This window comes from Chlorocebus sabaeus, chromosome 14 (assembly GCF_047675955.1).
Source record: "Chlorocebus sabaeus isolate Y175 chromosome 14, mChlSab1.0.hap1, whole genome shotgun sequence".
In the NCBI taxonomy this organism is placed as follows: Eukaryota; Metazoa; Chordata; class Mammalia; order Primates; family Cercopithecidae; genus Chlorocebus; species Chlorocebus sabaeus.
The window spans coordinates 16,291,762-16,580,119 of record NC_132917.1 but is presented as its reverse complement, the minus strand read 5'-3'; the positions used below and the strand labels follow the sequence as shown (position 1 = coordinate 16,580,119).

At 41.5% G+C, this 288,358-nt stretch overlaps 1 protein-coding gene across 2 annotated transcripts; it reads left to right on the top strand.

Moving 5' to 3' along the window:
* Nucleotides 1–149,351: 149,351 nt before the first annotated feature.
* CYRIA (CYFIP related Rac1 interactor A) lies at nt 149,352–258,331 on the top strand. 2 transcript variants are annotated; one of them, XM_038006590.2, is made up of 12 exons: nt 149,352–149,452; nt 191,451–191,606; nt 221,219–221,298; nt 242,531–242,652; nt 244,303–244,408; nt 246,259–246,395; nt 246,864–246,941; nt 247,119–247,235; nt 247,327–247,406; nt 248,806–248,932; nt 253,166–253,236; nt 255,309–258,331. In XM_038006590.2, exons 3-12 carry the CDS (start codon nt 221,229–221,231, stop codon nt 255,370–255,372), a joined length of 972 nt encoding a protein of 323 aa, XP_037862518.1. In that variant the 5' UTR covers nt 149,352–149,452; nt 191,451–191,606; nt 221,219–221,228; the 3' UTR covers nt 255,373–258,331. The 2 variants fall into 2 exon arrangements, with proteins under 2 accessions (XP_037862518.1, XP_037862519.1); XM_038006591.2 differs by having other exon boundaries at nt 149,372–149,452; nt 191,454–191,606.
* The last annotated feature ends 30,027 nt before the right edge of the window (nt 258,332–288,358 follow it).

Here is a 288,358-nt window from a genome sequence, read left to right as displayed (position 1 = left end):
TCCCTATCTTTTAGGAATTTACCTTCCAGATGGGAAATACACAAAGAAAAAGGCAACAAATAAATGCTGTAATACTCTGAACAAAATTTTTAAAAAGTTTTGATAGAAAGTAACTGGAAGGACTACTTTAGATAGTGGGATCATGAAAAGCCTCTTAGATGTCATTGAATCTGAAATCTTAGGTGTGAGGAGACACCACTGAGGAAAGACAGATTCAGGCAGGGAGAATGGTGAACACCAAGACCCTAAGAATAGTGAGTTCCAGACAAAGGCCAGGGTACTGAAGAGCCCCCGCAAGGAAAAGAAGCATGAGGTGAGTTAGAAAAGGAGTCAAAGTCAGACCATGCAGGGCTTTTAGATCCTAGAAGAGTATGCATTTTATTGTAAGGGTAAAACAAGGCTATAAAAAGTATCAAGCCTGAGAATGGCTTTATCTGACCTACATTTTTTAATAATAAAGCTTCTGTCTGGAGTATGAACAACAGAGGAGCAAGAGTAACAGTGGAAAGATGAGTTAGGAGGCAAATCATATCAGATTAGAAAGAGAAGGTAGGGCCATGAGCCAAGACAGTAGCACTGGAGGAGAGAGACGCTCACGTTTTTCATGTACTGTATTTTGGGCACAAGACAGGCAGGTCTTTTGTGTATAGGATAAACAGAACTTGATGAAAGATTGGGTACCAGGGTAAATGAAACAGAGAATTCTAGCATGCCCCCAAAATCCTGCTTTAGTGGACAATCTGGCCATTTACTAAGAAGACGACTTGAGGAAAAACAGGTTATGGGTGCAAATAAGATAATGCATACCTTGTATGGAAAGCACTTAGCACCGTTCCTGACATGTAATGTGCTTGGCAGCACTAAAAGAAAATGTTCCTATTGTCTGATAATTCAGGCCCATTAGTTTCCCTTGACAACCCATTATAATTTAAATAAAATTTTCCAAAAGCATTTTCAGTTTCCTGTTTCTGTTCACTTTTCAATAATTAAATGTTCAAGTTCTGTACACTTTTTATCTTAAAATCCCATGTGGTAATGAAGGCAAAGATTTTCATCACTGCCCCTCTCTTCTCATCTTAAATAAACACTGCACACTACAGTGATTATTGTGATTCACTCTTTCCAGCTATTCTTACCTTTCTAAGACTACAGCAAACATCTTTGGCCATCTGCAACAAAAGTACCACCCAAGCCATGACTGTGGAGACAAAGGCCTATCTAGTCCAATGACCTATGACTGGGGAGACCCAGAATTGAACAATAGAAGTCATCAGCATGTACAGGGAAATTGCCAAGGCTGGAGACTGTGCAGCAAGCACTTTACAAGAAGTGTAGCTTCTGTAATGCGCAAGTTATGCATTACATAACTCCAAGGGATATTACGGTCCTTATAGATTTATATGGTTATAAAAATTTTCCAGCAGAGGATAGTAGAAAGTGTTTAAAAGGGGAATCTTTGCTAAAAATGTGAAAGATTTCTGTTGGCTTAGGGATTGGGCATGCAATCTCTTATTAAAGACTTATAACTATTCAATGAGATGGGTTCTATTATTATCACTCCTATGATGCCAGTGAGAAAAACTAAAGCTTAGAGTGACGTGTTGCCCAAGGTCTCCCTAGAAAATGGGAGAGCTGTGATCTTATTCAGGTCTGAATTAAAAACCCATGCTCATAATTTCTGTGCTGTACAAACTCCCAAAAGACATTTCTGATTGCTCTTATTTTCTCTTATACTGTGCAAGATATTTCTTATATGATTTTAGTTTCTTTTTTACTCTCAAACAATATTGAATATAATTTAATGCCTGACATAAATGTGAACTATAATTAGAGTAGCATTGGCTACTTCATAATTAATATCTAAAACTAATATCTATTTTGGTTGGTACATAACAATGATGAATTTCATCTGACAATTCTCTTTATAAAACAAACAAAAATGTCATTTCTTCTTAGACTCAGAGTCACTCTTTTTTTTTTTTAGTTAATAATTTCAGAGATTGAAGAATTCTTGCAACAGGCTTTTTTTTCCAAAAGGGAAGTTATAATCAGGGCACATTTGTCTCCTTCTCTCTTACTTTACTTCAGATATGTTAAACATTAACACCGATCAGACACTTTGCAAATGATATTTTGATCAAGCAACACAACGGTGGAAAAAACAGAATTTTTATAGAAAATTGAATTTAATTTTTCTCTTTCAACTGATATGAAGGTTCTTGTGATAGAAGAGACATATATGTCGCTATTGGAATTTTAGGAAAAAGACAAACTGTAAAATTGGGAAGAACAGTGTAGTGGAATGACCACAGGATCTTGAAGACAAACTGTTTCATATCCCACAGTCACTGTTGAGCTATTTCCAATAGAAGAAGAATATACATTATCTAAGAAATATGTATATATTTTTATCCCTGACAAAAATATCCAAAAGAGCCCAGCACAGTGAAGACAGCTGAGGGAGGAGAAATAGTTGCCCAGTGTGAGCTAAATTGTCCTCGGGCAATTCACTTTTCCAGAAAGTCACAATTTCTAACCAATTTGGAATTTCAAACATATGAAACTACACCAAACATAGAGTAATTTGTTGCACATGTATGCATTGTAACAACTTTGAGTCTTTGCATTTGTTATCTTTTCCTGTAATTTTCTTTTCTATCCAATGAGTTTCCATTAATTTTGAGGAACTAGCAAAGTGACAATTGTCATTTCCAACAAAATGAAGACATAAATAGAAATAAGGTGTCCTCTTCTCAAAAGAAGACATTTATGCGGCCACCAAACATTTGAAAAAAAGCCCATCATTACTGATCATTAAAGAAACGCAATCAAAGCCACAATGAGATACCATCTCATGCCGGTTATAATGGTGATCATCAAAAAGTCGGGAGAAATAGGAATGCTTTTATATTGTTGGTGGGAGTGTAAATTAGTTCAACCACTGTGGAAGACAGTGTGGCAATTCCTCAAGGATCTAGAACCAGAAATAGAATTTGACCCAGCAATCCCATTACTGGATATATACCCAAATGATTATAAATCATTCTACTATAAAGATACATGTGCACGTAGGTTTATTGCAGCACTATTCACAATAGCAAAGACTTGGAACCAACCCAAATGCCATCAATGATAGACTAGATAAAGAAAATGTGGTACATATACACCATGGAATACTATGCAGCCTTAAATAAGGATGAGTTCATGTCCTTTGCAGGGACATGGATGAAGCTGGAAACCATCATTCTCAGCAAACTAACACAGGAACAGGAAACCAAACACCACATTTTCTCACTCATAAATGGGAGCTGAACAATGAGGACACATAGACACAGTGAGTGGAATATCACACATCGGGGCCTGTCAGTGGGTAGCGGCTAGGAAAGGGATAGTATTAGAAGAAATACCTAATGTAGATGGGTGCAGCAAACCACCATGGCACATGCATACCTATGTAACAAACCTGCACGTTCTGCACATGTATCCCAGAACTTAAAGTATAATTTTAAAAAAAATAAGAAATAAGGTGTCCTATAGTCCTCTGCACATCTACAATACTGAGTCTAGTTCTGGGTACTAGACATTTACAGTGAAGTAGGTTCAAGAAAAATCTAGAATACGGTCACATAAGAAATGGTGAGATAGATGAGGATCTTCAACTGAATAATGAAAAAACGTAGGCTGCTTTGGTCAAGGAACAAAATTTTAACAAATTGAGTTCAAATATATAATAGGCTTTTATTAGTAATTATGAATCAGGCAGCATTTTATCTGCTGAAGAGAGGGAGTGGACCTTATAAGCAGAGAAAGGCTGGAGAAAGCAGAAACAAGGGGGCAAAAAGCAGATTGATAAATCACAGATTACTTCAGGTTACTTTCCTTGCAGGGTTGAAGCAAAGGGGACCTCCATAGCTTGCCAGCTTAGGATGATTAGGCCCTTTTTTATTGGGTGCTGTGGATCTCTTAGTTTTTTGGAAAAACTGACCTGTTAGGGGATTTGGCTATTATCTCTCTCCTGATTTCTCAAGAAGTCAGATCTTGTGCATAAAGAGCTCAGGTTTCATTTGGTGATGATGTGAACGTTAGCACAAGTGACTCCATTTTGGGTTGATCTGCTGGAGCCTAGTGCAGGGGCTTAGTCTGAATCAATGACCTCCCATAAGTTTTCCCGAACACCTTCAACTCTTTGAAGGACTGACGTGTAAAAAAAAAAAAAAAGGAACACATATATATATACACACACACACAAGTGTGTGTATGTAAATATGTGTGTGTAATACTACATATTATGTATATAATACTATCTATTATCTACATTTATTATATGGAGTATATATAGTTTTATACATTAGTTTTATTTTTAATTTGATATATTTATGTATCTGTAAATTAACATAAATATATAAATATCTTAATCTATGTCTCTTCAAGTAAAATTACTCAGGACAATTGTGGAACTCGCAAGGATACAAATTTTCCTTAATATAAAGTAGCGCATTCCAAATATGAGAGGTGTCCTGCAGTGGAGCAGACTATTTCTTGAGGTGACTTGCCTACAAGGCTGGAGACACACACAGAGGTGCAGGGTGGTTGAATGCATCAGAAAGATGTCTGCAGTGAGAGAGAAGTTGGACTAAATGGCCATGCACTGAGTTTTACAGATGCTGGAGAAGCTAGCCTTCTGGGGAGGGAAACAGTTCTTTGTGACTCAATATTTGAGTTACATTTGGAGAAAGCATTCAGAGCCTATTTAAAAGCCAAATTACCAAGGAGGTAATTTCACTACTTCAGTTATTTCTCATTTCTCTCTGCTATCTTTCCCTCACTTGATTACCAGACTTGACTCTAAATAACACTTAGCTATTTGTTAAACTTTAACTTAAATCAACCTAGAGCACACAATCTACCCCACTGATAATACTCAAAAGGACATGTTTACTAAAGACAGGTAGAATCATTGGAATAAGCACACAGCCTTCCCAGGTATTGATTTGGAGCCAGATCACAATATATTTTAGTGCCTTTGTTATAATTTAGTTGCCTTACTGTTAAGTTATATGTGGTGCTTTTGTAATAATAACAATCACCTAACATTTACGTAGTACAAGTTATAAAGCCCAATCATACATATTATATTAGTTTGATTTGATCCTCAGAAAAACCTTTTGGTGTGTAACAGATGGATCATTATCTCCATTTTTCAAATAAGAAAACTAAACAAAACAAGTGACTTACCTATAACAAATGACTGGGTCAAGATCTGAATTTTTGGACCATGAAAACCAATATGGTTTGGTATGTAACAGCTTGAACTCTGAAACCCAAGAACTGGCTATTCCTCTTCTTAGCCACATGACATTTGACCAAGTCATTTAACTTCTCTGTCTTCAGTTCCTTTATCCTCAGAATAGGGGTAATAAAATTATCTATCAGCTAAAGATGCTGTAAAGACTATGAGGAAATCTAAGTACTGGCCAGTCCAGGGTAGTACTCAACAAATTGTACCTACTATTATACTCTGTTGCCTCTGACATTTGTGTATTTATGCTGCATATATGAGGGCAAGCGACCATATGGCAGTTGGCTCTGGCATCCTGGAAGCAATGAAACCACTTCAATATGTCTCAGTATTAGTCCTGCTCTGATGCACTGATCCTGTGAGAAGAAGCAGGTGCGGCACCCAGGGGGACTGCTCCAAAATATACACCCGAAGTACAGGGATTTATTAAAAAGGAGAAGTGTTGCTAAGTGGCATCAAAAAACAAAAAACATGGTGGCAAAAATGGTAATATGTCCACATCAAAATTAAAACTGTCTATATTTCAAAGTATGCCATAATCAAAGTGAAAATTAAAACCACATACTGTGAAAAAAATATTATATACTCTAAAATAAAAAGCACAGAATTTTTACTTGGAAAACATAGAGCTATCAAATATTCCTATTATTAATGCTTCCTTTGACAAATGGTGATAGAGCATCTACTACATGCTAGGAAGCTTTCCAGATCCTAAAAAAACTAAGATCCTACTCAGATGGAACTTAGATTCTAGAATTTAAAAATGCACACATTAAAAAATAACTGAGTATACAAGCACATACGTAATAAATAAAGTCTTCATTGGTGCTATGATGAAAATATAGCAAAGTAGATCATGATTGTTGTAAGGGGGGTCAGGCAGTGGTCTTTTGAATGAGGAGACAGGGAAAGTCTTCTCTAAAGAGGTAAACAGAAACCCAAATGAAATGAGATCCAATCGCGCAAACCTCTAGAGGAGGAACATCCCAGAAAGGGAGAACAAATGAAAAGATCATGAAGCAGAAACACACATGATATATTCGAGGCACAGCAAGAAGACCCATGGACTAAGTACACTGGAAAGTAGCAAGATATGAGCCCGTTCAATTTAAACAGCCATCAGGGCATATTGTGACCCATAGGACTTAGAAAGTCATTTGGGTTTTATTCTGAGTGTAATGTTAACCCATTGGAGAATTATAAGTGAGGAATGCATGATCTGATTTTAATTTTAGAGAAGTAATTTTGCCAAGTATGTGTAGAATTGATTCTGAGAGGTCAAGAGTAGAAGTCATTATAGTAAGATTGTTAGAATGCCATTGCACTAATATAGAGAAGAGAGATGGTGGATCTCACTACAGTAGCAGCAGTGGTGATGGAGAGAAGGCAGTGGTTATGGAATGTATCTTGGAGATAAAGCAAACAGTGCTTCCTGATAGATGTGGGAGATGAAGAATGAGGAACCGAGGATGACTCTAGGTTTTTCAGTCCAAGGAGTTTGTTAAGTAGTGATAACACTTTCTAAAATGGGGAAATCTGAGGGAGGACAGTTATTTATTTGGAGATAGCAGGGTGGGGGTGGGGAGCATGATCAAAAGTTCTGTTTAAGCAAGTGATGCTTGAGATGCCCAATAGAGATTTAAGCAGAAATGTAATATAGGAAACTGAAGATATTAAGTCTTGGAAAAAGATACAGATCTAGTACTGGATGAGATCACAGTGAGTTTGTGGAAGAGGGAGAGGGGGAGAGGGGAGAGGGAGAAAGGGGAGAGGAGGGAGAAGGGTGGGGAAGGGACGGAAGAGTTAGGCTAAGTAAAGTGAGCCTAATCAGGATACGGGAAGAAAACTGCAACTAGAATGAAAATGGAAGGTACATGAAGCTAGAACTTTCTAGTATGGAGAGTATAACATTGAGCAAATGTGACAATGAAAACTTAAAAATAAACTTATCCTACCTCTAGACCCTTCAATTTGTAAGAGAAAAAAAAAATAGCCTCCACTTGAAAGGACTGCTGGGTAGTGACAAAGTTATTAAGATATGTCTATATTTCAGATGCAATGAGAAAGTGAAGAGAATATTCCTAGAAGATATTTAGAATAGAGACAAATTTACTAATGTCATACTGAGCTCCTATGACAGCAGAGAAAAGTTCTGGGAAGGGGTGAGAAATTGAGTTATATTACAGAATATACAAGTCATTTGAGATGGGAATGGTGGATGATCTGATGTGGGAAAACAGTCATATTAACTTGCTTCTGATGGTCTTTTAAGGGAGACGCATAATCAATTTTTTGAGTCTCCCTGGGATGGTCACTGAGGCTGTTTATTGTGGATCATGCATGGCAAAGGGGTTGGGATTTGAGGATTCCTTTTGGTAGGCCTGGGATCAGCCATGAGATATTTTGCTGAGTAAAAGTTTTATCTTCATGGTACTGGCCCATGATCATGACATCAAATTAGAAGTATTACTTGTAAGTATGGGCCCAAGGGGAACTCGAGGCAGTTTATACCAGCTTGTTAGCATTGTTTATTGATGACATTGGGGCTGGTTATGTAGCAAGAGTATGCCTAGGTAACCAGTAAGGTATAAGAAGCCTTAGCCAAGACTCAATTTTGGGATCCCTTGTTTCAAGGTGCTTATGATATTTTCCTCTAATTTGGTTTTGAGGTCTGTCTCTTCAGAGTGGTCATCAACCAAGATAGCCACTTTCTAGGAGACCCCTGACCTGGAAAAGATGTAGGTTTAGGTGTGTCAGTCACACACAAGATGCTGAACACCACTTCACATGGAATAATGAAAGCAGTTTTATTACTCACTGCTTCAGAGTGAAAAGGACAGCATACCTCACAGGATCAACAGGAATGTGGGGAGGGGCCAGGACATATATCTTCAACCAGCACGTAGAGAATAAGAGAGAGAGAGCTAGGGGTCTGTAGGCCAAGAAAAACCTTTACAGGGGTCCAGGGCGTTACCTAAAGAGGTTTCCCTCAGTTCTAAGTGCAGGGTTTAAAGCAAGCAGGTATGAGTTCCAGGAGGTCTGCTGTGACTGCAGCATATCCGCATGGTCCATGCAGGGGTTGGGGGGTCAGTGACCACATCAACTACTTTGTATTCAGCTATCCCATATGGAGGTGGTTACCAAGAGGCAGTTGTATAAGGCAGATATCTGGACCAACCACACTGATGAACTGGGAAGAGTTAGAACTGGAAACTGTCAAGGGTGACTAAGCCCTGCGCTGGTATGAGAATGTTAAACTTATATCAAAAATGGATGCCAAGAAATCATAAAATCATAAGAATTTCCTGTAATTTTTCATGCGTGATATGGTTTGGCTGTGTTCCCACCCATATCTCATCTTGAATTCCGACATGTTGTGGGAAGGACTTGCCTGAAGGTAATTGAATCATCGGGTCTTGCCCTTGCTGTTCTTCTGATAGTGAATAACTCTCACGACATCTGATGGTTTTAAAAAGGGATGTTCAATTGCAGAAGCTCTCTCTCTTTGCCTGCTGCCATCTATGTAAGATGTGACTTGCTCCTCTTTGCCTTCCACTATGATTGTGTGGCCTCCCCAACCATATGGAACTGTAAGTCCACTAAACATATTTTGTAAATTGCCCAGTCTCGGGTATGTATTTATCAGTAGCATGAAAACGGACTAATACAATACTCCTGTTGGTGGTTCCTGATCTGAGAGAAAGCACATTGATGTGGTCCTGCAGAGGCAAGACGTTTAGAACTTGTGCTCCATGTCCCTGAACCCCTAATTGTGAGCCAGCCTTTGACTGGGAAGCATATGTTTACTTTAATAAATATCATTGTTCCATTGCACCCTTTCCTGCAATAATCTGTGGATGAACAGCATTATTATTTTAGATCCTGTGAATCTTCTTTGGCAATCAGCCCTGTCTACTACTGTTAGTGGTGGATGGTAATCTTACTAGATTTATGAGCTCCCTGAAGTACTCTTGAGAGCAATATGAAGGAGTGGTAGGCTGAATAATGGTTCCCAAGAATAAGCAGGTCCTAAACCCTGGAACTTGAGCATGTTACCTTGTATGGCAAAACAGACTTTGCAGATGTAACTAAATTAAGGATTTTGAAATGGAGAGATTATCCTGGATTAACCAGGTAGGCCCAATGCAATCACAACAGTCCTTTAAAGAGAGAGGCAGAGGGAGATTTTACTACAGAAGAAGACATTGTGACTCTGGAAACAGAGGGAGGAAAGACAACTGATGCAAGAAAGGGGTCATGAGCCAAGGAATGCAGACATATCCAGATGCTCGAGAAACCAGAGCACAAATTCTCCCCTAGAGTTTCCAAAGGAACTTGCCTGGTGACACCTTTCAGACTCATTTCAAGCTGGGACTCTAACTGTAAGAAAGTAAATTTCTGTTGCTTAATGCAACTAAGTTTGTGGTAATTTGTTACATCAGTCACAGGAAATACGAGTCTAACATACAGCATTTAGCAGACTTCTTTTTAGACTTCAGATGGTGGCATTACTGTGGAAGGAGTGTGTCCTGAGAAGGACTTGGAGCTCTGAAGACCACCAATAAAGCCTTCTGTGTGTGCTGTCACAGGTGCACTATTGACCTAATAGAAAATGTGTCAAAGGACTAGAAAGAAGAACTCAAGAAGACATTTTAACCACTAATAAGCAGAGGAAGAAATGTTCTCCCTGGTGATAATCACTATTATCAAAGTGTGATTACATTTCCAATTAACTGAAAAAATTTAGCATCAGTTACAACAAGCCTTGGCATGGGGGAGAGGAAAGAAGAACGTTTATGTTTTGTCAATGGGAATGTAGGTAAGTACCATCAGAGCAGTTTGCTGCAGGAATTTCACTTCTAAGTATCTAATCTGGAGGAAAATGAGCTTGAAGTGACATATTTGTACACATTGAGCATAACTTTGTTGTAATTAAAACAAAGATGGAGGAAGTACAACCTTTATTCAGTAGAATGTGTAAATTAATTGTGATTTATTTGTGCAACATAAATGCTACACATATATTTGAAACAGACATTTTAGATTAAATTTATCAACAGGAGCATGTTTCAAAAGTGCAATGATGACACAGCATGGGTAGTGATGGATGTGCTCATTTGATTAGCAATCTATACGATATATACATACATCAAATCATCATGTATACCTCGAATATATGTAACCTTTATTCATCAATTAAATACTTTTTCAAAACAGAAAAACAGGCAGTGTTAGATGACAAATCAAGTTGTAAACTGTATGCACTTTAAACAAGACACCAGAAGCACTCTCCGTAAAACACTGATAAATTAGATTTAATTAAAATTAAAACTTTCTGCTCATCAAAAGACACAGTTAAAAGAGCGAAAATAATCCACCAATTGGAAGGAAGCATTTGTAAGGCATATAACTGACAAAAAGTAGAGTCCAAACTATTTCGAAATCCTTACAAATCAATAAGAAAAAGCATAACAACCCAATTTTTAAGGGGCAAAATAATCTACTAAGCACTTCATAAAACAGAGCATCCAAGTGGCTATGAAGCACATGAAAAGATGCCCAATGTTGTTAATCTTTAGGTAAATGCAAATTAAAACAATGTGACACCACTACACATTAACCAAAATGGTTAAAATTAAAACGATGTCAGACAATACTATGCTTTGATGAGTATGTAGAGCAGCTAGAACTTTCAGACACTGGTGATGAAAGTATCAGCAAACGTGCAACATAAGCTTACTCTAAGACCTAAAGGTTCCACTCCTGGTTATACACTCAAGAGAATATGTGGATATGTCTATAAAGACATGCAACTTATCCATATGGAAACCACACAAATATCTATCAACAGTAGAATGGATACATACACTGTAGATACTCTTACAATAGAATACTTTAAGCAGTAAGAATGAACCACTACAACTCACAACATGAGTGAATCTTACAGATCAAACACTCAGCAAAGAAACCAGACACAGGCCAGGCACAGTGGCTCACAGTTGTAATCCTAGCACTTTGGGAGGCTGAGGTGGGAGAATTGCTTGAGCCCAGGAGTTGGAGACCAGTCTGAGCAAGATGGCAAAACCTCCTCTCTACAAAAAATACAAAGGTTAACCAGGTATGGTAGAGCACACCTGGGAGGCTGAGGTGGGAGAATCACGAGCCCAGGAGGTCGAGGCTGCAGCGAGCTGTGATTGAACCACTACATTCCAGCCTAGGCACCACAGTGAGCCCCTGTCTCAAAATGTAAATAAATAAATTTAATAAATAAATAATAAATTTAAAAATAAAAAAATAAATTCAGGCCAAAGGTCTTCTTTTAAAATTTTTTTATAAAATACAAAAATAAGCCAGACACAAAAAGGTACATACTGATGATTTTATTTATATAATGTTTTAAACAGGCAAAGTTTATCTATTTTGATAAATATCACAATAGTTTTTACCTTGAGGAATGAAGGTGTTCTGTGAAGAGGCATGAGGAAACTTTCTTCAATAATGGTTCACACATGAAAATTTACAGAATAAGATGCCATTTATGGATGTTTTAAAACTTGAAAACAGTAAATATATGTAGATTTAGACACTTTGTAAAAGCACAAAAAATATATAATAACCATTCCCACCATCTCCAGGAAAATGGTAATTTCTGGGGAGGGAGGGTGAAAAGTTCAGTCCAGGGAGGGCAGACTTTAATTTAATTTACTTTGAACAGAACAATCTGAAGCAAAAATGTCAAAGAGTTAACTTCTTCATCAATCTTGGTTTTGAATATATAAATGACAGCAGATACAGGCTCTATTGTAGTGTTTTGAAATATTTCACAATTAATACATTTTTATGTTAATGTCAATGATAAGAAATTTCTGTGGATCAAAAGTTAAGACAAACCCATAACCAATAGTTCTAATTCACATTAAATGAAGCTGCATTTTCCTGGTGCCCAAAGGTACAACTCTTCTTCAGAAAGCCTTCCCTTCCTCAGGGTGTTCAGCCCACATTGTTGTTAGCAGGTATCCCTGGAGGGGTGCATTGCCAAAAGACTGTACCAGTGGCACAGGAAGCCATGTCTCCTGTGTTTTCAAACCTATCTTGGGATGCAAAATCATCACAAACATGTGGTTTTATAGCCTCCAGTTTCGTATTAGAAAAGCTTAGACTTTGGCAAAATTAATTAGTACTGGAATTGGAACCTCAAGCCCCTAAAATTGGTTACACTACAAAAGTATTCTCCAGTCTCAAGACGCAGTTCTCCTTCTGTGCCAATCTAGCTGAGCAGCGTCTTGACCTGTTCTGGGAGCAGTAGCTGTCTGGGGCATCACTGGTTACGTGATAGCTCAGCAGCCCTGGAAACCTCAGGGTCAGGCAAAACCGGCTTCCTTCTCTTTCATCTTCCATTACCTACCTAACATAATGGAAAATCATATAGAAACACCTTTTTTCTATTATTCCTCTTGAATAATAATAAGGACTTACTGGTCAGGCCTTAATTCCTTAAGCAAAAGAAAAAAAAGTGTCAGATCTTTTGAAAACATACTTACAGTCTTTTATTATAAAAATTTTGTTTGAATTCTCCTTTACAGAAAGCCCTTCTGTTCAAAAACAAACAAAAAAAAAGATATTTGATTATTAAACAGAGGAGGTAATTTCTGTGTTTATTAACCCTTGACTTTCAATGTGACTCAAGTTGCTGGAACAGAAAAGATGGGATAACGAATGAGTAAGAGGACACATGGGATCTGGAGCGAGTTATTACCTACAGGTATTGAACACGTGTGACAGAGATGTGGCTGCAGTAAAAAGGCCCAGGGTATACACAGATAAAAGAGATTTTTCACTGTGTAGGCTTTATAAAAACAGCTTTAAGTATAATTTGCATGCCACAGAATAAGTGTGCATTGATGATGATATTTAGTAAATATATAGCGTTGTACAGTCATCATCACAACCCATCTTTAGAACACTTCCATCACTCCAAAAGGTTGCCTCTTGTCCACTTGCCATCAATCTCTGTGTCCACCTACTGCCCACGTAACAACTGCCTTGCATTCTGTGTCTGCAGATTTGTCCCTTCCCCAACTTGTGCACATGGAATCATACAATCTGATGTTTCCTGTGTCTGGAATCTTTCACTTACAATGTTTTTCAGGATCGCCCATGCTGGAGCATCTGTCAACAGTTCATTCCTTTTTATTTCTGAGTAGTATTTGAGTGCATGGATATATCACATTTTGTTTATCTAGTCACCAGCTGATGGACTTTTGAATTGTTTCCAGTTTTTCATTACCGTGAAAAAACGCTATGAATATTTATTTATATACAAATCTTTGTGTGAATATGTTTTTATTTATTTTGGGTAGATATCTAAGAGTGGAATAACTGAATCAGACTGTGTGTGTCAGCTTAGTTTTTAAGAAACTGTAAAACTGTTTTTCAAAATAGCTATATGTCATTTTACATTTCTACCAGAAATGCAAGAATGTTCCCTTTTCTCTATATCTTTGCCAACACTTGATAGATATTGTCAGCCTTCTTCATTATAGTCATTCTAGTGGTTGTAAAGTGTTATCTCATTGTGATTTTATTTTACATTTTCCAAATGACTGACATAGGTGCCCATACATTGGGAGGTTGTATACCGGTCCCACTTCATAATCATGATAGGAAACCTAAATCAAAATGCTTTGCTTGCCATCTCCAGCTGTTTCAGACCTCCTTGAAGAGTTGTCCTGCTCACCCATGATCTCCAGCCTTTCGTTCCCATTCTGTTACTTTCAATCTATTTTGTATTTTTCAATCTCAGGTCTGCCTCCTGTAGATAGCATAGAGTTGGTTCTTGTTCTTTTATTCAGTCTGATTGACAATTTCTGCTTTTTTATTGGATTAATCAGCTTACATTTAATGTTATTACTGAATTATGTCCCTCATTTTATTTTTTCTGCATTTCTCATGTCTTTTTTGTTCCTCTGTTTCTCTTCTACTGCTTCCTTTTGCATTAAGTGAGCCCTTTAATTTTTTTGCAATTATTTTTTCCCTCCATGCTTTATTGTGGGTAGTTTTGCTGCCATGTCTTCAAAATCACTAGACTTCTGCAATATCTACTCTTATTAATCCCTTTTTGTACATTTTGTAACTAAAACATTGTAGTTTTCATCTTTAGACATTTAATTTGGTTGATTTTTATCATCCATTACTCTACATAACTCAAACAAATAGAATACTGTTATAATAATTGCTTAGCATTCTTCACTTCTAATTCTGATGTTGTGTCTGTTCTGGGATAGTTTCAATTGATTTCTTTTTTCCTCATAATGGTCATTTTCTTGCTTCTCATTGTATCTTTTAATTTTTTATTGGATTTTAGATATTATGTATTTTACCTTCTTGGGGGATTAATATTTTTGTATCCTTATAAATATTCTTGAGCTTTGTTCTGGGATTGAGTTAGGTTATTTGGTAACAGTTCCATTTTTTTATTCTTGTTTTAAAGATTGGTTAGATGAAACCAGAATACTCTAGGTACTTTACCCAGTGTCCCATAAATCATGATGTTTCTCAGGCTGATTGGTGAAAACCAAGAATTATTTTTGGCCTTGTGTGAGTGCTGAACACTGTTATCACTAATCCTTTTAAATTGTTCTTTCTCTAGTCTCAGGTAGTTTCCTTAAATAATTGCATTGATTGCTATTGTACTGAATATTTGAGAAGAATCCTCTGCAGATTTCCAGGGTTGTCTTTCTGTTTACTTCTCTGCTTTCCAGAGCTTTGTCCTGTGACCTCTATCTGCCTTAGTTTCCCTAGACTCTCAGTTTCAGCTTAACTAGTGGAGTCCACCAGACTCTTCCTGGGTTCCCCTTCTCTGTGCCATAGTCTGGAGACTCTCCCAAGGCAGGAAGCAGAGACAGCTGCACAGCTTATCAGAATCGTGTCCCATCTTTCAGGCATCATTGTCTTTCAATGCATATTATCCAGTATCTTGAAAACTATTGTTTTATACAACTGGCCTAATTTTTTGTTTTCTTCTGTTATGTCATTTTAGGTGAGAGAACAAATTTAGTCCCAATTACTACATTTTGGCCAAAAGTGGAAATTTCAGTTGATTTTGTAACTACATTTTTGGGTTTTTTAAATTGATTGTTCTAGGGATTACAATATGCCTCCTAAATTATCAAAAATTAATTCTGGTTACTATTGATCGCATTCCAGTTAAACATAGTAATTTTGCTCCAATGTAACTTCATTTTCTCTCCCTCTTTGTCCAAATATTAACACATATATTGAACATACGTGTGTGATGAGCCCAAAAATACAGTGTTATAATTATTGCCTTACACAATCTATTTCTTTAAAAAAAAAAAGAGAGAGAGAAATAAAAAGAAAAAATGTATTTATACGGTCTTTTATGTTTATCCACATATTTATTATTTAAGGTACTGCTCATTTTTCCCTATGGATTTAAGTTACCATCTGATAACCTTATTGCCTTAATGACCTCCTTTACTATTTCTTATAAGGCAAGACTGCTACAAAAAATTCTTAGAGTTTATTTTATTTTGTTTTTGTTTTGAATTCTGAAAATATCATGATTTTGCCTTCCGAATAAGAATATGAAGTTTTATTTTTCTTCAGTCAACACTTGAGCAATGTCATTCCATTGTCTTGATTTTTAATAGTTTCTGATGAGAAGTTAGACATTAATCACATTTTTCCATACTGTCTGATGAATAATTTTTTTTTCCTGCTGCCTTCAATATTTTCTCATTGTCTTTGTTTATCAACAGTCGACTATGATATGTCTTGATGTGGATCTCCTTGTGTTTATTTTACCTGGGGTTAATAGTGCCTCTTAAATCTGTGGATTAATATTTTTTATCAAATCTGGGAATTTTAAAGCCATGATTCCTTTAAATTTTTTTTTCTGCTTCTTTCTCTCTCTTACAGCACTCAATATATACATATTGCATATATACCATTTTCTACATATGCCACATTTTCTTTTATCCATTCTTCTGTCAATGGACATTTACGTCATTTCCAGATCTTGGCTATTGTGAATAATGTTGCAATGAACATGGACTTGCAAATATCTCTTTGGGATTCTGTTTTCAATTATTTTGGATAGAAGTGGGATTGCAGAATTATATGGTAATTATATTTTTACTTTTTTGAGAATGCCTCATATTATTTTCTATAGTGGCTGCATCGTTTACATTCTCATCAACAGTTCACAAGGGTTCCAATTTCTCCACATCTTTGACAACACTTGTTATTTTGTTTGTTTCATTTTTGTTATTTTTTATGTCCATCTTAAGAGGTATGAGGTGATATCTCACTGTAGTTTTGATTTACATTTTCCTGATGATTAGTGATGTTGAGCATTACTTTCACATTCCTGTTGACCACTTGTATGTCTTCTTTGGACAAATAATTTATTCAAGTCCTTTGTCTATTTTTAAATTACTCATTATACGTGTGTGTGAATGTGTGTGTTGTGTGCTCATGCATGACAATGTAGGAGTTCCTTGAATATTTTGGATATTGGGATACCCAAATTCAGTACATATGAGACTATATTAGATATCGCAAAGGATACGTTGATCTCTCTTATCAGATATATGGTTCACAAATATTTTCTACCATTTAGCAAGTTGCTATATGATTTGGCTCTGGGTGCCCACCCAAATCTCATCTTGTAACTCCCATAATTCCCACTGGTGTGGGAGGGGCCTGGAAGGAGATACTTGGATCATGGGGGTGGACCTTTCCCATGCTGTTCTTGCGATAGTGAATAAGTCTCATGAGATCTGATGGTTTTAAAAATGGGAGTTTCCCTGCACAGGCTCTCTCTCTTTTTGCCTGCTGCCCCTTGCCTCCCACCATGATTGTGATGCCTCCGCAGCCACGTGGAACTGTAAGTCCCTTAAACCTCTTTTTCTTCCCGGAAGAAACTAACTTGCTTTTGATTTTACAGGCTCATAGGCAGAAGGGACTTGCCTTGTCTCAGATGAAACTTTGAACTGTGTACTTTTGAGTTAATGCTGAAATGAGTTAAGACTTAGGGTGACTGCTGGGAAGGTACAATTCATTTGAAATGTGAAGACATGAGATTTAGGAGGGGCCAGGGGTGTAATGATATGGTTTGGCTGTGTGTCCCCACCAAAATCTCATCTTGTAGTGCCCATAATTCCTGCATGTTGTGGGAGGGACCCAGTGGGAGATAACTGAATCATGGGGGTAGGTCTTTCCTGTGCTGTTCTTGTGATAGTGAATAAGTCTCATGAAATCTGATGGTTTTAAAAATGGGAGTTTCCCTGCACAAACTCTCTCTTTGCTTGCCACCATCCATGTAAGATGTGACTTGCTCCTTCTTGCCTCCCACCAGGATTGTGAGGTCTCCCAAGCCCTGTGAAATTGTAAGTCCATTAAACCTCTTTTTCTTCCTAGTCTTGGGTATGTCTTTATCAGCAGGGAAAAAACAGACTAATATAGTTACATTTTAACTCTGTTGAGTATTTCCTTTGTTGTATCAAAGCTTTTTAATTGATGTAGTCCCACTTGTCTACTTTTGCTTTTGTGACCTGTCCCTTTGGTGTCACATCTAGGAAATCAAAGCACAAAAAATAAGTTGTGTTTCTATACACTAACAGCAAATAATCTGAAAGTAAGTTAAGAGAATAAGCCCATTTACAGTAGCATCACAAAGAGTAAAATACTTAGGAATAAATTTAATCAAAAAGGCAAGAAACTTGTATGCTGAAAACTATAAAATGTTGCTGAAAATTATTTAAACAGGACATAAATAAAAAGGCACACATGTTCATGGTTTGGAAGACTTCATATTATTAATATAGCTGTAGTACCCACACCAAGCTACAGATTTAAAGTAATCTCTGTGAAAATCCCTACAGCATTTTTTGCAGAAATAGTAAAAATAATCCTAGAATTTATGTGGAATCACAAAGGACCTTGAATAGCCAAACAATTTACAGAAAGAATAACAAACTGGCAGCCTCACACTTCCTAACTTCAAAATATATTTCAAAACTATGGTAATCAAAACAGTGTGGTGCTAATATAAAGACAGACATATAGACTAATGGAACAGAGTAGAGAGCCAAAAAGAAACCCAAGCATATACTACCAAATGATACTCAGCAAGGGTACCAAGATTATACAATGAAATGTAGTCTCCTCAACAAATAGTATTAGGAAAATTGGATATCTATATACAAAATAATGAAACTGGGCTCTTATCTTTTACCACTCATGAAAATCAACTCAAATTGGATCAAAGACTTAAACCTGAGACCTCAAGTTGCAAAAGTCCTAGAAGAAAACATGGGGGAAAATCTTCACAGCATGGATCTTGGAATGATTTCTTAGATATGATACTCAATTTGTTTTTCCACTTTGGTCAACATACAAACAACATACAACACACTGAATTCTTTCTTTTTTGCTTTTTTTGAGATAAGGTGTCATTCTCTCACCCAGACTGGAGTGCAGTGGCACAGTCTCAGCTCACTGCAACCTCAACCTCCCAGGTAGCTGGGACCACAGGTGTAGGCCACCACACCTGGCTAATTTTTGTGCATGTGTATTTTTTGTACAGATGGAGTTTGCCATGTTACCCAGGGTGGTCTTAAACTCCTGGGCTTAAGCAATCTGCCTGCCTCAGCTTCCCAAAGTTCTGGGATTACAGGCGTGAGCCACTGAACCCAACATGTTTCTTTTTTCTTTTTTTAAAGTCGTCTTCACTCTGTCATATCTAGAAGTTCTGACTTTATGGGCTGTTTTAGAGATGCTCGGAATTCAATAAATTTCATAATCACATAAAATGAGATTATTGAGATTAAGACTGGTATTGGGATTCACATAACATGGTTGAAAGAATAATCTTTACCAAATGTTATTTCTTCTTGAACAAACTGTCATCAAGTCCTATCGGTCTTACCTCTTCAATATTTGTAGGATCCATCTATCATCTATCATTTTCATTCCCTCTTTTTATTACCTTTCTTTCACTTTTCATCGCCTTTCCCCTTGAATATTGCTTCCAGCATCCAGATGTTCTTTCCGTGTGAAATATACCGTCCTTGCCCCTAAATTGGCTTGAAAGCCCTCACTTGCTCCTTCTTGCCTATGGAATATTTTCCTAACTCATTAGCATTCTCTATATCCTACCTACTACATCATCCAGTTTCTTACCCTCCCTGCACCTTGTTACGTACCCTCACAGCACAGTGCCTTTGCATGTGGTCTTTCTTTTGTCTCTAATGCCATTATCAATCCTTAGAATTCCTGTTCGTTGAAGACCCCAAGTCACAGTATTTTTCTGAATTCCACAGACACACTTAGACATTCTTTATCCTGGGCTCCCTGAGCACTTAATCCACCTTTAACATAGCACTTACAACACTGTATTGTAAATGGAAATTGGCTTGTCTGTCTTCCCACAATTATGCCAGCTACTTGAGAACAGGACACTATCTTATTCCTCTTTGTACTCACATCTAGTAGCATCTGGAATCCAGTAAATATTTACTACATTATTAATTAAAGAATAAATTAATAAGCGTGTTAATTAGTGACTGAGTAAGTGGTTGAGTGAGAGAACAGGAGAATCTAGAGATGGAAATATTTTGAAGAAAGGGGAGTTTTGAGAATGTGCCAGTCCCTCATTCTGCCTCTGCCTTCTGCCACAAGAGAAGCTGATTGCAAAGGTGATAGGAGAAAAGAGTACTTATTAGACTAGAGCTGACGACATCCTGGCCATGAGAATGCATCAAGATGGAAAGATTTTGATCACAGGAACTGGGAGACAGGATTCTTTCATTAAGAACTTTTCACTTGACAGTGGCAATTTTAATCACAAAGTTTGCTGACCTGGGGATACATTTAAGAGCTCTTTCGTTGTGTGTATATTTTCCTCCCAGTGTGTAGCACTTGACTTTTAAACTCCTTTACTTTAAGAAAAGAAGCTCTGATACACTGGAGCCATTAAATACTGGCTTTTTCCTGTACCTGAAGTTTTTCATTCAAACCCTAAAGAAGAATGATTAAAGTTTTAGAATTTAAAATCCAGGTGAATTGCTAAGCTTATTTTCTTCACTTGAGCCTCTGATTCCATTAGGTAGATTGCTATGTAAGAGGAATAAGTAAGCCTAGCTCTACTCCCTTTAAAAATGTATATTAAACAAAATTTAGCCAGGTGTGGTGGCACATGCCTGTAATCTCAGCTACTCGGGAGGCTGAGGTAGGAGAAACCCTTGAACTTGGGAGATGTCGGCTGCAGTGAGCCGAGATAGCGCCATTGCACTCCAGCCTGGGTGACAGAGAGAGACTCCGTCTCAAAAAAAAAAAAAAAAGTACATGAAAGAATGTAGATTAAGAGGTTCATAACACAAAGCAGATCTCAGGTGTGAGCAGAGATCTGTAAGGATAGAATTCAGGAGACAATTCCCCAAGAGAAGCGTTGGGGAGGAAGAATTTCTTTTCTCACCTATCACTAAGCTCACGACTGAGACACCTATAGCAAAACTCAGTTTAATTTTTTAAAAGCATAAACATGTATTTAATTTAAATTTACATGACACAAGAGCCTTCAGAAATGAAAGCGCAAAGAAACAGAAAAGCCCGTGTATCTTTGTGCGAGGTGTGATGAAGTGGATGGTTGTGAAGTATGATTGGAAAAGGGTACATGAGTTAATGACAGTGAACTGGGGGGGAACTTAGCAAGGCCAGCTTGTTCAGATTCTCCTTTGTGTTTCTGTGTCTCCAGAGTGGCGGAGGTTCCTTTTCTCTGGGTATAGGATGAGGGCCTCTCACATATGAATCTTATGATCTACTGAAGGGGAAGGTCAGAAATTATTTTCTAGGTTTTATGACCTGCTGCAGGGGAGATGGGCAGGGATCATCCTCCTTCTGCCGTTTTCTCAAAGGCCAAGGAGTCACATTTTAGGGTAGCATGCCTTGAGCCCCATCCAAAAGAAATTAGAAAGAATGCTTCAAAAATTGATAAGGATGATCAATGAGGCTTTTTACTTTCTATTAGGAGCAAAAGAGTGGTCAGATTTCCAGGGTAGATCCTGCAGGCAGCAGGCAGTGTAGAAAACTTGACTTTCAATGTGCAATTGTCTTTTTAATAAAGAAAAATGAGGATTAAGTGATTAAAGGGACGCAAAAACAGACACGGGGATCCGAGACCATAGGTAAGTACGGAGACTTTAGAGAGCCCCCAACTGCCTTGAAAGATTTCAAGTTTCTTAGGACATAATAAGAAAATTGGCAAATCAGACAGCTGAACAGTTGCCAAAGATATCTGAAGCTTTCATGAAATAGAAGAGACAGGATGAGTAACATTTTGTGGACATCTCTGAGGTAAGCTCTAGATATCAGTTGAAAGACCGAATGCCATCTAGGTGTTCAAAATGGAGAAGCAAGTACATGATGCAAAGTATTTCTTAGAGTTTGATATTTACTTAGGGTTCTGTACGTTGTTAAAGACGTGGTTTGTGAGCACCCAGAAAGTAAAGCTGCAATCACAGGGAGCCACTGCAGGACCACGGATGGCAAGTGACAACATTAAATTAGGGAAAGGCAGTAAATAAATGGGTCTGATCCACACCAAAGCATGTGACCGTGTCTCACATGCGACCCTTGAGGACGAGACAAAGATATACAGGCTGGTGCTGGTGAAAAGAAGCGAAAAAGTTGCAATCTCAGTGACTGATTTCAGAGGCTGCTAATTTGTAATTAATGTCTGAGCAAAACAATATTGTCAAAAACGAGCTGATAAACGTAGGGCTTGGGACTACAAAAAAAAAAAAAAAAAAATCTATTCTAGGCTGGGCACAGTGGCTCACACCCGTAATCCCAGTACTTCAGGAGGCTGATGCAGGCAGATCACTGAGGCCAGGAGTTCAAGACCAGCCTGGCTAAGGTGGAAAAACCCTGTCTCTACAAAAAAATTCAATAATTAGCTGGGTGTGGTTGCACATGCCTGTAATCCCAGCTACTCCCGTGGTTGAGCCGTGAGAATCCCTTGAACCCGGCAGGCAGTGAGCCAAGATCATGCCACTGCACTCCAACCTGGGCAACAGAGCAAGGTTGTCTCAAAAAAGAAGAAAAGAAAATTATATTCTGCCTTTGTTTAGTGTTTGGCATCCTATTATGCCTGTATCTGACTACCTGGCACAGAGTGGCCAGGTATTCATCACTCGATGTGTATTTATTAAATATAGAAAAAACAAGGCTAATAATTGTAGAGTGTTTACTTCCTAGCCACCATGCACTAGAGATGTCAATTCAATATGATTCTCTACTTCATCTTTACTTGCTGATTGGCCCTAATTAAACTCTTACTCATTAAACTGGGATGTTTTATATACCATATAAATAATAATTTTCTCAAATGTAATATTTTATACTCCTTTTTTAATGTGGTGCCACAATAATTCTGTGAGGTAGATAGTGATTATGACTTCTGTTAAACTGAACTAAATTTGGCCAGGGGATGCCTCCATACATTGAGTACAACAAACTGCAACCTAACTTAGTACAGGAACTAACTGTACGCCTAACTTAGGAGTATCCTTTTGTAACAAATAGTTAAGTCTCAGCCAATCACAGTAGCTGATCTTCAGGCACTCACAGGAGACCAAATGATCAAACCATGTTCAATTAAGGCAAACGCCAACCTATAACCAATCGAGCTATCTCTGTACCTCTCTTCTGTTTTCTATCCATAAATCCTTTCGGCCTGAGATCTATGTATGGGAACTCTCTAAACATCTTCTGGATCTTAATGCTGCCCACTTCGCAGAGCATTCTTTGCTCAATTAAACTCTGCTAAATTTAATTTGACTAAAGTTTTTCTTTTAATAGCCCTATTTTACAGTTCCAGAAAGTGAGGTTCTGACTATGCTATGCACATGCACAAGGTTACACAGCTAGCAAGTGGTTAAAATGGGATTCAAAACAAAATATTTTTGTCTTTGAAGATTGGACTGTTTTTAGTACATAACACTACCTCAGCTTGAGGAATTGAAGCAGCTAGAGCAGGCAGATGCTTTTTTATTTAATGGCCTTCTTTCAAGTACTTCATAGAAAACAGATTTGCATCATAAAGCATGCCCAATCTCCCAGAGGCTAAGATACCATTTTTATTCATTAGCTCCTGTCACCTGAGAAGAGGTTTCACTGAAATTCAGTATCTATCCCCAGGAAGTTATAATGAAAAATTTGCTAGCCATTCAATAACTAAGATGCTTCAGAGACCTTTACGATTCTCAAGAAAGTGAACACTGGCTGACTCATTTCTCGGGTAGGAACATTGGAATATATTCTAGAGAGGCCACCATCATGTCCCTGAAACTTGGGAGACACTTTCCCTTCAGGGATCTTCATTCCCCTTTAGCAAAAGGAAAAGGTGGCACTGAGATACCTTCTAGTGCCTGGAAAAATGTAACTCAAGTTAGGACACTGCTGACAAAAAAATGCATCCAACATGAAGGATATATGTTGACAGTAAGCCGTCAGTTGGTTGACAAATCACACAAGCCAGAGCAGAGGTGAGAATTTGTCCACTCGATCCAGTCACCTGTTGCCATGTTGCAGAGACATGTGAATCCCAACTGGATTTTATTATTGAGCAAATTTTACAGATGGGGAAACTGAGGCATAGAGAAACTGAATAATTTTCTTCAAACCACATATTCACTGAATGTTCAAACCAGGATGTAGCCCAGGAAGTCTGCTCCAGACCCATGCTCTTAAACACATACTAAATATCACCTCTCAAAAAAGACATATTCCTTCCCCTTAAGGATATTGTAATCAATGAGAAACAAAAATGCAATTTTAAGTCCCTCAACCTGAACAGAACTTCTCCTGCCCAAGAGGACCCCAGAGCAACCTGGAAAGCTTGAGTTCCCAGCCTAGGAAGGGATGTCAGATACATTTCCTTATACCCACTCCCTTGCTACCTGCCATTAGGTTTCTCCTCTGAGGGCTAAACAGAAAACAACTGATATGGTTTTGCTGTGTCCCCACCCAAATCTCATTTTCATTTGTAGTTCCCATAATCCCCACATGCTGTGGGAGGGAGCTTGTGAGAGGTAATTGGATCATGGGGGTGGTTACCCTCATGCTGTTCTCATGATAGTGAGTGAGCTCTCATGAGATCTGATGGTTTCATAAGGGGTTTTTCTCCCTTTGCTCAACACTTCTCTCTCCTGCTGCCATGGAAAGAAGGACATGTTTGCTTTCCCTTCTGCCATGATTATGAGTTTCCTGAGGCCTCCCCAGCCATGCAGAACTGTGAGTCAATTAAACTTCTTTTCTTTATAAATTACCCAGTCTCAGGTATTTCTTCATAGTAGTGTGAGAACAGGCTAACACATCAACCCTTTCAAAAGACCACCCACTGATATTAACCAACCACCTGAATCTGCCCTTCCTCTTAGCAGTTTCGGCATAACTAATCAGCATTTCTTCAGGAAGACTGAGTAAGAAAATGTGTTAAAGAAAAAATTATCTTGACACTTGTTAAAGTGGGAAGGAAGACATTATTCAGGACTATCTTTTAATAAGGAGAGAGATGAGGTTCAACTCCTTTACAACAAGTGGGAATGTGTAGCCAAGAAGCAGATTGGAGGGAGTTGGATGGACAGTTACTAATAGTAGACATCAAGAGTAGGGGTTCTTGCTAAGCTGACCTAACTGGATTTGTGCTGAGGGCAGGTGGTATTGTGTGGATACGTGTTCCCATCCACATCTCATGTTTAATTGTAATCCCCAATATTAGAGGTGGGGTCTGGGGGGAGGTGATTGGATCCTAAGGGTGAATTTCTCGTGAATGGTTTAGCACCATCCCTCTTGGTACTGCACTTGTGAAAATGAGTGAGTTCTTGTGAGATCTGATGATTTAAAAGTGTGTAGCGCCTCACCTCCTCCTGCATTCTCTCTTGCTCCTGCTCCTGCCATGTAAGGTGTGCCTACTCTTCATTCACCTTTTGCCATACGTTTTCTGAGGCCTCTCCTAAAGGCATCATGCTTTCTGTATAGCCTGCACAACCATGAGTCAATTAAACCTCTTTTCTTTACAAATTATCCAGTCTCAGGTATTTCTTTATAGCAATGCAAGAAGGGACTAACACAGCAGGCCAGGGTAATCAGATATTAAGAGTGGAAGGATTCTCTCTAAACTAACTTAGCAGGATTCTTCCTAAACTGAACTCTTCAAGAGTAGACACAGAGCCCAAGGATGAGGCTGAGAGGAGAGTTCAGAGAGGCCTGATAAAGTTTGGTTAAAGAGAGAGCCCTCATTACTGAGCAAGGGACAGGTGATTGATTGAGGCCCAAGCATTTAATGTGAGCATAAAAGACAAGGATGGGAATTGGAGTGTCTGTATTCAAGAATTCCTTTCACCATTAAATTGTGAGCTATCCTAAGCAAGATATTCTCTTCTATGGGACTAAGTTTTCTTATTGGTAAAGTAACTGTAATAAAACACAATCACCATAAGAACAGACTTTATGTGTAAAACAAAAGTAAGATAAATATGTGAAAACAATTTTTTTAACTTGATATAAATTGAAGAATAATGAGTTTCAGAAATTTGGAAAGGGGAGCTTTATTTCTCATAAAGGGTTTGCAGCCTTCAGTTTGGCCGTTTCTGACTGGCTGGGAAGTTTAGCCTCCAGTCAGAAGCCAGAAACAGACCCTTCAAAGGAGGGGCAAAGGGAACAGAAATTTATGCTGCACAGGGTGGCCAAATATACATATTTCATAAGCTGCAGGAGAAGTCATGAATATTTATGAAAGGAGCAAGATGCACATAAGAGCTTCATGCCCATTCACAGGTCCCCTATACAAAAAAATAAAATAAGGCTGCATTAGCATGATCAGAGGATGGAGTCTTTGGTTTTCTAATATCAAAAGGATAAGCAAAGGACACAAAACCCCTTACTGTGCATGCTCCATGGACTGGCCAGAACAACTTCTCTGCTTATTAAAAGATAATCCTGAATAAAGGCTTCCTTACCATTTTAAGAAATGTCAAGATAATTTTTCCTTTAACACTAGTTTCTTGCCTCAGTCTCTACCTTCTCCACGACTCCAAACACTCTACTTCAGGGTGTTTGTAGGGTCTTGCTCATGTTGGAGTTATCTTCGGGCTTTCAGTTTTCAGCTTTCAGTGGTCATGCGTAACTGACCATGGGAAGGACACTCTGCAGTCCAAGAGGGTGACCAATGGCCCACAGACGTGTGAGGACAGCATTGCCTAGATCCCAGGGTTCAAGTGGGCCCTGCCCTAAATGCAACAGCCTTGACTTAGCACAGGAAACTGAAAGCCACAGTGAAATGGCTGCTGCTCTACTAAGAGCTGTGTTTATCTTACCTTTTAATTCAAAATGTCTTTAGTGAGTCAATATATAGACTGGAGTAACCCAGATTTTGTAGTCGGACAGAACTGGGTCTAAATCAATGACTTCTTTAACTGTGAGGCCTGGAATGCATTGGTAGGCTTTAGTTTCTTCACATGCATAATGGAATCGATGATACTTGCTTCATAAAATTATTGTGAAGATTAAATTATCAATAAATAATAACTAATTCTTGAGGGCCTGGGACATACAGTGAGATTCTAAGGGTCTGGCTCTCACAGGAAGAGGCAAGAACACCACCTAATAATGCCCCATGTGCTTCTGAGCTGCTGATCCCTGGGGCCCAGCACAAGGCAGCCCAACAGAGGAAGAGGTGTGGGTTCTAGGGCCGGCTTGGGGAGGACATGCTGCAGAGTGGAAAGGGCAAAGGATTGGCTCACATGATATGGTTTCAAATTCTGAGTTATTTCTTTACAATCCAGTGACCTCACCTCTTTGAAGAACTATATTTTTGCTGGGCATGGTGGCTCACACCTGTATTCCCAGCTACTCTAGAGCCTGGGACAGGGAGATCTCTCGAATCCAGGAGTTGAAGACTGCAGTGAGTTAGGATTGTGTGCCACTTTACTCCTGCCTAGGTGGCAGAGTGAGACCTTGTCTCTTAAAAAATATTTTTTTTTAAAGAGGAACTCTATTTTCCTCATATACAAAACTGTGGTGAGAATACACACTTTAATGTGCTTTTTGCATAGAATAAGCAAGTAATATATTCAAAGATGACAAGTAAATAGTGCATAGTAGGCAATCAGTAAATGGTTAAAATTAACAATAGTTATTTAGAAATAACCAGAGGAAAAGTTTGCAGAAATATTAAACTTAAAAGAGTCAAAATATAAGGGAGAAACTCAACTCCCCAGGCCTCAGACGAGGCTGTTTTCAAGCTCCGAGACTGGGTTTGAGATGTTCTGATGTATATGTAGAGTTCAGGACACACACTAGCCCTGCAAGGCACCACCGGGAGGAAACAGTGACAGATTTCTCCTTCCAGCACCAATCTATTGTTGATAAGACTGAAAACAAAATTTTGCCTCCCTCAAAAATTAGTAATTGTTCAACAAACCCTCTCCCAACACTCTAAGAACTGAGTCTTTCTTGTGCAAATCTAAGTTCTGATGAGCAAAATAGAGAATATTTCGGTCTAAAAGGATAATTTAAACAAACTTATCAACCCCTCCCTCCCATGTATTAGATATAGAGAAACTGAGGCCCAAAGAGAAGAAAGGACCTCCCGGGATCAAAAAAACTATCAAATGGAATTGGAGTTTCTAACTCCCAACTGCAGGACCCATTATGTTGATGGTTACAGAGGTCACTTTTATGATTCAGTTTTTTTCTGGAGCACATGAGATTAAAAGAAAGCTACAAGGAAAGAAGGAAGAGAGGGAAGAAAAAGAGAATCAGGAGATCAGGTACCTCTAAGAAAAAAATGCCAAGTGTAAGTAGTTTTACAGAGACTTTCAGCAGGAGAGCTCCCAGAAGATAGCAGCCTACAAAGCCTCTTGCCTTCTGTTCCATATTTTGCTCTCTGATTTCATCTCCTGCATGGACTCTTCCTCACCTTCTACTCTATTGGCAGCTCCCAAAATAGACACTACTACCTGGCTTTTGCACATGCTGATCCCTTGCAGTGTTCACCTAGATCATGACAATGGACCTTCATGTCTCAGCTCAGGCATCTCTGCCACCCCTGTGTGTCCCAAAGGACTCTGGACTTCAAACTCTTAGCGCTTCACACTGAAGCATAATGATATGTTTGCTTGTCTGTCCCACCACTAGACTAGGAGCCCCTAGAATGCAGGGTTGTGTCTTAATATCTTTGTTTCTCCAGTGTCTGCCACTTAAAAAAGTTTGCTTGTTTAAATGAGTGAGTGAATCCATTTCAAACACGAAGGAACACTTATTTCTGCAATGTTCTTGCTAAAGTCTTACGGGTATCATCTTAAATCCTTCATACATAATGCAATGCTCATTACATTAAGAAGTTCTGTCCTCAGATAAGACTTCACCTAGATTATCCTTTTAAATAAAATAGTATTTATAAGTTATGAATGAGTAGTATTCATACATTACAGAGATTGTTACTATGTACCTGTGATAGGAACGACTGAAAAATAAACATATAACATCGTTGGATGCTACAAGGCCATAGTGGACTCTTAACTTTGCTGTCTCCTCCTCCCCTCCTCTTTCTCCCATTCCCAGTCCTTCCCTCACTTGAGAATTCTTCTCTTTCTCTCTCTTTACTTACTCTTGACTCTCTTATTCCCTGTTCCTCCCTTTTCCTCTCTTTCTCTCTCCTCTAATCAGTCTTTCCTCTTCCCATCTCTCTCCATACTCACCATACACAGTCTGGAAACCAATACTGTAGCAGTAGCCGGTGGCCCAGGTACTATACTTTAAATAGTCCTACTGGGGGTTCTGGACTCTAGACTGAACTCTCAGAGGCATACTTGGGGCTGCCTGCTAGCTCTTCGTAAGAGGTACTTTTATAATTGATCTGTGATCTTACCCTCGATGCCCAGGAGGAGGTGGGCTAAGCAGGAAGAAGCTCTCCATAGCCCTGAGGAAGTCTGAGGCTGCTTTTGGGCTCATAGCCACAGATTTCAGCATTTTTGAGAATCCTTTATGTAAATGATACACTTGTGAAGGCATAACATAGACTGCTAACCAATCATAATTGTACCAATATGTTTCCACTACACTGTAAACCTCTTTGCAGGTAGGGCCTCTGGCTCATTAATTTTTGAATGCTTAGCATGTGGCTTAAAGTAAATCATACTTAAAACGTGTGTTAACAAAAAAATGAATGAGAACATGAAGAGTTAACAGCTAGCATGAGCCATGAGTAAGCATCATGATTTAAATACAACGGCAACACTTGGCCTGGCACTCGGGGCCTTGTATGACGACCAATGGTCTGCAGGTGTGCAGGCTGGGCTCGTGAAGCTATCCTGGGGAATTTTTTTTTTTAATTGTATAGAAAAAGATTGGGTTTGATTATAATGTGTCTTTAGTTAAATAAGACAAAAAAAAAAAAAAAAAAAGAAAGTTATCAGAAGACACAGCTAAAGAGTATGTTGTGTTATTTTATTCTAAGATACATATTTTCTGATCCAGGGTTTTTCAGGTTTTAGCACTAACATGCTCTGGCATTCAGTGTCACAGAGCTCCACACGGCTGGTTTTGATGGGTTTGCCAGAGCAGCTGAGTAGGGTCCATGGGCCTGTGTACTTGTTTCTTCAGGCTCTCACTACAATGAGAACTGATATTTATCTCAGAAAAGACAAAACATTGGCCAGGTGCAGTGGCTCATGCCTGTAATCCCAACACTTTTGGCGGCCCAGGCAAGTGGATCAGTTGAGATCAGGAGTTCAAGAGCAGCCTGGCCAACATGGTGAAACCCATCTCTACTGAAAAAACATACAAAAATTAGTTGGGTGTGGTGGTATGCCCCTGTAATCCAGCTACTTGGGAAGTTGAGGCAGGAGAATCACCTGAACCCAGGAGGTAGAGCTTGCAGTGAGCTGAGATTGTGCCACTGCACTCCAGCCTATGCAACACAGGAAGACTCCATCTGAAAAAACCAACAAACAGGGCCAGGCACAGTGGCTCACACCTGTAAGCCCAGCACTTTGGGAGGCTAAGGTAGGTGAATCACTTGAGGTCACGAGTTTGAGACCAGCCTGGCTAACATGGCAAAACCCTGTCTCTACTAAAAATACAAAAATTAGGCAAGCGTGATGGTGTGTGCCTGTGGTTCCAGCTACTCGGGAGGCTGAGGTAGGAGAACACTTGAACTGGGGAGGGAGAGGTTGCAGTGAGCTGAGATCTCACCACTGTACTCCAGCCTGGGCAGCAGAGTGAGACTCTGTCAACAAACAAACAAACAAGCAAACAAAAGAGAAAACATCAAGACAAAAGAGGACTGCCCTCACTTCCTGAGCCGCACAGGCAGGTGCCTAGATCATCTTCTGCCTCCCTGGGCTTGCCACTCTGGTTCTGGAGCTAAAATCACAGATTTGTATTGGCTGTAAGAAACTACCTCAGGCTTTCCAGGATATGAAAACATCCTCACACAGCACTGATTGTCCATGACAGAGGAAGAACAGCCCTCGGGAAGTTGCTGGATAGGGGAGGGGGCAGCATAGCGTTGGTCTGACATTTCAAGGTTCATGAGAATCATGTATAAAATCTGCAGCCAGGAGCTCCTGCCCCAAGCTCCTACTTTCTTGATGATTTGAACAGCAGGATACCAATTATGGGTTCTTTGCAAAACTCCTTAGACCACACTGCGTCTCTGTAGGCACTTACATTTTATTTGATGACAGTGACATTGATGCATAATGGTTTCCACGCCTACAAACGATTACAGATTCTATAGCTGATATAGGAGAGAGATTGCTGCAAAATTTAACAGTTTACACTAGAAAAGCAACGCTCTCACTCGTGTGCAGTTTGTACTTTCATGATCTCATACCTCATTCCTCCATTCTATTCTCTTTATTTTATTAAGTGATCAACATTTAGGGAAGGGCTCTCAGGAATTTTGCTGGAAAACTCCATTCATCCTCTTTTGATCTGGAATATAGAGACCAGAAAAAATATCTAAGAGTCACTGAACAGGTGGTACGTACTATAGTCCTCACCACAGCTCAGAAAATTTAAGTAATGTTTCCAAGATTGCATGGCTGGAGGAGATTGATGGAGGCTCAGATTACAATATAAGCAATTTGTAACCATTGCACCAGAGTCCAGCAAAAAGGGCGGTAGTTTATGCAGCAGGAAAAGCACTAGGAGCCAGATCTCCTGGATCTATTCTCAACTCTGCTTCTAATGACCTGAAGTAGCTAGGGGCACACCACTGCACTAATTTGCTCAGACTTCCATAATCAAGTACCACAGATGAATGATTTAAGCAACAGAAATTTATCTTCTCAGAGTTCTAGAGGCTGGAAGTCCAAGATCAAGGTGTTGACAGGACTGATTTCATTCTGAGGTCTCTCTCCTTGGCTTGGAGATGGCCACCTTCTCATTGTGCCTTCACATGGGCATCCTTCTGTGCATATCTGTGTCCACATTCTTCTTCTTATAAGGATGCCATGCATATTGGATTAGGGCCCACCCTAATGACCTCATTTAACCTTAATTATCTCTTTAAAGATAGTCTCCAAATACAGCCACATTCAGAGGTACTGGGGGTTAGGATTTCAATCCATTGATTGGTGGGAGGAGACATAATTCAGCCAGTAACAGGCTAAAATCAAGGTGTCAGTGTGGCCGCATTGCCTTCTGGAAGCTATAGGGGAGGATCCTTGCCTCTTCCAGCATCTGGAGGCATTCTGCATTGCTTGTCTAGTGGCTCCTGTTTCCATTTTCAAAGTATTGCACTTTAACCACTGCTTCCATCGTCCTGCCCTCACTCTAGCTCTATTCTCCTTTCCTTAAAAAGACCCTATAATTTTAATGAGTCCACCTGAATCATCTAAAATGGTCAAATCCCTTTACCATATAAGGTAACATATTTACAAGTCCCAGGAATGCGGGGTCTGGGGTGGTGTACAATGCAGCCTGTAATAACCACTTTATGTTTCCAGACCTTTGTTTGTAAATCTATAAAATATGAGATAGCTATCCCTGGCAATCATGTAGGCTTCTTATAAGAATAAAATAGTATACTTACTATAAAAAGGTTTGGGGATATCAGGGCCAACACAAATGTAAGGTACAACTAATCACAAATGTTTATAGTTTTCATTTATCCTATACCTTTTACAGATTAGAAACACAAGTATTTAGTAAATTAAATGCATATAATATTATTTATTAATTATCTGAACCCTCAAAACAATGTAAGAGAAGTGATGCAGGTATTTAATAAAAGCTTGTTAATTTGGTTTATGTACCTTTTCTAGCCAAGAACTTCATTTTTGTTCAACCAGTACTTCATTTTTATTTACCATAGTGTTTGCAAACAGGAGGTGCTCTCGTTCATGGAACTCCATTCTCTAGCAAGCTCACCACTTCTGAACGCATCGGAGAATCAGAAAAGAAATGCACACAGTCACGGAAGAACCACAATGTGGATCACAATTTTCATGCACTTAACCCACAGCATTATATTTAAGTGACCATTTGAGACTTATTTAATCTTATTTTATAATCTATGCTATTTTGCTTTTCTGTTGTCACATAACAAACTACCCCAAAACTAAGTGATCTAAAATGATTGCTTTCTTACATTGCATGATTTTTTAGGTCAGGCATCCTGGCAGAATGTGATTGACCAATTCTGTCCCCTGTGCCACCAACTGGACTCCCTGGGCAGCATTCAGCTGGCAGCTGGCCTCTTTGCTGAGTCCAAGATGGCTTCATTCTCTAGCCTGGGGCCATGGTGGACTGGCTGATGGTCTGGGCTCAGCTGGGATCCTCCTATTCTACAGGAAGTCTCAAAGGCCCTCCTCATATCCCTCTAGCAGGTACGTGGGCTTCTTATCTGATGGGTTAGGGCTTTAGGAGAGCTACAAGGAGCAAAAACCATCACTTAAGCCTGTGCCTGGAAACTGACATGGCCAGGTCTGCAATACTCTAATGGTCAAAACCATCACTGATGATGTCCAGATTTAATAGGTAGGGAAAGAGACCCATTTCTTAATGTGAAAAGCATCAAAGAATTTTCAGCTTTCTTTAATCTGCCATAAATGCTAACAAACTTGTGTTCCTTTTCCTCTAGTCACATGAGATCAAAGGCAGATAGTCAGAAAGGAAAAGATACTGTCACAGGCAAACCTGTTCGATATTTTGATCATTAGTCCTACTAGGCAAGTCAACTGCACAGAAAAAAGACATGATTGGAATGATCATGGGAGAAGCAAGAAAACTACCAGAAGGTGACACAGCAGTTCCAAAGGGACAGCCACCTGAAGCTGGCATATGTAGGGTCAGCTAGCCAGAAGAAGGCTGGACAGCCCTTGAGGGCACAACAGCCACAGTAGAGAGTGATAAGAAGTGCTCAGCCACCCATCAATTTATTCAACTTAACATTTACTGAACATCTACTGTAAACAAAGCACCGAGCTGGTCATTATCGACATAAAGATCCTTGTCTTCCAAGGGCCTAGAGGCTCCCGGGGAGGAAAGATGTGGCAATTGTTAAATACAGCGTAAGATGATAATGCTAAGAATTATATTCTCAGTGATGACCTTGAGTTAGCAAAATTACATTGTAGTAACCCAAATTACTTGAGAAGTGCAAATAAATAAATAAAAATACAAGTCTTATATCTCGTTACCTTTGCAATGACTCCTTAAAATACATCTATCCAAGGGAACTTAATAGCTGAGTTCCCCTAATATTCTGAAAAACTCCAATATCAGAAATTACCCTTTTGCAGTGCATATTACTATTTACCAGTGGATTTTCCTGTCCCATTCATTACCCAATATTGATTGAGGGCCCATGATGTCCCTGGCACAGTGCTGGGAGCTGGTGTTACACATATGATACAGTCCCAATCCTGAGAGCTTCTCATCCTATTTGGAGAAAGAGACACAAATCAACTCCTCACCCATTGCTTTGATGTCCATCTCATACCATTCAATGAATGAGAGCCCTCTGCGTGCCACGTGTCATTCTAGGCAGCAACAGACAAGACATACTGAGTTCCTTCCCTCTTGGAACTTATATTCCTGGGAAGGCTAATAATAAAGAAGTAGACAAGTTTATAAATAGTAGTATCTCAGAGAGCCATAAGTGGTGTGGAGAAGGAAAAGCAGGGGAAGAGGCCAAGGGGACAAGGGGCAGAGAAGGTGAGCTGAGGGACCTATTCTAGATGAGATGGTAAGGGCAGGTCTATCTGTGGTAGTGACATTTGCACCATTTTTAAATTCCCTGGGTCAATAAAACTATTACATACTTAGCCTAAAGCTTGAAACACCCAACATACTTAACATTTCAATGTGTAACCATACACATCTTATGGTTACATGGAATGATCCCATGATCATTCCAGTCATGTCTTTTTTCTGTGCAATTGACTTGCCTGGTAGGACTAATGATCAAAATACTGAGCAGGTTTGCCTGTGACAATATCTTTTCCTCTCTATCTGCCTTTGATCCCATGTGAGTAGAGGAAAAGGAACACAAGTTTGCTAGCATTTGTGGCAGATTAAAGAAAGCTGAAAATTCTTTGATGCTTTTCACATACCACATACACACACCATAGCTTTCCTGATATAGTGGCACTCATAGAATTGTCTCCTACTAGTAGAGTGAGTGCATTATGAAGTCAGAGACCATGGCTAATCAGCCAATAAATCATAAACAGTTGGTGAAGTGTTGCACTCACCCCTCCAGCCCCGAGAAATGTTCTAACTCTGGGGTCCGAGAGTGCCTTAAAATTACAAGAAAGGAAGAGTTGGGAATAGGTGCCCCAAATCTTTTTATCTAAGATTTTGCTTAAACATGTAGAGAATGTGGCAGGGAGAGAACCCACATTGAGAGAAATTTGATTGTCCTCCTAATCTGGTCACTGTTTTATTTATTTGCTAGTTTTGAGGTAGGAAGTGTTAATGAAGCAGGAGCACCTATGCAATTCCAAGGCTGATTCATATACTTGTATAAGGAATTAACTCCTCAGCAACAATTCAGGACTTAACCTGGGGTGATTTGGTATGAACTGGCTTAGTCTGTTTGGTTCATATACTTAAATAGCAAAGAATTGTCTGCACTTAGGAGAGAGGGGACAAGGGTTAGAATTTTGTCTATGAGAAGAAAGTCAGAGCTTTATTCTCAATCACAAACCAGCCAAGAGAAATAGCCAAACATATGCTGACCGTGTACTATGCGGTAGTTTGTATTGGCTAATTTATAAGTATAGTTTCATTACATTTTTTGAGAACCTGAAAGACGGTTTTCATATCCAAGAGGCAATGTAACTTGTTCAATATCACACAGCTAGTGGGTGATAACCTAGACTTGGGTTTAAGGCTGTTTGACTAGAATATGGGTGTTTTGCTTATTTGTTTCCATTTTACCAGCAGCAAAAGCTGTTTAGTGAATACACAGCTTGACTGCACTTCTGTATTAGTCTGCTTTCACGCTGCTGATAAAGACATACCTGAAACTCAGCAATTTACAAATAAAGAGGTTAATGTAATGGACTTACAGTTCCATGCAGCTGGGGAGGCCTCACAATCATGGCAGAAGGCAAGGAGGAGCAAGTCACATCTTACATAGATGGCAGCAGGCAAAGAAGGAAGAGAACTTGTGCAGGGAAACTCCCCTTTTTAAAACCATCCAATCTTATGAGACTTATTTACTATCACGAGAACAGCATGGAGAAACCTGCCCCCATGATTCAATTACCTCCCACTGTGGTCTCTCCCACAACACATGGGAATTCAGAATGAGATTGGGTGGGGACACAGCGAAACCATATCAATTTCTTTGAAAATTAGTTATCTGTGACTGTCCGGTTAGCTTTTGCTGCATAAAATACCACTCCAAAACTAAGAAGCTTAAACATGAATGTTCTGTTCATCTCATAGTTTCGTGCATCAGCTGATGGTTCTCAAGACCTGAGCCAGTTCAGCCGATGTTCACACCAGGCATTGTCATGTGCCTGGCTCAGCTGGCAGGCTGGGGCCTCTCAGTCCTCTGTTTCACTACTCAACATCTATCAGTGTGGCTCAGGTCATTCCCATGGTGGTCTGAGAGTTCTGAGTGAAGAGGGAGAGGGAAATCCTCTATGAGTCAGCCCTGCAGAGATGCCTGTGTCATAGACACTATCATCCCACAGGCCATGACAAGCCACACAGCCAAACTCAGTGTCAGTGTGGGGAAAGTCAGCCAAGAGCATGGATGCTAGGGAGAAATTACCATGGCCATTTTTTTCATGCAATCTAGCACACTGCTTTTGGGCAACTGTGTTCATTTATTCATTTACTCAGCCAACTTTAGGAAGTGCCTCTGTGGCCACGCTTATTCTGGACAGAAGCAGACTTTGGTCTATAGTTTCCAACCTAGCAGGAAAGACAAGCGCATGAAAATATGGGTCATGAATCATTGAGTATCATGTGAAGGGGGTGCCCTAGTCAGCTGGGGCTGTGAAAACAAACTACCTCAGACTCAGATGCTGTAAACAACAGAAATGTTTTGTTCACAGTTCTGGAGGCTGAGAAGTTCAACATCTAGACAAGGGTAGGTTCTGTGTCTACTATGGGCCTGCTTTCTGATTCATAGATGGCATCTTTTTACTGTGTCCTCACAGGGTGGAAGGGTTGAAAGGGTTGAGGCCCTTGGGCCTCATTTATAAGGATGTTAATCCCATTCACAAGGGCTCTATCCTTACAACCAAATCATCCCTCAAAGCTTCCACCTCCTAATACCACCACTTCGAGGATAGAATGTGAAGATGCGAATTTGTGGGGAGACATAGAGATTCAGTTCATAGCAAGGGGTAAATAAATTACTCAGGTAGTCTAGAGAGCCAAGAAGTTCCAGCAGGAGAAGCTCATGAAGGAGGTGACATTTATCTGGAAAAATGAAGAATGGGTAGATGTCTGAGAGAAGGAGTGACATCAGTAGGCTACCTTCCAGTTCCTTGGCTGAAAGCGGGCACCAAGTTCTTAACTTTCCCATAGATTCAATGGCTTTACAAATTTGTACTGTCCTGTTCAATAACCCTGCAAGTTTCTAGAGCCCTCTTCTTTTAGAAATTAAGTTTCTTGTTTCACTTTCCAGCTACATTATCTTGGCACCTGGGATGTTTTCCAGGCATTAAGTTGGTGGAGATAGAGGAGGGAGGAGGAGTACAATCTTTTAAGAAAATTGTTGATCCCTGAGTTTCTAACTGTAACTCAGGTCCAGGAAGACCATTTCAAAAAAAGGACACACCAGAGCAAGGTGAGCCAGAATAGTGTTGATTTCAAGGAGGAAGAGATAAAAATCAAGAGAAAGGGGATACTCAGGAGATACTGGAGTCAAGGAACAGCAAGAGTCAAAACTGACTCTGAGATTTCTCACTGGAAATAGGACACAGGGGGAGCCATTGACAAGGCAGGAGGGTGAGGCAATAAGCCTGGTCTGGGATGTGCTGAGTTTGATGTCTTTGTGTCACATACAGAGGAGCTATCTAGTCTGCTGTTGAACATTTACATCTGGACGGTGGGGGAAGGTTGGAGGCTGGACCAAGAATCTTCAGCCAGGCAGATGGGTGGGGAAACCATGGGTCCATGTGAGATAACCAAGAAAGGAAGGATTTACCAAAGAAAGAAGAGAGAAAATAAGGGATCTTCTAAGTGGCAGAAGAGAGAGAAAAGGGACAGGGGGAGGGAAGCACTAAATATAGTAGCTAATGGCATCATCATCACACACCTGTCTAAAACCAGCCATGATGGCACATCAAAAGCTTCAGGGTTGGAACATCATGAGTAGAGAAACTATGTTAACTGTAATTGAGTAAGATTCACTAAGTTTGTAGAGTATGTTCTCTTCTGGCTTGAGTGGCAGCATGGTGCAATGATTAAGAACACTGACTTTGAAATCAAAACTGAGAATTCAAATCTTAGCAGTTCTGCTGTGACCTCGGGCAAGTCTCTGAGACCTTCTTTATTTTCTTGGTAAAGTGGGGATGGCTCTTACCTTGAAGGGTTATCCTGAGGGTTACTGGTGTTAATGTATGTTAATCCTGAGACCTGCATCTGACACAGAATTAAGTGTTGTGAAAGTGTTAGATATTTATATTTATGGATATACACCCAGATGGAAAGAAAATGATTGGAACATTGTGCCACCTCATGCAGTTTGGATAAAAATGGCCAGGATTGTTGACTATACAATTGATGTTCCAATCAAGAAGTTTGAACAGAAAGGGACTCAGGGATTCATGGCACGTGCTGGCTGAGTGAGGTGGAGGGTCACAGTAATATAGGGAGAGATCTATGTGGTGCAAATAAGGTGACATACATGGAGTGTGCAGGCTGGAGAACTGGCATCTCTCAGGCTGAAGGCACATGCCAAGTGCAGCTAGGTTTGTAGCATTTACCAAGCATTGGCTGAGGTGGCAAAGAAATTAGTCACACAGGACAATGGAGCCCCTGCAGTGCAAATAGCACATGACTTGATGCTAAACAAGAAAGAAACAGAGATAATGGATTTGAAGATACTCTATGTTGACTGTGTTCATCTGCTTCTAGACACCCTGGAGGGCTGACTACCTCTGCCTTTTTCATGCGGGGAAACTCTGTGAACACTCCCCAGAATTCTGTAACAACTATGTTGTAGGGAGTGTACGGAAATATAGTCCCTAATGAAAGCTGGAACTGACATGCAATGTCAGTAAGTTCTGCTGAGCACTACTCCTTGAGACTTTATCACACACACACACGCGTCTTATAATGATCTCTCTCTCTCCCTTTTAATTCGTGCATCTGATTCTGCATTGCCAGTTGGATAGAGTCCCCCACTTAGTATGGCATTCGAGGCTTTCTATGACTCAGACCCACTCTCCTTTCAGTCCCCAACTCCTGTGAGTTCCTCAGCTCTGCCCGCAGCTACATAGACGCCAACTCCTTTCTTGAGCATGTCACAAATGCTTATACTTAGCTACCTTTAATAATTTGTTTATTTAATACATTTTGAGGAAGTCAATTAATTTCTTCATCTTTTCATTTAATTTTTGGTAAAACAGATACAGTAATACATACAATGCTAGGCTTTGTAAGGAAAGTACTTTAAATATAGATCTCTTATATCACCAAACGTACTGTAAGCACTTAATAAAAATAAGTCATATTTATTTTTATCATTATTTCTATCATTAACAAAATTGTTGTTAATTGCAAGAGTTTGTGATTATTATGAAAGTTAGGAAAATATAAAGGAGAAAATTAACATGTCCCCAAATTCTATCTTTCTGAAACATTCTGATCATTTTCTCAATCACATATATAAAGAGATCTCTCCACAAATTTGTGAGTTCATGCTGCATATAATTTTTGTAGTTGATGTTATTGTTTTAGAAACAGGGTCTCACTCTGTCACCCAGGCTGAAGTGCGGTGGTGCTATCATAGCTCACTGTAATCTCAAACTCCTGGGCTCAGGTAATCCTCCTGCCTCAGCTTCCCAAGTAGCTGGGACCACAGGTGCACACCACTATGGCTGTCTGAGATTTTACTTTTTGTAGAGATGGAGTCTTGCTATGCTGCCCTGACTGGTCTCAAACTCCTGGGCTCAAGGATCAACCCTCAAAGTGCTTGCTGGGACTACAGGAGTGAGTCACTGCGTGTGGCCTAATTTTGCTCCCTGATTTTTTCACACAGGATTATATCACAAATATTTCTTTATGTTACTAAAAGTTTCTCAAAAATAATATTTTTAGCTATTTTTATTCCACTTCATAGATTTACTTATTTATATGATAAATCCCCAAAAGTTGACTGCATAGGCTCTTTTGAAAATTTTCTGCTATAAATAAAGCTGTGATGTGTACACTGTTCAAGAGAAAAAAGAAAAAACTTCTTAAGCCTTTATTATTCCCTTTGGATGAATCTTAGAAATTGAATTAGTGGATTAACATGTATGTACATTTAGAAGCTGTTTATACATCCTGGAAACTTGTTTTTTAAGTCGTGACACTGATTTCACACAAACTCCCTATCCCAGCAGGGTTTAAAGATCCCTTCTTGCTCCCTCTTCTCCAGCCCTGCAACCTTGGGAGGACATATATTCATACTTGGAAATTATAACCAAGAGCCTTGCCTTTTATGGGAGCAGAGATTGGCCCTTCCAGATGCATGGGCAATAGCAGTGACTGAAAATTCTTAAGTTGCAGCTTCCTACATCCCTGCTAGGGATCCTCTTTTCTCCAGGTGGCCCTGTCTGCAGCTCACATGACTGATGCTGGATTGTGATGGCCACGCGATGGTTAAGAGTGCAGGCTCTCAGCCAGATCTCTTGGATCAAATACGACAACATCATTTCCTCATCCTGGGACCTCAGAGCATCTTATACAACCTATGCACTTCAATTTCCTCATGTGTCTGATGGGGATAATCCTGGCATCTCCCCTATAAAGTTTGTGGTAAGGATTACGAAAGCAAATGAAGTGCCTCGTTTAAATATGGAATGATTAGAACAGCTGCATTTTCTTGAGTTCGGTTATTTTGTTGCTCAGTTGATACTCCTGAAAACTGCCACAACAGAATGACTTTCTAATGGCACACCCATGTCACAATAGCTGCAGCAGTAGAAGAATGTCACAAGCCAAACAAATTCCACAACTGATGAACACAAAAATTGCCTGCAGTCAGACAGGCTGTGCAGTCCTGGAAGGAGAGGCAGCTATGGAAGGTCTGTGGCAAGCCCCGTTCCACTGCTCTTTGTTCCATGAAGCAAGGCTCAGGTTCTAAAATTAAACCCTTCTCCAGTACCCCAAACTGCCATGTGCATTTGAGGGTTTTTCATCTGATCTCATTACCATGGTTACACCTTGAAGAGTAAAAAATATATGACTGCAGCTTTTGTGAAATCAGACCCACTTTCCCATGATTCCGGCCCCCTGTTGCAAAGCAGCTGATGGCTGCTCCCCAGAGGAACGTGCAGAGATGGCAAGGGAGGACTGCAGACTGGGGAAGGCCTGCCTGCACTCAGGACGCACATCAGCTTCCTAGCTCACAGATCTAACTCTGATTGGCAATGAGCCCTCTGATATGACAATCAGCCACTGGCATGGTCTGACAGAGGAGTTATTTGGTAGCATGTGGATGGTGAGTCTGCAGCCATGCATGGCTGACGCATCTGTCAGTCAGACATAGAATGCAAGCCTTGCCCTAGGGTCCAACAAGGACACAGACACACAGAACAAATGCCTGAAGGTCATAGGAAAGACTGGAGGCTCTAAAGGAGCACTCCTCCTCCCCTTCCAACTCAGTCTCTGAATCACTAAGATACAGAAATAAGAATCAAGCCGATAGAAACCTTTCTATTGATAAGGTGGTTTGAAGAGTTTCACCTAAGTCTACTGAAAAGTGGGCTCCTGGATACATCACTGGACAGACTGATACCATCAGTGTAACACTGGAGACCACAGGACCCTTCCTGGCTCCGCGGAGACTCTTACCAAGAAGCTCCCAGAATCTATGCTCCCTGCAGCCAGGAAATCCCAGAGAAAGGGTGGAGTTGAGCAGGCCTTGCTTTCTTCCAAACTAACCATCTTGCTCTTCCAGTGGAGTTTATTAAGAGGTCAACAGTCTAACTTTAGCCCAGGGTGTGCAAACATTTTCTGTAAGCGATCAGATACTAAATATTTTAAGTTTTGTGGGCCACATATCATGTGTTGCACAGTCTTTCTTCTTTTCCCCCCCAGCCCTTTAAAAATAGTTTGAAAAAGATTCTTAACTCATGAGTCATGAGCCAGACCTTGGGCCATTCACTTCACTCGCCTCTTCCTACTCAAATTGGGGTCCCTGAACCCACAGCATCTGCATCACATGACAGGTGATTAGAAATTCAGAATCCCAGGTTCCATTCCCAACCCACTGAAGCAGAATCTGCATTCAGCTTGATCCCAAGTAAAAATGACTAATCTGGAAATTTTCACATGAGGATTTGGGAACCAGTGTTTGTCTCTAACAGCAAAAACAAAAATAAGACAACAAAAAATTCCATGGAACCTTGTAGGTACTGAATGAAGCTCCCCCCTTGGCAAGTAATCCATATTTTTGTCTCAACATGTATTCCAAGTTGCCTGAAAATAGACTTTGTCTGCGTAACTGTCTCTCTCCCTCTCACCAGATACAGAACTCCTGAACGACATGGAGCCTGAACTTGCCTACCTCTGAGTTCTTAGTTTCTTGGACTTCTGAGAACAGGGGAAAAAGCAGCACAGAGACTTTCTGTTTGCTTTACTGGGAAAGAAATCCCTCCATGTCACTTGCTATTAATCTTTTAAGGCCTTAGTTACCTTCTCTGTAAAATGAAGCTCTAAATCTCTTTCTTCCAGGAGGTTGGGAGGATCAGACTCTGCACATAAAGGGCTTCTCCCAGTGCCTGCCTGGTAACCAGTACTTAGCAAGCAACAGTCATTGCAAGGGCAATAGGTCTTGCGTGCACAAGGATCCCTGAGAAGGTCTGTGGCATTACACTGGGAAGAAGACTCTAACAAAAGAGGCTGCAGAGTCACTGGGTCAGGAGGAGTCCCTGCCCAATATACACTCCGTCCTGCCACAGGCAGCTGACGTCCGCAAAGCAAGGATCTCAAGTCCTTCTCCACAGGCAGGAATCTCAGGGGTACAATTATTCAGTTACCAGCATGGCTAAGTCACACAATGGTACCAGAGCCATCAATCATTACTCACATGACAAAAGTAACAAGACGAAAAAATGTCAAGACTGAGATGTTCAGCCCTGTGCCTGCTACTGCTTGACTTGTTGGGAATGAGCGCCATCTCCTGGACATAATTAGAAACACGTCGCATATTACCGGAGAATCATTTCCCTGATATCTGAGCCAATGTTCCTTAAATGACTCAATTACTTTCTCCGAGGAGTGGGGGTGGGGGTAGGGAGGGGGGACGGGGAAGAAGAAGAAAAACAAAAAGAAAAAGAAAAGAAACTGGCCATCTAACTAAATATGTGTGATTTGTCGCTTAGTTACATGCATTATAACTTCAGTATATTACTCACTGCATATAAAATATAACTATTCATTCAACCAATTCTTCAATAAGTATGTAGTGAATTGATTGAGTTCCTGGTATGTGTCATGCATTGTGTAAGGAGGGTTGAGGGTAATGAGGGCAGGTTGAGAAGATGATGTTTAAATATGACCTCAGGAGGTGAGAGAGGCACGTGGATGTTTACAGTTCAGGCCCCTGGTCACAGGAAACAGCCAGTGCAAAGGCTCTGAGCAGGGTGTGCCCGCCGTGTTGGTGGAGCAGAGGAGACCTCAGTGGCTGCAGTGGAGTAAGCCGCCCCTGAGGGAAGAGAGAAAGTCAGAGAGGACACAGAGGGACGGATCGCATCGGGCCTTAAGGACTTTGACTTTAACTGGGTGAAATAAAGTCATCAGAAGACTTTGAGAAAGGTATGGCTTGACCCTACTGATGTTTTAAATGTATCCTTCATGCCTGTGAGAGAAGATGAGTACTGTGAGGCAGGGGGCAAGGGCAGAAGCAGAGCTCAATCAGGAGCTACTGCCTTTATCCAGGTGAGAAATGGGAGGGGCTCAGAGCAAGGGGACTGCTGTGCCGGTGCTGATGCTACACCCATTTCTTTTTCTTTTTCTTTCTTCCTTTTTTTTTTTTTTTTTTTTTACATAATGGATGAGATAAAAAAAAATTAGAAGTTCCGATTTTTTTTTTTTTTTTTTTTTTTTTTTGCACCCTAATGAATCATGAGAGCAGGCTGCACTGGAGATCAAACATCCAGGCATTGGGAAGTGTTGCCTTCGATCAAATATTAAACACTTGCATATCAAATAGTGAGCACCTGTGTCACTAACCTCTTGTACCTTATCATAGGGAAGGCTCCATTTTGGAAATTCCAGCTTTAGAATGGATCCCAAAGACCTGCACTTTACAAGCTGTGTAGGCAACTTGAGTACATACATGGAGAAAAAATGTTCAAAGCACAAGAGTACAAGGGCGGTTTCTCTAAGGTCATCCAATTCCCCTGTCCCCAGAGGGGATCAGCTGCAGAGAGCAGAAAAGGGCCAGCAGAGTTGCAGGCACACTTTTGCATCTATGGCAGGGCTCATTCTTCCTGCAACACCTGTGATACTGGCAGGTATATGAAGGCAGGCGGGGGAAGCCCATTCTTGACAACTAGTAACACTGATGTAATAATACTATTAATGATCTCACATCCTGTATCTGCATAAGTAGTCCCCAAACCCGGCTGTCCATCAGAATCCCCTATGGATTCTGGTGGATTTGTGCTATTTCAAATACAGACTTCCTGACCCATCCCTGACAACTTTGCAGCAGAGTCTCCATCAGGCATAGCAAATACTCTGCGCTTACTAATTAAACCAAGACTCAAGGTGATTTTGATTCAAGTAGTGCATTTAGAGGCCACGTGGTTGCCTATTGGTTTTTCTTTTCTTCTTTATTCTTCTTTATTTCCTTCTTGTCTTCCTTCCTTCCTCACCTCCTTCCTTCCTTCTTCCCATTTATCTTTTCCATCAGCAAACCCTTCCTACGCATCTGCTCTGGGCCAGGTCCTGTGCTAGGTTCTGGGAGCACAGAGCTGAAGCTGACTTCCTTCCCTGCCATCTAGGAATGCACTGACTCCTGTAACTGGTCTTGGAGATGGGGATCAGGCAGTACCACTGTCATGGGGAGAAGAGGTGCCAGGGAGAGGAAACATGAAGCAAACAGTGCAATTACTAGTTTCAAAGAACAAAATATAGAAAACTAAGCTTGATGGTTTTTCATAATTAAAAAGAAAAAAAGAGCCAGTTAGAATTATAGGGTCATGCTTTTTAAAAGGATGAGAAACACTGGACTATGTAACCTATGTTCCCTGTGATTGAAACATTCCTTCACTCACTGCAATATATGAAAACATGTCCTATATTAAAAGCCCAGATCAAACACGACCTGTGGCCTCATGAAACCTTCCCAGATATCCCCATCTAGAAACAACCCCTCTCCTTCTGGAGCCCCACACCTCTCTCTCATCCAGTTGTGACAGCAATGCTGGGTATGCCTGTGCCTCCCCTGTCACCCCCAGGGGAGACTTCCTGGAGGAGGAGTCGCCTTGTTCCCAACGCTGTACATCCACAACACCTAGCATGCTTGATATACAGCAGGCAGTCAGAGCAGTGGTGATATGAGCTCCATCTGTTTTCTGAGCTCCACCAACTGCTTATTCAACCAGAAATAAGAATCTGGTTAAATCCAAACACCACCGCCAACTTTAGAGTTGGGATCCTTTTCAGCCTTTGCCCAGGACACCTTTGGATCCCAAACTCAATCATCCCTCAGTAGAGACTGTAAGTAAAGATTGAAACAGTGACCCTGAAACACAACTAGAGTGAAAATTCTTACTGGAAGCCACCTCTGTGTTCCCCAGACATTTTCTCCTTCCAGAATGCAACTCCTTAGGAGTCGGTGCTATCATTCCTTTCACCCCTTCTGACTGATACACTGTGAACACCTTCAAGGGCAGGGCTGGTCCCTGAGCAGCCTCTTCCCCAGAGCTTGACTCAGTGACTTCACAGAGCAGGTCTTCCATATGCAGACCATACTCATTATTCACAGATTGCATATTTGCAAATTGGTCTACTTGCACAAATTTACTTGTAACCCCCCAAAATCCACCCTTGCAGTGATGTTGTGGTCACTCGTGGACTAGAAGAGAGTTGTAAAAAAAAATGTACACCATTCAATGCGCCTGTTCCCCCGTGAGGTTGAACAAGGCACCCTCCCCTTCTTATTTCAGCTTTCAAACTATAAACAAGTGTCTTTTGTGTGTGTGGTCTATTTAGTGCCTTTTTTTTTTTTTTTTTTTTTTTTTTTTGTATTTCTGTGCTTTTTGTTGATAATTTTGCTGTTTAAAATGGCCTCCAAGCATGGTGCTAAAGTGCCGTTTAGTGTTCCTCAGCGCAAGGAGACTGTGATATACCTTTTGGAGAGAATACATGTTAGCAGAGCTTCGTGCAGGCACGAGTTACAGTGCTGTTGGCTGAGTTCCACGTGAATGAATCAACAACAAGATATAGCCAGAAAAAGGAAGAGGGAATTTGCAGATCCACATGCGAGGCTGCTCCAGAAGGTGTTGAAGTAGCATGTAGTCCATGGTGCATGATGAAGATGGAAAAGATGGGGAAGTGGCTACATGGATGGATTCATGAGATGACAACTAATGTAAAGATAATTTAAAAAGGGACAGCATTGTTGTGAGGCTGAAAGCCAAACAATTTACAGTCAGATAACCCACGGTCAGGAAAATGTTACGCTCTTCTTGGCTGGTGCTGGCTGGCTCACGTCATTCAGAAGGCAATGCAGTGTGAAAAATGTTAAGCTTGCAGAGGAGATTCATTTCTGCAGATCAGGAGACTATGGAAGAATTTTGAAATCACCTGCTAAGTATTATACAGGAAAAGGGCTATGTGGAAGAGCACATTTTCAGCACTGATGAGACTGGCTTGTTTCACAAGAATAATGTTGACAAATAAACCTATATAAAGCAAATTTCCCCTTGAAGCAATAATTCAGTACCCACTAATGCAATATTCACAGCATCTTTATAGAATAGGACTATCAACAATAATGAAAATGAATTATATATTACTGAGTGCAAACGTGAATAAGTCCATCCATTTCCGGATGCTGTAGTAGATTGATTGGGAAATAGACCCAATTTTCCCCCCTTTCTTTACTTGGTGACTTTACAGTTTCTTCTTCTAAGAGGTAGAGTCTATTTCCCCACTCCTTGAATCTGTGCTGGTCTTTCTGTTACTTTGGGGACAGAATGTTGGAAAAGTGATGTGGTGCCATTTCTGAGGCCAAGCTTCACGAAGTCTTGCAGCGCTCGCTCTCTCTCTCTCTCTCTCTCTCTCTCTCTCTCTCTCTCCCTCCCTTTCTCACCCCTGAAATCTTCATTAAAAGCATGCCCATGGAACAGAGGCATCCTCAATCAGCCAATGGCCTGCCAACCACCGGACAAGTGAGCAAGCCTTGGTTCAAACCAGAACTTGCCAAACAGACTCACCAAGATCAGCAGAACAAAACCATTCTGTTGACCTATAGACTCATGAGCAATAGTAAACGGGTCTTCTTTTAAGACATTACCTTTAGGGTGGTTTATTACACAGTATTAATGTGGTAATAGATAACTGACACAGATGCTGAGAAACTATCTTGAATTTCTTTGATATTTTGTCTCAGATGTAACCTACAATCACATTTTAGGGAGACTAGAGGAAGAGGCAAGATTAGCTTCGATTCTCAAGTATTTTATGATCCTAAGTTTTTGTGTGTGTTGGATCTGGTTTTCTCTGTAACAGTTCCTATTGCTCAGGCCTTTCTTGCAGCTAGGATGACAGGGAACACACCTCATATCAGAAATAGGTCGTGGTGGTGTCATCCTAGTGAATAAGAGATTAACTTATATGTTTGAGAAAAATATCTGTGCACATAGTCCCCTGATAGGCTTATAGTTTAGATAAGTAACACACATGCTTCTTCAATAGTGAGCACCTGTTCAACAATCTTATATGTGTGACCTCAGGGTATTTTTATCTCTGACAACGGTAAGCTAAAGGAGTTCAATTTTGTGGTATGAATTTATGTGCCATGAATTTAACTGAGTAATTATTCATGCTTGTTTTTTTTTTTTTTCTGTGGGAAGCCCTGCAAATGCCCCAGCTTTATGATGTAATTTTAGTGAAATTAGACTTGAACATCTCAAAGTTGTGTAATTAATTATATTCAGCTTCAATAAAGATCACTAATTGATTCAAGCCACCAGCAGGACACCTGGAAGTGTCAGTTACACATTATGAGTGGCCTCCTGGGGCCTAAGTGTGATAGCTAATTAGATTTCCACATTTTTAAAAAATTAAATTCTGTTTGGCTAGGGTCAGAGAGTATACATTTAGTTCACAGTTGAATGTTTAATGCCCAGCTTTAAGTTAATGTTCATTAAAAGACTTAATATTATAAAACTTAAAATAATTAAGAGCTAAAATGTGTTAAGTGTATTTCTGAACCTTGGTAATAAGGAAAAACAATAATTGTGTGGCCTTTTAATTTCATCTTACGGCATTTTATAACAAGGCTGCCTAGGGGTCATGCAACTATTTTAGGAACTATAACTTGGTTTGACTCATTCCCTGTTCATAACCAATTAAGGCCCAGACATCTTACCAACTCAGAGAGAACTGATAACATCAGGCTTTGCTATGTGGTTCTGATGTCGTCGACATTTAGAGGCAGATGGGCACCAGAGGGTTAGAAAGAAAACATCATAGAGAACGTGGGGCTTTGTAATGGGTACAAAATTTTGAAAGTCAAAATGAAGAAGAAAGAGCTCCCAAGAGGAGTCACAACATAAGAAATGGCATGGAGGCGGGATGTGAGATATGCACATCAAATCTCCAAATATCTTTTTCCTCTTTGATTTCAAGTTCATACTAGGAACTCTAATCCGTGCAGAATAAATGCTCTCACTGAAAATCGCAGAGAAGAGAAGATGTCCACCTGGGAGGAGTAGCACAAGCAAAGATCCCCATATACAATTATTTGCCCCAGTCATGGATGGAAGGAGAGACCTGGAACAGAGGATCCCAATGTTATGTCAGCACCTTGGTTTCTCATTCGAGAAAATGGGATTTTTTTTTCTTACTTCTGTATTATTTCACAACTATGGAAGGATTGACTAGGCTTATTAAAGAAAGTAGCAAAGTATAAATAATTTACCTAAAATGAAAAGTAACAAAAGTGTATTCATTATCTCTTGCTGTATAACAAATCACCTCAAAACTTAGAGTCTTAAACACACACATTTATGCTCTCGTGGATTCTGCGGGTCAGGAATCCCAGCATGACAGAACTGGGTCCTCTGCTTCAGGGGTGTCTGAAAGGTTGCAATTAAATTGTCAGGTGGGGCTCTGGTCTCATTTGAAAGTTCAACTGTGGAGGATCCCATCTATGCTCACTTATGTGTTGGTTGGCAGGACTCAGTTCCCTGTGGCTTTGGGCTGAAGACCTTAGTTCCTTGCTGGCTGTTGGCTGAAGCTTGCCTTCAGTTCTTTGGCAGGTGGAATGCTCCAATATGGTGGCTTGTTTCACCAAGAATCCAAGATAAGAAGGCAAGAGAGAGTGCAGCAAGATACAGAGTCCTAGAAAGACAAAGTCAAGGTGATTTGTAACATAATCATGGAATTTGCATTCCATTACATTTGCCTTCTTCAGCTCCTTAGAAGTAAATTGCTAGGTTCAGCTTACACTCAAGGGAAAGGAGTTGCATGAAGGATAATGAGTATATGTAACCCTCACAAGTACCAACAGGCATGAGTACAATGAGTATCTTTGGGGGCTGAGGATGTGCCAAACACAAAAACGGCTCTGATAAGATGAATCTCTGCACACTCTGCTGATAAAATTATAAGTGTATACAACTCTTTTGGAAAGCTACTTGGCAATATGTGCCCAAATAGCAAATGTGAGTACTTTATCATCCAAATATTCTAATACCAGGATTATCTTAAAGAAACAGTCAGACATGCACAGTAAAAATCTAAGGACAGAGATCTTCATTAGGGCCTGATTTGGAGAAATTAAGCAAAGGAAACCACATAGCCCACTTAGAAACCACATAGCCGACTTCTGCTAAGGTACTAAGTAAGTAAAACAATGTATTAATTTGGGGATGTTAAATAGTAATTGAAAATGAACTTTATTCACTTAATGATATATCTTAGAGGAGATACATCTGTTATATCTTAAATGTTAAATATATATAAATGTTAATCTGGCTGTTGTTAACAGTGTTGGGTTAAGTAATTACATAATATGTATACAGTCCAACTGTTAATTTTCACCTAATAATTGTATTACTTAAGTGTTGGGTTAAGTCATTATGTAATATCTATACATTCCAACTATTGATTTGACTGTATAGATATTACATAATGACTTAACCCAACACTTAAATAATAAAATGTTTTTCTCATTCCCAATCTTCAGCTTTTACAAACATCCTTGTAAGGAAGTTTTCTGTGGAGTATAAATCTGTAATTGGGGAAGACATTGGGGCAAAGTTATGTATTTTGAGTAGTATAGCTACATCGATTGTATGATAATATCACACACATTCGCAAAGAGTAGGGGGACGACATGCATCTAATGTGTGATGGCAAGTTGAGACCGTGTTTCCTTCCCAGCTCTCCCAGATTCCTGAAGGAAGACTGAAGGAAAAACAAGGATCCCCTTATGCAATGCTTTGCCCAGCTGTAGATGGAAGGAAGGATCTAGGACAGGGGATCACAATGTCATGTTAACAACTTTGTTTCTTATTCAAGAAAATGAAAACATATTTTACTTCTATATTATTTCATGACTACAAAAGGACCTACTAGGTTTATTAACAAAACATACAAAGGAGAGATAATTTACCTAAAATGAAAAGTTAAAAAGCATATTTACTATCCTTTTTTGAAGGGAGGCTGTGCTGGAGGATGCAAATGGAACTGAGCAGACAAGAGTCACCCATGGAACATGGGTGTTTCTGCACACACAAAGGGAAGGGGGCGTCTTGTTGGTGCCGAGATTTTTTTGTGAGACACGATGTCTGCTGACGCACAGGGGTGCCATTAGGTGTTAAGAAAAGGCTCACAGGAGAAAGATGTAGCCTTCTAGGCAGGAATGGGCAACAATGAATCATCAAGATCCCAGTGGTGCCCAAGCAGTGTGGGAGATGGTTGCTTTAGGGTTCTGAAGCCTGCATAGAAGGCAGAAAGAGTAGGCAGGGGTGGAGGGCCACTCTGCCAAGACAGGGGAATGCTGACACTGTGTAACCAGGTGGAAAGCATATTGACAATTCACACCAGTCTCTCCAGGGAATCCTAGATGCCAAGGGAGCTACACAAGCCAGCCCTGAAACAAGTGAGCCTGCATGCCAACCCCCAACTCCATCCCCACCCCAATTCCACATCTACCCACCAGCTGCCTTGGCTGCTCTAACAAACAGGAGAAGACTGCAAATGCCCCTTACCTCCTCCTTTAGACTGCTGACCAAAGCAGAAGCACAGGGAGGGCCAGAAGAGGGATACAGAGAGTAGGCCTGTCCCTCTGCACTCACATGCACTCGTGTTTGCAATCAATATTTCTGGAAGAATAAAAAAGAAACTGGCATTACTGAATGGGCAGGACTCACTAAAATAGGTGGGTGGAGAGTTATTTTTTTCTCTCCATTGTTACAAAAGCTTTTCTGGTCACACTCACAGAAAGAAGTGTCCTCAGATCACTTATGTACGTGAAAGCAATCTCATTTTGATTATTAAAAAGGTCACCCAAAGTATTAATGAAAACCTCAAATTCTTAACCAAGTTCGATATGTCCTTGTGTCTCTGTGCAGGACTCACCCAGACTTAGAAGCCTTGATTGAGTGAGTAAGGGCTATGATAGGAGTATGCACACACGCGTGAGCACACACACACACACACACACACACAAACACACTTATATACATAGACATCTACGTGCATGTGTATATGTATGTACACGTAAAGGACCATAGCAGATGTATGTGGCGATACACAGATACAGATGTGGATGCATGTATGTTGATTTTCTTTTGTTTTATTTACTTTTCCAGACTTCCGCCTCTCACAGGCTGCTATTTCAGGCCCCACTAGGGTTGGAAGCCGTGGAGACGAACGAGGAGGCAGGAAAGGTCTTACCAGGCTATGGACCTGGCATTGAGCCCTCTAGCCTTGGCAAACATCTCTCCCTCTTTCGTGGATGTTTTGTGGGTTTCTCAGGGAGTCTTTTACTGAAGACCTCTACCCATATCTCTCTTGACACGAGAGAGGCCTCTGTTCCCTAGACATTGCACAACCTGCCACTGTGCTGGATCCCACTGAGGCAGAATAGGGCATGGAGGCCAGGAACCTAAGGGCACGCTGACTTCCTATGACTAAATCAAAAGGAAAATCCCAACTTTCCATACCTAAGTAACAAAAGAACTGGAGGCTGTTCCCTTTGCATCCCCCACTCCCATTTTCTGCTTGGAAAAGGGGGTTGCTTTCTGTAACAAATCAGACATTTGCATTGGAGGATAACTTTGTAACTTCATCCTCTGATTAGTTACTTTCCACAACCAACTATTTCCACAACTGATCGGTTGCAGAAAGTAATCCATCAGACTGATTGTGGGCCACTACTTCATTTACATAGGTTGTATACCGAGTAACCAGTGGGAGACCTCTATAGCATATTTAAACTCCCAGAATTTTGTAAAGGTGCTCTTCAGGCCCTATGCTCGGGCCAGCTCCTACCCTGTGAAGTGTGCTTTCGTTTTCAATAAAGCTCTGCTTTTGTTGTTTCATTCATCCCTTGCTTTGTTTGTGTGTATTGTCCAACTCCTTGTTCAAAATGCCAAGAATGTGGACACCTTCCACTGGTAACCCCGCCACCCCTCCCTCCTCCACCAGACAGTCTCCCTGCACATAACTCTTCCAAGGGGCTCCAGCTTCTCCATCCCATGGGTCCACTGGTCCTTGGAAAGGGCTCTCATCTGTGCCCCAGCAGGTGGGAGAGCAGTTTGCTCCCTGGACAGCCCTGGCTTTCTCGCTCCTCCTGTTTCAGGCACAGACTGCAACCTTTGCTCTTACATTTCTCAGGCATGTTTCAGACCACAGGCCCCCTCTGTCCTTCAAACTTCAGGGAATCCAAATGAAGCTCTTCGAGAAGCCCTGAAGCCAAAGCCTGTCACTTAAGGTGAGAGGCAATCACTTCTTTGCTCTTGTTGGGACAAGCAGGGAGGTTGATATTCACAACATTCTGACAGTTCTCTTCAACTCCCAGCTTGCCCAACTCAACTCTTCCAGGCTGGACGCTGGTGTTAGTCCATCTGGGCAGAATCAGTTTCACAATCTATTTGCATGGCCTGCACAGGAGAGTTCGCAACTGGCTTTAGGCGGGAGGCACTCTGCTACTATGGAACTGCTCTCAGCTTAGGGCCTGTGCTAAAATGGACAAAACCCTATTTTAGCATACTATTCCCCATTAATACCTTATTCACAATAACTTTCAAGGAGGACTGGGGGTCTAGACTGAGAGTGAAATATATTTTATACTGTATTATGTGCTATTCGATTTTTTTTTAAATCCATGGACTACTTATCTTTCAATAAAACAAAGAAAAATTAGTTTCACAAGGAATAAACTTCATTTAACAAGGGAAAATGCTCTGGATACAACTGTACTTTTAAAACTTTATTTTAAAACAAAATTTTTGAAAAGCTAAATGTAAAAAAACTTAATATATGTACAACTATATTTGCTAGGTAAAAACAAATACGTAAAATACTAGAAAGAAACAATCTGTGACGTTCAGGTTATGATTTTTTAACCCACTATTTTGTGGAGACAGGTTTCATACTGTAGATAGTTTATTTTCTCATGTTTTTACTTGTAGAAATTTCTAAATTTTATTTAATACAATTTTATTTTCTTATAACTAGAAAATCCAGGTTACAAAATATCCATGGCCTGAAATAGATCCCAGTCTACTATTATAACTCAAGGGACAAATAAGAATCTTTAGGGCAGAGTCAGTCACCCAAGATCAACTTCATTCTGAAGTGATTATGTATGACAAGATGGTGCCCTCTCTCACTGGGCCTGGAGGCAGATGTCTGCTCCTCTCTGCCCTGCCAAGCTTTGGTGAATCCATCTATCTCATCCAGCTTCGGGGCATCTATCTAAATCCCCTTGGGTCCTGCATGGCTGCCCTAGGCACAAATCATGAACAAAGTAACATCTCATTCAGGGCTGACCCCTTCAGTCTGGGAACTCGGTCACATGATGAAAAAGCAAGGCTTCGGTAAAATTCCATTTAAACTGTGCTTGCCAAACCATTGAGTAGGAAAAATTATACCAAACCTGTTCCGGGAAGGAAATTTGTTTATTGTTACATATATTTGCATGTATTTATGGGGCATATATGATATTTTGTTACATGCATAGAATGTGTGATGATTAAGTTGGGGTATCATCTTGAGTATTTATATTTTTATGTGTTGGGAACTTTTCAAGTCCTCTCTTCTAGCTACTTTGAAATATACAATATCAGTTAACTATCATCACCCTACTCTGCTATCTGTCATTCAAACTCATTCCTTCTAACTACGTTTGTACCCATTAACCAGCCTTTCTCCATCTCCCTCCCCAACCCACATTTCCTTCCCAGTCTCTGGTACCTATTATTCTATTCTTTACCTCTGTGAGGCCCAATTTTTTAGTTCCCATATCTGAGTGAGAACGGGTGATATTTGTCTTTCTGTGCCTGGCTTCTTTTACTTAACATAATACCCTACAGTTCTATCCATGTTGCTGCAAATGACATTTCATTCTTCTTTATGGCCAGAAAATATTCCATTTTGTGTGTGTGTGTGTGTGTGTGTATGTATATGTGAAGATGTGATTATATATACACACACACACACACACACGCATACATACATATATATAATGCATTTTTCTTTATTTACCATCTGTTGATGGACGTGCAGGTTGATTCCATATCTGCTATTGTGAACAGTGCTACAGTAAATATGGGAGTGCAGGTATTCCTTTGGTATACTGATTTACTTTCTGGGAAGGAATGTTTTTATATAAAGTTTTTTGTAACTTTCTTCTTGGAAGAAATTAGAATTTCTCATAAAATTGTTGAGTAATTTTCTAATAAACTTTTGTAGGACTAAGAATTTTCTACTCTTGCAGCAAGTTTATTGAGATAAAAATGTAAAGCTCATAACTGATGTGTTTAGAAACTATTTTTAACAAGCTTTAACCTTTCTGTAAGGGTCCCTCTGAATCGTGTCTCTGAAATGTGATTTTAATTCAGAGGGGAATGGGTGTACCCATTTGCTATACCAAGAGAACCAAACTCCACTTTAGTCGAGAAACACAATCAGTAATTTAGTAACTGAGGAATAAAAACCACAGAGAGAGAAGACAGGAAAATAAGAAGAAATGTTAGGAAAGGGAAAGGGAAGGAGCAAGTTATTACAGCTCCCAGGAAGCCCTTGGACCCACTTGTTTGCAAAGGTTCATAAGCCTTACTGAGGGCACAGGATGGTGGGAATGCAGTGAGGAAGGAGACATGAGAAATCAGGGAAGTGTCCAGAGTCACATCTCACAGGGCTCTTGCGACCTGGAAGGACCTGGGCTGTTACTCAGCTCCTGGGTGGAGAAGAAACTGCAGAGGGGCAAGTACAGAAACAGAGAGACCATCTGAGGAAACTGAGGCTCAGGGAAGCAATCCCGCTGAGGGGGGACAGTGGCTGGACTACGGCATTGGAGGCAGGGAGATGGGGCAGCCTTGTGCTGGATTTTGAAGGGAAAGACACCAGCCCAAGTAATGAAAAATCAGAAGCAACATGAGCAAGTACAGCTGAAGGCAGACACTTTGCTTTTGGAATTTCAAGGTCACTTTGTTGTGACAGCAGTCAACTCTTCCAGCAAACTAGATTGTGCTTTATCATAACAACCTTTTAAAATACTGTGCTGCTGCTTGGCTTAGCTTGGCTTTACATGTGTGCTCTGTTTTTACATAAAACCAAATGTGGAACTCTATTTCAATAATTCTTTTGTCTCTACTCCTGGTATAATTTTTTTTTCTTTCCTAGTAAGGTTTCAAATCACATTTTTGTTTGTTTGTCTGTCTTTTTGAGACGAAGTCTCACTCTGTCACCCAGGCTGGAGTGCAGTTGTGCACTCTGCGCTCATAGCAATTTCTGCCTCCTGGTTTCAAGGGATTCTCCTGCCTCAGCCTCCAGAGTAGCTGAGATTACAGGTGCGTACCACCATGCCTCGCTAGTTTTTGTATTTTTAGTAGAGATGGAGTTTCACCAGGTTGGCCAGGCTGATCTCTAACTCCTGACCTCATGATCCGCCCACCTCAGCCTCCAAAGTCCTGGGATTACAGGCATGAGCCACAAAGCCCAGCCTTCAAATTATTTTTTAGAGCAATAATAGCAATAGTAACAATAACTGCTTACAAAATTGTGGGCCAAGTGCTCTTCTAAGCAGTGCCAGTCACCAGGAGGCAGGTACCACTGTCACTCTCATCTTACAAAGAAGAATTGGGCGGAGAGAGTTGAAGAACTCATATAGGTCCCAGATCTATGAATGAAAGTCTAGGGATTAAAGCCAATCCTCGAAGCTCCAGGTCCTGTGCTCTTGACCACCAAGCCCTGCTACTTCCCAGCACAAGCCTGCCTATGTTTGTATCCTTGCAATTTTGAAAGAGGGCAAATTATAAATTCAAAAAGTATAAGCAAGCTCTAATTTAAACACGATAAGGGAAAGCTTGATAGACACAACTACAATGTGAATTTCAGTCTTCAATCTGTTTCTGAAAATATTTCTTTTTCAAATGCCACTCTCATTTTATTACTGTTTATCCTCATCACATTCAAAATTTAAAGGCTAGCGTGCCCAGGTCCTTTTCTGATCTGAGAGTGGCCACCAGAATCTGCTTGGACACCATTAACAGTTTCTGTGGGCTTAGCCCTTTGGAAGGTAACGGGGATTAACAAATGGAAGTAACACCTCCATTTTGGGGTCAGTGCCTAAGAAAGACCTTGTAGTTCCATATTTATGCTGTTGTCACCTAGAGCTTAAAACTCACACCTTTGCACCCAGGAGCCTAGTCCCCTAACAGAAAGCTGGGCCTCGTATGGAAGAGACAGACGGCTGATGGCAGGATTTCAGACACCTGCATGATCGTTTAGGGCAACACATTTGCTCTAAGGCCAGCTGTTACCCATGCCTGGTGCTATGGGGTTAAAATCAAATCAAAAAAAACAAAACTAGAAAGAACAACCTTTGATGTTGAGTCAAACAGACCTATATTTGAATCCTGGATTTAACACTTAATACCTGGGTCACTTTGCAAACTACCCTTTCTGAGCCTGCCTATAAAATGAAGAACAAGCCCTGCCACTTAGTTTGTTGGCAGGTGTTCTTGAAGGTCTGTCGTCGGCTCAGTTCCACTGACTCTTTTTTCCAAGGCCAGAAACTGTATCCTGGAATAATCTTCCCTGTGTAGTCCCATACCCCATTCAATGAGCAATGCACACCACAGCCAGAGGCCCTGACAGACTCTGGGACCAACCTTATTAATGGCAGGCCTGAGAAAACACCCAGAAATTATATCTATTATTTATAGAGTAATCACATAGTGCCCGCCATTGTGATGAGATTTTTTTACATATATTATTTAATTATAATAACTCTCTGATTCAGCAGATACTGTTAGCCCCATTTTTCACATAAAGAAAGTGAAGCGTAGACACACCAAATGAGTAAGTTGTCCAAAGCCACACTGCTACTAAGTGGTAGAGCGAGTCTTTGCATCTAGACAGTCTGTTCTGGATCTTGACTTTGTACTGCTGTGTCTCTGAATATTGGATTTACTTTCTGGTAAAGTAAAAAGACACATCAACAGTTGATTCAAAAGCAAGGTGGTAGGCCCAGTGATGGAGACATGAAGATGTTAACGCAAGGACTCGGAGGAGGGACACTTTTCTTAACTTGGTGGGTGAGAAAAGACTTTCTGCAGGAGCTAAGGGATTACATCAGAAGTTCCTAAGTATTAGCGCACATGCGAACCACTTGAGGTATACATAAGATCATGCCACTGTCTGCCTATGCCTTCTGATAACCTCCCATTGCAAGCAGCACACAAACTCAACTCATCCTTCCAGATCCAGCCTTCCCTGCCTTCTCTGATCCCATCATCTTCCACTCCTCTCTTGTCCACTAGCCGGCTATCTCTCTGGCCTTCTCTGTGCCTTGGACCTGCCAATCTCATTCCATTCTCGGGTCCTTTGCACTTACTGTTCTTGTTTGGAGTGTTCTGCCCTCATAATCACCACCTTCTCCCTGTGCTCCACAGCTAAGCCCTCTTCAGAGCAGCCTCCTGCTCCCTCTAGCTGACATAGCTCCACTCCAAGCCACTCTTTATCACAGTGCCCGATTTATCACCTTCAAAGCGCTCGTTAGTACCTGAAATTATCCATCCCTCATTTCTGCATCTATCTGTCTGACTCTGTGTTTGTCTGTCACTTTTCTCTCCCCACTAGTCTGTAAGCTGCTGAGGGCAAGGCTGTGTCTGTGCATGTCATATCCCAGAGTCAAGTTCGGTACCTCTGTCAGTATCGGGTAGATTGCCTGGGAGCTTCCAAAGGAGGATTTCCAGCTGCTCAGGGAAAACTTCCTGGAGGAAGGAAGACTGGTGTCGGGACCAAGTGACATAAATTTAGGAGAGAGAAAGAAGATTTAGATGGCAGTGGGGGGTTGACCCTCTTTTTCCTCTAAAGTAGCAATTCAAATTAAAAAATAAAATTAAATAAAGGACGGATATCACCGCTCTGAAGTGCTAGAATGGAAGAGTATCAGACAAGGAGCCCAGAAAACTTTGTTCTTGCCCCACCTCTTCAACTAATTTATTGCAAGACTTTGGGTAACCTCTGTCCCCTCTGGACTGCAGTTTGCCCATCTGAGAAATGAATGGCTGGTATTCTACTGGTCTCAAAACCACCCTTCGGCGCTCAGATTCCAGGACACATTTTCAGCATCCTTGCCCAATCACTGCCTCTAGCCAGGGACACACACACTCAGCTCTGTCACCGCGACAGCAGAAATTGTTTAATCTGAGCCTCCACCTGGTCACCTCCAGTATGCTCTAGGCTTCCTCGCCCTACAATGTGGTTATTAACTCCGAGTGACCACCAGGTGGCGCCGCTCCCCAAGGCACTGTGCTTCCTCCAGAAGGTCGTTTGAATGCCCTTGGAGCTTGATGACACGCAAAGACATAACCTAGAAGGATGTTTAGTAAATGTTGGGGTGCTGGCTCTCAGGGGATGAGAAGGCATTGCTACATAACCAGATGTAGAGAAAACTGAAACGTGGTAAAAGCTGAGAAGAGCAGCCTCCTCTCCGAATTTATACAGCCAGACCTGAGGGGGTGGAAGTGGTGGGGGCTGGGTTTCTCCGTGGGTGCTCATTCCTGCTCTGTGGTCCCCACGTCCCCACCCATACCCCTTGACCCCACCGTCACCTCGTGCAACCTCCTCCCACAGCTGTAAACTCCAGGCCATGAGGATTTTGCAATCTTCATTTTTGGAGAAAACACAAAGCAGTTGTTGCTCTGACCCAGGGGTTCTGGCCTGCGGGCTCTGCAGCTGTCTCTACAAGAGGCACACGCAGGCAAGGGCTGGCGAGAAGAATGAGTGGGGACCATCGCACTTGAGATTTGTTCTCGCTCTCTGACAAATTCAACAAACATCCACTTAACCCTTCATCTGTGCCAGGCGTCCTGTGCCTCAGGCAGAGCTGATGCCACCTTCAGGAATTCCCCGACCAGCAGGTAGACAGATAGGTCCATAAAAAGGGGTGACAGGGCTGTGCAGGTGACAGGACAGAGTCTAAGGAGGGTCCACCGAAGCTAGAGTGGCTCAGCCTAATTCCCGTAGAGACTCGGGCCGGTCAGGAAAGACTCACATAGCAACTGACACATGAGCCAAGCATTGCAGGAGGACACTAGGAGGATGAGGGCTCCATCCACGTAGGAGGGCAGTGGGGAAAAGGCATGGCCATGAGAGAGTTGGGGTTTGGAGGGCTGAATGTGTATTGGGGTAGCTGGGACTTCGATTTTAAAAGAAGAGCTTGATACAACAGAGGCAGGGAGGAGCCGGGGAGGTAGGAAGCACACAGACCCAGTGTATGGAGTGGTGGTAGCTCTGCATTATCCCAGAGCAATGACAGTTATCTGGTCATTATGGAGCTTTCAGCTGGAGAAGGAAGGGATCAGATTAGGAGAGTGGCATGGCTGCACCCTGATGCAGAGATGGGTTGGGAGGCTGCGTGGGATCAGACCAGAGCCAGACTCACAGGTAGGAGCTTTGCCGGAAGTTGATGCAGCTTGACTTAGGGCCATGGCCACAGGACAGAAAGGAGGCAGCAAACGAGGATCACCGCCTGGCAGCAATATCAACAGAGGAAAATAAGCCCCATTGGAGGTGACAATTATTTTTTTCGTAAATCCACAGGAGAAAAATCCTCAAGATGTAATTTATGTGTAAATCAGTTTGTATTTTCACTGGCTAACAGTGGAGGATATTTGAAGATCTTGTCTTCTTCTTTCTTTGTTCACTGATTTTTTTTTTTTCTGATGAAATTGTTTGAAAATCCCAAGTTTAATATGACCTGGGATTGTCCCAACTTCAGCTGTTTGCATAGTGTCATTTCCTATTTCTCAGGAGTAGCTGGCTTCAACAAAGCATCCAAAACAAACAGATGAGATGAAGCCAGAATCAAAAGGCAGAAAAAAATGTGATTATGAAGCAGCGTGGGTCGTGGGACCAGTTTCCCTTCACAGTTGTTTTTACTTACTGTTTGTATCAATTCTCCAAGCAGTGTAGATCGCCCCCTCTCCCCACCCACACTTACTCTAACCAAAGACACAGCTCGGACTCAGGGAGACAAGCCAGCCGCTGGACATTTAAGAAGGCCTCCTTCCAAGTCCCATTGCTCTGCATCTGCTGGATCCATCTGGGCCCTGAACTCTTTACAAGACCATTGCACAGGCCACAGTGGCTCCTCCAACTAACAGAGTCCTCCCAGGAGATAAGGCAGTTCCTATCTGAAGAACAGGATTGCAATGCCCACCTCTCTCTGCAGCTCCATCACATGTGGCCATGTCCACAGCTCAGGAAAGGACAAAGGGCTGAGCCTGGCCCTAAACACAGGGCTCTGTTCTTGGTAGGATGTAGGATCCCAGGGGTGTCTACGGACAAAATGCTACTGAGAAAAGTTCCCCAAAACTATGTGACAGGAACAGGAGATTATATTCTTTGAAAGGCCTGATTAGGGAGCTAGTTTGAACCCCAGTGAGGATCCCTGTGATGACCTGGAAGTGAAGACTATTGGCTGATAGTCCCAAAGATATTGCCAACCAGAGATGCAAATTACAACCAGTGACTTAAATTACCTGAGCTTCGGGACTTTTATTCCCACTCTCCACCACTATAAATGAAGGGGGTTAACAGGATGGTCTTGAAGTTCCTTCCAGTTATGGTAGGATTCTCTGATTCTATCAAGTGTATTTTTACCTGTAGGGTCAGTATGGTTGTTGGGGTGAGGACAGAAGATACAAACTAGAAAACAATCAGTCCCTATCCTCAAGGCATCCACAGCCCAGGAGGGAAAATGTGCAGACAGAAGTGATGGCCTGCAGGCCCCACTTTGAAGGATGAGGGGGTTTCTGGCTGACTCCAGGCAAGACACAGCAGGCAGAGGAAACAGTGACACAGGGAAGAGTCTAGTGCCTGAAAACTGTGGGATTCTTCACTCAGGGCATGAGGATGAAAGAGGAGGTGAGGTGGCAATCACACCTGAAATTTTAGGCAGTCAAGATCATGTCAGACCTTGACTGTCATATTAACAAGTTTAGCACCAACATTCAGTCTTACCGGAAAGGAGCTCTGCCTCCATCTGCATATGGCTTCTCTCCTCTTCTTCGTAAGGATGCTTGGCATTGGATTTAGGGCCCTCCCTAATCCAGGATGATCTCATCTTGAGATCTTTAACATAATCACAATGGCAATGACCCTTTTTCTAAATAAAGTCTCATGTGCAGGTTCAGATGTACATCTTTTATGGGGAGCACCATTTGCGATGGTTAATACCGAGTGTCAACTTGATTGGATTTAAGGACACAAAGTATTGGCCCTGGGTGTGTCTGTGAGGGTGTTGCCAAAGGATATTAACATTTGAGTCAGTGGACTGGGAAAGGCAGACCCACCCTTAATCTGGGTGGGCACAATCTAATCAAATGCCAGCATGGCTACAATATAAGAAGGCAGAAATATAGGAAAAGAGAGACTGACCTAGCTTACCAGCCTACATCTTTGTCTTGTGCTGACTGTTTCCTGCCCTTGAACATCAGACTCCAGGTTCTTCAGTTTTGGAACTCCTGCTGGCTCTCCTTGCTCCTCAGCCTGCAGATGATGGCCTATTGTGGGATCTTGTGATCGTGTGAGTTAATACTTAATCAACTCATATATGTGTGTGTGTCTGTATATATATACACACACATATACATATATATATATATGTTCCATCAGGTTAGTCCTATCCCTCTAGAGAACCCTAATACAGATTTTGTACCAGGAGTGGTTCTAGAGGAACAGAATATTAAGGATGGAGTTCCTTCATTGGTTTGGGGGTTTCTGGAGTTGACCGCTTAATATGATTAGACCCTAACATGCTAAGGACTCTACTTCTAATGGTATGGAGAACACTGATGGTCCTTGGCTTGAACTGTTTAGAGAGTTATGCAAAATAAATGCATTTGACACTCCTGATTCTCGTTCATGAGAGTCAAGAAGTTTAGTGACTCTGTACATAATACCTTTGACCATATGTGGAGAACCAGGAACAAAATGAAGCTGGTTGGTTGCTCCTAAGTTCAGTGGACAAAGTGATGAAAGAAAATGAGGAACACAGGGATTCTGTCTCCTGGCATCAGAGGCAAACACTGAGCCTAAAATCTGCAAATATTGCTCTGAGTCAGAGTCTTATCTCCTATAGAGACATAGCTGAAATTGTGGGAAAACAGACACAAGCTCTAATCATGTGAGTGGCTGACCTACAACAAAAGGTGCATGCACAACCTTGCCAGGTGTAACTGTTGAAGTGAGGGCATTGACTGGAAAAGAATGGGACCCTGAAAGTTGGAATGGGGTTGTGTGGGAGTACCCTGATGAAGCTGGGGACACTGAGTTTGTAAACTTTGATGAACCTTTTTTGCCAGAAGAAACAGCTTCCCCATCCTCAGTAGTGGCAACATCCCCTCCACTACCTATCAACCTTTCCACCTTTGTCTGAGGAGATAAAGCCTGTACTGCCTGAAGAAACAGTGACGGCCTCTCCTGAGGCAATTACCAGGTAAGATAATGTTGATTCTCCTCAGGAGCCACCCCCAACACCCCTGTTTGCTCCTAGACCTATAACTAGACTATAGTCCTGGTACGCCCCTCGAGGTGAGGTTGAGAGTGTGACCCATGAAGAAGTGCGCTACACTTGAAAAGAACTGCTTGAGTTTTCTAATTTATATAAATAGAAATTGGGAGGACAGACATGGGAATAGATATCAAGAGTGTGTGATAATGGTGGAAGGATTATAGAGTTGGATCAGGCTGAATTTATTGATTTGGGCCCACTAAGAAGGGACTCTGCATTTAATGTTACATCTCAGGGAGTTAAAAACGGTTCTGATAGTTTATTTGCTTTACTAACTGAAATATGGATTAAAAGACAGTGACTGTTAGTGAGATGGAAATCTCTGATCTCCCTTTGTTTAATATAGAGGAAAGGATCCAAAGGTTGAGGGAAATTGAGATGGTGGAGTGGATTAGTCACTTTAGACCTACTCATCCCCACTGGGAGGGTCCAGAAGATATACCCTTGACAAATGCCTTGTGAAATATAATTTGTGAGGACAGCACCTGCATCTTTGAAGAGCCCTGTAATTGTTCTGTATATGTCAGATCTAACAGTGGGAACCACAGTCACTCAACTACAAAATGTAAATACACTGAGAATAATTGGATCCCTTGGCAAGGGCCAAGTGGCAGCACTCAACCATCAAAGGCAAGATGGGCATAACTACTGTAATGAACACCAGAGGCAAAGTGACAATCAGAATAGTCCAACTTGTGTAGAGCTCTGGCATTGGCTAATTAATCAGGGTGTTCCTAGAAGTGAAATTGATAAGATGCCTACTGCATACCCATTTAGTTTATACTAGCAGAAAACTTCTAGGTCAAATTGACAAAGAATAATTTGAATTATAAAAACAGAGAATCATGGCCTCTCAATCAATTGCCAGACTTGAGCAAGTTTACAGGCCCAGAACCCTTTGACTGCAGGGGAGGCTGGGCCCCCTTAGGGAAGGACCCCACTACATTACTGACAATTTATGCAACAAATCTTTCTCCCATCTTTCCCCAAAGAGACCTCCAGCCTTTTACCAGGGTAACTGGTAACTTTCCCCTTGGGGAAAGGGAAATAATCAGACATTTTGGGAACTACTGGACACTGGCTCTAAGCTGACATTGATTCCCAGGGACCCAAAATGCCATTGTGGTCCTCTGGTAAAAGTAGGGGCTTATGGAGGTCAGGTAATTAATGGAGTTTTAGCTCATATCTGACTTACAGTGGGTCCAGCAGGTCCCCGGACTCATCCTGTGGTCATTTCCCCAGTGCCAGCATGCATAATTGGCACAGACACACTTAGCAACTTGCAGAACCCAGACATTGGCTCCCTGACTGGTGAGGTGAAGGCTATTATGGTGGGAAAGACCAAATGGAAGCCATTAGAGCACCCCTACCCAGAAAAATAGTAAATCAAAAACAATACCTCATCTCTGGAGGGATTGTGGAGATTAGTCCCACCATCAGGGGCTTGAAAGACACAGGGGTAGTGATTCCCACCACATCCCCATCCAACTCTCTCATTTGGCCTGTGCCGAAGACAGATGGATCTAGGACAATTACAGTGGATTATCGTAAGCTTAACCAAGTGGTGACTCCGATTGCAGCTGCTGTACCAGATGTGGATTCATTGCTTGAGCAAATTAACACACCTCCTGGTACCTGTTATGCAGTTATTGACTTGGAAAATGTCTTTTTCTCCATTTCTGTCCATAAGGCCCACCAGAAGCAATTTGCCTTCAGTTGGCAAGGCCAGAAATAGACCTTTACTGTCCTACTTCAGGGGTGTATCAACTCACTGGCTTTGTGTCATAATATTATTTGGAGAGAACTTGATCTCTTTTTGCTTCCAAGATATCACACTGGTCCATTATATTGAGGACATTATGCTGATTGAATCCAGTGAGCAAGAAGTAGCAAACACACCGGACTTACTGGTGTATGCCAGAGGATGTGAAATAAATCTAAAAGTCAGGGACCTTCTACCTCAGTAAAACTTCTAGGGGTCCGATGGTGTGGAGCCTGTCAATATTCCTTCTAAGATGAAGGATAAGTTGCTGCATTTGGTCTCTCCTACAATCAAGAAAGATGCACAATGCCTAGTTGGCCTATTTGGATTTTGGAGGCAACACATTCCTCATTTGGGTGTGTTACTCTGACCCATTTATCAAGTGACATGAAAGGCTGTCAGTTTTGAGTGAGGTACGGAACAGGAGATGGCTCTGTAACAGGTCCAAGCTACTGTGCAAGATGCTCTGCCACTTGGGCCATAGGACCCAATAGATTCAATGGTGCTTGAGGTGTCAGTGGCACATAAGGATGCTGTTTGGAACTTTTGACAGGCCCTTATAGGTGAATCACAGCAGAGGCCTCCAGGATTTTGAAGCAAGGTCCTGCCATCTTCTGTAGATAGCTGCTCTCCTTTTGAGAGACAGCTCTTGGCCTGTTACTGGACTTTGGCGGAAACTGAACATTGGACTATGGGTCATCAAGTCCCCATGTGACCTGAACTGTCTATTATGAACTGGGTGCTTTCTGACCCATTGAGCCATAAAGTGGGTCGTGCACAGTAGCATTCCATCATCAAATGGAAGTGACATATAGGTGATCAGGCTAGAGCAGGTCCTGAAGGCTCAAGTAAGTTACATGAGGAAGTGGCTCAAATGCCCATGGTTTCCACTCCTGCCACCCTGCCTTATCTCCCCCAGCCTGCACCTATGGCCTCATGGGACATTCGCTACGATCAGTTGACAGAAGAAGAGAAGATTAGGGAGTGGTTCACAGATGGTTCTGCACGATATGGAGGCACCACCCAAAAGTGGACAGCTGCAGCACTACAGCCTCTTTCTGGGACATCCCCGAAGGACAGTGGTGAAGGGAAATCTTCCCAGTGGGCAGAACTTCAAGTAGTGCACCTGGTTGTGCACTTTGTATGAAAGGAGAAATGGCCAGATATGCCATTATATACTGTTTCATGGGCTGTAGCCAATGGTTTGTCTGGATGGTCAGGGTCTTCAAAGAAGCGTGACTGAAAAATTGGTGACAAAGAAATTTGGGAAAGAGGTATGTGAATGGACCTCTGTGAGTGATCGAAAACTGAATATGTTTGTATCCCATGTGAGTGCTCACCAATGAGTGACCTCAGCAGAGGAAGATTTTTATAATCAAGTGGATAGGATGACCTGTTCTATGGACACCTCTCAGCCTCTTTCTCCATTCACGCCTGTCATCACCCAATGGGCCCATGAACAAAGTGGCCATCATGGCAGGGATGGAGGTTATGCATGGGCTCAACCACATCGACTTCCACTGATTAAGGCTGACCTGGCTACGGCCACTGCTGAGTGCCCAAGTTGCCAGCAGCAGACACCAACACTGAGTCCTGGATATGGCACCATTCCTCAGGGTGATCAGCCAGCTACCTGGTGGCAGGTTGATTATATTGGACCTCTTCCATCATGGAAAGGGCAGAGGTTTGTCCTCACTGGAATAGACACTTACTCCAGATATGGATTTACCTATCCTGCACGCAATGCTTCTGCCAAGACTACCATCCATGGACTCACAGAATGCCTTATCCACCATCATGGTATTACATACACCATTGCCTGTGACCAAGGTGCTCACTTTACAGCTAAAAAAGTGTGGAAGTGGGTTTATACTCATGGAATTCACTGGTCTTACCATGTTCCCCATCACCATGAAGCAGCTGGATTGATAAAACAGTGGAATGGCCTTTTGAAGTCACAATTTCAATGCCAACCAGGTGATGATACTTTGCAGAGTTGGGGCAAAGTTCTCCAGACGGCTGTGCATGCTCTGAATGAGCATCCAATATATGGTACTCTTTCTCCGATATCCAGGATTTCCAGGAATCAAGAAGTGAAAGTGGAAGTAGCACCACTCACCATCACCCCTAGCAATCCACTAAGCAAAATTTTTCCTTCCTGTTCCTGCAACATTGCATTCTGCTGGCCTAGAGATATTAGTTCCAGAGGGAGGAACGCTGCCACCAGGAGACACTACAACAATTCCATTAAACTGGAAGTTAATACTGCCACCTGGACACTTTGGGCTCCTCCAATCTTTAAGTCAACAGGCTAAGAAGGGAGTCACAGTGTTGGCTGGGGTGATTAACTCGGACTATCAAGATGAAATCAGACTACTATTCCACAAGGGAGGTAAGGAAGAGTATGTATGGAATACAGGAGATCCATTAGGGCATCTCTTAGTATTACCATGCCCTTTGATTAATGTCAATGGGAAACTGCAACAGCCTAATCCAGGCAGGACTACAAATGACCCAGACCCTTCAGGAATGAAGGTTTGGGTCAGTCCACCAGGAAAAAAACCATGACCTGCTGAGGTACTTGCTAAGTGCAAACGGAACACAGAATGGGTAGTAGAAGAATGTGGTCATCAATACCAGCTATGACCACATGACTAGCTGCAGGAAGAATAACTGTAATTGTCATGAGTATTTCCTCTTTTTTTGTTAAAAATATGTTTGTGCATGTATACACTTGTACTAAGAAAATATCTTCATTTTATTTTCTTTCTCCTTTATTATGTGACATAAGATTTATTGACTTGGCATCAGCATTTAAGTGTTGTTAACTTTATGTAATGGTATTTGGGTGGGGGATTGGTGCATTTCCAGTTGTACAAAGGATAGTTGTATTACATTAGGCATAATTTTGACCCTATTATTGTCTTTATTTGAAGATTATGTATGATCTCAGGAGACATGAATGAGTTCAAGTTGACAAGGGGTGGGCTTGTGATGGTTAATACTGTCAACTTAATTAGATTGAAGGATACAAAGTATTGATCCTGGGTGTGTCTGTGAGGGTGTTGCCAAAGGAGATTAACATTTGAGTCAGTGGGCTGGGAAAGGCAGACCCACCCTTAATCTGGTTGGGCATGATCTAATCAGTTGCCAGCATGGCTAGAATATAAGCTGGCAGAAAAATGTGAAGAGAGAGACTGGCCTAGCCTCCCAGCCTACACCTTTCTCCAGTGCTGGATGCTTCCTACCCTCGAACATTGGACTCCAAGTTCTTCAGTTTTGGAATTTGGACTGGTTCTTCTTGCTCCTCAGCCTGCAGATGGCCTATTGTGGTACATTCTGATTGTGTGAGTTAATAATAAACTCTCCTTTATATATATGTATGTATTTGTTCTGTCCCTCTAGAGAACCCTGACTAATATACCATTCAATCCACTATACCCACCAAGGTTGAGAACACAGAACGAGAAAGATGTTCTAGGTAAATCACAATGAGTTCCATTTTTAGTATGCTGCGATTGGAGTGTTGTGAGATTTCTGAATAGAAATATCCACTAGGTGATTAGATGTAGTAATCTAAAGCAGTGTGTGAGCCATCAATGCTGGGAAATCTAAAATCTTCTGTAAAGGAGTGGAGGAAGTGCCTCATGGGGTGGATAACATGCCCTCAAACACATCTTGGGACAAAGAGAAGAAAATCAGGATTAAAGAGACACAAAATTTAGGTACAAAAAGAGAATGAGTTCCTAAAAAAAGCCTCAAAAGAAATGATCCAAGTGTCTTGAGACTAACCTGGGGAGTAACACAAAAGAAGAGAGGGGTCAAGAACGAACAATCCACAGTGCATGCAGCCAGCAGAAGAAATCCTGAGCAGTGGTTGCAGGGTTTAGCTTCACTGAGATGTTTGGGGCCTTAGTGAATGCAGTTTCAGGTTAGTTGGGGATGAAACCTAGGTGGCATAAACATAGGAGAAAGAGAGATGGGGCTGTTCTTAGAGTGGACAAAGAATGAAAGTTACTTGAGCTAAAGGGGATGCTCCAGGAAAACGAAAGATTCAAAGCAAGCCAAAGGGAGAAGCATTAACAGGTGAGGCTTCAAGGAAGTGCAAGAAAGAGGGAATGGTAGATGTTTTAGACTGACAGCAGATGTTTTAGACTGATAGCACAAGGAGAACAAGGTTTTTTTTGTGGTTTTTTTTTTTTTTTTTTTTTTTTTTGGCTGTAGGGAGGGAATTTTCAAAGGATAGGAGTGGATGTCAGAAGCTCGTAGGTGTAAAGGCAGGAAGTAGAGAAAGATATCTGCTGCCACTTATCTTCTTTGTAAGTAGAAGATCAGGTTATCTGCAGGGAAGGAGTGGGAAGTGGTGGGTGAGAACTTCGAGAATCATCAAGAAGATTTTAAATAGCTACTATGGGTAAGAAAGTTGACTCCAGAAACAGAAGGATTGCTCCGCAGCTTCAAATTGAGACCACGAATGTTCTCAGGAAGCAATCTGCATAGTGGTATGAATTTCCCCAGAGGTCCTTGTGAGTCTCAGAGACAGTTGCATCAGTGCAGAGTTCAGTCTGAGGAAAATGCAACAAAAATTTAACAAGGGAAAAACTTAAGGACATGACAGAGATGCTTGAATGGATGGACCCTAAAGCCCAGGCTGCTAAAGGAAGAAAGAAGGGAGGGAGGGAAAAAGGAAGGCAGGAAAAAAAGAAGGAAGGAAGGAAGGAAGGAAGGAAGGAAGGAAGGAAGGAAGGAAGGAAGGAAGGAAGGAAGGAAGGAAGGAAAGAAGGAAGGAAGGAAGGAAGGGAGGGTGGGAGGGAGGGGGGAGGGAGGGGGGATGGAGGGAAGGACGGCAGAACAGGTTTCATAAGAGTAGCAGGGTCAAGGCAGAGTTTTGCTGCACCCAAGGATGAGGGGTGGAGGAAGAAATCAGATACCTGAAATGCAGAAGGCTGTGAGCTGAGAGTTGTGTGTTTGAATTGAGAACTTGAAGGACAGAAGCTCCAACTGATGGCAATATCCAAGTAAGACTAACTGCGACCTGAGGGGCAGGGAGGATGCTGTCTTAGTTGGTTTCCCCAGAAGCACAATCTAAGAGCAGGACTCCTAGGAAAGTGATTGTTGAGGGAGTGCTCTCAGAGTAGTGAATCAAGCAGGGTGGAGCTTTGCCTGGACCCAAGCTTCAGTTCCAGATCCCAAACTGTGCCATGAAATGGGCACAGTTGGCTCTGAGGCAGAGACAAGCCTTTTGCAGTCCCATGCCAGCCCTCTGTCAGCCACTGCCACAAGCCGGCCCCATGTGGTCAAGAAAAGTTCTGGAGAGAAAGAGCCAGCTGTGAGTAGTCGGTGGCCCACACTTACAGCACTCTGGGATTGTCACCCAATGTGGAAAAGGGATCTAAGCAGGACACCACCAGCATCTACCACAGATGCAACCCGCCCCTAATCTGACACAGGTGGGTTCAGGGAGAGTCAGCAGATGCCACCAAAGAAGCGGCTGGAGGTTGTGTCTTCAGGGATAATCAGGCTTGACCACTTCAGGAGATAGAATATTCCATAAAGAATCCAATGGGTCTGGGAAATTGTTTCCCACAGGTCAGCAAATGCAGAGGGCAGAGAGTCATGGTTCAGTAGGAGAGGAAGCAGTGAGGTGCTGGGAAGGTCTCTTATTCTGGTAAGAGAACCACGAAGTAGCAGAGACATCTGAGAGAGGACAGGTGACTCAGAGGCTCTGAGATTGGATAGGGAACCACAGAGGAACACAGACCTAGAAGAGCCTGTGGTTTGCATGGTGCCAGGTCTGTAGCTGAATTTTCCCTAGCCAGGCCTGGTAGCAGAAGGAGACTGCACCGCTGTGCTGTGAAGATGTCGGATCTGCTCTTGAGGGACCATGCTCTGAGGGGGCTCTCATCCTGGTGAGCAGGAAAATAAATTAATGGATTGGTCCTAGGACTGCTGCCCATAATGTTTCATTCCTAGGAACCACTGCTGAGCCTAACACTTCACACCCCGAACATCCCCACCAGCCAACACAAACCTAAGGCCTGGAGGCAGGTCCTCTGGAGGGAGTCACAGATGTCTCAGGCCACAGAAAGAAAACTATGGCTCCATCTCCACCTATCAACTTTCCAGTCTCTCTCTCTGGGAAAGGCCTATCTTCTTGGGGTCAATTTAGGCAGCTAAAGATTTGTGTTCCACTCAGGGAATCAGAGGTGGCAAGAAGTCATCCTGTGGAGCCCACAGTGCACCAAATGACAAAAGTGCCTTTAGATGTGCCAACCTAGTGAGCTTCATGCCCGTGGAGCCCAGCCAGGCATGTGAAGAGGCACAGGTGTTTATCATTTTTCTTTTCTCAGCATGTGAACCTGTCGCTAAGATTTGTGAGCGAGTGATTTCTAAATCATCCATAGCTCCAGGATCCCTCAGTGTTGGGTTAAAGAAAGGGAACTGTTCTTGGCCTCAAAATAGTAGGGTACATTGGCTTGACTTGTGCTATTTAAAACTAATGAGGTTGCTTTGAATATTCTTTACCCTCTCTGGATACCTTGTTCCTCATTTATATGGTGAGGGATACTGCTACCAACCTTCCAGGGCTCTTGCATTAAATTAAAGGCAATAAGCAAATCTTCCTGGCATAGGTCCTAGCAATACCAGGTGCTTAGGTAATGTGCCTGCTCCTGACTGCAACCCTAAAGGGATTGCTCCTGGAAAGCTGGATGCCTTTGCATCCTCCATCATGGCTGGAGGCACCAGTAGAGGGAATAATTTTGCTCTTCTGCTGCATATGTGACTGTGGCTTTGGTCCTCACTGGACTTCACAGTACTGGCTCCAGTTCAGCCTGGTCTCTGAGCAGAAGAAGCTTGTGAGACACTCTTGGAATCAACCAGACCAAGCCTCATCATCAGCCACTTGGAAATGCAGGTTATTTTTTTCTGGAAACTTCTTTCCCCTTAGAAGCACTCTTTGGGCCTAGAAAGAAATTGCTTGGAAGAACTCATGGAAAAATACAGATTCTGTTTGTTTGCATATCTCGTCTTTGTTTTATTGGTTTATTTGCATTTGTTAGGTAAGTGAGTAGATAAATGAATGGAGATTGTGTATCAAGTGTCATTGTGATGGACAGAGTAGGCTCTGTGGCTCCTTCTAGCTCTGGACATTGTGGAAAGGAGTGAAGAAACTCCAGGGAAAGCATTATCAGAATCAGTGAGCAAGTGGGGAAGGACTTTGTTTTAGGTTCAGTTTGGTTTGGATTGGTGACTTGGTGGCTATAGGCTTGTCCATCTGTCCTAAACTACCACAGCACAGGCAGCCCCCTACTTCACCTGCCACCATGACCTGCCTGGGCATTGTTTTCCAGTCCTGAGATCCAGGGGAAATGGCATGAATTTCTACCTATCTGAATCCAAAGTACCAGAAAAACCAGGATCCAATAACCTCAATGCAGATAAATGAGTAATGACTGTTAATGGCTTTCATTCAAGAATGGATGCCAAGGAGTGAGCTGGGGAGGATATAGAGAGGCAGCAAAACCTCAAGTCTCTTTAAAGACTCTATAAATAATATTTTGCAGAGATACTTGGAGGGACTTCACCTCTCTTCAGGCCAAATATACAGGCAGCTAGAGTCCCAAAACAGCCATAGCCATATATTAGTTTGCTAGGGCTGCCATGACAAAGTACTGCACTCTGGGTGGCTTAAACAACAGAAATTTTATTACAATTCTCAAGGCTACAAGTCCAAGACCAAGGAGTCAGCAGGATTGATTTCTCCTGAGGTCTTTGTGCTTGGCTTATAGATGGTCATCTTTTGGTATCTTCACAGTTTTGGTCCTCCTGGTCTTCACAGTATCTTCCAGTCCACTCTCATCTCTGAGCAGGTTTTGTGAAGTCCATTGAGGACCAAAGCTACATAGTCTTCCCTCTGTGTGTGTCGGTGTCCTAATCCCTTTTTCTTTTTTCTTTTCTTTCTTTCTTTTTTTTTTTTTTTTTTTGAGTCGGAGTCTCACTCTGTCTCCAGGCTGGAGTGCAATGACGCAGTCTTGGCTCACTGCAATCTCTGCCTCCTGGGTTCAAGCGATTCTCCTGCCTCAGCCTCCTGAGTCTCCTGAGTAGCTGGGACTACAGGTATGTGTCACCACACCCAGCTTTTTTTTTTTTTTTTTTTTTTTTTTTTTTTTGCATTTTTAGTAGAGAGGTGACTTCATCATGTTGGCTAGGATGGTCTTGATCTCCTGACCTCGTGATCTGCCTGTCTCGGCCTCCCAAAGTGCTAGGATTACAGGCATGAGCCACCACGCCCAGCCCCTAATCCCCTTTTCTTATATGGATACAAATCATACTGAATTAAGACTCACCCATATGGCCTCATTTTACCTTAACTATCTCTTTAAATACCATATCTCCAAACACAGTCACACTCTGAGCTACTGGGGGTTAGGACTTTAATGTCTAAATTTTGACAGGGCATAATTCATTCCCTAACACCCTGTAACCAGTTTGTTGAATGGGCTGGCACCTGTAGGGTACAAACAGAAAGCCATTTCATCCTTTCTCATCGTTTCTCTTTAAGACTAGGAGACACAACTTTCAGCATCTATGCATTTCTCCTCTTATCCCCACTCTGCAAAAAGTCTCAGGTTAGCTTCAACTTTTCCAGTCTCCTTCAATAAATAAACCAAATAAAAGTTTATTAAAGTCTAAAACAAAAGCTCCTGGACTTTCCGTGGAATTTACATCTTTTCCCCTCCTCTGTATGTTCTTTCTCTTCCCAGCCTCTCCCTCACCCCCTGCCCCATCCACCCACCCTACAGGCTGTAGCATCAGCCATGATCTCTATTCTGAGTCAGGTGCAAGTTCGTATGTTTCCCCCAAATTCCAGAGGGTCATGGATCAAGCTCCAAGTGGTTTTATTGATAATCCTTTCCTTGGTTTTAGGTAAGTGTCGGGAAAATGGCCCCTTTCTCTCTCTCATGAGCTGGGAGTGATACTCAGTCAAATACCTCTGCAAAGAAATTGCCCCTGGCCACTTCCCTATTACTTTTAGGCTAAGAACTGAAAAACTGAATTTGCAATTTCTTCATATGCCATGCATGGTTGCGTGCCACCTAGTTTATTGGTGTCATTCTTTGGAACGTCAGCAAAAACTAATACAGAAAGTGTCAGTTTAGCATCCTTTAAGATTTTCTTTTTGCGTAATTTCAGAGCCAACTATCCGTTGACTTCCTTTCAGAGAATCTTATAAGCCAAGTCTCTGGAAGCAGGGCCTGCCCTGTGGCTTCCAGGAGGTGACTGACCAAGGCAGGGTCTGTGTCCCAATGTCATTCCTCCTGCACAGGCTATGGTCTTCCCAATACGCCACAATTACATTGTACCTAAATTGACAGGGTTTCAGACTCTTGCTTTCCCAATTTGAATAATGCATTAAACATATATTAATGCAATACATTTATGGTTAAAAAAATGCCTCTAGCTCTGTATGTTGAAAGCTTTTGTCTCCATTTCCCTAGGAATAAATCATTATTGAAATCAAAAAGAAGAGCTTGGCTCAGCAGCAAAAAATAAAAATAAAAAAACATGCCTTGTGGTTTGTCCCCAACATTGCAATCTATTCCTAGGTTAAGGATTTTGTAACTTATTTCTGTCTCTCTTAGGTTTCTTTCCTCTCCTTCCCTCATTCCCCACTTACCTCCCCCCAACACAAGGATGTTTAAGTTCTGCACATAGTGCTCCCATCTGCTCACGTCTTCTCCTATCGCCATGGTTACTGGCCCAGAGTGGTCTCTGTGGAGACAGAGGCAGAACAGTAACCAGGGACAACTACATAGCAAGAGGCTGTGAAAGTGAGGATTTTTTAACCCCCAGTTAAACTGGCATGCCTATACTCATGCGATTTCTTTTTTTGTTTTGTTTTGTTTTAAGTGGCATGTCAGATTTTAAAATTGTTTTTCAGAGAAAAAGATAAAATATGAGGTGTTTGGGTATGACTATTTTTAAAAAATCAATGTTTAGGGTGTGCTCCATATGAAGTACCGGGGTTCCACGGTGTGGAAGGTAGGAAGGTGGTGGCCAGATCTCAGCCAATGCCCCTCGAAAGCGGGCAGAACCATGACAGTCCAGGGTTACTGAATTTAATACATGAGTTACTGAATTTAATACAAAGGACAATGGAAAAAGCCTTTGAAGCTTACATTTCCTGATCCCCAACCATTGGGTTGTGCATCACAGACAGCCTCAATGACATCCAGGTCCTGTGGCTGCAATGGACTGAAAGTTTGTGTTCCCCACAAACACTTAGTTAATCCCAATCACCTCCCAAAGGCCCCACCTCCTAACAGCATGGCATCAGGATTGATGTGATCTTGTTAGCAGGTGGGGCCTTTGGGAGGTGATTAGGTGGTCAGAGTGGCGCCCTCGTGAGTGGGGTTAGTGCCTTTATAAGAAGAGGCCAGACAGCTAAGTCACTGTCTTTTCGCCATGTGAGGATGGAGTGAGAGGTCAGCTCTCTGCAACCAGAAGAGGGTCCTCACCAGAACCCAACCATGCTGGCACCTGGATCTCAGCCTTCCAGCCTCCAGAACTGTGAGAAATAAATTCGTTGTTTGTAAGCTTCCCAGTCTATAATACTTTGTGATAGCAGTCCCTACTTATGGTGATGGTGCCCAATAGTCTTTATTTTATTTTTCTCCAACCAGGTGGGATTTGATTTGCTTTGCTCTGGGTTCATGTGCCACAGGAAGGTGTCGATGCCTCATATGATCAGGGGAGAACTCCTGTTTAGTAGAATCAAGTATGGGGTTTAATATCAGAAGTGAGTCTCCTCTAGGCTAGGCTTTGCTTCTGACTACTTGGGGACTGACCCAGGTCATTTCTCGTTCTATGAAATGGGGTGGCGCAGCAGGATGTTGGATTACAGCAGAGCATCTAGACCTTGGCTGCACTTCAGAACCACCTGGGAGTGTGCCCAAAATACCAACGTCCTGGCACAACCCCTGTACCATTAAATCAGACACCCTGAGAGTGCAGCTTAGCAGTAGTTTTAAAACTGTCCCAGGTAAGTGTAATGGGTAGTCGGGTAAAAGTCACTGGCCTGGACGTGCTCCAAGATCCCTTCCAACTCTGCAAGCAAATGAGAACATGCCCAGCGTGGACTGCACACAGGTATGGCCAGTTGGCAGGAGGCGCCACTGCAAGGATTCCTCCTGGCTCTGTCACCAACTAGGCATCTCCAGCATAGGCACGACCAAGGTTGAATGAAGCCCAGACTGGCACCGAGAGGCCTAGGCACTGACCTGCTTGGTCATAAATCAACTGGGTAACCTTAAGCAAATCTCTTTCGACTGAATGGCACAGTTTCTTCATCTATAAAATGAGGAAGGCAATATTTTTAAAGGGTTAAGATACAGACTCTGGAGCCTTTATAAATTCAGACACTGACTATGTACTAACTTGCTGTGTGACTTTGAGCAAGTTACTTAACCTCTCTAGGCTTCAGTTTCTTCCTCCATAAAATGGAAAGAATAATAGCACACAGTTCAAAGTATTGAAGGATTCACTGAACTGATTTATGTAAAATGCTTATCAGTGCCTGTCTTTAATAAATACTCAATTGATGTCGGAATTTACAAATCAACATTACAACATTACAAAGTAGAGGGGTTGGACTAGACAGTCTCTGGGGGACTTTCTCTGTCTCTGATCTAGGTCCTGGGAGACAAATGGTGGCTTTGGCAAATAGCAGTGGGAAAGGCTTTGCAAACAGAGAGAAGGGAGGCAAAAGAAACCTGAACATGCTTGGGAACAGTAACTGGAGTGCATAGACTGTTGGGAATGGGGACTAGAGCCAAGGGAGAAACTGGACCATTAGACTAAAAAGTGGGGAAAGGTTATGGAGGCCCTGAGATACCAGGCTGCGGAAGTGGGGCTTTCCATGTACACTAGTGATTCCAAACATTCTTCAGCAGTGGATTTCAGCTTCAAACAAAGTTTTGTAAGGAATCTGATTGCATACAACAAATAAAAGTAGAAATTTGTAAGTTGCAACCCAGATGGGGGGTCTAGAATCCCTGGTCTTATTGTCCTTCTCTTACCATGGCTGGCCCTTCAGTAGCCCCTATAGTGCTCTAGGATTTCATGGAGCAAAGTTAATATTCTCTACTGTAAAGAACTAGAAATTATTGGGACACAGGAACTGATAGAATTTGAATATTTGTCCCCTCTGAATCTCATGTTGAAATGTGACCCCAATGTTGGAGGTGGGATCTGGTGGGAGATGTTTGGGTCAGGCGAGTGGATCCCTCATGAATGACTTAGTGTCCTCTCCCCAGTAATGGGTAAGTCCTCACTTTATTAGTTTGTGTAAGATCTGGTTGTTAGAGCCTGGCACCTCCCTCCCCTCTTCTCTTGATCCCTTTCCCACCATATTATGTACCAGCTTCCCTTGCCTTCTGCCATGAGTAAAAGTATCCGGAGGCCCCACCATAACCAGATGCTGCTGCTATGCTTCTTGTACAGCCTGCAGAACCATGAGACAAACAAACCCCTTTGCTTTGTAAATTGCCCAGTCTCAGGTATTCCTTTACAGTGATGCAAAGTGGACTAATACAGGAACCAACTTCTGAAAAAATTTTCATACTCTGTGCTATGCACAATCTAGGCTAGATGATAAGGTGAGGGGGGTGGGAACAAAAACACAATTCTTGGGAAATCTATAAAGTCAGAGACAGAATCTTGAGCTGCAGAGTTCATGAACATGAGTGACTAATATATTTTCTGGCTGGTTTTCATAATGTGCCCCATCCCCTAAAGCAGTTAAGGTGCTTACCTGAGTTTACCTATGATTGAGAGCAAAGGTGTATTATTTAAATACCGCTGTAAGAGTGCCAGGTAATACACAATTACAAACATATCACTGGCTTATGGTGGACAGGCCAGCAGTGATACTACTGGCACCTGCCGGGTTGGCTGAGCTTGACTTTAGAAAATGTGTTGGATTTTGGTCCACTCCGTATGTCTACTCATTCTGGACCAGCAACTACCTGAGATGCTTTAATTCTTGTGGTGAAGTGGAAGAGTAAAAGACCAGCAGAGCTTTGCCATGACTCTCCAAGTTTCAGATCAAAGCAGTACCTGTCACTGTCACTCACATTCCATTAACCCATACACATCATAGGGCCAAAGTCAAAGTCAATGAAACAGACGACATTCTGCCCACAGGACTTGGCAATAGAAGTAGAGAAAGAAATAAAGGTCAACAAATAATACTACCTACTACAGGTGGGGGTGATGGGGAAGCTGAGTAGGCACCAAGCCAGAAGCTTATCTACTCCTCATTCTTTCACGCCCAGCTCATATTCTATCTCCCCCATCAAGCATTCCCAGGCCAGCTCTCATTCTCTGACCTACTCCAGGTGGACTTTGACCCCTCTGTGAGCTGTCTCCGGGGTGAGATCATCAGGTGGTCAGGAACACTGGCTTTCCCTTGGTGCCCAGTGCAAGTGGGCACATAGTGGTTGCTCAGTCAAGATAAACTGCTTGATGTATGGATGGAGGAAGGATCCAGGAAAATTTCCTGGAAGAGTGAGGTGGGATGATAAATTCAAGAGGCATCCCACTCTCTCTGTACCACCAGCACTGCCTTCGAACACGGCAATGTGAAGGAAAGCACATAGACTTTGGAGTCAGAGAGACTCAGGCTGAAATTACAGCTGTACGTTCACCAGTCCTGTCACCTTAGATGAGTTGCTTTGCTGTATGGTGCCTCCAATTTTTTATCTGTAAAATGAGGACAATAGCAATTACTTTGCAGGATGATTACTATTTTCAAAGATACTACTTGCAGTCCTGCCTCAAGACCTTTGCAGATGCTATTCCCCCTGCTGAACACAAGGTTCCTCCATTTATCTGTGTAGCTCATGCTCTCATTTCAACAGGGTCTTGGTCAAAATGCCATCTGATCAGTGAGGCCTCTCTTTATCATTTTGTATAAAATAACATACACTCCATTATCTCACTCTATCTTCTTGCCCTGTTTACTTTCTTTATGGTATTTATCAACACAGTTATGTGTTTGTTGTTTACATGCTTCATTATTGTCTGTGTACCTTCCAAAACATAATGTAGACTCTGTGGGGGAACCGGGGCTTTGTGTTTTAAATCTTTTAACAATCTCTGTATCTCATTGCCCACAGTGGTGACTAGAAGCTGTTTACTGAGTATTTCTTGAATGAATGAACTGTGAGTATTGAATAAGATTGTGTCTGTAGATTCCCCACACAGTACCTGGCTCACTCAGTAAATAGTAGCAGTTATTTCTAAGTGGCCTGTTCTAGCCTGTTCCCATTGATCCCAGCCTGTATATTTCTGCTCAGGGGCCAGAGGACATAGCTAACCAGAGAAGGGCACTGAGCCTCTGGGCACCTGCCTGTGTGCAGACTCAGGCTCATAACTAAGAATTTTCAAGGCTTTTCACTCTTCCTCCATCCTTAGCAAACAGAAGGGCCTTGATCTTGAGAGGCCTAGAGTGTATTCCATCATCTCTACTTCCTCTGAGGGCCCTGGACATATCATCACCCAGATTCACCATGTGAATCACAAGCATTCAGCTCATTCCTAAATGCCCTCCTCTGTGTAAGGCAGACAAATCAAGCCGGAAAACTGAACTCGAATTAAACACATGCATGGTCTCATTTTATTCTATTAGAAAAGACTCTGGAGTAGAATGTATTGACATGAATTGTGTGCCTGAAACTCTTTCACACGCAAAGAAAAAAAAAAAAAACACCCTGTGGTGACGACTTTGACCCCTGTAATATGAGATTTATACAACCTCTGAAGAAGTGAGATAACGCTGGGAAAATGAGATGTTAAAGCATACACAGTTTTGTGAAAAACATTGACATATAGCTTAAAGTTCAAAAACCCTGCTGTATTGGGTTTTTTTAGATGTGAGGCGCTTTGCTGAAAACCAGGAGTGATGAGTCCATCCTGTTGAAGTGAAGTGAGCTCAGGAGTAACTCATTTATTGATTCAAGGTTATCCTGGATCCCATGTGCTGGTAGTGGCCTGGATCCTGAGGATACACTGAAACGGAGTCTGTGCCCTCAAGGACCTGCTCTTCCACAGGGACTCAGTCATGCGCACAGTGGGGCCCCAGTGAAGGGGCTCTCATAGAGAGAACCATGCCTTGCCACAGCTGATCCAAGGAAGGAGTGATGCCTCACTCACTTCTCTCACACAGAGAGAAGAATCAAGCGAACGTTCATTGGAGCCACTTCACTTGCATCTTACAACACATGCAAGTGTTCAACACACAAGACAAGAAAAGAAATGTATTCTAGGCAAAGGGAACAGCATGCAGGAAGGCATGGGGCGACAGAAGACAGCAAAGTCACTTTGGGGAACTGTGTGATATTTAGTAGGATGGGAAAAATGGGACTTCTCTAAGAGATTGTTCTCTCTCTGCTTTCTTGAGAAGAGTGCCAAACATTGCCACATATAATATCACAGGACAAAAGTTTTTTAAGTGATTATTTTCACAGGAGTTTTGAGAGAACTTACTGTGCAGCCTCTGCTCCTAAAGCTGACTTTTTCAGAGGCTGTGCCTTCCCGGCCCATGGCACATCCATGGAAGAAAGTTCACTGGCTTTCAAAGAGGCCCTGATGGAGCAGAATATGCCCAGAAAATGCTTGTGTGCACACAAGCGCGTGCACACACACACACTCACTCACTCTTCTTCCTCATCTGATTTGATTAATACGTGTATTTTCCAGTCTTTCTAATCTGAAGTCTGATCATCCTCTTCTCATTTTAAGCCCACAGACCCCTACTGTCCATCCAGGACAAAGTCCATGCCAGTCAAGTGACCCTTGAGACTCATCACTGTCTGGACCCATCCACCTCTCCAGCTCTATCTTGGACCATTCCTGCTTGGTACTTCTTGCACCCACATCCTGAAGCTTCTGGTTTTCTGCACACAGACTTTCTTTCTTCTTCATTTCTCAGGTTGTTTTCTCTTCCAAAAGGGCCTTTCTACCTCTCTTTGCCTGCTCCGTTCCTACTTAGCTTCAACACTTGGCTTAAGCTTCCCTATTAACTCTCTTCCCTGGACAGGTAGCACTTCTCATTGCATGCCTTATTGAATTAAGAAACCCTGCTCTGGGGTCCCAGAGAGCACTCTGTACCCACAGAGCTCCTTTGAAGGCTCACTTGCCAGTTTCCATAGGTATAACCCCTCTCCACCTGCCCAGGGCTGACTTTTCCATTAGGTACGGTGCCTGGGACCCATGATACTTTTAGGGATGAATAAAAATATTTTAATCTCCTTTAAAATAAAAAGACAAACTGAACATAGTAACATTAATGAACATGTAATAATGACTCATGCCCAGATTGTGTTTATCTTTATGCCAATGTAGTCATAAAATATATGATGATTTTCAATTTTTCAATTTTTATTTTAACAGCAGAAAGAGCCCATGGAGGCAAGAGTGCCTAGGGCCTTGGGATTCATAAAGTAACTCTATCGTGCCACCTCCACTAAACTAGCCCATGAGGTCTTTGGGACCCTGCTCTGGTAGCTCCCTTTCTCCCAGTGCCCAGCTCAGCACCTGGGTGTGTGCTCACTACAGGTGTGTTGAAGAAACTGGACCATCTTGGGTAGAGAAAGAAGGGAAGGCGGCTGTCAATGTCTCCACAAGGGAATTGGGCATGAAGTCTTAGGAAATCAATGACTATAACCCTAAAACTCCATTTGTAAGAGCTGAGGGAAGGGAACTGAGGACAATTTGAAATATCGAAGGAAGTCTACATACAGCAGCCATCCAGACCTAGTCTGTTCCAAGGTCTCAGAGTCAATTGAATGGTTCTACATTGTGATTATATGGAAGAATTAGTTCTGGCCAAGTCTCCAAAAATAATCATTTGAAAATGCATGATTCTCAAGACAATTCTAGCAGACTGAAAACAGCAGGTAGGCCTATACATCGACAGGAAAAATGAGTAATGAGTGATATATTTTTATTCTGATGTGATTTTTAAATGTATGACTCCTGAAATAATACTCAACTAATATCTATAGGCAAACTACTTAGTAACAGATTCAAAAGATGCATCTACATTATTTTTAGAGGGGGATGGAATGCCTTATTGGAAATTATTTTGTCAGTTTCCAAAGAAGAAGATAAATCACAGCCTATAGTACAATCAGGAAGTAAAACATTGTGAATCACAGCATCCTAGACTTGTTAAACTAGCAAACACCTTAGAGAGCATTCTGTGTCCTACCTCACTGAATAGATGAGCAAACTGAGGTCTCCAGTGAGGAGCAACTGGCCCAGGGTTACTAAGCAAAGTATCCAGCAGTGACAGAGCTAAGAGTGAGTGTGGCCTCGATCCCTGAGCTCCAGTCCAACCATCACCTTGCCATGCTGCAACACCATTCCACTGCAATAAGAGAAGGGATCATGCAAATATTCATTTTCCTTTTGAAGTTCAAAGCTACTTAGAATTCTTTAGTTGAGGGCAAGAGGTAGCTGTGGGCGCAAGCTGTTTCTGATTATTACAATGTGAGATCAAATGAAGGGACTCACAGCTTCACTGGGGTCATTTTATGTCCAATAGTTTTTGAATTAATGCAGCCAGGAGAGTCTAGAGTCTCAGCCAGGCCTGCTCTACATTCTGCACATCAGTCTGCTAGCCTAGAGTCCTCTGATGAGACTATGGAGAAGAAGAGACTAGGACCAGGAGCAGTTACATCCCTCACCTCAAGATAACACCAGCAGGGTAGGCAGGATCCAGCCAGGGCCCCCCCTTCACTCCAGGCTTGGATGTCCATGCTGTCTCATGGGAGGCTCCCAGCCCTGTCTAGTGCTACCCCAGAAGATTAAAAGCACTTGCTTATCAGATCCTGCCTCTTCACCGTGCTGCCTGTTGGACTCACCCCTTCCCACACATTCTCTCTAATCCCTCAGGGTATGCAATGTCCAAACCAATTAACTCTCAGCATGGTTTTCCAATCCCATAAATCCTCCAGCAAATTCAGAATTTTTGGAAGAAGACCATCATTTATTCAAATATCCAATTTATAGTAATCAACCTGGAATGTGAGTTTTTAACCAACTTTAATAAATTGATTCTGTTTGGTACAGAGGAAACCTCCAGTTGCTGGATTATTGGTTGTCAGAATGTACTATTTTGTTCATGCAACTTTGATTGAGTCCCTACTTTGTATCAAGCACTGGGATTAAAAGATGAAGCAATCACAGTTCTTGCTGCTAAGAAGCTCTTGGGGAGAGTCAGATAAGTAAACCAGATATTTGTGGCAATTGTGATAAATGTTAAGAGTGAACAATTTTCAGGATGGGCATTCTATTTATGACAACATGAGAGATTAGATACACAGGAAAATCACTTAAGCACAGTTTAAATGCAGCTAAATTAACTATATACGGAGAGATGCATAGCTAAAGTAGATGGAAAGGAAATTCCTCAGAAGCCAGAAATAACAAGGAAGTGACAAGCACGATTCCACAGGTGAAACTAGTCCAGGAGCCAGGTACTTTGAGGCGGTATGCTGATATCTGGGTGCTTAAAACTTGGATTTTAATGAGTATCAAATAAGACCAAAGACAAACCTTGGCCTTTAGCAGGATTGACTGAATCAAAGATACCACAAAAGCCAGGCCACTTCGAGGAGCAACATTTCAAATGGGAAAACAAGGGGATAAAACACACCCTACAAAAGCACATGGTGAGGCTATGTTTTAATTAAACAAGAAAAAAATAAAAACCGACTTCTTTTATAATTTTTAAACTTGTACCTATACTCCTGTAGGTCTATGATCGAAATTAAACTTATCTATGCAGAAAAAAAAAAAAACAACTCCAAAACCAAAAATACCCTCTAGGCTTTAGTTCTTAATAGGCGTAGAATGCTACTGTTCCAAAGACACCAAGGGCAAATCCTCTCTGCAGAAATGTATTTTAAACCAAGGCTTCAAAGAATTCCCACAGATAAAGAACTAAAGAGCATGAGCTCACAATTAAAACTCACTCAACAGAAAAGGAAAAATGTCCCAGCAGAGGTGGTGTAAATCATATAGAATTACAAGGGAAAAGGCTGTAGGTATTTCAATTATAAGGAAGAGAGTATGAAACAAATATCTGTAATGTTTCTAGAAATATAAAATGGAATCAAAAGTGTAATGAAGAAATAAGATATTAAAATTGATCAAACACATGTAAAATAGAGAAAATAAACAAACACAAATTATAGAGATAAAAGTGTCTATTTGTTTAAAAAATCACCAATTTTATTGGAGATAAAATTTATGACCTGGAAGATTTATCTGAAAAAAATTACTCAGAATGTGCCCCCCCCCACCAAAAAATAGAAAGACACAAGTAAAGAGACATGAACAATAAACTCAGAAGGTATTAATATGTCTAATTAGAATCATCAGAAGAGAAAGAAGAAAGACTGAAGTCAAATCACTACTTTAAGAAAAAAGGAAGAGGTACAATAATTTCAGAAGGAAAGCTGAAGACTACAAATGGAATAGTAAACAAAGAAAATGTTAAAAATGTGAGTAAATGTAAAAGTATTTATTGCATTAAACTATTATAATATGCACAGTTAATTCATACACCTAAGCAAACAAGAAAGAGCCAAAATTCAGGACAACATTAGCAAATTATTTAGACTTGAGATGATCAGAGTTAATGTGTCATAAAATTTTCATACAGTTTAGAAGAAGTTAAAGATAGTAAGTTCAGAATTTAACGTGTGTGTGTGTGTGTGTGTAACTTCCACAGTAGTTGAAGAAAAGTAAAGCATGAAAGAGATATAAATCAGTTCAAAAGAAGGCAAGAAAGAAAAAAGGCCGGGCGCGGTGACTCACGCCTGTAATCCCAACACTTTGGAAGGCCAAGGAGGGTGGATTGCTTGAGGCCAAGAGTTCGAGACCAGCCTGGCCAACATGGCAAAACCCTGTCTCTACTAAAAATACAAAAATTAGCTGGGCATGGTGGCAGGAACCTGTAATCCCAGCTACTTAGGAGGCTGAGGCAGAAGAATCACTTGAACCCAGGAGGTGGAGGTTGCAGTGAGTTGAGGTCGCGCCACTGTACTCCAGCCTAGGTGACAGGGCGAGACTCCACCTTAAAAAAAAAAAAAAAAAAAAAAAAAGAGAGAGAGAGAATAAAGGAAAGACAAAAAAAAAAAAAAAAAAAAAAACTTGGAAACTACAAATTGTAGTAAAGAAAGGATAAATTGGTATAATGGCTTTCGAAAACAATTTGGCATTGCCTAAAAGAATGAAATTTGCATTTTTGACACAACACTGTCATATCTAAGTACATAGCTTAAAAACTATATTTTTGACTTGCAATCTATACTAAGAGAAATGTTCAAAAATGTTTATGAGAATTTCTTACAAGAATAAAAAATAATACTCTATCATCAGGAGAATGCATACATAAATTGTGATGATTTATACAGTGGAACCCTATATAACAATGAAAGGATTCAGGGACATTGGCCTTATGCATCATCATGGATGGATCTCAAAGATATAATGTTGAGTGAAAAAAGCAAATCAGAAGAATATGAATTGTAAGTCATTTGATTCAATGTACAGAAAGTTTAAATATAAGTAAAACATGTAATGTCTTGTTTATGTATGATTGCAAATGTGGTCAAACTCTACAGAAATAAAAAAGAAAATTCAAAAATTCAGGAAAGTGGGAATCTGAATTTTTTCCCTAGGGAGGGGAAGGGAATGGGTCAGAAAAAGGCACACAATGTTTTCAAAGAGTTGACAATCAAGCCAGATGGTAGGTATCTGGGTGTTCGTTTTATTATTATTCTTTAAAGTATATGGCTATATTGCACACACTTATTTGTAAGTTTTTAAATGCTTTTAAAAAATAATAAAGAGAATAGGAGAAAAATGAATGCCAGTAGTGCCAAGAAAAAAAATGATTGTAATCTCATCCTTACAGCAGTAAAGTAGTATTTCAGTTTCCCAGAGGACAGGATGCCTTTTTTTGAAGAATGAATGGAAGACATCCAGATCAAGGGGATGCCTGCTCAGAGGCAAGTCAGAGCAAGAACAGTGGAAAAGCACAAGTGATTGTGTCTGTCTGAAGCGTGGGGTGCACTGTGGGTCTGGTGGAGGCAAGGCTGGAAAGTGAGGCAGGCGCCGGAGCTGGTTTAGAGCCTTGTTCATGCTCTTGTGTCATGATCAGGAAGGCATTTAGCTGACTTGGAATTTCCTCTTGGTGATGGCCTGAGATATAATATTTTATGTGGGTGACAGGGGTGAGATTCATTTTAAGTGAAGCACACATAAATCTTTATACTGAACGGCCTTGCAGCACTCTCTTGCTGGAGGATGGGATGTGAGCCTCAACCCAGAGGCAGTGGGAAGAGTCTCTTGGGTAGGAAGGAGACGAATGCCTCAATAGACACACACTGCCAGCATTTCAGCAAAAACAAGTGTGTGAAACCATTTTCTCTATGGTTGGAAAATTATCATCATCATGAGTATATTAAATTTTTTTACTTAAAATGTGTTCTTGGCTATCATGTGCAGTATGTTGTTTTGATGTTTAAAATTCAGACAGAGAAATTGTGGCCAAGGAAATTATCAGGTATCATTCACAGTAATTAGAACCCAGAACTCCTGCAAACAGTTAAAACCCAGGACTTTCGAAAGCTTAAAAAGTGATGATGAACTTAGAAAATGAAAGTCAAGAAATGTTGAGTAAAAACATTTAGGTTGACTCTCTCTGCACTGTGAAGTTGCAGGCAGAGAGGCAGAACTTTCATTCTGCGATCATTGGTGCTTGTCAGATACGGAGTCCATGTTATATGATGACTTCAAGAAGGAAGAAGAAATGGTCCAGTGAGAAGGGAGGATGAGGAGAGAGCATGCCATGACACCTCTTTCTAGTGGAAAATGACTAACACTAATTTCTTCAAGCATCTAAGGCATCAACTGCCTTTCAGAGAGCCTGAGACACTGTGCAGGGAATATGGAGGCTAGTGCCTTTGAAAGCAAATTTCCCCAATTTACCAGTTTTCCCAACCCATGATCAACTCTTATCTGACATCTTATTGCCTCATTCTATAGACAAAGAAAGATGCAGTGCCCATTTATTTTTCTTCTAGACATTCTGCCCAGGAATCATATTTGCTTGTGTTCAAACTACAGATGCTCTGGGCTAAATTTCTCTCCTTGGTGTGGGCCACAGGTGGTCTCAGATCTATTTAGGCTTTGATGTTTATAGCTCTTTTATGTTATGAGAAAGGTGGCTACATGTGCAAAAGTCTCTCCCCTGCAATAATGTAGAACCTGTATTTAGTTTTGCATTGTTCTACAGTATTTCCTCAGATGTAGCAGAGTGAAACAGTGACCCTTAAAATAGATCATCAATTCAGAGTGAAACCTGATGAGACATAGTCAAGAAGGATGAAATGATGCCCAGACAACTGGCAGAGTACTATATGCAGAACAACCCAGTGCTCTGCAGTAAGGGAACATGCAGGAAACAGACCCCTCTGTTGCCTCTAACGTTGCAAAGTCATGGCAGGACAAAACCTGCATCTTAAGTTTAAGAAAAGCAAACAAAACCTGATGTTTTATGGAAAAGTTACCTTGATGCTCTTAGAGAGTATTGGCAGTGTTATTACACACTTACAAGGTATGAAACTCATAGGAATTGTGGTTTTGTTTTTTCTTATTTTATTTTCCCTATTTCATAAGAAAAAATGATCAAAACAGAAGTACTTTGAGAAGATGAAACACAGTCAGCTCAGTTGTTGAAATGTCCCCAAATTCTTATATAGGGATGGAGATGTATGTCTCAGCCTCTCACACTGGCCATTGTAATGGGAAAAGCTTTTGAGAGTCAGTGAACAGATGGCTGCTTAATTCCAAGAAAATTGTTGTTGGGACAGCCACAGAATACATAAAGCTGAGAATCTGGGTCTTTTTACACAAAATATTTTCTTATATAAAACCACTATTTGTATTATCTTGAACATCAATTTAATGTTAAAATTATTCCTAAGAAGGTGTATTAGTCCATTTTCACACTTCTATAAAAATACTATCTGGGACTGGGTAATGTATAAACAAAGGAGGTTTAATTGACTCACAGTTCTGCATGACTGGGGAAGCCTCAGGAAACTTACAATTATGGCAGAAGAAAAAGCAGGCACCTTCTTCACAAGGCGGCAGGAGAGTGAGTGATGTGGGGAAGCACCAGACACTTATCAAACAACCAGATCTCATGAGAACTCACTCACTATCACAAGAACAGCATGAGGGAAACCACCCCCATAATCCAATCACCTCCCACCAGGTCCCTCCCTTGACATGTGGGTATTACAGTTTAAGATGAGATTTAGGCACAGAGCCAAACCATATCAGAAGGATAGGATGTATGAAGCATTCTTAGAAAATATATTCCACACTCCTCTTTGTGTTGGTAAAAATACTTTCCTATCTTCCTCATACCCATGTCAATCTCCTGAGTTGCGTTCTCTCCTAGGATTCATTTGTGGTATCTCTTTTGCTTTTAAATAATTAAGCAGAATTTCCTTCTCCATAATGTCTTGGTCCCAATCACACTAATCATATGTGGTCACTCTATTTTCACCTTCATATATATTTCACAGTCTTTCTTTTGGAAAAAAATATCCTATCTTTTGGGCATTTCTTATCCCTAGCCCAACAATCCTAATCATAGTTTGGCTTTCTGGCAGCATGTGGCCTTTTCCTTGGCATTGTTGATATGAAGCAATTCCAAAACAAGCAAATCCTAGCATGCCTCTGTTTTCCCAGAAAATAGAACGGCACACTCAACAACTCGTTGGTATTTTTGAATCTCCGAAAATTCAGTTGATAACCTTCATTGTCCTCTGCTGTCTTGGAAATTGAAAGGTCACCCTAAAGTGGAGACAGCTTTTCTTGTGTCACCCAATGAGTTAGAAGAACTCTTGACTCCCAGCTCTTGCCACACAGTGGTGCTAAGATCAAGGGTATTTGACTAGGTTTCTGTTGGGTATTGGACTAGGGAATTTTGCCTCCATTTTCTCTGGTTAGATCAAATCCTGATATTCAGTGATCCACTGTCTGGGTTTTTGTCACTCGTGGCTCCCTTCCTTCCCTTCCTGCCAACAACTCTATGTCCTCCATTCTGAACAAACATCACATGTGTGTGTACAGGAGAGTGCTTGCACACACGTGCACACACACACATTGTCATCATCATCATTACTGTCATCATCTCCACACCTCCCACCCCTTTGACCCTGCTACTTTCCTCCTCAAATATCAAGGAAAGCGCTCAACAGTTGAGCAGGGCTTCTCAGTGTACCTTTTCTGTAGTTAATTGCCTCCCATCCTCTCTCTGGCATTCCATGCGCCATTGAATTCAAACAATATCTGCTGGAAATTGTGCTAGGCCTTGAGAACATGTATTTGAACAGAATATTGGCTTTACCTTCTGCTTGTTCACTCTCCAGTAGGGAAGGCAATTGTGAAAATAAATAATTGAAAATGAAACATGATCAATAAGAACTGAAAGATTATGTGGCTTTTCTGAAGTCACAAGTCCAGTGACTAAGAAAAAATGACTGGAACCCAGGTTTTTTGTATTCTAGCTAGGGACTTTAGTACAGTTTTACAGAAAAAAAATACACATTAGTTTTAATTATAATGAAGCAAAAGTGACTTAGCGAAAAAAATTTTATTGCCCATATGTGTGTGAAGAGCTTTAAAATGCTGCAAGGAATAGACAGGGGAAAAAAAGGAGTAGAAAGATGAAGAGGAGGAAAAGGAGGAAGAGGAGACTTAGAAGGAGGAGGAGGAGAAGATGAAAAATCTTTGAAAAAATAGAATGATATATATTCTAGTGTTCTATTTTAAGAAGGTGGATACCAAACAGTGCTTGCCAATTACTGTTGCTCTAAGTCTCGGAAAGAGGCTCCGAAGTCATCTAGGGTCAGTGTAACTTCCGGAAGAGAGTCGGGAAATGTAGAGCATGAGAGATCAGGCACTGGGCCTCTGCAGAATAATCGTTTATTTTGGATTTTCCACTCATGGAAAGTGGACTCCTTCCAGAAGAATCAGAAGAGGCAAGGGCCAGGTGTTTATTGGAGTGTCCCCCACTCAGCTCCAACGAAGAAATATTGAACCAATCCCCAAAGGCAAAAAGGGAATGCATACTGCCTGGAAAAGATAAAATGTGATGAAGTGGAAAAAACCCATCCTGGAGTCAGACTACCTAGGTACTGGTCCTAACTCCTCCATCTGCTGATACCAACCTCAGTCATGCCACTTTACTCTCAAGTACCTGAGTTTTTTGTGTGCAACAGGAGAATAATTGTACTGTCACAGCCTTCCAGGGCAGCACTACGGTAAGGATAAGTTCAAGATGGCAGCAGTCAGGTATTCTGAAATGCTGCAAACACATGAGGGGCTATAGTAAAACTAGCATAGCATGCAACGACTGGTGTGTCACAGATTCATCAACCACCTCGTTCATTCATTCCATCTGTAAGCTTTCACCATCTACCCTCTGCCAAGCCCTATGATGCAGAGCTTCAGAGATGACTGAGACATAGCACCTACTCTCAACGAGCTCAGAGTCTAGAGGAGGAGACAGACACTCAAAGAGATAATTAAATGCAAAATGCGAGGGCCAGGATGGCACATTGAAGAGATGGCCTTGGCTATGTGAGTCAGAGGTCGTCTCTTGGCTGAAGAGAAAACTACAACTGGCTCTTGAAGAGCGTTTAAGGGTTGAGGCTAGGTTTCGGATTCGAAGGGCGGAAGGCAGGGCAGAAAATACAGCTTTGGCAGAAAGATAAGTCCAGGCTGCACTTGAATTAGAAAACAATGAGTCCCCTGGGAGGGGCCTGCCTCCTGCAGGGCTTCCCACTCTCCCTACCCTAGATTCTGACTCAAGCACTCAGGGATGTATGCCTTTCCATTCTCCCACTGAAACGGAAGACATAAAAATTAACTCTCTGTTATTGATCCGAGTGTATTATACCCTTCAGGAATGTGGAGGTGGTGAAAGTATTTTGAGAGTCACTGAGCGTGATTCTTGTGCAAAACATCTGTAGATGTGTTTTTGTATAGGCTATGAATGGCTGCATTTGTATCTACGTACAAACTTCAGTAGTGTCATCAGCCAAAAAGAAAGTGTATGGAAACTGCGTGGTCACATATTGAAAAGTCAAGCATCAAATTCCATGCCAGGTCCCAAACACGGGCTATGTTTGTAATTACAGTGATAAAGGAGGAGCTTTTCAAATGGCTTATGTTCCTAATCCGTGTCATTATTCAGGAACAGACCTGCAATTTCCCTGCTGCATTATTGATGCTCTGGGAAGGCAGAGCCCCTGTGTGCTCCAAAGAATGGCTCAAGTAGTAGGTATGACTGAAACTAAGCTATATTCAAAGATGGTCTTTAGCCCCATTAAATCCTAACTGGCTTTAACCCAATTAATCCTCCCTCTGACTGCCTCTATCTTCTTCCCACTTCTGCTCCTCTTCTCACAGCAAAACTCTGTGCCTCCTAAACACACACACACACACACACACACACACACACATGCACTCCATTTATGCGGCTTCAACAAGTCTAACCTCTTTGGGTGAATTTCTCCTACCCATCCACCACCATCAACACTATTCTGTTCTCCTGGACAAGAACCAAACATTGTGGTTGTTATTATTGCATCCTTCTTTCTTGCCTTCCAGACTAATGTCCCACCAAACATGCATCTATTCTCCTTTCCTCACCTCAAGCATTGTTCTCCTGAAGGTCTCAGTGGGACAATCTCCTGACTTGCCATCTTCCCTTTGTCCCATCTCAGTCTGCTTCTCATCTTCACCCAATCCATCTTTCATACAGTGGCCACATTGACTTTCCTATGCACAAGCACCTTAGTGTCCATCTTTTTCTTTAAAAAATCACTGGTTATATGTTAGCTGAATGTTAAATCCCATTGACTGGCATCCTGGTTCTCGCCAACCTGTGCCCTTCCAATTACACCTTTCAGTGAACAAACCCTTCCAACCAGCACAAAGAGGCTGTTTCAGGAAAATCCATCATGGTCCTACACTCTCCTTCAGCCACACACCTTGCTTATTCCCACTGAGGTTCTGTGCCACCCGGACTATACTGTTTCAGGATGTCCTCCTTCTATCATCAGAAGAGCCATATCCCATTCTTCCTCCAAAGCTCAACTGGAGCCTCATAACCTTAAGATGTTGCCCCAACTTGCACTGGATTTCCCTATGGCATGAATTCCTTCTGGTTTGCCAAGTGACTGGAATTAATTCTTAGCTATTTCCTGGATTATACATCAGCTTCTTAGCAGAATAATAAATTTCCTTAGGATAGGATAGGGATAATAAATTATAGATGTAGCCTGGACCACAGAAAATATTTAGCAATTGCCTTCGAATCAAGGAATTTCTTTTTATAGTCAATCTGAAATAGATGTTTCTAAGAAAAAGAAAAGCATACATAGTGCTCTACAGATTAGGTGAGTATGCTATTAAAATAATAAAGATTATATTAGATTCAAAAATGTTTGACCTTAAAGTTCATTATTGTGGACACTTTGACAGATAAATAAAATTAATTTTAGAAAGGGGTTAATAGTTTCAAAGGATATGACAAAGTATTTTCAGGTATTCTGCAGAGACAAGGATGTGTGCACTGGTCGGAGATTTCACAGAAGCAGTGATAGACAAACATGGGAAGGGAAGTCTCAGTAGAGGGACCAGCATGTGCAAAATATGGAAGCCTGGGGAAAATTGTCTATTCAGGAACAGATTTCAAGCCTTATTTAATCAGAAACTCAAGTTAAATCTCCACACACCTGGTCATATTCTTTATTTTGCCTTACTAAGGAGAGTCTAAAGAATGCAACTAAATTGCTCCTTTGTATTACAGAATCCTCCATTGCTTAAGGAGTCTTATAGGGTATTTCCGTCCAGGCCCAGGAAGAGAGTTGAACGTAGCCTTGCCTCATGCCTATCACACAGGATTTGTGTTTTTTGATAGCTGTGAGTTGTTTACATTGCCATTTGGTTCCTTCTCCTGCCTGTTAGTAAGGATATGAGACCTTATACTAAAAAAGAAAACAGTGCAAAGCTCACAGCCTGGTCAATCGACTAAAAAAAGATTAACTCCCTACTTCTTCAGATAAACAGATTCTTACAAATGTGCCGTAACTGTGTATATGATCTATTTGTTTTTCTTACTCATAGAGTGACATCTCTGTGAAATCTTGGAGCAGGTGCAGGAGCAGAGGATGAGGCCAGGAAGAAATCCCTTGCAGAATCCTTGCAGTAGACAGCACACACACACTGACCCCCACATCCTGTTGGCTCACCTTGGGAGAGTGCCAGCAGCTTGAGTGGACAGTTCCCCCACAGGCAAATGACTACTACCTTGAGCGCCTCCACTTCTCCATCTGAAAGCTCTTGTTACTCCCAGGAGCAAGCTGGCTCTGTGAGGAGCAGAACAGACATGGTGGGAAGTTAATATCCCCCGAAACAAGCCTTCACCGAAGAGAAACAAGCATTGGTGGATAAATGCCTCAGCTGTTGTACCACTCGGTGGGCAATTCCTCACTCGAATCTTTGCCTCGGGGTAACTCAAACTAAGACAACTCCATAAGCCATACTCAAGAGTTTAAATTCTACCTGTGGATCTAGAAAACCAATGAAGGATTTTAATTAGGGAGATGACCTGGTTACAGGCACACACATATACAATATACATATTTTTAAAATAAATATCACCAAGATGACTGAGATAAGGAAGGATTGAGAGGCAATAGAGAAAAATGAATCTCAGAGATCCATAGCCAAAGTCAGGGGAAGGTTCCAAGGTGGTCATGACATAAAGTGTGGAGTGCCTGAACTTCCCTGGCCCCAGTCCGTTGTAGCTACAGCTGTTCATCTTTGACTATTGGTAGTGATTTATATCCCAGAGAACTGCCCACCCACTTTTACTGGAACCTCTAATTGCAGAATTACACACATGTTTTCCAAGGAGAAAATGCTGCCTCCCCACTGACTCATGTTCATTTATCCCAGGCAGAAGGACTATTTTAGCACTCTTTCCACCATTTTCATCCCCAAATTTATCTTGGGCCTCTTAAAGAACCCAAGAATCTTTGTTTACTATGAACATACATTACTGGATTACTGGGGGCCAGAAGACTTTATTTCTTTTTTCTTTTTTCTTTTTTTTTTTTTAGACAGAGTCTCACTCTGTTGCCAGGCTGGAGTGCAGTGACACAATCTCGGCTCACTGCAACCTCCGCCTGCTGGATTCAACCAATTCTCCTGCCTCAACCTCCTGAGTAGCTGGGACTACAGGTGCACACCACCATGTGGCGATAATTTTTGTATTTTTAGTAGAGACAGGGTTTCACCATGTTGGCCAGGATGGTCTCGGTCTCTTGACCTTGTGATCTGCCCACCTTGGCCTCCCATAGTGCTGGGAATATAGGCATAAACCACCATGCCTGGCCAGAAGACTTTATTTCTAATCCTGGTTCTACCTCTTACTAGTCTCCTCCTAGCCTCAGTTGCCATATCAGGAAAATGGGTATAAAACTTCTCACGGGGCTGCTGTGTGGATGAAAGGAAATAACTAGTTGTTCTGCATGCTCATTGCTGATGGGCCCAATTTAAATGTGGCTGTCCATTCCTCAGCTCAGCCACAAGCTAGTCAGGACTCCTTAGGGCTGGTAGGGTAGTCATTCATTAAGGAACTTTCCAAGATCCACATGAGCAGGGACCATGCCCACTCATCTCTTAATCTCCAGTGCCCACCTGGAGTCTAAAATGTACCAACTATTGTTAAATGAGGAAAAGATGACATGAATGCATGAATGAGTCTGGCAACAGGCAGAGGTTTGGCCCCACTAGAGGGTCACAGGGACAGGAAAGTGCACGGAGACGTCTGTGTGCTGAGACCTGGCTCAGGAGAACAGCCAAGCTGCGCCCAGTGGTGTGACAGGCTGAGAAGTGGCCCTAAAAGGGACCTGAGCACCTGGAATGAGCCTACCCAGCTAGATAGGTCTGGGGAACAACAGGAAACCAGTATCTCTGTTTTCTCTCAGGGACCTGTCACAAGGCTGGCAAGCACGGCTCACATATGTGGGAAGACCAGTGATCTCTTGGGCTGAGGGGTGTCCGAGGGAACATTGATATGGTGTGGATTTGTGTCCCTGTCCAAATCTCACGTCAAATTGGAGGAGGGGCCTGGTGGGAGGTGATTGGATCATGGGTACAGATTTCCCCCTTGCTGTTCTCATGATAGTCAGTGAGTTCTCGTGAGATATGGTGGTTTGAAAGTGTGTGACACTTCCCTCTTCATTGTCTCCTGCTACCATGTGAAGAAGGTCTTTGCTTCCTCTTCACCTTCGGGAATGACTCTAAGTTTCCTGAGGCTTCCCAGTCATGTTTCCTGTTAAGTCTGCATAACTGTGAGTCAATTAAACCTTTTTTCTTCATAAATTACCCAGTCTCAGGTAGTTCTTTTTAGCACTATGAGAATAGACTAATACAGACACATTCTGGCAGGGGCAGGGAGAACTGCCTAGATGTGTGTCTCCTTCAAGAAATGAGATCTAATTTCCAGAATCTATAAGAAGCTTAAACAAATCAATAAGCAAAAAACAAATAACCCCATTTAAAAGTGGACAAAGGACAGGAACAGACACTTCTCAAAAGAAGACATACAAGCAGCCAACAAACATGAAAAAATGCTTATCATCACTAATAATCAAAGAAAGACAATGAGATACCATCTCACACCAGTGAGAATGACTTCTGTTAGAAAATCAAAAAATAACAGATGTTAACGAGGCTGAGAGGAAAAGGGAACGCTTATACATTGTTGATGGGAATATAAATTAGTCCAGCCACTGTGGAAAGCAGTTTAGAGAATTCTCAAAGAACTAAGAGTTGAAATACCATTTGACCCACCAATCCCATTGCTGAGTATATACCCACAGGAAAATAAATCATTCTACCAAAAGGACACATGCGTGCATAGGTTTGTCACAGTGCTCTTCACAAGTGCAAAACCATGGAATTAACCCAGGTGCCTTTCAAGGGTGGATTGAATAAAGAAAATACGGCATAAATATACCATTAAATACTATGCAGTCATGTAGAATAATGAAATCTTGCTCTTTGTAGCAACATGAATGCAACCGGAGACCATTATCCTAAGCAAACTAATGTAGAAACAGAAAACCAAATACTACATGCTCTCACTTATAAGAAGAAGCAAAACATTGGGTACACATGGACATAAAGATGAGAACAATAGACACTTGGGAATACTAGAGGGTGCAGAGGAGGGACTGAAAAGCTACCTATTGGGTACTATGCTTACTACCTGGGTGACAGTTTCAATCATACCCCAAACCTCAGCATCAGGCAATACGCCTTTGTACAAACCTATACATGGACCCCAAATTCTAAAATAAAAGTTGAAAAGAAAAGAAAAAGAAAAACACTGACCAATGACTTTACCTCCTCTGATCTCTCACATTCCAGAGGTCCTGCACTCTAAATTCTAGCTTTCTGCCTGGCAGTTGTCATCTGGGCACTATTTTTGTCCCACCTCTTTAGCCACAGGTGTCTGGCACTGTACCATGTAAACAGCACCCAGGGGCCCTTGCCCAGCTTAGACTGTGCTTAACATAATCTGATGCCCAGTGGCACAGGTCATATTTACAAGAACCCACAAGATGGTAAGACAAATGCTTTCATGATCCCCAATTTACAGATAACACTGATGCACAGAGAGATCTAAAAGATCTGCTAAGGTTATGCAGCTTATTTGTGGAAGAGTTTGAGCTTGATCCCAATCTCCTGATTCTTCCCCCTACGAAGAGGTTCTCAAGTTGCTGATAGTTTCAACACTGAGATTATATTAGGACAAAAGAAACCCCACTGGCCACTGTGTAGATCTCAGATGGATGATTAGGCAGCTGGATGCCCCTTGTCAGAGAAGCTGTACCAAGCAGACAGTGGAAAGGGTGATCTCAGAGGAGCTGGTCTCTGATCTAAGGACAGCATGAGCTCAGAGCTACCAGCTTGGTTTAGCTCATGGGTGTCCTGAATCCAGGATTAGGAGAAGGCAACTAATGTGTCCCAATCATCTGGGGATGCTTTGCTTTGCAGTGGAGTTTCACATCCGAAAAGTCTATGAGTCCCCAACACGGGCCCCATGACACCCCTGCAGGGCGTGTGCTGAGCATTCTTGGCACTGTCTCTAGTTGGGGATGCCAAGACGCTGTGATAAGTGACTTGTCTAGCAGGGAGCTAACAGCTTTCCAGGGCCTCATGCCCCCTGCTTCCGAAATAACTTTCTTTGACAGAGAATTATCTAGAAAAAAAATTAAATAAAAAAATACATACACACACACACACACACACACTCACACACTCCACTCTCCCAGGAGTGCACTTGCTGTGTGACAGACGGATTCTATTTCTGTTGTGAGAACACGTGGCATAGTCAGCAAGAACATGGCCCGAGAGGCATCGTGCCGGGAAGGCGCCTGCCTGGCCTGTGTTCACATCATGGAGCAGGTTTTGGGGATGGGCTTGGAACCCCCTGGTTGCCAGTAATTTTTGATGAGATGACACTTCACAAATGCTATTTCTTTCTGATTCTGGGAAGTTTGTGTAGCTACAAATGTTGTTATGGCAAGCTCACAGTGTGGGAGTAAGTGTGATTTTTTTTTTTGGTTAAAAATAGATCCATAGAGGGTGAGAATTTAAAGGCACCTTTCAGTTAATGATTTTGCCATGGGAGATCCAGAGAAGGCAAGGGGCTTTTCCTAGGACTCACAGAGAGCTCACAGAGCATCTGGGAGGGGCAGGAGCCAGCAGCTCCACCTAGGGCCCTTTCCAGTGAGCTATAGTCACCTCTCAATTGTCTTTGTTAAAGACACATGAATACTTCTGTTGCAGATCCACAACCACTCCAGGCTGCCTTCTCCCTTAATCTCTTCCTATGAGGTTTCTGATTCCAGTCAGAAAAAAAATAAAAAATGAAGTCTATGAAAAAAATCGTCTTTTATTTTCAAAGAACATGGCATCTTCATGTTCAACTTTTGTATAAATTCTCTATCTCTGCCTTAGTCATTCTCTTCTCTTTTGTAACTTTCAAAGCATCTTTGTTTCTCCGACTGCTCTTGCTTCTGTAAGTTCCTACCAGTTATTGATCTATCCAGTGATGAGGACTATGGCTTACAGCTACGTCCCCAGGAGGCCCTGAAATTACAGGCACTGTCCTCTCCTTCTGAGAACTCCCTCAGTGCAGAGCAAGTCTGCGACAAAGGTCTCTTTGTAGAACTCCTAACCTGCTGCTTAAGCCCCATCTCAGATGCTGCCTCCTCTGGAAAGCTTTGCTTGGCTCCAAGAGAGGTGATCTATTTTACAAATGAGCACCCAAATTGTGTTTCTGAGCCAGCTTCCTCATGAGGAGCCTTGGGGACACACCCACTTCACAGCATGACGTGACACACAGCACTGTGAGCCCACGCTTGAGCCTGTCTGTGAAATTATGTCAGTATTCTCTCTGAACTTATCAAGGTCACCTGCCAGTCAGATGGAGACAGTGTTGACCACTTGGCAAATTCTGTAGCCTTGGTCTTGATGCCATTCCCAGCCTCTGGCTTCCACTGCATTCCATAGCCTTCCCCATTTCAGGGTTTCGTTCCTCTCCTCATGCCTCACCAAAGTATCCAGTTCCCAGGAAGGGTCCCATCTCTAACACCGTGCCCCGCTCCTACCTACCCTGAAAGGTGCTCTCTATGTCTGAGCTACCTTCAAAAACTGTTGTCATCCGCTAAAAGGGAATTCTGGTATCAACCAGCAGGAATCTCATGGCAAAAGCTAAGAAACAGGACTTGGGGGAGCCAGAAGTTCTTTCTGGACTCCCTGAAATTGCCCAAGTATGGAGCAACCTCCTGCACCCTGTGACCCATCAGCCTGGAAGGCAGCCTGGAGAGTGACGGAATTCCACAGGCTGTGGACCAGCTGGATGGTGGAGCCCGGCTTTCTGATTAGAAAATGTGAAGTGTGGACAGTGGTCAAGGATGACCCCCTGGGGGGAAGACTTTTCACACCAGACCCCTGCTGCGGACTTTGGAATGTGGGAGAAATCTGTCCAGTCATAGAACTATTCAGGGAGGGGGCATAATGTCCCATGGCCTGGTTCATCACATCCCACAGAGTCTGCACTCAGGGGGTTGGAGAGCTTGCCACAGCGTGACCGATGACCCCTCCATGGAGAATGGAGCCTCTGTTTGAGAACAAACCTCAGCCTCAGCATCTGTCCTCTGAATCCCTTGCTGCCGAAGCTATCCCCACTGACCTCTACAGTGGGGCCCCTCCCTGGCGAGGGGTCCAAGAGTTCCCAGATGGATACCAGGGACTTCAACCCTGCTGAACCTGGAGTCATTCTCTCACTGGGTGTAGTCTTTGTGCTCATAAGTGTTAGGCAGGTTTCCAGGGTCATGAGTTTGAGGCCCAGAGATACCCTGAGCACAGAAACAAAGCAGAGCCAGGGCTCTGATGCTCTTCTCACCACCGGAGCTGTACATGAAAGGTAGGGTGGCCGGGAAAACTGAGGTCCCTGCCCGAGTGACACAGAATGAGCCTTGATGTTGGTGAAAAACAAACACATGTTCACACAACCATGTCTGCACACACACATGCACACATACGCCCCCTCTACACACACACAGCCCCCACACTCATGAACACATACACACACACACATACACACACACACACACACACGCACATGCAGAAGCAGCATTCGGAACACAGTTACAGTAAGAAGTGGGGCATGGAAGACAGCAATATCCAAAGATCCGGGATGCCTTGTGCAGGAAAAACCAACCATACACCAGGATTGCATGCTGGTAAGAGAACGGGGAAGCAAGCTGTGGAGAAGGGGTGATGTCACAACCCCTTCCTGCTTGTTCTGTAGTGTGCCACCCAGATCCCCTCATGGGGCTGAGTCACTCACTGCCCAGCTTCTGGGAGTGTTGGTAGCAGGCGACTCTGAGTTCCTCTGAACTTAATTGAGTTCCTCTCCCTGAATCCCTGAATTGTACTTCCTCAAAGATAATCACCTCACCCAATGTCACACCCTTCCCTGGAGGCAGCTCACATCCAGTGACTGGTCAATAACAGGCTAAAAAGGCCTGGAGCCCTCCCCTGTATTGAACACAACTCTGAAGGGCCATCCCAGCCCCAGCACTGCTGGTGGGATAGGTTGATGCCAAGGACTTGTCGCTGCCATTGCAGCAGTTCTCCTCTGTCCAGTTCTGCTGCTTTCATTCCTCCACAGGCATTGACTGATCCTAAGGAGATTCTCCAATGAGCTTCCTCTTCCTGTTCCAGAGTCTGGTTCTCGGGGAAGTTAACCCTAGACCAAGCCAGGCCCCAAGCTTAAGGGCAAAGGTGCACCAAGGAACGAGATGGAGCTTCTACCCTTCAGGAACATCTAGTGTGTGGGGGAGGCAGGTGTGTAAAAAAATTAACTATACTCCAGTCAGTAAAAACCTGTATTTGAGCCTTCAGTTCTGGTTTTGCATCTTACTATCTACCCCTCAGAGCCTCGATTTCTCTACCTTTAGACTGGTTGTAATCACCTGCCTCACCTGGGACATGAGAATATCACATGAAAGAGTAAACATTGGTCCAAGTGCCTATAGGCTATAAATGGCTGCAGGATGTGCTGTGGAGCAGAGCCTGAAATGCTCCAGGAGGACTTACTCTGGCACACAACAGTTAAACACAGAGGTAAGTCAGGAGACACTTACTCTGCTATAAATCTTTTGGGAAAAGAGAAATTAGACAGCATTCACATAGGAATAGGGGTTTTAGAAGATCTTGAACTGGGAGCTTCAGGTTCCCATCACAGCTCACCCTGGCCAGGCCCTGAGCAGGGCATGTCTTCTTTCTGGGAAGCGCTGCCCTCATTTCTCCTTTCCAGAAAGACAATCGACACATCATTCCTGCCATTGTTCCTGAAGCAAGTAAAAATGATGAACTTTCTTTCTGCTCTCTAGAACACTCAAAAATGCTCCTCTGGTGACAATTGTGATAATACAAGTCTCCCTAACTGAGTTTCCTGACTTTAATAACAAAATGTGAAATGAGTTAGACTGCATCCTAAGCCCCTAATGATGTCCTAGGGCCTTCACTGGGAGCAACAGAAACTTCACCAATTGAACAGGAACTTGTCCTCTTGAGCTGCATTAGAAGGAGCACATCAGGTTAGTGTCTCTCCTCCTTAGGGTGAAGTAGGATCTCCCAGAAGGGGCTTGGGTATGAAAGGAAGGGGAATAGAGTAGAAGACAGGAAGAAAAAGACAGAACTCTCTGTTTTTTATAGCTTAATATGTATGGCCTTGAAGATCATTAAAGGGCTTTGTTGTTTCCCACAACTGCCACCTGAGCCTCCACAGAGGAGTTTGCACAGGCTGCTCAAAGCACACAAGAGAGACCAGGATTTCTCCGCCTGCATTTGGCATGATCCCTCCATTGGCTGCACCAATGACCTCACCCACTCAGTCTGACCTTCTTATCCTCTAAGTGAATATTTCCTGAACGAATGAATAAATGAACTTCTAATCCTCAGCTACTCCCTTCCTCCTGTATAACAACAAACAAGTAAAAGCTACATATACCTAAATGTATTAGCATACTCATACACAGACATAAACTCACAGAGTTCCATACATGCCTACCAGCCCTAGGTCACAGGGTCACATGCACAGTCTCATGAACGTAGTCGCACAAGCACACACATAAGAGTCACACACACACGTGCATACACACACACAGATACTTACACACTCTCAAATTTTTACTCCTGAGCCCTCTGTTCCAATTCTTGATTGTAGGGACAGTATAACCAAGTGTGATTCTTTGACTAGGGAGTCATGATGACAAATTGCTGATCATACATTCATGTATTCACTTACTCTAGCACACAATAGTTAAACAAGATTGAAGAAGAGCTGGCCATGGCAATGGTAGGCAAAAGACTGAGAAACCAGTGCTAGGGAAGCTCCCATTTTTCCAACAGGACTGCCAAAGCCCTCTATTATTTGGGTTGTTTTGTTGCTCTCCTTTTGGTGGAAATGAGAATTATTTTATGTCCATCTTTAAATTGCTCAAACATAGGAACACAAACCAACTGTCAACTACAAAGTGCTGCAGAGAGCACTCTTCAGAAAGACCAATTTTCTTCATCTCCATTCCCAGTCCAATGAAAGAAACTGGTTCAGTTCAAAGTACCAGCGATTTTATCTAACAGTCATCATGGTGGGCACAATGAAGGGTAGAATGTTGTAAAAGCATGCCCTCAAACTAATATCCCTCCTGCTTCTTTAGCAATACTAAAAGAATAGAATTTAAATGTTTTCACTTTCAAAGAAAATGAATATGTGAGATAATGGCTTTGTTACTGAGCTTGATGCAATCATTTCATAATATAAACATATATCACAGTATCACATCATATCCAATAAATATATAATATGTACAATTAAAAAGTAATAATGATAAACTCAAAAAATCAGTTTCAAATATGGTATTTAATACAATGTTGCAAGGGAGGAAAATTGTCAAATTAATGGTCGCCTCTATTTTGTATTAACAGAAGACATTGTGGTTCAGATATGTCAGGTAACTGCCCTCAGGTCACAGTTCAGAAGGAGATAACCACAGTTTTAATAATCTGTCACAATGTGAAACTTAAGCTCACTACACAATACACAGCTTCTCCCACACTCCGGGTCAATTATAACAGGAGTGACAGTCAAACATGAAAGAAAGTAAACATGAAAAATCGGTACTCTAAAATAATTTTAGTTTGGGCCATACTGATTCATACTGGTGACAGGAAATCAGAATTCGATGGGGCTGGCAAGGCACTTGGAGGCCTCAGACACATGAATTGGTCACGTTGAATTCTGTCATCAGATTCCGGGTGTATCGGTGGTGCTTCATTTGCATTAAATGAAAAGCAGTCCAAAAATACACACTGTTGCTAAGGTTACATCTTGCTAGATGCAAATGAAGATGTGTTTGTTCAGACCAGTTAAAAATACCCTGGCACTAGCTAATTTTCCCATTGGCATAGAGAGATTATCGGCAGCCTATGAAACTGAGAGGTTAGGTATACCTTACTCAGCATTAGGAGTCTGGAAAAAGCATTATTTCTGAGTAATATTTTTAGAACCTGTAGAAACTACTGTACTCTTTTTTTTATTAATTCAAGTAATAAGTCTGGTTGCAGTAGAGTTATAAATATCATCTAATAGCAGGACCTACTACTGCAAATATATAGATATACTTTCCCCAGGTTCAAAAAGAGCCATCTGCATTGATATTTTTGGAATCTGGGAGGAAATGGGAGCAAGCAGGGCTAGCAATTGCAGTCCAGGAAGACAGGTACAGAAGGATAACGTCCTTTCACCTGGCTGAGCCTTTATGTAGATTACCTTACTTAATTCTCACATAACCCTGCAAGGTAGAATTATTATTTCTCTCTTTAAATTGAGGAAACTGAGACTCAGAGACATTCAGCCACTCTGTAGTAGTAGAAAGGTGGAAGGTTAAATTTAGAATTAACTCTGAAAACATGTTCTTTTTTCTGTATCATGCTGCTTGTATAACCAAAGATGAATTCTCTAAAAAATTAAAATCTGAATACGAAACCTCAGCCAGAAAATCAGAAGTTTTGGTGTTTAAAAAAAGAGATTATTTAAAATTGAAGGTTTTTTACTTTTTAACCCAATTTTATTTATTTTTCTAAATATGCCTCAGCTTCCTGTGAGTCAAGAACAGATACTTCTGTTTCCCCTTTACCTCTGGAGATAACAACCCCCAAAATCATTAAGTCCCACTAGTTATAAAATCCTAAAATGTAAGAGTCAGAAGGGGCCTCAGAAGTTACCCCACCCGCCTCCTTGAGACACAAAATCCCTGGTACCATATCCTGGAAGGAAGGCCATCAACCATCTGCTTGAAAGCCTGTATATAAACCGTAGCTCACGTTCGTTGAGTGCTAACTCAATATTGAGTACAAGGCACTTATCTAAGCACTTTACCCATTTTAATTGATGTAATCCTTGTAACAACCCAATGACATAGGTACCATTACCCCCATTTCACAAATGCAGAAAAATACACATAGAAAGTTTAAGTGTTCAAGTTCTCATAGCCTCTAAGTGGTAGAAATGGAATTAAATCCCATATGGTATTACCCTTATCTAACTATCTATTCAATATCGTTACTTAAATCTCTAATAAATGTTTAAAACATAACAAATAAATGAGTCCTATGATTCTCATCTTCCTCAAAACCCGCTGTCACTCCATCACAGTCCTCCCCAAATAGGATCCTGCATCCATTCAATGGCAAAACCTACACATGACCTTGGATTCCATTCTTCTCCTTAGTTCCCAAATCTAGTCTCTCAGCAAGTCCTATGGTTCATCCCCTGAAATACATGTTGAATCTCTCCACTCTTCCCCACTGTTGCTACTACCACCTGGGCCCAAGCTTTGACAATGAGTTGCCCAAATCACTTCAAAGACCCATCATTCTTCTTTCTACTCTTGCTCTTCAGAGCAAGCAGAGTGATTTTCCTACAATGTAAATCAAATGAGGTCACTCCATTCTTTTAAAAACTCCAGTGGTTTCCAGCTGAATTTGGAATAAAATTCAAACTTCTCCATCTCAGGATTTCTCCTTTGTTTTCCTCTAGTCTAATTTTGTATCACTTCCTATGTCACCCATTGGTCTCCAACCACACACACCTTTGTCTCTTCCTTTAGTACTCCAAGGTATTTTTACTTGCTGGGCCTTTTGTTTGCAAGACCCCTCCCCCTAATTTTCACATGGATGACTATTTTTTATCTTTCGGATCTCAAGCCAAATACTCTCAGCTTGTAACAAATTACTCCAAAAATTAATGGTATAAAACAATCATTTACTATGATCATAGATTTTATGGGTCATGAATGCAGACATGACCCAGCAGACCTGCGACTGGAGTGATCTGAAGCCTGTTCACTCAAGTGTCTGGAGGCTTATACTGGCTCTTGGCTGGGTGCCTCAGTTCCCCTCCATTTGGGCTACCTTGCGCTTCCTAGTGCAGTTACTACAAGGTGAGTAGTAACTGAGTTCTAAGGATGAGTGAGTGTCCTGAGAGAGAACAAGAAAGGGAGAGAAAGGGAGATGTCATACTGCCTTTTCTGAACTATCATCAAAAGTTACACAATATTACTTTGGCCATACTCTGTTCTGTGGAGGAAGTCACAAAATCCTGTCCAGCTTCATGAGGTGAAGAAACAGGTTCTATTTCTTGATAAGAAGACAACATTCTAGAAGACCATATGGGAAATGTCTATGATAGGAGTTTTCAACTGATTTCAGCCTCCAGCCCCAGACCTCATAGAAAAGGGACATGCACTCAGCAATCAGTGAGCTGAAGTAAATACATTTTTAAGCTATTGATTTTTGTGGTAATTCATTAATCAACAATGGAACTAGAATATCGTGGTGGGCTGAATTGTGCCCACCTCCAAGATCTTTGTATGTTGAAATTGAAATCCTAATCCCCAGTGCCTCATAATGTGTTTATATTTGGAGATAGGGTCTTTGAAGAGGTAATTAAGTTAAAATTAGGTCTTTAGGGTAGGTTATAATCCAACATGACTATGTCCTTATAAGAAGAGGCGATTGGGACACAGACACATATAAAGGAAAACCCATGTAAGGACACATATATGAATAGAAGGTGGTTGTCTGCAAGCCAAGGAGAGAATCCTCATCAAAAACCAACCCTGCTGGAGCGTTGATCTTGGACTTCTTGGCTCCAGAACTGTGAGAAAATAAATGTTTTGGTTAAGCCACCAAGTCTGTGGAATTTTATCATGGCAACCCTAGAAAATAATGGAAGCAGTATCTAGGGGGAATAAAAACATAATTGCACAAAGAAATGTATATGTTCTCTGAAGTGTTTGTTTTGCATAGCAGACATATGAAAGCAGAGCTAATTTTTCCTCAAAAGGGAATTAAACTGTGAATGATACATCTCTATCACAAAATAAAAGGTTAACATTTAAAAATATTTAGGTACTATGTATCTATTTATACTAATATAAAAAATTCAACGTATTAAATTTTGAAGAATGGCCAGGCACGGTGGCTCCCACCTGTAATCCCAGCACTTTGGGAGGTGGAGGCAGGTGGATCAATTGTGGTCAGGAGTTCAAGGCCAGCCTGACAAACATAGTGAAACCCCATCTTTCCTAAAAATACAAAAATTAGCCAGGTGTGGTGGTGTATGCCTGTAGTACCAGCTACTCAGGAGGCTGAGGCAGGAGAATCACTTGAACCTGGGAGGCGGAGGTTGCAGTGAGCCAAGATGGTGCCAACGCAGTCCAGAGCAAGACTCCATCTCATAACAAATAAGTAAATAAGAAATAAAACAAAAGTTACAAAACATTACTTATAGCATAATGACATATACATGTTTTCAATATCAGCATATCTATATCTGTATATGTATTGTATATAAATGCACAGTAGTAGTTCTAGAAGTATAACATTAAACATTTCATTGTGTTTACTCTGGGGAATAGGGTGGGTTGCATGAAGCTATGAGTGTGTTGGTCTTTTGCTTTGAACTCTGTATACTTCTAAATTGCTGACATGTTTACACTGACTATGCATTCTCACATTAGTAATGCAGAAATGAAGTTGATTCCTTAACTAACTCATCATATCTTAATTAACCCATTATAATGCCAATTTCCTGGTTGCCCAGTTCCAGCTTGTTGTAGACCAAGACTGCAGCAGAACATTCTCTAATCCAGCAGCCTCTAACACCCTTCAGCTCTGTGGGAAGCACAGATTAGGTCTTGAATGCCTCAGCTTGAGCAAAAATGCTGGAACAGCAGAATTTCATGGAAATTTCATTAGTGGACTGAATTACCAGAGCCCAGATTGTTAGGTTTGGAAGCGTCCATGCTTCTGCCTGGGAATATGGGGTATAAGGTTGCTGCAGTGGCTAGAATAGTTGTTTCCATTTTGAAAGCCTCCCAAGACAAAGAATAGAGACAGATTGTCTTAAAAATTTAATTCTCTAAATTTGAAAAATAATTACCAACTACAAACTATGAGCCAGGATGTATGCTACAAAATATACATAAACAGTCCATTGAATACTCGTAAAACTGTGCAAATTTGACATTATTGTCCTAATTTTACACAAGGGAAACTAAGGCTAAGAAAGTTGGCTTAACTGGAGTAATTCTGAGATCTTTTAACAAAGCAGGTTATTCTCTTGGGAAAAAGTAAAATGTACACTACACCCCCACCATCTTACCTGATACTAATTTGTATCTTCTACCTCATGCCTTTTGTCTCTTATCATGCTACCCTCTTCCTGTCATGTGCAACTGTTGAAGTGAGGCATGGCTTTGCGGCCCCAGGCAATCCTGAGTCCTTCCTTCCTCTCAACATACTCAAGAACCCCACTCTCTAGGCACTTTTACCAGAGAGAGAAGGGCCAGGAGAAGTGCATAGCGGGAGATCCAGGGGTGCTCACTCTCAGAAAACAAGTTAGCTGAAGCAAATGCCAGAAATAGAACAGTTTGCTTAAAACCAAGAAGGGAAGAAGCTAGAACGAAGTATGAGGACTGGGAGAGCAGGGGAGTAAGGGACGAGTGATGGCTGAACAAGGTCAGAAGTAGCAGTGTTGGGGTATTAATTATATATTTTTATTTTCTATAAGATTGATAATCTGGTATCTGGAGTTTCACTGACTGGGAAGAGGCTGCCCCACCCACGGCTGGCTAATTCTTAGAGATAGCAGAAGACTTGCCCAGGAGAGCACCTTTCATCTGCATACTAACCAATCTAGAGCCCATACTCCCAACCACCTTCTCTGTCTGGCTCTTACACTCCAGGAGGCAGTACTCTTCTGCTCTACTTATCCCAGAAACAGGTACTGAACAATTAGGGTCAGCTTCTATGCCCCAGAGCCCACTGAAATTATTCAAACTAGCCCATTCTAAATCTGCATGCCTTGCCTTTCCCACAGAAACCACAACAAAGGCTCTGATCTCTGCTTTCCTTGACTTTTTTACCTGATTCCTGCCCCTCTGCCCTGGTGCTTCCCCATGTGACCCCAGGCCTCCTGTTTCTAGCAAATTGTCAGTAAACCCTTCATGACAGCCATTTATATGTCTGTGTGCCTTATTATTATCTGATTAAAACAAATCAAGAGTATATTTTTCAATAGCTGGTCGGCGAAACACATAAATAAGATATTTAAGACACTGGCTGGTGTAAGGAACAGGTACCAGACAATTAGGGTCAGGTGTTAGGATCAGTCTACGTTGATCCACTCTGCCACGGAGCATACTGATTGGCACTCAGAGCTCGAAGACTCTCTCCCTTTGCCCTTGATCTAAACCAGCTTTCTGAAAATTGTCTCATCAGTTGCCTAGAAGTCAGCATTTACTCTTTGAACTTGCTGGACTTTCCTAGGAATACAGAATATTTTGTCCTATGGGAAAAAAATACCGAGACCTTAAATAGCATGTGCAGGTGACCTGGAAAACCCTGAATCCACATCCCTAGAGTACAACCAATGCCCGCTCAAGTGATATGGTTTGGTTCTGTGTCCCCACCCAAATCCCATGTTGACTTGAAATCCTCAGTGCTGGAGGAGGAACCTAATGGGAGGTGACTGGATCATGGAGGTTATTTCTAATGATTTGGTACCATCTCCCAGTGCTATCTCCTGATAGAGATCTCACAAGATCTGATGGTTTAAAAGTGTGTGGCACTTCCCCCTTTGGTCTCTCTCTCTCCTGCCTTGCCATGGTAAGACGTTCTTTCTTCCCCTTCACCATCCACCATGATTGTAAGTTTCCTGAGGCCTCCCAGCTATACTTCCTGTACAACCTGCAGAAATATGAGTCAATTAAATCTCTTTTCTTCATACATTACCCAGTCTCAGTTAGTTCTTACAACAGTGTGAGAACAAACCAATACACCAAGGTGGCTGTTGTTATTAACCTGGTCTCATTGCAAGGCATGGGAGTCATAATTAGGATTTGCTTTTCTTTCTCTGGTGAAGAGAAGAGGTAACTGACTGACACACAAAGAAAGAAGTCAACAAAGCATCTTCCCAGTGGGTATTTTCCTAATCACGCATCCAACATGTGATCTAAATGCTCAGGAAGGGACTCTCCTTTCTTTCCTTTCAGAACAACCACATTTAGACTTTGATCCTCTGGGACCTGTAGAAATTTCCCCTCACTGGTCCTCAGTTTCTCCACCTATACAGAGAGATTGATAAATGAGTTGATCTCTAAGGTCATATCCAATTTGCAGAGTCTGTGATGACCAACTGAAGCATTTAGAGACAGGCTTAGCCTTGAGTATACTGAGTCCCAGTTGGATCAGGAAGCTCTAACTTTATTACAGATGCCATCTCCTTTAATACTGCAGGACTGCCATGCATGAGTGCACAAGTGCATACACATATACACACACAAGAAAGAAAAAAACTGGTTTACTTATTGATTTTGGTTTATCCACATTAAAAGCCAATACTTTATACTCCAGACAACTCTTTCTGGGTTGTAGGCCATCTGGATAGCTCCCCAGATGCTGATCAGACCCACTAATTATCAGGAAGACATGCCCCCAACCCTAAATAATGGAGGAAGCATATGAGTATTCCACAGAGAACAAAGATTTGGAGCCCAGGATATTCTAACCAGAGCAGGTGCAAAATGCATTTCAGAAGGAGAAACTAAGTGAAGAAAAGCTCCTTTCATTCCTGCAACTTAGGAAACTTTCCTTGGAGCATTGATTTTAAACATCCAGAACCAAACAAAGTCACCATTAATTTTCACTTCAAAGGCCTTTTCTATGAGCTCTAGTGGGACAAGTGGATTAGTAAGGCATTTATGGTCGTGAATTTGCTGTTATTTCTTTTAATGTGGTGAATCCGACGTGCTAAATGCGCTAAGTACCTAATAAACTGTAAACTGAATCGTGAACAATTTCATTATCTTGTTCAGGGACACAGATATCCATTAGTTAATTCACCTATTTGCAAAATAAACAACAGACATTTTAAAAATGAGAGAAGCATATTGTTTTAAAATTGCATTTATTAATTCATACTCTGGACATTCAGGCAAGATGATAGGCTGAGAAACAGCTCCATCTCACTTCCATGCTTTTACCAACAAGAGAAAAGAAGAGAACTCAAATTTTATAGCTGTGAGTGAAAGTTTAAGTCAAGATAATTCCTGTGAGTACTTATATCGGATATACGATTCAGGAGCTGAGATTTGAATACCTGTGGGAGAAATGAAAAAAAAATATGGCCATGTATTTAGAGGGGGTCTGAAGTGGCCTCACTGCACAAAGCCCAGCGTAATAGAAGCTACGTTACCTGTGTACTGAGGCTAGAAATGTTCCACCTGTTGGACAAGGAGCAGGATGGCTTAACCAAGGAGGAGACAGAGGCAGAGATGAAACCTCTAAAGTTGTAAAGAACACTACTATGTAGCTCTTATGAATACTTTTCAGAAGATGTAACAATTCCTGATTTGGGAAACTATTGTCAGAAGGGACCTGGTCCTGATTAATCTCATGGGTCTCCAGATGACTACTTCTACAAATCAGTCTACAAGCAGGATTCCCACAAAAGGAAACTCCACTGGATATTAGAAATCACAGAAAAAAACTGCCACGTGGTATCATCAGCAATAGCAAAGGACATGGGAATTTGTACCCAAAGAAGAGAATTTAATTAGGAATATTTAAAGTGTTTCAAAAAGCAAATTAAGAAAGGGAAAGTACAGTGTAAAAATTTAATAGAATAAAAACATAATAGGCAAACCTAAAAAATCTAAAAATAAAAATGAAGGGGCTAAAACTGAGGGGGAGGAATTCAGCATCTTGGCATAATAATTGATTAACCAATAACAAAATAAAAAGAACCATCCAGAACGCAGGAGAGCTGTGCAAAATGGAAAAAGAATCCAAGAGATATGAAGCTTAAGACATGAATTCCAGCACAATCAAATAGGTGTTCAAAGGGGCTTGCCTTGTGTTTGCTAACTTGAATGAGCTGTGACCAGCTTTGGTTTCAAAATTGTAATAGTCTTATCAAAAGTGTTAGTCAGTTTCCCTCTTTTCCTAGTCTCTATAATATTTTCCATAATTTAAGAGTTTTCTGTTCCTTGCTAAGTGGTAAAATAGGCCTGGGGAATGTGTGGAGTGGGGTTGTTGGTGACTGGGCATTTTAACTATAAAGTTATTCGATGGTAACATTTGAGGATTTTTATTTCTTCTTGAGTCAATTTTCATATTTACAATTTGCTTTAAAATGTATGCAGTTCAGTCATTGGCATAAAATGGACTAACTCATTTTTAAATGTATATTTGATAAAATCAAATACTCATTTATATTTTTAAAATATCTGAGTAACCTAGACTCTGTAATAGATAACCTTAACCTGTTAAAGGTATTCTACTAAAATATGTCAGTAAGTGTCACATTCAATATGAAAAACAGAGCAATTTCCCAAGAGAGTGAAAATGAGATCAAGATGCCTACTGTCACTATTTATTTAATATTGTATTGGAGGTCCTAAGCAATGCATTTAGACAAAAAATAAATAAAAGTAACTAATAAAAGTTTTAATAAAAACAAAATTTGTATTATTTGCACTTTACATGATTTTTTGTAAATGAAAAAACTCAGGTTCTACCAATAAGCTATAGAAGTAGTAAATGATTTTAGTGAGGTCTCTGAGTAGATCAATATACAAAAACTGTATTTTCATATATGAACAATAAAAACTTTGTTAATGAAATTTTAAAATGTATTCCATTATAATAGCATGAAAAATATCAAACACATAAGCATATAACTAAGAGATATGTAAGGATTATATATGGAAATCTGTGAAACATTATAGAGATAAACAAAAGAAGATACATAAATAAAGGGATATACTATATCATGATTAGAAGGCCCAACATTATAAAGATATCAATTCTTCCCAAATTCATTGAAAGATTCATTGCAATCAAAATAATGATAGGAGAGGTTATTTTGGTTCTTTATTTTGTATTGTTCTTCTGAGAAAATTGACAAGCTAATATTAACATTAAAATGGAACTGTAAAAGAGAAAAAGTTATGGTAATCTTGAAGAATAAACAAAATTGGAGAAATGGTGTAACCAGACAGCAAGAATTATTAGAAAGCTAGAGTATTACAGCACTGGCTTTAGGATAGACAAAGAAGCTAGTGGAGCTAATGGAGATTCAGAAATAGACTCTCATATGTATGAGAATTTATTTACAATAAAATGGCTCTGCATAGCCATAGGGAAAAGGCAGGCTTTTCAATAAATGGTTCCAGGTCAAATGGAATTTTATATTAGAAAATGTGAATATTGACCCCTACTTCACATTATGTACATCATGTACAAACATTAATTTCAATTAAATTGCTTAACTCAGCTTGAAAGTTAAAACAACACAGTTCCTAAATGATAACATACGCTCAATAATACATATACTAAAGGATGTTATTCAGCTAAACGACAGTCAGAATAAAAGCAACAGTGAGTTAAGACGATAAAATATTTTCATAAGACTAAATTTTATTGAGTATAAATATTAAAACATAAATGTTAAAAGTATATGAAATTTGATATTATTAACTCATTTTAATAAGTCATATGTTAAAGAGAAAATAAAAATGGAAAGAATATTTTTAAATGAACAGAATATATCACTACAGCTTAAAATTGTGAGATGTAATTAAAATAGTACTTCAAAATACAAGACCAAATGTGTAAAGTAGAAAATTTAAAAAAAAAAACTGAAAACAAATGAGCTACTAATGAAGAAAAGTTAAATAACAACTCAGGAAAGTCAAAGTAAAAAATAATTTTCAATAAACAAAGCAAACAGAATATAAAGCAACAACCCAAGTATTAGTAACGGTTGTTCTTTCCAAAGCCTAATAAAATATTTTTAAAAACTCACCAGGAAAAAGAAAATTAAATGCTAAACATATTACCAAAAAGTAGAATGTATTATAGATACTGTAAGAGAATAGGAATAACTATGTACCAGTAAGTTTGAACTCAAATAAAATAGAAAACCTTTTAGAAACATATAAGTGATAAAAACAAACTCAGTAAGAATATGGTCAAGGCCACTGTGCATTTTTAAATATACTATTAATTTTGGTTTGCTGGTATTATATCTGGGAATTTTATATCTGTAACTTAAAAGTGAGAGACATCTCTGATTTCTTGTTTGGGTATTGTCTCTAACAATTTTCTTTTCCTTAAAATCAGGATTATAATAGTTTTATAAATTAATTCAGAGGCTTTCCATATTCATCTATGCTTCAGAGCAGTTTATCAATTGTTTTTCAAGTTTGAAATAAATCACTAGTAAACCAATTTGTCCTAGAGTTTTTATTAAAGATACATGTAATAAATCTTTAATGTCTATCACGATTATTTTTCTATATAGATTTTCTGTTTCTTGATTCAATTTGTGTATTTATATTTTTAAGAAAAATAACTTATTTTATTGAAGTATCATTATAACAAAGTAAAAAATTATTTTATTATAATTTTTAAATCTCATCTATATCTATTATTGCGCCCTCACTTACAGTTGTAGTTTTGCTTGTGTTCTCTCTTTAATTGGATCATATTCTATTTATCTATTTTACTGATTTTTAAAAATTACCTCTTGGTTTTATTCATCAAATCTTCTTGGTTTTCTTCTTCAATTCTCAGTATTCCCTTTTGTCTTTACTATTTTATTTTCTTTATGTAAATATGTCTTCTTCTTTTTCTAATATCTTTATTTGAATTCTTATTTTATTTAATTTTCTTTTAATAGCTACTTTTATAAATTTGCATCATATTATATTTTAGGAAAGATTATTTTGAAATGTGCTTGTCATAAAATAATGACTTTCCACAATTACAATTTATGGGAAATCTTGCTTTAAAAATTCATACATTGAATCAATCAAATCAGAAACTTGGGAACAATCAATCTTCCACCTTTCCAGCTTTCCCCCATTTTACACCAGCCCACGTTGGCCTTGAATTTTTTAGTCTATTTTTCAAAATTCTATTAGTTCTGTCCTTTTTCTGTTCCCATTCCTGCTGCCACTATTGTAAAGTTATCTGTCATTTCTACCCAGATTGCTGCAATAATCATTAATCTTCCTGTCAACTGCTGTTTTTTAAAAAATGTATTGTCCACAATGCTGTTAAAAATTTACAACTAAGTCCACAATTTTCTGTTCACTGAATTTTGTCCCTTTAAAATTCGTGTGTTGAAACCCTAACCACCAATATGACTATGTATTGGGACAGGGCTTTTGTGGATGTAATTAGGTTAAATGAGGTCAGAAGAGTGGGGCCCTGCTCTGATAGGATCAGCGTCCTTGTAGCAGACACCAGAGAGCTCGCTCTCTCTCCACTGTGTGAGGGTGCAGAGAAAACTTTGCCATCTGCAAGCCGGGAAGAGGGTCTTCACCAGAAACCGACAGTGGTGGCACTCTGATCTTGGACTTCCTCCTTTCGGAAGGATGAGAAAATACATTTCTGCTGCTAAGTCACCCAATCTGTAGTATTTGGTTGTGGCAGCCCAAGCACATTAATACACATTGATCATGATACTTCCTCATTTAAAAATGTTAATGACTTTGCAACGCTTTAAATTCGATTTTCTAATCATGGCTCATAAAGACTTCCATGATTTGTTCTTACATCTCCCTGTCTCCTCTCCCCATTAATCACCCCAGATCACATCAGTTGTGCCAGGATGGGAAAGCACTGTCATCCACAAAGCATTCAGTTTCCAGCCACTTCTACACAAACCTTTCCCAGCCCTGTCCTACCAAATTCTCTCACAAGTGAAATGGATGCACCTTTTCAACTATTTTACTCCCTTTGCCTAACACTGTGCCTGACACATAATAGAGATTCTATTACAGTCTGTGGAACTGAGTAAAAATGAATAAAAATTATTAGCTATTGTCTTAATTACATTACATGATATATTTTAAAGACCACACACTTTGTTTTTGTTTATTTTAACAGATTAAATCACCCAATTTTCAATTCCATGTCCTAATTCAGGCAAGAATATCCAAAGGCCCTGTAAGAGAAAAGACAGGAAGATGCTGATGAAATAAAGTTCCGGGCCTGGGACTGCTCTGTACACGAATCCGATTATCAGCTAGTATAGCAGTCTCCATGATAAACTGATGATGGCAGGTGGCCATCAGGAGATTCCAGGTGATTTTCCAGAAGAAAAAACTCACACGTGAGCTTTTGCTGTACTTGACCCAGCATCCACCAGTAACAGAAACGTGGGTAGTCGCTGAAATGAAAGCCTTTGTCTCTGCTTATAGAAAAGGTAGGCTGGGCACCGTGCCTCACATCTGTAATCCCAGCACTTTGGGAGGGCGAGGTGAGCAGATCACGAGGTCAGGAGTTCCAGACCAGTCTGGCCAACATAGTGAAACCCCATCGCTAACAATACAAAAAAATTAGCCGGGTGTCGTGGTGGGCGCCTGTAATCCCAGCTATTCGGGAGACGGGAGACTGAGGCAGGAGAATCGCATGAACCCGGAAGGCGGAGGTTGCAGTGAGTCGAGATCACGCCATTGCACTCCAGCCTGGGTGACAGTGCAAGACTTTGCGTCAAAAACAAAGGGAGAAAAAAAAAAATGTAAAGGGAAATAATGCCTCAAAGTTGTCAATTGGACACATTGAAAGAACAAATGACACCCAATGAAGTAAGGATTTAAGAAGGTAAAATCAAAACAGTTTTCATTACAGCAGACACTGCTGTTGCTCCCCCCAGATCTCCTCAGGTACCTTGTACTGTTGCTGTGCTGATCACGGTGTAACAAAACAGGAAATTACTAGCAAAAAATTAGCAAACTTAAAAAAATTAAAACATTGTTCTGTTAAATGAGAAAATTAAAATTGACATCACACATTATCAATGAATTAACTCAAAGGCACAACATTAAAAAAAGCTGTTATTTACATATCTAAAGGAACTCCTTAATGTTTTTTAAACATTTTTATTTCAAAAGCTTTTGGGGTACAAGTGGTTTTTTGTTACATGAATGAATTATATGGTGGTGAGATCTGAGATTTTAGTGCACTCATCACCCAAGTAATGTACATTGTGCTTAATTGGTAGTTTTTTTATCCCTAACCCTCCTCCCACCCTCCTACTTCTGAGTCTTTAAAGTTTATTATACCACCCTGTAACCCTTTGCATATTCATAGCTTAGTTCTCACTTGTAAGTGGAAACATACAGTTTTTGATTTTCCACTCCTGTGTTACTTTACTTGGAATAATGGCCTCTAACTTTATCCAAGTTGCTGCAAAAGACACTATTTTATTCCTTTTTTGTGGATGAGTAGTATTCCATTATATATATCTCACATTTTCTTTACTCATTATTTGATGGGCACTTAGGTTTGTTCCATATCTTTGCAATTGTGAATTGTGCTGCTATAAACATAAATGTGCAAGTGTCCTTTTCATATAATGAGTTCTTTTTCTTTGGGTAGACACCCAGTAGTGAAATTTCTGTATCAAATGGCAGAACTACTTCTAGCTCTTTAAAGAATTCCCATACTGTTTTCCATAGAGGTTGTACTAGTTTACATTCCTACCAGCAGTGTATAGGTGTTCCTTTCTCCCCGTATCCATGCCAGCATCTATTGTTTTTTGACTTTTGAATAATGGCAATTCTTGCAGGACTAAGGTGATATCCCTTTGTGGTTTTTATTTGCATTCCCCTGATGATTAGTGATACTGAGCATTTTTTCATCTGTTATTTTGCCATTTGTATATTTTCTTTTGAGAAATGTCTATTTATGTCTTTTGCCTACTTTTTGATGGGATTATTTGTTTTTTTCTTGTTCATTTGTTTGAGAACTCCATAATCTTAAAGGTTTTTCATTACTAAATAAGAAAGACTGAGGATAAATTAAATAATAATTAAGCTCAAGAAGTTAACTGAAGGAAAACAAAAATTTATAATAGATTCATAAAGATAAAACCATCATATATTATGAATTAGAAAGCAAAGCAAATCTAACAGCACATCAAAAAGGTAATTCATCATTATCAGACAAGTTTCACCCCAGGAATGCAAGGATGTTTCAACATATACAAGTCAATAAATGTGATTCACCACATAAACAGAATTAAAAACAAAAACCATAAGATTGTCTCAGTAGACACAGAAGAAGCATTCAGTAAAATCCCTTTATGTTAAAAACCCTCAACAGGCTAGGCATAGAAGAAACATACCTCAAAATGATAAAAGCCATATATGACAAACCCATAGCCAACAACATCATAGTGAATGGAGAAAAGTTTAAAGCATTCCTCCTAAGAACTAGAACAAGGCAAGGGTGCTTACTTTTATCACTTGTATTCAACACAGTACTGGAAGTGCTAGCCAGATCAATCAGGAAAGAGAAAGAAATAAAGGGCACACACACTGGAAAACAGAATGTCAGACTATCTGTTTGCTGATGATATGATTGTACACCTAGAAAACCCTAAAGACTCCTCCAAAACACTATTAAATTGTTACAAGAATTCAATAAAGTCTCAGGTTACAAAATCAGTGTATTCAAATCAGTACCACTGCTATACACCAACAATGATCAAGTTCAGAAACAAAACAAAAATTCAATCCCTTTTGAAACGACTGCAAAAAAGAAAGCAACTCAGAACATACTTAACGAAGGAGGTGAAAGATCTCTACAAGAACTACAAAACACTGCTGAAAGAAATCATAGATGACACAAACAAATGGAAATACATCCCACACTCATGAATTTGAAGAATCAATATTGTGAAAATGACCATACTCCCCAAAGCAATCTATAGATTCAATGCAATTCCTATCAAAATACCAACATCATTTTTCACACAGAAAAAAAGTCTAAATTTCATATGGAACCAAAAAAGAGTCCAAATAGTCAAAGCAATCCTAAGCAAAAAAGTTAAATCTAGAGGCATCACATTACTCAACTTCAAATTATGCTACAAGACTATAGTAACCAAAACAGCATGGTACTTGTATTACTGTTTTCATGATGCTAATAAAGACATATCCAAGACTGGGTAATTTATAAAAGAAGAAATTTAATGAACTCACAGTTCCACACGGCTGGGGAGTCCTCGCAATCATGGCAGAAGGGGAAGGAAGAGCAAAGTCACGTCTCACATGGTGGCATGCAAGAGAGCTAGTACAGGGGAACTCCCATTTATAAAACCGTCGGACCTCATGAGACTTACTCACTACCATGAGAAGAGTATGGGGGAACCACACCCATGATTCAATTATTTCCACCTGCCCCCACCCTTGACATCTGGGGATTATTACAATTCAAGGTGGGATTTGGGTGGGGACACAGGCAAACCATATCAGTACTGGTATAAAAGTAGATATATAGATCAATGGAATGAAACAGAGAATCTAGAAATAACAAATCTAGAAATAATCTATTCTAATCTAGAAATAGAGAATCTAAAAATAGAGTATCTAAAAATAAAGCCCAACCAACTGATCTTTGACAAAGCATACAAAAACATAAATTGGAGTAAAGGATACCATTTATTCAATAAATGGTGTTGGTAAAACTGAATACCCACATGTAGAAGAATGAAACTAGATCTCTACTTTTCACAACATACAAAAATCAACTCAAGATGGATTAAAGACTTAAATCTAAGAACTGAAACCATAAATATTCTAGAAGAAAACCTAGGAAAAACTCTTCTGGACATTGGAATAGGCAAATAATTTATAACTAAGACCCTGTATTAGTCTGTTTCACACTGCTGATAAAGACCTACTCGAGACTGGGAAGAAAAAGAGGTTTAATTGGACTTACAGTTCCATATGGCTGAGGAGGCCTCATAATCATGGTAGGAGGTGAAAGGCACTTCTTACATGGCCGTGGCAAGAGATAATGAAAAAGAAGTAAAAGTGGAAACCACTGATAAGGCCATCAAGTCTATTGAGGCTTATTCACTATCACGAGAATAGCATGGGAGACTAGCCCCCATAATTCAATTTCCTCCCCCTCAGTTCAGTTCAAGTTGAGATTTTGGTGGGGATACAGCCAAACCATATCAGAACCTAAAAGCAAAAGCAACAAAAACAAAAAAATAATGGAACCTAATTAAACTAAAAATCTTCCCCAATGCAAAAGAAATAATCATCAGAGTAATCAGACAACTCACAGAATGGGAAAAAATGTTTACAAGCTATGCATCTGACAAAGGACTAATATCCAGAATCTACAGGGAACCCAAAACAGTATAAGAAAGAACAAATAAACCCATAAAAAAGTGAGCAAATGACATGAGCTGACACTTCTCAAAAGAAGATATACAGATGGCCAATAAGCATATGAAAAAATCCTCAACATCATTAATCATCAGGGAAATGCAATTTAAAACCACACTGAGATACCACCTTACGCCAGCCACAATGACAATTATTAAAAATTCAGAAAACAATAGATGTTGGCATGGATGTGGTGAAAGTGAATGCTTATACACTGCTGATGGAAATGTAAATTAGTACAACCTCTGTGGAAAACAAATGGGGATTTCTCAAAGAACTGAAAGTAGATATACCATTTCATCCAACAATCCCACTACTGGCTATCTACCTGAAGGAAAAGAAGTCATTATATCAAAAAAAATCTACATGTGTATGTTTATCACAGCACAATTCACAATTGCAAAGATGTGGAACCAACCTAAGTGCAAATAAACCGATGATTGGGTAAATAGAAAGTGTGGTATATATACAACATAGAATACTACTCGGCCATAAAGAACAAAATAATGTATTTTGCTGCAACTGGCATGGAACTAGAGGCCATTATTCTAAGTGAAGTAGCTCAGGAATAAGACACCAAATACCATATGTTCTTACCTATAAGAATATATAAGCCATGGGTATACAAAGGCATACAGAGTGGTATAATGAACAAAGAGTATACAAAGGTATACAGAGTAGTATAATGAACCTTGGAGACTCATACGTGAGAGGGTGGAAGGGGATGAGGGATTAAAAGAACTACCTGTTTGGTACAATGTACACTACTCAGGTGATGAAAGCACTAAAATCTCAGATTTCAGCACTATATAATTCATCCATGAAACAAACAAACAAACAAAAAAGCCACTTGTACCCCAAAAGCTATTGAAATAAGAAAAAAAACAACAATCATTTTTAAAAATTTTTATAAAAGGAGAATTGACAAAAAGAAAAAAAGCAGTGACAATTCTCTAGTAAATTATAGCAGGGAAAAAGAGATGAAGTGGAATTCCAAAGGAACCAAAAGTACACCTTCAAAGGGGATTTACAAATTATAAGAGAATTTTGTGTATAATTGACTGTCAATACATTTGAAAATCTCTTTCATTTTAATGAAAATGTGAATTGCCAAAGCTGGATTATGAAGAAAAACAAAATCTGAATGAACCAATAACTTTGAAAAAGTCTGTCACTAAAACGAGTCCCATAAAATGTCACCAGTACAAATTTATTTATAAAATAGATCTCTGGGATTCCTATCCTATTTAATGTTTTTAGAGCACACAAAGGGATAAAAAAAAATCAATTATTTTTATAGCTTAATGCTGATACCAAAATGTTACAATGATAGGAATAAAAACATATATTGAAATATGTGTATATTATATAGATAAACAACATATTAGCAAAACAGCCCCTGTATTTCAAGATTTAAAAACAAGACTTCTCTATAAGGTTACTTGAGGCAGAATGGATGTCAGTTAGTGAACCATCTCAGCAAATAGAACAAGTAGGGCTCATTTTAGTTATGCAAAGGTAACTCACCTTTAGGAACTCAAGGTAATTTAATATATTCACAAGATAAAGAAAAACTGTGAGATAACCTCTATAGACAGTATGCAGGCATTTGGTAAAATTAATATCCATTTCTAAATAAAACAAAAACATCTTTTCAAATTAGAGTTAGAATGTTCTCCTAAGTGTCATTGACTTGGGAACCGCAGGTGAGGTCCTTAGACCATGAGAATCCAGCAAGATAGCATTCAAGGGATGTGCAGTGAATGTTTCCCAGCCCCAGAGCGTGAAGCCAGCTGCCAAGGAACCAGTTAAAGGAAGAGCTTTCTTATCTCTTTAACACTCCTCACTCCCAATTTCCAAACTTGATGGGTTAGAAACTACTTACCAAGCCAGTGTAAGGGAGGAGGAGTGCAGGAGAAGGGATAGCATCCGTGGAAAAATAAAAAATAGTGGCTATGGAAGGCTTCCTGCCTGAGACATACTCATTCTGGGAGGGGAGAAGATTTAATCCTAAATCAACTTTGGAGTTCTACTTAATATCTTGGACTTCACATTCTAATTTTTGGATTGAGATTGTTTGACACTTAAATTTTATACTGTTATTTAAGAGTAAGGAGAAAAACTATGTGTCTGTTGGAGTTTTCATCCAAGACCAAAGGAAAATTATCTCCTCTAAGATGTTGAGAGGGACTGGAGTTTTTATTATGTCGTCAGTCTTGCATAGCTAATTGTACTGGTTACATTTATTTTCAGTTCCATATGAACATTTGAATCAGTTTGTCAAGTAACTAAAAAAAAAAAAAATCCTGTTAAGATTTTGAGTAGAACTGCATTTAATTTATACATTGATCTGTGGTGAAGTTACATTTTTATAATACTAGGTGTTTTCTAGTCGAGTGTTCTTTTTATATCCTCTGCCAGTTTTCTAATTTACTTCACATAGGCTATGCATATTTTTGTTAAGATTGTCCCTAGGTATTTTTAATTCATTTGTATAGCAATAAGAAGTGCTTTTCCATTATAATTTCCCTTATGATTTCCACTTTTTTGTCTTACAATTTCCATGTAATCATCACTATATATTGGAATTTATTGAACTTTTTTGTGGGTCTTTAGTCCAACAATCTTACAAAGTTCTTTATGCTTATTTGTTTTTATTGTCTAAATAATTAAAGGATCTGCAAATATCATTTTTTCTTTACTAATATTTAGGCTTCTTTTAATTTTATTTAATGAATTTCATGGATTTTATGCGACTACGTCAATTCACATTATCAGAGTGTGGCTATTTTGTTATACCAGCTGACTGAGGAGTGTGTGTATGTGTACATGTGGCCAATCAGGAATATCTTCTGACATCAGTTAAGATGATCTCATGGCCCTTATCCTTTGAAATGTTCATAGTGAATTTCATTAATTGTTTTCCTGATGAGAGACTGTTATTGTATGGCAATAACTATAATAGAAAGGGAGAAACCTTAAATATTCATAATGCGTTACGTTTTTAATTCAATGCAACATAGTATTGTATAAGTGTCCTGTGTCTGAGTTTTGCATATATGTTTGTGAGGCTGGCCAAAATCATGTGTGGGGGGTGTGTGTGTGTGTGTGTGTGTGTGTGTGCATGTATATTAGCCTTTTTTAGGGTTTAGTATCCAAATAGCATTAAATTGGCTGTGAAGTGTTATTTTTTCTGTGCTCCAGATCAGTCAATACAACACGAGAATTACCTTATTTTTGAAAAGCAAACTGAGCAGGAATCTGTTTTTATAGGGCTAGATCTTGACTACTTTTTAAAATTTTTCCCACGTTATTAAATCAGTGTGCTACCTTTTATTGATTTGATTTTACTAAATGATATGTTACCAGAAGAATCATTGACATTTTTTAGTTTTTCAACTTTTGCCCTGAAAATGAATGTTTTATTCCTCTATCCATTTAAATAATGTTTATCCTTTTCTAATCTCCATATTTTTTCTTTTTCATTTTTCTGTTTTTTTAATTTGGGTTAATTTGTCATGGATTTCCTATCTTATCCATTTTTTCCAAAATAACCCCCCTTTCTTCATTTTATTATTTAGGATTTTTTATAACCTTTTAAAATTTCCATATTTTTTGCTTTTAGCTTTATCAAAGCAGTCTTCTTTCCTGAGGGGATTTATTTTGATTTATTTTCTTACCTTCTTTAATTGTATACTTACTTCTTTTATTCTCAATTTTCCTTTTTTCTCTTATATGAAAGTAAGACTATCTATGAGGACTGCTAAGTCAACAGTTTACAGCTTTCAAAATGAAGTGCATTCATTGTAGTTTATTTCTAAATAGACATTCTAATTTTCTCTTTAATTCAAAATTTATTTAAAATCTTTTATGTGGCCATTTTTATTAAAGTCTAACGTACATACAGAAAAGTGCACAAGAAGTAACAAGAGTGTGTGTTTCAAAAATATTTTTAGTATGAAATGAATAATTTTTGGTGTAAGTCATCCTTTGATGTATTTTCTCATTTTATTACATTACAGCAATAATTCAATGTATTTTTTCGTATTTTATTAAAATTTTCTTTAAGATCTAATACAGTGCCTGTTTTGAATACTCATGTTTTTTAAAAAATATATTATTTCTATTTGTTGGTGCAAATTTTCATAGAAAATAGATATATAAATACATATGATGATATCATTCACACATTTTCATTGTGTAATGTATCTAATGATATTTAATTATCCTTAGTTTTTCTAAAATTTGTTCAGGTCAGGGCACAGCTTTCAAAGAAATTTATTTGTATGGCACACTCAGAAATTGAACAAAGCTGCTTGAAGCCTGAGGTAATTGGTTTTAGGCTGTGGCTGCCTCAGGTCCCACCAGGCCACCCCATGGCCACATGGATCAATATCTCAGCACTTCAGTGACCCATCTGCGGCCCACCGCTGTGGGAACGGTTGGGAAGCTCAGCTCTCAAGCCTTTGTTATTGTTTACTTAATCTGCTGATTTCAAAAAACTGTGCATTAAAATGAGCTACATGAATGTGGATTTGTCTGTTTCCCTTTTAATTTGTTAGTTTTTTCTTTAGTTTTTTCTTTACAAATTTCGAATCAAGATTGTTAGAGATCTAAAAATCTATGATTCATATGGATTCCATGATTTTTAAGGATTACATTATTTATCAATATTTTCTCTCTCCATTGTCTTACTTAGAAATCCTCACTTTAAATTCACTCTTGTCTAAAATTAATATTGCTATTTTGGGGTTTGTACTATAACAGCATACCTGGTACCAATAAAAGAGTCGATTCATGTTACTTACAAGTGGTACACCTAAAACAGAATGAAACATACATTCTGCCTTTTACGTTTCATTCTCTTTTAGGTGTGCCACTTGTAAATAGTACAGAGCCATTACCCAATCTAAGAATCTCTTTCCTTCAGATTCATTGCAATTACTTCCTTTGGACTTATTTTTGCACTCATATTTTCGACTTAAAGAGTTTTTTCAGGGTTTATTTTTATTTCTCTGTCCTATTTTTGTTTTAGGTGATTGAGTTTTCCTTGTTCATGTTATTCCTCTAGTATTTTCATGTTTATACATCCTATATAAATTTTGCTGGTGAAAACTCTTAAGTCATTGGATTACATATCATCTCTAGAGCCAGCCAGTATCTGTATCTTTTATTTCAATGAGATATAATCTTTAGGAAAATTTCATTTCCCCCATCTCTCTAACCCTAGCCTCCTTGTATACTAAGGTACAGATTGATGTTAAAATATTTTTAAAGTATGCAAAAATAATTATTTCAACTATAAGTTCTATTGGTTGCTGGAGTTTGGTGATGTGGCTTTCTATGCTATGGTTTTGAGTCTTTTGCAACGCTATTTTAAAAAAAACGTATATATCTTCCCTTTCTTGAATTTATTATTTATTTTGATATAATCTGTGCTCAAACAAGTCTTTTGGAAGACTCTCTGGGCTGTGAGTTATAAGAGCACTTGCATTACCAAGAACATCTTTACGTTTCCCTCTCATCTCAGTGGTAGTGTGTGCGTCAATTCTAGAACTCTTCTTTCAACATAATTTTATCTCATAACTCTGAAAAAACTTCCTCCATTATTCTTAGCATCCAACATTGCCAAAAAGAAGTTAGATGATAATCTAATCTTTACTGCTTTCTTCTTTTCTTTTTCTACAAACTTAGAAGAATTTCTTTTATTTTATTCTGAGCTTTTATTAGCACATATCTAGATGTAAATATTTGTTTATTTATCTATCTATTTAAATTAATCCCAAGTAGCACTTTTTGGGTCTTAAGGTTTGAGAACTCTGTCTCAAACCACTTACTTTCTTCTGAAGAGTAAGATGTAATCTGTCTGTTCTCAAGATATTCCTGCTGTTAATTACCGAGGGAGGGGGCAGGTTGCTAGGTAGGAAGTTGAAACTTAGAAAGTGTGGTAGGCAGAATGGCCCTTCAAAGATATCCCATCCTAATTCCCAGAACCTGTCAGTATGTTTAGGCATTCCTGCCATGATTTTGTTACGTTCTATGGTACAGTTGACCTTAAGATGTGAAAATTATCTAGCTGGGCCTGGCCCAATCTCATGAGTTCTTGACAACAGTGTGCTTTCTCTGAAGCAGAAGGGGAACTTAGAAAAACGCTGGAAGTATAGAAGACTCAATATATCGTTACTGCTTTGAAATGGAGGAGGCCGTATTCAGAGAATATGGAATAAGGGATATGAGAGCCTAGAGGAGCTGAAGGCAATCCAGGCCAACAGTGAGGGAAAAAATAGCTACTTTAGACCTATAACCCCAAGAAACTGGATTTTGTCAAAAACCTGAAAGTTGTCGGAAGTGGATTTTTTCCAGAGCCTCCTGATAAGAACCCAACTGGTCAATACTTTAATTTTGACCCTACTGTAAGGCCCTAAGAAGAGAACCCAGTCATGCCTACCCAGACTTCTAATCCATAGAACTGTGAGATAATAAATAGGTAAGCTGTTAAACTTGTGGTAATTGTCATGCAGCAGTGGAAAGCTACAGACAGCAAGCTTTTTTCAAGTAAGAAATAAATCCCTGCTTCTTACTCTTGGGCTCTGAGGATGGGAAATATTTGGGTATGAAAGCTAAGTAAACGATGACAGTATAATAAACGGAAGATCTCAGAAGAGAAAATTGAACATTTTGTAACTAATGTCATACAGTCAAGGCCCTTGCAACCTTTGTTTTGTTTTGTTTTGTTTTGTTTTTGAGACAGAGTCTGGCTCTGTTGCCCAGGCTGTAGTGCAGTGGCGTGATCTTGGCTCACTGCAAGCTCCGCCTCCCAGGTTCACTCCATTCTCCTGCCTCAGCCTCCTGAGTAGCTGGGACTACAGGTGCCCACCACCACACCTGGCTAGTTTTTTTTGTTTTTTGTTTTTTTTGTTTTTTTTTTTTTTGCATTTTTAGTAGAAACGGGGTTTCACCATGTTAGCCAGGATGGTCTTGATCTCCTGACCTCGTGATCCATCTGCCTCGGCCTCCTAGAGTGCTTGAATTACAGGTTTGAACCACCGCGCCTGGCCAGGCCCTTGCAACCCTTTCTACCAAGCAAATGACAGTCCATTGTTAAGTTGGAGAAAGCTATTAGTTTCCTTATATTGATTCAAACTAGGTCAAAGACACATCCTTCTTAGGTAGATATTACTTCTCTTGTTTAAAATTAGGAAACCATGGCTCATAAGATGAAGTGACTTGCTCTGAGCTACGTAGTCACAGTCGAGCTGGGGTTTAAACAAAACTTGTCTCTTTCCGCAAACTCTGAGCATTAGTTCATTCATACCTAACACTCCAGTTCAAAGGCTGGGACAGCTCTTTTCTGAGCCCTAGACTCCGAGACCGGGACCTGATCCTGCCTGGATCCTGCCAGCTCCTTCACTTAAGATTTCCGTTTTGTCCTGCTTAGATTGGACTTCACAGCTGACTCCCACTGCCTCTTAAACACGAATATGGAAGCCTACGGGAATCGCCCCCAGGCCCACCAGTGGCCCTAAAGCTAAATATTACATCCATCCAACTCCTTTACTTTCTCCTCAAGGAGCGAGCTCCTCCATCTAGATATTTGCCTCTTATTCTAAGACCATACTCCATCCCCTTCTGAAGTAGGAGGAGAAGACATTTGAAAATATACGCATGTCCTGTTTTAGTTGTCACAGTAACTGAGGGGTACTCAGCTATTGAAATGTACTGTTCCTACAATTCATGGATCAATTCACACAATGAAAACCTGTCTTGCCCTAAATGCCAGTAGCACCCCAGTTAAGAAACACTTGACTGTGGTCTGTTTCCCTTCCCCGTGACCTGAGGCGGCACATCACCCAATTTTATCCAAACTAGTTGTATCTGCCATACAACGCCTGCTGTGATCTTGCCTCTACCCACCTTTCCAGAACTATTTCCTTTTATGAATATCCTGGGACACCTTACACGCTCCCATTCCTTTCTGCCTCAGGATTCCTACACCCTTTTCCTCTAATATCTTTCTTCTACTTGTCTATTTGCCTGGTGACAGGCAATCATTCATCCCCAAAGTAGCTTAAGTTCTACTTTTAGGAGGTTCTTCCTAAGTCCCTGAGGCAGGGTCTCAGTGAGGATGGAGGTCTACTCTGTATCTCCATAATTTAGTATTAATAAATAGTCCAACAAATAAAGTAGTTGTTTAATATTATTAAATAACTAAAATAGTGAATAAATAAAATAATTCTGTAACCAATGATGGATTATTGAGTAAATGAGCAATTGAATGGGAAGAAAATATGCATTACATATTACTCTGTGATACATTTCACATCATAAATAGCCTGCAAGCATTAAATACCATCCATTGTCTTATGTGACACTGAACTCAAGCTAAAGCAGAGTTCTCAATGCACTTCAAGGTGCCTTAAACAGTCTCCTCCTCTTGTGCTCATAAGTACTTGGCTTGTTATCGGTTGTGCCCTGTGCACATGGTACTTTGCCCCTCTTTGGTAGGCTGGTGGCTGGTCTGGACCATGAAGCTCTCTCAGTGAGTGTGATGTCTGGACCTCCAGGGGCAGTGACCAGGAGAGCCAGGCAGTGAGTGCCTACTGGCTGTGTCTGGGTGCCTGAGTAAGGAGGGCAAGCTCAGCTGTCCCTTTGCTGTTCTCTTGATCTGGATTCCTTCACCCAGAATATTATTAAAAATGGAAACATCTCATTTTAAATAACAGAAGAGTTATTTTAAAAATACTGTAACTTTGCATCAAAAATGTATCATCCTTTCAATATAAGCATATCATTACATATGAAGCCTCTGGAGGCCATGTGCATTGACTGATGCCTCTCCAGTTCCCCGCCTTGGTTAAATGGGAATGTTAAAAGTCTACTTCTCAAAAGTGAGAAGTGTACATAAGGAATTTTGTGCTAGGGATGTGGAAACTCTGATATACTGTATTCATTTATTCATGTGCTTCAGATGCATCATTTACTGTACATCCATGATATCCCAGGAACTAGGAGTCTGAGGAAGGCCAGCACTGTTATTCTCAGAGTTCATGGTCTAACACGGGAGACCAACCCATGGAATTTATGATGAGAGAGGTTGAGGCAAGCAGGGGGCTGACTTCACAGGGCAGACATCCTTCACTTAGCCCATGGGAATTGGAGGAGGAGATAGGAGAGATTCCCAGGACAGATGAGTTCCAAATCTGAATTTTAATAAAGTAGTAAAGACCAAGAGAGGAGGAATTCCAGAAAGAGAAACCAGCTTGTGCTGCAGAAATGCCAAAAGCTGCTGAGTATTGTTCCTATTACCTTTCTTATGACTGCCCATTGTGAATAACACTTGCCTAATTATTAATGATACACTGCTTTGTGTCCCATTGTACCATCACTGAATGCTACTTCTTTGTTGCATTGCTGTTAAAGTCTCACTTGTTTATATGTTGTCTCCTCAAAGAACTATGATGTTTTTTCCCTGCATCCTAAACAGAACTCATGCAGAAACAAAACTCCTCCCCTTCCCCAGAACCTGCTCCCTCTTCAACTATCCCTTCTACAATCTCTCAGTCACACAGACTCAAGGCCCTGGGTTCATCTTTAGCACCTCCTTTCCCTCTCCTACTTCCATTCTTTTCTTTTTCCCTGTCCTCCCAAACACACCAGTCATGAAGGCTCAGTACATGTGCCTCAGTTAAGTTCCCTTCCCACCCCTAACTCCAGCAACATCTCCTCTCCCAGCCCTAGGTCTGCCTGAGCCTAGGTCTGCCTGAGAGGTGTAAGGGGCCTCGGTTATTGCCGCAGGCTCCGCCCTGGCCTCTTGGACCCCAGGCTTGTCCTCTGTCTCTGCACATGGGCTGAATTACTGAACTCCACCATCTCTGTGCTTCTGGTGTTACCCTAGCCCTTTCAGCCCAGCAAGATGGACATAATATCTTTCTTGCATATTACAGGGATGCGATGAGACTCGAGACCAGTTTAATATGGTGCCAGGTACAAGGAATTGGAAAAAGTGAGATTTTGGACGTTACTCATGTGCTTTTTCTTGGGCCTTTCCAAGCACTAGACCTTTAATATGCTCCAGAGATTTGTGTGGTGTGTGTGTTTGTGTGGCCAGGTTGAAGAACAGGGTTTTGACATACAGAAAGAAAGAAAGAAAGAGAATTATGAAGCAAGACTATCCCCAAGCCAGACTATTGTTTTCAGAGAAATTTACTGAGTGCATTTTTTTTTTCACGCTGGCATATTTAGAAGCAAATTTGGATAACTATATTCTTAGATCTTTCCCAAAGTGCAGAGGAAAACAGTCTTCTCTACCCCTAAGATTTACTGCAGTCAGAAATAAGGAGCCTGTGACACACAGGGAGAAGAAATGCTCAACCCAATGTAACTTTTCCAGGCTGTTCTCCATTCTGGGGAAATGGCTTCAGATTCCAGCACTTATTATAGAAAAAAATAAATCTCAGAAAGAACTTGGGGAGAGGGGGCAACGGAATGGGGCCTTGACAGAGGAAGGTGGAGATGCATGGGTCTGCTACCTGTGAGAGCTGAGGGAAGCTAATTCTGCAGAGAGGAGTGACCATTTTCCCCTAGGGAGCATTGCTGAAGCCAAAGGTATGGACAGTCCATCAGTAATAGCTACAACGTGATGATCACCTGAGTTCCTGGCAGCCACATAGCCACGTAAACAACAGGCGTGGTTCTGATACCAAAATGTGCAACCTGGTGCAATTCTGAGGACCCGAAGAACCACAGGGGTCTCTGCCTTTCCAAGGCCAGGAGGCCGTTTTAACTTCCCTTCCCATATATTCAGGCTCTATCTTAGGCAAAGGAGTGGGATTGTGGGGGAGGGGGATCCCCCCAAACAATGAAATAACTGGGTTTTTTTGAGACAGCGTTTCGCTCTGTTGCCCAGGTGGGAGTGCAGTGGCACAAACACGGCTCACTGCAGGCTCAGCTTCCTGGACTCAAGCAATCCTCCCACCCCAGCATCCCGAGTAGCTGGGACTACAGGCATGCGCCACAGTGCGCAGTCAATGAAATGCTTTCTATCAATTCTGAGATTGAATAATGCCTTGAGAGCGGTCTTCAGTTTTAATTTGAGACTAAACTCTATATCAGACTGAAATAATTGAGATTTTAGTAGTTTTTCTTTTATTTGGGTGTGTGTGTGTGTGTGTGTGTGTGTGTGTGTTTGGTGTGTGAGTGAATGTTTTATTGCCTTCTGGTTAACTAGCGTAGGGAGATTTTTGAGAAGGCCATTTGATTATACACAAATTTTTAAAAACAACTACCATTTTCTCTGCAAATCCAAGTTGTTGTGAGAGTTGGCTTTGTGCCTTCCTCCTGTGTAGCCTTCCAATCCATTGCAGTGAGGAGAAAGATGAACAGGAAGAGATGAAAACTGGAATGCAATCCCAAGAAATGACTTAACCCGATATCTAACTGACTCTATGATCTATCCTGACCTACCGTCAATATTATTTCTCATTTATTCCTTTAATCTACCCAATCCCTTTCCAAGGATCATTTCTTCCAAATTCAGAGTCTCTCTGAAAATGAGCTACAGTTTCCTAATTAGAAACTTGTTCTCCTGCTTGGGGCAGGGGCCTCCTCCTGCTCCCACCTGTCTCAATGCTTCTGTGAAGATCGTTTTCTTCCTCTCTTTGTTCTGAGTTCATAGACTCTGGGTATCCAGGGCTGAGCCTCAGTGGGCACAAAGAATAAGAGCTGAAAGTGGAGATGAAGAGAAACTGGAGCACCAGCCTGCCAAAGGCATGGGATCAGATAAGAACCAGGGAGCAGACACAAAGAGAAGGGGCTCTCTACAAGTGACACAAAAATGGCCTTTGTGTGGAAGAGGCACTGCTGGGAGTTGAGGAAGTAGCCTGGCTGGGCCATTTTTGGGAATCCTAGCCATGGCCACTGGTCTTGTTTGCTTCTCAGCTTTCTCTATTTCCAGGTATCAAGCTTCAGGCCAGCATGGGCTGGGATCTCAGCAACAGGTGCCTGTGAAGGGGAGATGAAATCTCATAATAAAGCCAGTTTCATTATTAAAATGACTCAAGAAACCCCCATTGGTTGTAGCCTGCTGAGTGTCTGGCCCTGTGCTAGGGGAGTCAGGGAGAAGGAGGTTTCGTCAGAAGGCCCCTGTGCCAGTGAGAGTGCCCAGTGGAGTGGGATGCATTTATATTCACAGATCAGGATCAGCCAGCAATAGCACGGATGCTGCCGGTGGTACTGCAGACTCCTAGCTCAGTGCTCTGTTTCCATGACACTTCTTCTGAATTATTATTAAAACAAGTCTACATGAGCTAATACTGTGCATGCTCACTCTGCTTAAACCCTTCCACTCCCAATCCTGTTTCTCCTCTGTGCCCCCATAGAACCATGTTCATTTCTTTACTGGGTCTGTAGTATTTTGTCCTGAGGTTTACAAAGCACTTCTTGAGATTTTGGAGAGTATTAATGTGGCTGCTTTAACAGCTATTTTGAAAACCATTAAAATTTAAGTTGTTTTCCTTACCAAGTAGTGGCAGAACAAACTGAGCCTCTAGGGAAACTTTGAGCGTTGGCATCAGAATCAAGGTACTGAATTTGGCGCTTCCAGGTCTAAGAACTGTACCAAGTTGGCTGCATCAAAATATCCTGCTTTTCCCTTCTGTACGGGCCTGGATTGGGTGACTGCTTTAGGATCATGGGGCCTGGACCCTGACTGCCTTGTATTCTGGCTCAGAGTATATGGGCCATCTCCCCTTCTAAGACTGAGCACTGTGTGTCAGGACTGGGTGGGTTTTGTCTGTGCTCTCACAGTGATGCCCTGAACAGCTTTTACAGCTTCTGCAAAGATGTGTGAAATTGAATCATAAACCAGAAGTTCCATCTCGCCGCCCAGTGAACTTGGCAAAGACAGAAGTGTTCGTCTTCCCTGTGTTGTGTTCGCCCACATGAACCTCTCCTCCCTTTCCCAGAATGGCTCCGTCATCCTCTCATTTTCCCTCTATAAGTGAATTCTCAGCCAGTTGGCTCTGCTCTTCCACCCTAGACTCACCAGGATCCGCCTTCCCTCATCTTTACTAGCTCAGGCAGCTGCAGCCTTCTCCCGATACCTTTGACTCTTGGATCTTTGTGCTGCTCCCAACAGTGTATTTCCAGACCTGCATTCAAGATGATCCTTTCTGTGCCAGCCCTCCTCAACCTGCCCACTCTTTCTGCCACTTACTAAAAAACCATAGAACCTCAACATGAAAGGAGCTGACCCAGCGTAGAAATTATCTCGTTCTACAGCATTGCAAGGCTGCGAAGCAACCCTGCTTGTGTGTGTCCAGTGACAGCAGACTCCCTGCCACACTATTTGTGTAGTTAGTGTGTAGCACCAACAAAATTTGTGTAGCTCTATTTTGTAGCTCTATTGTGTAGCAATTTGTGTAGCTCTAAGAGAAAGTTTTCCTCAAAATCAGAGAAAACCAAAAAGGGCCTTGTAAAGTTCTTGGAATATAAATCTATCATGATGCAGAAAGCTACAAAGACAAGTCAGGGCAAGTTCAGGGTTTAAAAAGCTACACTGCCTTCCAATCAAAGAGCACACCATGAGCACAGTCTCCCTTGGGTCTAGCTAGGCTCTGGCCCCCCGTAGTGTCCACCTCTAGCCTTTTGCTGTCCTCTGGGGTCACAGGGGACTTTGCACAACTACTCTCATGGGTTTCTGGAACCTTCTCTTCCTCAGGGTTAGTGCCTCCCAGGCTTTTATACATGCCATCATCCAACCCAGATTACTTTTTCTACTGGTTCATATTCAGCCTTTCTTTCTAGATACATTTTTCTGTACTTCCCTCTGGAAGCCATATCTGATAACCTATCTTCTCCAACTTCTACTTAATTCTACAGCAGTTTAGCAAAGTTGACCAGAAGTCTCTCTACCATTTCCATGGGCTTGTTTTTCTCAAATAGAGCTTCTGGAAGGCAGGAACTCATGTTTGTTTTATTGCCCATATGTAAAGAAACCACATTGGAGTTTTTCTTCAGCAACTGCCTTCTAATTTCCTAATTGTGTCTCATGTTGTATGAGGAAAGTGAAGCCCAAGGAGGTTGGCTGAGTCCCAAGTTCCTTCAGCTGAGTGCTATCAAAGCAGGACTGAAACCCAGGTCTCCTGACTCCCATTCCAGTGGTGATTTTTTCCCCCCAATATATCCCTTTAACCTATAGAATTTTAATACAAAAGTTCTTTCTGTGAATTACTTGCCTGTTCAGGTGTCTGTATGTTCTCTGATTAATATGATCACTCTTGTCTATCTTAAATAACATCAACAAATTCATGCATAATCTCTAATTGAGCCTTTTTTAACCCTTTGTAAAGAACTATGCACAGACTATAAATGCTTTTTTGATGATTATAGTGATTTTTACCGAAAGCCTTCATTTACGATAAGTGTGCAACTGCAGGAAGCAAGGCTACTGTTCCTACCCACATTCCCACGTTCACTAAAAGCAACTTCAAAGAAACTCTGCAGATGGAGCAATGCCACTATATTGCAATTTAAGCTTTCTTCAGTCATTTCTCTGCAACCACACTCAAATTTTCAATTCCTCAAATAGAAAATGAACTGAATAGACATTAACAAAGTAATCTCTCTACTTCTTTGAAAATTGCAAGCTAACTGAATTTTTCTCTTATGTTTGATAATAGCCATGAAGAAACCAATCATAACTCCTTCTCTTCAGCCTCCCAAATACATCATTTGAAAAAGCTTCCCTTATTGGGTAATAAAATGAAAGGAAAAATCATATTAGAGACTAATGAACTCATATAATGTTATTTTTATCACTTAGTAACCTCAGGATATGAATAATTTTCTTTAAACGAATTTTTAAAATGTGGACTAAGGAATCCATATCCTTAAAAGCCTGAAGTTGTCAAAGTAGAGTGATAATTTTTTTCAGGTTTATAAATTTCAAGCCAGAAAAACAGTCTTTTACAGCTTCAGCTGTCTTTAACTTCAATCATATATTCTAGTTAAAGTCATTAAGTCCAAGCACTGGCCTAGATTGAGAAAAAGAGGACATCAGTTCTAAAGCCATGAACATTTGGGACAATAATTGTAGCCACAGCTCAAAGTGGAGGCATCCTGTTTTCCTGTAGGGATGGACAGAGAACTTCACAAAGCACACACTACAGGCTGAGGCAGTACCTAAATCAAACTGGGCACCACTCAGAGCAGGCATTAGCTGGGCTGATCCTGGAGAGTTCGTCACAGCCTTTAGTGACTTCAGAAGTGAAAGGAAAGAAAATGAGTGGAAAGGTTAGTTGTGTAACCAGGAAGGGTTGGCACTTTGCTAAATATGTGGAATTATTTGAGAGTCAAAAATAAGCCAGCTTCACCCCCATGTTTCCTGTGCACTTACCTACAAAGTGTCTGGCCTGCCTACAGAAGAATCTTCCTTTCTGCTAAGGTTTTATGTGTTCCTTTCAGAATATACATGTCTTTATGTCCTCTGAAAAGTAATGCAAACTGAGCTGATGTGGAAGATACTCCTTTTACTCAAAACTCTGTAGACATGCCATCTTAAAAATGGAAAAACGGATGAGCTAGGAATTGTAAATTCATAGCCTAATTTGAGACCAAGAAAGGAAAATTCCACATTGAGAAAAAAATAAGAGGGGATCTCAAAATGGTAAGTGAGATTTAAAACTGAAAAGTGTTATAGGGAAATTGGAACCTGGTACAGGCCTTAACAGCTGGCACTAAGGATTAATGCCACCCAGACAGGGGAATTCAGCCAGCAGCCCTGTGTGTGGGCAGCTGAAACTGAGCGGTTTGAATGGATTCTGCAGCCACTGGTATTGTTATTTGTAAGAAAATCACTGTCCACCAGCCGGGTGCAGTGACTCACACCTGTAATCCCAGCACTTTGGGAGGCTGAGGTGAGTGGATCACTCGAGGCCAAGAGTTAGAGACCAGCCTGGCCAACATGGTGAAACCTCGTCTCTATAAAAAAAAAAAAAAAAAAAAAAAAATTAGCTGAGTATGGTGGCATATGCCTGTAATCATAGCTACTCGAGAGGCTGAGGCAAGAGAATTAGCTGAACCAAGGAGACAGAGGTTGCAGTGAGTCAAGATTGCGCCACTGTACTCCAGCCTGGACAACAGACAGAGTGGGACTCTGTCTCAAAAAGAAAAAAAAATGAAAAGAAATAGAAAATCACTGCCCATCTAACCCAAGAAAGCTGTAATGAAGCTTCTTATCCACCTAGGTCAGTGAACAAAAATAAACACACCTGCAAAAACTCAAAACACAGGAAGGGCTCCAAATCTAAGCTACTTGAGTTGTTCAGGACACCAAAGAAATAAGTTAATGTAAACATTAGTCCAGGACTCTTAAACTCACAAAGCATCAGCAGATGCAAATGAGAAACTGTCACCCAAAGCAAACTACATGGGTTTCTAATAGAAAATATCCTCATAGAAAAAATTATAAACCCTAAAAGAAAATGAATGACACAGAAGAACAATTAAGAGAAACAATAAATAATCCTGGAGATACTTGCAAAAACTTAAATAAAAGTAAAAATAATTCAAATCAGTAGCTTCCATTAGGGCTTCTCTTAGGATTTCAAGAATAATTCAGCAACAGAAATGCTACCAGTATATTTTACCACATTAAACAAATTAAAGGAGAAAAGCCATAGGAAATATAGAGAAAATGTTAGAGAAAATTTGCCATCATCTGTGATAAGGACTCTTAGAAAACTCAAAATAAAAGAAGATGTGCTTAATTTTATAAAGAATGTTTACCACAAACTTATTGAACTACCACAACTAAAGGTAAAATTCTAAAGATATTCTGAGTAAACTCAGAAATGAGACAAGGGTGATTGATGTATGCACCATTGTTCAACACTGTACCGAAGGTCTTAGCCTGTGTGATAAGATAAGAAAAATAAATTAAGAGGAATAAGAATTTGAAAGACAAAGTAACAACTACACTTAACTGCAATTGATGTGACTGTCTACATCAAGGGTTGAAAAATTGTATCTGTGAAAAACCAGAAGTAAATATGTTTGACTTTTTAGGACATATGTTCTCTATCACAACTACTCAGCTCTGCCACTGAAGCATAAAAACAGTCATAGATCATAAACAAGTGAATTAATTTAGCTATGCTCCAATATAACTTATTTATAAAAACATACGGGCTACATTTGATCCAAAGGTCATAATCTGCAAACTTCTGATTTATACAGAAAAAAAGAAAAACACTGAAAATAAATAAAAGAGGTCATCAGGATTGCTGCAAATAAAGTAACAATATATAAATCAATAACTTCTTACATGTTGGCAATAACTAACTAAAACTCCCTTATTCACAATATCAAAATGATCCATTCACAATTGCAATAAAAATTATAAAGTACCTAAAATAAATCTAAAGACTATAAACAATACATTTACAAACAAAATTACTAAAAATTATTATTTAAAAGAAAAACAATAAATGAGAATATTTATTAATACTATGTTCATAGAAGGAACTATAAGATATCATAACGATGTCAGTTCACCCTATGTTAATTGAAAAAATACCAAAAAATTCTCATCAAAAAGCCAGTATATATTCATGTGAAGTGTCTATATATACACACACATTAATATATATGTATGACTATCTGTGTGTGAATATATATATATATAATATATGTATTCTAAAGTCCATATCAAAGAGAAAATTTTAAAGAAAGCCAATAAATTTGTATAAAAATCAGGAAAAAATCACTTCTCAGCCTTTTGGCTGAGATCAAGTATAAAAATCAAGGAAAAAAGTGGGCACATTAAATATCACAGATGAAGACGTATTATAAAAATAGATTAATCAGAACAATGTAGTATGCAAACAGGGATAAATGTGAACTTGGTCTATATTAGAAGAGGTATTAGAAAACAAAACGGAAAAGATGGGGTTGACACAAATGGCTTTTTCTAAAAGAAAATAATTAGATCCCTTTCTTATACTATTTTCCCAAACATATTTTATACATGTCAAAGTGAAAAATAAACTTTAACATTAAATGTAAACATTGAAAAAATATATTTTTGACTTTTGGTCAGAAAAACTTCCTTAAAGAAGAAACAAACAAACAAACAAACAAAAAACAGAAAGTATAAAAGGTTGTAATTTGTCTTCAACAAAATTAAGCTCTTCTATATAATAAAAGATGCCACAAAGTGAAAAGGAAAGCCGCAGATTAGATAAATTAGCAACACATATAGTAAGTGATTAATTAATATTCAGAAAATAATATCTGACTTTCATAAATAATAATAAACTATAAAATTATAAATTATAAAAGACACAATAACTATAATTATAAAGGATAGGTTTAGATATTTTTCAGAAAAGAAAACCGGAAAAAATAGTAAACATATGAAAAGATGCTCAGTTTTCAGTCTCTCATTAGTAATTAAGAAAATGTCAATGAAAACAATAAAATTACATCTCACAAAAAATATCAGAAAATTTGACAACAGAAATATTGGGAAATATGTGGAGACATCAATATGCTGATGCATTGTTACTGTGAGCAATGAAATGGTAGAACCATTTTAGAGAGGAATTTGTCACTATCTGGTAAAACTGAGTATGTATATAGTCTGCAGAATCATATAGTTATCATGAAGGAGCATTCTAAAAGCCCATACTGTTGAGTGAAGAAACAAAAGAACCATAATACTTTGTGATAGCATTTACATCAACTTTAAAACCATGCACTATATTAAGTGTATATAGGTGCAGATAGTGTAAATGGAAAGATTCCCAACAAATTCAAGATAGTTGTTGTCTCTGGAAGGAGAAGAATGGCAATGGGGCTGGAAGATGTGTCAGCTGGGTTAAGTATGGTTATAATAACCCCAACATACTACAGGAGGGGTACAAGTTGTTGAAGTATCTCACGTTGCTCACATTGCCAATTAAGGCTTCCAACCCAGCAGTGATTTATGACTGCCCACAAACCAGTGGTCAGAACTGATCACATGACCCTGCAAAGGCGGCAAGGAAATGTAGTCCTCTCAGTGCCCCTAAAAAGAGAAGAACCAGAAGTGACTTGGCACTGATTTTTAATTGTCAGTTGAACATTAATCTTATTACTTAAGAGGAAAAATTGAAGCGCAAATAACAAAATCTTAATATTCTGGGTGACAAGAACATAAATGTTTGTTATATTAAGGTTTGTCAATATATCCCTTAGAATGAGGTAAGCACCTCTCAATCATTATTCCTTAGTGTGAATTAGATTATCAGTGCTTGGATCAAGACAAAAAATAAAAAAGAAATGAAAGCATGCTGAAATCACACTTTAGTTACTGGCACATTCCCCTATCACTTTCAACAACTAGTAGAATCTCCTTAGAAAGTCAGAAAATTTATCTATAATGGCCACTCTCTAAATCTCCCATCATTTCAGTCAAACTGAAGTATTCATAATGTCCTGAGTAAACTCTCATCTGGGTACATTTGTTGTTATTTCTAACTTTCTCCCCTTTTCCCTCTGGGTCAATTCTACCCAGCCTAAATATGTAAAAATATAAAATGTATTCCAAACATCAGTGACATTTGGTAGGAAAAAAAACAAAAACCCTTGACCACCTGCAGGAAATGAGCATCAAATTAGTATGCATGCCACTTTGGCAATAAACAAAACCAACATATTCTGCTGTGCTTCTTCTACTATGTGAAATAATGATTTTTTGTTTTGCTTTTCGCAGTCCTTTCACTTCTGTCACTTTATATGATTCTTTCAACATTCTTATGAGGTTGGCAGGGCAGGCATTTATTATACAGAGTGAACAAATAAAGATATCAAGACAAGAGAAGTTTGCTGACCCACCTAAAATCATACACGGAATTCAAAGCAGAGCTGTCCCCACCACCCGGGGCTGAAGACTGCAAGCTCTTCCCACTAGATCACTCTGCCTGTTTAGAAGGGCAGTTGCTGATTCTTGTCCATGTATTAGGCCAGGGCCTTCCACTATATACACTCATCCTTCTTGGAGACAAGACTTAATGGAAGCCAATGGAATCCATGAGAAATCATGGAGGAACTCAATAATTTACAAACAGAAGAAGAACATCCTAGATATGCAACATTCTGCAAACTTTAGTGCTCATATCAGAAGGCGGGGTGAATGTTCAGTATCAGGGACACCCAAAAACACCAGTCTGGAAGCAGCACATGATTGCTGTGGTTTTGAATCCCACCTCTGCCACTTACTTGCCTTATGACTTTGGGAAATCATCTTCCCTCTCTGGGCCTCAGTTTCTCTGTCTGTCAAATGAATAAATAGGTTTAGATTGTGTCTAAAGCTCCTTCTCCTCTGAGATTCTAAGAGCCGGAAATGATTAACTATGTATACTAAAAGGTAATATTCCTTTTTTCTTTCTAGCAAAAAAACCCACATTAAGTGGATTCACTGGAATCTAGGTATAGATGAAACATAGAAATCAGAAAATTAACAGCATTTATATATATAAACATAAAAGACAGCAGATTTTCTAAAATTTTCCATTTTCTCTCCCACTAACAGATGGGAAGCAGTTTGATGGAGTTTATCAGAGGAAGCAGCTGCCATCCTACATGAGTGACACTAATGAGACAGGTGAAATATTCAAGAGTCCAAGACTGTCTTCAAGAAACTACTGCAGCTCTGCCAGGGTCATATTGGGCATGCCTGGAGGTTTGTCTTCTGCTCTAAAAATAGACTGTGTGAATACTATTTTTTATAACGATGATGACTATTATTTAGAGCTTGCCCCAGCCTCCAGGCAAATGTCCCAAGAAGAACAAAAGGACGCTTAGTATAATTAAAACAAAGAAAATGTAGAGGTGTTGGCATGTGAGAAAAGGAAGTGTTTCGACATCAGAAACCAAGAACTATTTGTTAGATTTGATTAATAATCACTAATGTGGATTTTATTTTAAGATCATACAACAGTGTGGAGTTTTACTTTATTTATATGCACACAAAAGCAGTCAAACAGCTCTCTTTATGAAAAAGTTATTACATTGCCCTTCCAGGCTTGATTGTACTTTTCCAGAAGTAATTTGAAAGGGCAACTTTTCTAATCTCTGGATCCTGAGGATTCAGTGTAATTCAGATCAATTCAGTGGATATGAAATAAGTTTATGGTAGATGTCAATATTAAGTTTAAGTTATGTTAAGTTTATATTAGATATTTAGATGTCAAACATTGAGAACACGAACATCGTGTGTTTCTGTGTGTATGTATAATTTCCAATTTTCAGGAGCCCAGGCAGCAATGGGCAGAATTAAAACACTGTGAAATACATTCTAGGAAGAGGAAATAATAGGAATAAAAACAGATAGAAGTGATATAATATTTCGAGTTAAAGAGTGGAGAGAAATGCAGTAAGAGAGAAAGAACAAGTAAAAGCAGATTATAATTTGGCCATATGAGTTCTGCAGAGAATGTAAGACTCTGGTCTACTGTAATGGGGAGCCACTGAAGAGTTTCAATAAAGGGATTCCATGATCATAGTTGTCTTTTAGAAAGGTCACTTGGGCTGCAGGGTGGACAGTGAATTAGATAGGCTAAATATGAAGCAGGGGAGACCAAGCAGAAACCTGTTGAAATAACTGTGGTGAAAATTGATAAGGGGTTGATCTCGCCAGTGACTAAAGGGGGGATAATAAAGAAGATATAATAAATATGACTTCGAAAGATAGCAAGTTTTCTCCAAGTATCACTATTCTAAGATATTTCTCAAGTAGTTACAGGGTTAAAAGGCAAACACAATAGGCTGAAAACCATGAATATAGCCATTTATGTAGCTGTTGCATGTAGTAATGAGCATTTAAACATAAAATATTAATAAAATGTTAGCATAGCTTACGAAGAAGCTCTACAGAGTCAACCATTCTGTTTGATGATAATTTTAACACTGTGTTAGTACTGAAATTGCATTTTTCAGCTGCCAAAGATTAGGATCAACTGACCTTTGAAAAAGTATCACTGGATCTGGACTTGAAACAGAAGTCATTTGTTGAAACTTTTCAAATAAGACAGAAAGAGAAATAGAGACACAGTGGATAGTAAGAGAGAATCCTGGCCTATGACTGAATCAAACCTGCCCACTTGCTCACTAATGTATTTTCTGAAAAGCAAAGAAAGTATTTGCAAAGAAAAAGAAGAAGATTTGGTTGTCCAAATAATTCAAGAGTTGGCCCTAAACTATGAGTCATGACACTCGTGTTTTAATTTCTTGGCTGTGGCTGTAACTCAGTTGATGACTTGAACAAGTTACATCAAGCCTTAATTTCCAGGCTATAAATAGGTATAGTCATAAGTGACCCCTACTTACCTGTTTGTGTAGCTGAATGGATGACTAGGATATGCTTGTTAAATGCTCTAAGCCTCTGCTCAAAGGCTACCATATAGGTGTCATTACTTCGTTGGTAGTGATTTTGGAGACTATGAGCTTTGAAGGTGGTGAGTTTGAGTCCCCTAAAGGGGCAGACTCATTTTGTCAAAGGTGCCAACAATAGATGCAATCAGCAATTTCTGGGTTTACCTGGCCAGCCAAAGAATGAGGTCAACTGACCTATAAAAAAGTATCAGAAGATTTGGACTTGGAAGAAACATGTTGAGAGTTTGCAAATCAGAGAGATAGAAAAAAGAGACAGAAATAAATTTTTTTAAAAAAAGTTTGTGGGTGAAAATAACTATAATCACTTTTTAAACTTGGTAGCTGGGTGATGTGGTTTGAATCTGTGTCTCCACCAAATCTCATGTCGAATTGTAATCTCCAGTGTTGGAGGTGAGGCCTGGTGAGAGGTGATTAGTTCATGGGGGGTGGGCTCTATGAATGGTTTAGCACCACTCCTTCTGTGCTGTTCCCATGATAGGGAGTGCATAACTTCTCAGGAGATCTGGATGTTTTAAAAGCGGGTAATACCTCCTTCACTTTCTCTCTTACTTTTTCTCTGGCCATGTAAGACATGACTGCCTCCCCTTCACCTTCAGCCATGGTTGTAAGTTTGCTGAGGCCTCCGCAGAAGCTGGGCGGATGGCCAACATCATGCTTCCTGTACAGCCTGCAGAACTGTGAGCCAGTTAAATCTCTTTTCTTTATAAATTACCCAGTCTCAGGTATTTGTTTGTAGCAATGTGAAAACAAACTAATACACTGGGTTACATCAGGCACTGGGCTAGCTACTCATTAATTGTCTGCACATTCATGATCTTATTAACATTTCTGTCTAGCACACAGTAGGCCCTCAATAAACATTAGCTGCATAAACAACTCCTTGTGGCAAGTCCTGTTACAACATTTTATTTATGAAAATGAGAAACAAGACTGAGGGCAATTAAATAACCTGCTCAAAGTCATACTGCTGTTAGGTGTGAGGAGGGGTCCAGAGTTACATCTGGACCACAGTGCAAAGTTCCTACATGGTTCTTCTAACTTCCCTGCCTCCACTTTCCTTCCCTATTATCACTGTGTCACCAGTGACCCTTGCAGTTCCTGGGCTATGTAATTTTTCTTCATTGTTGGCTATCATTTGACTCTATTTTTCCAGATCCTGAGAGTTCATCCCCCACTTCTCTTTTTGGGGGAGAAAGGTGGATGGTGCTGTTTATACTCTTCCTCACCTTGGAAGTCAACATACGTATTATCCAGATTTGTTACATATGAGAAATCTACTCTAAATAGAATGCTCTTTACATCCAGAATTGTGGGCTCTTGTCAAACAACTGGCAGGAACGAAGTCAGGTCTTTGATATTCATATGGGAAAAGAACCCACAACATTTTTTCTGCTTTATTAATGTAAGTTTATAAATTATTGGTAAAAACCTAAAGAAATGCAAGGCCAGATGAAATGATTCACTCAGTCAATTGCATTTGTTAAATATTAATTTTTTTTAACGTATCAGGTGCTCTTCCAGGTGTTGAGGAGATACAAAGACCAATAATAAAGCATAAATTCTGGCCTCAAAGAGCTCATAGTCTATTTGGGAGGCACATAGAGTTGCTGTTCACTCAGGAGATTCTATATTTGTGATATTGCCTACTTGTGAAAATGTATTCGTAACCACAAATCAATACTGTCATTGCTTTTGTGATCTATATATAGACATGCACCAAGCAAGAAACACTTGAGGCACCCAGACATGCATGTTCTGAGCTGAGGTCCAACAAGACCGTATTCTACCTTCTTGTTTCAGCTTTCATACAGTGTGCTTTTTGTGATCTATTTGGGGCTACACTTCTTTCACGTTTTTGTACTTGTTGACAGTGATTTCACTGTTTAAAATGACCTCTGGGGGCCCCGCGTGGTGGCGCACACCTGTAATTCCAGAACTTTGGGAGGCCGAGGCAGGCAGATTACAAGGTCAAGAGATCGAGACCATCCTGGCCAACATGGTGAAACCCCATCTCTACCAAAAATAGAAAAAAGTCAGCTGGGCGTGGTGGTACACGCCTGTAGTCCCAGCTACTCGGGAGACTGAGGCAGTAGAATCGCTTGAACCTGAGAGGCAGAGGTTGCAGTGAGTCGAGATTACACCACTGCACTCCATCCTGGCAACAGAGTGAGACTCCATCTCAAAGAAAAGACCTCTGAGCACAGTGCTGAAGTGTCATCTAGTGTTTCTAAGCACAAGAAGACTGTGAGGTTCCTTGCAGAGAAAATACATGTGTTAAATAAACTTCGTTCAGGCATGAGTTATAGTGCTGTTGACCATGAGTTCAATATTAATGAATCAATATTGTATATTAAATAAAGTATTTTTATTTTTGTTTTGTTTTGTTTTTTTGAGACGGAGTCTAGCTCTGTCGCCCAGGCTGGAGTGCAGTGGTGCGATCTCGGCTCACTGCCAGCTCCGCCTCCCAAGTTCACGTCATTCTCCTGCCTCAGCCTCCTGAGTAGCTGGGACTACAGGTGCCTGCCATCACACCCAGCTAATTTTTTATATTTTTAGTAGAGACGGGGTTTTACCATGTTAGCCAGGATGGTCTCGATCTCCTGACCTCGTGATCCGCCCACCTCAACCTCCCAAAGTGCTGGGATTACAGATGTAAGCCACCACCCCCAGCCTAAATAAAGTGTGTTTAAACGTAAACACACATAAAGCAAGGTTATGTGTTGATTAGTTGACAATTATGTGACCAAAGGCTTGCAGGAACTTAACCCTACATTTCCCCTGGAAGCTATCACTCAGCATTTTTTCAGTGTTTAAGATGATTTTATAGAATATAGCTACTGCACATTAAATGAATCGACTGTTTAGAAATTTATCCAATCATCATAGCTTGGTGAGTGCTCCTGTAGAGGTGTGAGTGCTATTCTATGGAAGCACATAAGAAAGAACAGTTGACTTGGTCTTGGAGAGTTGAAGGAGTCATTACAGAGGGGTTGCTTTTGAATCGGGTTTCAAAATAATGAGTAGAAACTCAAAGAATGGACCAGGTTGAAAGGTCATTCAAGACAGTGGCGAATTATGTGCGAAGGAAGGAAGGTCTGAAAGAGCTTGACACGTTCAGTGACTAAAAAGCAAGTAAAGTCAGAGCTCTTAAGTCGTGTGCTCCAACTCAGCCACAGGCAAGGATTTCCAGCCATTACAAAGTTTCTCTACACAGTTTGAGCTGTGATTTTTGCAGTAAGGAAGTGTGCAGCATGTCAGCTGTGAAAATTGGCTCAATGTTCATAATCAAGTCTATTATGCTCCCTCTGAAGCCTAGTCCATGTTTCCGTAGAAACCCCTAGTTACATAAAGGGACCCCGGCCAGCAATTGGCAAGAAAACCCACCACCTTTGTAAGCCATTATAGTAATGCCAGGGGGAAAACATTATATAATTTCTGCTGGAGGTTAGTGGGCTTAGAGGGCAAAAATAAAGATTCATTCCTCGCAGAGTAGTAAGCAGAGAGTGCTACAGGGCCTCACGACACAGGATCCCTCCGTCTCCCTGCCACGTCCTTATCTATGAATTAACCCACTAGCCAGTGGGTTCTTTCCTGTGCTTATTAACGCACTGGCTAGTGGGTTAATAAGCACTTTCACAGTTTGTAATGAGCACTTCCTACATGCTCAGTCCAATTCAAGGCACCACAAGGCTACACACACACACACACACACACACACACACACACACCGCTTCACGTATTTTTTCTTTCACAGCTACAAAGTGGTTTATAACAGCCTTCACATCAACCTTCACAGGTAGATTTTATTACTCCAATTTTATGGAAGAGGAAACAAAAGCACCAAATGATGAAGTATCCAGTGAATGGCAGAATTAGGATTTACGTACAGCTTTGACTTCAAATCTACGATTTCATCTGTGTCTCAGAAAAAAAAAAAAAAAAAAATCCCTGTCCTTGAGAAAGTTGTGTATGTGAAAAGCCCTGCGTGCCACTCCTGAGAAAGAGCTGTCACACATGATGTGTCAGAGGAGTAAGTGGCTCAGACTGTCAGTTTTATAGAAATATTCAGAGGACAGAAGTTTTTGCCCAAAGTATCACACTGTCCCCAAGGTGCATCACTAGCACACTAGCATTGGAAGAAACAATTTTTCGCAGCTGAGATGGCAGAGGTAGGTATGTCAGCAAAAGTCCAGAAGCAGAAAGGATCCTTTCAAGAGACAAGGGAGTCAGGTGGTAAAGGGAAATCTAAGTTGTTGAGGGATTTAGAGGGAATGTTTCATATCCCCTTAGATAGGTCTCAGTGGGTGGAGAGGCGCCCTGGATAGAATCAGCTGTGCGGGGTTTACCATTTTCATGGCTGCCTCGTCTTCCTTCTTCATTCGTTGTTGCTAAGGACCTTAACCTATCATCAGTCTCCTTATTTGGGGCTCTGGTTAAGGCCACTCAGTCCCCAGGTGCTCCCAGGATCAGGTGCAGATTCTCAGGCTGATGTTCTAGCTCTCCACTCTCTGTCCCATGTTGCGGGATCTGCCTGGTACGTTGGCCACCCCAGACCACTTTTCACACAGGCCTCCACTTTGTCTCTCTACTTGAGAGTCTTTGTCCCCATTTCCTGCCTATTGAAGTCTAACCTCCCACCTCAAATTTTAGCTTAAAACTGCCCTTTTCAAGAATCTGCTCTCAGTTTCCTCCAATCACAAAGAATCCTTTCTTTTCCTGGGTCCGCACAGCAAATATCTCTATGTTAGCCTTTTTCCACAGGCAACCTGCCTGTGTCCTCAAGACCAGGGAACTCTGTCCTTATTTCATAACTTAGCACAGTGCCTGGCACTTTGTCCATGCTTCATCACTCTCTTTTTAAAAATAAATACATGAAAAACATGTCCTTGAAACTAGAACAGCTCAGTTTACATTTAATTTAATTAATATATTAAGGTTCGTTTTAGCAAACATATTGTGAGTGACAACCATCTAAAATTCAATCTCAACTTACCTGCTTCCTAAATGGCAGTTTAATTTCACTATAATCTTTATTATAATAACCTTTAAACTTGTTATTAGTATTACTGATAAAGTTAAAAGACTTTCATCTGGTAATTGTGTCTTAGGAAACATTCAATTATTAAATTCCACACTGATCATTAGAAAACCCTATTATTTCATAATAGGCTGGGCAATACCATGAAGGTATCCCTCAATTATTGAAACAGAAGCCATCTCTAAGTGTGTGGAAGTGAAATCTCACACATCAAATCGTCTACTCACAAACTTAGGCTGTATTATTACAGACAGACGGGTGTAAAGTGAAAAGTCCTCTCATGGTCTGAAATGATAGTGTTTTATGGGGATGAATGGTGTTTGTGGCTGATTAGTCCTCACTCTTCTCAAAACCTGGCCAAGCTCAAGGTGGACAGATTAAGCCAGAAAATATTAGGGGTGTGTGTGTGTGTAGTAGTAGTAGTAGTAGTAGTAGTAGTAGTAGTAGTAGTAGCAGCAGCAGCAGATATGGTTTACCTCATGGCAAGAAGGCTTTTCTCATAGAGCTACTCACAGATAAAATGCCTTTGCCAGCCAGACACAGTGGCTCACGCCTGTAATCCCAGGACTTTGGGAGGCCAAGGCAGGTGGATCACGAGGTCGAGTTCAAGACCAGCCTGACCAAGATGGTGAAACCCCATCTCTACTAAAAATACAAAATACAAAAATTAGGCAGGTGCAGTGGCAAGTGCCTGTAATCCCAGCTACTTAGGAGGCTGAGGCAGGAGAATTGCTTGAACCCTGGGGGATGGAGGTTGCAGTAAGCCGAGATCACGTCACTGCACTCCAGCCTGGGCGACAGAGTGAGACTTCTCAAATAACAAAAACAAAAAAACACCTTTGCAGGAATTGACAACAGAGGCTGGTCTAGGGCATGGGGAAAAGTCAAAAAGATAACGGGAAAGTGTTTCTTCTGGTCCTAAGGATCCCTTCCAAGTGAGAAATTATTTCACTCTCACTAGACAGTGCCTTCCTGCCCTCTGAATTTTTGCCAAAAAACAGACCAAGAGCCTCTGTGGGCAGTTCAGGAGAGCCTTTCAGAGCGCAAAGGAAGCTTGGGCAGCAAGTCCTCCCAGGGGAAACACCCTGGATCTCAGAAAGGAGAGGGGCCTGACCAGGTTCTCCTGATGCTTCCCACCTCCTGTGATCCCAACCCACACAGGGCCCCAACCCATGCAGCTTCGGGCACATACTTTGGCACACTATGGGGATTTAACATGTGTTTCATGATGTTCTGGCTGATGGACTGGGAAAGGAAGCAGCCGAAGCCGGGGTCCCCAGGAGCTCTCCCTCCCCTCAACAGGAGCTCTGACTCACAACCTGTTTGGCACTGCTGAGTCCTCTCTGGTTTCCTGAATCTCCCTCTCTCTAATGCAAAAAGCCTCCACGGCAGATGTTTTAGAACAATGATCACGTCAATGATGCTGTAACCCACTACTTTCTTTTTGCATCATAGAATTTTGTAAGTGTTTTTGCAGACTTACTCTTTAAGGTTAATTACATTTTTTTTTTTGATTGAGCCTTTGGGAAGACTTTACGGTGGTCCCATCAGATAACTGCTGGCCCCAAGGCTGGATATCTGTTAATAGGATGGGCAGAAAGCGACTGGGAGCGAGGCTGGGTTCAGAATCTCAAGTAATTTGGGAGTGTGCCTAGGGACTGGGACGATTTGGCTGGGCATTAATTTGAAGGTGAATATGCGTCTAGAGATTGCGGGGATTTCTCCTTTTTCTTGGAGGGCAACCCTGGGTGTGGAGGAATTCGGTGTGCAGAAACAGAAAGGTCTGGTTCAGGCTTCCTCTGGGAAGGCAAGGCCAAGAGGCCAAGGCTGAGAAGGGGCAGGAGCGACCCTGCTGGGGCGGGTCCGCACCAGCTCCTAGGAGCAGAGGGCAGAGCCAGGCAAGGAGATGGGGTTGTCCAGGCGAGGGTGAGGACGCGGTCGGTGACAGCGCGGGTGGGGATCCCCCGGGGCCGGGGCGGGGCGGCTGCCGCGAGCCGGACTGGGGGCGGGGCGGGGCGGGGCGGGGCGGGGCTCCGGGGCCGTCTCGCAGGCTGCGGCGGCCGCGGGAGAGGCGTCCACGGCGGCGGCGGCGGAGCGGGCGGCCGAGCAGGGCGGCGGCGACTCGGTGAGCGCGGCGCGGCTGGGGGCGCGGCAGGGGCGCGAGCGGGGGTCTGCGGGCGCGGGGCTCAGCCTGCGCAGGGCACTGCGGGGCACCGCGGGGCGGGGCGGGCGCCTCCTGGCTATCCTCCTCCTCCCGGACGCCCCTGCAGCCTTCGGGAGGGAGGGAGAGCAGAGGATACCGTCCAGGAGCCCTTCTCCAGCGGTCGCCGGCCAGAGGTCCGGCTTTGTGCCCCGTTGCCCTCTTTCTGCGTGTTCCTGATTGTGTTCCTTTCCCAGACCACCCTCCCTCGTCCCTCACTCACTTACTCCCCACCCCAGGTGGAGAGTAAGCTCCATTCTTGCAGGGGACCCCTAAGCCTCCCCTTCCCACCAGCTGAGGCCCCGGGCCGCTGTGTACTCTACAGCCCCAAAGGGAGGATGACCCCCTCCCCAGCCCCTGCACACCTGGATCCTTCTGCTGCCACCTGCCACAGACGTTCTTAGCCAGCCAGAATGCTGCTGTGCCTAGGACCCAGCACTCCTTGCCGTCACCCTTTCTCCTCCCCCAGAACCCAGAACCCCAGTTTGGCAAAAGGCGCTTTTCCAATACTGAGCTTTGGGAACAATTTGACCCACTTCCCAAAATGCTGGTCCCAGGCCAGCCATGCTTTTTGGTGGAGACACCTGTCTTGTCTGCCAGGAGACATTCTCTGTCAAAATGTACCAGCCCGTCCGTGGGTCCTCCTCCAAGCTGCTCCTACTCTCTAGCCAATGTCCTCAGAGACCAGGGCCAAGATCTTTGTCATTTAAGGCCTCCAAAGCTATTTCCCCACCCATCCCCAGAATTCCCCCAGCCACTGTTTTGGGGGTGCCAGGTCCAGAACTGATGGAGCAGTCTTTCTAGGTACAGGGCCTGAGATCCTCTCCCACACCCTTGTTTACCAGCCTGCTCCCCAGGGAACCCAAGACAGGGTCATGGGGCTGGAGGTTAGGGCCCTGATCTCCCCTGAAGCTCTGTGACCCTCCTTTTCTCCCTGTTAGAAACTTTCCTCTCTGTCACCAGTCACTATCTCCTCTGGATGGGACCTTGGCCATCTGCACAGTGTCGAGTCCCCAGGGCACAGAATGCTGATCTGGGACCCTGGAAGGCTGGGACTTGTCCTGGGGCAGTAGGGTTAGAGTGGCTGCTAGCCAGGTCTGGTCTTGGGTACCAGGGTTCTTTGGGTGGATCCTTGTCAGCTTTCACTGATCTCCGGTTGGGGTTCGAGGGCTTGCTTTGCAGTGGAGACAGGAGGCAGAGCAGGGGCTGTTTTCCCTGCATGCTTCTGACTGTCTTGTGTTGCTATGGTGACAATTTTGCCTGTCTTCCTCCTTCTGACTCTTCTGGGAGCTGGTTTTTATTGGTCCGTTGTCCTGTCTTTCATGGCTCTAATTTCTCTTTTCTACTTGCTCTGAAATAAACAGTCATAAACATGGGCGCTGGGCCCAGGCTGGGGGCTGGCAGAACTTCACCTCCTGCTGGCCCTGGGTTCCTGTGAGGGGAGAGTGGGAAAGCGAGGTGGAAACAGACCTGCCCACATTCCCTCCTGCCTCTGGGCTCTGACTCTGGGAAGAAGGCAGCAGCAGCATCACGGGTTTGGGCACATAGTGGGCGCATACTGCCTTGGTGCTAAAAATAGATACCAAATGTGGCGAAGGACCTCACTGGTGTTATTTCCTTTCACCTTCACAATAGCCCCGTGGGGCAGGGGCTCTTTCTACTTTGCAGATGAGGAAACTAAGCTCAGAGCAAGTGAGTTATTTCCCTAAGGTGACACTGATTTGAGCACACAGTCAGCCCTCAGTTTTGGCTGAATGAATGGAAAAGTGATGAAGCTGACATACACGCATCTCTGTTGGACTCCCTGGTCCTGTCCCAGTGGGATCACAGGGACTTCGTTAGTTCAGCTGCCTAAACCCACACTACAGGAGGCTCTTTGGAAGGTGTCTCCACTTTTCCTGTCCCTGCTGGACTACTGTGGAGGGAGCTGCCAGGAAGCTGTCTGGAGTGTCCCAAGTGTACCCTTGACCTGAACTGTTGAGGACCCCAGCTGAGAGCAGAGCAAAGCCACTTGTGACTTCCTGTTTTTACTCAGCACCAAGAAGAATTCAGTTTGCGTTTACTCCCAGGCCTAGATGCAACTGGATAAGTCAGGGATCCAGAGTCAAGTAGACCCTTCCAAGCCAGCCCTGGGCAAGGAGTTCATAGCTCCCCAGGGCCGTAAGGGCACCCACCGTCAGCTGTCAGTGACACTCTCCAGTGAGGCTGTTCCTTCCCTTCCCTGGTGTTTTTCTCTTCAGTACACTCTCTTCTTTCCCATTCCCTGCCACTCCCTTCACATTGCCATGCTTTAGGTTTGTTAAAAATAAGCTGAGCATGTATTATGGTAGCACGAAAAAACCAGAGAATCAGCAGCTTCAGTGTCAAATGTTGGCCCGAGAAAGTCAGTTCTCTCATATAGCCTCAGTTTCTCTGTCTTTAAAATGGGGTTGACAGTATCTATCCTATTGGCCACATTTTCTTGTTCTTTTAGGATGGCATAGAATAGCCTACAGGGAGTGCTTTGAACACTTTGAAAGGCTTAAGGACCCATAATGTCCTAGTTCTATTGGGAGATCTCAATCTTAAAGAGAGCCCTGGACCACTGTCCAGAGATTGAAAACCAATTTAGGAATAATTAAGCTGTAAAATCTCAGGGTTAGAGGCATCCTCTAGAGGCATTTTGCCCAGCCTTGATGTTGAATCCTTTCATTTATTTATGTACCTTACATTTATTGAGTATCTGCTGTGTACCAAATATGGTTTTGGGAACTAGGGATTCGAAAAATGAACAGTATTTCTGTTTTCAAAAAACAATTTAGTCATGGAAAAAGATCCTTGTAATACAGTTAGAGAGGTGGTATGATAAAAGGAAAGTCAGGCTGATGTAGGGCCCAGATATGGCCACTTGACTAGGTCACCCATGAGGGTTAAATCAGGTGATTTGTGCTTTGGGGCTGAAATACATTTGTCCTTCCACTGCTCACTTGAGGAGCAATGTGATGGTTGGAGAGCCACACATCAGCCCATGTGAGCAGGGTAGGGGATTGAAGCATGGCAGGGAGCCAGGGCTGCCTTTCTCACTGAGTTTTGACTCATCCTGTCATATAGAAGCCTCCGGTTCCCACTTCATCATGGTTCAGATCTTGTCTCAGGAGCTGCATGAATTACCTGACAAGGCATCATGGTGATTGGAAAGAAAGTGGTCTTAAGAGTCAGGCATGAGTTCAAACCCCACTACTGCTTTGTCTTAACTGTGGTTGAAGGTACATCTAACCTCTCTGGATCTCAATTCTTACATCTGAGAAATTGCAATAATTATACTTGCCTTTTAAGATTTAAATGATCTTACATATTTAAAGGGTCTGGCATGGTGCCAGCCTCACAGTAGACTTGCTGTTATTTAGTTATATTGATTAGAAAAGCGTTCTCAGTTACTGGACCTCTGGGTCCCCTTAAAACCATGGTACAAAGCTCTTTGGATGAATTCTAGCCTTTGGAGATCCATTCATTATCTGAGAAGGTTGAAAATTGCCCATTCTCAGGCTCCTAGCATTGCTGGTTAATTTTCAAGTTATCTCTCACTAGATAAGCTGTGTTCTGTAATACCACAACAATGCACGAATCACCAACCCTTTTTTTTCAAAGGAGAACAAATTTGAAGTGGCAACAAACACCCTGAGTTTTAGAAACACATTCTGTGAGAATACTTTAAAATGAATGCCTCATAGTTTTTACTGTGAGCACTTTGAACTTCTTTTTTTTAAGTTACTGTAAACGTTAATATACACTTTTCTCAATTATCACTACAATTCTGTGACATTAGTATTATTGTCCCCATTTTACAGTTAAGAAAATGGGGAAAGGTAAAGTCCCTTGCCTCATGTCTAGAAGCTAGGAAGTGGCAGGACCAGAATTTAAAGCTAGGTTCTACTTGCTCTTTGTGCTGTAGTACACAGCCTTGTCGTTTCCTTGGCTGGCGTGTCAGTGACCTAAAATAATTGTGTTTGGAGAATGCAGGCAGATTTTAACAGGGGTGGAACTGGTCAGTGTTGTAACTCAGTCTCTTAGTAAATATTTAGAGTTTATTTGCTCTCACCACAGCCTTAAGAATTGCTTCTGCAGTTGGCTGAGATTTTATTTCTATAAGTGATGAATAGAAGAGGAGTTTGACACATCTGAGTTAAGGGAAAATGTTTGATGATGCTAGAAGTAGCTTCCGTTGCACGAGAATGGATTGCTGATTTGTCACTGAAATAAACTGAACCTTTAAGCAGGCCAAGATTTTATGATTGAACTTATGAAGGGAAAGTATAACAGTTGCTTTCCAGGGATACAGAGACAGGAGAAACAAGGTCAGAACATATGGGTGGATGGCTCTTCAAATACAAAGGTGATTTGGATTCAGTTTATTTCTTTTTTCTTTTTTTGAGACAGGGTCTCGCTCTGTCACTCAGGCTAGAGTGCAGGGGTGCCATCGTGGCTTACTGCAGCCTCGACCTCCTCAGCTCAAGTGATTCTCCCACCCCAGCCTCCTGAGTGGCTGGAACCACAGGTGTGCACCACCAAGATCTTTTCATTTATTATAGAGGTGGGGTTTTGCCATGTTGCCCAGGCTGGTCTTGAACTCCTGGGCTCAAGTAGTCCTTCCACTTTGGCCTCCCAGATTGCTGGGATTCAGTCTGTCAGTACAGCTATCACCTAGGAAGTTGGAGGGATTGAAAAGCAGTTACAGAATTGCTCATTAGCCTTTCTTGGGTAATTTAGAAGCCTAATTTCCCTGGCTTAAGAACCCCATTTCCCCCATGAATCCAAGTGCTGAAAATGGGTGCCATGTTTCCCAGCAGTGTGTTTACCAGGTCCAGCTGAGCACTGCAGACAGATGCGTTTCTATTTGCAATTATCTCAGGGCCTGAGTCTGGTGTCTGCTTATTTAATGACTTCACTTTCTAATAAAAATTCTGTATGGCATAGATAATTAGATTTTTTAAATGAAACTGGGGAAATGGAGTGCCCCAAAGAGTTTAATTGCAGTTTTATGATGGATCAAGCGTAAATGAGATTATTCATTTGACAAATATGTACAGGGTGGATTCCTGCCCTGTGCTGTGCTAGGATGCAGTGATCAACATGACATTACCCCTGCCCTCAGGTAGCTCTCCCTCCACGGGAGAATCAGGGGAGGAAACACATGGCCAAGTGGAGCGTGGTCAGTGTTATACAGAGTGTAGTGTGCTGGGGGAAGAGGGAAGCATTGTTTTGACTCTTACTGTAATAGAGTCCATTTCCCTCCACATAGGCGCTCTCCGTGGAGCACCTGAATTACACCTGATGTTGCACGGAGAGGGAGTACGAAACAGAAACACGCGTGTCCTAGAAGGCTGCCCACCTAAGCTCAGCTGTCAGCTGCAGTCCTGACTTCCTCGTAAGGGAGGAGCAGGTCTCTGTGCTTCAGTTTCACTGCTGGTGAAATCGGAAGGCTGGATTTGATGACTTGAAAGTGTCTTTCCACATCTAGCCTGATGATTCTAATAAGCTCATGGGCTCATTTCCTCTACCGACAGGTGAAGAGGCAAAATCTAGCTGTTTTAGTTAGCAGGGTTGCCAAGAGAGAGCTGGGATACAGAGAACCAAGTGTGTTTTCAAGGAATCCTCTTAAGGAGGTGAGAAGCCCTGTTTTCCTTCCCAGAAAGGAAACCACTTTCTGGCTGAGCATCCCGGTAAAAGGCTGATGACAGTGGGAAGAGACAAGCAGAGACACAGGAGTGGCACAGAGGCACCAGCTTACTCCCGTATTCCAGAGCCTTCACCACAGTGAATGCAGAAGAAGGTTGACCTCACAGATGCCTTGGTTACTGCAATGTGCTCTTCTGTTTTAAGTTAATGTTGTTTTTTTAAAATCATTATTTAAGTTTGATGATTCCTGAGTTTCAAAATTAAATGCACAATTATTTTTTGATCATGAGGAACAATGAGTGACACACATTTATCCCAACACTTTTCAAGTTCTCTCCTTCGCATTGGCAACCAGATGCAGGCCTTTCCAGCCACAGTGATGAGGCTGGCTCCCAGTCACCTCATGTGAGAAGCTTCGTGCTGTGGTCGGGGCAAGAGCAAGTGGAGAGTCCAGGGAGACCCGGGGTCTTGTAGTCATGCTGCCAGCTCACAAGCAGCCTGGGCTTTGACAAGCTGTCTGATCTCCTGAGTCTTGTGTTCCTACTGAGCCATGTAGGGTATTGTCAGCAGGACAACGATAAACATTTTGTACCCACTTTTAGCAATCTTCTGAAGAACTTTTGAAACAGATATTATCCCCATTCTATGGATGGGGAAATGGAAGTCCAGAGGTGTTAAGGAATTTGCAGAATGTCACCTCATTAGAAAGGTGGCATAGCTGGTATCTGAAACCACATCTGTGTGCCTTCAAAGCCTGATCTCTCTGTACCGCCCACACTATAAATAAGAGCTATCCATATGTGAGGAGCGTGGAGTTAATTAGCGTGTGCCTTGGGTAGAACACTCATCTCAAAGAGGTGGTAAGTTTCTGCTAGGTAGAGGAGCCTCCATGCCTTAAAACTGAATGAAATATAGCTTGCGTTTCAAGTGCTTCCCTGTGACTGGTGTGTCTGTGTTTGGCTGACGTCCTTCAGGGTGTCCTTTGCTCAGCCCACCTCCACGGAGGATGCCACCCAGAAGTAATGAGCTGAGCCTACAGTGAGTGTAGCTTATGGCCTTGCTGAGCTGTGGATGGCTCCCAGTCGAGGCAGGTGGTATCCAACTTACTTCTTAGGCCCTTCCTTGGGACAGCTTGCAGTCCTGAGAAGGAACACAAGATAACTATGTTCTCAGCTTACAGAGTGACAGGCATGCACGCTGATGAATACCCCTGCTCTTTCTCCTCTATTCCACAGAAACTGAGGGATTAGATAGGTAGGTAGATGGGTGGAATGAAGAGAAAAGGAAGGGAGGAAGGAAAAGAAAAAAAGGAAAGGAAAGAAAGGGAAAGACAGGAAAAGAGGAAGAAAGAGAAACTGAGACCAGTGACTTTTCCAAGGCTGAGACAAGAACTCAGCTACCACAACTCTTTGAAATCCAGACAAGTGACATCTGCTCCTTGAAGTTCTGGAGCGAGTGTTTGGAAGCAAACAGACCTGGGTTGGATGGAATCTTGGCCCTTTCCTTGGACAAATTCCTTGAGCTTGCTAAGTTTTCCAGTTTGTGAACTCAAGTTAATAATGTTTGTGTCTCAGGAATATTATGAGGAATATGTGAATTAAATATACATCCATCTTCCTTTTTGCCTGACCTTTGAATAAAATTTGTCTGTAAAGTTTTTGCTATGTCCTCTAGGTTCCTCTTTATTTGTTTTTCTGGGTGGGAAATGACATGAAACTTCTCCTTTCTCTGACAACACATTCCTGAATTGTCCCTGAAAAAGCCCCACTTAGTCAACCCATCTAGACTTCTGTTTCTAGCTTTTGAGCTTTCAATTTATGCCTGAAGTGAAGCTAGCCACATTATTTCCTAGATTGTAACAAGGGTAATGATTCTCATCAGTACCAAGCACTGTACGTGAACTATATGATCAATCTCCTTATCCTGAGTCTTTTTCTTATTTTTTAAAAGTGTATTTTTTTCTGTAATCTTGCAGTTTTAAATCCAGGTCCTTGTATACCTTCAGAAGTGATAAATGGGGTCATAAGCTATTTTTTTGACACATACACATTCGCTTATTTTTAAATCCAAAATCCAAAAAGCTCTGAAAATGGGAAGTTTATTTCATCATGCATTTGAAAGCAAAAGCTGGCCCAGAGACTCTATAACTTTTATGTATTACACTCAAGATGAATGAGGCTTTCAGCACAAAGATAAGTGTCCCAGACCCTGCTGGGCACGTACGTAATATATGGCTTATGCACTCTTCACCTTTCTAAAAGACGTTTCTGAATTTGGAAGCACATCTGAGTAAAGAGTCTCAAAGAAGGGTTTGTGGATCTTGCAAAAGGCCTAAAAGAACTGACTGTGTCGGCAAAATCCAGATGACACAAGTGAATATCCTACCTTTGGATATCAGAGGGTATGGTGACATGGCCCATCTCATGCTTATCAAAAGCATTAGTGGCCATTTTTATATTTTGTCAATTAACTGAATTAAATGACCGTGCTTGGCACAAAAACAAAACAATAGCCCCAAAAAAAAAAAAAAAGCATTAAAAAACATGGGCTTTCAAATTTCACTGGAACAAAGTCATTTAAAAAAAGAAAATTTCCTGAGAAGTAAAAATAAGCTGGGAATTTTTTATTGAGTGTGGCTTATAATTAAGTTTCGGTTTTGGCCTTGTGGGGGCATGGTAGAGGGAATTTTTAAATCTTACTCATCATTTTACCCATGTGAGGAAGAGCCAGGGCTAGAAGAGTGAACATGGGGAAGTGAAAAGCCTCAGCTGAGCGTGAGAACGTATTGGTTCTTGTTTTGGGTCTGCTTTTGGGTTGTTAAGTGAGCCTGAGCTTGTCACTTCCCTTCCTTGGCCCCTAGGAACTGAGTGTCTAAGTAAATTACTTCTTCCTTTGTCTCTCTGAGAATTAAGACATGGAGGCTAGGACATCAAAAGAGGAGGAGAGTGGGAAGCACTGAGCTCTCTGGCTGGCTGTACTGGTAACTTCTGCCAGCCCCAGGCTGACCTCTGGAGGGATGTAGAAAGTTGCCCTGTGCTCTACTGGGTTCCCTCCTGGGTCTTCCTTTACTTCTTCCACAGCTCTAGTGTTTCTGCCCTTTGGCTGGTTTGCATCAGATGTATTTTGGCCCTGGTGCCTCTACTGCCATTCACACCACTGATGCTCATGAGGTCTTGTTGGCTGCTTGACCAAGCAAGGCTGTTGGCCGTGGCCTTCATGGCAATGGCCATTCCAGTGATTACTCTGCATTTCTCTCCTGTTTTCTCTTTCTTTATATCTTTGTCTTTTGAGTTTATTATTAATGTATCATAATTCTGACATTTCCTAGATCAAAAGCTTAACATTTCTTTCAGAATCTGATGATGCTTAAAAATCAGCAGCTCCTCCTCTCTGAGGACCCACTCTGCCCTTCTGGAGGAGGGTCTCACCCACTCATAACCAGTGATAGCCATGTGGCTTCCACCGTGGAGGAGTGACTTTAACAGGCAGGATCCTGAAGGCCTTTGGTTTGCATAGACTATTGGAACCACTAGGGAGCTGTAAATATGGTTCACATCAGGGCACATGGAGAAGAGGGTGCCTCTGGGGATGGCTGGCCCTTAGAAACTAGAGAGGCCTGGACTTGTGAATGTGTAAGTATGATGTGTGTGGTTTGAATGTATGTGTGTTTATGTGTGGCTTGTGAGTGGGTGGGTGGGTGTGGATATGTGGATGTTTATAGCTGTGTGTATATAGGTATGTGTGAGTGTGGGTGGTGTGACTATGGGTGTGTGTGTGTGGTTTGTGAGTGGGTGTGTGGGGGTGAATATGTGGATGTGTACAGGTGTATGTGTAAGTGCGTACATGTGCATTGGGGGAATCCTTTTAGTTCCATGGAAGTGATGCAGAGGGCAGGAATCTACCAGGCGCTCTCTGGACAAGGCTTTGCCCTGGCCTTTGTGTAGCTCACAGGTGGAACTGACTACTCAGATGCCCCTGCAAGCCAAGGGACCTTTTGTCTTTCAAGGACCAGTGACCAACAAGAAAGGCAATTCTGACATTAACTGGCAGAAAGCAACTGAATTACATTTCTTAGGGAGAAATATCCAATTCTACTGCTTCAGAAACATAGAACCCTGTAAATCCTATGCTACACATTTTAAAAACACCCAAATCATTTGCACATGTGACTTTAGAAATAAAAATAAGTGAAAGAAAAACCCAATACAGGTTTAAAAAAAAAAGGACCAAGAACGCATTCAATTTTATGTAATAGTCAGTTGGAGAAAGTAGGAAAAAGATTATGAAAGAGAAAAGAAAGGGAGGGGGCAGGAGAAGCACTGAGGGAGAAGCTGTGCTGCAGCTGTCTGAGCCCCTGTGTGACCAGGCCGTGCTCCAGCTGCCGCACATTTACAACTTCTTCATTTACAACTCCTTCAGGTTCAAGTTCTTCAGGGTTAAACCCAAGCAGGGCTTAGCAGAGTTGAGACACTGGATGTGAGGGAGAAGGAACAGAAGAGGATGTGAAAGACTGTTGCAGTTTTGCTTACCAAACTGTGGAGGATCCAGAAGACCATGTGGGCAGTGGAGCGAGCACTGTCCAAGGACTCCCCTGGGTATAAGCCTAGCTCTGCCACTGACCCTCTGCCTAACTTGTTGTAAGCCTCCTCCCCTCCCTGAGCCTCAGTTCCTCCATTTTTAACAAGTGTGTTTGACTAGATGAAGTTTAAAGCCATTCCTGGGTTGGTGAGGCAAGCCCACACACTAGGCCCCACACTCCAGGCCCAGAGGCATTCTTGAGATGGACAGGAGATTGTTCAGCTCTGGCTTGCAATTACTGAAACCAAGAGCCCTCTTCCCCATGGGTCTGAATTGGGGTTTCCTCTTTTCATCACTCGGGGCGAGTGAGTGAGCTTGTGCGGGTGTGGATGAAATGCTAAGTGCATATCTCCTATTTTTTCTCCCTTTAAAACATCTGTGTGTCAAGGCCTCGTCCCTCTTTCTCGCTTTCACACTGTGTGTCCAGTAACCTGCTAGTAAGGTCCTGGTTGTGTAAATTTATCTGTGAAACCTCAGATTCAGGAAATAGATCGAGTAGCTCATAGAAACTAAAATAGCTACAGTGTGATCGTTATTTGTGGTATATGAATGTGAGTTTTTTTTTCTAACCAGTTACTTATAGGTTGCCCAGTCCAGACATGACCCTTAATTTTTCATAGTAGTCCCAAATTTTTAATTATGTTAACAACAGTGAATTATGCTATTCAGGATACATTTAGCACCTATTCATTCTAACTATTTGGATAGTATTTTTGTATACATTTTTTCGTCCCACAGGCACCTTCTAAGGTGATATTTTCATTTCTCTTTTAAAGATAAAGACAATGAAGCTAAGAAGGTTTTTTAAAATTTGCTTTAAGACATAGGACTGAAAAGGGCTGAAAATGGGGCACCAGGATTTGGTTGAAGTCTGCCTGGCTCTAAAACTTCTACATGTTTCCATACCACACAGCTCACACTGCTTCCAGGCCACAATTTTATTTTATTTTTTAAGAAAATAAAATTCTTTTTCCTGCCATGACTGGAGTCTCTTAAGCCTCAGAAAATATGATCGTAGCTTGATTTCTTATCCTTTTTCCAGAAGGAATACCATGGCACTCCCTACCTTAATGTAAATTTCATGCAAATAGTATATGGTGTTTCTGCTTAACAAACTTTGACCATGTGTTCCCAAAGTGCCAGACAGTTTTCTGGATACTTCCAGATGTGTCATTCAATGGAAGAAGAAGTTGTGCTCTTTATTATATAGAGAGCAAAACCAAGGCTCGGAGAGATGCAAACATTGTGGCTTTGCTTGGTGAATCAATGATTCACAGGCTGCAGCTTTATAGAGTGCTTCGGGCTTTGCCTTGCCCTGGAACAGAAACACTCCTTGTTGAACCAGGAGATCAAGCTGACCCACCAGCTCCCACCTCACAGGGCCAAGCTTCCCCAGTATCTGTCCGCTGGTCATAACTCAATCTGCTGGCTGTGGAGAAAGGCAACTTCCTTTTGTCTCTTCCCATGTTGTTTCAGCCTGCCCCACTATTGGCTCAGTTTAGCTCACCCAAAGTCCTTTTTCAGTTTCATGGCTCATCACAGACTTGCAAATACTATGCGTTAGCTTCATATTACAGAAGAGAAAATGGTAATGTGATTTACCCAGAATCACACATGAGCTACATCCTGTTTTCAAAATGCCCTTTCTTTGCTTGGACAGACCCTTTGAGATTCGCTTCTGGTATAACATTCGCCGAAACCTTCCCCTGGTCCCCATCAAATTCATCCATCCATTCATCCATCCACTTATTCAACAGATATTTATTGAGCACCTACAATGTGTTGCACACTTCTCTGGGTCTGTTTCTTTCTGGGGATTTAGCAGTAAACCAAACACACAAAACTCCCTAACCCATGGAGCTTATATTTTGTTGGGGAAAGATGGACCATAAACACATAAACGAGTAAAATGTATATCATGTGAGATGGTGATAAGTTCCATGAAGAAAAACGAAGCAGGGATGGGTATACAGAAGGATGGGTGGTGGATGCGAAGTTTGGGGAAAGACTTGCCATTTTAAATAGGGTTGTCAGAGAAGGTGAGGATTGAGTGAAGGCCTGAAGGATGTAAGAGAATAATCCATGTGGCTAATCGGGGGAAACTGTTCCAGTCTGAGCCTCAGCGAGGGCCAAACCAGAGTAGAGTGTGCCTAGCCTGGTGAAGAAACTGCAGGGAGGCCAGGGCCGGAGCTGAGTAGACAAGTGACCGGTGGCAGGCCATGGGGTCATGGAGACATCACAGGCCAGCCTGTGATTTCAAGGCCCTCCTGGCGCTCCCTCTGACCCAGAACGTTTTTGCTGTCTCCAGTTCATTGGCCTGTTCTCACGCTGGCCTGTGCACCATGCAGGGCAGGCCTAGGCTTGTCTTCAATCTTCACATCCCCAGCACATAGCACAGGATCTGGGATAGAAAGAGAGCCCAGCTTTTATGAAGACCTCTGCTCCTGTTTATTTTTTTTAAGTCCAAGAGTCCTAGTTAAATATTATTTGTGATTTTTTTTTAAATAAACATTGGAACTTTGAAGAAACACTGGCTCTAAATCCCCATTAATCAGCTGGACCACCATCAGATGGGCAGGATTGCTAAGGAAAGGAGAAGGTGCCAGGAGAAAGCTGGAAGTGAAAGCTGTGGAGAGGAGAGCGTTAATTGGAGTCCAGAGGAAGAGGGCTTCTCTTCAGAATCCCCGGGGATTAACTGCTCGTCCAGTCTCTGCTGGGGACTGGTGTTTATAAAAACTGACCAAAGACTGGAACAGGGAGGCTCTCGAGAAACCCTCAAAGTGTGTCAGGATTTCAGCCAAGACTTTCCACTCCCCACTTTGCTGGCGCAGGGGGTAGCAGGGGGAGCCTGTGGGACCTGGAAGACTTTGTCGCTGGAGACCTTTCCAGAAGGAAAAGCACCTCCCTTGGCAGGGCCTTTCCCTTCACAGAGCAAAATGCCAGTCTCTGAGAAGTTTGAGTTTCTTCAAATGCAGGGAAAAATCCTAGCAAATGTAATGGGGCTAAAGCAAGGGGAGAGAGGAGGGCTAAGGAAAGCATTTGGCCCCAGTGAGGCTTGGGGACCTCTGGAGGCTGCCACCTCCCACCTCATATCCTCTCCCCATCTGAATCCTGCTCCTCAGGACAAAAAGTGGCTTACAACAACTTGTACCAACTTAGAGCAGGTGGAACATGTAGCTCAATAGGGTTAGAGTGTGAGGGGGGTGGGTAGAGCTCACTGAAAACTGAAGCTAGAGGACATCCTGAAGATGTGGGAAGCTGTTAGGGAATTTTCACAAAGGAGCGATGGAGATGGATTTCCAACCAGAGGTATCTGTGGGTGTCAAATGATGGACCCCATAGTTACAAAGTTGTGGAGTGTCCATTAACGAGAGCTGGGGAGGGAAGATTGCTTTCAGCTGCTGGATCAGGTAGTAGGTTTGCTTAAAAATATTAAAAAGGGAAAAAGCAAAGACTTGCATTTTCCTTATTCCACAGCTGTTTTTTGAGAACTGAGCGTGCTTAGGTGCTGGGGTTGTTCCAACAGATAAACCCTGCCCTCATGGAACCCATTCCAAGCGGCCTCCTTGAAGAACCTTACTGGAAGGTACTTGAGATAAGATGACGGGAATTTGCTGCATTCAACCGCATATTACAAGTTTTTTAAATGGGGAAATTAAAAAAACATCATGGCACCTAATATTAAAATAATAAAACGTTAATTCTTGGTCTGCCAATGACCTGCTCAAAGTGGGTGGACAGCCTCCCTGGGTCTTCATCTCCTCATCCTCCAGTGGAGCTAATCTTCCTTCCTGTTTCCCTCTCAGGAATATTTGAAGATAACAAGCTTTGAAAACAAATCGAAAGCTCTGTACAAATTGCAGGGTGTGACTCACATCCTTGTGAGAGACCCATGTTCACAAGGTGCTACCTGGTGAGAGGTTTTGGATGAAGGATAGAGTCTGTTCACAGATCAATTTTTATCAGCTTTACTTCTCCAGGTTTGTCTGCAACTGTTTGGGGATGTTTTGCAGCTGTCAGAAATACTTTTCCTGATTTTATACTAATATTTGACTTCTGCACTGCAATGCAGTGCTTTACAAACATGCACACGTATATGTTTACCTAATTGCTCTAGGATGATAATTTAATGTAGTTGATATGACAGTATAAGAAGGCAAAGGCCAGGATTGTTGCTCCAGGTCTGAGGAGGCTTGAAAACAGCATCTGTGGGTATACAGGAGTGGGAGGTGCCAGAAGTCAGCCTAGCTTGGGTCAGGGTAGGAAACCAAGGGTGTGAATTGTCATGAAAAGCCACATGAAAGGTGCCAACCCTCCCGGACCCCCCAGAAATAGCTGTTGAAAATTGGGCTTTCTGGTGAAAAGATCAGCTGCTGCAGAACGCCTTCCGTATATGTCAGCAAGTGGGGCTGGATAGCATAGAGCGAGCCTGAAATGTGTCTAAATAAATGATTATGGTGACTCACTCGCCCCCGTTGAATGGAATGTTTTTTTAAAGTGAAAGTCAGAGAGAAAGAAGATAATAAAGCAAAGAAAAAGAACAATAAGGTTTGAATTTAAAACAATACGAGCAAAAAATTGAATTAGTCACTCATGTCAAATCCTGTGAGCCTCTGTCCTGAATTGCTACCTTCCTCCTTGACTTGCCTGAAGGTCACGGTCTTTCTGTTTGAATTTCCTGGTGAGATAACACACCCTCTGATTGTTGCCATTCCCAGTGCCAGTTGCAGGCATGTAATGGGCATTCTGGGATGTTTGTCACAGAGCCACTACAGAGCTTATCTGTTGAGCCCAGAAGGCCTTTCCATGGCCAGAGAGGAGCATCCAGTCTCTGAGAGGTTTAGCGTTGCTTTGTGGAGCCTCTGGGTGCGAGAGCTGGGGCTGCCAGCCCATGAAGCTTAACGGAGAAGATTCTGCATTTATTCTAATGTAGGCCTCTTGGTCCGTTGTTGCATCATCCCTGATATCAGGAACGGGCCCAGAGACCAATGAAACCTTTATGATTTGCTAGTGTTTTCATCAATCTGCAGTTTGCAGAGATTTTTACATTAAAGTGAGTCAGTCTTGTTTTATACTATGTACTCATTCAGCTGAGTATGTAGATAGCTTTGCTCCTCTTTTTGGTTGATTTCTGGGTCATTGCTTAACTACTCTTATGCCTTAGGGATCTCATCCATAAAATGGACCTAATTTCTTCTTCAGACCCCAACATAATACCTGTGAACATAAAATTATTTAATCTGGAAAAAATGTGGAGTATATCACTTTTGCTGTAGTCAGAAATAACCCCCAAATCTTAGTGGATGGCGACGACTGTCTTGTTGTGCCCCGAGTCAGGGGCTGCAGGTTGGTTTCTGTGGCACTAGTGTACGTTTCTACTCATTCTGGAACCTGGTTTGAGGGGGGTGTCTGCTTCTTGGAATGTGTCATGCTCATGACAGAGCGATAGAGCAAGGTGGCAGAAACTTGAGACTCTTCTTGAAACTTCTACTGGGATGTGGCTTTCTTTATTCTATTCTCACTCCATTTGGTAAACAAGGCAAATTTCCAAGTCCTATGCCAATTGTAACCTCCTCCCAAGTTATTCAAGTTATCTGGCAACCAGCAAGACTATACTGTACAACCGTGCCCTGTACTGTACAACTGTCCCTTCTACTACATAACCATGCCCTGCACTGTACGACCATGCCCTGTACTGTACAACTCTCCCCTGTGCTATACTACCCATGCCCCGTACTGTACAACTGTCTCCTGTACTGTACAACCGTCTCCTATACTGTGCAACCATGCCCTGTACTGTACAGCTGTCCACTGTACTGTATAAACATGCCCTGTATTGCACAACTAACTGTCCTCTGCACGGTACAACCATGCCCTGTACTGTACAACTGTCCCCTGTACTGTATAACCATGTCCTGTACTGTACAACTGTCCCCTGTACTGTATAACCATGTCCTGTACTGTACAACTGTCCCCTGTACTATATAACCATGTCCTGTACTGTACAACTGTCCCCTGTACTATATAAGCATGTCCTGTACTGTACAGCTGTCCCCTGTACTGTATAACCATGTCCTGTACTAGACAACTAACTGTCTCCCATATTGTGTAACCATGCCCTGTACTGTACAACTGTCCACTGTACTGTATAAATATGCCCTGTATTGCACAACTAACTGTCCTCTGCACGGTACAACCATGCCCTGTACTGTACAACTGTCCCCTGTACTGTATAACCATGTCCTGTACTAGACAACTAACTGTCTCCCATATTGTGTAACCATGCCCTGTACTGTACAACCATCCCCTGTGCTGTATAACTGTCCTCTGTAGTGTACAACCATCCCCTATACTGTACAACTGTCCCCTGTGCTGTACATCCTTCCCCTGTACTACAATCATCCCTGGGAGAGAGACCACCCCTCTCCCAAGATACTGAAATCTGCAGATGATCAAGTCCCTTATATAAAATGACATAGTATAGTATTTGCATATAACCTATGTATCTCCTCCTATATACTTTCAATAATCTCTAGGTTACAATAGCTAATACAATGTAAATGCTAAGTAAATAGTTGCTGTACTATGTTGTTTTTAAAATTTTTATTATGCTTTATTGTTGTTATTTTTTTTTTCTGAGTATTTTCCAACCTTGGTTGGTTGAATTCCAAGGATGTGGAACTGTGAATATGAAAGGCTGACTATAAAACCTTTTACAATTTAGGAAATAATGCAGTGTAACAAGTACATTGTAAGCTTAGTAAACATGGTGTGAACATTATGTTCTTAGTAAAATAATATTTGATTGGATACTAAGAATGGAGCTTATGTCTGGTATCAATCTTTATTGGGAAGTATCACGCTAGAATGTAGTGGTCTATGATGGAGGAAATTTTGTGTCACCCACCCCTACATTTTAAAAGCAAGGCCTAGACTCTCTTCTTGGCGTATAGTAGGTATTCAGTACATACTAGTTGTTCTGAGTAAATTCATGAGATCACAGCTGCTCAATACTCTGAGAACCCAAAACAGTAAAATAGAATTCAAGTTTCTGAAGTCTATTTAAGATTAGAAAACAGCAAAGCCAAATTTTCAACTGCATGCTAGAGAGATAAACAGGTTTATCAATTTATTTCTTAAATTCAAGTGTAATCACATCCACAAAGCCTTTTGCTGAAATTCCCCTTTTGATGAAACTCATGTCATCACATCAAGTAACTCTAGTGGCACAGACTTAACTCAAGGTCCCCAGCGTTGTTGTTGGGCAGTAACCTTGACAGGGAGAGTATTGACATAGTGCTTTTGACCATTGTTGTGTCTTTCTTTGGGGCCGTCCCAAATGCTTACTGTTCATTACATTCTTTTTGTTGCTGTTGTCGTTGTTGTTCCTACCCTGTCTTCCTGGGAGCAATGGTAACCTCTTAAATTTAGAAACAACAGAACCAAGGCCACAACATGTGAGGGCAGGGCCAGGCTATGCAGTGGGTGTGGCAGAGACTCCATCCCCGCTGGCTGAGTTTCTCCCAGATAGATAAGACCAGCTGGGATACTTCTCCATTCACTAGCTGTGTGACTTTAGGCAAATTACTTAACCTTTCTGTGTGTCATTAGTCAGATTAATGGAATGAAGATAATAATAGTAGCATTTTCTCTTAGGGGTGCTGGGAGGATTTAATGAGGTGATACATGTAAAGTGTTTAGAGCCCGGGAGGTCAGGGGGATGAGATGAGCATCCTGGTTGGACAGGATCGTGGGCCTCAAACTATGTAGTGGTGGTTCCAACAGGAACCTCTCAAAGTAGTGCTCATTGGAAGCACAAAGGCCATTCACAGGGACATTGTCATTCACCTGGTATGAGTGGGTCAGGGAAGGCAGTCTGATGAGCAGACACCTGGAAGAAGTGTTTGAACTGCAGGGTTGTGGGGGCTGGGTGAACCATGCCAGAATCTGAAGGAAAAATGTGGATTGTACAAGGCAGAGGAGAAAGAAAGTAGGGAGAGCCCAAGATGAGAGTGTGCTTTACTAATTCAAAGAAAAGCAAGCGGTCAGTATATATGGCAAGGAGTAAATGAAGACAGCAGTGATAGGGTCAAGAGGGAGACTGGGCCTGCAGGGCCTTGTAGTACGGGTTTTGATCAAGGAGAAAGGAAACTAGCACTTACTGAGGACACGTCGTATGGTAAGCTCTGGGCTGGGTCTAATCTTTTTAATAATTCTGCAAGAGCAACTGGTACAGATGAGAAAGAGGAGCTTACATTCTTGCATGTAATCAATCAGGTGGCTCACATATGGCAAAACCAGAATTTAGACAAGGTCTTTTGGATTTCAGAGCATACTCCAGACCTGCTTCAAATTTAGACATTTGTTAATTATCTAGTATTTGAATATACTTGTTCATTTCTTTGCTTCAAGTCAACTGAGATGATGCAGGAAAGCTAAATTTCAACTCCCTATTTGCATGAACACAATTAATGACTGTAAAAAATCTTTTTGGAAGGAAGATTGTACCAGGTGTGGTTTCATTGCCTGAGCAAATTAACACATCCCCTGTTACCTGGTATGCATTAACCGGGGTTCTTCAGAGAAACAGAACCAGTAGGAGATAGACACAGATACGGATGTGGCTACAGATATAAAGAGATTTATTTAAGTAATTAACTAACGTGGTTATGGGGGCTCAGATGTCCCAAGATCTGCATCTGGCAGGCTGGAGAGCGGGTCATATAATTCCAGCCTAAGTCAGAAAGGCTGAGAACAAGGAGAGCTAATGGTGTAAGTCTGGTTCAAGTCTGAATCCAAATGCAGGAGAAGATTCATCTTCTAGCTTAAAGACAGAGGCAAGGAGAGAAAATCCACACACCCCCCCCCCCCCCATAATTCACCTTTTGTTCTAGTCAGGCCTTTAAGGGATCTGTTGAGGCCCATCCATATTAAAGAGTGCCACCCGCTTTACTCTTTCTACTGATTTAAATGTTAATTTCTTCCAGAGATACTGTCACAGCAACAAACAGAATAATGTTTACCCAAATATCTGGGTACCCTGTGCTCCAGTCAAGTTGATACATAAAATTAACCATCACAAAGACCATTTTTTATGAATGTAAGTGCAATTAAAGAAAATGTCAAGTTGCAACAAGGAGACTCCCACACTGCACATGGCTTCTCTGGTCTTGCAGGGAGGCCTGAGCTTGCCTGTTCCAGAGCCCCATTTTTCCTTGTCGCTTCTCTAGATTCCTGAGACTTTTTTTTGCCTATACAAGTCATCTCCATTTTCAAAAGCTCTGCCTCGTAGGTCAACTAAACAGGCAGCATTCTTTAAGATAATCTTGATTAGGGATTTTCAAAATGTGCTATGTCATGACTGCATGGAAAATGGTCCTCTTTGTACAGCACACAGAAGAAATGGATGAAGCTGCTTATAGCCACAGGGGAGTGGCCTGGTGGGGGAGGAAGAATTCTAGACACCTGATTCTACCAACTGTCCCCCTAGACCACAAGTGTACCTTTGCTACATGGTTGGAAAAATCTGATTTAAATCAAGCCATCCATCTTATAGGTGGGAATACTGAGGCCCAGAGAGGGAAAGAGCAGAGTAGAGTCACTTGGCTTTCTCCTGGGACCTGCCTGCGCAGTTCTGGTCATACTGCGTTGCCTGCCTGATCCTTTTCTGCCTCCTCATTTCTGAATTATTCATTGGGCGTTTGTCACAGACTGTCAGGGACAGCTGACTTGTGTGGGTGAGTGGGTGCGTGCGTGTATAAGCACATATGATCTTTTCCCAATTAGATAATAAATCATCTGGGGACAGGGTCTTTGTCGTGTTCTCTTTCTTTTCTTACACCCTACAAATTACCAGGCATATCAGATTGTACTTTTCTATGTATTAAAGTATAAATGAATAATCATCCACCATTAGCCTTTAAAATAAACTATAGCATCCTCCTACTTCAAATGTCTTTTCTTCCAGAAAGTATTTGCTGATACCTAGCTGTCAATGATCTCTGGTTTGCCTCACCTTCCAAAGCATTTTCTGTGTGACATCATAGAGCTTTTACCACTTTCCACCTTATATTAGAGTCATAGGTAGAAATATCCCGTCTTCTTTTCCAATGACGTGACCACCTTGAAGGTAGAATATGTGTGGCTCGTGTAAGACAGTGATGTTTACTTCACAGGCATTCAATTCTAACTCCGCATTTTAAAACGTCTATTACATATCAGATACTGCACTAGCTGTGTCATTGCAGGAGCTCATTTAAACTCCACAGCAGCTATATAAGGTACATATCAGCTTCGTTTTTATTATATAAGGAAACTGATGTTCAAAGAGGGGAGGTACCTAGTTCCAGACTAAGTTGAAGCCAAACCTCTGGTTCCAAATGCCATACCCTTGTTTTAGCCCAGGATACTTGCCTGCTTACCTTAGCAAATGTATGTGGAATAAATATGCAAGCCAAGAATAGGTGAGTTAATTCATTTGAAGGCTAACAAATGCTGAACATATGTCATTTGTGGCTTTTGGAAATCGTTGTGAAAATACCTTTATACTGTAAAAAATGAAAAGAACGTCAATTCTCATGGATCAGTTCTGCTCGCCTACAGATTGTCCCTGAAACATCTGCAAGTTCAATTGAAATATGACTTTCAGATGAAAGAATGCTATCACTTTCCCAAGGCTTTCTTTCCTGATTTCTACAAACATCAAAGCTGAAGTTTATACTTTTTCATTTTGATGATAATTGGTTTCCTTAATAAGTCTTGTCTTTAAGAGGTAAATTCAATCAGCTGCTGTCTGCTACAAGACTGAGTGGTTGTGACTCTGTGTGTGGGGGGTTGGTGGGTCAGGGCTGTCTGTATTTTTCTGCTCTATTTTCTTCTGATTTCCTGTAGCAACAATTGACCTGCTTGCACATTAAAGACTCCCGCAAAAGTAGAAGAAGGCATATGCAGTGATGCTGGAATCGTCTTCCATGTGGTTATCTAAGTGTGGCCTCCAAGGAAGTTACTTCTAGAGCCAGTTAATTTCTGACTTAATCAGAGCCCGGAAGCCCCAGTCATGCTTCTGAATTTGGTAATGACAAGTGTCTTTGCAAACATCTGGGAAGAAAACAAGCTTACAGGAAGCTTTGACAGACAACAGTAGTTAAGCCCCAACAACAGTGTGACGGATGCCAGTTGAGCAGTGTGATAGGCTCCAGCTCATGGTTGGACATGGCAAGGACTGTCCAGAGGAAAAATGGTCACCTGAGACTGGAACGTAACAAGGGCAGTCTTCCAGTATGACTAAACACTGAAGTTTTCATGACTCAGCCCATCCACCAAAGGGACTGATCTTAAGAGTTTCAGTCCTAACCTCCCTGTGTGGAGGGACAGACACATTCACTAAATGGGATGTGTGACTTCACTCACATCGGCTCTCTACCTGGGGTCAAACCAGGCATTCAATTTTAACTCTGCATTTTAAAATGTCTATTATATATCAAATACTGCACTAGCTGTATCATCATAGGAGCTCGTTTAAACTCCACAGCAGCTATATAAGGTGCATATCAGCTTCGTTTTATTATATAAGGAAACTGATGCTCAAAGAGGGGAGGTACCTAGTTCCAGACTGACTTGAAGTCAAACCTCTGGTTTGGCAGCAGGGTAGAGAGCCCTGAGATGCTGGCACAGAGAGTTGAGGAGTCGCCTTTATTATGCCCAGGCCTGCAGGTAGATGAGCTTGATCTTCAGTCATCAGATACTTAAGGAATGTCTGCAGGCACTGTTCTTGGCACTGGGGCTAATGATGGTTAATGCATTTTCTGCCCATAGGTGAAGTCTAGTGGAGTGCTGTTTCTCAGAATATATTCTTGCATCATGGAACTTCTCCTAGCAGGGGATGCTCAGACGGCATTCATTCATCTCTTCATTCATTGAACAAAGGCTTTAAAACAGTATGTCTAGGTGGGCCCTCGGAACATAACAGAGGGCAACACTGATGTGAGCCTGGCCCTGGAAGCCTGCAGGGTGTCTAATTGTGGGCGAATACAGATAGAACTGGGGATACAGTCTTTGTAATCATTTTTAAAGGTGTGAATATATGTGTAATGCAAACAAAATTGTAGAGGGAACGTGTACACAATTATTGACTAACTTTAGTGTGTTTCATTTACATAATGACTATATGTCTTAAAAGTTTTTTTGAAAAGCATTGCTGCATATCGAAGTCTCTCGAAACTGTCCATGGCGGGTTTGGGCTCAGCAGTGCTTCTCTAGTGGTGTCCTTTAATTTAGGCAGGCTTGTGTAACACTGTCCCATCTTGAAATATTGAAGAAGACTGTATCTCCAAGCCCTGGCTCCTCAAGCTCCGCCAGCCTGCAGGAGCCTTTCAGCTGCCTTTCTCTGTGGCTCAATGCCATTCATTGTTTAAGCTACAGTTCAAGGATGAACGACTAAAGTGATTCATTCCGGCATTTGACAGATATTTATTGAATGCCTACTTCATGCCAGGCATAGCTCTAGGCAGTAAGGATGTGACATACCAGTTAAGGAAAAAAAGTAAGTAATAAATAATAACTTTAATAATGTTAAAGTAATAATAATAGTATTTTATTATGGTAATAATAACATTAAGAAAAAAGTACTAAAGTAATGTATTTATCTTATTTAAGTAACAATTACATTTTATATATAGTATACTATTATAAATAATAATAATAACTTTAAGGTAAGGTAATAAAGGAATATTTATTGCCTTCTAGTATATTAGTAGGTCAAAAAGTCAGTGGGAAAAATGGAGCCGAACCAAGGAGATTATGGCTACTGCAGGAAAGGCCATTGTAGTTGAAAAGGGAAGTCAGGATGGTTCTCATTGAGAAAATGACATTTGAACAAAAACTATTAAAAGGTGAAGGAGTGAGCGCACATATATCTGGGATAAATGTGTTCTAGGCAAAGAGAAAGAGCAGTGGGGCTGATAAATTTGAGGACAAGCTACGAGGTCAATGTGGTGGGCCTGATAGAACAAAGGAAGAAGAGTAGCTGTGGATGAGGTCAGCAAGGTCCTGGGGAGGCGAGGCCTTCCACCCTGAGTCTGATGAAGGGCGCTCCTGGAGAGCATGTACTAGCAGAGGGTCCCGGTGGGACTCACATTTTAGTGGCATCACTCTGGCTGCTCTATGGCAAGTAAACCACAGGGTATCAGGGATGGAATCAGGGGACCCTGGTGGCAGCATGTTCTTGATAGACTAGTATGGAAGGTATGCAGGGATGCCGGATATATTTTCAAGGTAAAGGCAAAAGAATTTTCTGAAAGATTGAATTTGGGGCGTGAAATAAAGAGGAGGCTCAGATGACTCAGTATTTTTGTCCTAGCAACTGGAAGGATGGAATTGTCATTAGCTGGCATGAGAAATAACGTGGGTAGAGCAGGATTGGGAGGAAAGAGGAGGAGTTCTGTTTTGGGCCACGCTGAGTTTGAGTTAGGCATCGGAGTATAGCTTCTGAGTAGACTGCTGGTTATTGCTGGCAAGGGAGAGGTCAAAGCTGGAAATATAAATATGGTATTTGTCAAAATAGAGATGATATTTAAAGGTGTGAAACTTAGGCAAGATCACTAAAGGAGTGAGTCCTGATAGAGTAGAGAGGCTGAAGGGCCAAGTCCTGGGAAGTGCCAATGTCAAGAATTTAGAAAAAGAGAAAGAAGCAACCAAAAAGACTGAGAAGGAGCAGACATTGACTAGGAGGAAAATTAAGAGACCTCGACATCCTAGTGGTCAAGTAAATAGAGACTTTCTAAAAGGGATGATAACTCAATTATATTGATGATTACTAATGGGTTTAATAACGATGAAGACAGAGCTGACCATTGGCTTCAGCATCGTGGAGATCATTGTGTCCTCTGCTCTCACCCCCAGCCCACCCAGCCCGCCTCCTTTGCATGCCATCATGGCATGATCTGCTTATGTAGCTGCATCTCCTGCAAAACATTTTTCTGTCTGCCATCCTGCAGTCACGCTCACTTGTGTGCTTATGCAACATTGGTGAGCACCTCCCATGTATCAGCAACTGTGCTAGATGGAATGAGTATGCAGAGTTGAACTTGGTATTCTTCTACCCTCAGATGTCTTACTAAGGAGAAAAGCAAGGTGTCTAGAATCTGTTACAGAAGAAAGAGATTGAAGGATAATAAAATTATGAGAGTTCAGAGGACAAAGAAATTTTCTCTGGGAGTCAAGGTTGAGTCCATGGCTGAAGTGGCCTTTAAATTTGGCCTTGAGTGCTGGATAGGATTTAGAATTAAAGAAATGGAGGAGAAAAGAATATTTTAGAAAAAGGGGCGTATAGGAGTAAGGGCAAGCAGGTGGGAAGGCTGGAAAGGGGACCCTAGACTGAAGGTATGGCATAGGGAGGAGAAGGAGGAGTGGAGAATGAGGCTAGGATTTGGGCCGGGGACCCGATGAAGAGGGCCTTAGAAAATAGAGGCTGGGCTTTATTTCTTAGTCAATGGAGGAATCATTAAAGGTTTTTGAGCCATAGAGTGATGCAATAATAGCCGTGCTGCTTTGGGAAGAGTCATCTGGCTGTATGTGCAGAACTGTCCAGGAGAAAGATAATAAGGGCCTAAATTAGGGCAGCAGAAGTGGGGGCAGAGGAGGGGGCGGATGTGAGGCACTGCAGGAGCAGAGTTCACGGGCTCAGCACTCCAGAGGGATGGGCACATGGTCTGGATCTGGGGCCCTGGGCCCTCCCTGAGAAACTCATCAGCCTTTTGAGGTCAGTGGCCTCGGCTGTCCCTCGTGCTTGTCATCCCCACCCCCACCCCATCCTCTTCCAAGCCCATGTGTGCTCAAGCTTCACCTCGTTAATGAAATGAAGCTGCTTATTTTTGGAACTCTGTGATTAACACAGTTGCTGTGTTTAGGAAACAAAAGAACCCTGTGCATTTTTCAGGACTCTACCTGCACCGTGTCCACCTAAAAAGGTGGAGAGCTGGTGCATCCCGGTCATCTCTGGCCTCCAATCTCTGATCTTCTGTTGCACCTGATCTGATCCATTGCATGCAGCATTGCCAGTCATTGTTGAGCAAAAGCAGCTCTGGAGGCCTAGAGAGGGTGATACACAGTGCCACCCGACCAGCAGCACCATAGGAAAGGTCAAGCAACCAGATGGGGCTCTCCACTGTGCCTCCATAAAACTAGGCAGGCTACTTGCCCATTTTCCCTAGAAAAACAGCCTAGTCGTTTGGCCAATTGTGCCAGAGAATGGAAGCCCTCTCAATGCCCTGCGGTTCTCCCAGCCCCCAGCTGGGGCTGGCAGGCTATGGCCCCCAGTGGTATCATCACTGATTTCAGGAGGCTAGAACCCTAGCACTGTGGGGGAAGGGCTGGCCTGCTGCCAGTCCCAGCATCCCAATTCCTATGGCAGTGCAGGGAGAAGAGCCTCTGTGGGGGCGAGGCTGGCTTCCTCCTGAATCTGCCCATAAAAGGATAAAAGTGCTGCTATCTGGTCGGCATTGGTAGGATTGCTGATGATAAATTTTTTAAAAGTGTGGATTTTTCCCCCTTTTTGCAAGGATATGTGTGTGTGTGCATGCAGGCGCACGCGTTTGGGTGTGCTTGCGTTCACACAGTTTGCAGCCTGTATGTGCTAACAGATGGATTCAGCCTCATCTTTTATCCGGTGTTACAGAAGATAAAACTGAAACTGGATGATATGCTGCCTCTTCAATTTAAAAGAGAAAAAATAAAATAAAAAGCTCTTAAAGGGGAGCCCTTATGGTAGAAAAGAGTGGTCCAAAATATTGTCAGGCTTTACTCAAAAGGCAAAGAACAGCAGAGCCATTTGAAAGTAATTTTTCTTCCTCCTCCCTCTTTGACTTCTCCAAAATATATCATCTATGTGTCAGAAGTAGGGCAAGCTTTAAGGCTATTATGAATTATATATCAAGGGACATCATTTCCCAGGAGTCTTGAACAAATGCCCAATGGTTTAAATTTTACAGACATGCTCTTCCCCCCAGTGGCAACAATTTCTGTCACTGCAGTCTTCCTGAGATGGAATGGGAAAGTGTTTTGCAAAATGCACAATGAGACGTTATGCTAATAAAGGTAATTGTGCAGTGGTTGGAAACTATTCCTTCCTGAAAGAGGCTTTTATCCTCCACAGACTGCCCCACACTGCAGGTACTTAGGCAGCAGGCTGCTTCCACTGGTCTTGCCTTCTTTTAGCTGGAGTCAAATACATCCAGGGTGAGGACAGATTGAAAGAGCGAAACTGGAATCAACTGGGCATTTCTGTGCCCATCGTGTAAGACAAAGACCTTGCCATTTCATTTGAATATCAGATATGCTTTGCCTATCTATTTATTGTTCTGTAAGATTCAGGAAGAGCTTTGTGAAAGTCATTCTTTTATCTAAAATTGGAACTATACATTCATTGGCTAAATAAGAAAGGTGGGTTTGAGGGTCTTGGTATTTTTGCTTCCTTACCACTATTGGATGGATCAGAAAGTTAGCCCAGAACACGGGAGCAGAGGACGAGCGATTGCCAGAGTGCATTGCTGGGCAGGGCCTTCCAGACAGTGACAGCGACAGCTGCAGGAAGTGGCCTTCTCTGCTCCGTGCTTCACACTCTCCCTCCCAATTTATTCTTTTCAAGTGGATATTTTAAAGTTCTGAACTTTACTGTATGTGGCCTTGAGAGAATCCAGGTATAATTATTTATATAAGTTTGTTGATTTCTTAATCTTTAATAATTATTTATTAGTTGCCTCACTTTATTCTTACAACACTTTTGAGATATGGAGGGCCCATCATGTTTTTCCCATTTGAGAGAGAAAATAATTGAAGGAGGGGTGAAGTCACTTGACCAAGGGCGCTACTGCCAGAGGAGTGATATTACGTAGATCTAGATCTAGATCTACACACACAACACCACACACTCACACGATATAAAATACCAACCTGACAACAGCACCCTGTCTCCGCGAAATAATAAAAGGTAAACCCCTACATTCAAAATCCTTTACAAGGATTTGCTGGGCCCTGTGGTCCTCCCAGCCCCTGCCTCACACACGGTGCAAGCCTCCCTCCCACTCCATCCCATCAATTTCTTATGCTTCAGTCACACCCCTTCACACAGAGTTCCTCACATGAGGAGCTTTGTCACTTGTTCATTTTCAAGGCCCATGCTCTCTGCCTGAACACCCTATTCCCACTTCACATCCTCACTGCCTCCCTTAGTGGTGTATGGAATTCGCACTCTGATTAGGCCCCAGCCCCTCCAGGAAACTTTTCCCGGCCAGATCCCGTCACACAGGTGGAGTCTGGTGCCCACCACGGATACTTCCACACCAGCCCGTGCAACTGCCACACTGTACTTAATCGTCATTTCCTGTGTTTATATTTCCTGGAAGCTTATGGGCTGTTAGCAAACAAGATGGAGGTACCATACCTTGTTCTCTGAATCTTCATCCCCAGGGGTGGAAGAAATCCAGGAAGCCCGTGACAGCCTGCAGGGAGGGCTCCAGTGATATTCCTTCTCCTTCTTACTGCCCCTCTGTCTGAATGCACATCAAAGGCTTACTAACAGGTAGGCTTCGGGAACTGTGTGCCATTCAGGTGTGTGACTCCTTCCAAACCCCAAGATGAGATCACTACTGCCACCCCACCGATCACCCTCTATTACCCAGGCCCTCAGCACCACGCTCAGCAGACATGTTAATGAAAGATACTGATTTCCAGGGTCTGTGGCATCTGATTGGTCCCTAAGTGGACACAGTCCCTGGTGAAGGACACAGAGTTCAGGATCAGACACCCTTCTGCCATTGACTGGCTGTGTGATCTCAGAAATTTCACCTGAGCACTCTGGACCTTTGTCTCTGCATCAGTAAAATGAGAATGGTAGATGCTACTTGAAGCTATTTTGTTAATGAGAGATTATTTTGTATAATGAAAAGTACATAAATCATATGCATAAGTATTAGCCATTATTAGCATGAAAAAATTCAAGTTTGCAATCCAATATATTAGGGGTTTATTAATAATATGTGGTAAAATTATTTTGTCATTACTGAAGAAGTCATTGGCTTAGTCAGTTCAGGATACTGTAACAGATTACACAGACTAGAGTACTTAAATAACAGAAATACATTTCTCACAGTTCTGGAGGCTGTAAAGTCCAAGTTCTGGAGGCTGTGAAGTCCAAGATCAAGGTGTGGGCAGATCCAGTGTCTGGTGAGGGCTGGCTTCCTGGCTTGCAGATGGCTGTTTCCTCATTGCATCCTCATATGGTGAAGAGAGAAAAACATCATCGCTGTTGTGTCTCTTTGGAGAAGGCCACTAATCTCATTCACAAAGCGCCATCCTCATGACCTGATTCTTCCCAAAGAATCTTCCCTCACCTCCAAATACCATTACATTGGGAATTTAGGCTCCAACATATGAATTTAGGGGGATACAAACACTCAGTTCCTAGAAGTCATCTTGTTGCTGCTTTAGATGTTACAACTTTTAAGTTAAAAAGAAAAGAGTTTGATGAGCATTGCATCAAAGAAATCCATTGGTTGTTTGGCCAAGCAGATTTCTTTATCTCACTTAGCCTGGGCATCAGAAGACCCACTGTCCTGGGATGTGGATGTGAGGAATGAATGACAGAGGAGTGATGGAAGGAGCCAGCTCCTGGTATGTGGGGGTTTTGGAAATTTCTTTTCTATTTTTTGTTGTTTGAAATGGGGTCTTGCTCTGTCACCCAGGCTGGAGTACAGAGGCATGATCATGGCTCATCACAGCCTCACCTTCCCAGGCTCAGGTGATTCTACCACCTCAGCCTTCCTCGTAACTAGGACTACAGGCACATGCCACCATGCCCAGCTGATGTTTTGTATTTCTTTTTTTTTTTTTTTTTTTTTTTTTTTTTGGCGAGGGTTTAGGGGAGAGATACGATCTTACTATGTTACCCAGGCAGGGTTAATTTCTTTCCCTGAAGTTGTCCTACTTCCAACCTGTGACCCTAGGTCCCAGAGGGATTGTAACCAGCTTGTCCTGAGTTCTGAGTAAGCCTTGCAGAGGGAGTATAGAGACCTCAACAAAAACATTTTCTCCGAATAGATAGGTGACTCAGCACTGGACACCAAGAAAGCTGCATTTTGCTGAAAATCAGTAAGAAGCTCGGGACCAGGTCTGGGGCAGTCAGCCTCCTATCCTGGACCATGGGCTTCTCATACACAAAGCAAGGGGCTGGGCAGAGAGTTGCCTAGGTGGCTTCCAGCTCTGGCATTCAGTGCATCTAATTTACAGTTGAGTGAGTTGTCATTTATAGACCAGGAAGGGTGAAATTATCCCCATTAATCTGCTCACAGTTCTGGTGCTTGAGAAACTACTGGGTCTTGCCACATCTCGAATTAGCTCTAGGCCCTTGGGCTTTTAATTAAAGGGCTTTGTGAGTCAGATGGTTTATGGTCAGATTCACATCTTCAGGGAGACACAGAGGGAGGTCCTCTGTTCTGTCATCACTTGTTTAGAAATCAGCTACCTCTCTCAGTGTGAGAACTCAGAATCCAGAGTCTTGCAAGGGACTTCCAGGAACAGCTTGTGGTTACGACTCACCCCTGACTTTCGCTGACTCCAGGCCCCAGAGGCTGGGGGACAGTAGATATGCTGCCTGGCATTGCCTCTTTCCTTGTGTGTGTCTGAGTGGTGCCAGCCTGATCAGATTCTGTTGCAGTTCCCTGTGCTTGCCACAACGTCGGTCGCGTTTCTTACCCAACTCTGTTTCCGCTTCTGGTGGTTTGTGCTAAATGCATTCTCAATCCCAAGCGGTACAGAGAATAAAAGGATTGTCTTTAAAAAGTGGCTTTGAATGTGTCGAAAGCAAGGTTGCCTGCTGTGTGTTTTTGACAATTGCTTCCCCGGAGGAGCCTTTGAAAACCTCACTTTTCAAGATGCTTCAACTCCTATTAGAAAATGACTTAAATAAAATTGCTCTTCTGACCGTCGCTGCTCTGGATGCCAGGCTAGTGATTATTTGTCTAACCTGAGTCCCCAGGGCTGGAACTTCACACCGTGTCTTTTCACTACCCTCCAGGAGGAGGTGAGAGGAGGTGAATAGACACTTGTCAGATTCTTCTGCCTGGTGTCACTGTAGGGGATGCACACACTGGAGTACAGGCTTGCTAAAGAGAGACTGCCTTGTTATTTCAACTAGACACATTTGCTTTTTCCGCAGATGATTACTGAGCACCTATGGTGTGCCCGGCGCCATGTTAGGGCAAGAGATCTACCTCATCCTTGCATTGTAAACCTGTAGCATCCATGGCAATGTTTTGCACGACTGCCCTCCCAGGGTTCCTGCAAGCTGACTCCAGTTCATTTTATTTTCCTTCTGCATGCTGATGGGTTCAAGGTATTTCAATGGGCTACTGTGAGACTATCTCCCCATCAGGATCTCTCAACCTTGGCACTAGTAAGAGAGTCTGGAGCAAAGTAGGTCTCTGTTAAGGGAGGAGGAGGGTGTTCCTGTGTGTGGTCGGATGCTTAGCAGCATCTCTGTCCAGTAGCACCACAACTACCTCAGTTGTGAGAACCAAAAATGTCTGCAGGCATTGCCAAATGTCTCCTCCCTGTTTTACATTTACCAAAGTGCTGTTTATGTCCTTTACAGTTAAGGAAACTTAGGTGCCAGGAAGAAACTTGCCCAAGTCAAACAGTGAGTTAGCGGTAGAGCTTTAGCTACAATTTAAGTCTTGTCTTCCCAACCCAGTGTCCATCTTATGGATCCATTCAGTGGTGTGCTCCTAAATGTTTAATAACAAATTCTCTGGGATAAACAAAAGCCAAACAAACTTGCTGGGAGCATGGGACAATTTCCATGGTGTAAATACTTCCACCATGGCTGGTTTCAAGCTACTTCCATGGCCTCACTGAATGTGAAGTTGGGAAGGGATCTGTACAGTTGGCTCTGGTGAGCTGGTGCCAGCCGGCTCAGCATGCCCCTGGGTCCATGTGTGCTGCTCATCACATGTTAGTCTTGCTCTCCTCTGGACCTTGTTCTGCCACCCCCAGACACATGCACTTATCACCGTGATGTCCTGGGGGGAAAGCAGTCGCCTGGTAAGAGTTTTTGATAACTTCTCTGGATAAACATAAAGCAGTTAGAGTGGAGTTTTCCCTCTCTTCTGTTAAATGAAAGTTTCTTTTCACAGTCTTTCCATTGAAGAAGTTGGAAAAGTCATGGGATAGCTCTGGTCTTCGAGCAGAAATGAAGTTCCCCGGAAGGGGGTCTTGGACAGAATGGTCTCTTGGGTAGGGACTAGGTGCTGTTACTCGCCATCAGATGTGTCTACTGTAAGATGCTTGGGAGGCATCAAAGTGGTGACAGTGGGGGGATGTTGGATTTTACCATTCTGGAATATAAGAGAAGGGGTGTGGCTGGTGTTTTAGTCCCGATAGCAGCTATGACCACTGCGAGTCTCATTTTCCACACCTACAAAAGGAGAAATAGTGATCCCCTTCCCACTGTTAGTGAAAGAGCAGATGAACCTCTGCCTGAGTCTCAGACGCCTACTGCCCACTTGGTTGCTTGGTGGATCGGCTGGCTATCAACAGTGTAAGCTCATCAAGCCTAAAGACTTAGTAGGTCTTGACTTTCTCACCTTGACCATGACTCAGTGTCATGTGCTCCTAGTCATCCTGTCTGTGGTCCAGTGTTAGCCTGGGAAGCACCAGGGACTGAGGGAAGAACCCTCAGCTAGTTATCAGGCGATCCAGGTTCTGTTCCTGCCTTTGATGTCACCTCATTACATAACCTTGGGAAACACTTTGGTGTGACTGGAATGTGGATACTCCCAGGAGAAGGGTAGGAGCATGGTAGGGCATTTGGACTTTATCATGAAGGTGGTAGGAAATACTTGAAGGGTTTTAAGCAGGGATGACACATCATCAAATGTGTGTTTTGAAAAGTTGTTTCTGCAGAGGACGGGGCCACAGCCCAAGCAGGATCAAACCAGTTAGGGGATTGGTGTAACAGTCCCGTCAGAAAGTGATGAGGTAGCTGGGTGCGGTGACCCACGCCTGTAATCTCAGCACCGTAGGAGGCTGAGGCTGGCAGATAGTTCGAGACCAGCCCTTGGCAACATGGCGAAACCCCTCTCTACAAAAAAAATACCACAAAAAAAAAAAGAAAAAAGTCAGGGATGGTGACCTCCATCTGTAATCCCAACTATTCAAGGTGGAGGTTGCAGTGAGCCAAGATCATGCCCCTGAATTCCAGCCTCGTTGACAGAACGAGACCCTGTCTCAAAAATGAATAAATAAATAAATAAAAGTCATGAGAAAACTCATAGGCACTAAATGCTGAGTGGCACAGACAGAAAGTTCTATGAGAGTTCAGAACAGGGAGAGGTCAGTATGGATTGTGGTCTTAGGTGGGTATCAGAGAACACTTCATGGAGGAAGTAAGACTCTGCTGCTGGCCTTGAAGGATGGTAGACAGGGTAGGTGGTGAAAGTCTAGGCTGCAGGGCAGGGCAAGAGAGTACAAAGCTGCAGAAAATCACATTTGGGCTTAAGCTGGGAGTTTACATAAAGGATGGCTCTAATTAGTATGCAGTCGTTTATGGAAGAACTTCTACCCTCAGCTAAGGAATATGGATTTTGTTAGAGGTGGTGGTTCTCACATGGAAACTGCATTTTCCTGTAGTCAATTTCTGTGGGGATCTTATCCTTATCCATTCTTCTATCCACTGCTCCCCCGATTGGGATGGGGTCTGTGCACCCCCCTCCTGTAGCCCTGTGCTATTGGGGAAGGCAGAATCCCTTTGCATCTTGGGGACGAATGCAATGCTGAATACTGATCATATGACCCCTGCTTTGCCTCACAGCAGGGAGCCCAGGAACAAGAGCAGCTGTGCTATTGTCTGGAGCGCAATTGCCAGTGTTTGTCTGCTGAGGCCAGGGGTGACCCTTGCCAGCATCATAGATAAGCCGGCTCCCAGCTGTCATGAGTACATTCTCAATCATTCCTCATCCTATGGATTCTGACTCTCTCCTGCTTCCCAAGAATGATGGAAGTTTTTCATTTCCCCCCGTGCCTGCTTTGTGAAAGTGTGTCTGGCTCTGCCCACAAAAATGAAGGATGACCGACCTCAGATTATCCAAATAAAATGAGATTTGTATTTTCTGTGAAGTGTTAAGAAACAGTTTGCTAGAAAATAGTATGAGCGATATATTGTTGCCTCTGAGGTTCACATGAGGAGACTGAGGCTCATCAGTATATAATGACTCACAGGAGGTGGCACAGACAGGAATTGGTCAGGCGGAAACTAGAAACCAGGGACCCTCTGAACTTCAGCATATTCCTGTTGGGTTTGAACAGGAGCATTCTACAGAAGGGGCTTCATTGTCAGGGTAGTTTTAGCAGAGGTTTGCCTGATAAGAACATGACTTTCTCGAATGGCAGTGTATATCTTAGGTTAAGCTCTTACAGAAACACTCCACTGAAGGGCACTACCACACATTGAGAGTCCCAAGACTGTTCAGCCACTGTGCACAGGGCAAGTCACTTGCCATGTAGAACTGGAACCCAGATCTCCTGCTTCTCAGCCCAGAGAGCTGTGCCTCCTAGCCGGCCTTATGGCATAAGTGATCTCTACAGAACACCCAACAGAAGCCACCTGACAGTGTCCCTTGTAGATAGTGCTGTAGGCTGGGGCACTGGGAAGCTTTGAAGTGGTCTATGGGACTCAGGGGGTGTTTGCCATGTGACACCATGTGGCCTTTGGGTGCATGAGGGCTGTAGGTGTTCACAGGATATGCCGGAGCATACCAGGATTGTTGGAAACTTGGAGAGCACATGACTCTAGTCAGACTGACTCTAGACTCTAGATTGTCCTCACTGCAGTATGGCCATGGTACCATTGCTTAGTTTCTCACTCCAAGGCAGCACTGGCCTAGAACCTCTGTAACATGCCTTTACATCTGATAGTCAAGGTCAGCTTGACCTCACTCATTTAGGGCAGTAGTATTTGCTGAAATTCAAATAGATGCCAAATACCGCACTGGTCACTTTAAATGCTAGGTACCCCTAATGACCCTGGAATAAACCTGTTATTCTCATTTTGCAGATAAGGCAACTCAGGCTCAGCTCCAAACCCCGGAGACTGAGGTTCATGATTGCTGGGCTTGAGACCCCAGGCTCTTTCCACAGCACCATCCTCCACTAATGCTTACTAAAGCATTTGGGATATCAGCTTACCATCCAGCTGCAGATGAAATTTAGAAGCATCAGTATGTGTAAAGTCCTCCATAGCCTGACAACAGCCTCTTTTTCCACTCACTGTATCTCTGCCACCTCTTTCCTTCATCCCCAGCTACACTGGGCTGTTCACTGCCCTCAGAGAAGCTGAATTTTACAAATTCAACCATCAACTCCTCATTTGTGCAGGGCTCTGGGCTAGTTACAATCGTTTGTAAAGATGAATGAGACATGACCTCTCCTGTTAAGTAACTTTCCACCCAATGGTGGAGATAAAACATGAACAAAAATGTAATAGCTCATTTGGTTTTCAAAGTAGTCCAAAGAGGCTTGCTGGTATATATCTCCATATGATCTGCATTTAATGGGTGTTGTATCTGAGGATCTGACGATAGTGACTGACTAAAGGTCACACAGCCCAGCCAAGGCCATGTTAGGGGCAGACCCAGGTCAAGACTAAGTCAAGGCATTCTCCTGGCTTGCATCACCTGGGGGTGGTCAGGCTCAGACTCCACAGCCCAGACTGCTGGTTTTTGTCTTATTGCTGCCTTCCTGGTGGAGACAAGGCAGGCTGTCAGCTGCTGACATCTCCAACCTGCTTAAGGTGTGCCCCTTACCCCTCCCGAATGGTGATGCTCCCATAGTTGGAGCCCTGGATGGGAAGAGGAGAGGTAAAAATGCCCCTTTATCTAGCATCCAATTGTGTTGTTGCTTGGGGCTGTCAGAGAAGAGGAAGCTGGTCTCCTTGGGTTTCTAATGTGTCTCCCACTTCCCCACTCAGAGGAGACCTGGTATAACTGACATTCTGAAATGCAGTCTCAAGGAGAAGGAACCCACCCCAGCGGTTGTGTTCAGGCAGTGCGATGTGAACTCATCTAAAAGCTTGGTGGAGTTTCCTGAATGCTGCAACCAGTTTGGCAGGTGTTCTCCTGCCCTGAACATGGGTACACTCACCTTAATGGCTATTCAGGTGTTACAAAGACCACAGAGAGATATTAAACCACAGCCGTGGGAAATGGAACTAATGTGAGCCCAGGAGTAGAGATCTGGGCTCTTGTTCTGGTTCTGATACCATTTGCCACTTGCAACTGCCTTCCCCACCCCATGACTGATGTACGCCACCTCTGAGGGTGGCCTGGGTCCTCTCCTTTGCTGTAGAGTACAGTGGTCAGGGCCTGGGCAGGGCTCCCTCAGATGTGAGTCCAAATGCGCGCTTCGTTATCTACTTGCCGTTAACCCAGAGTTCGTCACCCAGCCTCTCTGAGTGACTGTCCAGCTCCTTATCTGTAAGATGTGGATAATAGGGGCACTGCCTTTTCCAGCAAGAGTGGGGCAAGGGCTGGATGGAACATCCAGGTGTTGTCTAGACCATGCCTGGCACACAGTCAGTGCTCAGTGAATAAGGTTGGTATCTCCTGCCCCATCACCATCATCACTGGCTTGTTGGCCTCTGATGTTTAGGACTGCCTGAGCCATGGCCACTCCCAGTTAGTCACTATCTGGTCTCTGGGCTCCTTCCATGCTGGGCTTCCCACCGTGGGAAGGCTGTGTGCTGGGTGGCATCAGACAGATGCTTTCCTTCTCTAGGTCTTAAGTATCCCCCAGAATAACATTATAACATATAGTCATAATCACAGCTGTTGTGTGGTGAATGGTAACCCATAAGAAGGTAAGTGCATTCCCTAACTCCCACAACCTGTGCACATGGCCTAATTTGGCAAAAGGATCTGTGTACCCAAAAAAATCATCACTTGTAGAAGCCTCTACACAAAACAGGTAAAAAGTATCTCTATTCCTGTTATCACAGGATGAGGGCCCAGAGCCCTGCCCATCAGTGCCTCCAAGAGCCCTGCCAGTTTCTAGGGCTGCTGGGAAATCCCTGGCCTCGAGGCCCTGTGATGCTCCACGATTAAACATATGCCAGAAATGGTCTCTTCAGAGAACAGACAAATTCCCTCTGCTTTCTCATTAGCACTGCACTTTACCTGTATTGATGGGAGAGTTTGTTAAGACTGATTTCCTGGCTTCAAAAGAACAGCAGATTCTTCCTTCCTCTTGGTCAGAGATTCCTAAGAAGGCAGATTCTTAGGGAAAGAGCAAAACAAAAACGAGCTTTAAATGCCACCTCCTTCCCCACGAGGCCCAGTCAGGGGGAAAGGGGAAGATCTCTCACCAGGCTAGAGCTGCTCACCCCCAGGCATGATGGGTGCCTGCTGGCAGCAGAAAAAGGCCAGGCCTTGTCTCAGAGATGTGCCTGTCCCCCGAGGACCCCAGGTCTGTGTCCTCCCAGTAGACTGCGGTTTCTCCAGCAGGCCCAGTACTGGTGGCAGCTGTACTCCTGTGCTGGTTTCCCGTCTGCTTGCCTCAGGCAGTCCTCAACGGGAGAGCCACAGAGCCCTCACGCTTAAGGGACTTGACTGGCTGCTTATCAGAACAGCTGGGTATTCGGGTTCCGGGCTGCCAGGGCACAAGGAACCCACCAGTCTCTTAAAATACACTGTTTCAATTAGTGACACCCTCCCTTCTCAAACCATAGCATGTCTGCTTTATAACCAAGTGGCATCAGTCTGTTTTTCTATAAGGCCAACAAGCTCCATGAATTCCGAAGACAGGCAGGTGAACACAGGGAGAATGAATTATTGCAAAGAAGTATTTGTGTGGATTGGGAAGCAAGGCATTGTCCAGGAGAGTCCTCTACCAACACAACTGGATATAAAAGTAACCAGCCTGTGGGAGTGTGGATTGTATTCAGGTGACCGCTTGTTCTTACATGCCTAGGACAGTCCTGGTGTCTGCCTGTTGTCCCAGCAATATTATTAAAAGGGCCCCCTTTCACTCTCAGAGGTATCCTGGTTTGGATGATAAACCATTAAGTCACCCCAATTGTTTGTCTGTGTATATAAAAGTGGTTAGCAGCACTTAGTGTGGATGTGTAGTGTGGGGAGTATGTGGATGTAAAAGCCTGTGCCCATGTGCTCTGACAGCCCAGAAGCTGGCTGTGGGTTAGCACGGCTGCACGGTTGTGGGAAAGTCACTTAACCATTTCACAGCACACACAGCTTTGAGGTGAGATCAGGGGCCTCACAGTCCGATAAATGGTGGTTCAGATCCTTTCTCATAGCCTGCTAGCTTTGACCTTTGCAGAATTACTTAGCTTTTCTCAACTGTAAATTAAGAATAATCACATGGACCTCTCAGAGTTGTTATTGTTTTTACATAATCTATATACAGCATCTAGCATATTTACTGACAAATCATAACCTGCCAACAACTGGTGACTGTTGTTATTGTTGTTGTTATTGTTCTAGGGCAGTGACGGTTTTTGGCTTTAGTCTCTTCATGGGGGAAATGGTGAGAGATGACCCTTGTCTTTCCTGGCTTCCCAGGCTTCATGAGGCTGAAACCCAGTGGCATCCCCGAAGCCTGGTGTCCCGGGCATGTGTGCCCTGCTGGTGCTGGGGATGCACAAAGGGAATTGCCTGCCAGCCTGCCCAGCTGCTCCATCCCTCTGGGACATAGGAATTGGATTCCCAAAGCATCATCCCCTCCACCCATCCTGGTGACTCTCCCATCTCAGGCCCTCCCTTTGTCCCCTCCCTGGCCCAGCCACTCGCTCCTCCCACAGTGTTGCTGTATAAACACGAAGACCAGGATGTCATTTACTGGTGTTGGCTGACATTGGTCAGCTGCTACCCAGAGGGGACTAGGGACTAAATTCCTAATTCTGCCTGCACAACATCTCTCAGTCTTTCCTGCCTGGAGAGTCTCCTATCTTCCTTCTCTCCTTTTGAAGGAAGGTGTCGTCTGTTCCTAGTGTATTTGCTTTATTCTCTTTCTTTCCACTATTTGGCTTTGCAGAATTTGAGCCAGACTGCCTACATTCACACCTTGACTCTATCACTCAAAAGCTAAATCCCATGGACAAGTGACTTAATCATTCTGTGCCTCAGTTACCTCATCTGTAAAAGGGGACAATAATAATGCCTACGTAGTTTGGTTGCCATGAGGTTTCAGGGAGTCACTATATGTACGGTGCTAAACAAAGCCCAATACACAGTAAGTACTTGATCAGTGTTAGCTATTTTTATTATCTAAACACCTACCCCTTCTGGTTTCTCAGTGTTGGTCTGTGCTGCTAGCATTGAGGGACTCAGTCTAAGCTCTGCTGCTGGTAAACTGTGGGCACAAGCATGCCCCACCCTGGGCTTTGGGTCTCTTGACTGCCCACCCCGGAGGGTGAGGATATGGTCTTTGGGGCCCTTTTGGCCTCTCATAGTGTATATTGCCTTCCCTTCTGTTGCTCTGCCTTGCTTTTCAATTTCCAGAACCATTCAGAAGGGGAAGGCAGCAGCCATTTGATGCTGTTCTCTAGCCCTCCCCTGAATGGGGTGGGGAGGGACAGGACACAGGGAAAGGTCACTAGACTGGAAGACAGGAGATGCCTATTTCAGGCCCTAGTTCTGTTTTGAGACTCTGGATAAGGCACCTCCTGTCTCTGATTTCGGCTTCTCCATTTATAAACTGGGGTGATTACCCCTCAGCTTTGTACCTCTCTCAAAATGAGCAAAGATGAAAAGATATGGGAAAGCGTTTTCCTGGCTGCCAGGTGCTACAGAAGGGCAAACTCCTGGTTGTGTTGGGTTGTGTGCATCCCCACCAGGCCAGGCACGGGGCATAGCACTGTGGAAGTAGCCTGGGCCGAGCGTGGCTGCTTGGATGGCAGCAAATGCCTGCTGGTGTTCCTGGTGATATGTGAGGTTGTGCAGTCTGTGGAGACGAGAGATGAGAGTTTTCTGTTTCTTTCCCCCCTCCTTGCTCTCTGTTCTCCCTAATGGACACTTGGCCCTGGGGTGACTCACACAGTAAACCATCAGCAATTGCTTCAGAAGGCGTGGAGTCCTCTCAAACATATACTGACTTTTTGTTCTATGTTTGGTTTAGAGGAGTGGGGCAGATCCCTGGGAGGCCATTAGCTGTGGGACCTGGAGTGAGCCCCTTCCCTTGGAGAGCCTTTGTGGTTGCATCTGTAAGCTGGGAGAAGGTGGGGTGAGGGTGAGAGCTGAGTTGGGGTCCATGTTAACTGAATGCTAGTCCATGGATCGGAGCCAGGTTGGTGACACTAAAACCCTCAGAGAAGATTTTTAACCATACAAGTTTCCTGATCGCTACTCTGGATTGTGTCTGTATTTTTTGTTAGCTTCTTAGATGCATAGCCAGTATGGGGGACCTGCTGGAGTAGGGGGGACCGGTATGTGATGGCTTACCCATAAGGGTGCTCTGCATTCTCTACCCCCTGGTGCCCATCAGGGGTCTATGAATAGTATTAGCATGAGTAGAAGTGGTATTTGATTATTAAGTTATTATTAGGGTCATCTCTGTATGTGGTGTGTGGTTGTTCAAGTTACCAGGTGACTGTCATTCTTTATGATGTGCATTTGGAGTTGGGGAATTTCTGTAAGCCTCAGTAAGTAAATGGAGTGAAAAAAATGGATAGGAAAACAAGCAGGAGGTGCCTTAGAATCATGATCAGGAGGAAACCCAGTGTTCCGCCTGACTGACCCTCTTGGTTTTGTGGTGGAAGATAGCAGCATTCGTGCTGAACCCAGCTGAGTGAATCCGTCCCAGTCGTGCACTCTGAAAATGGGTTCAATTTTGAGGACATTTGAGAAAAAAGAAAAAAAAAAAGCAGTGAGGATGGGATAGCTCTCCCTGATACCTGATCACTTTCCAGATCCTTTTGCGACATGCCTGTCCCCTCAGCCACAGTCAGGAGGTGAGGAACATGGCCTTACCCCAGATTCCTTCTTTGGAAATTCACCACCTTCCATGTCTACACCTGAGTGTGTGGAAAACAGCCCTGTACCAGGCTGTGCTCGGTGGTGGGAAATGGAATTTGTGGACCCCAACCCTGAGTTTGGAGGAAATAAACGTCTTTGCCCCGCCCCATTACCATCACAATCCGGTTTCCCAAAATGCAGGGCCCAGTTCCACTAAAGTCCACTCAGAAATCACTTTCTCATCAAGCCAAGGACATTTCAGAGTTGCTATGTTTTCTCTATCATTTCCTTCCCTCCTCCCCCACTTCACTTCCTGTTTTTTCTTCCTCTTTCTCCACCCCCACCCCATCTCTCCTGGCATGTCCCTTGTTGTCTGAGAACAGAAACAAAGCCTTGAGCCAGGGAGCATTGATAATTATGACTTCCTGAGGTGCCCTCTTGCTGCTGGCCCTGCTGCCGAGAGCCAGAACCAGCCCAGTCTCTAGGGGCCTGGGAGCCTGGCAGGAAGTCTTGGATTGTAGACCCCCTCCTTCCCCCACAAGCCCCACCACCATCCCCCACCCCTATCAGAAAGAGAATCTAATAAGAGTAATTTTTCATGCCCTTATAACAATTTCAGCTTCCAAAGAACTGTCTCATGCATTTGAGCTGAAACACTGGAAAAAACAGGCAACTCTAGTGTTTTGCCCTAGAAACAAACTATAGTTCAGTTTAGATAGCAAAAAGTAGATTTAGGAGGCATGGTTTTATTTCTGGTTCTGCACTGTATGTCTTTTTTACTCTGCAGATCATCCTAGCTCTTGAAAGACTGGTTTCCTACCTCTTTGGACAAATGGAATTAACGGTATCTCACTGGGATTTTTTAAGGACAAATTAATAAGAAAGTATATCTATACAATTCTCATGGTATGCCTGACAGATATTTGCTTAATAAGTGAGAGCTCCCCTCTGTTTTCTGTAATTTTCTGCACAAAGGAGTGGCCATTCAAATGCACAGGAGCCAGGAAGAAAACCCTGCAATAAATGATACTCATGGAAAAAGAGTCCATGTCTGTTACTGTGTTTCTCTGAAACATGGAGAGAGAGGGGGAGAGAGAGACACCTGGGGCCGCATATGCTTCTCACTGAAGAGCAGCACTCACTCCCCACTGTGTCACTGTGTTCACGGGTCATGGTATTTTATAACAATATTTTTCTAGTGAGAAAGAGGGAGAACCATCCCAATCACGTGCCTGAGGTGGACTGTTTTACTAATTTAGCTCCCAGGGGTGAAACTACAAAAACAGCAATCTGGAAAAAGTGCCACCTCCCTTTTTCAAAATCTGTTCAACAAAAAATAAAAAGACTTCCCATTCAAGGTCAATGACCACGTGTTGGAGAAGTCAACCTGACCATGTGGCTGGATTTAAAAAATATGTCAAAGGCCAGAGAGTCAGAGATATGTTCCAATGTGTATTTGACTCCCAAACTGCTGAGTCCCCGAGTGAGGCTGCTGCTTCTCTGAGCCTCAACCTCCTAATTATAAAATGAAAGAATTAGACAAGATTATCTCTTAGATGTCCTTCAGGCCTGATAATCTATGATCTTGTGACTCTCTACTCTCCTTAAAAAATATATTGTGACTAGTAGAGAATAGGAAATTGCTTCTCACAGTAACATGACTTGCATTCCCTTTTTAGCAGGGTACCACCATCTTAAGGACAGAAAAGCTACAGGACTTTAGGAGGCCACCGTCCTGATTTGGGAAGCCCAGCTTCCTTTGGCCAGACAGCAGCTAAGCTGATTCATCCCATCAGCCTGGATTGGTGAAACTGAATCACAGGAGATATTTCCAGGTAAGAAACAATTGACTTTGGTTATAGCGTGTAGCACAGTGATAACCATCATTGTACTGCAGGCAATATGTCATATGCATGCTTATATTATAAAAGATATGAAAGTATCAAGGAAGGCGTTCAAGGCTCTGGGTTCTATAGCTGTATTCTGAATGGGATCTGTGCTATCTTGAGTCTTTGAGGGTTAAGGAATGAAAGAAGGTAGCTGAGAATTACATGCAGGGGAAGAACAGGTTCGAGCTGTAGATCTAGGTTCCTTTTTCCTTGCAGAACCATTTAGTGTTGCTTTCTGCCCAACTAGATTTAGACAGTAGGAGGAGAGGTCCTTTGGTAGCCAATCTGAGATGGAATTTAGATCCCATGTCAGAGGACTGACTTGCATCCCACCTGCTACAACATCTTTAGAAATAAATTCAGTTCATGAAGTTTCATCCAAGAGCACTTGCAGCAGACAGGCTGCAGCTAACCACTCTCATCACCCGCTTCCCTGACCGCCAACACAATGGCTCTGTCTGCATATTGCTCTTCTCTCTCCTCTCCTCCCAATCACTTATGGATCCTTTCCTTCTTATGTGTGAAGAATGTGGCCACATCTGTTAGAATGTCTTCACTGGAACTGCACCTGATGTAGGCTGACATCCCTCCCAGATGACTAAAGTTGGGTCTAGGGTTCAGCTGCCTGGACTGTGGTATATTAACACATCTCCCTTAAGCAGGCCCAGCGTAAGGACTCGCAGTTAGGAATCATAAAAAAAAAAAAAAAGCCAACACACTGAGATGGCCACACATCTTCACTCTTGCACTAGTTTTTGGTGTTACCTTCTGCTATCCTCTGTCTTGAAGCTCTTCTTTTTCAGCTAGATACCTTGACTTTTCTTGAAAACTAGAAGCAAAAGCGTTTCATAAAGCTAAGCATAGAACAGAAGGTAAGACCAGGTGATATCTAAAGTTCGTTTTGCATTCCCACGATTGTCTTAACCCAGACTTGTTTCTTATGCCAGACTCTTATTCTTGGGGAACATGTTTATCTCATGCCTGCTTCCTTTCTTCCTCTTGTGGTTTCTTTCTCTAGAGTGGTTTCTGAGCTATGGCATAATTCAGAGGAAGGAGAAAAGCTTTGCAACTTAGACACACCTGACTTCAGATCTCAGCTGTGCTATGTGTTGGCTCAGTGATTTTGCTTAAATTACCATTTTAAATCCCCAAGCTTCTGTTTCCCCACCTGTAAGGTAGGGATAGTACACTCCATGTTATAAGCTGGTGTTGAGGATTAAGTGAGATCATGCATGAGCATGGTTTCTTGCTTATAGGAGACCTCAGCAAATACCAGCTCCTTTCCCTACCCACCCTTTTTAAGAGCTACTTAAATATAGCTTTGATCCCATATCTGGATTTCATTTGAGCCTTGTGCCTAAAATCTAGGACAGGCCTTGTCCACAAATACTGTTAAGTCCCAACAATTTAAAAAGGAGAGAAACTGTTAACAGCCTTTTTTATTTCAGAGCTCTTCATCCATAGAAGCCTTTTCTCACCTGGACTTTAGCCAGATTGCCTCTCCAACCTGACCATTGGAAGGTTTTCTCTTCCATACCCAAAATTAGAACCACTACTTTCCTACCTCTTTGTCCCATGAGGTATTAGCTGAAAACTAACTCCCTCCTGGTGGCTTTTTCCCTACAGACTAGCCTACATCCGAGACCAAGAGTAAGGGTCAGTTGATTTGGGGCAGGTGTCCTGGCCTGGCACTCAGCAAGACAGTCAGGGTCCAAGCATATGCTCATTCAGGGCTTTCTTCCTTGCCTGTTACCTTTTCTAAGGCAGTCGTTCATCCAGTCATTCATTCAGTCAATAGATGTTCATGGAACATGAACCATGCAGTGGATGGCTTGCGCTGATCTTGGTGCTAGGGATACGGGACAGAACAAAACCAAGTTCTTGTTCTCAAGGAGCTTGCATTCAAGTAGGGTCAAGGGATCATCAACAAGTAACACATATGCATGTATTACATCAGGCAGTATTAGATGCTATGAAAAAAATAAAGCTAAGTCAGAGAGCTAGAGAGTTGAGGGAAATGGGCATTAGTGTTTTATATACAGTGCCAGGGAACACCTCTGGATAAGGCATTATTTGGGCAGGATCTGGAGAAAGTGAGGGAGCAAGGCTAGAAAGAAGAGCCAAAACTAAAGCTCTGAGCAGGGAATGTGCTTGGGCTTTACCCAACCTTGAGTGACCAGTAAGATTGGAGCAGAAGGAATGAGGAGCCTGTGAAATGAAGCGAGGGCATAAAGGACTTGGGCGTTTATGTTCTGACTGGCTTTTCTGGAGATTCTTCTACCCCTCCTTTCTCTTCCCCAGAGCTCTTACCCAATGTTGTGTTAGTCATTCATTCGAAAATCTTTACTGGGCCCTAGCTACTGAGACTGCAGATTAATGAGTCTTGGTCCCTTTCTTAGGACTCCATGGCCTGGTGCTATCAAAGCTTCTTGAGGAAGTTGCATCGATAAAGTAAGTTGAAGTAAACAGTTGTCTTAATTTGATCATCATAGAGCCAATTTGTTAGAGTAGGAATTTTCCACTGGAACCTCCCACAGGTGACTTTTACCTGTTCTCTTGGAATTTACTTACATGGTAGACAATTGGTCTATCTAGACAATTGGTCTAGCTTTACAGAGACCTGAGTCTGCTTCTTGCCTTCAGGGTAGAAGGAAGATCATTCATTCAGCAGATATGTGAGTGCCTCTTCTATGTGAGTGCTGCATCAGGCACTGGGGATAAATGAGGACTAGGTCAGCCCCTGCGGTTGAGTTGCTTCTGGTTTTACGAGGAGACACACTAATGGGTAGACAACACACTTTCATCAGTGTTGCAGTAGGAGTGGGTGTTTGGGGAGCTCAGAGAAGGAGTCCCCTGACCCAGATAGAGGGGTGCAACCACGGAAGCTTCCTAGGAGTAGGTTGTCTGCACTCAGTCCTGGAGATGAGATGTAGCCAGGCAGGTATCAAGCAAAGAGGTCAAGATGCTTCAGGGAAGGGTGTTAGGAATTTCCAGGCTGGGAGATGGAGATACATAGGCAAGAGCTGTGCCTTGGGGAACACTGTGCACCTTCACCTCCTTCCTGAGACTGTGGAATTTGGAGAGGTGAGTCTGAGAGACCAAGGGACTCACTTAGGGAGGGAAGCGAGGGTATGAATGAGGGATTTTCCAGACCAAGCCAAGTGGTTTGAGTCTATTTTGAGGACAGCTCAGAGCTGCTCGCAGTTTTAAGCAAAAATGGATGAGTTGATAAGATTGGAGTTTTAAGAAGCAAAGAGCCTAATTTTATTTGAAACCCTGGTTCCTTAAGGCTTATTTTATACCTCTTTCATAAATTATTATAAGATTATATTTTCCTTGGCTGTAAAATAAGTTCACACAGATCAACTGAATGAGATGGCCATGGGTTGTAGATGCAGACAATGACCCTTCCCACCATTGGTGCTATAGTGAATGTTAAACATCATCATTTCATGCCCAGTCTTAGTACACAAATAGCTGTGAAATGGTTAGAACATAAGTTTTGTTTCTTATAGAATTGGCTGGCAAAAAACTTAACTATTCTAGTAGAAATGATGGGATTTAGGTCTTGTTACATTTTCTTCCCATCAGAAAATGAATGAGTAATATCCGTTCCTTAACCGTCTCTCCACTGAATACTAAAATCAGAGTGTTCTTTTAGAAATTACACACTCATTAAACAGGTATTATCTGAGTATCTACCAAGGGCCACACCCTGTGTTGGGCCATGAACATCAGGACAAATGAGACATGGTCAGCACCTCAAGGAGTTTCTAATCACGTGACGAAGACAAAGGCAGCCAACAGTCAGAGGAGCACATGGCAGATAAGAACCCAGACATGAACAAAGCGATGTGGATGCAGAGGATGGAATGTGTTCTCTGCCCAGGACAGTCAGAGAAGCCTCCAAAAGGAGCCATATGATTTGGGCATTGAAGGATGAGTAGGAGTTGGGAGCTGAAAGAGAGATACTCAGGTACAGAATTGCACTCTATAAATAAGGGCCAACATTGATTTCTCTGTCATGGGTGAGGAGGAAATAGCCAGCCTGCTCCTCATGCTCAGATAATGCCTCAACTCTGCTTTTCAAAAATCCATTAGTAGCCACCTCCTCATCCTCCCACTTTGTTCCCAACAGTGACTAAAAAGAAGCAAATTGACTAATTTGAATTGATCTTTTTTCTGACCCTATGGAGGTGTTAGTGAGCAGAATAGGGTAAGAGGACCAAGAAAAGAAGTAGAAAGAAGAGGAGGAGGAATTCGTCTTCATCATCCAGAAACACTGATTTAACAGCATGGATTGCACCATAGCTCTCTGGTGGTAAAATGCAGCTTTACAGAGACCCGAGTCTGCTTCTTCTAAGTGAAAACTGTATTTCCCCTGCTGCCTTCTTTTTGGAACTCTTGGGGTGGAATATGTATGTGTGTGTGTGTGTATGTGTGTATATACACACATACATACACACACAGAGGGTTTTATGTATGTGTGTATGTACATATGCATGTACGTGTGTGTATATATGAGTATATATGTGTGTATGTATATATGTGTATATTATGTAGAATTTATTCTAGAACCTAGCTCAGAGCATGGTGCAGTTGACTTCCCATCACCCCTGCTGGCTGGAAGATGAATGGATGCGCTAGACTTAATCTTTCACTTGCACACTTCCCCGGATGTGCCAAGATCTCTGCACTTCATGGTATTGGATGTTCACAAGCTCCAGGAGGTAGCCTGGGACCAAGTACAGAAGATGAGACTGAAACTCAGGGAGGAAATGGCTTGACCAAAGCCCACAGCTATGAGGACATCAGGATCAAAACTTTTGTCTAATTGTCCCCTCTTGCACTGTTCATGCTGTGTATCATCCTCTCCACAAGCAGATGGGGCTTCAGACAGACCAAGGAGGAAACTATGAAACTAAGCGTTGTGTTTGGACTTGAGTCTCACCTAGACTCCAAAATGCAGGACTGGGCAAGCAGTGAGGTCAGAGCAGCATATGTCTAGAAGCCCTCTGAAAGCTACATCTTTCCCTTCGGTGTCCGCTCACATGCTTCCAGGAATGGGGAACTCACCACCTTACAAGGAAGCTGGTTCTAGTTCTAGAGACTGGGCAGTCATCCCTCCTTACAGAATCATCTCTAAACCTAACCATGCCTCAGTCCTAGTTGGCATAAACATCTCAACAGCGAGGGGCTTTGGGGTGAGTGCTTTGCTCTGATGGAATCTTTTGGAGACAAGGGCAGCTCTATGACATGCCCTTTACCAAACTGCATTTAGAACCATTTGCCCCCCTTACAGCCAGGGCTGTCTGGTTTCTTGTTCTTAGGGGCCCTATTTGTTCTTCCTAATGGACTGGGCTGGAGGCAAGACCTATGACCTGGGTTTCTTCTCTTCTTCCTCTAAGGAGAAGTAGACCTCAACACGTGTTTTCTCTGACCCCATTCTCTCCAAAACCCTGGCTGCAGCCAGGAGGAGTGAGCATTCCTTTTACATCAAGTGAAGTTCAAAAGGATAGTTTAAAAGCAGAAAGAGCAGATGCTGGGAAAAGGGAGTGAGGGGAGAAAGGGGCAGTGTTCTTTTCAGAGGCAGCATCCTCCTGCCCCTGCTCCTGCACCGAGGCAGGTTCGAGCACACTCTCATCCTGGCCTGGGCTCTGTAGTCCTCCATGTCCTCAGAATCCTCACCAAAGGCCACCTCCCCAAAGAAGCCTGACTTGATAGCCCAGCTGAAAAGACTTCCTTTCTCCTTCAAAACCCCACAGTGCTGCCTCTCTGTAGCACTTTCTTGATACAACAGGGATACAGATTTAAAAATAAACAAAAAGGGAGAGCGGAAGAAAAACAAAAAGTGACCATGCTATCTGGGGTTAACGTGGATTCTAGTCCAGACTGCCACTGACTCACCAATTAACCTTGGTCAGCCCTCCTCCCTTCGTCATAACTATGAGGGAATTGGGCTTGATCATGCAGCTTCTTCTATCTCTGAACTTGTCTTTAAGACGCCCAACTCCCAAAAGAGTCCTTGAGTCCTGTTGAATCCCACATGGCCTGGCAGGACCCTGATGTGGGGTTTGCACTGAAACCACCACCAACAGGAAGCCCCGCTGGAGGGAGATAAGTTACCCCTCACCTCTTCATGGCAGGCAAGGCCTCTGTCAGCCGTCAACAGACAACAGCTGATCTGGCTCACAAAGGGAAGTGGGGCTAGCTTGTACCCCACCCTCCCGGCTGCAGGCCCGAATGAGGCAGCTACCAGCCCTATGCTGAGAGCTCTGGCACAGCTACAATGTTCAGTTCCTTGGTTTCAGTTCTGTCTCCTTCTTCCAACCCTGTCTTTATTCCTTCTTTGGGTTAGAATCCAGGAGAACCAGCTTGGCAGAGGGTTTTAGCCTAGGCCTGATGGCAAGCCTGCCTTTCTCTGTTTGGAGCTGTAAGCTGGCAGCACACTGGCGCCAGGATGGACACTGCACTGACCCAGAAGTAGGTAGAGTCCGGGGGTTGGAACCAGGTGCACACTAGCAGAGGAGTTATGAAGAATTGTGACTGCTGAAACCAAGTTGGCCAGTGTTTCCTCTAAGGTCCCCACTTGGTCATCAGTGCCCCTCTTAGGACCTTCTTTCTCGTACCTCAGTTCTTTCCTGTCTCCAGACCTGAAGGCTTTACTATGCTGCACATCAAGGAATAGGGGAACAGCCATCTATCAATTGTCTTCAGTTGCTATAACGTGTAATACAAGGAGCCTAGAAACTTGATGACATTTGCAGAGGCACACGTACCTAGTCTCAGGACCCCCATATAACAAATATTGTACATGTTAGTGGGCTTCAGGTAAGATTTACTTTAATTGTGGTCTTGATATAATCCTTTGTAATGCTGCGGTTAAGAGTCCAGGCTCTGGAGCTAGACTGCCTAGATTGGAATCCTCTTCAGCCCCCTACCGGCTGATGCTCTTGGGCAAGTTATCAAACCTCTTCATAGGACAGTTTCCTCATCTCTAAAATGAGAAGACTAATAGCACCAACTTTGTAAGGGTTCTGTGATCTGTACATGAGTTGATACAGGTAAGCATTTAGAAAGGTGCCTGGAGCATTGTAAGGACTCAGATTATGACCGATTTTTATTTTGACTTAAAGCCTCAGTTGAATTTTCTGTTAGAAGCAAGCGTCTGCAGTACAAGGTAGGTTCAAACACTTGCTGACCATTTGTGAAGCATCTCCTGGATGATTGAGTTGCAAAGCCGAGGCCAACATCCTGACAATTATCAGGATGAACACCCAGCAGACATCCCTAGTGTGTGACACTATCTGTGCCCTTCAGACAACCAACGAAAGGCCTTAGGAGACCAGAGGCAGGATGGTCCTCTGAGCGAGGAGTCCTCTCAGAGGGAGTGAGAGGCCCAGAGTCAGTGTGGAAGCAGGAGCCCGAGGGAGCCAGGGAAGGCTGGAGAGTTGACAAAGGGTGACGTAGGAAAGGATGCCATTGTGAATGGGACAGTGGGAAACCAGCCAAAGGGAGACGAATTGTTCAACAAAGAGTTTTTGGTGCTAGTGTGAGAAGTAAGTTCTGCTTGAAGCCTTTTCAGTGCAAATTCCTGCAGGCCCCGGGAGCAGATCCCTCCACTTTGCCCAGCCCTGGAGTCAGGAGGAGGGGGATGTAGAATGTTCAAGTGGCGGGTTCCTACCATGAAGGATGGAGCAGGCCACCACTCTACAGCCGAGTGAGCACAGGCCTCCTCTGTGTGCAGCCTGAGCCAGGCTGGCCTCGTCCCCTTGAGGGACCTGACAAAGACTGGCTTGTTCTCCCCTGACATCAGGCCTCGCCCTCAGGATTGCTCTGTCCTTCTGGGGACACACAGTGTCAATCGAGTGAAACGGAAGCGAAGAATTGAGTGAAGATGGTCCCAGGCGTCACCATGCCAACCCTGGACCTGCAGAGGGCGCCTGCCCTGTGTCCTGTCTGCACTCCCCAGTTTGCACCAGGGACATCCCAGTGGTAGAGCTGCTGGTCTCGGTTCAGAAAGACCAGCTGTCTGGTCACTGAGCCACCAAATGTTACAGTAACATTCAGTAATAGCGGCAATAAGTAGGCTGACTGTTCTCTGCTTTTGCATTGCATTTAGCGAGGTAGATTTTCTATTATAACAGAGATTTCTGTGGAGAGTTGAACGTTGGAAATTTCATAAGGCTTATTTTTGGAGGGATCTGAGGGATCATTGGGTCTATCTCTGTGCGATCCCATTTGCAGGTGAAGAAGCAGGCTGCGAGAGTGGAGGTAGTGTTGGTTGTGGAAAGAGTGAAGACTTCATAGCCATCTAGTCCAGCTCAAGGACTGCAATATTGTATGTAAAGCACTTAGTACAAAGCCCAGCCTGCAGTGGGGTCTCAGTAACTCCTATCCCTGGTTACAACGTAAACTTTCATTTGGGCCAAGTGGGACAAATAAAGGGGCCCATTTGTAAAACCAAATGCATACTAAACCGGTAGGAGAGGAACTCCCGGTTTAGGGACCAATCCTAAAACAACCACTGGGTACTTGGGGGATGCAGAAAAAAAGGGGATATGACACTGGGACTTCAGATCTTCAGTCAAGTGCAGTGGTTCTCAAACTCGAGGCCACTGAGGATTCGATTAAAACGTAGACTTGTGTTCAGCAGTTCTGAGGTGGGGCTTGGGAGACTGCATTTGTAACAAGCTCCCAGGTGGGTGCCAGTCTCCAGACCATGCTGAGAGCAGTAAGAGCCTAGAACACTCAAAGAAAAAAAAAAATAATGCCTTTTGTATTTCATGGTTAGAAACAATTTGTGCAGAATTCATTGCCAGAGCTCATTTATGGACAAGAACTACTGGCTCCTGTGTGGAACCGGATTCGGTCCATCTAATGGAGTCACACAGAAGGGAACGGTCTTCATGAGTTCCAGAATCTTGCTGTGCCGCAGGTTCCTTATCTAAAAACACTACTCTGCAGAGAGATTTTAAAGATGAGTAAGAGCCAGCAAAGAGCTTGGCATCTAGTAGGCATTCAAGAAAAGGCAGCCGTGGAGAGGGATGTGGCACCTTGCCAAGGCCATACAGCTGCTACGTGGCAGGTGACCGGTGTGACCACACTCCCTGCTCAGTGTATTTTCCATCCTCCACTGAGCACCAGAGGACCTGAGGTTATTTTGTGTTGTTGAGTTGGGTTGTCAGCTGATATGAGCTGGGGAGCAACTCAGACCTCATGTTGGAATCACAATTTGCTGTCTTCAAGTGGAATGAAGAAATAGCCCAAACAGTGCTTGATCTGTCTGGGAGGCTTGCAAGCTCTCCAGAGGGTGAAAGGCAAAGTGTTCAAATGTGGAGGGCTCTGTGGCCACAGACTGCAGCCTGGGAACCCCGACGACAGGGGAAAGTTTAAATCAGGATAGAGCATGGCTGAGTCATCAGGAGCCAGGCTGGGCTTACACAGAAATTCGGAGATAAACTTTGTGCATTTGTTTGTTTGGTTTAATTGTGGTCTTGGCTTATCAATCTAAACAGGGAAGTTCCACAAGGACTTTGCTGTCTTCTCTTTTGGATTGCAGATTTCCTGCAGGGACATCCTCCATGGGAGCAACTTGTACCTTTGTCCATCTCCCGTCTTTCCAGAAGAGCAGGCTCGGGGGTACAGATCATGAATTGAGGGTCTTCAGCTATGTGCATGTCCATTTCCAGAGTATTTTCCAGACCTAAAATACAATTTTAAGTGGAGGTTTTGTTTAAATGAGTTATAGAAACTCATCCTGATAAGCTCGTGGTAGGATTCCAACCTTTCTTTTTATCCTTAACTGGAGTGAAGTTGATTCAGCCACAACACAGATGTTTTCCTCAGTGGAAAACGTGACTTAAGAAATTAGTTGAAGGGGCTGGAGAGGATAATTACTAAGCCAAATGGCTAAGTCTATTCATGTTTCCTTCTCAAATGTCATAGCCCCATTTTCTGGCAAAGTGGTCAAAACAGATGCTTTTGAAATGATCTTGAAGCGGGAATTGAGTTACTATATTAGTAAGTATTGGCTACTACAACTGTGAGTTTAAACACTTTTTACAAATGAGGGGAATCACGTTTAGAAAATATTCAGGATGTTGAACTTGATACCTCTGCTTTGTCCTTTTTTCACAAATTTCTACATTTGTGTTAAGTACCTACCTGACCAGGTCTGGCATTTTTAATGTGAGATGATAATGCCCCTTAGTGGATAAAGTACTTAACTGCAAGCTCTTGCATTTGCCCAAAGAAAAGCTCTCCAATTTAGCGGAAATATACAATATAGTAACTCTTCAAACTAACCTACTGGAGGGTAATCGTGAGAATTAAATGAGAGCATTTGCGTGTAGCACTTAATGTAGTATCAAGTGCAGGGCTGACATTCAGCAGATGGCTGCTGTTAGTGTAGTTATTGGATCATGAGAATTTGACTTAGATGAAGGCCTTTTGAAAGCAGGGGAATGAGTCTCCTTGGGATTTCAGTGTCAGAGTCCTCTGTGTCTGCTCTGCTATGCGTTACGAAAAGGTACTGAAGAGAATCATGTCCTCTCCTGGGACAGCACTACCTGCTGGCTCTCCTGCCCAGGGGTGGAGGCAGTAAATACCTGAAAATGCACTCCTGAAAATGCATGGAAGTCTCCCAGCCTTCAGTGTTCTTCGAAATTCCTTCAGCTGGAATTTTGACTTAAAGGAGTGTATTAGTTCATTCTCATGCTGCTTATAAAGACATACCCAAGACTGGGTAATTTATAAGGGAAAGAGGTTTAATTGACTCACAGTTCCACATGGCTGGGGAGGCCTCACAATCAAGGAGGAAGGTGAATGAGGAGCAAAGTCATGTCTTACATGGCAGCAAGCAAGAAAGCTTGTGCAGGGGAACTCCCATTTATAAAACCATCAGATCTCATGAGACATATGCACTACCATGAGAACAGTATGGGGGAACTGCCACCATGATTCAATTACCTCCCATACAGGTCCCTCCCACGACATGTCGGGATTATGGGACCTACAATTCCAGATGAGATTTTGGGACACCGTCAAACCATATCAAGGAGCATCCATAAAATGAGCATACACCTCCTTGGTGGGGAGACATTGCTATTTTGCAACGTCTGTCCTTGAAGTTGGACTTCTCACGCAGCTCAGCCTCCTGCAGCTGATTGGCTGCTTCAGAGGCCAGAGCGGAGATGGTTCTGCAGGCTTCTCATTGTGAAAGTAAGTCTCTGGCCATCGCATCCTAGCAGTGGGAGGCAGGCTCTTCTCAAATCCTGCTGTCTTTTTTATAAGTTAATTTGTGCATCATTGAAGACATATTTCACTTTTCTGTCAACTCAAATTGCCTTTCTTTTAACTTGCAAGCGTAGCATGAGATCTTTAGCTATATCTTTATTAAACTGAGTGTCACCATGGTGGAACAATTTTTATTCCTCCCCTCCCTTCATCCCACCCTCTTTTTTCCTCCTTTTCTCTTTCCTCCTTGTTTCCTTCCTTCCTTCTTCCTATCCTCTCACCCTTTCCCCTACCACCAATCCACATACCCTCCCTTCCTTCCCTCTTTCTCTCTTTCTAAGTAGTTACCTGGAAGGACCTCAGGCTGGAGGCAGTTGAATTCTGATTATGGCCTTCAGACCATCTTTCTTCACTCATTCTTTCATGTATTCAGTCACACACGTTTCCTGGGTGGCTTGCTGTGGATTCAATCACAAGTAAGTTCCAGTTCCCATCCAAGGGGTCTTCCCATCCTAGGAGGAAAGACAGGCAGGCAAGCGGGAGTGACCAGGAATGTGGAAATGTGGTGGAAGAGAGGATACAGGGGGCTGTGGCACAAGGTGCAGAGGGCAAGGAGTTCCCCCTACAGGACTGGGACAGGCATCGTGGCCTGGCAGGAAGCTACTTTAAGAGCAGACTTAAGAGCCACACGGGAAAACGGGTCCCACTGCTTCAACATAGCTAGAAGACTGGGAGCCGTCAGTAGCTTTACTTTCACAGATCTTAAAGCCATCCCTGTCACAGCTGCCACTCCAGAGACCCCTCATGTCCAACCGCTACCCATCCCCTAGTACGTGTGATCTCAGCAGATCCCAAAGTGAAGGACACTGGGCTCCCTTCTTCACAGCTCACAGGCTTCTTGGCAGTGGGATGTTCACTCTCCTCCACCTCGAGCTATAGCCCCTATCTGCAGGAAACCCTTCCAGAATATTCTAGTCCAGTTGAGGCACCTCTTCTTTTAGACTCCTTTCCCCAAACACATTGCCTTTACCCAGATCACAGTCCTCACTGGAGTCTTCCTCCCTATTACAGTTATCTTTGAACACAGATTCTTGTCCTTACTGGTCCTTACTGCGGGAGCCACATTTTATTTAGCTCTAGTCTCTAAAAAGAGCAATGCTCATGTATTTATTTCTTTGACTAGTCACCAGAATTTTTTTTTTTTTTTTTTTTTTTTTTTTGAGATGGAGTCTCTCTCTGTTACCCGGCTGGAGTGCAGTGGTGCAATCTCGGCTCACTGCAACCTCCAGCTTCTGGGTTCAAGTGATTCTCCTGCCTCAGCTTCCCAAGTAGCTGGGACTACAGGTACATGCCACCACACCCAGCTAACTTTTTGTATTTTTAGTAGAGACATGGTTTTACCATGTTGGCCAGGATGTTCTCAATCTCTTGACCTTGTGACCTGCCCGCCTCAGCCTCCCAAAGTGCTGGGATTACAGGCGTGAGCCACGGCCCTCAGCTTGATCACCAGATTTCAACACTGTATTAAGAACTGTGCTAGGTACAGAGGATGGATTGATGATTAACACCTGTCCTTAAGGAGTTCAACAGATAGGTGTAAATATTATATTTTTGATAGAAATATATGCAAGATATACTGTGTGTGTGTGTGTGTGTGTGTGTATATATGTATATGTATATGGACTAAAAGAAGCAAATCCTACCTTTGGGGCAAGTGTCAAGGATGATGAGGGGTGTTAGATTGAGGGAGGATCAACAGAATTGAATAAAATGGCAAGTGAAATGTGGGTAGTTAGATAACTAAGCAAAGCCAATACAGTTTTGCCAACTATTCAGAAATTTTGGTTATGCTTATAATTTCTAGAAACTTCACAAAAGTTCATCATGTGTTCCAACTCCATGGTGCAGTGTACATAGGCTGCCGAGGACTTGGGATTTTTAGTCTCATCTTTATCGTCTGTAACTCAACAGGACTGGGCCACTGGGCTGGATCAGGGACACTCCTCCCTGTTCCAGCATTCTAGGGTTTTATACAACGAGAATGTCAACAATTCGCAAAAATGTATTCAGGCAACCTAATGCCAAACCGTGTGCTAATAAGTTAATTAGGAAGAAGACACAATTTGCTATGCGTTTCCACAGCCCTCTTGCCCTGACCAGAGGCCACAGGCCATATCTTAAGCCATTTTCTGTTTCCCAAAAACATCTAATTATAGCGCAGGAGTATTCGACAAAATAACATAGTGGCTTAGAGTGTGAGTTTTCCGGTATGATGGGTTGTGTTTAAATTCCAGTTCTGCTGGTGATTAACTGAGTTACCTTAGGCAAGTTATTTACTTGCTTCAGTGTTCTCATTTCTAAAAGGGAGATGGTAGTAGCACAGAATCTTGAGTTTGCTTTTGGCATTAAAGATGACACTATATGTATTTAGCACAATACTTAGCACAGAATATATGCACACTCTGTGGAAGTCATCATTATTATTCATCTTACTAAGTAAGCAGTAAGTACTCAATTACATTTTTTGTTGGCTGTAAATCAGTACATATTGGCAATATGCTCTGTCTGCCAAAATTCCTCAGTACCATCTTGGGTTACATCAGTAGAGGTTTAGTGTCCAGATGGAAGCGAGATGGAGTCCTTCTGGTCAGACCATACTCAGAGGCCTGGAAACAGTTCTGGATACTACATGGTAGTAAATTCTCTGACCAGTGAGAATGTGTGAATAAGATATCAGGATGATGTGAGAACCTCTTTTCCCCTGTGATATGGAGGAAGAAGCTTACGTTTTGTTTTAGGAGGAGACGCGACAGGGGAGTCATGGACGATGTCTTTATTTATTTCACTCATATGTATGGCATTCCTTCTATGTGTCAGGCCCTATTCTAGGAGTTGAGGGTACATAAATAAATTATGATATATACTAAAAAGAAAAGCAGAGTTACTGGGGAGTGGGGGTAAAGTAGTATTTTGGACAGAATAGTTAGGTTGAACTCCACTGAAAAATAAATCCCGAATGAAGATATAAAGAAAATCTCTGCAGACTGTGGAAAAGCGTTCCAGGCAGAAGGACTAGCAAGTACAAGGGTCCTGTGGTAGAAACATGTGGTCTCCAGTTAGAAGCTGAGGTCTGAGGAGGGGTGAGATGACATGCCCAGGGTCTTGTAGTGAATCCATGTTACAACTGAGATGTTGATATTTAAAGTCAGGCTTTTCAGACAGCAAAGCTCATGCCTATTGCACTGTACTCTTTAGACAGGGAAGGGAGAGAAGAGCCTGGGGCCCCAGGTGTTCCCCTTGTGTGCTTTATCCTCTGTATTCCTGGTCTGCAGTTCCAGAGATGACCAGCAGAGGGTACCGTGCACCGGGTTTCCGCAGCCACTGCCTGAAGCCATGTTGAATGAGCAAATGTCTGCAGCCGCCTCTGTGAGATCTAAATGTCTCCTTGGCAGGAAATCCGCGAGGAGCACGGCGGGGTTGTGCAAACAGCCTTACAATGTCCGCTTGTGTGTGTGCACTCGCTTTCGCCTGCATCGCCCACAATGCTCTGTGTTTTTTTTGGATAATGGGGCTCTGTGGACCCATGTGCCTTGTCATGCAAAGGGAGTGACCTGCGTTTGTCATAAATGGGCTCTTGTATGATTAATAGCCATGTGAATGATCCCGTCGCAGCAGCAGTTCAGAACCCAGCTTCACCTCTTCACTGACGTGGTGGTCTGAGTAGGCTTTCTTCTCCAGCTCCAAAGCAACAGTGCAGGATTTATTGCTAAAAGGGCAATGACTTGTTTGCACTGTGGTTGCAATTTTTAAAATGCAAGGCAGGGGGCGCAGATACTTATTTGTTGTCAGGACCTACTGCATGCCAGATACTACACTAAGAACTTCTACCTGCATTATCTCACTTACTTAGTAACAATACTAAAAAGGAAATATTTTGATTGCATTTTACTAACAAGGGAAACTCAGATTCAAAAGAGTCCAATGACTCTCCCAACGTCTCCAAAGCTCATGCTGTTTCCATGAAATGATTCCCTTTCCTTTTTAGAGTAGCTTAGCCCATGGTCCACACACTGCAAAACGCCGTCCTCATTCCACTTGGCCATCTATAAACTGAAATTTGCGATCTTAAAATAGATGAGGGATTCCCTCGTTTCTGGGCTTCCGTGTATTTATTTTACCTCCTGAAAATATATCAGTCTGCATGTTTGCATTTTTCTGAGAAAGCCAGTTTTCTTTAGACTTTCAAAGTAGTCTGTGGTCCTAAAACAAAAGGGCCAATCACCCAAAAGTGTTTATATTTGGGGAAATGCTTATTTTTCTCTGACCTGTTTCTCTCACCAATGACTGTTTTCTCTGCTCAGTCTGTGTGGTTGACATCTTTGTTGTTGTTGCTGGATAGTGATTACTTATCCAGCCCTTTCCGTTCAGTGGCCATAAATGAATAATGTGATGTGTGGGACCCTGCCTGATGGTTGGGCAGGGAGGAGTGAGGAGGAGTGGTTGCAATGGCTAAAAGACTGACAGCCACTCAGAGATAGCCCCTGCAAGAATCCACAACAGCAAAGGTGCTTACTTATACCTGGGATTTGGGGAGGAGGTTACTGGGAGAAACTATAGGCCGTCTTTAGGTGTTCAAGGCAAAAGGAACAGCATGAGCAAAAAAACAGAGTCAAGGACTGAGCTGTGGCTCACACCTGTAATCCCAGAACTTTGGGAGGCCTAGGCAGGTGGATTACTTGAGGCTAAGAGTTCAAGACCTGCCTGAACAAGATGGTGAAACCCTGTCTCTACTAAAAATACGAAAATTAGCCAGGTGTGGTGGCATGCACCTGTAATCCCAGCTGCTTGGAAGGCTAAGGCAGGAGAATGCTTGAACCCGGGAGGCAGAGGTTGCAGTGAACCGAGATAGTGCCATTGCAGTCTCTCCTGGATGACAGAGCAGATTCCATCTCAAAAAAAAAAAAAAAAAAAAAAAAAAGACAGAGGCAAGGAGGCAGGAGCCCTTCCACTGTCATATTCTGGTGTGGCTTACGTACAGAGTGATCAGAGGAGCTTCAGCAGAGGGGCAGAATCTTGAAAGAGAGCTCTAAGCCAGGTGTATAGCCTTGCATACCGAGTAAAAAATTTACCCACCTTTATTTGACAGCCAGCTTAGCAAGCGTTTATGCTAACCATGGCTAACTTCGTCGACCCGGCTAACTCTGTTCTATTTGATCCCTGGATTCTGTCTCAGGAAGTAGCAGCCCCCACCCACCCCTCCCTGCCTGACAGGCCTACCTCCCACCACTCTACAGACTCTCACCTCATCCAGCTTTCCTGTCCCAGCCTTAGGTTGACCGTCTACACAGCTTGCTCGGATACCAAGCCAGGGCTTTTATTTTAACCTGTTAGTTTTGTTTGCAGTGTTGAGTACGTTGAAACAAGGGCAATTGCTCCTTTCAGAAGCTGGAAACAAAGGCAGAGCCGCACCTGTCTCTGAGATGTCAAGTGAGGTTTTGACACTCTGGACATTCTTGATGCTTGAGATTTCACAGAGCATGCTAATCTTTCTTGGCCTCAAATTCTTCAGGTTTTTTGTATGTGATGGCTTTTATTAGATTGTTTTTTTGTTTCGGTACTAAAATAATTTGTTATATCCCCCTGCACTTTTCAAAATAAATTTGACCTAGGAGCAAATTTCCTTTGTTCCTTTGCTTTGACATGTCAAATCCAAAGCCTCCTTTGGTACCCAGATGAGCTCCAGTTTAAGAAAACTCAACATCTAAAAACCTTCTTAGTTGTCAAGTCATCCCATGGTCCTGGGGCCATTGAATTCTGCAAGGCCTTTTGCTTGCCAGAAGGACCGTTTTCATCAGGACTCACCTCCTGGTCCCTTGACATGATAGGTTATATTTTATCACCTGCCTGAGAACTATGGATGATGCAGTTGCCCGTGGAATGAAAGCTGAGCAGGGAAAAGGAGAAGGCCTCTTTTTCATTTTGTTTTGTTTTTTAGTTATATTGTAAGACAACAGAAATGGAAGAGATTTAATTCCCCAGAATTCATTGTATATGTTACATTCTGTGTAGTATGTTCAGAGACTGGTGAATGATCCCATGGGTCTCAAGTATCCAATATAGGAGTGGGGAGAGGAAAGAGAGAGACTGGAGAGAGAGAGGGGATGAGGACACCAAAGAGAACGGCATAGGGAAGAGGAATGGATCTAAGGGAGACGTGAAGGAGAGTGAATCAAGGGGTACAGCAGGTAGAGAAATCTCAGGTGGTGCCCAGGGCTCTGGTTATGTCATTGGAAGGATATTAATGCCTTTTGTTGGATGAGGGAAGAGGAGGAGATTTTGGAAAGGGTGGAAAGTGAGGTTTCTATGGCCTTCCCTGAATGGCTATGCTTGTGGGACGTTCACTTGGATTGATGGGCCTGGAGCTGGGAACGGAAGTCCAATATAGAGCCAAAGGTTGAGAGTCATCCACCTATGGGTGGAAATTTGAGTCAGAAGTGTCTCACCAGGGAGTATGAGAAAAGGCTGAAGAAAGAACATGGAGACAAAGACTTAAAGGCCAGATAGAGAGAGTAGAAACTTGAGGAAGAACTTCCAGAGAGGTGAGAGATGAGGAAGGGGATGGGTCCCAAGCATCTCAGCAAGGAGGAATTGATCAGCGATGCCCATGACAAGCCTTCACCTATAGCTCTGCTCTCAGAAGGTTAGAGGGTCTTGGCTGTTGTTTATTTAAATACTTGAGAATGAATTCTGGAGAAAGGAGGTTTGTAATCCAGAGAACTGACAGCCTGTTTAAGTGAATTCACTGTCAGAATAGCCCAAATTTGAGGTAACTTCTAGGTGTTCCCTTTTACTTTCTAGACTGGAGTTGCAGCCAACCAAGAGAGGAAACGCAACTTGCTCAACATGACACTAAGTGAATGGTGTCTCCAAGATGAGCGCTTGGGTCTCTGGGGCCCCTTACCCTGCACGGTGTCCCTTTCCCGTTGAAATTAGGCAGAACAGGCCTGGGTGGGCTGAGTGTCAGCCTGCCTAGGTAAGAAGCAGATGTCTCAAGAAGTTTCCTCATAAGCATGTTCTTGATTTCCCAAGAGAAAGGGGACAGATTCACTAGTGACTTCCCAGTGGTGGCCTGGGCCAGAGCTGAGCCCAGTTTGATTGCTCCCATGTCACTAATGTTTGAAATTGGGGGACACATTGACTTTCATTCCCTAAAAAAGAAGCTGATTTTGCCCTCATTTCTTAGGTACTTTTTGCTGCTGTACTATTGATGTTTATGGAAAAATTAGCTATAATGAGGTAATAGTCTATTTTAGAAAACTGAACTCAGATATTGAAAGAGCTATTTTAAACCTGCACTTAATTGTTCAATTCCATAATGGTTTCATGGTATTTTTTTTAGAATTCCCACGAATTGCCTTACAACTGGACTCTAGCAGCTTGTATTCCATGGGGAATGCCAAGCCCTTTTGAGGGACACCATAGTATTAATGATCGATGAGAATATTCAAGGCATTTTCTCATTTGAGTGCCATTACTTGTAGTGTTAAAACGTTTTGAAAACACATTTTAGCCATTAACTCATTTTTATTGTCAGATGAAAGTGCTTAATAGACTCACTCCACTTCAGTTTTCTTCCTTCATCTTGGAATGAAATCATCTGTTGGATTCTTGGCAATACATTCGGCAACGGAACGGAAAACCTCATGACTTCATTGCAAGAAACGGCAGATGGAGCAGCGATGTGCAGCCCAGCCCTGCCATCTAAAATCGCTAACCTGATTTAGCAAATACAGGCTCCCAGAGTGTATCAACTGAGCTACTTCATTCCACTGGTGCATATTCTTCCCCAGAAAAGCAGCTGCTTCTATCATTTAAGAAATGTACCTTTCGATGAGAAGTATTTTTTAACACCAACTATTTTGTATCTGACATATTGTAAGCTTATGATTAAATGGAAGTGGGTAGTTTGTAATTCAAAACAGTCAAGTGGTGTACATGTTGTATACGAGGTTCTGTGGTGACCAGGAGAAAGCGTGTCTGAGTCATCTGAATACTAGACATGTCAGGGCTGGGCCCCTTCCTCCTGGGACACCCACTGGATACCAGCCAATGGTTGGGAGAAGCCAGAAGTGCTGCTGGCTTTGCAGAGCACTGTGGGACATCTGCAAGCCTTTGACGTCACTGACGGCAGTGGCCACCTGGCTGCCCATCAGGATTTCTCTAACTCTGAACCTTGCTGATCAACGTGAAAGGTAGATTGTCTTAATCGCCCTCCTAAAACCACATCCAGTCTCCAGAAACATTCCTAAATCCAAAACTGTACTGTTTTCCTCTACTCTGTTTTCTTCTACCCTGCTGGGGATATCTTGGGGCCCCATTGTAGTTAGAAGGTCAGACTTTCGGTAAAACGAAGCGAGGTAGCAGGTGCAGGTGAAGGTGCTGGCCCGACGACGTGAGAGACCAGGTCACGCTTGTAGTTCTGCTCCCAGTCCCGCACAAGGCAGAGCCCGGGTGCGTGTTCCTAGACTTCAGGATTTGAAAAACCAGTAACATTTCCAAATAAACCTGGCAAATTTAGGATATAATTACAACATAGTTTTCCAAGATAAATAAAAACCTTGTAACATAGAAATGTCTGAATAACTTTCTGAAAGGCTCATGACGTAGGCTTTATTTTTCTCATTTTGCCTTGGAGGACTTGGGAACCACCAGTCACAACAATCCCAAGGATTTATTTTTCAATGTTTACTGCATGCCAGGCCTGTCCTTAAGTACTGGGAATACAAGGAGGTGTAAAAGCGGCCCTGCCCCAGGAAACAGGGAGATACAGGAGAAAGTGTATGTAATTATGGTTTGCTGTGATAGGCACTGTCGCATGGCACACAAGGCATGTTAGGTAAGCAGAGAGGAGGAGCTCATTCACGAGAATGGCTTTTAGTTTTGCTGATGTAGAATAGAAGGGGAGGGAGGGCTCAGGGGGTCCTTCCAAGGGTCCTGATTTTCACCCTCCCACTTGAAAGGGGGTGTAGGGGAAGCACTTGCCAAGAGCTGGTGCTTAGATGTCAGATAGAAGGGAATTCCAGTGACCCTGATCTGTCACTGGTGAAATGCAGTAAGTTTCTAAGTCTTTAAGATTCTTTCTTTATCTCTGATATTGGGATAATAGCAGTCACTATTTCATATGGTTGTCGTAAAAATTAAAATATGGTAATACATAAAGCACCCTCCTCACTCTGGCCTGCAGATCATTAAGAATGTGAAGCAGACAGAGCAGCGTGTGCAAGGGCCTTGAGGCAGTCAAGAGCAGAGCCACTCTAGGGACAGGATGTGCAGGGCAAGGCTGGAGTAGAGGGGGCAGGGTCCAGGCTTTCTGTGCCCAGTGCATGCATTTGAATGCATTGTATCCAGCAGGCACTGGGAAGCCACAGAAGCATATTAAGCTAGGAAGTAACATCTCAGATTTGTGATTAGGAAAATGGCTCTGCCAGCAGCATGGAAATGAGTAGAAGGGAGACAAGACTCGTGTCAGGAAGATCAAGTTGGAGGCTATTTCCAGGATACTGGCAAGCTCTGCCAAGGGTATGAATCAGGAAAATCAAGTTTAGAAGGAAGGGAAGTGTGCAAATTTTTTCTGGACCACCAGCGAGGGTGTCCTTATTAGGGAGCAGAGAGCATTCTGAGTTCATCATGTCTTAGAAAGTGAACTTGATGTCCCACTTACTCTTTGTACTAATGGACAGAGCGTGAGATTGAGAGCCACAACATCTCTCTTCTAGTCCCTTCTTTGACCCTAATGTGCTGTGGATTCTTGGGCCCATCCTTTTTTTTGTAAAATGAGAGCTTTAAAAAGATGACCCCAGTTCTAATGTGGAGTGTACTCAGATTAAATTTGGGGATGTAGGGGGCCTGTATATTATGAAGGCCAGGACCCATCTGGAGGACCTTGGGAAGGACACTTACTATACCTGGTCATGGAGTTCTTATGCCTGTAAAATGGGTCCAGTGATAACTTTTCTGCCTTTGACACATGCTCGTACTGAAGATAAATGCAGTCAGACACATCTTTGACAAATATGTGAAATTATATAAATACATGGCATTGCTGTATTCATGGTCAGTCTGTAGTTTAAATGCTATGTTGCCAAAAAAATTGGATGAATCAGGACTTCCATATTCCCAAAGTGTTGAGTTATAGGTAATTGAGTCTTTGATTTCTTAAAGTCTTTGCACCAGAGATGCTAAAGATTATAGATTCTGGAAGGTATTGGGTCATTCAAAATGATAAGAAAATCTACCCCTTCTGATAGAGGTCTTATTCTCTGTTAGAGATGACTATTCTTGTCTTGGACTTTCAAAAAAGGTTAGAAAATAAATCCTGGTAGGGCTGCTGTGGTATTGATTTATTTTCTCACCTTCTGTTCATTATTGATAAAAAGTAGCATTGGCTTAGGAATTCTCCTTTCAAATAGTCATAACCAAAAAAAAGAAATCTCCTAGGAGCTTGTGATCTAATCATGAAGGTTGAGCATTGAAATTTTGGTATACACAGGCAGAGGTCATCATTCACACTACCCCATTCCCTGGGCCTGCTTCCTTTGATATGTCTTATTTGTAGAAAACAAACGAATTTCTCCATAAACCATAGTCACCTATTTTTAAAATAAACCCTGCTTGATTTCATTTGGTTTTATACTCTGGGAGTGCAGCTAATGCTATCAACTTATTTTTTTCTTCTAAAAAATAATAGGGTTCCAAATAGCGAAAAACAGTGTCTGTGTCTATGAATTCTCTTCTCTTTTTTGAAACTGGAAATGTGACTAGAGAATTATTTCTTAAAGAGAGTCATGGTTTTCCACTGAGTAACCTTAAAGCCAACTCTCATAGAAGTGACTTTGAACTGACAGCCAAGAAAGCGGTCATAGAAAATACCATGAGTACATCCAAAATTGTCACCCCCTAAAGATGAGTGCCTCCCTTGGCAAGAGCCTGCAGGCAGGCTTTAGAGGCACTGCTGCCGCTCCTAAAGTCACTAGAGAAACACCCTTCCTCTAGACTATTTGGGGGAAAAAATTGAAGAACCTATTTCAAAATACTAGTGCAGAAAATGAATCTTGAGGAAGAAATCTTCTGTTTTTGGAGGATTGAGGAGTCACCCAATGTGTATTCTGTGTTCCCTTCACACTCAGAATCTGTCCCCTAGCTGGAGGGCTTCTCTCAGTCAACCCAGATTCCCAGTATTCTTCGCATCTGGGTGGCAGCTTGCTTCTATGGAGCAGACTCTTCCAGAAGACTTCACCTCACATAGTTTTCTCTTTTCCTTCATTTCCTAAAGAAACACCTCCCTTCCTGTACGTGCTATTGCGTAACACTAGTGTAGAGCCAGCCCCTTGGGAATCTAACGGAAGCTATGGGCTCTCTCCCCAGAAAAATGAGCATGTTCATTCAACAGTACAACACCCTACACACACCTTCAGCTGACCACACTCTCTGAAGTCCCCAAGCAGGGGTGTGGAGCCCCAGGACTTCTACTGTGCAGAAAAGAGCACAGACTTCAGAGTCACAGATTTTCAATGTCAAATGTGACTCTTGTATTTTCTTGTAGTATTTGGAAAATTGTTTAGATATTTGAGCCTCCTTTTCATCCCCCCAATCAATGTGAAGATAATTATAGTTACCTGTTGTTTGATGTAAGGTTTGCATGAAATAAAATGTGTGAAGGCTTCAAGTATAGTGCCACACACACAGTGGGCACTCAATAGAATGCTGATGTTCCTGTTTCTCTCATAAATCATAGAATTAATAACTATAATTACTCTGTTACTTAATATGTACTGGGGACATAAGGTTATTTTCATATTCAATTAATATCTTTGAGTACTTACAATTTATCAGGAATGTGATATGTGCTTTTAGATAGATTAAATTGTTTAATTAAACTCGTGCTGTTTCCCTAAATAGAATGTGCGTCACCTGAATGCTGAAGCCATGTTTTCTCTCAGTGCATACACCACCTGTAACTGCCCTGGGGATTGAGTCATTCTCTCAGAGTAATTGTTAAAGGTAGCGTGTTCATTAGAGAACCAAAGGAGGAAGAAGAAACTTGCCATCCAGACTATCATCAGATTACCTTTTCATGGGATAGGCATTGTTTTTTCCTTTTATTTAGGTAGGTTGCTCTCACCAGGAGAGTCAGTGTTGTGGAAGATAAACCAGATCTCCTAGGACCAGAGCGGGCAGCCACCCCAAGTCCCCCACTTCAGATTGCTAGAAAATCTACGTGTTAACTCTTTGTTCTTTGGCATTTCATTTCTTTTCAGTAGAAATATTTATGAGCCACTTTGGTTGGGTTTTATTTATTAGACATTTATTTTCCTTATACTTTGTGCTATATGACATGGGGTACACATAGACACAATTGTTTGGTTAAAAAGTAAAATCTGGCCAGGCGCGGTGGCTCACGCCTGTAATCCCAGCACTTTGAGAGGCCAAGGCAGGTCGATCACCTGAGGTCAGGAGTTCAAGACCATCCTGGCCAACATGATGAACCCTTGTGTCTACTAAAAATACAAAAATTAGCTGGGCATGGTGGCAGGTGCCTGTAATCCCAGCTACTCAGGAAGCTAAGGCAGGAGAATCACTTGGACCTGGGAGGCGGAGGTTGCAGTGAGCCAAGTTTGCGCTACTGCACTCCAGCCTGGGCAACAGAGTGAGACTCTGTCTCAAAAAAAAAAAAAAAAAAAAGTAAAATTTGTGATGATAATCCTAGTATTACTAAGAGAGTGACCTCACTGTTCATATTCTTAAAAGCATTTGTTTATGTTTGGGAATTTTGCATTGAAAATGGGTTTTAATTTTTGTAGAATTACCTGAAGCCTCTATCACAAACTTATATAAAAATTGTATTTTTGAAAATTTAGCTGTCTTTTGTAAGAATTTATGTTTTTTAATCAGCTTCTATACTTAATTTTAATAATTCTTAGTTTTCCAATCTCTAATAATATATATCTTCCCCCAAGTACATTTTGAATATGAAATAAGAAAATGTATCTAAAATACAGTGTCTTGCATGTAGAAAAGTCTCTTTCAGCTATTAATGCTGCTAAGCATTTACCTGGTTATAGTTTAATGTGGAAAAGGTATACATAAAGGACCATGGATCTTAGTACACCAATATTGAAAAATAAAGAAAAATGGAAATCATATGGAATCATACAATGCTGGGGACATTAATCCATTTGTCAGATTCCGTGAATATCTTAAACTATAAGAGGAGTTGTAATGTTGAACAATTATAGGTAATATTTGCCCAGTCCTTTATGGTATACATGGTGCTTTCACACCCAGTTCATTTAGTCCTGATAAGAGTTCCATGCAGGAGATACTATTATCATACTGTTGTGCAAATGAGGAACCCAAGACTCACAGCTACAATGACTTGCTCTAGAGTAACAGGCAGTTAGATGGTGCCTTATATTCTTGAGGCTCTTTCAAGCACTCTTTTCTATGATGCTATTCATGTATTACTTACAGTACGCACCTTTTGGGGTAAGATTTGGTGTTCAGAAAATACAAACAGGTTAAACTAGAAAAGTACAGCTTTTTAAATGAAAAACAAGGAAAAAGAGTCATGGCTAAGAGAGAGTCAAGACAAAGAGAAACCTCCTCTGGTTTCTAAGAGAAGAGGCTGTTTCACAGAAGTCATGTTTGAGAATGAGCTGAGTCAACACATCGTATTGTTACTTTGGCCTACTCTGTACTTCAGATTCTCAAGACTGTGTCTTAATCTCTATAAGTTAGTCCCAGCTTGCAATGCATGGGAAAATAGACCCAGCCAGTGCCAGGGACCTGGGGACCCAGATGCCCACACACCTTCACTTCAGTAGAGAAAGAGCAGAGACCTGGAAAATCTAAGCAGGGAAGACTGACACCTCTAAGAGTAAAAGGCCTCCCAGAGAGGACATGGATGAAAGGAGGACCACCTTCCAATACCACTCTCCAAAGCAGGAAACATCCAAATAAAGGATATTGATTTTCAGGACCCCATCCCTTCACGAGTCCTTATCCAACTGGTATATCCTCTCCTGTCTCTTAATCTGACAGCCAAGACCTTGTATAGGTTGAGTATCCTTTATCTAAAATGCTTGGGGCCAGAAGTGTTTTGAATTTCAGATTTTTTTTTTTATTTTGGAATGTTTATATCATACCTCTTGGTTGAACCTTCCAGATACAAAAATCGGGAGTCCAGTGAGTATTTCCTTTGAGTATCATGTGAGTGCTCAAAATGTTTTAGATTTTGGAGCATTTCAGATTTCAGGTTTTTGGAATTGGGGAATACTCCACCTGTACTCTCTGTCCTTGCTCCACCCCTACCAGACCCTCCCCACAGGAATGAATTTAGGTCTGAAAACTTCCATGTGCACCAGTGTAGCTACATTATGTCACAATAGGGCTTCAACTTAGAAATGATTTCTGAACATGCCAAGGGAGTCATTTTGTGTGTGTGTGTGTGTGTGTACATATTTGTATATGTGTGTCTAAAGTAAGCCTAAACTTTACAGTATACACAACATACTTTATTTAAGTAATAAACTCAGATACTCAGATTAAAGTCATCCTAGGGAGCTCAGAGTGCCCACTGGATTGCCGTATTCCCTCTGATATAAGCTCCCACACCATAGGGAAAGGTGGTAAACTGACGTCCCTTGGGATAGACCCAACAGCAGGTCACATTAGGAGGGTATCCATGGAATCACCAAAATAGAATGTAGAAACCAGAGTTCCCGGCCCTTCAGAGTACACCCCAACCAAGCTACTCTGCCACCCATTTGGATGTGTAACCACAGCTCTGCCCATGGGAGCCCTGAGACTCATCTCATCCTCAAATATGACTTCCTCTGTGAAACAGATTCTCCTTTAGAAACCCAAGGAGAGGAGATTTCTCATTGTCTTGACTCTCTGTTAGCCATGACTCTCTTTCTTTTTTATCAGTCAATCAAAAAAAAAAAAAAAAAAAAAAAAAAAAAAAAAAAAAAAAAAAAAGGCTATACTTCTCTAGTATAACCTGTTTGTATTTTCTGAACACCAAATATTGAAGGGGACATTTCTTTGCTTTGTCCATCCAAGAGCAAATGATAAGCCATCTCCAACAAATGTTCTGGATGGGATGGCTTATAATTAATCTACTTCTTGCCTCTACCTTTATGTTACTATTTCACTTTTACTCTCCTACTCCCCCTACTTCCATTGTTTATTTGCATTCTCTAATAGTGCATAATAACTAGTTATTTTATTGAATGAGATAAAATAAAAAATAAGCTGTATATGAATTAATTAAGCTGTTTCCCGAGTACTGTGGTAATAGCAGTGTATATTTTGTATTCACTGACGAGCTGCTTGAAAAACTTGGAGAGTAATCTGTCATTCAGAATATGAATGAGAGGCCATTCCAAGTGAAACTCTGGGTCCAATTAAAAATAACTGTGGTGTCTATTAGGTGACCATCTGTGTGATGATGGACCAATTCACTTTGCAGGTCCCCCTAAACCAGAAGACACTCACATGAATTCTTATCAACCTTGGAGTGGGGCAGTAAGCATCACATCATTAGGCCATAATGAGATGAAACACTTGTTTTCTAGGTTCCATGGGACTAGACTTGTACTCTATTTCTACACAGTGTCCACAGTCATTGTTCTAGAGGTCCCTGCTCGAGAGGTGACACATCTAGAATCCTAGGATTTTCAAGTGATTAACTTTGGTTCATGTTAGAATGATGCTCAAAAATATCTGATGATATCAGTCAATCCATTGAGATAACCTTTTGAAGAGATAAAATTCCACAGCTAATATTTGGACATACTTTTAGATGTGTTTGTTTCTATCTGTTATGAGTTTCAAAGGCTTGGCATATCTTCTACTCAGGTACTCTGACAGTAAAATCACATACAGGACAGAATTTTAGGGGGAAGCCCAATCCATGCAAGTCTCCTTTGACACATTCATAGCACAAAACTAGGAAAATTAAGAATATTTAACTTCCATTAAAGCACTTTGTATGAAAATCAGTACTCCTAAAAACAGTAAAATCATCTTCTTACAAGAAGTGACTCCAGGCCTAATCTGAAATTGTTCATTAATCTGGAAACAGATCATTTCCTGGAGACCCAGGAGGGGTAGTGAGTGCTGCCCAGTGGCAGGGATGGACTCTACCAGCCCGACCTTTAATTTGTCAGAACCTACCTCACACAAGGTTTTGCTCAAAAATATCTTAAAAGGAAATGTGCATAAAGGCAGGGAAGGAATGGAAGAATGACAGAAAAGATAAAGAATAATTTTTGAGAAGAGAGAAATAGGATGTTTGCTTTCCAGTGTTTGTGTATGTGTGTGCATGTGCGCGCATGCCCGAATATATTCCTACACCTCAAGGTGGGAGGTGTCTAGGATGGGTCCAGTCCAGCCTTCTACCCCACACATAATTCATTTTTCCAATGATGTTAAGGGCTGATATAGCATTTTTCTATGTAACTATCACCAGCGAGAGAAAACTCACTGTCTCACTAGGCAAGTTACTTAATATTCAGACAACTATAATGGTTAGAATATTTTTCTCATCATTTCTCTGTTTGTCTTCTCTTTCCTAGCACAACATACAGCCTATTATAATCCGTCTTTCATAGCCTAATCCTACACAAGCATTTGAAGGCTATTAGGATAATCATGTAGATGACGATGATGATGGTAACTATCATCATCAATAGTAAAAGTATGTAATTTTTCTTGAGCACTTCCTGTAAGTGCTGTGCTAAGCATTTTATACTTTTATCTCATTAATTCTCACAACTCGATGAAATAGATCCTTTTCAAAAGTTTATTTTACAGATGAGGAAACTGAGGGTTACAGAGATGAAATCTCTTGGCCTGGATAACGGAGGTAGTAGAAAACAGCTGGGATTAGACACCGGCCGTATAACAAAGGATAGACTACTTAAACAGTCTGTCTTCTGGTTTCATGTTAGTGATTTATATCGGGGAGTATGTCTGCAAATGTGTGTTTTCCCAGTGGAGGATTACGGAGACCAGATTCCACCACTTACTACATATTCTCATGCACAGAGTCATCCTTTTAGTGCATTCTTCTCTCGCCACATCTTGCTTAGAGTGGTGTGTTTTTTAAAATTCCTTGTGTCAATATAAATATTGTTAGAAACTATAGCCATAGAAAATTGAAGCCCAGCAGTTTCCTTGCACCAGTTAAGTAATTTTTCAAATTGATCCTTCACAAACTGAGATATCTGACGCACAAGAGTTCACTTACAGAGAGTTAGAGGAATGTCTTCCCAAGAGCACAATGCCCAGCATCTAATTGCTTATCCGTAAATATGTGTTGAATGAATGTGTGGATTGGTGACTTCCCTAAGAAGATAGTTTAATGTCTAGAACTGAGAGCAGTAGAAATTTTCTGTTTATTAAAAAAAACCCTACATGTTAGCTATTCTTTTTGTTAGGCTGCTGATATGTAATAGGTTTGTATTTTTCTGTTGATTTGACTTACCTTTGCAAATATCTTAGGCCGCAATTTTATGGAGAGTAACTTTTTGGGCATTATGCCTTTTCATTGTTAAGCTTCCAGAAGTATCCAATGTCATTACCATTGAAATATCAGATCACAAGATCCTCTAAGTTGCCAGGGGCCACTCCTCTGAGAAATCTGGCCTCTTATACATGTTAAGAGGAGTTCCTGGCAATGTAAATCTGTGTTTTCTAAACTCTATTCCTCATGAGCTTTCAGGAACTTACTTTTTTGGACAGTTATTTTTAAAATGCCCCCTTTGTTGTCTTGTCCACTGATGTGACATGTTCCACATCTATCTAAAGGAAGCAAAGCAAAGCTGAAACATTTGTTGTAAGGATCCAGGGGATTAGGAAAAGTGTAAGGGAGGCACTTTGGAGAATATTCCTAAACTTTGTCTCCTATAACGAAAATACCTGATTCTTTTCATAGACTATTATTTATGGTTTTTTTTATATGGTGAACGAGATATGGACTGCATGTGTATTCTCAAGAGAGAGCTTGTAACACTTCTATCATTGTCATACTTTGTATGACTTAGGTCACATGTACCTAAGTTTTAGAGACCCAGCACCTCAGAGATATTTATCTGTCACCAATTCAGAAATGAGTTGCTACATTATTGCTCAGCCCCTGGGTTGGAGATGCTTCTGGTATTCAAAGGTAGCTATGGGGGGCCCAGGGATATTCATGCAAGTCTATTTTTTTTTTATGTTGCTAATGGTATTTGGTTTTGTGTTGCCTTTCCTAGGTTTGCTGGGATGGGAAACCTGCTCAAAGTCCTTACCAGGGAAATTGAAAACTATCCACACTTTTTCCTGGATTTTGAAAGTAAGTTCCAAAAATTATAATAATGGAAACTTTTTTACATTCCTTATAGTTTGTTGATAAGGAAGTTATAACATAAAGATTTTATATCATAGTTGAATCAAATCCAAAGGTCACTGTATTAGTCTGTTCTCATGCTGCTAATAAAGACATGCCTGAGACTGGATAATTTATAAAGGAAAGAGGTTTAATTGACTCACAATTCCACATGGCTCAGGAGGCCTCACAATCATAGTGGAAGAGCAGGGGACGTCTTACATGGCGGCAGGCAAGAGAGAGCTTGTGTAGGGGAACTCCCCTTCATAAAACCATCAGTGTGAAACTCCTATTCACTGTCATGAGAACAGTATGGGAAAGACCCATCTCCATGATTCAGTTACCTCCCATCGGGTCCCTCCCACAACACGTGGGAATTATGGGAGCTACAATTCAAGATGAGATTTGTGTGGGGACACAGCCAAATCATATCAGTCATTATGCATTTTTTTCTGAAATCATTTCTAATGTCATTTTCCTGCTTTTTTTCCCTAATTTTTAAGAAACCCAATGGAAAATGTGTTTAATATACCCATGGTTTTCTTTGATTTTAGAAGTAATCAACTTTTGTAGCTCTAGCATAAATAGAGGACATTTTAGTCTTTGCTTTCCTTTTGAAGGTCGTAAGCCCACAATTATTAAGTGCATACAAAAGAAAAAAGATGTGAAGAAAACATCACGTATTTTTCCTTAAAATGTTTATGAATTACTGTATCACGTTCCAAAGAAAATACTAAGGACAGTAATTTACAAAGATTCATATAAAACAAATATTGCTAAATGTGAAAGAAAATCATGATCAATACCAGAAATAAGGCTTACAGAATATTTTTAGTCATTTCCTTTTTTCTGTATGTATTATTTGATTGTACAAACCATTTCAGGATTTTGACATATATCTCTTTTATCCTAAAGGTTATGCTTCTCTTATCAAAAACTTTAATTTTTTCTCAGGTGAAATGGCTTAAGAATCTTGACTGAAAAAAGACAGAGACTTTTTCTTATTTTTTGATTGAATATATTGACAAACGAGAATGAGTACATGAATGAGGAACATTTATGTCTGCTCAAACTAAGCTCGTGTTTCTTCCCTAACTCTCATGTTCACCCCTTTTCGAAATTCCAGTTTCACAATAGCAAGCACAGTTGAATGTCTTTTTTACCCAGTGATCACCATCTGTTGCAAACTCTAATGTGCTTTAAACTTTAATTTTTCTTTTTTTTTTGAGATGGAATCTTGCTCTGTCACCCAGGCTGGAGTGCAGTGGTGGGATCTCAGCTCACTGCAAGCTCTGCCTCCCAGGTTCATGCCATTCTCCTGCCTCAGCCTCCCAAGTAGCTGGGACTACAGACGCCCGCCACCAATTTTTTGTATTTTTAGTAGAGATGGGATTTCACCGTATTAGCCAGGATGGTCTCCATCTTCTGACCTCATGATCCGCCCACCTCGGCCTCTGAAAGTGCTGGGATTACAGGGGTGAGCCACCATGCCCGGCCTGAACTTTAATTTTTCCAGTATTTTATCTCCATTAAAAATAATAATTGGAACTTCCTTCCATATAGATTAAACCTTCTGGCAGAAGTTTGCTAAGGAATTGCTATAGGACTCTTCAAAGGTACACTAAACCAAAAGTGTAAGCTCCGTATGTGTATTTTTTTTTAATGTCTTTGGCAGGTTTTAAATAGCTACTTGAAAAGGAAAAGTGTCCCCAAAGCTTGTATGTTTTGAAAACACATTTAATCTAGTTTATAGTCAGTGAAAGATGCCTTGCTTCTGATTTAACTCAGCGTGCTCTGTTGTTGTTATTGTTTGGCTTGGTTTGGTTTGGCAAGGGGTTTAACTAGAGGCAGAGTGAGTTGATGTATCAAACAAATGGGCTTTTTTACTGGTTTACCTTTTGGTATTCCTCTAAAAAAAGTACACACACATGTACATACACACATATATGTTGTTAAAAAAATGGTTTATTAATTTTTTAAAAAATTACAAAACAAATTATCTATAATCTCACCACCCTTCTTTTACTATTTACATGTTTAATTGTTCCCATCCATTTCTTATCAGATGCATTTTACATTGTTGCATTCAGTGTGTACAAAGGCCAAAATAGTGGTAACATATCCCATTTATTCACAACTGTGGAGGTGTATAAAGGCCTGGGAGTAGGAGACTAATGTACTTGTTATGTTTTGGAAACCCTAAATTCCATATGTATCTGTGCATGCTCATGTGTACCTCCCAGAATTCGGTGGCCCCACTTGCCTGTTTAGCTGTTCTTAGAGTCTCAGCTTTCCATGCTTCCAGAAAGACCAGTGTTGAATTCTTGGTCGAGTCTAATCTCAAAAGCCTTTAAAGTGATCCAAGTAGAATTTGCAGGTATTTAAAACTGGTTTTCAACTGGTATTCTCCTGAGCATCAGATTTCTGAGTCTGTGTTTGAAAACTCTGTCCCCCACCACCATAGCATGTAGGGAGGCATTGAGAGGGGCTTCTGTGTGCCCCCACCCACTACTACCAGAGTACTCTGCTTTGCCCAGTTTGGTACTTTGAATATTTTGTTAATGTTTTATGTAAAGAAAGATCATGGTGGCTAAACAGAGCATTTATAAGTCTCAAATTTTGATGATAGTTTATGGTACTAAAACTCCATTTGTCGATGTAATTTCCTCAAAAGGAAGAAGTGTGAACTGGATTCCCATGTCTGGTGGCTTATTACTGGGACTAGAGCTATAGTATTTAAGGAAGATATAGAACTATAAATTTATAAACATATATAAAATCCTGCTTATTTTCTCATCAGTCCTATGGAGAAGATTAACTTTATTCCACTGAGACTCTGAGAAGATAAATAACTAGGGTGAAGTCACACAGGAAATGACTAGGAAATCAAGATGGGAACACGGATCTCTTCGGCTCTCCTCCTCCCCTGGTTTTACTTCCCCTAAGTGCTCACCACCAGTAGCTGCCTAGAAGAGCTACAGCAATCGTTCTGTCCCTGACCAGAGAGGGATATCTTAGTTGTCTGCAAACTAAGACATTTCATGGAAAAAAAAATTATCTTGAAAATCCTATTTCCTAAAGAATTTTCAAGAAACGATGATGGGCCAGAGGGGTAGGGGAGGTGGGCTGCTATCATGATTTCTCCTTCAGTCTCTGGATTTCAATTCAGTCCACTAAGGGCATGTTGAGTATGGTTGTGAGTGTACTTGTAAGTCACTCAGTGTTAGGGACACAGAATTAAACAAGAGCAGTCATTGCCCAATGAAGTCTCAGGTTAGAGTGGAGGACAATATAGTCACTCAGATTAAGATGAAATAAATAAAGGACTTACAAAAGCACGGAGTGGCATGAGAGTAAGGAAGGAAAAAGAGCATACATTTAGTTTCGGGAAACAGAAGGCCATGGAAGGAATTGGAGAAATCTTCTTGCAAGAGGTGACATTTGGAATGGGCTTTAAAGAATGAGTGATTTTTCTATAGGCACAGATAGGGAGAGTTTTTTTAGCAGATGGAAACAGTATGATTAAGGGCATGGAAACTGGAATAGGAAAGGCCTGTCTGAAGAACAGCAAGAGGTCCAATTTAGACAAAACACCAAATGCTTGCTGGAGAGAAACAGGGAAGGAAATGGAAGGCTGGCTTGGGTTAGACCATGCAAGGCAAGGCTGCCAAGCTTAGGAGCTTAGGGCTAGATGTCCAGGACTGGGGCTCACCTCCAAAGAGAATAGCTGACATCCCTGAGAGAAAACCAGAGAGCTGAGAAGATGGGAACATTAGGTGTGCTTATGTTAAAGGGGGCTTGAGCTTTAACTCAAGCTCAAGAGAATCTATGAGAGAGGTCAGACTGTAGAAGCAGGAGGACATCTTACTAAACTGAAATTCCTGGAGGCAGGGTCTGGGCCCACTTCAGTTTTGTGACTCAGCCCTTAACCCATGAATGAACCTCAATAACAGATGCTGATCCCATGAGGGAACAGAGTGAAGTGGGCTCTATCTAGGTAGTCACGAGAGCACAGGTGATCAAGAAGGAGGGAGTGTACATGGATTCAATGCTGCAGAGTTGTCAAGAAGAATGAAGTTTGAAAAGGGACTGATGAATTAGGCAGTGAGCTGTCTAGTCACTAGTGGCCACTAGGGGAGCAGATTTCGAATTTGTTGCTTTGAATATAGAGGCTGGATTGTAAAGGGTTAAGGAGGAAGAGGTGGCAGGAAGGAGGAAGGCTGAATAGCATGTAGTAACAACTTGAATGAATTTGGCACCTCTACTTTGAGTGTTAAATATTCTTTTTGAAGTTAGTGATAGAATATAATTGAACTGGGTCAAATAGATATAATTAAGCTGGGTCAAAACACAATACAAAATTAGACACATCTGTCCTTGGGTTTTCCTGTTGCATAGTTCTGATTTAAATTCTCATCTGACCTTTACAATGCATTCTATAAACTTGGTATTCACATTTCTCTACAACCACTTAACATCTTCTTCACTGCTGTTTTTCATCCCTCTACTTGTTTTTGTTCTCTCTCTACTTCCTTGCCGTGTCTCCATGTCCAAGTCTTTGAAGTCTGGGAGACAGGGAGGAATTAAAGATTAATGCAGCAAACTAATCTTTCATGAGTGATGGCTTCAGTTTACAGTAATAAGTATGTCTGAAGTTCTACTCAAGATTGTGCAATCGGATCCACCATTATGGCACCCAACATGGGCAGCAGGCATTAACCATTCAATGAAGTAGTTTCAGTAATTCTAAGGCTGAAATGATCATTAGAAACATCTGGTGAACCTTCTTTTTATATGGTTACCTGAGACTCACCAAAAAATTCAGATTCAGTTGTTTAGTCCCAAGAATCCATTTTTCCCACATTTCCAGGTGCTTCTGATGATAAGCTGCTTTGTGAACCACCTTTAATTCATGCATCCAGGTGAGGATACGTAGTTAGTGTTTACAACAGGGGAGCTAACCCATGCAACTTTTGGAGCTCCAAGATCCAAAGCTTGGAGTGGAAGATCTCCAAGTTAGGTAGAGGTTCAAGTAAATTAAAATCTATGCATTCTCACTTCACATATACTATTTTATTTTCAATCAGCAAATAACTTGATCTATCAAAGATTTCTTTGGGATCTGAGTGGACATTTCTCCAGAGAAAATAAACAAATGGCCAATAAGCACATGAAAAGATGTTCACTATCATTAGTCATGAAGGAAATGCAAATTAAAATGACAATGAGATCGAGTTTCACACCCACTAGGATTGTTCTAATCAAAAAGAGAGATAATAAGTGTTAGTGGGGATGGGAAAAAAAACAGGATTATCATACACCACTGGTAGGAATGTAAAATTGTACATCTGCTTTGGAAAACAGTCTGAAAATTCTTCAAAAGGTTAAACATAAAGCTACCATATGACCCAGCTATTCCACTCCTAGATATATATGCAAGAAAAATGAAAATATATGTCCACACAAGAAATCACACATTAATGTTCATAGCAGGATTATTTATAATAGCTGAAAAGTGAGAACAGCCCAAATGCCCGTCAACGATGAAAGGGCAAATAAAATGTTGTGTCAATTCACTGCAATATTATTGATCAATTTAAAAAATGAAGTACTGATAGGTGATATGACATGGATGAACCTTGAAATCATTGTGCTAAGTGAAAGATGCTAGTTACAAAGACCACACACTGTTGATTTCATCTGTATGAAATGTCTAGAATAGGCAAATTTGTCAAGACAGAAAGGTTAGTTGTCTAGGCCTGGAGGTGAGGAGAGGATTGGAGAGAAATGAGGAGTGGCTGCTAATGGGTACAACATCTTTTTGGGGTGTTAATGACAATGTTCTAAAACTGATTGTAATGATGGTTGAACAACACTAAGAATATATTTTAAACCGTTTATGCACTTTAAATGGGTGAATCATATGGCACATGAATTAAATCTCAACAAAGTTGTAAAATTGTTTTTAAAAAAGGATTCCTTTGGAAGATCCAATTCTTTTCTTCTGGTTAATGCTGACATTATTCCATCTTCACAGAATATATTATTTCTTCTTTTCCTGATAACTCCACTTTTAAAATTTTATTTTCATTAGGATATAATTTACATACACTAAGATGCACTGGATCTAAAATAAACATAAAAATTAAAATAATAAACATGCTTATACATACAAAAAAAAACAACTGTGAAACAGCTTTTCAAATGAAATGTGCTATTTTACATTCCTACCAACAACTAAGCAACTCTAAGTGTTCCACATCTTCTCCAGCATTTGGTATTGTCAGTCTTTTTCCTGTTAGCTGTTCTAGCAGTGGTGGGGTAGTATTTCATGGTGTTTTTAATTTGCATTTCCATAATTACTGACAGTGTTGAGCTCTTTTTCTTGTGCTTATTGTATAGTTGCTTATCTGTTTAAGAAAATATCTTGTCATGTCTTTTGCTTAGTTTTAGTTAGGTTGTTTGTCTTCGTATTGGTAAATTGTAGGAGTTCTTTATTGTAGTTTGGATACATGTGTTTTGTGAGATATATCTTGCAAATATTTTTACCTAGTAGGCTTACCTACTTATTTTCTTAATGATATCTTTTCATGAATGGAAGTTTCAAGTTTTGATGAAGTACAGTTTATAATTTTTAAATTTTATGCTAAGCACTTTCTGTATTCTAAGAAATTATGACGTATACCAAGGTCACAAAGATATTTTACTTTGTCTTCTTCTGAAAGCTGTATTGTTTTAAGCTTTACATTTAGATCAGTGACTGATCTTGAACCAATTTTTGTATATGTTGTGAAAAAGGTATTAGGTTTATTATTTTTTCATAGTCTATAATATTGTAGTAGCACAGGTGGATTGCTTTAATGTCTATTTCATAAACGTGCTGATTGTAATATGTGTGATACAGGCTACTTCAGGACTCTCTGTTTTCTCTGATTGATCTACCTTCTCACCAATTAATACCAAATATAACAAATAGTAGGTCTTAGAGTCAATAAAGAGTGAGTCTTTTAACTCTTTTGCAAGATTGTTTTGGCTATTCTAACTCCTTTACTTTTCTAAATAAGTTTTCTAATTAGTCATCAGTTTCTACAATAAAAAATTCTACTGGGATATTGATTATAATTGCATCAAATCTATGGAACAATTAGGGGAGAATTGCCATCTGCATAATATTGATTTTTCCTATCTATGAATATAGCACATCTTTCCTTTTATTTATATATCATTTAATTTTACTCACTAATATTTTAAAGTTTTTAATATAGAAGTGCTGCACATCTTTTGTCAAATACACCCCTAAGCATTTTATATTTTGACTATACCAGCCTTTTTATGGTTAGTGTTTAACATGGCATATATTTTCCCATTATTTTGCTTTCATCCTGTTTATGTCTTTATCATTAGAGTGTGTTTCTTGTAAACAACATATAGCTGATCCTAGCTTTTTCATCCAGGCTGATAATATCTGCCTTTAGGCTGAGCACAGTGGCTCATACCACCATACCTTTGGGAGGCTGAGGCTGGCAGATTGCAAATTAATACCTTTTCACTTTGTGCTTTTGTTATATATGTTGCTTCTATATATGCCATAAACTTCTCATTGCAATGTGGTTTTTTTTTTATTTTGAACTGTCAATTATCATTTAAGAGTGTATGTGTGTGTGTGTGCACGTGCATGCATGTCATTTTAATAAGGCCTTCATATTTACTTGCATATTTATTTACTTGTTCTGGTATTCTTCATTCCTTCTCACATAACAAGGTCTCTCTGGTGTCATTTTCCCAAGTCTAAAAAACTTATTTTAATGTTTCTTTTAGTTCAAGTCTATTGGAAACAAATTCTTTGAGTTTTTATGTGTCTAAATATATTGCCATTTAATTTTCATTTTTAAATGATACTTACGTAGAGTTCTAGATCCACAGGTTTGGGGGATTTTGGAGTTGCAGTTATTGTTTGCTTTGTTTTTCTTAAAACACTTGAAAAAAAATGATTCCATTGTCTTCTGACTTTCATTGTTTCTGATGAGAAGCCATTTTTATCATTGCTCCCCTAAATGTAATATGCTTTTCTCTGGCTGCTGTTAATCATTTATCTTTATTTTTGTTTTGTAGTAGTTTGACTTTGATGTGCCTGTATATGTTTTCTTTGTTATTATCCTGTTTATGGTTCTTTAGTTTCCTGGATCTATGAATTAATACCTGTCATTAATTTTGAACATTCTTGCTTATTATCTTTTCAAATGTCTTTTTCTGTTGTTTTCTTTTTCTTCTGGGATACCAATTATATAAGTAAGGTGATTTGACATTGCTTCAGAGATCTCAGATACTCTGTTCTATTTTTTAAATTCTTTTTTTCTTTGTATACAGTTTGTATAATTTTTATTGGTCTGTCTTCAAGTTTACTGATACTTTCTACTAATGATAAACTTATCAAGGAGCTTATCATTAGTAGAAACCATCTAATGTGGAATTTTTCATTTTTAGCATTTCTGTTTTCAATGGCAAAAACAGCAATTACTTTTGCACCACCTAATAAATACTTTCAATGGATTTTCTGAAATTTTCCATTTTTACACATACACTATTCAACTTTATAGATTCTTTAACGTATTTTTATAGTTATTTTAGGATCCTAATCTATACATTTCAACCTCTGGGCTATCTCTAGACTGTATTATTGAATCGTTACTTTTTTGGTGGTATTTTCTTGCTTTGTGTTTGGTAATTTTTTCCTTTGCTTTTTTTTAACGAATGTCAAGCAGCAGAACAGTGATGACTGATGTGAATAATATGTGCACTCAGAAAATAACATGCCTTTTCTTCTGTCAGTCCACTAGTGTGGCTGAGTCCATCCGATCTGGATCTGGGCTACACTATTGCTTGTTATACCTGGTTCACTGTAAATTTCAGATATTGGAGGGAAGGATCAAAGCAAGCCCTTTACCAGAGCTGGGGATCTGAAGAGTTTGTCTCAGTTTTCCTGTCGCATCTTCAGGCTTCGGAAGGCCCTCTAGTGCACCTGCTTCTCAGGAGGGCTTTTCTCAACCTCCTCGGCCTCACCAGGCAGACAGTTGTTCTTTACTGACTGGGGACTGCCTGGTGGCTTTCTCTTCATTTTTCTGCTCTGTCTACCACAGCAGGCCTGGCATGCTGGGCCCTAGAGGGCACCTTCCCAATGCTCCTCCCCTCCCGTGGTCACGCTTCACCCTTAGGTAAGACTGAGAGGGCAGGAGCATTTCTCTTGTGTATCTTCCCCTAACACAGAGGGTTTCTTTTTTAAAATCTTTTTTCCTTTCTCGTTCTCAACTTTTTTTGTTAGCACTTGGTGAAGGTTCATGGAAGAGACTCTGCAGGTTGATACAGACTGTCCTTCTGCCTGGAGCTCCCAGGGACTCTCAGCTTTCAGACACTTCACACTCTTCCTTTTATAGTGTATGAAAATGTCAGCTATTTTCTTGTTACCTGTATTTATGGCAGCTTTGTCCTCTTACCATTTCTCTGTAAAACTTGAAATCACCTGTGGTCTCATATCTCCCAGGAAAGTCTTGTCATCTTATGGATTATAATTCATTAAGAACTTTTGCAACCTCAACTTTCTTATAGTTGAAAATAACAAGGATTTGTAGAGAATCTAACTTGTTCTCTTGTTAGGGCGAGAGCAATATTCTTTGTGAATTTTACATTTTTTTAAAAAAAAAAGTGAAAATGTGTTACATATTTATATCTAAATGTGTTACAGATATATATCTAAATTAACATTATTTTGTATCATCTAATATATCGTATGTATAGATATTTCTCTGATTTTCTCAAATGGCATTTAATAGGTTTTTTTACTCTCATCAGAACTGAAATGAATTCACACAATATATTGGATTATGTTTCTTTTCTTTTTTATTATGGTAAGAAGACCTACCATGAGATCTACCCTCTGATCAGATTTTAAGTGTATAATACAGTATTTTTAACTATAGGCAAATTGTTGTAGCATAGATCTCTACAACTTATTTATCTTGCATAATGGAAACTTTATACCCGTTGATTAGCAACTCTTATTTTCCCTTCCCCATGGCCAGGAAACTACCATTCCACTCTCTGTTTCTATGAATTTGACTCCTTGAAATACCTCATGTAAGTGGAATCATGCAGTTTGTGTTCTGTTGTTAACTTGTTTATTTTGCTTAGCATAATATCCTCAAGGTTCATTCATGTTGTTGCATATGACAAGATTTCCTTCCTTTTTTAAGACTGAATAATATTCCATTGTATGTATACTCTGCATTTCCTTTATCTGTTTATTTTAAATGGAAACAACTCAATACTTTTGGTTCAATTTTTCACATTATCATAAAGGGATATTCTATGTGCTAAGCTTCTGCTAGTTGTGGTGTGAACAGCTGCAAGTTTACACTCTACCGGAGGAGGCAGACATGATGACCAACATCAATAATGCAATATTGGTAGACGCTGTAGCAGGGACACGACCTGTGTCCCAGGATTCACAGGAGAGAATAACTAATTTGATCTGAGATAAGACAGAAGAGACAGTTGCAGAACGACAAGTCTGGGAAGATTTCCAAGAAAGGGTGAAATAATAGCTTCAGTGATGCCATATTTTACATCTTCCTTTCTGAGAGACTTTTCTAACTTCCACTTAGGTTGTTCCTGAAAAAAGTCTCTGCATTCAATGCCCTTTAGCTTTCACTGTGTGATGACTTTTATTATACTGTTTTACTAAGTTATTACTGATAGTTTGTACTTTCACTTTAGGACATCAATCTTATTTTATCAATTACTTCATCCCCCTCATCACCTGTCACTGTGGCAGGCATATAACAAGTACCCAATAAATGCTTTCTGAATCTCATGATCCTGTCCTCACCCTCCTAAAGTCCTTGAGGACAGGAACTTTATTGTTGGATCTATATCTCCCAAAAGTGTCTGGCATCATTGGCACCTAATAGTTGTATTAGTCCATTTTCACACTGCTGATGAAGTCATACCTGAGACTGGGCAATTTACAAAAGAGAAAGGTTTAATGGACTTACAGTTCCGTTTGGCTAGGTAGGCCTCACAATTATGACAGACGGCAAGGAGGAGCAAGTCATGTCTCTTACATGGATGGCAGCAGGCAAAGAGAGAGAGCTTGTGCAGGGGAACTGCTCTTTATAAAACCATCAGATCATGTGAGACTTATTCACTATCACAAGAACAGCCTAGGAAAGACTTACCCCCATGATTTAATTACCTCCCACTAGGTCCCTCCCACAACATGTGGGAATTCAAGATGAGATTTGGGTGGGGGTACAGCCAAATCATATCATTCTACTTCTGGTGCTTCCCAAATCTCATGTCCTCACATTTCAAAACGAATCATGCCTTCCCAACAGTCCCCCAAAGTCTTAACTCATTTCAGCATTAACTCAAAAGTCCAAAGACCAAAGTCTCATCTTGGACAAGGCAAGTTGCTTCCACCTATGAACCTGTAAAATTAAAAGCAAGTTAGTTACTTCCTAGACACAATGGGGGTACAGGCATTGGGTAAATACAGCCATTCCAAATGGGAGAAATTGGCCAAAACAGAGGGGCTACAACATGATCTCTTTTGGCTCCATGTCTCACATCCAGGTCACACTGATGCAAGAGGTGGACTTCCATGGCCTGCCTTTGGCTTTGCAGAGTATAGCACCCTTCCTGGCTACTTTCGCAGGCTGCTGTTGAGTGTCTGTGGCTTTTCCAGGCACACAGTGTAAGCTCTTGGTGGATCTGCCATTCTGGGGTCTGGAGGATGGTGGCCCTCTTCTCACAGCTTCACTAGTCAGCACCCCAGTGGGGACCCTGTGTAGGGGTGCCCATCCCACATTTCCCTTCTGCACTGCCCTAGCAGAGGTTCTCCATGAGTGCCCCACCCCTGCAGCAAATTTCTGCCTGGATATCCAGGCATTTTCATACATCCTCTGAAATCTAAGTGGAGATTCCCAAACCTCAGTTTTTGATTTCTGTGTACCTGCAGACTTAGCACCACATGTGAGCCACCATGGCTTGGGACTTGCACCCTCTGAAGCCACAGTCTGAGCTGTACCTTGGTCCCTTTTAGTCACAGCTAGAGAAGCTGGGATACAAGAAACCAAGTCCCTAGACTGCACACAGCAGAGGGACCATGGGCCTGGCCCACAAAACCATTTTTTCCTCCTCGGCTTCTAGGCCTGTGATGGGAAAGTTCTCTGACATGCCCTGGAGACTTTTCCCCCATTGTTGTCTTGGCGATTAACATTTGGCTCTTAGTTACTTACACATATTTCTGCAGCCCACTTGAATTTCTCCTCAGACAATGGGATTTTCTTTTCTATCACGTTGTCAGGGTGCACATTTTCTAAACTTTTATGCTCTGTTTTCCATTTTAAACTGAATGTCTTTAACAGCTCCCAAGTTGCATCTTGAATGCTTTGCTGCTTAGAAATTTCTTCCACCAGGTACCCTAAATCATCTCTCTCAAGTTCAAAGTTCCACAAATCTCTAGGGTAGGGGCAAAATGCTGCCAGCCTTTTTGCTAAAACATAACAAGAGTCATCTTTACTCCAGTTCCCAAGTTTTTCATCTCCACCTGAGACCACCTCAGCCTGGATTTCATTGTCCATATCATTATCAGCATTTTGGTCAAAGCTATTCAACAAGTCTCTAGGGAGTTCCAAACTTTTCCACATTTTCCTGTCTTCTGAGTCCCCCAAACTGTTCCAACCTCTGTCTGTTATCCAGTTCCAAAGTTGCTTCCACATTTTCAGGTATCTTTTCAGCCGTGCTCCACTGTACTGGTACCGATTTACCGTATTAGTCCATTTTCACGAGCTACTGCTAAAGACATACCTGAGGTTGGACAATTTACAAAAGAAAGAGGTTTAATGGACTTACAGTTCCACATGGCTAGAGAGGCCTCACAATTATGGCAGAAGGCAAAGAGGAGCAAGTCACTTCTTATGTGGATGGCAGCAGACAAAGAGAGGGAGCTAGTGCAGGGGAACTCCTCTTTATAAAACCATCAGATCTCATGAGACTTCTTCATTATCACACGAACAGCATGGGAAAGACTTGCTCTCATGATTCAATTACCTCCCACTGGGTCCCTCCCACAACACGTGGGAAATCAAGATGAGATTTGGGTGGGAACACAGCCAGACTATATCATAGGTGCTCGATAAATATGCTTCATTGATTTTCCTATTATCTCATAATATTCTACTCTCTGTTTTCAATTCTGGATTTTATCTTTCTCTCATACCTTGGCTGGGTACTACTTTGGAAATATAGAATATTTGATCAATGTGTTAGAATTAATTGCAGGGAGAAGTCATCTGTTAGTGCCAAGAATCAGTCATCCAGTGGTTAATCACCAACTGTCTGAGACACTGTCAGGGATCAAGCCTGGGTAGTTTTCTTCTGCAAATGTATGTTTGTCTCCTTACTGGTGTACACATCCCTGAGGGGAGAATTTAGATGGCATTTTATGCTTATATTATTCTGTGTCTTATTCAGTGTCCAGCCTAGGGCTGAGCATGAAATGTAAGCTGAGAAACAATGACTTTGATTGATAGTTACCAATGAAGAAACTCTATGCAGAACATCTCTTGCATTCCTCAGGCAGAAACAGCAGCAGTGGGGTGTGGACTTTAGTGTGGCAGGGGGCCTGGAGGGATGAGATATAGCACATAAATATAGGGACATTAGAAGAGCATGCTCTCTTGTTCAAGAAGCATATAATTTTGTTAAAGCGATAAGATGTAAGCATATGGAAGAGACAGTAGTACAGGTAGTAGGGAAGAAGTCTGTAACAGAGCAGAGAGCAAGGGATATGCTAGCCAGAAGTACGGGTTCTAGATTGGACTAAAGAAATGTTTCTTAGAAGATAGTGGCTGAAAAAAATGGTTTTCTTGCAAGACAAACTCACATTAATTAACATAATAGGAATGCGAAGATCAGTAATGGATATGGTGGGGGCTGGGATGTAAAGAAAGAAATTCTGAAGTCTTCAAATCATTGTACTCTTAAAAATGCCCTGACTATGTTGACCTATTCGGAATATAGACTCCTACTCTTTAAAACAAGGGTGTTGAGTCAAATCAACCTATTATCTGGGATTGTTGCTGCTGTTGCTAACTCAGACCACTCCCTGCCATTATTGATTTCTTCATTCATCAGTTCTTCTCTGCTACCCTCCCATCTGCTAAGCTGTTCAGAGGAGGCTTGATAATCTTAGAAGTGGGGAAATATCAGAAAATATCAGATGTCTTTTGTCTAGTATCCTCATTTTACAAAAGGAAACAAACAAAAACAGAACATACCTGAGAAGCAGTTTATTGATGGCATCACAAAGATTCTGTGACCAAAAAAAAAATCTTCAATTTTTAGCACTTTTGCTTCTTTTTTTTTTTTTTTTTTTTTTTTTTTTTGATGGAGTCTCGCTCTGTTGCCCACGCTGGAGTGCAGTGGCGTGATCTGGGCTCACTGCAAGCTCCGCCTCCCAGGTTCATACCATTCTCCTGCCTCAGCCTCCCGAGTAGCTGGGACTACAGGCATCTGCCACCACACCTGGCTAATTTTTTGTATTTTTAGTAGAGACGGGGTTTCACCATGTGAGCCAAGATGGTCTCGATCTCCTGACCTCGTGATCCACCCGTCTCAGCCTCCCAAAGTGCTGGGATTACAGGCATGAGCCACTGTGCCTGGCCGGCACTTTTGCTTTTTAAGTACTTTAAATCTATTCCATCATCTTCATTATGACCCTGCAGGTAGGGAGGAAACAGGCTATTCTTAGCTTCCCTCTCTTTTAGCAAGAATGAATCTGGGCCCAGAGAGATTACTTGGCTTACCCTGAGGTCTAATATTGAGTAGCAGTGAAACCTGGTCTCAAAAACACCATCCTTGGACTGTTGCCACCACAGTGTCCCACTGTATATGAAGGAAATAGACAGCCTGCAGGAACTTTGACCCTCGTACTCTTTTTCAGTCCTACTGTGGTTGTTCCATAGGAAAGGGCTTTGGGCCCTGGTGTAAGATGACTAATGTCCTCTAAGAATAAATATGTCAGCCCTGTCACACTTATATTTTCCGGCAGGCCTTTGCAATTTTATGCTGTTTTCATAAACAGTTAGTATTCTGCTATAAATCACTTCATTTTACATCCTGAAATATTAATAACAGATAATTGTTTATGCTTCTTAGTTTCTCCTGAAGGGGAGAGAGATTGGAGGAGAGAGAAAGTGGGTGGGAAAGAAGGGCAGAATTTAATTTACTGCTTTGGCGAATCCATTTTGCTGTACTTTTTTAGTGTTTATACAACAGTCATGGGACACAGAGATAGCTGTATATCCTATTGATGAAATGCCAGGGCATCTTTCTAAACCAAAGACATCTCTATGTAAATGGTGTTTTCTACTCACATTATCTTAGGTTTATTTGATTCTCTGTCAAATTGTCCATACAGTCCTAAATAGGTTGTTAGGAAAATGTGTATATGTTCCTGGTGCATTTGGAGACAGTGTAAGTCCTTGGCCGATTTATAAAAATTAGAACACATGGATTTAATAGCGCTTCTCCAGTGCAAGCCCTGCTGTTGTGCCCTGTGGCAGGTTCAACAAAGACCTTCCCAACAAACAAAGCACATAGCCACCTTCTTCTCCCTTAGCATCAAGGAGTGCCATGCATTGGTTTAAATAAATATCACTGTTCTCTACAATGAAATCTTCCACTCTGCCTCAGGTGAAAACAAAGTATTGACAGCTAATATTCACCATCATTAACAAATTGAGCCCCTGCAAAAAGACAAATCCTGTTTAACTATCTTAATGTCTAAGGTACTTAACGCTATTGCAAATTCTAGACACTTGGAATTTAGTGAGTTCTTGACATCAAATGTGTATGTGTGTAAGGTCGCAGGGTACATGATACATTTTAATACTCTCCACAGTAGCGAGTCCAGTACAGGACTTTAAATCATCCCCCCCACCCAGATAATGTCCTGGATACACTTGTTCCAGGGCTCCTAGAAGTATTGGTTTCTGAAATTGCCTGTGTAAATCACAGATTTTTAACAGCTTTATTGTTAGACAGGAGTAACGCCAGGTTTATGTAACCATTCTCCTCAATTTCAGTGAAATAATTGGCAACGGTTAGGAGTTTAGAATATGGTTCTTAGAAGGAAAATTACCAAAGAAAACACTGGCTGCAACTAGAAATAAGGACCCCTTTTCACCGATAACATTGTTGGTGTGTGTGTGGTGAGGAGTGTTTGTACCTTTCTTTGACTAAAGGTCAGTCTTTGTGTTAAAAATAGAAAAGCCAAGCCCCCAGTTCAGAGTTCCTGTTCACTCAGCAGATGCTTTAAGGGGTTGCTGATAGCTTAAATTTAGTAACCTTTTCAATCACTAATTCTTCAGGGTTCCTTTCAAGATGTCTTCCCATGACATCTGAAAACACAATAAATTTTAAAAACGTGTTCACCACTTGAATCTGAATATGGAGAAGGCCAAGTGCAGACTCCAAAGCCTCTCAAAGGGATTCTCCAGATGGCAAAATGATAACAGTTTTCGGATTTAAAACGTAAACATAAGTGCAGTTTTTCACTGTGTCAGACTCAACAAATACCCTATTAGTGTGTTAACCACACTGATGAGACATTCAGGCCATAGATCAATAATGGATGACTTGAGAACATAGATGTTAATGAAAGAGTGGATGGCCAATTTGACCGTAGGTAAATACCTACATCTTAATGGTAACCAGGAGAGATATAACCGTACAAGAGCCATTTGACTGCAGTGAGCTATGATGATACCACTGCATTCCAGCCTGGGTGAAAGAGCCAGACCCTGTCATTAAAAAAATAAAATAAAGTCATTTTGGTAGTAGAGACAGAGGACAGGATCTAAACGTAATAGGACCTTTACTTACTACACTGCTTTCAAGTACCCAGCATTCTATCCCACCTTACCAATTTCTTCATGTATTCATTGATTCATCGCACGTTTATTGCCTGTCTCCAATGGCCTTCTCAAAAGATCTCAGAATTCAAAGACAAGCAGAAAAAAAAATCACAAAACAATGTGAGTAGTATATTTAAATTATTTGTTCAACTGTTCAGCAAATTTTTCTTGAGCATCTACTATGTGCTAGGCCCTGTGCCAGACCCTAGAAATGTAATGTCAAGTGAAACAAATATGACCGGAGTCCTACAGCCTAATGGATAAGATTTTCATTAATTAGTTCTGACTGTATGATCATTTAGCTGGGGGATGAAAATAGAATGAATCATGGACTTCCGTAGGGATTTAGACCAATGTCACATGTCACTGTGGACCACACAGTTCTTTTCCCATTTGAAAAGAGAGACAGACAGATAGAAAGACAGACAGACTAGAGCTTCTCCCAGTTGTCACTCTCTTCCTTGGAAGCTGACACCACTTGTGATTTGAATCCCCTGAGAATCTTACAGCACTCTGGCCCGTAAGGCAAGAACTGTGCTGCCCGTCTTTAGCTGGAAGAGGTGACTTCAGTTTCATGACAGGAAAGAAGGAAGAAATTGGGCATCCAATAAAACCAACAAATTTGGGATGAAAATGAGGCAACATATTTCTAAGCCTGGATGAAAGACGGAAATCATGGAGTGGCTTTCTCCTACCGCATCCCACCACTGCTAAACCACATGAGAAATATTTCTAATAGGGACCAGGAAATCTGCCAAAAGAAACAGTTTCTTAGAGAGGGAGGCTGAGGACTGAGGTTCCTGTCTTATAGATCACCCCAGCTGCCAGGAGAGAATTACTGTAGGATGGAAGGTATTTGTTTACCACAGCCCCCGAAGTCCGCCTCCTCTGGGAGAGAAGTGGTACCAGCCCCCTGGTTACTCATGCAACTCTGTGGTCATATAAATGTCAATGTTGATTTGTTGAAAGGACCCCTTCACCTGGGATGGAGAGCGCAGTTTGTTTGTCTCTAGTGCCAGTACCTTTTTCAGGCCACCCTATCAGAAACAGTCTTATTTTTGAAACAGTTAAGAAAGGCCTCTATTTTTAAAGACTGACTTGAAATCTTTCTTTTTTTTTTCTGTTTAAGTAATCACCAACAGGATTTTTTTAAAAAAAATTTCCAGCTCTCCTCTCTGGCGCACTTAGTTTTAATTCTGTTTTGTCTAAAACTTATCAAGTGGTGACTTGCTAGGGTGGAGCCAGGTGACAGCTGAGATTAGAAGGCTTTCTGTTCTGGCCTCAGAGTGCCTTCTTCTTTCCCATACCATTCTATAATTACATTCAAATAGTCTTAGCCCTGAGAATCTTGGTCACAGACTATCTTGCTTTTCTTCTTCTCCGAATAAATCCATCTCTAGGAAACTGTCTTTGTTTAGCTTTTGATTTTTCAAAAGGAGAAAGGATGTGAATAGTCCGTGTTTTATTTTTATTTGTTTTCTAGGATCGTTGCTTTGCATTTTTCCTTATGTTTTCTTCCCTGACACTTTTCTTATCAGAAACTGCCAGCCTTACCCCGGAATTCTATTCTACAAAAACACTTTTTCCAGTTATGGGCTTCGTAGCTTACGGAGTTTTTGGTTTCTGTTTCAAACACTTGCTTCACTTTGAGAAAAGTTTGAGAAAGCAGAAAATGGTAAAATACAAAGTGATTAATATTGTGAGTAACATCGTATCTGAGAAAACTTACCAGATGTTTCTGGGAAACACTGATAGGCCATAAAAACCTAAAAAAGTTCAGGTTGAATACCCCTTATCCAAAAATGCTTAGGACCAGAAGTGTTTTAGATGTGGGATTTTTGTTTCTGATTTTGAAACAAAACTGCATTATACTTATCAGTTGAGCATCCCAAATCCAAAAAGCCGAAATGCAAAATACTCCAGTGAGACTTTTCTTTGTGTACCACGTGGGCATTTAAAAACATTTCAGATGGTGGAGCAGTTCAGATTTTTGGATATAGGAAGCTCAACCTGTAATAAATGTCTTTTTCCCTCACTGTCTCCAGTAGATTCTGTTTCCTAACCTAGCAGATTTGCTTGTTTGTTTGTTTGTTTGTTTCTCAGCCTCGCTCTCTCCAGCTGCCACGCCTTTTTCCAAGCCGTGCTCTCTTCATGAATATACTCTGTTTCACCTTCCATTGCCCCAGCTCAAGTCCTATCCCTTACGTGTAACTGTTTCCACTCTTCCCGGACCACATTCATCTTCTCTTTCTCTGAGTCCTGATGCACATACATTCTAGTACCTCCATACTTCCCAGTTGAAATGGTCTTATCCTTTGAATGTATAGTTTGCAAGGTTTTTGAATAACCTATGAGGACCTATGATCTTTTCTTCAAAGAGAATTGCCATGGCACTGATGATTTTCACTCTTCATTTCTTAGGAAACTCTACCAGTTTCTTAGGTCTTAGGCAGGACCCAGTGAGTCAACTAGTCTAAAAATCTCCATGGGCTCCAGTCATGGAGAGTTTAGGTAACTGAAGCAGGAGCAGCCACCCTGCCTCAGTTCCTCCTCTTACCTCGGCATTTCTGAACACCAAGTCAGCATAGCCAGTGCCCCACTTCGCAATCACTTACCTTGTGGAATCTTTTTTTTTTTTTTGAGATGGAGTCTCGCTCTGTTGCCAGGCTGGAGTGCAGTGATGTGATCTCTGTTCACTGAAACCTCTGCCTCCAGGATTCAAGCAGTTCTCCTGCCTCAGCCTCCCAAGTAGCTGGGACTACAGGCACGCACCACCACGCCCAGCTAATTTTTATATTTTTAGTAGAGATGGGGTTTCACCATTTTGGCCAGGATGGCTTCAATCTCCTGACTTCATGATCTGCCTACCTCGGTCTCCGGAAGTGCTGGGAGCCACCGTGCCCGGCCATGTCTTTTTTTTACCCCCAGAGAAACACTGGTGAAAAACCCTCTTGCAGGATCAGCCCTTTGTACTTCTACAAGGATTAGTTAAAACTGAGATTTGATCTGGGGAGGATTAGGCCAGGTGTAAACTCAGCCTTCACACTCTATTAGTGAGGTCTGCTGCAAGCATGCAGTGCCTCAGGATCTGGAGATTTGAAAACAGAGTTTTATAAGTAACATCTGTCACCTCTCCATGAGCAGTGCCTTTGTTTTAGATGGAGAGATGAGCTTCCCTACTAGGCCGGGGAGATAACCTATTGCATAGGAACTGCAAGATAAATAAAACCCAATCTTTACTACCTCTCCACCAGCACCTACCAGCTCCCATGAAATGCTCGCTGGAACAATACATACTGGCTCCAGGAACGTAATCAAGTGGGTGCTTCTGTGACTGTTAGAATATTGTTTTCATTATGGAAGCTTCGGTGTATCACTTATTTTTGTGGGTAACAGCCATGGTCAAGACCAAAGATAAACAGAACATTTGTCTTTAAAATGAACTCCCTGCATGTCTTTGCCAAACCTCTTGAACATGAGATCAGGTTCAATGAGAAGTGCTTTCTACACACCCATGTGTTCAGGAATGGTATGTCGTGATTTGAAGGATTTTAGTTATCCAGTTTTTAAGCATATTTTTAAATATGGAAATATAAGGCAGACTGTTTTTCCCGTCTACACTCAGATTCATATATTTTCAATCAAAGCAGAAATATTCAGTTGCTTCTCCTTTAAAAAGAAGACCAATACAGAGTTTCCGTTTTACAAGATGAAAAGAGTCATGGAGATGGAGTGTGGCGATGGTTGTACAACATTATGAACGTATTTAATATCAACGAACAGTACACTTAAAAGTGGCTAAGATGGTAAATTTTATGTTTTGTGTATTTAACCACAATAAAAATAGTAATTGAAAAAATAATAAAATAATAAAAAGACCAAAAAATGTGGGCTCAAAAACACAATGTTTATTCTTTCTATCACCCAGTACACTGTTTTACATAGGAGGTGTGCAAAAAAATTGTTCCACATAAATAAGTGACTATAATGATTCCTGTATGCTTGTTTTATGACTATAAAAATATCATTGACTATTTTAACTGAGTAATGGGCAAAAGTTGTGTCAGTTTTCCATTCCTAGCAGCTTATTAGGTTAAAGAGCAAATACCAGAGCAGCAGGAATACGATAGGATTGTCAAGCAGGTAAAACTGAATATCCATCCTCCTCCCAAGCTATTTGTAAACACCAGCACTCTGTGTCTCTTGGTTTCCCTGTTTCTTAGATGCTCAGCCTACAGAAGGAGAGAGAGAAATCTGGAACCAGATCAGTGCCGTCCTTCAGGATTCTGAGAGCATCCTTGCAGACCTGCAGGCTTACAAAGGCGCAGGCCCAGAGATCCGAGACGTATGTTAATGATCACACTGAACTGACAACACCAGAGGAGCGGAGAGAAAACCACACATGCACACAGACATACACGGCAAGATTAAGTAATAGTTATAGTATTTCCTAGAGTGCCAGGAAGAACAAGGAGGGTAATGTGTCCTTAAAAACAAAATGCATGGGCCGGGCGCAGTGGCTCACACCTGTAATCCCACTACCTTGGGAGGCCGAGGCGGGTGGATCACCTGAGGTCAGGAGTTCAAGACCAGGCTGGCCAACATGGTGAAACCCCATCTCAATTAAAACTACAAAAAAAAATTAGCTGGGCATGGTGGCAGGTGCCTGTAATCCCAGCTACTTCGGGAGGCTGAGGCAAGAGAATCACTTGAACCCGGGAGGTGGAGGTTGCAGTGAGCTGAGGTTGCATGTCGCACCATTGTACTCTAGCCTGGGCAACAAGAGTGAAACTCTATCTCAAAAAAAAAAAAAAAAAAAGTTAAAAAAAAACATGAATGGCCCCTTTTATTCTAATGCATTAATCTGCACACACAGTGCCATAAATTAACATTACCCATTCTCTTCCTAAACACACAAGTGATATTGCAGGACTCACATTTAAACAATAATGTGTCAATATATTATTTCATTTAAGGGAAACAATGTAAAGTCTGTGAACAACAGTTGAAATATGGACCATGAAGTCTGGGTGGACATGTACTTTCCGGCATTTGATAATTACTCAGGCAGTTTCCACCAGTGTGATACACAAGAGCCAAAATCACCTTGCTTTCAGTTTGTCATCTCAAATGTCTTAGGAGATTTTCTAAAATTAGCAGAAAACAAAACAACAACAAAAACAAAAAAGAAAATCATCACTTTGATTTTTGCAACTTCCCAGTACCTTAAAAGCAAGAAACTTCACACTCTTTTTATTTGAAAGCATTAGTTTTGTGGCAATACCAACACATACATATATGCATGCAAATACACACATACACACACACACGTACACATGCACGCATGCACACAGTACTGCCCCTGCCCCCATGCTTCTGAAAAGCACACCACCACCACCATTATAATGCTCAAGTTGCTGAAACTTAGACACGGCGGAGTTTCTAAGAAAGTAACAGTCTAGTTAGAGGTGATTTTTCTACTTAGGGGTCACCATTTAATTTAGATAGTTTAGGTAACATTACAAACTGGCAGGAATGCAATACCTATTAAAGAGAAAGGAAATGTCTACAGAATTTGCACTTTATAATGAGCACTAATTCCACTTTAGCTAAGGAGTCAAATGGTGATGGAGAGGGCTGAGTTTCTTCCCACTTAGATGTGAATTCTTTGTATTCAAAATAACAGAAACAAGTAAGACGACACAGGATGTAATTGTAGAACCACTTGCTGTATGTTCAAGTGTTAAAATTTCCATTCAGAATGAGCATCTTGGGAGACTGTCCAATAAAGCGGTGTTGATTTAAGTAGTATACAGTGTTAAAATTTCCATTCAGAATGAGCATGTTGGAGGACAGTCCAACGAAGCGGTGTTGATTTAAGTAGTATACATCAGCAAAGTATAACAGGGATTGTATTTTAAACTAAACCTTAGGGCATTTTGATGTGGAGCTTACTGCTTCTTTTTAAACAGTCAGTGCTACTGTGTTTTTGTAGGCAATTCAAAATCCCAATGACATTCAGCTTCAAGAAAAAGCTTGGAATGCAGTGTGCCCTCTCGTTGTGAGGCTAAAGAGATTTTACGAGTTTTCCATTAGACTAGGTGAGTATGTGTTTGTAGTTTTCATGCCCCACATATGGAGTTCTGTTTGGGTGTTTGAGTAGGTAGTGGGAACAGCTTGGCATATTGGAAAATGCCCCACATCCATCCACTGTGTCAAATGAGAGGCCATGTATGAACAACAACTCTTGTCATGTTCATTTCTTTCAGTCCACCACAAAGCTTCTTCCCCTGAAGTTATTGGCACATTTAGTGTGTCTCCACTAGTGATTTTTCTTCTTGGTCCTGTTCTCATCTGTGTCCAACTCTTAATAGTTTTACTGCAGGGTGATCACATTTCTGAATAACAGAGAAGTTGAAAGATAACAGTTTACCTGCACACCCAACAAAGAACTTGCTTGTCTGGAGTCATATGATAAAAGTAATAGAGTAAAATATAAGAAAAACAAATGTAACATTATTTCCTTAAGCTTTAAAAAACTGTGCAAGCACAGGAAGTACAGGATGGCTTTGTAGATATTGAGCAATGCCAAATCTGATTGGAAATAAGATCGATATGATCAGCAGTAGGACAGAATCACTCCCCAGGGAGGAGGCTTCATTGGTTAATACAGTATATCTTGAATGAGGAAGGCACGTTCTACTCTGCTTTTGCCATAAAATGAGTGCCACAGATTAAGAGGAAAACAGAGAACTTGAAATACATTGGGGGAGTAATGACCATGATATTGAGAGGACTAGAAGCTAAGATCAAGGGAGGTACTTGAATGAACCAAATTGGTTTTCCAAGAAGAGAGGGTTTCTGACGACTCTCAGATAGAAGAGAGTAGAAGAGAACATAGACTTCTTTCTACGTTTCCTTAAATGGTAGACCCAGTGAATGGAAATTCTGAGGAACCAAACTTTTGCTCTACAGAAGGAAAACAATTCCTTATGAGAGCAGGCCAAGGTAGAACTGGCTGCCTCAGAACAGAGTGTATTCTTATAGATGGAAATATCTCAAAAAGGCCAGAGACATCCCTGTAGAAATGCTGTAGAAGTTATGTAAGAACTATATAGACCAGATGTCTGCAAACTTTTCTGTAAAGGGCCAAATCATAAATATTTTAGAGTTGTGGGCCGTCCTGTCTTTTTTGCAACTACTTGCCTCTGCCACTCTCACGTAAAGGCAGCCCTAGTCATTCCATAACAGAATGAGCATGTCTGTGTTTTAATAAAACTTGTGTTTATTTACAAAACGCAAGTAATGGGCCAGATTTGGCCGATGGGCCATACCTTGCCAATCCCTGCTTTAGAGGATTGGTTAAATGACTCTGTGCTATTAGAAATATATTGGGGAACAAGCTATAAGGGAATGTTTAGAAACAGACAAGTGGGAGTGGTGAAACTGTTGCAAGAACTATAATGGAAGTAGATAGGGCAATGGGTACATAGAAGAATATTCCTGGGATTGAGTTAGTGTAGATGCAGAGAAAAGTTCAATAGGGGCAGAGGTCTTTCTTTGCAAAACCAGTCATCTAACCCATGTGTTTAGAGCACTGTCTCACCTCATCCTGAATCACGAATGGCTGTCTCGTGCACATGACCCAAAAACACATATTTGTGGTTTTCTAACAGTGTCAGAAATTGAGATTACTAAATATGTCCAGGTCCAGCTGAGCGTAGAGAAATTTACAAAACACTGTGGCCATGGGGGGTTTCCGCAGGGGAGACCCCCTGCCTGGCCATGTGGGTTTCCTTCTCTTCCTGGTCCACATGCAGCACACCTCACATAGTTATCGGGAAAGACCCAAGCAGGTGATCTCTGAGATTGTCAGCTGAGTCTGGGAATTGTGTTATTTGGACTTCATTGGGCCACCTCCAATATATCTATTTATCCCTTTGATTTTCAGAAAAAGCTCTTCAGAGTTTATTGGAATCTCTGACTTGTCCACCCTACACACCAACCCAACACCTGGAAAGGGAGCAGGCCCTGGCAAAGGAGTTTGCCGAAATTTTACATTTTACCCTTCGATTCGATGAGCTGAAGGTTAGGCCAAATGTGCTGTGAAAATTTAAGGAACTTGTACTGAGTACCTACTGTTTACAGCTGCTCTGTTAGTGCTGTGGGGTGGGTGGGTAGAGAAATGAGTAAGATGTAATTCCTTCCCTAGAGAGACATATAATGTGGTGAGAATTTGCATTCCATGTGGTGAAAGTAATTTAAGATGATGATTTGTATATGGAAATTTTAAATCTGCCAAATGAAATCAGAGAAAACCTTTTCAAGTATCTGTTCCGCATTGAGACCAAATATACTTTCCCTGAAATCTAGCCCACAGGGCATATTTTAAAATAATGAAGTTGTGGGTCCTTATTTTTAACCAAAAGTTGCTTTGGCTCTTATGTAACAAAGAGAAGTCCTGGAGTATTTATAAAATCCAGTGTCTGGGCTCCTAATGCATATCCCCCATCTGATACTGAGAGATGACTTTCACTCTTGTCTTCTGAATTTCAGATGAGGAACCCGGCTATTCAGAATGACTTCAGCTACTACAGAAGAACCATCAGTCGCAACCGCATCAACAACATGCACGTGAGTCCCTGGGTCACCTTGAACTTTGCACCGTTCTCCATGGCTCTTTTGATTTCTGCATCAGGCAGAGCACAGAGAGAAGACAATGTCCTTGTCTGTAATTTAGTTCCAGAGAAGAGTATTTGGAGCGTTTGACTTTCTCTTTATAAATCCGTCTTCTCTTCTTATTTTCATCAGCTAGACATTGAGAATGAAGTCAATAATGAAATGGCCAATCGAATGTCCCTCTTCTATGCAGAAGCCACACCAATGCTGAAAACGCTTAGCAATGCTACGATGCACTTTGTCTCGGAAGTAAGTGAAGTTGAGCAACGAGGTGCTTTTTTTCTTAATTCCATACAAGAGCTGCAAGCAGAGCTAATGTACATTTGTGTCTCCTATTTAGAACAAAACCCTGCCAATAGAGAACACCACAGACTGTCTCAGCACAATGACAAGTGTCTGTAAAGTCATGCTGGAAACTCCGTAAGTTAAATCAGAGGTGTATTCGCGGTTGAGACTTCACCCAGCCAGTGTCTGTTAAGATGATGATGTTAATGACATGTACCATTTGGGTCAACACCTTAAAGTTTTCATGTGTATTATCTGCTTTAATTTCATTAAGAACTCTGGGTGTTAGGTGTCACTATCACTATTGCATAGCTGAAGAAGCTGAGGCCCAAAGTGGTTGACTGACATCCCATTGACTGCATAGCTTGTTAGGTGGCAGAACCAAGGCTCAGATCAAAGATGCTGTAGAAGATGTGTAAGAACCAAATGGAGGGTGTGTTAAATGATGGGGCATCATGATAAATATATTGTAGAGAAGATGTAAAACCAAGAGTTGACATGATAAGACTGTTTCAAGAGTGAGAATGGAGGTCTTTCTCTCTCTCTCTCCAAGTTTTTTTTGTACCTGAGCTAGTTACTACTAGTTAGATTTAAAAATTATTGAGACTATTGGGGATGAAGCAGCATGGTAATCTGTGCTCGAAATTCTGAATGCCACTTATGTCTGTAGCCCCTACTATGCCTGTAAATAACTGGCCTGACTCCCTGAGCCTTGGTTTCCTCATCTAATGAAGTTTCCATAAGGCCGTCTACTTTGCAGAGTCTTTAGGAAGACCAAAGGCATCAAAAGTACCTTATAAAATCTGATAGCCTGTTCAAATGTAAGATGACATTAATTTCTAATATTTCACTTTTACCAAAGTTAAGATTTATTCCAAGGCAGAAATAGTAATCATCTTCATTGCAGAGCCAATTCATAATGAAATAGATGTAAGAAAGCCTCTAGAAAAAAAGCCTCTAGAATTGGCCTGAATTATCTGAATCATCAGTGACCCTGTCAAGGTAAGTGAACAATATTCAAACTCTACAAATACTCTCGGATGCTCAATGAATGGTACATAATTTTTTTAGGTATTTTTGCCAATCCAATACAATCCGCAGCCTGTGTTTTAACAAAGGAAGTTACTCCGACTGGAGACATGATAGCTGCTCCGTAGAAATGAGCCTGATTCTTTTTCTCTGTAATGAAACCATTACTCTCTATAATCTTGGACAGCCAGAGGGACCTGCTATAAAATATTCAAGATTGATGGGTGGAGGAGTGATGTACATGATGAGCTAGCCTGCTGAAGGGCAGATGAGACGGGAATTTACTGCCCTTTAATTTACCTTATTTTCACACTGAATTGCTGGTTGAATAGATTCAAGGAGAATTATCATCATGGATTTACTCAGGAACATATTAACTGGTTGTTGCAGGTCTGCGATTGTTCCCAAGAGAAGATTGGAGGCATCTAAAGTATCCAGTTGTGGGGCCAAAGAACGCACATGTTCTGACAAGGAAGTGATGCTGCTGCTGTTTCTTCTCTTACAGGGAGTACAGAAGTAGGTTTACAAGTGAAGAGACCCTGATGTTCTGCATGAGGGTGATGGTGGGAGTCATCATCCTCTATGACCATGTCCACCCTGTGGGAGCTTTCTGCAAGACGTCCAAGATCGATGTAAGAATAGTAGTGAAATGTGCTTTTCAAATAAAGGGCCTATGAATGTTGCCAAACAGACCTTGTTTCTCTTCCTCAGGCTCCTCAAGACCACTCCACTGACAGTGATCTTTCTAATACGCATAGCCCATCCTGGCAGCTGTCCTCACAGCAAGATGTCCAGGCTTTTTCATGTGCTTAGGACAAAACACTCAACCTCAAAAGCATAGTAGCAATGCTACGATGCTGATCCCCTCAGGCTCTAATGGAGCTGAGCAGCTGGACAGTCACTTAGCTGCACGCAGCCCCTTCATTTACCCAGTGTGCTGTACAAATAGATGGTTTCTATTCTATATGTGTCCTATTGTGAAGAGTTGGGAGATACTGCATTCCAAGACACCATGGTCAAATCCCAGATTACCCTTTCACTTCCTCTCCCACCACTCCCTACCTGTTGTTCCACTCAAGTCCCATGCCTTTCCTCATCATTTGGATATACATGATATGTGTGAGTCCTTTCTCCTGCCCAGAGAGCCCTTCCTCTTCCTCTCTGATGGGTGAGTTCCTTTCAGGCATGCTTCAAACGTCACCTCATCTAAGAACACGTTTTCTGCATGGGATGAGCCTTCCTGCTTCTCTGGCCCCTAGAGCACTCACTGTTTTGTATTTTCTGACTCCCCCACAGACAATTTCTTGACAAGGATAGAGACCATAATCTATACACCTCATGTCTGCTCTATTGCCTCACACAGTACCTGGCACATAGTGGGTGGCACTCAACAGACACCCTGTAGGGGTTTTGATGGATGAATGAATGAATGAATGAATGAAGATAATTGAAAACACATGATTTTGGCGCACAGTTGCTTTTCTGTTCATTGTGGCATAAAGCACACCTCCTCTTCATCCAGCACTTGCCTGCAGCACCAACGCAATAGTGTCTCCCATGTACTCATTTAAAGCCTTTAAAGTGCAGAATAGCACCTCTTGGTAGTAACTTACTTACTCCAGAATACTGGGTGGCACACTGTGTTCACTCATCTGCAGAGAACAGTGTCCTGACACTCTGGCCCTATGCAAGAGAAAGTCTACATGCCCAGGAGGGCCATAAGTCTGAAGAATGCAAGATAATGTATCAATGAAAAATGTAACTTGGGTTACTTATTTTGAGTTTCTGCGTTCATAGTATGGTTAGTCATGTTTCTTAATAGACTCTATTATTTTTAATGTAATCATTTCTATTTACCAAGAAAATAAGTATTTATGTTAAAAAATTTTGACACTTAGGAAATTAAGACGTAGTAAATTAAATATATCTGTAATAACCTCACCATAAGCGGAGGGTCACCATTCATACAGCAGCATACATGTGTACCTTCTTTTAATGTAGATGCTTGTGTGTGTGTGTGGATGTCCTTAACAAATTAGGACCCTGCTTTACGTGCTATTTTGAAACATATTTCATTTACATAGAAGTATATTATGGGCATTTTTATACCAATAAATATTTTTACTGTATCCTTTGTGAGGCTTTAACATTTTCGTACTATAGATTGAGTATAAATAACTCTATAAATATTATTTGACTGTGGATTGAGTTCATTACCTGAGACTCATAAGATATTCTCATTGCCATAGCCATTTGTTAACTTGTCACAGAGTCAACAATTAAAAATACACTGGGTAAAATTATGCCTTGTAGCCCTTATCTTTAAAAAGCTTGGCTTTATATGTTATTTACTGAGTCTTTCAGTCGAGGCTGTAAACAGTATATCATGTTAAGTCTTCACACATAGTCTTGATGAAGTTTGCTTTTGTCCATGGAGGTCTCACTACATAAGGTTTGTTCATACGGACATTTGCATGTACCTCTAAGAAAGTTTCAGGTTTACCAAGCACAATAAACCATTTGAGACTGACCTCTTTTTTAATGACGTATAGGGTCTCCATTCAGATGCTAGTCTGTTTCTAAGCCAGTAGTTATAGGCACTGGGCTTATAAATTATTAGGGCATCAGCATCAACTGTGAAAACCCCGGGATCTCTTTCTGAGGGCCTGGGGGAGGCACTGTGTGTGTACTTACAAAGGGCATGCTTTGGAGTGCAGAATAAACATGCAGTGAGCTCTGGAATGCCAGGGGAGGGAGAAACTCATTTTGCTGAAGAGCAGAGACAGAGGGTAATGTTTGAGGTAGACCTTGAAGAAGATGTAGGATTTTCCCAGGAGGACAGAGGGAAAGCAGAGTCCTCCAGGCAGGGGGAATCATCAAAGTGGCCGCCAAGGCGGCACAAGCCATTTAGAGAAGAGATGCTAATTGTGGACACCAGGAAAGGAGGGTTGGGGTGAGGTGGTGTTTTCAACTGATTTCCTTGGAATCTTTTGAAATGGCCCAATAAGGAATCACCACTTAATCCCTGTCCCCATCTCAGATTTTATCCAGAATTCCAGGCCCCATTTCCCATGGACCCCTGAAATATGGCCATCCCCAAACCAGAGATTCCCCTCCCCCGCAAACCTGTTCCTTCTGCTGGGTTCCTGTCTCAGGTATTTCATCACCCTCCAACAAGTCTAATCCGGAGCCTAGAATTGTCCCTGAGAATGAGGAATGACTTCTTCACCGCATATCTCATCAGTCACCAAATCCTATGGAGTTGACCTCCGATTAGTCCCTGTCTCTCCCTGCTCCTCCATGCCCGCTGCTGCTTCCACACTTCACACCCTCAGGGGCTCTCACTGCCCCTCCTCTCTCTGTTCTTGCTTCCTTTTCGTCCCTTTCCATATTACCACATCACTAGATTATTTAACACCTATCAAGGATGTTTTCCACAGGTAAAGGCCCCCAACTCCTGAACATGCTGTTGAATTCACACTGCATCTGGCCCCAACTGCATCCTTGACAGCATCTTGTTATTCACACCTACAGTTTTAATCACCCTAAGTGGAACTCCAGATTCCCAAACAATATTCCCTGCTCTTCCACCCCTTCCTTACTGCTTCTTAGGCCTGGTTCACAAGAACACTTCCGCACTATGATAATCAACTATGCGAGAGGGACAGAATCTCTGGGCCTGATGCCATCTCAGGCCTGGGGTGGCACATACCTGGCATGCTTGTAGCTTCTCCCAATCCGGTATGCATGACAGACATCTCTCGTTTGCCATGACTTAGTTTTTTGATGAACCTATAGTGATCCTCACGATTCCCAACCCTGTGTTCTGGTAGCTTCCATCAGTCTATCAGGGTCTACCAGGCCTGTAAGATAAAGCTTTTGACATACAAGAAGCACAATGATGGAGAATGTTTCTAAGGGCTGTCACAAAAGGGGCCCTTAGTATAACCAAATCCAATATATTACAGTGTGTGAATAGCTTTGCAGAAAGATTGTTGCCTTGCCAAAAAATACTCCAAGATATACATGATGAAATGTAATCTATATAAATTCAGTTTCCATGCACTTCCCAAATTATGGGTCAACTGTATTATACGGACACAAAAAGCTAAGACACTTGCCTAGGTTTGTGAAGATACTAAAGAAACAAGCATGAAGGAAACTCAGGCATTTAGCCTCTGTGAAGTTCACATTCTGAACAGTGGCCCTTCATCAGTCCTCTCAAAGATGGTTGAGACATAGACCTGGACCTCCAGGAGCTCCTGGTCTAGTGAAGGAAAGAAGTTAATATGGGCACAAATTCTCCAAGTTTCTCTGATAAATGACAGAGCAGTTTTGGGAGCACGGAAAGGTGTTGGTTGCTTCTATCTAATGAGGGTAATGAGGTCAGAATAGGATTCTAGGAGGTGCTGGTCTTCAACTGGGTATAAAATAAGTGTTAAGGGTTTGCCAGTCAAACAGGTTAAGGACAGAAAACATTCAGGGCAGAAGAATGGGATAAAATTATTCCAATTTTATTCAGTAAATCTCAACTGAGCACTGAGTGGACGGAAGGCCCTGCATTTGCCTCCATAGTACAAGGCAAGATCAAAGTCTCAAGTCTTCGTCCTTAAAGCCAGGCAAGTGAAATGTACAATTACAATAGGGTATGAAAATTGATAATGATTACAGTCATACAGAATCCTCTAGAAGCCCAGAGGAACTGCTCACCAGCCTGAGGGGGTAGGAAAGCCCGTTGGTCATTTCTGTGTTGAATTTCTATGAGAAGAAATAATGTGACATTATGGGCATGTGTTATTGTAGGTAAATATTGGCATAGATAGTATTACTAAGATATTAACAAACATTGTGCTTTCTCCTCCTAGATGAAAGGCTGCATAAAAGTTTTGAAGGAGCAGGCCCCAGACAGTGTGGAGGGGCTGCTAAATGCCCTCAGGTGAGCTTCAACCCTGTGTCAGGCTCACAGGGAACAGCCAACATTTCAGGGCTATTGAACATTTAAATACTGGTGTGGATAGCACCAAACTTAACCCTTGCATATTTTAACACATTGAATCTTCCTAACAATCTTTTGAGGTTGGCACCATTTTTATCATTCCCCTTTTTAAAAATGGAAAAAAATGAGATTTAAGGAAGTCAAATAACTTGCCAAAAGTCACACAGTAAGTGGCCAAGCTAGGACCTAAACCCAGGTTTGGGTGACCCCACGGGTCATGGACCTAATTCTCAGCCACACCGCTTTGGGGCTTATAGGGACTCCTCAGAACAAGAGGCTTCCAGGCGCTCACTTTCCACTTTACCAGTGGTTTCCAAACCTGGCTGCACTTGAGGATTATGTGGGTACCCTTTGAAAACATTCCATGTGATTCTGACTGCATGTGACTCAGACCAAATGAATTAGAATCTCTGGGCTAGGGTCTCAGGTATCCATTTTGTGTTTCTTTATTTATTCTAAAGCTCCCCAGGTGGTTCACATGTGCAGCTATCAGAATTGAGAACCCACTGTCTAGATGCCTAAGTATTTGGCCAGCTGTGGCATGTTTCAGCTTCTCACTGCTAACAAGTGATGCCTAGGCAACTGGTTTCTTCCCAGGGATGCATGTGCTTAATCCATTTCAGAGAGGGGATGCTTTTTTAGCTTTGACACATCTACAAGAATTGCTTGAATCACACTGCTATGTAAATCATTCTGATACTAGATTGCAGTCTAGAAGGTTTATGGTCCCTGTTGTCTTATTCATCTTTGATTCCCCTGTGTTCCTCTCAGTGTTGTACATGCAGTAAGTGTTCAATAAGTCTAAGTGGGATGGATCAATAATGCTCTACCTATGTACACAACACTCATGTTTTATACTCCACTTCTAATCACATTGTCTCATTTAATTATCACAAGTTAGAGAGGTAAGGCTGATCTGTTACCCCCACTTAATAAATGAAGAAACTGAGACACACATAAAAGGAACAAAATAGACCCTGAGGTTGTTGCTGTTTTGCTGAGTTACTAAGTCATTATCCTTTAGAAGAGACTTAGTATTAATATAAGAGCCTTCCAGAGTCTATGGGAAAAATCAAGGTTTTCTCCTGGTGTCCATTTCACACCAGGATGACTTTTTATACACAGGAATAAAGCTTTAACTTCTGAATGTGTTGAGCTTTCCAGCTTCATTCAATCAAGCAAAACCCTGTACTAGGCCATGAGTCCCATCTGATTTGTTAGAATTTGTGCCTCCTGGAGGCACTGTGATGATGTCAGAGGAGAACAGGCTCTCCAGATAGCAAAATATGGGTTTGAATCAGAAATCACAAATCTCAAATCAGTAACCTTGTGATCTGGAATAGGTCATTTAACCTCTCTGAATCTTAGTTTTCTTTTCTATAAAATGAAGGCAATAACCTTACCTTTACAAAGTTATTGTAAAACGAAACTTTACATGGTGTGCCTACGACCTGGCCAAAGTTTTATTACATGTTAATTCTCTTTTTCTTCTTTTGCATAAATGATTTCTACACCCGGCTATTGGGAGGCTGCAGATTGCACCATTTTTGTGGGTTTGCTTACCTGGATTTGTGCCCCCTTGTGGTGGCAATGAGGTTAATTAAGCATTGCCAGGAAAGTGGAGAACCATAAACATTCAGGTTCTGGGCAATGTTGCTATGCAAATCTCTATTCTGAAATGTGTGAGTCAGCAGGGGCAGCCTCAATGGTCAGGATTCTGCACTCAATCCTGTGAAATCCACCTCCCTGGTAAATGAGACTGCTCATATCTCCTCTGTGTAATTATTTGATTATGTAAAATATCTACTTGGTTTAATAACCATAATACAAAATTCCTTTGGAAGGAAGAATCAAATATTAAATCTGTCTGAGATGACTGTGAGCATTGAAGTGTGGATTTTTGTCTAAAGAAATAAGCCCACATATCAATTGTGTTTCCCAAGGTAAAGATGGGCTGGAGCTTACACAGAGCACTGTTTGCCGCTAACCTCTACCATTCTGTCTCCATCCAGGTTCACTACAAAGCACTTGAATGATGAATCGACTTCCAAACAGATTCGAGCAATGCTTCAGTAGAGCTCTGCTCAAAGAAGAGGATCTATGTGCTGACCTCAGAAGATGTATATGTTTACATAATTTAATACAGATTGATGTTAATACTTGTGTATTTACATAACCGTTTCCTTCTTGTCACTGAAATATATGGACCTTAATTTGTATCCTAACTGACTCAACCCAGCAGAGCATAAATTGACTTGAGAGCCTTACCTTTGATGTCTGAAATGAAACCCCCTTCTCCAAAGGCAAAATTCAGAGACATTGATCTTTGCTACTGGAGTCCTTTAACAACACCTGTAACGATAAAAAATTCCTAATTGTTTGTGGTAGTATTTTAATTCTAGACGTGTTATCTCTCTGGGACGTATAGTTTATAGAAACACAAAATATTTGATTTCCTGTGTCGGCTCAGCTACAAGAAACACAACTGTTATCTTGACAGAGGAAGAGGGGAATCCAAGAAAAATGCATGTGGAGAATTAAACCCAAGTGTTCCGAATTCAGCACACCCCTTCTCTGTCCTCAGACTGGAGTCCACACGTGCAACTTTTCTGTTTGCACGTGTTTTATTAATCAGCATATTCCTTTTCTGTTTGGATTTATATCCCTCTAATGTTCTCCTTTAATGTTCTCCTTTAATTTCACAAGAAAAAAAAACTCCTGTATTTTAATCAGTTAGTAGGAGAGCAGCAGAAATAGATAGATGTGCTGTTGCCACTGGACTGATGAAGGTGGCTGTCTTGGAACTGGGAGACAGGTCCACAGAGGTGCACTTAGGCAACAGGACAGCCATCTCTCTGCTTCAGCCCTCTGCCTATAGGGATTAGGGAAATGGAGCTCTGGCTTTGAAGTTATTTGTGAGGTTAGCAACTTCCAGTTACCTGCAGAGTGCTGGGTGCACAGCACCCCCTCATAGGAGCCCTGTTCTCTGAAGACCCTACAAGAAAAAAGGTCTAGGGTACTCCATTAGCTACCAGAATGGTATAGGGGAATTTAGAGGGGAAAAAAAAAATCCATGTTTTCTGTTTCCCAGGTTTTTAAAAAGTAGCTCTTCCCCAACCCCGTTGCTAGCTTGTTGCAATGTGAAAGCTCTGGTGCACCTGAATTTACTCCTGGCCTTACTAATGATTCATAGTGTGATCTTGGGAAACGTTTTTAAGCTTTCTGAGTCTTAACCTCCTTGTCTCTAAAATGGACAATTAAAACAATCTTCAAGAGGCCTGTAAGGTTAATGCCAATAAAATGACTGACTCTGCCCTTCTTCCTTAGGGAGTAGTATCCAGCAAGCATTGTCCCACCTTGTCTTGTTGATGAACAATATTATAAAACCTGCAGTCATTCTGTCTGTAGATCAGAGCTTAGTTCGAATGGAACCATGAAAATCTTTGATTCTGACCTCCTAACGAAAATGAAACCCAGAGGGTATGGTCATACTGGATGGCTCCCATGCGGGCCTAGAACCCAGGATGCTTCACTCTTGACTCCATGCTCTTCCTTTTATACCATATGGCTGTGAATACATACTATGGGATGGGATTCAACCCTTCTAAGTAAATCCTCAGTCTGGTCTATACTGTTACTTGCCTGTTTCCAGTAGAAGGAGCCACCCAGACATTTAGTGAATGATAATCCTAGAAGTTGAGTCTGAGTACATCAGAGTTTGGCATTATTTGCAACATCCCAGGAATGAGCTGTAAGACACCATTGCTTTCTGGACTTTAGTGACCAGCTGATCTACCCTTGGATCCTCCAAGAAAAGGGAAAAAACACTTGTCTTATGTTGTTTTAGCAAGGGAGTTCAGTCAAGTGGCAGGAAAGATTCCCTGGTCTGCATCTAAACATCAGTCCACAGAGAAGGAAAAGGCTCTTTTACTTGGAGATTTTCAAGTTGAAGAAGTACAACTGCTTGGATGGAGGGTCTGTCATCAGAATGGAAATATGCTAGATGGTCTTCAAGACCTTTTTGAACCTATGGATTCTAAACCCTAGAGGAAGCCAGAATATGTGATCATACCAGCTGAGGAAAGTTAGGAGATATTCATCTTAAGAGATATTCTCCTTGGCAGACACTTGTTACACTTGAACAACAATTGTCTAGACTAGAAATACAGAACCACACAATGTTTATCATCATTGGGTCAATTTCTCCCCCTCTATCGAGTGAGGAGATTAAGGCTTGAGGAAAGGAAAGGACATGCCAACCACCACAGGGCTCATGAGGGACTTGGACCCACGTCGTGTGTGTCTACCACAGCTGACTCTCAGCTGGCTAAAGGAGAAAATGTGAGGAATTACCTGTCAAATTAGATTGAGCTCAGAGTAAATAGATGAGCACATTGATAACTCTAAATTAGACTTTCTACAAATGGGACCAAACATATGGAAGGGGCTGCTGGCCTGCCTCAATGTAGCCAGGCCACCTTGTCTCAAAGCCAAGACTCAGCAGTACATGGATTCTGAGAAGTCCAGGGTCTGAATTGTCTCTGATTACTGGAAGGACAGGTTAACTGAATGTCTGTGATCACTAACAGGTGATGGGCTTTGTGCCCACTCCAGAGATATTGTGGGAGACAAATTCTAACAGGCTGTCCTCCCGGCATCAGGAGTCATTGAACAATCATGGATTGCTGTGTTTGGGTTTTTGTTGTTTTGTTTTGTTTTGTTTTGTTTTTTGCTTTGTTTTTGGTTTTTTGTGTGTATGTGTGTGTGCTGCATGCACATGCGTCCAAGACTTATGGGTGGTTTAGGGGAAAGTGCTAGCAACAGTGTCAATGTCATTGTTAACTATATTTCATATTTGAGGTCTTATTGTTTTCAAATAAACAGTGTTTTCCATGACTGCGATATTTATTTTTGGGAAAGCAACAAGGTAAAAATTATGTTTCTCAGATGCACTGCTACTTTGGCGTTATGACTCTGTTCTGAGAAACTCTTTGGGCACCACTAGGAATTAGTAGTGGAAAAAAAAAAAACAAAACTGGAAATGGATGTCTTCAAATGTGCTAATCATTAGGGGTGGAGTATTAACAACCAGAAAGAAAGGTTTGGATATTACCTTTTAACTACTAGTTAATATCATGCTTGATCAACATTTGCTCCTAGTTACCACCATTAAATTAAGACATTAATGGTAAACTGAGGTTACTGATGCATCATCACATTTAAGTAAAAATAATTTCATGTTTTCCCCAAAGAAAAATTAAGCCTCCCAATCTTGGGATCCAATTGTGCAGTAGAATTCAGAGATTTCTCATTTAATCTTGTATCCTGTACAGCTACAAATATTTTTTAAATGTTAGGAATAAACATTGGAATTTTGTCTTAAAGAGTTCAAAACCTTGGAACCCAGTTTTCTCACTACATCTGTAAGGGCCATTACAGACCCAAAGTTGTTTTGAAGTTTTCATATGTTGTTTGCTGAAGTCATTGTAATTTTTTGCCTGCTTTGCCTCTTTTTGTACAGGAGTTTTGAGTGTGAAATGAAAATTAAAGTTTGGTACATATATTTAAAAATGCACCTCTATTTTATATGATACTGAGGGTTGAGTGGGTGATAAGCACATGATGATTAGTCTACATAGATATTTGCTAGACACGTACTCTGAGAAAACCACACCAGCGGCCCTTCACCTCTTTATACCTGAATTTCTTTTAGAAAACAAAAAAAAAAGTAATACCCAAAATGTGCTACTCTTGGTAGCAGCTGTCTTTTGTTCATTTTGGCAAGAGAACCCTGAATAACAGCCAAAGACAGAAAATTATTAAAAAGGGCAGAAAATGAACAGAGACATGATTGATATCTAGAGATGCATGAACCCTGCTTGTCCAGAGATGCTGAGAAACACTAATAAGTGATCTTGTATGCTTTCTTTTGAGTGCAGTAGTACTTTATGGGTTTGGCAAAATCAGCAAATAACCTGTTTTACATTGAGTATATTTTTCAGACAATGTAAGCCCTGAAATAATTTTTTTAGCTGTTCAACTTTGAGGCTTTCCTAGAGCATTACTTTTAATCCCTGCACTTCTGAAGCTGATCACCTGAGACCTAATTGTGTGTACTCGCAGTGGCTCAGAATTCCCAAGAGAGACCTTCCATGATGCCCAGTGCAAAAGACAAAAGCACAATTATTAGGATTATTTGTGGCACAAAGTGAAAAAAATAGAAATGGGAATTTTTCTGTAAATTGACAAATGGACAAATTTAAAGAGTCAAAAGCTAGAAGAAAAGAGAAGGAAAAGGGGCCCTGAAGAGTGTGCATGTGTGTGTCCCTAATTAAATGAGTGTTGAGAGTCAAAGACATGAATAAATAAGGAAGAGAGAATATTTGTAACTGTTCACAGAAATACAGATAGTGAGGAACTGATGGATGATGGATGTGCAATTCAGAATAGTCTTTATACCAGCCAGAAAGTTGACTGTTATTCAGGGTTCTCTTGAAAGGATGGGGATGAGGAGCACAGCTAGCCAGATTCGTGAAACCTGGTGAATATGTGCAGTCTGTCTTCACACCTGATTTCACCTTTTGGCTTATCAATGTGTAGATAGAATTTCCAGGTGTTTTCTGTTTGAAAGGTCTATGTTGTATTTGACCATCACAACTTAAGTGACTGATTAAATAATACTGAATTGTATTGATCAATTTATTTAAGGTATTCGTATTCTTTAAATACAATAATCCATTCAGTACCTAAATCCTGGTGCAGACTGGCCCAATACCGTGCTGACCTCACCTTCATAGTGCCTCTTACATCATAAATAAAGTTCTCGGCCATTCTGTCTGCTTCTGCTCAGAAGTCAAACTCTAAAGAAGAGAGGTTTTCTGTGCTGGTCCCATCAGGTTCCTGAGGTTGTGTCTTTGATGCTGTAGTGCTTTCCTTGCCTATTTCTCTTACATAAATGTCTGAAAATTCTGGAACTGTTGGAAATTGATAGTCTGAAAATATGTGCTGCAAAATACCTCCATCAGATTGCCATTTGAAATTCTGCTATGTAGAATTTTAGGTAAATCTCATAATTTAATTTTAAACAAGTGTCTTTGGAGACAGTTTTTGAAAATCAACTTAAGAAAATCTTTTCTTGGCAGGGCGCGGTGGCTCCTGCCTGTAATCCCAGCACTTTGGAAGGCTGAGATAGGTGGATCACATGAGGTCAGGAGTTTGAGACCAGTCTGGCCAACACAGTGAAACCCCATCTCTATTAAAAATGCAAAAATTAGCTGGGCATGGCTGTGCGCACCTGAAATCCCAGCTACTCAGGAGGCTGAGGCAGAAGAATCGCTTGAATTCAGGGGGCAGAGATTGCAGTGAGCTGAGATCGCGCCATTGCACTCCAAACTGGATGACAAGAGTGAAACTCCATCAAAAAAAAAAAAAAAAAAAAAAAAAAGGAAAAGCGAAAAAGAAAAAGAGAAGAAAATCTTTTCTCTATGAAGTCTTCCACTTTCTCCCATCAAATCTCACACTTCCAGATTATTTCTTTTATCTGCCGGCATTTTCTGTGTATCTTTAAATGTTTCTTGTTTGCACTATGATGTGCTTTGTTACAAGATGGGAGCTATATTTTATTCACCATTTTTAAGTCACCCAAGATGTAAAGTCAGTGCTGTGATTTGAGGAACAGAAGTTTTAACAGGCTCCCTACACCTTGAAGAACATGCCTCTAGAAAATATCAAAAGCACTTGGGCGAGGCCATCAAATTATTTTCTTCCAAATGTCAATATATTTGAAAAAATATTCCTTTTATATAAGACAAATAATAAAATCACTGTGGGGAAAGGTACAGTAGCAGTGGGGTTCCATGTGGATGTGAATGGGGAGTATAAGCTAGACTATGCATAGAGATGATAGGGAGCTCTGGGCTGAACGAAGTGAGTATTTATTATCTCTAGGATGTGTCATGGGCATTTCCACACCTATGATGCTGTGATTAATGCATACCCTCTTTTTTTGGTCTATATGAAGTCTACTTGTGTACATCAAGGCCCAGGTCATTCTTCACCTCCTTTGTGAAGCTTTCCCTAATTATGTCAGCCCATGATAATCTTTCCTTTTCTGGGTCCCTAATGCATTTAACTTATTTGATACTAAATACAGGCTCCTTTATAGCACTTGAAATAAGCATTTGTTTTTTCTACTACATTTTGATTTCCTAAGTGTGTCCCTTAGAAGGCTGAGCTCAATATAAGCCAGTAGCCAAGAGGCTGCCTGCCAAGGGGAAACTTCAGGTTCCTAAGACCTGATACTCTAAAACAAACCTTGAGAATTAATTTCTACAGCTCACCAACTATCCACAATAACAAATTACCTGCTTCCTTGGCTGGCCAATTTTATTTCAAGAGGAAATATTTACCTACCTGTCAGGATATTTTCAACTTCTGTGGATGCAGGCTGCAGCTTGTGGCTGCTCTGCCAGGAGTCCAGATGAGAAATCAGGCTGTTGTCTTGATCAAAAGTCAGTCAGCTAGTCCTGGCAAGGGCAGGAAGCCAAAATAGTAGTTAAATTGTGTCTTGGGACATCAGTCTGGGACAAGGCTGCTACTTTATAAGAGAGCTGAGTTTGACACACTCAGAGGGAGAAAGGCACCAGAAGCAGGGAGGTTCACAGAACCATACAAATTGATTCAGCACCTTGGAGAGCAACCAAGGTGTCGTGCCCTAAGAGCAGTCTTCGTACTGGATTCTACAAGCCCTATTAGTTGGTTCAATTTTGTCTCTAGAACTCTGGTTATCAAAGACAATATGCTCCTTCTAAAAATAGTTACTAGGTAGCTAGAAACCCACTTTCTTCTTTGTGGAACTTCTGAATATCATACAAGACGGGCAGAAAGAAGTTGAAATGCCGAGGAATCACCTTAAGTGTTCATATTTATGGTGTTTTCAGATTTAAGTCAAACTTATAGGCATGACTCTTCCTTCTTCTTTAGCCCCACACCTCTTAGTCATACATATTTTTTTTTCAAAAGAGCTCTCAAAATATAGCAACTTCTCCCTAGTTGGTTTGCTTTATTTTTTCAAACCGTCATCATCTCCTCCCTAGATCACCCAGCCTTTTCTGTTGCTGCTGCATTTTTTTCTCCACGCAGCCAACACTCATTTTGCTGACATGTATCTGACTATACTAATGTCTTTAGAAAGTTTCCTGAAATATGTTCTCAGAGTTGTTAATTGGTTTTCAATGTTTGAGGTGAGAGGAAGATATCAATTTCCAAGTATTTGTGAAACAAGATTAAACGCATTATTTTATTATTGTTTTTACTACTGGATTTTTTTATATATTACCAATCTCCATGGAAGGGTATGCCATATGATATATATCAATTCTCAAGTTTATTTATCTAAAGACTCTTGTATATTTCACAAAACATCTGTAATTTCTCAGGGACATTGGCATTCTGTAAAAACATTACTAAGTCAAACCCAATAGCTTGAGATACAAAGCCTTCTATGAGATAAATTGCTTAATTCTCCTATCTCACTTCTATCAAACATGTATCCCATTTTCCCATGCTACAAAAGTGGTCACAGTTTTCTCACATACCATCAAATTTTTCATAATTATATGTTGCTAATAATGCTTCCCTTTCTGCCTGAAATTCTACTTCCTTTCATATGCCTTATAAAATTCTATTCATTCTTCAAGGCCCTGCTCAAATATTTCTTCTTCTTTGGACCTTTCTGTATGCTATCCCAAAAAGTTTGGACTCTTTTCTGTGGTTTTCATCCCCCTCCTCTCTTTCTCTCTCTGCTCTCTCTGTCTCTCTCTCTCTATCTCTCTCTATTGATCTGTCTATATACACACACATACATAATACACATACTTTAATATATATGAAGTTTTATATATAATCTATATATAATATGGTATTTAATATTATATTAAAGATGAGTGAGATAGGAGAAATAAACACATAAAGAGTCAAACATAAATGAAAACATGTTATATACGGATGTTCATCATAATATTATTCACTTATGTGTTTACTTATGCTTTCCTCCCTGAACAATGGATTCCTTAAAGGCAGTGACTATGTCTAACTTCTCTCTTAACCTCTCTATTCACATAATCTAATGGAATGCATAGCATTCAATGTCTGCTAAGGGTATATTTAAATGAATTCCCTCATCTCGCTTAGAGCTGAAGCCCAGGCCATCCCACCACTCAAAGCAAGATGACCTTGTGTGCTTTTGCACAAACGCAGTTCTGCCTGCTGATCTCCCTCTGTGGGAGCTTCACTTTGCCAAAGACACTGGTCCAGAACTGCTATGTAGGATTCAAAATAGATGTCATGGTAATGGATATAGTCTGGTTCTTGCTCTACTCTCCAAGCCATGATTGTGGCATGGACTGTGCTAGCCTGGAAGAAGGAGCATCTTTTTGTGTTCTCACAAAGCAAGCATGAATGATGACAGCCATGCACCAGGCTATCCAGACACTATTGGTTCCCTGTTACTCCTATTAGTGTATTTGATACTGCCAGTGTACTCTGCTACTCTCACCTAAATAAATGTTCCCAGGATATGTCAATAAGATGCTGATAGGATTTTCCAACAGGAACATTTCCCCAAAATGTTCATGCTAGAGCAGGTCTCAGATATGGGTTATTGTTCAATGACACATGTGGGCAAGGGAGAATAACAAAACCTAATCACAAATGTTCATCACTGATCTCTATGGTAATAGTCAAATTTAAGGGTAGCAGCAAGGGTGAGCCACATTTAATGCTGAAAGCTGCCTGTGCCACACTAAGGTTCTTGGGGTACCAGAATGGATACATCACCACAGATCCGGATATACCACAAAGTTGTAGTCCAATGCAACCATACAATATGGACATATTTTGAGACAAGATTACTAGGTGGCATAGCATTTCGGCTGGTTGGCCTAAGAAGGTAGAGATCGTCCTCAACAAGGTGGAAAAGTATAAACATACATATAAGGTGGTAGGCTTCCACTATGGAAAGTGAACTTATTTAGAGAATAGCTCTCTTTGCTGAGTTGTGAAACCCAGTTATCTTCAAAGTTCCTGGGTCAACAATGATGAATGCCTAGGCACTGAGTAAGATGATGGAGGATTAGCCACTGGACCAGGGGAGCGATAACTAAAGCCACTTTCAGGATTGATCCCATCCACTGGCCTACAGTGAAAAGCTTCAGGCTTGATATAAGTGAAGTGTAGAAAAATATCTTTAAAACAAATAATAGTTTCCCATAATATGCCATTATTTAAAAACTTTAAATATTTTGGCATAGTTTATTTATTATTATTATTATTGTTTACATGAAATAAAAAATTTTTATTTTCATATAGATTCAAACTATATATAATTATGTGTCTTCACTTTTAATTTAAAATATATAATGAACACCTTTACAGGCCAGTGAGTGTGTGCATATGAGAGTGGGGCAGGTGTATACACTAGCACACACATACATACACATACATAAAATTTGTTTTTTTATATAATTAATCCAATTTATTTTCACTTACTTTTTAAACAGATTTATTGAGGCTCAATTGACGAACAGCAGACTGAACCTATTTAATGCATGCATTTGTGAGTTTTGACATGTATGTACACTCACATGTAATGTGAAACCATAACCACATTACAATAAACATGTTCATTATCCTGTTTCCTCATGCCCCTTCTTAATCTTCTCCCATTCCAACCCCTGCATTCTCAAATGACCACTGATCTGCTTGCTGTCATTATAAGTACATTTTTATTTCCTAGAATTGTTGTAAGTAGAATAGTACAATACTTATTCTTTTCTGTTTCATTTTGTTCACTCATCATAAACACTTTTTTTTTTTTTTTTTGAGACAGAGTTTTGCTCTCATCGCCCAGGCTGGAGTGCGGTGGCATGATCTCAGCTCACTGCAACCTCCGCCTCCTGAGTTCAAGCAACTCTCCTGCCTGAGCCTCCTGAGTAGCTGGGATTACAGGCACCTGCCACAACGCCCGGCTAATTTTTGTATTTTTAGTAGAGATGGGGTTTCATCATGTTGTCCAGGTTGGTCTCAAACTCCTGACCTTAAGTGATCCACCCGCCTCGGCCTCCCAAAGTGCTGGGATTACCAGCATGAGCCACTGCATCTGGCCATGAAGGCTTTTAAATTCATCCAAGTTGTTGCATGTATCAATAGGTTGTTCCTTTTTATTGTTGACTATTATTCTTTTTTTTTTTTTTTTTTTGAGACAGAGTCTCGCTCTGTCGTCCAGGCTGGAGTGCAGTGGCACGATCTCGGCTCACTGCAGCCTCCACCTCCTGGGTCCATGCCATTCTCCTGCCTCAGCTTCCCGAGTAGCTGGGACTACAGGTGTCCGTTACCACACCCGGCTAATTTTTTGTGTTTTTAGTAGAGACGGGGTTTCACCGTGTTCACCAGGATGGTCTCGATCTTCTGACCTTGTGATCCGCCCTCCTCAGCCCCCCAAAGTGCTGGGATTACAGGCGTGAGCCACCGCGCCCGGCCTGTTGACTATTACTCTATGGCATGCAGGTAACACAGTTTGTTCACACATTCATACATTTAAATTATTTGGCTATCACAAATTAAGATATTATAAACATCCATTTGTATGTTTTATATGGATATATGCTTTATTTACTTAGGAGTACTATGACTGGACCATATGGCAAAAATATTTAAAGTTCTCGAGAAACTATAAAATTGCTTTTCAAAATGACTGTATCATTTTAAATTCCCACAAGCAGTGTATGAGTGTTTCAGTTGCCAACAAAGCCTCATCAACAATTGGTACCACCAGCCTTTTTAAATTTAGTCATTCTAATAAGTAAGGGTAGTATCTTATTGTGGTTTTAATTTGCATTTCACTGAAGACTAATGGTGTTTAGAGTATATTCATGTACTTTATTTGCTATTCATATGTCTTGTTTGTTTGGTAAAGAGTCTTTTCATATCTTCTGCTTTTGTTATTATCTTCATTGTTTTCTTATTGTTGGGTTTTCAGATTTATTTATGTGTAATGAATACAAGTCCTTTATCAGATACAAGATTTTCAAATATTTTCTCATAGTCTGTGGTTGTCATTTCATTATCTTTACAGTAGCTTTAGAAAAGCAGTACTTGTTGATTCCGATGAAGTCCAATTTATCAACTCTTTTTCTTTTCTATTGCACTTTTGGAGTTGTATCTAAAAAATTCGGTCTAACCCAATATCACAAACATGATCTCCTAGGTTTTCTTCTAAAAGATTTAACATTTCATGTTTTACATTTTGGTCCATAATCGATTTGTGTTGGTGTTTGTCTATTTGTGTCTATGGTGTTAGGGATGGTTTGAATTTCATTATTTGCATACAGATTCCAGTAGTTCCTATGTAACTGCTAAAGACTGTCCTTTCTCCACCGAATGGCCTTTGTATCTTTGTCAAATATAAATTGACTGTATATGTGTGGATCTAATTCCAGTTCCCATTCAATTCCATTGATCTATTTGTATAACTTAATAACTTAGCATAAATACCGCACTGTCTTGATTAATGTAGCTTGATAATAAATCTTGAACTCAGATAATGGAAATTCTCCAATTTTGTTCATTTTCAAATTAATTTTGGCTGTTCTGGATGCTCTCAATTCCTTTATGAATTTTAGAATTAGCTTGTCAATTCCTACCAAAAAAATTATCCTCTTGAGACTTTTATTGAGGCTCCTTAGAATATATATATATTAATTTGGGGAGAATAGGCCTATAAACCATATTGAGTTTTCCGATCCATTAAAAAAAAGTAGTAAATCTCTCCATTTGTTTAGGTCTTTATTTTTGTAAGATGTTCTACATAGATAATCTTTGAATACATTTTCTTCATCAGTTGGAATCCCTTTTATTTATTTACTTTTTAACTTAGAACGCTAACTAAATCTTTAGCACGATGTTGAATAGAAGTTGCAAGAGTAGACATTCCTATCTAGTTCCTGATCTTAGGGGAATTCATTCAGTCTTTCATCTTAAGAATGACGTTAATTGTAGGTTTTATGTAGACATACTTTATCAACTTGAGAAATTTCCTTTTTATTTTGCTAGGTACTTATCAGGAATGCGTACTGGATTGTGTCCGATGTTTTTATGAATCTATGAAAATGGCCATATTATTTTTTCTTTTTAAATCTATTTAAAATTAATATGGTGAATCATATTAATCGACTTTTGAATTTTAAACCAAGCTTGCATTACTGAGGTTAACTCCACTTAGTTATAATTTATGATCTTTTTTATACATTTTAATATTTGATTTTCTTAAAATTTGTTAATAATTTTTGCATCTGTTTATAAGGAATATTGGTCTGTAGTTTCTTATCTTTGTAATGTCGGTCTGGTTTTGGTATCAGAGTAGTGCTGACCTCATAGAATTGAGTTAGAAAATTTTTCATCCTCTTCAATTTTCTGGAAGATTTGAATAACAGTCACCCTTCTTCAAACTCCTTAAACTTGACCTCTTCAATCATTTTGCATTAGCTTAAGTATCACTTTCTTGGGACATCTCATCTGGAATTCTTAGATTTTTTTTACATCCTTCCTAGTTACGTGTTACCATGATCCACTATATTTTTTCTTTCATTAATGCATAAGCCATCTATAAGTGCTTTATTATTATTAATTTTCCCTATCAGACTTTAAACTTCATGAAGTCAGGGTCCCTTTCTGTGTTGCTCACTGCCTTATTACCATTGTCCAATAATACCCAGTCCATAGTAAGGCTGGAAAACTTCATAGTTGAGTAAAATAATAATTTTTTGACCAAACGCTCTTAAGTATCTAATGGGAAGATCATTTTCCCCTATGAAATAAAATGTAATCAAGAGCAAAATTATACAAGTTTCTAGTTTCTTAATATATACAATTCATATGTCCTGAAATGAATTCTATACAGTCATACTGTACAATTTTTTATAATACAGTAGTGTATACTTCTAGGTTCCCCTTGGTTTAGTTTTATTTAGTAATTTTATCAGTATTAATATTAATACTAGCATACTATATATGTGTGCACATGTGCAGGTTCACAGTCTTTGTTATAGAGTTTAAAAGAATCAGAGATTTATTTTTTCTATCCACTCTAGCATTAAAAAAAAAAAAACTATAGAATATATGTTGTTTGAAAATCTGAAACAAGAAACCCTCTCAACCCCATTTTTTTAGGGGAGAAATTCTCGGTCGATATTCTCAATTTCATCTGCATTTGTGAACCTTGTTCATGTAGTCTACATATTTCTTTTGATTTTCAGTGATTTGTATTTTCATAGAAAATGATACGTTTTATCCACATTTAAAAATATTTAGTAAAAACTTTTACACTTTTTAAAATCTTTTTAATTATTTTTTCTTTACTTGTAGTTATATTCAGTTCCTTGGAACTATTTTTTTTTTTTTGAATTTTTGTTTTTTGTTTTATTTACCTTGATTAGACAAATACAGTATTTATCTATTTGTGTATATGTATTTGTGCATTCTTCGTTGTATGTGTGTGTGTTGTAATAAGTAGCTATTGGACAATAGTAAATGGTTTGAGAGAGAAAGGGATATTCTAAATGCAGACATCCTAGGTTTTTATTTAAGTTTCATGACTTATTAAATGTACACTTTTGGGCAATTTTATTTGTACCTCAATTTAAGGGACTGTTAATGTGGACTGTTGGGCTGTTAATTATAAAAATGTAATAAAGGCCTTGTAGGTAGTAACCAATCAATAATTATTAGTTATAATTATTAATATATCTATTGTAGTAACTTTTATCTTTATTTTCTACCATCTTAAATTTTCTACTCTTATTAACTTTCTTATTTCTTATTTTTGTAACTTATTTTGTGGACTGTTTCATGCTTTTTTCTCTGTTTATGGGAAATCTCTTTCAGGAAATGCATTTTTCTATGGCAATATATTTAGTTGCATTTCATAATTATTTTTACCAGGCTGTTTTGTACTCTGCATATTTTTTTATCCATTTAAGTGTTATTTAGGAGTGATTTTAAAAATCCAAGTAGTTGAGGATTTTGTTGGGCTTTGCATTCTAATTTTGTCATTAATGTTAGTATTATTGCATGATGATCAGAATGTGTGATCTATACTATCATTACCACTTTGGAATTCACCAAGGTTTTCTGTGTAGCCTAATATAGTGAATTCCCCTGAAAACAGAGTTGGATACCAGGACTTAGGCCCAGATCATTTGTTTGGAAAGAAACCCAGGAAGCAGGGGCAAGAGGACAGAGGGAGTGAGACAGGGAAAGAGGAGCACCTGACAACAGATGCGCTGTTGAGCAAGTTGCTTCTATGGGAAACTAGCGCTCAGTCCTTTCAAAACCCTCTGAGGAGCCACCACGGAAACTCCTAAGTATTGTCTTTTCAAAGGATTGATGCTACGGCATTTATCCACTGTTTCCTAGCCCCCATTAACTGAACTTTGCCTGGGGTGAGGGTAGTATTTGTGCCCCGTCCTTCTGAGATGCGCCTGTGCATGGACAGAGCAAGCCTCAAGCCTCTTTGACTTCAGAGAAAGCTGGGAAACTGAAAAGCAGAGGCAGATAGTTCAATGTCTGGGTAGGTCATAGGCTGTTAAGGTTGCTATAACTGTATGTCATAGATGAGTTCACAAACAACCAAAATTTATTTCTCACAGTTCTGGAAGCAGGTAAGTCTGGGATCAAGGTGCCAGGCACCAACAGATTTGGTGTCTGGGCGGGGGCTCACTTTCTGGTTCATAGACAATGCTTTCTCACTCTATTATCACGTGCTGGAAGGGGAAGAGGCAAAGGACCTCCCTTGGTCCTTTTCTTATAAGGGCACTAATCCCATTTCTCAGGACTCTGCCGTCATGGCTTAATCACCTCCCAAAGGCTCCACTTCCTAACACTATCACATTGAGGGTTAGGATTTCAGTAGAGATTTTTGGACAGGACATGCGCATTCAGTCTGCAGCAGCAGGCCACTGACAATGCACATGAACTGTCGACCACAGCTGCAGCTGACATCATGTTTGCCTCAGGGAGTATGGAGACCTAGATGACAGGTTATACATAAAGTGACTTGCATTTTTGAAGTGTGCCAATAATAATGTTTTGTTTTTTTAAGGATGTTTTTGAGGCATAATTTCCAATCTTTGCTTCTAATCTTGCACTGAGGGGAAGCTGAATACAACACAAGGAAGATAATTATATTTTGGTATATATAATAGCATAATCATGTTACGAGAAATAGGAGTATAATTCTGTATCTTCTTATTTAACAAACGATGAATATTTTTTTCTCATTTATTTGACTAAGTTTATTTATGTAAAACTGGAACTTGAAGAGTAAATAACACTTTGGTATTAATTAAGAATAGATAGAACAGATACATTCTGAAATAATTAGCATTAATAATTTCCTGAAAACGTGTTGTCTTCTTTCCTGTTATTACAAATAGTAACACTCACCTGACAGAGCAACTTCTTATCTAGGCAAAAATGATAACCCTGTAAGAAAATCACATTTGTAATATTATATTATTAGAGGGGAAAACTTGATTGCCTCTCCTAATTATCAGACTTGTTCTTTTTTCTTTGATTTCAATATAAGTCACTACTACATCCTATTCTACTGAAAAGTCATTCCAAAAAATTTTGGACAGTTTCTTAATATGACAAAGTTCATATAAAATTAATTATGACAAGTAAAGAGCATACACTTAGAAGAACAGAAAGGGGAGCAAAGTAGAGTATATGAAGAACATCTAAAAATATTTAAGACAGATGATGGATTAACACTGCTACTGGTAATAGGGAATCTTATGTAACATAAGATGTTACAGATGGCAGGAATTACGGATAGGAAAGGTTTCACATTGACAGACTTTGCTAGTGTTTTTAATAAATGTCCCATTCTAGCTTTAGACAGAGTTGGGTTGTTTGAGAAGCAGCCATGCATGGCATGTTGACTTCAACTACCTGTTATTAAGTCATTTTGCAGTCTTGAATTAGCAGGACTCTAACTGTGGAATTACAGTTTTTTGTGCACCATTTTTTTCAGAGGATTGTCAATTTAGCTTCCCTGAATTCCTGTTGTTGTACATGAATATCATTGACACGGGATAGAGAGGAAGCTCTCAGTAGAAACAGCCTTCATTTCTTCTCCTGAGCTCAGGCACTTAGGCATTCATTGCAGTGTTACTAAGTTACTTATACTCAGTGTAAGACCAGGTGCTAATTGCCAAGAATATGATTTATGAAAGTCATACAATTCACATGCTAGTTGTCAGGGGGCGGGGCATAAAAGTATGATTCAATTGGATAAGTATTGTGATAGAGATAAACACAAGTCATTGAATAGGAATAACATGGGAAATCTAACCTAACCTGGGTGAGGTTGGGGGCAAGTCAAGAAATCTACCCAGGATGTGGCAGCGGAGCTAAGCTTTGAAGACTGGAGGTTAAAACATCCAAAGGGGGAAGGATGAAGCTGCCTGTTTCTGATAGAGGTCGCAGCATGTGCAACTTCAGTCAGTCCCTGATGTTGGAAGATGGGGACTTCAGTCAGTCCCTGATGTTGGAAGATTGAAGCCAGGTGAGATTTCAGCTGAGAAGAGGTATCAAACTATCACCTCAATCAAAATACAGTTTTTCATGAGAGGAGAAAAGAGAATCCTTTACCAAGTGCATCTGGATATCCTGGCTGGTTAGAGGATACACTACCCTAGATCGGAATAATACCTCTTGCTGGATTACTAAGTTTGGCTCAGTTTCCTGCAGGAGCGAATGTTATCGCATTCACCTGCAGCAAGTCCTGGGCTTGGACTGTTATCTGTTAATGAAGTAATGTTTCTTTTCTTTTCCTTTTTTTTTTTCTTTTTGAAACAGGATCTCCCTCTGTCACCCAGGCTAGAGTGCAGTGGTGCAACCATGGCTCACTGCAGCCTCGATCTCCCATGCTCAAGAGATTCTCCTACCTCCACTTCCAGAGTAGCTAGACTACAAGCATGTGCCACCACTCCCAGCTAATTTTTCTAAAAAATTTTTTTGTAGAGACTATGTTGCCTGGGGTGGTCTCAAACTTCCAGGCTCAAGCAATCATCCTGTCTCAGTCTCCCCAAGTGCTGGGATTACAGACACGAGCCATCACACCCAACCATGAACTAATATTTCTAAACTTATTTTACAATCTGTGAGGAATGATTAATACACAGTAGTGGTGGAGACAGACATCAAATCATTCTCATTCTTACTCCCCAACTTAACACAGAGTTATCAGCAGCTACACAGAGCAACTCATCCAAATATGGCAGATAATGTCTATAACGCCACTATTGTGGCAATGCCCTTGTAGATGAGGTATTTTATCCTTAGTAAAATGCAAGTGTATTTGGCACAGAGTGTTTCTTCCCCTGGGTTGAGCCATGGCTGAGCACTGAAGTAGATGATCATCAGTGTGTGCAAGGATGTTTATTGAGTTCCATCCCTTGTCCTGGATCCTGCCAGCTCTGACATTCAATAGCATGCCTCTTATTTTAAACTACAGTGAGGACACTGAATGAATGAATGAATGAACAAAAAAAGGAAAGAATGTTATTCGTTTAAACCTTTATTCTTTTGGGGATTTTATTTGTAACCTACAGGGCAAACCATATTTACTTAACTTAATCTACCTGAATGACATTTACTTCCTTAAATTAAGAATTTTAATTAACTAATGAAGATTTCATGTGTCTTCGCTTAATGTTCATGTTAGTGTAGGCCATTTTGATGACAACTTTTATAGCTATAATTAAATAGTCCTAATAGATTTAGTTAGAATTTGCAAATAATAAGGAATATTTCATCTTTATTTTATAATTCATGACATGTCTAACTTAGCCTTGCAGTGGTCACTCGGCTTTCTGTGTCTTCCCTTACTCCCTTTCACAAGTCTGTGCTTTACTTAGGGAAAAACCGTGAGGTACTGATAAAGCACAGCTGTAATGTCCATGAAATTCAGAGATGGAACCACAAAGGAAGTGTCCTTTCCCTGCTTTGATATGTAGGGTAACGCCACCCCACAAGGCCACCACACATTTATCTCTCACAACTTAATCAGCATTAATCCTGATAGTGACAGCTTGGCATGTGTTCCCTGGGTTCTATGCTGGTCAGAAATGCTCTTTTATGACATTCCTGGGAGAGGGTCATTACGCTGATGTCTGAGTTTCTCAGTGCTGGAGTGTCTATGCCTCTAAAAGAACACTTGTTAATTAACTGTGTGACTTTGATTTTTAATGAGTTTATATTCAGCCAAAATACATCTTGTTCTTACCTTACACTTGTCTGACTCTGCTGTTTGGATCCGTTCATTAATTCATTCAAACATTCATTTACTCTCCATTACATTCCAAGCACTGGAATGGATATAAACTGGGCCAAACAAAGCAAGGCGACCCTCTGTTCCCAGAGGTCTGAGGACAGTGACTAAGCCCTGTCTACATTTCTTTTCTTTCCTGCATCTTCAATTGTCCCTCACATGGCATGTTGTCCAGCTCTATCACTATCCTGGTCTTTTTCCTTTAGTATGTGGCAATGAACTACTTACTGTGGAGGGTCAGATCCCTGCCTGTTTTCTGCTATCTCCAAAACAACATACCTTTACAATTAACAAAAATATAAATCTGGTCATCCGAGACTAGAATGAAAGGACAATCTCCTTGTGGATGGTCAGCTAGCCTCCTCATCCTTGGTATGTCCAGAGAAGTCCCTCTCTCATAACGCCAATTTCTCTCCAGCTGGACAGCAGCTTGGCTTCCAGAGGATGGTCCCAGAGTCAGGCTGCATCAGATTCAAATGTGCCCCAACTGGGATGCAGACACAATATAATCCGCCTCTTCCCAAGCACGTTGCCCTGCAAGGGCTGCAGTTCTTTTTATGGTATTTGTGACCAACCAACTACTACCAATGCTCAGAAGCCTAAAATATGACTGGTGCTGTGAAAGTCAGAGTCCAAAAGGAAGAAAAAAGCCCCCAGTTTTTCTTCCCATGCTGATTTGACCTGGGTAATCTCTTCCAAGAAAACGGGGCACCACACTCCCTAGATTGCTATTTTCGGATCCTCCAAGAGGGCACTTTGTACACACTGAACTTTAAAGCACATGGAACTAGCATCCTAAAGTCTCTGAGCTGGAAGGACACTTACAGGTTGTCCAGTGCCAGCCTTTCACCAGCAGGCAGGACAGCATGCTCCCCAAGGGGAAATGATTGTCCAAGGGCTGAGCCAAAGGCTTGGCCAGAATTCCTGGTCAAAATACTATTGTATTTGGTCAAAATATTGTCACTAAGAGTTTGAACCATAGGTGTGAGCGTTGGTCACATCCCTAAGATTAGGAGTCATCTCTCAAGAAAGGGGCAGACATTCCCATTTATAATCACTTCAAACAAGAGGTCTGGTCCTCTGTCAAGAAACTAGAATTTACAAGAAGATGGTTCACTTCCAGCTGTGGTCACTCTTAGTCTTCTGAGGCTTAGTTTTCTCAAATCTAGACACTGATACAGGCAAATGTGGGTGCCTCGGAGTAGAATGCAAAGACGATGCTGATCACATGTTAGGAGCAGAAAGGAGACATCGCAGCCCTGGGCCCAGGCTGAAGACGATCAGGTTGTGCTTTACACGCTGGTAGTCAGTGCCCTGTCAGGAACTGGAGCAGCCCTAGGCATCTGTGGGGCTTGTGTCAAGCTCCACTGATCTCATGATCCTGATCTCTAGCCTGGCTTTCACTCTTGATCTAATGCCTGCCTCTTCTGTCACCCACCCCCACTCCACTGTTTTGACCTCCTCAAACACTGGCACTCCTTCAGCTCCAACCAAAGCCCTTTCCTTGTCTTCCAAGGAACACTTTCACCCCTCCATCCCCTATGAGTTTCTCTCACCTGAGGACCACAGTTCTGACTGTCTGTGCTGCTTACTTTCTCACTGTTTCAGGGCAACTGCTTTCCTGAGGAATTATTTTTTTTTTTTTATTCACTGTTTACATGGATCTCTGTGTCTTTCTCCCTAGCAGAGCTATAGTCTTCTAAGGATATGGAGATAATGAGGCTTATAATTTTCTGTGTCTCCTCACTGTGCCAACCCCACATCTCCTGCCAGCTCATAGTTTCCAGGCTGAGGCCCTGTACAAGACAGGACTTGAAAATGCAGATGCACCAACCGGGACATGAAACTCTGGAGGCCCTTGCCTACAGGAAAGCAAAACAAATTGAATCTGTCACTGGCCCACCCTCTCTAGGGCTTCCCATGGTGCTCTTGACTCTCTTGGGTTGCCAATGGGATCTTTGAAGCCTGGAAACCAAATTTCTTTTGCTAAAGTGTTGTGTTCCTTTATACTCAATTATTTAAAACCCTATCTGCACTGGATACATCCTCTTTCATGGGCATTCATGTTAGATATAAACAACTTTACAGTCCATGCTGATGCCGGTAAGTCCATTCACATAGCGTTTCCTCTGACTTCCTTGTCAGTTTCTTTCAATCCTGTTTTCTCCAGCGAAACACTAGCAATTGTTTACAAATCAGTGTAGTTCTCACTTCTGGCATCATGGAAACCATGTACTGCTCTACGTTCTACCCACTGGAAGGATTTTCTTCACCACTGTCCTTTAGAATTGCCCTGAGCAAGGTAGTGGTGCTTCAGCCATCCACTTTTGAGTAGTACTGGCATCTGTAAACCAGTCTTGAATTGTCTCTTCCTGAGTCACCTGATCAAGAAACACCCCAGGGATGTTTCTTTCTCAATCCATAGCCACAGATTGAGAGAGAGAAGGTGATACAACAGGAGTCTATTTTGAGAGAGTCTGAGGCACCTGGTCATGCAGCCTACTTGTACCTTCTAGGCTTGTCCAAGCTTTCTCTATGAAATACAATTTGCTGTTTTTGTTAGACTGCTGTTGTGCAAGACCACTTTTATCACTAGATAAGTCAGAGAATACTTAGTTGAATATGGGAAGCTCAGATCTCATAGTTGCCTAATAGTCATGGCTGGGTACTCAGATTCTATCAAGTAGAAGGAAACCCAGTAGCAAGCCAGAAGCTATTTCTTAAAAGAACAATAATTGCATGCAGAAGAAGACAAAGATTTGTACTTGAATTGTAGAAGTCTTTGCTGTAATTCTTCCACAGATGCTTTCCAGATGCTCCATACAGTTCCCCTATTTTCCAAGGCCATTTCAAATATCCACAGATCTGTTGAATGATAAGGAATAAGTGGTAGTGCAACTCTCATTACAAACTGAACTTGCCAGTGAATTTTCTACTGTTTTCTTACTCTCAAATGTGGTGGTCTTACAAGTGACTCTGACAGTAGGTCAACATGGCACACTCAAATGTGATATGTGCTGCCTCCAAAATCCAAAATGCACTTTTAAATTTTGCACCTGTTTTGTCATCCTAGGTAGTATGAGGTCCATCAACTTCTCTTTCTACCCTGGAGGGACTATTTCCAGACGCTCCATAATAGTTAAAGAAACTTTACTGAGTCTAAGATGGTGGGCCCATGAATTTTTGTGGAGTTTGTCTCTACCCACTAGTTTACATGTCTTACTGAGGCATCAAAAATACTTGTCATTTTCTGCCCATAAGATCTAATCAATACAAAGTCATCAGTATAGGGGACATGTGTGATACTTTGTGGAATGTCAAATGACTCTGGACAGAAGAATCAACATAGTGTCAAGGCAAGACTGTGATGGCATACTGTTAGCCATGCCAGATAAAAACCAATTGGCTGTTATGGTCCTTGCAAATTAAGGTGGAGATAAATGAATTATGCATATTAATAACATTATACCAAGTATCAAAACCTGCATCGATTTAATCTAATAATAATGCTACATTTGGCATAGCAGCTAAAATTGCAGTTAACATCTGATTAAGTTTACGTGATCCAGTTATTCTCTAAGACCTATTTGATTTCAACAGAAGCCACATTGTTGAGTTAAATGAATATTGTAGTAGGTAACACCACTTTTCTTCTTTCAAGTCTTTAATGTTGTCATTAATCTTTGCAATTATTCAGTATAGCTTCTAGTTTACTACCTTGGTAGGAAGAGAAGTTCCAGGTACTTCTACTTAGCCCTCTCTACCATTAACATCCTCATTCCTTGGGTTAGAGAGTCAATGTGAAGATTCTGCCAGTTGCCAAATATGTCTATTCCAACTGTAGATTCAAGAAAGGTAAATATCTACAGGGTGCATCCTAGACCAATTATGCCCACTGAGAGTTAGACTTAGGCTAAGACCCCATCTATCACCTGTCCACCATAAGTACCATTTTTGACTAGTGGGACACAGTGTCTATTAGGGTCCCCAGGAATTAACATCAATTCAGAACAAACACCTAATAATTGCAAAATGTCTGAGTATTTCTACTTCACAAATGAACATTCACTCCTGTAAATGGCCACATTCCCTTTTGGAAATACTTGGAGGAATATTTATGGTATGTACTTGAAGAAATGGTTCATAGTCTTTTCTCAAGGAGACCTGGTCTCATTTCAATGCATAGTTTCTGGGGTTATGATTTTACTTAACTCTGGAAAGAGTCCTAGAGTGCCCACTTTGGTGATGAAAGTCAAGTGTTTTTTTTTTTTTTCTCTCTCTCTCTTTTTCAATCAGATATAGTAGGATTTTTCCTCTTACACATTTAGCAATAGTTGATGTCCTACTAGATCTTTGTCATATGAAAGATCTCTGTGGCCCAAATCAATCCAAGCCCTGATACTTCCCTGGTGCCCTTCATGATAGAGGCCCCCACTTTGTCCTTAGCAGGTAAGTGCAATCATTTGGCCTCTTTTTCTACACGAGTCTTGCGTCTTCATTCAAATAAGGAAACACATCATAATGGTAGCATCCCCTACATTCATGACTGATCTGTAAATGACAGGAACCACAACTTTTCAAGGGTAAAGGTGCTCCCCTTAGTAATGCATTTGTCAGTGTCTTAGTGAAGGAATTATACTCCCAGCCTCCTCATGGAACATAGCTGGGAAATGGTGTGCAGATTACACATAATTGAGTTCAGTCACAATATCTCCCCAACCATGCAGGGAAACTATGTCATTTTATCCTCATTAAATGTAGCCTAGGAGTCAGCAAACTTTTTCTGAAGGGTCACAGAGTAAATCTCTCAGGCTTACAGGCCACATGGTCTCTGTCACAATTACTCAACTCTTGTTGTAGCATGAAAGCAGTCATAGACAATACTCAAATGATGAAGTATGTCTGTGTTCATGTTCCAATAAAACTTTATTTATGAAATCAGGGAGCTTGCCCACAGTCTGAAGTTTATCAACCCCTAATATAGGCCACTATTGAGACCAAGTTTCAGTCAACCAACCAAGTAAGCTTTTAAAGCCCCCTCTAGATGCATGAGCAGGCACGTTATCTGGAATATCTAGTAATATCAAAGAACTTGACCCTGTCTATTCTTATATTCTATCCTCCTTAATCTAACACCCATAAAATCCACTTCTTGTCCCTCTGGTTTCTGCCAATATTTATTTGCACAATTTCAATCCTTTTTGGTGTAAGCTATTCCTACCTGGACATAGAGAGATATGGCTACAGCTATGAGTATAGTGGCAACAAAGGGTAGTTGTGGTGGATTTTAAAGAGATTGATTGCCCACCATTAAGGCATTAACACTGGGTAAGGTTATAATAAGGTTTATCAAGGAAAGGGAGGCTAGTCTCCTAAGACACTGAAAGGCCAACTAATCTCAATGTCAAGGGAAACTCAGAAAAATTTGGAAGTTCAGTGTTACTGGTTTCATCAGGGTCCAACGAGATGTTCTCATTTCAAGTTTTAGTATCCTAACTTTTCCCAATAAGTGTCCTTTTACATGAGAAACTTGCAGAGACTCTGAACGCAACTGTCATTATAATTCAGCAACTTGCACAACAAATTTTGTTTCAGATTTTAGCAATATCAGCCCTTTCGCTATAAGAAGTAAGAGCATATTTTAGGGCTACTTTGAAAGCTCCTTGATTCCCAATCTGTGACTTCAGCTGATAGTCAAAGGACCAGAACTTGTCATTTTCTTTCTGTGGTTGCTTGAGCACATTTAGAGGAATCCATCCCACACCACGGTCTCTAGAGTCCTTGTGACTGCCACAGCAATCAAGTGCAGTGGCCACTAGAGCTCCCAAGGCATGTCCTCAGTGGGCATTTCATCACATTCAGCCACAGGTGACAGCTCTGTCATTCATGATGCCATTGCATGTCATGGATTAGCATCTCACTTCCTATTGCAAAAATAAAAAACAGCACTACACTGAAGGTTAAAAACACAACCAAACCAATCCCCAAATCCCAGCTTTGTGTCTATCTTCCTAGACAACTACTAACAGGAATTCTGTATCAGTCAGGGTCCAGTCAGAAAATAGAAACCAGAGGGTTATTTGAACAGAGAAAGTTTAACATAAGGGATTCTTATCTGTAACAGTTGCAGTTAACCTATAAAGGTGTAAAAAATACTTGAAAGGATTCCCTAAGATTGATGGAGAACATTTAAAAAAGAAACAAACATGGAAGGAAGGGTCTCTTCCCCAAGGATGGACTCCCTTCATTGGGAAGGTGGGGTTTGCACTCTGCTGGGTGGCCAGGAGGTTCCTTAAGTCACCCCACATTGGAACTAGTCCACAGATACCGGGCTGAGGCTGATGAGCAGGGAACCATGGCTGAACGTGGCAGAAAAAAAAAAACACTCCTCAGATACAGGTAGACTGACACAGGTGAGCAGAGACCCACAGAAGGAACTGGAAAGCAAGAAATGCACCTCTGGGGTGCATGTGGGCCACAGTTGGCAGGCAGTTACCCACACTATGACTGGTAAACTGGGAACCCGTCATGGTGCAGGCAAGGCTGGGGAGTTAGCCCTAAGTGCCCATAAGAATCACTGGGGATCTGCCACAGGGGTACCACTGAAGATTAATAGAATACGCTCCACAGGGATGCCACTGAAACTTGATGGGGCTGCGAACCAGTGGCTGTCCCCTAAATGCCGTGTTCCAAGTGTACACCAGAATCCAGAATCCAGAAGAGAAGCCCTCCTCCTGACATGTTCCTGCAGCGCCCTCTACTGAAGGAGCTAAATATTGCCCAAAGTGGCAAGGCGGACACATTTACAGGGTCCCTCTCCATTATCACAGAGCAAGCAATGAAAGGTGGATGTGAAACTATAAAACAATAAATCACTATTTGCACAACAGCATGAATTATTATGATAGTAACAAACGTTCTACATTTTATCAAATCACCTGTACATTTTTTATTACCTTATTTAATTCCTCCAATTATTAACTTCATTTAAAGGATGGGGAAATTGAGGGTCAAAGGTGTTTACTAATTCAGAGTCCCACAGCTGGTAAACACAGGGTTCTAATGAGACTTTTGTATGTAACATGAATTTTTCTACCGAACTCACTGCCTTCCACTGGGGGGACTAGAAGGAATAGAGAATACGTTGATTTTCCATAGACAAGTATTAAACACCCACTCCAAGCCGGGCACCAAGTCAGGTATTGAGAAGCAGAGTAGATAAAAGAGACACGGTCTGTGCTCTCCTGGAGCTTACAGTCTGGAGCAGGATCAGCAAACTTTTATCTTCAAATAGGCGGGCAGATCACCTGAGGTAAGGAGTTTAAGACAAGGCAGGAGTAACTTGAGACATGGCCAAACCCCGTCTTTTACAAAAAATACAAAAATTAGCCAGGTGTGGTGGCATTCACCTGTAATCCCAGCTACTGGGGAGGCTGAGCAGGAAAATCACTTGAACTTGGGAGGCGGAGGTTGCATTGAGCCGAGATGCACTCCAGTCTGGGCAACAGAGTGAGACTCTGTCTCAAAAAAAAAAAGATAAACATGAATATTAATATTTTAGGGCTCATGAAGCAAAGAATCAAAACTGAGGATATGACATAGGTGCTTATATAGATATTTGAAATATAACTATTTAAGATGTAAAAACTATTCTTAACCATTGGCAACTTGGTCCCAACTAAGCAGTTTATTGCACTAATAGTTTGTTGATCGTCGGTCTAGACAAAGAGATAGATAATGAAATAAATACGTACACTAGTGCAAAATGTAGGAAAGGCACAAACAAAAGGAAATAATTCTATGAGAGAAGTAATGAGTAATTAATTGTGAGTAAGAAAGGACATTTGAACCAAGATCTAAAGAGCGAATTGTTAGCTGGGCAAAGATGGGGAGTTCTGGGCAGAAGCAACAGTTCCAAGGGAGGCAAGAGCTTGGTGCATTCAAGAAGGAATCAGAACACAACATCAACAACAATCATACACACACACACATGCACACACGCACAAACACACACACACACAAAGCAGTGGAGCTGGAGTATGCAGCTCAAGGGAGAAGAACGTGCAACTAATGAGGAAGGTGGGGAGGTAACCCAGGGTCCGGTGTAGGGACCAGCCTGGAGGTAGCCATGCCTGGGAACAATCAAAAGTAGAGGGGAAGGAGGAAGACAGGAGGGGAGCAAGTGAAGAGCAGAAGCCTGATTCAACAGCGGGGACCTCACAACCTCCCAGTGGTGCGTGAAATGTCGTTATGTGTGTCAGCCTTCAGGGGAGGGCCTGTCCCTTGTGCCCCCAACCCTCACCAGCAACATTCCTTTCAGGTCTGGACTTTGATGCATTCAAGGAGAATTCAAACCATCTTTCTCTTTCATAATTTAATCTGTTGTCCAGGTCAGACAGAAAGCACAGGAAAGCAGCCAACGGCCTCCCCTGTAGAAGTTGGGGCAACTCACGGTCCCGGAGAAGGACCTGGAAGCAGGAGTGAGAGGACTTGGGTCTCTGCTCTGGCTCACCCTGGATCTCACCTTTCACCTTCGCATCTGGGTTCTGATTTAATTGGTCACAGAGACAGAATCATGTCATGGTTAAGAGCATAGGCTCCAGAATCAAACACTTAGGTTCAAATCAAGCCTCTATTATCTTCCAACTCCATAATTTGCTCATGTAAATTATGTCGCTCATGAATGTCCCTCATCTTGAGAATGAAATCATTATTGTACCTAAGCAGCAGGACTGCTGTGAGGAGCGGATGGGTTGCGCGAAGGATTAGAACATTCGGAAAGTAAGTGCTCCATAAATGTTTGCTAGAATAGCTGTTTCTTCAGTCAGTCCTTCAGGAATCACTGATATAGTCAGGGCAGCAATTACTATCCCATTTTATGGGCCATATACTCAAGGTGCAACAAGATAATGGCCACTGTGTCACAGCTCGTGGCAGAGCTAGTTCTCAAACTCACATCTTCCACACTCTAAGCCTCAAGCCCTCCAACACTCAAGTCCCAGCAGTGTCCTTGGGCAAGTCACTGCAGCCGTGTGGGCCTCAGTTTACCCAACAGTAAGATAATGGGGGTGAGAATGGACACGAGCTCCACATTCTCTTTCCATTCTAACCATCCACACGCCTACAATCCACCCTGGAGACATGATCATTTTCAGACTAATTCTGGTTCTGGTGATGTGCTGTTCCTAGTTTGTCAGAGAGACACTAAGAGACGAGGCCCAGCTCTCTAAGCACCAGGATTTTTCCAGGAAAGGTCTGTGTCAGCTGTCAGCCCCTGCTCTGTGTGCTGTAAGTTCCCTTGTCACATAAAATTCTCCTTCTGACACTGTTTCCCTTTAGAAAGAAAGTAAATCATAACTTTTCACTTAAGCATTTCTGCTTCTAGTCAGACCTGCTTTAGCCTGAAGTTGAAAAAGAGTATGTTTGGTTGGATCACATTTCAACTCAGTCTAATAGATATTTGCTTAAGGGGGAAAGGGGTTGAAGAAAAAAGGGAAATGTCAAAACGGAATAATAAAATGGTCTATAAACAGAAGCAGGTTTTCTGTGATATGTTACCCCGATAAACCCGATAATGGTTCCCAAATGCACTGTCCTGGGCTGATGCCAGGCTGGGCAGTGGGGGGCTCTAGGTTATTTTTAATTTTACTGTAGCCAAACCATGACCTCATCCTGATGGAATTCTCTCCGACCAAAGAGCTGTATCGAGTTATTTGTCGGCCGAAATTCATTTGAATGTGGATTCATCGGAAACATGTGTGGCCACAGAAGCAGCCGAGAGGGAAATGTGGGGGAGGCAAGAGTGGGATTTTCAAGGAAACCCTTCCTTTTGTTTGAATGAAACATGCCAGTCCTTGCAGGGCCTCAGGCTTTGATAATGTGGGTCTTGGGCCTGCTGTTCTCTGTGACCGCTCTGTGCCCTCAGCAGCCCCAGATCAGATCCTTGCTCTTCCCCCAGTACAGGAAATGCAGCTGTCCCCAGCACCGACCAGGGGCAGGCCCTGGGCAGCCACCCTGTTCTATCAGTACAGGCAGCTGACACAGACCTTTCCTGGAAAAGTGCTGGTGCTTAGAGAGCTGGGCCTCGTCTCTTAGTGTCCCTGTGACAAACTAGGAACAGCACATCACCAGAACCAGAATTAGTCTGAAAATGGATGAGGGCAAGAGCCTCACCCAACACCCAGCAAACTCACAGACAGTACAGTATACTGGCATAAATAACAAGAGCAATTCCTATTCTATCAAGCGCCTACTGTGTGTACGGTGGAACTGCTTTGCATACGTCAGCTCTGATCTTTACAACAAAGTAGGTGGTATGATCATTCTCCCTTTCACAGATTTAAAAACTGAGGCTCAAGATGTTAACTCAAGAGTACCTGCTTATTTAGTGGCTTAATCAAATTTCAAGGCCAAACTTGTTTTATATAAAACTTCTCCTCTAACTTCAATGCTTTTCCAAACAGAAGTCTTAAAGGAATTTGAAGAAAAATAAGATGCCTTTAGACTGGCAGGTCAAGGAAGGCTTCATACAGGAGTGGCATCTGAGCGAGGTATGAAGAACAGGCAGTAGTATTTGGACAAAGTGAGATATATTCCAGACAGAATAAAAGTCAAGAAGAGAGAGGAGGTATCAGGAAAATGTGAGTTGAATCCTGCAAGGAGTCAAGAGCCTGGTTTGACTCCCGAAGGAGAGGAGTAGGGTGTGAAATGGGAGATGCCTCATGAGCGTGCAGCATGGAGGGCATCTGAGTTTTAGGTGACTGGACAGGCTTGATCAGAAGGGTCATGGGGAGTCACTAACAGACACTGAAAAGTAAAGTGCCGTGAACCATCCTCCAGCTTTAAATGAAGAAAAGATGGTGTGGGACATCCAGGGAGGGGAGAGGGAGAAGGAAGGGGCTGAATGGGGGCAGACCCACATTGTGCAGAAGAAAGCTCTGGAGGACTTAGTGATTGATGATATGTGGGGAGAAAAGTCAGGGAAAGATCCAGAATGAATCCCACATCTCTGGTATGAGTGACTGGGTGGAGTGGAGGGTCACGCACTGAAACAGGAGTGAGCTGTGGGCAAAAGGAGCAGATCAAGCTTTTGAACATGTAGCTTGAGTTATGTTATTTCTGTTGCCTCAGCTGCCATGGGGATGGACTAAATCATGCTCCTCTTTGATTCCTGCAGGCTCCGAGCACAAGCCTCAGCATGTAGGATATGCTCAGGGAAAAGCACTGAATGATAGATTGGCACTATCACCCCATTCCCTGTGGCCTGATAGAACTGACCCACCAAGAGAGCTGGATTAGGCAAGACTCAACATCCAGATTGTACAGCAGCAAAAGCACCGTGTCAGCCAGCAGCTAAAACCACATTCTCAGTGCAGGCAGAACCAGAGGAGCTGTTTTCTGAGATTGTCACATGGCAATGTTTTGAGTGGGAAGAGATCTGGCATCAGCAAAGGACCCTGCCTGTTGCCATCTTCCATGCAGAGATGGATCCGTGCTACCAGCAAGCCACCATGGCCAAAGATTTCAAAGGACCAGGAAGAAAAGCTTGCTCAGAGCAGATGTGAGGTGGAAACATGTTTGAGTTTTCAGTCAAGCTCTTTTCCCAGAACAAAGCAAGCTTGTAGGAAACTGATTATTCTATTTCCTTCTCAGAAGTGGAGAATCCAATGTCAGGGAGAATGGCTTCCTATGAGTACTGTAAGTTGTCTCTAGTGTCTTCTGTGATTTATGCACAGAAGGCTTGAAAAACAGGATTGAGTATCTCATCATGTCCCGGTTGGACAGAGGTCTCTCACTGCATGTGGCTCTCCCGTCTTCTGTGTCTAATGGCAGATGGCGTGTGGGTTGCTCATTGCATATGGTCTTCTTTCTGAGGGACCATGTTTGCCTGTAAAACCCTATGTAAACCAGAGAGCAAGAACAAGTCCCAATAAGGACACATCTGTTTTGAAATTTTTTGTTTTTAGGACTCTTGATTACTGAGAAGATGTGCTCCGTTTTGAACTTGGGTGTCTCTGTTTCGGAAAAGACACAATTACAAGCCTGTGACATGAAGTTTTCCAGATGTTAGCTAGGTAAGGAAAGTAATATGGTGAACCTCCAGATATCCATCACTCAATTTCAACACCTTCCAGTATTTGCCCATTCTTGCTTCATCTATAACTCTCCACAGACTTTCACTTGCTATGATTCTCCCCGAATTGTGAGTTGATTGTGCCAGGGAGCAAGGTACAGTAGAGTCTCAGCAGAATCACAGGGGACTCCGCTGCTGCTAGGTTAGTGGACCTTGACAGCAAATGTCATGTTTATCTTTGTACCCCTGGGCTTACACAGGACCTAATATGCAGTTGACACTCAAAGAATGACATGACTGCTCCACACTAGGTGTGTGATTTTGGAAACATCCTTTAATCTCTTCAGCCCTGGAGTTCTCATTTGAAAAGTATAAACAAGAAATCTACCTGACTGAACAGTGCTGAACATTAAATCAGACCATGTATGGAAACTGTTTAGCACCATGCTGAGTGGTAGTAAGCTCAGTCATGCTATTCCCTCTCTTTCTCCATTACTCTTTGGCTGCTAGAGTCTAGGCCTTCTTAAGACATAGGAATTCAAATGAGTAGGTAGAAAGGAAGAGAAAAAGAAAGGCAGGGTTAAAGTGATGAGGAATAAAGAAGGTGGAGACAAAAGAAGAAAAGCAGAGAACAATGTGGGTTTAATAGAAGGGGAACAAGAGAGAAGGCTCCTCTAGGTATCCTGAAATCCAGCTTCATGACATATCCATGGAAGAATGTGGCATGTCTGAAAACATCTCTCTTGAGTCCCTTATGTCCTCTGTTAAAAGAAAGCCAAAAGACTTGGCACTGTTTGTCCCCCAGGCAGTGCCCCTTTCTCCCCTCACTGTCACCCCAGCCATCTATGGTCCTTGTGTGTGCTTTTCTCAATTGTCCCTTCAGAACTTGCTCCCTAAAGAGCATCAAAAGAAAGCTCCATATGGGAGTATGAAGGATGGTGGGCTCTAAGGCGCCCAGGTGGGGGAAAGAGCATGCATTCCCTTCCTTCTGGTCTGTGTGAGGTCCTGTGTGTAGACCATCAGAGCATGGGGTGATGAAAACTATGGCAGAGTTCAGGTTGCTGAGAGGTCACTGCAGAGGGATCAAAGTGGTTGATATACTCATGGTCAGAGAAAGCTTCTCTAGGACAATGGGGGATGTTAAGCTGTGTCTTGAGTGGACAGCAAATGTCTACCCAGTAGAGAAAGCATTTCAGAAGAAGTAAAAGTCCTATATTTGATTAGCCCAAAGGTTAAGCTGGTTTTTTTTTAATTTACATGCACATATTCTCATTGACAGATAAGTATAGCATTGCCCCAATATCATGGACCTCAAATTTCTTTTTACTGTCCACCCTAGCTTTGGATAGCCCAAGATTGTTTCCCCCACAGTGGAGACTAATCAACTGAGCTTTAGATTCTTTCCCATTGCCTTACTAGACTACAACTTCTCAAGCTCCAGATCACTAGCTGCCTGTGACTAGCTGTTGGGAACCCCTCTGTGAGCCAACCCCTGGATCTAGAACCTTCACCTGGCACTCTTTGCCTTGGGTAGAATTACCTGTGACCTTGCCACTCATTCCTCTAGCTTTCAAGTTCCTCCACGGTGAGAATCATTAATCTCTGTATCCCCTGCCACCAACACAGGCTCTAGTAAAATGTTGGTGTAAACAAATGTTTATTGAATTTAAAGTAACTGAACCTTAACCCAAGGATAAAAAGTGAAAACTTCAACAGTCACCAGATGGTCTGCATTCTTCTGGCAAACACTGCCATGTGAAGAACACCCAAATATGTAAGCTGGCTTTTGCATATTTCATCCAGATGTTCGGCTTTAGGTAGAAGCAGACGAGGAAATCCTTAATGAACAGACTAGTGTTTCTTAACATGTCTAACCTCCAGACCTCCCTGTTGTCTCCTGTACTAACACTGCAGCTCACTCAACATTCTTAAACGGGCTGCAAAATAAAGTGCCTCGTGTTAGAACCGCAAGCAACGAGAGAAGTGGAGGGAGAGCAGAGGTACCTCCAAAGTTCCGTGGCATGAGTACTCCAGCTGTTGTGTTGGGATCAGGAGGCTGTGTGGCTGGAATAAGGTGGGCAGAGGGCAGGAAAGTGGAGAGCTAGGAGTGGGGTCTGGGCCATGGCAGAGCTGGCAGTGCCTTACTAGATTGGGACTCTGAGTGCCCTGAGTGAAATGGTGAGACTCTGTAGTTTTGAACAGAGGAATGACGTGGTATAAATTACCTTTTCAAAAGAACATTCTGACTTATTTAAATGAGACTAGCCTGTGAGGTGGGGCAGGGGAAAAGAAGGAAAGTGGGGAGAGCACTTAGGAAGCTACCATGGTCATCCAGGTAAGAAGTGATGGCAACTTGGACTGGGGAGGTCATGGCAGGAGTGGTGAGGAATGGCTGAATTCTGGATGAATTTTGCCTTCTATTTCCCAATTGTCTGTGCTCTGCCTCCAGACAAATGCCCATCCAAGAATGCTGCTTTATACTAGAAACCACACAGTAGGGCAATAACATGCTTTTATTTTCAGTAAGTGAACAAACAAACAGATACACCCGATCCAATATGATCTAGATGCTGGTTCTCAGAGACATACTCCAAGAT

Bases quoted from the DNA above. Each gene is read 5' to 3' on its own strand.
- CYRIA (XM_038006590.2), top strand. From the start codon at position 221,229: ATGGGAAACCTGCTCAAAGTCCTTACCAGGGAAATTGAAAACTATCCA. The intron at 221,299-242,530 runs GTAAGTTCCAAA...CCTGTTTCTTAG, and splicing joins CTTTTTCCTGGATTTTGAAA to ATGCTCAGCCTACAGAAGGA. The intron at 248,933-253,165 runs GTAAGAATAGTA...TTCTCCTCCTAG, and splicing joins GCAAGACGTCCAAGATCGAT to ATGAAAGGCTGCATAAAAGT.